The 276,500-nt window shown below is 37.8% G+C and overlaps 34 protein-coding genes and 4 non-coding genes across 71 annotated transcripts; 28 read left to right on the top strand and 10 right to left on the bottom strand.

Moving 5' to 3' along the window:
- Positions 1–7,522: 7,522 nt before the first annotated feature.
- On the top strand, positions 7,523–7,626 carry LOC137952432 (small nucleolar RNA snoR126). The gene has a single exon (XR_011112265.1). It is a non-coding gene; the product is annotated as a small nucleolar RNA snoR126 (small nucleolar RNA).
- A 61-nt stretch (positions 7,627–7,687) lies between these two features.
- On the top strand, positions 7,688–7,776 carry LOC137952430 (small nucleolar RNA snoR8a). Its single transcript, XR_011112263.1, has one exon. It is a non-coding gene; the product is annotated as a small nucleolar RNA snoR8a (small nucleolar RNA).
- A 1,442-nt stretch (positions 7,777–9,218) lies between these two features.
- On the bottom strand, positions 9,219–12,804 carry LOC137952042 (growth-regulating factor 6-like). Its single transcript, XM_068799110.1, has 4 exons — positions 12,141–12,804; positions 11,242–11,466; positions 10,457–10,814; positions 9,219–10,359 (listed from the first exon to the last, which is right to left on the bottom strand). The coding sequence occupies exons 1-4, from the start codon at positions 12,511–12,513 to the stop codon at positions 9,552–9,554; spliced, it is 1,764 nt and encodes a 587-aa protein (XP_068655211.1). The 5' UTR covers positions 12,514–12,804; the 3' UTR covers positions 9,219–9,551.
- A 15,246-nt stretch (positions 12,805–28,050) lies between these two features.
- Positions 28,051–32,628, top strand: LOC137951967 (heterogeneous nuclear ribonucleoprotein 1-like). Of its 4 annotated transcripts, none has more exons than XM_068798972.1 (3): positions 28,051–28,732; positions 29,348–30,284; positions 32,407–32,628. In XM_068798972.1, the coding sequence occupies exons 1-3, from the start codon at positions 28,511–28,513 to the stop codon at positions 32,412–32,414; spliced, it is 1,167 nt and encodes a 388-aa protein (XP_068655073.1). In that variant the 5' UTR covers positions 28,051–28,510; the 3' UTR covers positions 32,415–32,628. The 4 variants fall into 4 exon arrangements, with proteins under 4 accessions (XP_068655073.1, XP_068655072.1, XP_068655074.1 ...); XM_068798971.1 differs by lacking the exon at positions 32,407–32,628 and adding an exon at positions 31,624–32,180; XM_068798973.1 differs by lacking the exon at positions 32,407–32,628 and adding an exon at positions 31,555–32,180.
- Positions 32,629–32,989: 361 nt separating this feature from the next.
- On the top strand, positions 32,990–36,131 carry LOC137952218 (uncharacterized). Its single transcript, XM_068799297.1, has 5 exons — positions 32,990–33,308; positions 33,789–33,916; positions 34,028–34,140; positions 34,329–34,514; positions 35,920–36,131. Exons 1-5 carry the CDS (start codon positions 33,013–33,015, stop codon positions 35,947–35,949), a joined length of 753 nt encoding a protein of 250 aa, XP_068655398.1. The 5' UTR covers positions 32,990–33,012; the 3' UTR covers positions 35,950–36,131.
- An 864-nt stretch (positions 36,132–36,995) lies between these two features.
- On the top strand, positions 36,996–37,079 carry TRNAL-CAA (transfer RNA leucine (anticodon CAA)). The gene has a single exon. It is a non-coding gene; the product is annotated as a tRNA-Leu (tRNA).
- A 1,746-nt stretch (positions 37,080–38,825) lies between these two features.
- LOC137951061 (short-chain dehydrogenase PC-15-like) lies at positions 38,826–39,812 on the top strand. The gene has a single exon (XM_068797620.1). It carries the CDS (start codon positions 38,904–38,906, stop codon positions 39,741–39,743), a length of 840 nt encoding a protein of 279 aa, XP_068653721.1. The 5' UTR covers positions 38,826–38,903; the 3' UTR covers positions 39,744–39,812.
- Positions 39,813–43,790: 3,978 nt separating this feature from the next.
- LOC137951914 (AP2-like ethylene-responsive transcription factor CRL5) lies at positions 43,791–47,705 on the top strand. The gene is made up of 9 exons (XM_068798898.1): positions 43,791–44,352; positions 44,450–45,101; positions 45,324–45,406; positions 45,536–45,544; positions 45,644–45,732; positions 45,825–45,898; positions 45,989–46,039; positions 46,158–46,234; positions 46,792–47,705. The coding sequence occupies exons 1-9, from the start codon at positions 44,043–44,045 to the stop codon at positions 47,421–47,423; spliced, it is 1,977 nt and encodes a 658-aa protein (XP_068654999.1). The 5' UTR covers positions 43,791–44,042; the 3' UTR covers positions 47,424–47,705.
- Positions 47,706–52,354: 4,649 nt separating this feature from the next.
- On the top strand, positions 52,355–54,239 carry LOC137951790 (F-box protein SKIP22-like). The gene has a single exon (XM_068798701.1). It carries the CDS (start codon positions 52,466–52,468, stop codon positions 54,056–54,058), a length of 1,593 nt encoding a protein of 530 aa, XP_068654802.1. The 5' UTR covers positions 52,355–52,465; the 3' UTR covers positions 54,059–54,239.
- A 6,600-nt stretch (positions 54,240–60,839) lies between these two features.
- Positions 60,840–64,230, top strand: LOC137951878 (transcription factor bHLH49-like). 3 transcript variants are annotated; one of them, XM_068798845.1, is made up of 8 exons: positions 60,844–62,161; positions 62,239–62,469; positions 62,551–62,616; positions 62,702–62,770; positions 62,962–63,033; positions 63,129–63,311; positions 63,649–63,739; positions 63,832–64,230. In XM_068798845.1, the coding sequence occupies exons 1-8, from the start codon at positions 61,580–61,582 to the stop codon at positions 63,837–63,839; spliced, it is 1,302 nt and encodes a 433-aa protein (XP_068654946.1). In that variant the 5' UTR covers positions 60,844–61,579; the 3' UTR covers positions 63,840–64,230. The 3 variants fall into 3 exon arrangements, with proteins under 3 accessions (XP_068654947.1, XP_068654946.1, XP_068654945.1); XM_068798846.1 differs by having other exon boundaries at positions 60,840–62,161; positions 63,219–63,311; positions 63,649–64,230; XM_068798844.1 differs by having other exon boundaries at positions 63,649–64,230.
- An 833-nt stretch (positions 64,231–65,063) lies between these two features.
- Positions 65,064–71,052, top strand: LOC137951400 (uncharacterized). Of its 11 annotated transcripts, none has more exons than XM_068798031.1 (7): positions 65,064–65,414; positions 66,374–69,261; positions 69,437–69,665; positions 69,747–69,811; positions 69,896–69,964; positions 70,671–70,734; positions 70,839–71,052. In XM_068798031.1, exon 2 carries the CDS (start codon positions 66,458–66,460, stop codon positions 69,179–69,181), a length of 2,724 nt encoding a protein of 907 aa, XP_068654132.1. In that variant the 5' UTR covers positions 65,064–65,414; positions 66,374–66,457; the 3' UTR covers positions 69,182–69,261; positions 69,437–69,665; positions 69,747–69,811; positions 69,896–69,964; positions 70,671–70,734; positions 70,839–71,052. The 11 variants fall into 11 exon arrangements, with proteins under 11 accessions (XP_068654132.1, XP_068654127.1, XP_068654130.1 ...); XM_068798026.1 differs by having other exon boundaries at positions 69,896–70,523; XM_068798029.1 differs by lacking the exon at positions 70,839–71,052 and having other exon boundaries at positions 69,896–70,479; positions 70,671–70,813.
- A 1,420-nt stretch (positions 71,053–72,472) lies between these two features.
- On the top strand, positions 72,473–73,877 carry LOC137951401 (receptor-like protein 44). The gene has a single exon (XM_068798032.1). The coding sequence runs from the start codon at positions 72,795–72,797 to the stop codon at positions 73,608–73,610; it is 816 nt and encodes a 271-aa protein (XP_068654133.1). The 5' UTR covers positions 72,473–72,794; the 3' UTR covers positions 73,611–73,877.
- An 821-nt stretch (positions 73,878–74,698) lies between these two features.
- Positions 74,699–74,770, top strand: TRNAG-UCC (transfer RNA glycine (anticodon UCC)). The gene has a single exon. It is a non-coding gene; the product is annotated as a tRNA-Gly (tRNA).
- Positions 74,771–75,709: 939 nt separating this feature from the next.
- Positions 75,710–83,300, top strand: LOC137951093 (proline iminopeptidase-like). 5 transcript variants are annotated; one of them, XM_068797674.1, is made up of 11 exons: positions 75,710–76,168; positions 79,003–79,196; positions 80,105–80,203; positions 80,290–80,400; positions 80,486–80,548; positions 80,634–80,727; positions 80,963–81,060; positions 81,487–81,588; positions 82,403–82,516; positions 82,743–82,817; positions 83,086–83,300. In XM_068797674.1, exons 2-11 carry the CDS (start codon positions 79,059–79,061, stop codon positions 83,188–83,190), a joined length of 999 nt encoding a protein of 332 aa, XP_068653775.1. In that variant the 5' UTR covers positions 75,710–76,168; positions 79,003–79,058; the 3' UTR covers positions 83,191–83,300. The 5 variants fall into 5 exon arrangements, with proteins under 5 accessions (XP_068653775.1, XP_068653773.1, XP_068653776.1 ...); XM_068797672.1 differs by lacking the exon at positions 75,710–76,168 and adding an exon at positions 77,105–77,222; XM_068797675.1 differs by lacking the exon at positions 75,710–76,168 and adding an exon at positions 77,161–77,230.
- A 39-nt stretch (positions 83,301–83,339) lies between these two features.
- LOC137951092 (probable xyloglucan glycosyltransferase 12) lies at positions 83,340–88,089 on the bottom strand. Its single transcript, XM_068797671.1, has 5 exons — positions 86,628–88,089; positions 85,923–86,231; positions 85,540–85,830; positions 84,296–84,409; positions 83,340–84,190 (listed from the first exon to the last, which is right to left on the bottom strand). The coding sequence occupies exons 1-5, from the start codon at positions 87,378–87,380 to the stop codon at positions 83,564–83,566; spliced, it is 2,094 nt and encodes a 697-aa protein (XP_068653772.1). The 5' UTR covers positions 87,381–88,089; the 3' UTR covers positions 83,340–83,563.
- A 13,460-nt stretch (positions 88,090–101,549) lies between these two features.
- On the bottom strand, positions 101,550–103,554 carry LOC137952136 (amino acid transporter AVT6A-like). Its single transcript, XM_068799203.1, has 5 exons — positions 103,140–103,554; positions 102,713–102,865; positions 102,398–102,601; positions 101,842–102,307; positions 101,550–101,727 (listed from the first exon to the last, which is right to left on the bottom strand). The coding sequence occupies exons 1-5, from the start codon at positions 103,552–103,554 to the stop codon at positions 101,595–101,597; spliced, it is 1,371 nt and encodes a 456-aa protein (XP_068655304.1). The 3' UTR covers positions 101,550–101,594.
- Positions 103,555–108,213: 4,659 nt separating this feature from the next.
- Positions 108,214–119,088, top strand: LOC137952281 (uncharacterized). Its single transcript, XM_068799400.1, has 3 exons — positions 108,214–108,324; positions 109,619–109,883; positions 118,595–119,088. The coding sequence occupies exons 2-3, from the start codon at positions 109,701–109,703 to the stop codon at positions 118,874–118,876; spliced, it is 465 nt and encodes a 154-aa protein (XP_068655501.1). The 5' UTR covers positions 108,214–108,324; positions 109,619–109,700; the 3' UTR covers positions 118,877–119,088.
- An 884-nt stretch (positions 119,089–119,972) lies between these two features.
- LOC137951855 (squalene epoxidase 3-like) lies at positions 119,973–125,276 on the top strand. Its single transcript, XM_068798808.1, has 8 exons — positions 119,973–120,431; positions 121,435–121,546; positions 121,699–121,873; positions 123,459–123,627; positions 123,853–124,071; positions 124,173–124,448; positions 124,562–124,840; positions 124,973–125,276. Exons 1-8 carry the CDS (start codon positions 120,198–120,200, stop codon positions 125,084–125,086), a joined length of 1,578 nt encoding a protein of 525 aa, XP_068654909.1. The 5' UTR covers positions 119,973–120,197; the 3' UTR covers positions 125,087–125,276.
- Positions 125,277–125,612: 336 nt separating this feature from the next.
- On the top strand, positions 125,613–129,925 carry LOC137951800 (uncharacterized). 4 transcript variants are annotated; one of them, XM_068798719.1, is made up of 3 exons: positions 125,613–125,764; positions 126,283–126,392; positions 127,546–129,925. In XM_068798719.1, the coding sequence occupies exon 3, from the start codon at positions 127,748–127,750 to the stop codon at positions 129,488–129,490; it is 1,743 nt and encodes a 580-aa protein (XP_068654820.1). In that variant the 5' UTR covers positions 125,613–125,764; positions 126,283–126,392; positions 127,546–127,747; the 3' UTR covers positions 129,491–129,925. The 4 variants fall into 4 exon arrangements, with proteins under 4 accessions (XP_068654820.1, XP_068654818.1, XP_068654819.1 ...); XM_068798717.1 differs by having other exon boundaries at positions 125,613–125,776; XM_068798718.1 differs by having other exon boundaries at positions 125,613–125,933; positions 126,330–126,392.
- Positions 129,926–134,493: 4,568 nt separating this feature from the next.
- On the top strand, positions 134,494–145,812 carry LOC137951782 (zinc finger CCCH domain-containing protein 7). Its single transcript, XM_068798692.1, has 7 exons — positions 134,494–134,600; positions 135,337–136,788; positions 142,104–142,166; positions 142,812–142,940; positions 144,348–144,398; positions 144,705–144,845; positions 144,952–145,812. The coding sequence occupies exons 2-7, from the start codon at positions 135,400–135,402 to the stop codon at positions 145,675–145,677; spliced, it is 2,499 nt and encodes an 832-aa protein (XP_068654793.1). The 5' UTR covers positions 134,494–134,600; positions 135,337–135,399; the 3' UTR covers positions 145,678–145,812.
- Positions 145,813–157,401: 11,589 nt separating this feature from the next.
- LOC137952009 (1-aminocyclopropane-1-carboxylate synthase 3-like) lies at positions 157,402–159,196 on the top strand. The gene is made up of 4 exons (XM_068799049.1): positions 157,402–157,554; positions 157,747–157,878; positions 157,976–158,136; positions 158,245–159,196. The coding sequence occupies exons 1-4, from the start codon at positions 157,402–157,404 to the stop codon at positions 159,194–159,196; spliced, it is 1,398 nt and encodes a 465-aa protein (XP_068655150.1).
- Positions 159,197–166,484: 7,288 nt separating this feature from the next.
- Positions 166,485–170,178, bottom strand: LOC137951521 (probable pectin methylesterase CGR2). 2 transcript variants are annotated; one of them, XM_068798232.1, is made up of 7 exons: positions 170,016–170,178; positions 169,354–169,518; positions 169,157–169,196; positions 168,783–168,821; positions 167,860–168,234; positions 167,524–167,579; positions 166,485–166,994 (listed from the first exon to the last, which is right to left on the bottom strand). In XM_068798232.1, the coding sequence occupies exons 2-7, from the start codon at positions 169,474–169,476 to the stop codon at positions 166,842–166,844; spliced, it is 786 nt and encodes a 261-aa protein (XP_068654333.1). In that variant the 5' UTR covers positions 169,477–169,518; positions 170,016–170,178; the 3' UTR covers positions 166,485–166,841. The 2 variants fall into 2 exon arrangements, with proteins under 2 accessions (XP_068654333.1, XP_068654334.1); XM_068798233.1 differs by lacking the exon at positions 170,016–170,178 and adding an exon at positions 169,846–169,976.
- A 2,167-nt stretch (positions 170,179–172,345) lies between these two features.
- On the top strand, positions 172,346–180,815 carry LOC137951939 (CSC1-like protein RXW8). Of its 2 annotated transcripts, none has more exons than XM_068798937.1 (11): positions 172,346–172,658; positions 173,623–173,960; positions 174,280–174,426; positions 174,724–174,787; positions 174,910–175,119; positions 177,030–177,221; positions 177,319–177,617; positions 177,738–178,014; positions 178,637–178,912; positions 179,711–179,944; positions 180,033–180,815. In XM_068798937.1, the coding sequence occupies exons 2-11, from the start codon at positions 173,680–173,682 to the stop codon at positions 180,306–180,308; spliced, it is 2,256 nt and encodes a 751-aa protein (XP_068655038.1). In that variant the 5' UTR covers positions 172,346–172,658; positions 173,623–173,679; the 3' UTR covers positions 180,309–180,815. The 2 variants fall into 2 exon arrangements, with proteins under 2 accessions (XP_068655038.1, XP_068655039.1); XM_068798938.1 differs by lacking the exon at positions 172,346–172,658 and adding an exon at positions 172,725–172,756.
- An 18-nt stretch (positions 180,816–180,833) lies between these two features.
- On the bottom strand, positions 180,834–183,036 carry LOC137951940 (uncharacterized). The gene is made up of 3 exons (XM_068798939.1): positions 182,924–183,036; positions 181,270–181,698; positions 180,834–181,169 (listed from the first exon to the last, which is right to left on the bottom strand). Exons 1-3 carry the CDS (start codon positions 182,987–182,989, stop codon positions 180,939–180,941), a joined length of 726 nt encoding a protein of 241 aa, XP_068655040.1. The 5' UTR covers positions 182,990–183,036; the 3' UTR covers positions 180,834–180,938.
- A 7,084-nt stretch (positions 183,037–190,120) lies between these two features.
- Positions 190,121–191,407, bottom strand: LOC137952135 (transcription factor RAX3-like). The gene is made up of 3 exons (XM_068799202.1): positions 191,272–191,407; positions 191,031–191,160; positions 190,121–190,868 (listed from the first exon to the last, which is right to left on the bottom strand). The coding sequence occupies exons 1-3, from the start codon at positions 191,405–191,407 to the stop codon at positions 190,121–190,123; spliced, it is 1,014 nt and encodes a 337-aa protein (XP_068655303.1).
- Positions 191,408–195,567: 4,160 nt separating this feature from the next.
- Positions 195,568–199,116, bottom strand: LOC137951458 (branched-chain amino acid aminotransferase 1, mitochondrial-like). 2 transcript variants are annotated; one of them, XM_068798121.1, is made up of 10 exons: positions 199,040–199,116; positions 198,132–198,220; positions 197,825–197,999; positions 197,562–197,738; positions 197,341–197,472; positions 197,089–197,181; positions 196,843–196,959; positions 196,259–196,354; positions 196,024–196,136; positions 195,568–195,899 (listed from the first exon to the last, which is right to left on the bottom strand). In XM_068798121.1, exons 2-10 carry the CDS (start codon positions 198,152–198,154, stop codon positions 195,755–195,757), a joined length of 1,071 nt encoding a protein of 356 aa, XP_068654222.1. In that variant the 5' UTR covers positions 198,155–198,220; positions 199,040–199,116; the 3' UTR covers positions 195,568–195,754. The 2 variants fall into 2 exon arrangements, with proteins under 2 accessions (XP_068654222.1, XP_068654223.1); XM_068798122.1 differs by lacking the exon at positions 199,040–199,116 and adding an exon at positions 198,973–198,993.
- Positions 199,117–200,081: 965 nt separating this feature from the next.
- On the top strand, positions 200,082–200,516 carry LOC137952134 (proline-rich protein 4-like). The gene has a single exon (XM_068799201.1). It carries the CDS (start codon positions 200,082–200,084, stop codon positions 200,514–200,516), a length of 435 nt encoding a protein of 144 aa, XP_068655302.1.
- A 1,482-nt stretch (positions 200,517–201,998) lies between these two features.
- LOC137951459 (heat shock factor-binding protein) lies at positions 201,999–204,207 on the top strand. The gene is made up of 5 exons (XM_068798123.1): positions 201,999–202,160; positions 202,796–202,846; positions 203,008–203,031; positions 203,130–203,172; positions 203,856–204,207. Exons 1-5 carry the CDS (start codon positions 202,002–202,004, stop codon positions 203,990–203,992), a joined length of 414 nt encoding a protein of 137 aa, XP_068654224.1. The 5' UTR covers positions 201,999–202,001; the 3' UTR covers positions 203,993–204,207.
- A 2,552-nt stretch (positions 204,208–206,759) lies between these two features.
- LOC137952263 (peamaclein-like) lies at positions 206,760–207,803 on the top strand. Its single transcript, XM_068799375.1, has 2 exons — positions 206,760–206,939; positions 207,319–207,803. The coding sequence occupies exons 1-2, from the start codon at positions 206,849–206,851 to the stop codon at positions 207,501–207,503; spliced, it is 276 nt and encodes a 91-aa protein (XP_068655476.1). The 5' UTR covers positions 206,760–206,848; the 3' UTR covers positions 207,504–207,803.
- Positions 207,804–210,484: 2,681 nt separating this feature from the next.
- Positions 210,485–214,493, top strand: LOC137951628 (thioredoxin domain-containing protein 9 homolog). Its single transcript, XM_068798424.1, has 4 exons — positions 210,485–210,763; positions 210,850–211,125; positions 213,778–213,936; positions 214,042–214,493. Exons 1-4 carry the CDS (start codon positions 210,740–210,742, stop codon positions 214,210–214,212), a joined length of 630 nt encoding a protein of 209 aa, XP_068654525.1. The 5' UTR covers positions 210,485–210,739; the 3' UTR covers positions 214,213–214,493.
- Positions 214,474–222,537, bottom strand: LOC137951627 (protein HESO1-like). Of its 3 annotated transcripts, none has more exons than XM_068798421.1 (10): positions 222,307–222,537; positions 221,843–221,960; positions 221,365–221,553; positions 221,085–221,261; positions 220,297–220,481; positions 218,238–218,333; positions 217,743–217,788; positions 215,643–215,749; positions 215,247–215,348; positions 214,474–215,139 (listed from the first exon to the last, which is right to left on the bottom strand). In XM_068798421.1, exons 2-10 carry the CDS (start codon positions 221,859–221,861, stop codon positions 214,630–214,632), a joined length of 1,431 nt encoding a protein of 476 aa, XP_068654522.1. In that variant the 5' UTR covers positions 221,862–221,960; positions 222,307–222,537; the 3' UTR covers positions 214,474–214,629. The 3 variants fall into 3 exon arrangements, with proteins under 3 accessions (XP_068654522.1, XP_068654523.1, XP_068654524.1); XM_068798422.1 differs by having other exon boundaries at positions 221,843–221,920; XM_068798423.1 differs by lacking the exon at positions 222,307–222,537 and adding an exon at positions 222,124–222,138 and having other exon boundaries at positions 221,843–221,920.
- Positions 222,538–223,808: 1,271 nt separating this feature from the next.
- LOC137952025 (NADPH--cytochrome P450 reductase-like) lies at positions 223,809–230,588 on the top strand. 3 transcript variants are annotated; one of them, XM_068799079.1, is made up of 18 exons: positions 223,809–224,271; positions 224,967–225,026; positions 225,118–225,194; positions 225,284–225,341; positions 225,426–225,509; positions 225,586–225,622; positions 226,109–226,178; positions 226,351–226,545; positions 226,641–226,733; positions 227,098–227,323; positions 227,416–227,499; positions 227,624–227,775; positions 227,897–227,993; positions 228,583–228,732; positions 228,814–228,891; positions 229,304–229,426; positions 229,504–229,617; positions 230,200–230,588. In XM_068799079.1, exons 1-18 carry the CDS (start codon positions 223,987–223,989, stop codon positions 230,278–230,280), a joined length of 2,064 nt encoding a protein of 687 aa, XP_068655180.1. In that variant the 5' UTR covers positions 223,809–223,986; the 3' UTR covers positions 230,281–230,588. The 3 variants fall into 3 exon arrangements, with proteins under 3 accessions (XP_068655180.1, XP_068655178.1, XP_068655179.1); XM_068799077.1 differs by lacking the exon at positions 230,200–230,588 and adding an exon at positions 229,903–230,111; XM_068799078.1 differs by lacking the exon at positions 230,200–230,588 and adding an exon at positions 229,910–230,086.
- Positions 230,589–230,975: 387 nt separating this feature from the next.
- LOC137952024 (nucleobase-ascorbate transporter 11) lies at positions 230,976–244,258 on the bottom strand. The gene is made up of 11 exons (XM_068799076.1): positions 243,929–244,258; positions 243,028–243,822; positions 242,411–242,508; positions 242,028–242,198; positions 234,735–234,835; positions 233,271–233,406; positions 233,110–233,160; positions 232,445–232,732; positions 231,912–232,146; positions 231,547–231,827; positions 230,976–231,340 (listed from the first exon to the last, which is right to left on the bottom strand). Exons 2-11 carry the CDS (start codon positions 243,659–243,661, stop codon positions 231,122–231,124), a joined length of 2,214 nt encoding a protein of 737 aa, XP_068655177.1. The 5' UTR covers positions 243,662–243,822; positions 243,929–244,258; the 3' UTR covers positions 230,976–231,121.
- A 2,608-nt stretch (positions 244,259–246,866) lies between these two features.
- Positions 246,867–252,205, top strand: LOC137951916 (uncharacterized). 2 transcript variants are annotated; one of them, XM_068798900.1, is made up of 6 exons: positions 246,867–247,084; positions 247,241–247,433; positions 248,977–249,063; positions 249,769–250,134; positions 250,298–250,448; positions 251,079–252,205. In XM_068798900.1, exons 1-6 carry the CDS (start codon positions 247,023–247,025, stop codon positions 252,038–252,040), a joined length of 1,821 nt encoding a protein of 606 aa, XP_068655001.1. In that variant the 5' UTR covers positions 246,867–247,022; the 3' UTR covers positions 252,041–252,205. The 2 variants fall into 2 exon arrangements, with proteins under 2 accessions (XP_068655001.1, XP_068655002.1); XM_068798901.1 differs by lacking the exon at positions 248,977–249,063.
- Positions 252,206–252,672: 467 nt separating this feature from the next.
- LOC137951772 (protein ecdysoneless homolog) lies at positions 252,673–256,973 on the top strand. Its single transcript, XM_068798665.1, has 5 exons — positions 252,673–253,816; positions 254,649–254,987; positions 255,573–255,712; positions 256,321–256,475; positions 256,586–256,973. The coding sequence occupies exons 1-5, from the start codon at positions 252,696–252,698 to the stop codon at positions 256,769–256,771; spliced, it is 1,941 nt and encodes a 646-aa protein (XP_068654766.1). The 5' UTR covers positions 252,673–252,695; the 3' UTR covers positions 256,772–256,973.
- A 319-nt stretch (positions 256,974–257,292) lies between these two features.
- Positions 257,293–259,531, top strand: LOC137951971 (nicotinamidase 1-like). Of its 2 annotated transcripts, none has more exons than XM_068798982.1 (5): positions 257,293–257,713; positions 257,970–258,153; positions 258,301–258,434; positions 258,680–258,865; positions 259,291–259,531. In XM_068798982.1, exons 1-5 carry the CDS (start codon positions 257,567–257,569, stop codon positions 259,375–259,377), a joined length of 738 nt encoding a protein of 245 aa, XP_068655083.1. In that variant the 5' UTR covers positions 257,293–257,566; the 3' UTR covers positions 259,378–259,531. The 2 variants fall into 2 exon arrangements, with proteins under 2 accessions (XP_068655083.1, XP_068655084.1); XM_068798983.1 differs by having other exon boundaries at positions 258,680–258,906; positions 259,291–259,336.
- Positions 259,532–263,220: 3,689 nt separating this feature from the next.
- LOC137952257 (nicotinamidase 1-like) lies at positions 263,221–266,046 on the top strand. Its single transcript, XM_068799369.1, has 5 exons — positions 263,221–263,676; positions 264,654–264,837; positions 264,961–265,094; positions 265,220–265,405; positions 265,759–266,046. The coding sequence occupies exons 1-5, from the start codon at positions 263,530–263,532 to the stop codon at positions 265,849–265,851; spliced, it is 744 nt and encodes a 247-aa protein (XP_068655470.1). The 5' UTR covers positions 263,221–263,529; the 3' UTR covers positions 265,852–266,046.
- Positions 266,047–269,652: 3,606 nt separating this feature from the next.
- Positions 269,653–272,566, bottom strand: LOC137951692 (uncharacterized). 3 transcript variants are annotated; one of them, XM_068798536.1, is made up of 3 exons: positions 271,941–272,566; positions 271,059–271,664; positions 269,653–270,197 (listed from the first exon to the last, which is right to left on the bottom strand). In XM_068798536.1, the coding sequence occupies exons 2-3, from the start codon at positions 271,531–271,533 to the stop codon at positions 270,136–270,138; spliced, it is 537 nt and encodes a 178-aa protein (XP_068654637.1). In that variant the 5' UTR covers positions 271,534–271,664; positions 271,941–272,566; the 3' UTR covers positions 269,653–270,135. The 3 variants fall into 3 exon arrangements, with proteins under 3 accessions (XP_068654637.1, XP_068654638.1, XP_068654636.1); XM_068798537.1 differs by having other exon boundaries at positions 272,156–272,566; XM_068798535.1 differs by having other exon boundaries at positions 271,059–272,566.
- Between the last annotated feature and the right edge of the window lie 3,934 nt (positions 272,567–276,500).

Here is a 276,500-nt window from a genome sequence, read left to right as displayed (position 1 = left end):
TTCTGATTTTATGTTAATAAAATTTTTGCCAAATTAAAATTATTGTAAAGTTTTGTAAGATTTTTAATTAAATAATATATTTTTTAATAATTTATTATTTTGTAAATAAGGTGATAAAAAAGTATACAAATAAATTATATTTTTAAAATCTAAAACAATTTTTTTGTATATTTTTTTTAATTTATAAATATTTTAAATGGATAATATATGGGTAAGATTTAAGAGTAAATTTTTTTCTATTTATAAATATTTTAAATAGATAATATACGGGTAAGACTTAAAAATAAAAAAAATTATTTATAAATATTTTAAATCCATAGTAAATGGGTAAGAGTTAGATTATTTTTATTTATAAATATTTAAAATTTCTAAATATTATTTTATAAATAAGGTGATAAAAATATACAAATAAATTATATTTTTAAACTCTAAAATAGTTTTTTTGTATTTTTTTAAAAAATTTTAAATATTTTAAATCGATAATATATGGGTTAAGAGTAAGATTTTTTAAATTTATAAATATTTAAAATTTGTAAATATTATTATTTCGTAAATAAGGTGATAAAAATATACAAATAAATTGTATTTTTAACTCTAAAATATTTTTTTTGTATTTTTTAATTTATAAATATTTTAAATCTAATTAATTTACTTATTTTATTTTATTTTGTAAAATATGAAGAAATAAAAAGTATAACGATAATTTTTTTAATTAATAAATATTTTAATTGATATTAAATGGTGTTAAATAAGTAAGAGTTAATTTTTTAATTGTTTATTAATTTTTTTAAATAATTTTTTATTTTAGATATAAGGTAATAAAAAGTGTATGTGATTTTTTAATTTTTTTAAATTTATTCAAAATTTTATCATGTAATGACGTGGCAAATGACGTGTCAATAATAATGATGTGGCAGTCTATGTGTTCATCTACAGCATCGCTCTGATGATGGAGCGACACGTAAGCAATCAAAGCTTACGTGTCACCTGTGACTGTCCACATATACAGTGGACCGGTCAAAGTTCGGTAGTTTTGTAAATAATTTATGGTCTTCGTTATTTTCATAAATAAATTGTTTAAAACCGATATTTTGGTAAAATTCCCTTGAAATGACGATTACGTTTTTTTTTTTTTCATGGCAGAGACAAGCGGAATTCTGGATCTTAAACGATGTTCGGTCTCGTCTATACAGGACGAGCGCGATGGAAATTTGATTATACGGTCGGGCATTTTCGCAGAAGGCCAAGCTTCTCGAAGGACTTTTTTACATTTGAAGGATTTAAACTCTGGTTATATAACTCGCTCTGTTACTTTTTTATACAAGTCGGTTTTATAATGAAAGGTATATATTTTATTAGATTTCGTTTCTTCGTTCAGATGATTTTATTATCATATAAGTTTAACAACTCTTCCGGCACGAAAACCTAAACCTGTAGACCTCCTGTGTGATTTGTGTTCAGAACACAATGGTTTTCTTCTCTTTTATCTCGAAATCGATCGTCAAAGAAGAAGCAAATCAAAGAGAATCGATATTCCTTCTCTTTTATATCGAAACTGATCCTCAAAGCAGGAGGAAATCGAAGAGTGTCTATACACAACTGAACAAGAATGATCATCTGATCCTATTCAAATTCTGTTTTCCATTAGCACGTCTTCGGTCATATGTAAACGAAGGAGAAACATCTAAAAAAAAAAAAAGCATCTCTGTGATAAACTAAATCCTTTACTTGAGTTCAATTCAAGGCAAACTTATCTTCCTTCATCGTCGACGACAGAAAACACGTCGTTGAAACGCTCCGCCTCAGGTTATTCTCCCCGATGTCACACGAACGCTTGCAGGAAAACAAATTCATTGCTGCTCTGAATCCACTCTTCTTTCTCCCCTTCGAAACTTTATCTTCCACTTTCGTACACTCCATGTAAGCCGCCAGAAAAGGGTCTTCCCTCCTGATCTGCCTCTTCGACAAACTCCTCACAGGAGGAGGAAAAGAGCACGGAGGCAGCGGGATTTGCAGGTCATGCACCGATGCTTTCTGGGTCTCTGGTGGACATGGAGGCGGCGGCAGCTTGAGTCTCTCCTCCTCCACTTCTCCGGAGCACTCCTCGCAAGAATGAACCTTGGTCAGACTCATCTCCCTTGTTTTCTCTGTGACTGGCTGCATAGAGCTGGTATGGAATGTTATAGTTGGTAAGGTAAGGCTAGAAAAAACTGAAGAAATTGATGTGTTCCTTTTTGGCAAGTTACATAAGATACGGGGTTAGTCAATGGTGGTGATGGGTACATGGACGGCTAGGATCTTAATTTAGGGTTAGATCAAATCTCTCCAGGTTACATTTGTAAGGCAAGGATCTTATAAGTATAGATAATTGCTAGTTTATTGCAGAGAGCAGTTCCAAGTTCCATCACCCATATTCATCCTGACTTCAGCAATTACTCGAGAAATCTTATCCTATGATGTGTGGATTGGCAAGGACTAATTTGTCAGTCTAAATTTCAAAACTGGGTCCCCTTTTAATGATCTTATAATCAGTTTCAGGATTCAATTCCTATTTCATTAGTGGTTAAAATCGTCATCTCAATGAGAGAATTCTTCCTTGTTTCAGCCACCATGGGATTGTTCGTCGCTTCTGTTCTACTGAATCGGTGAGCGTCGTTCTTGTGGGTACCAGAGAGAGCGGTTGTGAATACAGTAATGGAGTCGTCTTTGTTCTTTACATGAGAAAAAGCTGAGAAGAATAGATTACTCCATTCGAATGCCATCCGAGGAAGCGCATTAACGATCTGCCGATAAACTCTAAAGAGTGTTTTGGACTCTCCACTTCCGTTTAAAATAACATTAACAAAGTAAACTTTCAGTCGTTTGATGATCACGGAATGGTTGGTAGATTTTTCCAGTAATGAAATTCGTTAGGCGAAACTCTTTGTTTCTTCATGCTCGGTTCTTACCCTGTCCACACGATCCATTCGTGCTTCTTCAGATAGATGTCTTGACCCAGTTGTTTAAGAGTTTCAGTGAGCTCATCGAAAGAAAATGAGATTTATAGCAATATTTTATCGGTTCATTAAGGAAAAACACAGTTGGAGACTAAAAACTAATTCCCGGATGTTTTTCTCTGATGCTCTCTATAGGTGAGTTTCAGATTGTAATCTCGTCAACAGGCATCAAGAAGACAGTTTGATACTTAATCTATATCAGTGAGCTCGAGGAGACAAATTCTGAAACCATTAATAAGAAAACTTGGAATTCCATTCGTAATCAAATTCCAAAAAAATCACTCGTAGTGTTGCCTCTAGGCATCGTTCTGCGACGGCCTGTAACAATCCCCATGTGGAAAAAAATCAAATCGGAAGAAACTAATTTTTTTCAAAGGATCGAACCTTTTTCCTCTGCCTGTTCATTTCATGGCTGTAATCACCTCCCTCAAACGAGAACGAAGAGAAGGCTGACGACCATGAACCACTTTCACCAAATTATCTTCCCAAACACCAAGAGAGTGCTTGCACGACCACAACTTCATCCCTCCTCTAATCCCACCACTCTTCTGGCTCTCCCTGGACGATTTCCCTTGTTCACCCTTCTTAGTGCACTTCATGTAAGCAGCCAAGAAAGGATCTTCCCTCCTGAGCCCTTTCCTGGAAGAACTCCTCGGAGGGTGAAACGGGCACGGAGGAAGCGGGATATGTATATCACGATGGACGGATATCCTGGGGCTCTCCAATGGGCAGGGAGGCGGAGGCAGCTTCAGGGTCTCTCCGTCAATGATTTCTGGGTACTCTCTGCAACTGGCTTTACAAACCCCAGGAGCGTTCTCCCATGAAAAGGGAACATTCCCCAGAGAGTGAACTCTGTGCGCCATCTTTCTCAATGCTGGCATGGGGGCGAAAGATCAGTGGCAGCACAGGATGAGCGGAGGGGTTTTTTAAACGGGAGTGTTCATGCAGTCCTTGCCCTGTGACGGCAGATATTCCTTGGGCAAATGAGGAAGAAGACAGAAGGAGATGGCGCCATGGTGGGAGAAAACTGGTTCTTTTCGGGTCTGCGTCATGGGTTGCTTCTTCCAATCGAGTGCCTCCAGTGGAAAATGGTACAAAAGGGATTTTTGACCAAGTGAACTGAGACGAAGATTAAAAAGTTTTGACCTTTTCGTTGGTTGATACATCGTTTCGTCCGGCGTCTCTGAATATTCAAATGCTTCTACTGCGATTTCTTAGCTCTGCAACTAGCCTGAAATACAATTTTTTATATAAATCCTTCTCTCTGGAAATGGTGGAAGAGAATTTAAAGTTTGTTTCTAATTGATTAAATATTTGACTGGTTCTAATCCAAAGCCATGACCAGGTAAACCATCTGTGTCTTTTGTGTGTTTGTCTTCGAGCTATTGGTGACCTTCCATGGAATGACTCCATTAAAGCCAAAGAGTCCATTCTTCTTTCCCTATTAAATGTTTACTAACTACGGCATCCACAGAGGTTGTGGCTGATTCATTGTCATGGAATAAAGAAGAAGGAACCGAGTTACTTCACCTAGAAACTTTGCATGAATTGGCATCTCTTCAACCTGAAGCCACCTCTGTGAATTAATTGTTAGAAACTTGAACAAGTTCATCTCTTTTGAGTTTCTGACTACAATCAAATGAAGGTTCAATGATACTCATAGGAGCTCAAATTTGGAGAGCAGTAAACTCCACTCTCCACCAACCATATGAAATGGCAAAGATTCGATTGAGAATTCATGTGATAGGTGAGGAACACAGATTTGCTGGGCCATATCTAGCAGGAAATCTGAACTCTTATCTCTACCCACACATTCCTCCTTGTCTCTTTCTCATCAAACTAAGCACAAAAACGAGAAAATGGAGCTCTTATACAATACGGAAGCTTCCGCAAACTGCAGTATTTTCCAATCTTAAATGGAGCTTAATTTGACGATTGGCTGTTGTTAATCTCTCTCGGTTCTGCAGATTTTAAGATTAATTTTTGTCATTTTCAGGTCACCTTCAGAGACTCGCAGAAAGACGAGAAAAATATAAAAAACTGGTGAGAGGACGGGTGAGGCGGCAGCCAGCAATGGAGTGATGGGGGAGAGAGAGAAGGGTACACGATAAGGATAGACCGATTTACGAGATTTCTTGGATCAAAATTGGACTTTGGGGTTTGGAAGATATTAAAGGAATTACGGGAATCTTATACACAAAGGAGATATATTATGGTTACTGTCTCCGATATACTAAATTACACACGGTTTCTCTCTCCCCCATCTAGAAAACAGACTAAGGTCTCGTTCAGAAAGTAGATTGCTGCAGAATTCCGTAACATTAGTTTGGAATGGATCCAGTTATTTATCCCGAATACTAATATTCTGATATTTACACTAATATTTTCCTCCATTAATGGCGGATACGTTGGTTAAAAATTTTTATCAGATTAATAATTTTTCTTTAATTATAAAAGTTTAAGTCCACTTATTTTAAAAACTGCAAACCAATAATTAAATATTTAAGTTATTATTATCATTTTTAATCCATAGTTGAAAACATGGTATAGATTTTACCCTCAAGTAACTCAAAAATTATTATTGATAATAATTTTTAAATTTAAATTATAATAAAAAATAAATATAAAATATAAAAGCTTAGATTTATTGTTGATTTTTCTTTGGGTAATGCTATAGGGTTTGCCTCAAAATTCGGCGAAAGTCGATTTCTTTTGTAGAAAATTCAAAAAACTTTGCCAATAAAACTGTAGTAGACACAGGATTAAAACATTTCCAGTGAATAAAAATTTTGCTTACAAAAATTAAAACTCTATAAACGAAATTTCATATTTCTATAGAGAAGTTCTAAAAAAATAAAATTAATTAAAAATGTTCTCCAAGCGAAATGTTTTCATTTTGGTGGTAAAAGTAAAATACAAAAGGGAAAGAACTATATTTCGCAAGAAAATATTTATAAAATAATTAATTTTTTTTCCTTTGAAACAATTATGCATAAACTTTATTCAAAAGTCAAACACAAAAACATTCATTTGAAAAGCAATGCTAATTTTGTCTATTTGTACTCAATCAGATTGTTTTGATTCAAGGACTAGAAAACCAGATCATGGAGACATAGAAAAAGTTTAAGAAAAATAGTTTTGGATAACCTAATCGTATGCCCATTTTCGTTTTTTCTTCGGAGCATGGATTCATACACTAACAATTCTGAAATATTATCAATCTGTTCTTCTGAAAAACTTGAGTGGAGTTAGCATTAAAAGAGTACCTCAAACAATTTGAGTCTCTCCAAGAGCCATGAGAGAAATCGTACAAGCGAAGGTCGCATATACGAAATCGAACATGTCTTTGTGCCTCTGAGGAAAAATTATTTCTCCCCTAATATAGGTGTTTGGATTTCCGCCGAGACAATGTGGGGGGCAGGGAGGTCTAGCGGCGCCGGCGAGGAGCTATTGTCAAGGCTAACGGTTGTGATGGAGGCGGCGGCGGCGACGGAAGTAGCGGCGAAGGTAGACGAGAGGAGGAAGAAATCAAACCAAGTAGTGGTAGAGGCGGGCGGTGAGCAACTGTCAACGGCGACGAAGGCGGCCAGAGCAGCGGACGGGAGGGGCTCGACGGTGACAAGGGGAGGAAGAATTTTTTCCCTCTCGCTCCTGTTCCCTGTCCCGGTCCTGGCTCCTGGCTCCTGATCCTGACTCCCGAACCCTCGTTAAGTTAACGAGCCGACTCGTGAGCTTTTTAACCGAACTATGGTTCAGTTGAGCTCAGCTTGTTAACTCAAATGATTCAGATAAATCAAATCTAACCGAGCCGAACTCGAGTTGCTCGCAAACAAGCTAGACTTTCTCCTTATCTATAATTGTCGAACCCATCCAGTAGATAATGGGCCTCTCCATGCGATATGAGCGGAGCCCACAATATCATACATTCTTCAAAAACCCTAGTTCAGTTGGCACAAAGAGTCAAAACGATCCAAATAAAACAATAATAATATAAAAAATTGGATAAAAATAATTATAAAAATATAGTAAAGAATGAGTTCTCAAATGTGATTTATTTTTCCCATGACTTCATTGGGGCGAAAACCCAAAACGCAGAGCCGGTCCGATAATATTATCGGACAATAAGTTCGGACCCGTTATACTTGCGTCTCGGGTCTTAGCTAGGGTTAGGGTTTCAGACGAATCTGAAGTGGTATATATATCTAGTGGAAGCGTCATCTGCATCTTGGAGCCTGACGGGTAAAAAGAAGATTTTCGTTTCCTTTCCGATTTTTCTTCGCGATTTTCATTTAATCTTCGATCTTCTGTACTCCTCTTTTTCGATTCAATGGAGCATATATGTATCATGCCGTCTGAGCTTTTCTTTTGTCTGTACTGGCATCTAATGCTCCTGACATGAATTTGAGGCTTTTTAAAGCCCTAATCTTGCGAAAGATCGATACGAGGTTGGGGTTACGCTAGTCTCTAAATTTTATTTCAAACAATTGTTTCCTTCTGGTTTTTTTTGGTTCATTTTTCTTTGCTTATGGCTGTGACGACAGAAATTCGTTTCTCGATTCTGATTTATTTTTGGTCTTTTCAGATGTATTCATCTGTTCGTGATGACTTCATTTGTGCGTGTCTGAGCCCTTCACCAGAACCTTGATCTTGTTTTTCTCTTCTTTTTTTTTTTTTTTAAATTTCTGGTTCGTTTCGGTGCTGTGATTATAAAAAATTCCTCGTTCTGACTGCCATTGCCATGGCATGATAGACTCCTTTACACCCATAGAATATGAGCACCACAACGCTGAGGAAATTTTTACTGGTTTTTATTTTGTTTTTGTGTATCTGTTTCGCTTCTGTCATTGTTTGTTTTTTTTGTATGGAAATCGTCTTTCTCGTCTTTTAGCCTCAGAAGTTCATTGATTCTCAGTTCTAAGATTAACATTTCATTAAATTTTGGTTTTAAGATAAACCTTTTGGAGCTTAAACGGAAAAACATGATATATTTTAAGAGGTTTCTGAAAAAAAACTGAAACAATTCATTTATGAAGATCCAATGTGGAGAAGTTGAATTCCTGGAGCATTTCGCCCCCAAACTTTGCTAAAACGCTGAAGAATAGCAAAGCTTCAGCAGCATATCAAGGTTGATTTCGTCTGAAATATTGAATCTTCACAGAAGCAGTTGTTTAATCAAACATTGGATCGATTTTGTCTTGTTGATTTGACAACACCTGCAAGATAATTTGTGAGTGATTTGATGGAACTTGTATTTGAGAAAAGCTATTTTAGTCATATCTCAAAATCGCTCAACTTTTTATGCTAACGGATTGGGAAGCTTGATTAAATGGGTTGAAGAAGTATTCCTTAAATCAATCATAAGTGCGTACGCACAGACTTCAAAATTTTCCTTCCCTTAAAGCAGCAATTCTAAATAATTTTAACCCTGTTAGAACAGAGTCATGGGAAGGGGAAGAAAGACGGTGGAGTCTGACCCTCCCTGCTAGCAGAAGAGACAAGAGAGAAGCCCCTCCAAAGCTCTGTCAGTTTCCTCTTGCCAGAACACTCTTCGGCACGAGAACCCTTTTCTCGGTGCTTCCTTTTACACAAGCGTTCATTTAAGTTTCGTGTTCATTCTTGCCAGTAGCAGTAGCCGATTATACCCTCTTCGTCAGGTTCGCAAGACTCTGGAAAGGGTTTCTTTCTACAACTGAATGAATCTTCTTTCTTCAACCAAGACTGCAAATTAACTTCTTCAATTTTCATGGCAGAACCAGTACTGTTTGTTACTTGTTACCAATGAAAACCATGGCAAACAGCGGAAAGCGACCAAACGTTGCCGTTTTCTTCACTTATTTTGCCCACTAAGCAGGCTCACGGAATACTTACATGGTACAGGTGAGGAAGTTTTTCTGTTCGTTTTTCTCCCATAAACTAATGAACAGCGGCAGGTACTTGTCACAGTTTCCTTCTGGAGCTCAAAAATCTCAACCATGCCCAAGTGATACAGTCATTACGTGAAAGAGAACCGAGTACAAGCCCCAATGTTTCATGATTCTTGACAATAAAGAGATTCCGTCTCCAAGGTCGGCTACGGAAAAGGTAGAATAATGCAGAAAAGCTGACAATTAATACAAGGAAAGGCCATCCATGATTCACTCTCCATACCAGATAACAAAAAGCAGATTTTGAAAAGGAATAGCAAGAAGAATAGGTTAAAGAGGCGGCACAAGACAGTAGACATTCTTCCTGAAGATACATTAAACTAAACGTTAATCATAGATACTCGATGATTCATAAACCAAAATGGCTGTATCCCTATTCTTCGGAGTCAGCCACATATCACCCACAAACCCTACAAGGATATGAAAAACTTAAACAGGGAAAAAAACAACAAAGAAATTAATGAAATTAAAGAAAACTCCCATAAAAACACCCACAACAACTAACTGTTTTTTACTGTTTTCATGTCAGATAGATAGTCCTCTAATCTTCTCTTCCGTCACCTTGGAAGAAATGCTTCTCTGTTCTTACCTCTTCTGTCCAGTCACTCTGGTTTCATCTTGAGTTGAAAGCTTACAAAGATGGGATGGAGGAATTTACAAGAGTAGAACCAAGGAGATCGTCACAGATACTTGTGTTAACATCTTGGCTCTTGTTCTCAGTTCTAGGGCTACTCCCTGCACTACTGTTGGAGAGTGATCCAAAAGTTGTCTTCTGTAGGACGCCCGTTGGTGACGACCCCAATCTAGGACTTGTATCCCACCCATCTGTCATAAGGTTCAGTGCTGAAGAGGAGTTTTTGTGATCTTTTGGATTGCTACCACTTTTGTTCAGGACTTCTCCAAGTGGCCCACCCATGGAACTCTCCCATGTTATGGGTATCCAGTTCGTCTGCCTCTGGTTCCCTTCAGTAAGCACACCACCTACTCCCAGACCCATCTGAATGGGGTCCAATTCACGTGATAACTTCAGTGGTGAGAGTGTGAGTTTTTCATGGGTCGGGGAGGAGGACGATGAAGAGAAGTCCGAGGAAGCCACAGGGATAGAAATTGAGAGTTGGGTCCTGTCTGACTGAATTTCTTCCACCTCAGGCCAAGCTAGCGAAGAACGGTCGGGTCGACTCTTGGGCCAGTCGTCAATAAAGTGACGAAGAGAATGGGATTGAGGTTCTCGATCAGGTGAAGAGTTGAAGCTTCGGCTCTCAACATAAGAGTTTCTCACAGGGTTCATCAGGGAATCAGAGGAAATCAGTCCAAATTCAGCTCTAGAAGGTTCTTCGAATGGGATATGTTGTTTAAGTACAGGGAAGGATGAGTCCTTGAAGGAGAGACCATGGGAATCTTGCATCCGTTCATCCACATTGGATTTGTTCATCAGAATCCTGCAACAGACTCGCAATTAGATATTTTCTTTGAGAAAAAATGGAAGCATAGTGAGGCAGACAAGGAGCAAACAGTGAGAAGAATTCTGGTCAGTACCTGCCAATGTTTGAGGCAGATGGAGGATCAGGACCAGTCTGCATGCTCTTGATCTGTTGGTGATGAGCAGCGGCGAGGCTGTTGGATGTGCCGCTGGCAGACCCTGCCACCGGTGCCGATGATGAAATAGGCTGGCTATTGGGGACAGTAGCAGCAGGGCCAGAAGCGGCATGGCCACTGTGGCCTTCCACAGGCTTTCTTGAACGATGGCGGCCTCTGTTCATGTGCCTTTCACAGTACTTCTGATCGGCAACTGCATCTCGTGAGCACCGCCATTTCTTTCCATCGGTCCTACGGCACCTCCCGGGCTCAGGGTCAGTGTTGCCAGAGAAGCCCAGATGGAAAGAACCCCATCCCACTTCAGGAAAAGCAGAAAGAGAGAATTTGAGCAAAATCAGAACCATACTCACGAAGAACAGAAGAATACCAATCTTCACAAACCAAGTAAAGATAGGAATCTTATGCTGCATAAGCAATTTCTTTTTTTTTTTTCTTCCAGTAAACAATAAACAATTTCTTCTTGAAAGGGTAATAAAGGTTGCATTCAGGGTCATATTTCAAGCCGCTTATCTTAATAGACCAGAAAAGATCTCCAACAGATTCAATCTCAAGCAGCATATTCTACTCCAAAAGATAATTCCAATTTGTGAACACTCGTATAATGAATAGTTCATTGGTTTTTTCAGAAAAGAAAAGATGAGGAAAGCATCATGTCAAGAGAAACAGAAAGACTCTACTTGCAGCAAGCCTAACAATTAAACAGATCTTCCATTGACAAGACTTACACGAATTGGGTCTGAGAGATCCAGGCGGAAATGCCGAAAACCCAGACGGATTCAAGCTTCTCCTGATGGGTATGAGCAAATTTGAGGGTATAGGTACATTAGCATTGAGGTATTTGTAAATCAAGGCCTGATGTTCCAACTCGATCCATTGCGATGGAGTGAAGGGCCCCCTTACTCCTGACAGAGTCCCAGGCATGCTCCCATTCAAGCTTCCAGAACCTACAGCTGCAGCAGGATACCAGAGGTTAAGAGAGAGAGAAAAAACTTCAAGAACAGACTGGAGAAACAAAATTCATACGAGATTTCGAAGTTCAACAACAGATACAGAAGAAACGAAAAATGGAAGGTGGGGAGAAAGGAAAAAGAATGAAATAAAACAGAAAAACGTTGAAGAGGCATACAGTGAAACAGGAGATTATTACCTGACTGCAACATTTAAGGAAGCCTACCATAAAATCTTGACATCATTCTTAAAGAAGTGGGAAGAGTAGATTGAAAACAAATACGAAGTAATTAAACCCAGACCTCCCATGGTTATCACAACCTCCTTTCTTCTGGTTCTTTTCAGCTTGGACACATGGACAGTGAAAAATGGAAGAAATACAGACGACTGTGACTCAATCTAATCTTTTCAACTTTGGAGCAGTCTTGTTCTTTTTTCAACAAAAAATGGAAAATAAAAAGCATAACTTTATTGACAAGACTAAAAAATAGATCTTCAGCTCCATGAAAGGACCCTACTCTTCAACAGTACTTGTATCTTTTGCTTAAAAAAGGCTCATCTTTCCACAGAATACAGAAAACCAATCTCAAGAAATGGAGATCGATTCAAGACCCAGAGCTCAAAATCAAGAAAAAACTTGGTTATTCATTTCATGCACACACAGACATGAGTTTACCTGTATTTCTACCGTAAGACAGAGACTGGGGGTAGAAACTGAAGCTTCCACTTTGCAAACTCCTGTCTGCTAACCCATCACTAGTGACCACCAAAGCTTCGTTTTTGGGAGAGGAGAAGCTCAAGAGGTGCTGCTGCTGATCTGAAAGTAAAGAATTAGATCTCACCATAGAAGAGGTTCTGGACTGCAACAGCATTGTATCAGTTTTAGCCATTTTCAAGCTTCTCCAATCATCCTCGACCACTCCAGATCTCCCCTGCTTGAGATACCCAGATCCAAAGCACTTCTGCCGGTCATCACCGTCTGAAACTAAGGAAGGAAACCCACTTTCAGAACTCACCAACCCATCAAACCCAACCACCCCGAAATCCATCTGTTCTATAAGATTAGCACCTTAAAAAGGCACACCGGATAGACATGCGTACATGGCTTGTTGAGGCAAAAGAGGAGAGATGGGCGAAGGATGCATTTTAAGGGACAAAGCGACTACAAACCGGAGCAGTTCTTGTTTGAGCAGGAAAAAGAGTAGAGAATAATTGGAAGAAAGGCTGAGATGGCGAAAATAAGGACCAGACAAAGTTAATACTAAATACCCTCTCTGTAACTCGGCCAAGGCCAGCAAAAAATCCTGTTCCTCTTAGGAGGGAGAGGCTGATGATGGAGAATCGCTTTAAAGAGGTTTGTCCTGGGAAGAGGGTGAAAATATATGTATAAATAAGAGAGAGAGAGAGAACTGAGAGAACTTTCTTGTATTCCCTATCTTTACCCTTTGCAGTCTACCCACATCATCGGCTTATCACCATTAATCCCATGTCCTGACATTGCAGGAATGGAACAGTAAACATACCAATGAAAGGGCTACAGTTAAGAGCATTATTGAACCCATTTGCCTTAAACGAACACTTACCCATCAATGGAACTGTAATGATCTCGTTACTCTGGTTACAGATTATTACTGCGTTCAGGACAGACCTCAGAGTCAAACCATGAGACTGATCTAGGGGGAAGAGAGGGTGGAGTGGTAAAATGGGAATTTGTCCTTCAGAAAGGAGTGGAAAGGAGTATGACCGGCTGGAGACGGTGAAGGGGAATTCGCTGCTTCTTCTTCATCATCGTCTTCCTTGCAAAGTCCGCTAGTGGGTTTGAAAAGATAAAAAAAAAAAAACTGTTTTCTCTCTCTTCTGGTTCTCTGCTCAATTAATTAAAAGAGGAAGAGTGGGTGTGCATGGACAAAGATGTACTGCCACGTGACGCCATACCAAATCTAGACGGAGGAACCTACTCTTTCTCTCTCCTTCTTCCCCAGCTTCCCACCCTCCTCTTTTTTCCTCTCCGTTCCTCAATTCTCAGAACCGATTCAAGTTTTCAATCTGAAATTTTCCAGCATTTAACATAATTTAGATTATCGTAATTACCTTATGATCAAAATCACTTCATATTAAAAATTCATTCATGGGACTCTGATCTCAGTATTTTCTTACGCATGAGCAGAATATAAAACCGCAAAACACCCCTTTTTTTTTCAGAGGGTAGCTTAGACGAGTTGAAGGAGATAGCAAGAAGATGAAGAATCAGAGGAAGGAGGCATTTCTGTCATTCTGAAAAGCACCTACATTCAAGTAACGGTTCCCTTTCATCCAAAGGAGAAAGAAAGGTGGTCCTCCTCTGTCCTTCCTGGCCTCTTTATCCACTTGCATTTTTTAAACTTTCAAGTAGTATACCCTACACTCACTCAAGGGTCCCCCTCCCCCCTACACATACAAACCAAGTTCCCTGCATCCCTATCGGATATCGTATCAAGATTCCTAAAATCTTGTATTATACTTTGATGTATATATCGGTGCCAAGATTGAATATCGGATATCGGTCAATTCAGTATTATATTTTAGGGTATGTGACCCCTAAATTTTAGGGCCGTCCTTTCAATTCATTGGAGAGGAGGGTAAAAACGTCATTTACACACTCGTTGCGGGCCCACTCTGACGCTGACAACGCCATCACTCTACATTTACACACGCAAACGCCACTTCCATTCTTTGAACAAAACCAAACCTAGGCATGGTCCATAACTCCCTTTCCATCTTAGGGGCCCACCACTAAAGTGAGCCCGGGCGTTTCGTCTTCATCTTCGCCGCGCGTGTGACTTCTCTACTTTTTTGTCTTTTTCCTCCGTCCGGAAATTGGGTGGGGCTGTTAGTGGTACAGCGGTTCTTCTTTCTTCCGGATTTCATTTTCTATTCTTTTCGAGAACGGATCGCGTTTCCGGGTCGTCGTCATCTCGGCTCGGAATTCGAACTCCGACGTCGACGCGTCAGATAAAGCTCCGGGGCCCACTCCGGTCCCTCCACGTGCCTTACCTCCCTCTCGTCTCTTTCGCATGGAAACGCAGGAAAGTTTTAAGTGGGCCCCGCGTCTAGTTCCTTTTGCGGCTCCCGCTTCCTCCTTGCCGACAGAGTAGTGGGCCCCCCCTCTGTCTGACTTTTACAAAAATATTTTTTGCCCTCAAGCCCCAATGTGACACGTGGCAACTGTCTTCTACTGCTCCGTAGACATACCACGCCACCTTACCTGAGTAATTCGATAAATTTTTTATTTAGTAGATAAAATTTAATTTAAGTATTTTTTATAATTATTTAATATTATTTTAAATTTTGTATAAATTAAAGCGAAACTTATTTATAGAAAAAAACTTATTTCATATATTAGTAATATTATATATCAAATATATCGTATATAAATAAGATAATGTAAAAAATAAATTTATTCTATTCTATAATTTACCTCTTAGAAACAAGTCTGTTGGTTATACTAGCGAAACAATCTAACTTACGCTTTCATAAGCTTGAATCTAAGTCAAATGTGTCAAATTGGTCGAGATATATCTAAAATCAGATAAAATGTGTCGAATTTTCAATGCGCAAGACGATATTTATGCAAATTTTGTGTTACAATATATATGATTTTTATGTGCAAAATCAACAAAGATTTCTAAACATTATGAGCATTGAATAGGATAGAAAGGTGGAAATTACATAAACTATTCATAACATATCTTCATTTAATGTAGAATGATGTAAATGGACACATACCACCATGTATCCTTAACATAAATGTAGGGTACATACCCTTATTATAAGCTTTGAGCTACAATTCTAATCCATGGTAAATACCCTTTTGTAGCAAGGCACATAAATGTGAAGGATATTAATAAAATTTATAAACATAATTAGAAAAAGGGAAAATAACGTAAAAAATCTTGATTGGCGCCGTGTGACATATTCATTAGTAATTAATAACGTTGCCTAATTGATATCTTCCCAGTTGTTCATTTATGAAAAAAAAAGTATCTCTTATATTTTTGTTTAATCGGTCGAATGGTCGAATAGTCGGAACAAAAAAATTAGCAGTTAAACGTCATTTTGCATAAATGTAGGATTGGATAGTACGCTAAGAAGGGCAAGGGCGGAATTTTTTTTATTTAAAAAAAATCTATTTCAAACCTAAAAAATTTTTTAAAAAATCTTAAAAACTTCTCAGTTTTCACCCATTTTTTTTAATTTTATAATATTTTCAACGATTTTATGATTTTTATACATCATTTTAAATTGATATAAGGGAGAGAGAAGAGATAAGAAAACGTGAGAATGAGTGGAGGCCATATGGTCACGTGACAAGAGCTCTTGCTGACTCAAAAGCTCACGTGGACAGGTGAGGCATGATAGAGGCTGGTGGGATGAATCCATATTCTAATATTAAGTTCTCAAACCTTGGGAACTTCATGAGATTCAAATAATTAAAATAAGGGCATTGTTTGTTAGGGTTGTTGATCATGTCCCACATATGTCTACCTTTAGGGTATATGCCTACATAGACTCACCCACAAGGAAGGAACCTTTTTAATCTATAGGGTATAATAAAAACAATGACCCACTTTTTTTTATATATTTTTTAAATTTTATAAAATTATATTATATGGGCACAGTACACAAGCAAATGACCCTCTCAACTCCCCTTCCTAGGGCAACATGTCCTTTTTTGTGTTTTTTTATCTCTTATTCTTGGTCAAGGGACACATGAGAAAGTTCACTCCCTTTGAAATTTTGATAATGTTTGTCCTACCCTTACCCCTATGTTCAATCTCCTCGATTGCATCCACTCGATCGATGGTTATCTGTATCAATATCTATCATGTATTGTATCCAAAATACGATACCCTTTACATTATGTTTGTCGTCTCAGGATTCTTAAAATTCGATATGTATTAAAATTACGTACGTAACATAACATACATGTAGAAGATTTGAGTATTTTTATACTTAAATTGGTTTGCATGAAAATTTAATTAATCCAAGTTTGTGGGTTTCTATGAGTGGTGGCATATTGTTCCCTAGCTCTCATTTTCCTAGAGGCAACTCAATCTCCAAGGTGACATAAGACATGTTTGGTTACATTTTAGTGTTTTTTTTTCTTATACTTTGTCTCATTGGCTTTGCTTGAGACAAAGGCATTGGGGGGATTAAACAAAGGGAGGATCAATCTCTTGACTTCTTGAGCCTTGGGTTTTCCCTTCCTTCCACACCCTTTATGAACTGTAAAACGGGTTTGCACTTTCCATGGTTCTTCTTCTCTGGCTTCACTTGACAAACACAGTTAATTAATCAATTCATCAAAGCAAAGGCAATCCTCCCACTAGATGGGGTGTCATCCAGTTCAGTTTGATAGCTCATGACTTGGCTCAAAATTGGTAGTGGTCATGGTCACATGGGTTAGCCATGACCATGTGACACTAGTACCTAGGCCTTCACCACTTTTGAGCTTAGGGTGTCCAACTTTGTGGGGGTATTTAAAACACAAGATTAAGCCTAGAGAGTGTTGGCCTTGGGTGCCATTTCCAACAAGCTCATGCATCATTTGCATTGTTAATTAGTTGAAGTTTGTGCTTCACTCATGGCATCAACAATCTTAGAATGAGACCCATTTATCTAAACTAACATATAGAGCATAAAGATTCATAGAGGGAAGTGTTTTTGTTAGTTTAATGAGTGAAGGTGGTGTTGGAAACCAGAAGAGAGAGAGAGAGAGAGAGAGAGAGAGAGGAACCCAAAAACCATGCTTGGTTGGACTACATACTCCTAGAAGACCAAAAGATGCTACTCATCTTACTTAGAGATAATTAAATGGGATAATCATGTATATTCTAATGGCAACTAGTTTCACTATCTACTTGGGAAGTCTCCCCCCAATTAAAATAAATTGCACTCTTAAGGGACAAGGATCACTCAAATCTTGTGTCACATGCCCTCCAGAGCTCAAAGAGAAGAAAACCCTCGTTAATTAAATGATTATTTCAGAAGAATTCTAACATTGAGACCTTCTATGCCCAAATCATATGCCTCCTGATATCTTAATAATATCCCATGTCTTTAATTAATATTACCATGTATAGTTGTAGAATCATGCCCACTATGGGGTTGGAGTGCATATTTGACCATCTCCTCCAAGCAAATAAAGGCATCAAAGTTTCTAGGGTTAGTAGGGTTTGGAGTATATATGTATTAATTTTTTATTTTTAATTATTATTATTATTATTGGTAGAGTCAAATTAAAAGTTTTACTTAGAAAGCGGGTAAATAATAATTTTATTCTAGAAAAAAATAAACAAAAACAAGTGTGTTAGCCTGATTGCATGACCAGATGTTGTTTGAATACGAATTTATGAAATTACTTAAGTTAGGTATTTTTTTAAAAAATAACATATAAGCCATGATTAACATATGATCCAATTCGCCTATTCTTATACACTAAGATTTTGTAATTTCAAAGTTTCAGTAGTATAGATTTTTCTCAGAGAAGATATTCAAATGAGAAAAAAAAAGGAAATTAATTAATATTATATCAAGAGTTCCTGAATAATATGGCGTTTGTGCATTAAGGCCCTATTAGTGTCCCTAGTTAAAAATTTATATCTCAAAAAAGGCTAAAATTATTTTTTCTAAGATATACATTTCTAAGAAAGCTTTAGTATAAAATACCCAGTTAGTGCCCTTGCATGAGTTACCATGTTTTATTGCACTACTTTCTCCTTTGTTTATGTCTTCTTAATTTATTTTTTTAATATTTTCTATTGGAATAATGAATTTTTTTTCCATATTTTAATTCTTTGAGTTAAATTGGATTAAGGTGAAAATTTAAGTCAAATCCATTTTTTTCTATAATGTTCTATTCTTTTGGGTTTATCCATCTAGAGGATGATCTCAACCTTCAATTGTCGCATGACTAGGAGCCTAGTAATGAACAGTGGGCCTGATGGTAGCCCATTCAGCCAATTCTAGATGGAATTAGGGGTGAACATATCGGATTTTTCTCTCTCTCTCTCTCCTTCCATCTAGCTCTTCGTACTCTTACAAGGTTACTTGGTGATCTTCTTATGTTAAAACCCTAAAATCCAACATGGTATTAAAGTAGAGATTATAAGGCTGATTGTAGAAGCAAAACTACTTGAACATTAAGATGCGGTCTTGAACACCTAAAATTTGAAGTTTTCTTTGATGTCATCCAAAGGCTGGAAACCATGCATGCTAATTGCTGGAGTCGAATGGTGTTGAATTTGCATGTTTTCATTAACTATCGTTTGTTGAAAATCTTCTCTTTGCCTATAATCAAGAGTGCAACTTGAAGTTTCTCTGTAATGTTCGATCATTCCTATTGAATTTTTGGGCCTTTGTTTTGCTACTTGTAGCTTGGTTGCTACAGTTCTCCTTGTTTGAAACATATTATTCGTGGTTGCCTCTAGACATGCTAACTTCTGGTTCATGCATGGTAGTTTCCACATTTGGTATGCAAATGGACTTCCAACTTTATTGATTTTCCTTTGCTAGTTACTTTTGGTTTAATCAAGCCTTCACCATGTAGCTTGTTCTTTCTGATTTCTTACTTAAATTATATTTTCCATTTAGAGATCAAAATCTTGTTGTTTGTGGGGGGTTGTAGTGTTTTCCACCATGTTTGTCTGGTTTCTACTCTACCCTAATTCTTCCCTATCAATTTTCAAGATTGATTTATTGTTGAAATTTAGGATTCCATAATGTATAATCACAGTAGAAGAGGATTAAGAGATGAGAAGAAGAATAAGAATTGTGGAGAGAAAATTTTACGAGGAAAAGAGGAAGAGTGACGAATTTAGAGAAGAGGAAGATTAAGGTAATGGACTTGTCCAAACCTCCCCCTTAAGTTGTATTTATAGATATCAAAAGTACTATTATTACAAGAATACCCTTCACCCTAGTTAGAGTGAATAAGAGACATAAATCATAAACTAATTACATCAGTGTCATTTTTATGATATGACTTTTTTACCATCATGCCACCACTATGTCGGCCTTGAGCCCATCTTCCAACATATATATATAAAAGATTACTACTGTCCCTCTCCTTTTAAAGGAACTTTAAATTTTTTATCTTGGTTCCAAATGCTGAAGAGGTTTTTAATCCCTCAAGGTCGTGTTGATCATCTCACCAAGTCACCTCTTCTAGGTGATGGAAAAATGCAACTCACAAAAAAATGGCTTAAGAAATACTTTGTTTATCATTTGGCTTATAAACAATATAGATAAACACGTCTAATAATGTGGTTCACCTAGACACAACCAAGAAGGTTTTGAACAAATTCACAAGTTAAACCCTGGATCTTCTTGGTCTAAAACCTAAATCTTAAACCCTAAACAGTGTGGATCCTATTTAATTCAAGAAAAGTTGCTGAAAAGAAAAACGTGAGAGACAATATGCAAAAGAAGGCAAGACAACATGAGGCAGTATGGAAAAGAAGGCAAGGCAACATGAGGCAGTATGCAAAAGAAGGCAAGACAACACGAGTTTAGAATTCTCCTTCAAACTTGTATAAACTTGGAAGCTTTCTTTTCAAGTTTAGACCCCATTGTCAATGTGGGAAACACCTTCTAATATGGGCAGCATTCAAATGGAAGGTTGCCGAAAATAAAGGTGATAAGTATGGTCTATCTTTTTCACCCGTCGCCAAGCTCAACTCGGTATGTCTTTTATTATCTCTTGCTACTAACTTTTGATGACCTATTTTTCAGCTAGATGTGAAGAATTTTTTCCTCAATGGCGATATTAAAGAAGAAATTTATATGCAACAACTACTTGGATATGTGGTTAAGGTGGAGTTGGTATGCCGCTTACAAAATTTTTTATATGTTCTAAAGAAATCTCTGTGAGCATGGTTTGACAAGTTAACTCAAGCAATGCTCTGATTCGGGTTCACAAAGTTTTTTGTGGTCCATTCCGTATTTGTCAAGCCTACCAAGAAAGGTGTGGTACTACTTATTGTGTACGTGGATGATATTATTTTAATAGGTAGTGATACCGATAATATCTGTCAAGTCAAACACAAGTGAATTCAAAACAAAGAACCTGAGACTCCTTAAGTACTTCCTTGGTATTGAGGTTCTTCCGCCCAAGCATGACATCATCTTATTATAGAAGACATGTGCTTGATTTGTTTAAAGAACAAGAATGATGAGATTTCGTCCTACTAACACCCCTATGGAGACAAATACAAAATTATATACTGGTTCTAGAGAAGAAGTTGATGTGGGCTAGTACCAGAGACTAGTTGGGAAGATGATTTATCATACTATGACCAGACCAAATATTTCTTTTGTAGTTAGTGTGGTTAGCCAGTATATGCATAAACCTCAAATTTTTCATTGGTAGACATTAGAGAGAATTCTCAGGTACTTGAAAAAGGCACCAGGACAAGGACTTTTGCATAAGTGTTATGGTCTTTTAAATATAAAAAATCTTTGCCGATGCAGATTGGGTCGGATCCCAAGATGATAGGAAATCCACATTGAAATATTGTACTCTAGTTGGAGGCAATCTTGTTACATGGAGTAAAAAACAAAATGTAGTTACAAGATCCAATGCAGAAGCAGAATATAGAGTCATGGCACATGCGGTAAGCAATCTCCTATAGATTAAATCCTTTCTAGCAGAGTTGAGATTCAACAATCAAGGCCCAATGGAACTCCACTGTGACAATCAAGTTGTAATCCACATTGTCTCCAATTTGGTTTTTCATGAGAGAACTAAACATATCGAGGTGGATTGTCACTTTGTGAGAGAAAAGCTACATGTAGGGATTATAAGTTTTAGACATATCTTGACTCATAGACAACTTGATGATATATTCACAAAACTAGTTAACTCCAAGTTTCTCTCCACTGCATGTGTCAAGCTGGGGATATATGACGCCTTCTCACCACAAACTTGAGGGTGAGTGTTAGAAGATATAGGCAAGCTTGGGTGTCATTCATGTAATTATCTTATGATCTTTGTCCCTTATTCACTTCTTTTAGGGTGAAAGCTATACTTATAATTTTTGTATGTTTGACATCTATAAATAAGGCTTAAGAGGGAGGGTTAGGACATAATTCATAACCTTAATCCTCCTCTCCTTTCTTCTCACCATGCTCCCTGATTTTCCCTTCCTTCTTCTCCTGGCCGTCACCTATCTCTCTCTCTATTCTCTTTTTGTCCTTCTTTCTTCTCTTCTTCGATATCTCAACCTCGAAGACCTTTAAGTAATAGAATCCTGAAAACAACACAACCACAATGCATACTTTGCTAGATATCAAGGAAAATTATAATGTAGGAAACAAGTTTAGTCATACCCCCCAAATATTGTCATCCAATAAAAAAAAGGTTGTTGCCATTTACCTTGAAAATCTGAAGCTATACTTAGATATAGCCATATCACAAGTCCTCAGTATGTTAACCAAACCTTCCACTGATGATGTTTGTGCAACAATGTTACTAATTCTTGCCAAAGGAATTGATTTACAAGCCTACAAGTCAATACTTTTATCAAACTTTTGCTAAAAGTTGTGGCAAAAGGTAGAAGACAAAATCTCAACCACAATTTGGTAAAAATAGGTGATACAATAAACATAATTTGTACTTTTTGAGGATGTATTAGCCATGTGATGGACACTTGTTGGAAGCTTCATGGTAAACCGTATTGAGCAATGAAAATCAAACAACACCAAGACGGAAAGTAATATCAACTAGCCTTGTAGCTCTACTAGGTATAAGTTGAAAAGTATATTTTTTTACTCCCATTGCTACTGTAGGCACTAAAATTACATAATTCCTTCTTTCTGGCTCTACTTAATCACCTTGGCTAATTGATTATAGAGCGACTAAGCACATGAATAGAAATAGTGAAGTGTTCCAACTAACTTCATGCACAAATGATTTGTTTACCTCTATGTTTGATGAGTCTCAGACTTGAGTACATGCTATTGGTTGTCTTGTCTCCCAATGTACTTTATGTTCCTAAGTTTCCACTAAGTCTTTTTTCAATTAGTAGTTTAACCAAGAAACTAAATGCTTTCTAATATTCTTTCCATCTCATTGTGATTTTTAGGATTACAAACCAAGCGGGAGATTGGTGAAGGCCATGAGTATGAAAATTAATACTATCTTGATGAGCCCTCAGCCATTGCAACCACTTCCTCCCAAGAATTAGCACTCCAATGGCACAACTAACTAGGTTGTCTACCTTTGCCAATCTTGAGGTTTAATTCCTACTCTATATGCAACTTCTTCTTTTAATTGTAAAATGTGTCAGTTAATTAAACATCATAGGACATCCTTGTCCACCTCACACTGAGAAAAGAAGTAGAGTTGTATTTTCATTAATTCCACATCTAGAGACCTAGTTAGTTAGTGCAAGTGTTTTATTATTTTTTGTGAACGGCTATAAAAGAGTTACATAGCTTTATTTAATGAAAGATAGATACAAAATTTATCCTATTGTTGAAGTTTTCTTTTGTGCCATGCTTTGTGGACAATTTAGTACCACAATTAAAGTAGTTCATTCACAATGCTCAAGAGTATACCTCTTCCCACTTTCAATTCTTTTGTAATCAAAATGTAATACACCAAACATCTTGTGCCTAAACTCCATAACACAATGGTGTCAGAGAACCAAAAAAAAAACGCATGTCTTTGAAGCTACTACGGCCTCGTTATTTTCAATGAATGTACCTCAACACTATTGGCCATATGTTGTTATCACTACTTTGTTACTTGAAAAATTGCATACCAACATAAGTTCTTATTAGAAACATGTCATTCTTTGTCTTGTTTCCAAATATGGCATCCTTTTGCTATTTCACCACGAGTGGTTGGATGTGTATTCTTTGTTCAGTCTCTCTCTTGGCAATAGTAAGTTCATTGCTATAGCCATTAATTGTATTTTCCTTGGGTACTATAGAAATAAAAAAAGAATATATTTGTAATTTTTATGCACTGAAGAAAACCTTTTATCTTAATTTATATCACCTTCTTTGAATACCAAGTTTTTTATCATATATATCTCTCTTCTTCTAAACAAATTGACACTTCACCAAGTATGCCTACACTGATTACACTAAACTAGGAGCACGTCTCACTCATACCACAAGCATCCCCTGACAACTCACTCACGAGCCCCCTCCAACTCCTATGCAATCTGTAAGCTTCCCTCCACTAATTTAGTACTTCTTCTTCTCCACCTCTAGCTTATGATTATTGTGTTAAACAATCTAGTGACACTTCTCACCAAAATTCAAATTTCGTGTCTACCTATTAGTTGTATTTATTGTTGTTCAAATTTTCTTATGGCCCTCTCCTTTGTTTATATTCCCCAATCTTATGAGGCACTTAATAAATTAGGGTGGTGTGCTGCCACAGAAGAGAAAATTGTGCAATGCATTATAGTCATACATGGAATTGTCTCTTCTCCCTCCTTGAAAGAATATAGTTGGTTGTAAATGGGTGTTTAAAGTGAAACCCAAATAACAATATTGCTAGTCTCAATGCTCGATTAGTGGCTAAGTAATACACAATATTATGGTATAAACTATAAATAAATTTTTTCTTCGATGGAGAAACTTTACTTGAATACATGTTATAATCTCTTTGAATGCTAATTTTTATTAGGACTTGGTTCAATTAGACACCAAAAATACCTTTCCAAATGGGGATCTTAATAAGAACTCTATATGAGCCAACCAATTAGTTTTATGGTTGAAGGGGAGTTGGATTGTAAATTGAAGAAGTCCACATATGGTTTGAAACAATCTCCCCGAGCATGGCTTGACAAATTTAGTTATGTGGTGATTCGATTTAGGTTTTAGATAAGTTGTGTATCTTTCTCTCTGTTTAAAAGATAGCTAGAGGGTGGTACTTATTATGTGTATTTAGATGATATCATCCTTATAGGGCACTATACATTGAAGATAGAAAAAATAAAAGTTAGACTAAGTGATCATTTTCAAACCAAAGATTTGGTCTTTGAAGTATTTTTTGAGCATTAAAGTGTTACCATCTAGACATGGTATAATTCTATCTTAAAAGAAATGTGTTTTTGATTTTTTGTAAGCAATGGATATATTGGGATGCAATCCATGGAGAGTCTTATGGACCCTAATGTTAAACTCTATACAGAGGGAGATGATCTTTACACTAATCTAGAGATGTTCAGGTGCTTGGTTGGTAAGTTCAGCCATCTTACTATTACAAAGCTTGATATTTTGTTACTCAATAGTGTGCTTAACTAGTACTAAAAATTAGTCAATGACATGCTTTAGAACAAATTTTGCAATAAGGTCCTGAGACCGTGATTAGTGTATAAGTCACATGGACATGTTAACATTGATGGTTGTTTAGATATAGATTGGGTAGGATTACAATATGATTAGAAGATATTACACTTTTTTATAGTAATATTGTTACTTGGATATGTAAGAAATCTAATGTTGTGGCCAAATCCAATGTCAAGGCTAAAATGGGGTGATGACTTGAGGAGTGTGTGAGTTGATGTTTTTGAAATCTCTTCTAGGAGCGTCGGTGTGTTTGTCAATGCTTTTATGCATCTCCATTGTGATAATCAAACAACTTTGTACATTGCTATCAATTGGGTGTTCCTTGAGGTAGATTGCCACTTCATTAGAGAAAAAACAAAGAGTTGGAGAAGTTGCCACCAAGTATTTTGTCACCAAGGAATAATTGAAAAATATCTCTATCAAAGTTGTTGAGTATAAGCTATTGCACGAAGTGTATTCCAAACTAGGTGTTTTTTGTGTACGCACCAACTTGAAGGAGAGTGCTGAATTCCTTTATGTCTTTTTAATTTATGTCTTACTTATTCGTTATATGTAAACCCATATTCTAGGGGCATATATAAAAATTCTATTTATTTTTATTCTCTACCCAAAATATATTTAGGGGTGAGAAGTACCACTTTCTCACTCTCTTTTCTTGTCCCTCACTTTCTTTTAACCTCACACACTTCTCCTCTCTTTTTCCTAACCCTCAACACACTTTCTTTCTCTCACATTATCCTTCTATCTAGCTCTCACTCTTACAAGGGTTTTAGGTGATGTTCTTACACTAAAACCCTAGATTCCAATACTGGTGATTATTCCCAATTACTTGAAGATATGGATAAGAATCCAATAGTTAATTGAATTAACTGCTCAAAAACTAGTAGCAAAAAGACATCGATTAAGATCCTACTAGTTAACTCAATCATTCATTGGAAGTTGAACTCTTTTTGTAATTTAATAATTCGATTTGATAGGTATTATAAGTAAGAATAAAGTTTGTTTTAAACTTTTAATAAGCGTTAAGGGATAATCTTTAAGAATTACTGAAAAATGAATGGTTAGTTTTTTTGTTCAGGGCACCACCATACCTCACATCTAAAGACACTCGATAACTGCTTGATGCGTTTGAGGTTTATTAAGCAACTCCACCAAATAAATTGTTCATTTACCTATTTATGTACTTGTTTTACTTGTTACAGTTGAATGAATAAATGGATTAAGAATAATCTTTACATATTTCATTTATTATCCATTGTAATTGGAGGTTAATTTTTGAAATAATTACTAGTTGTTTTTTGCTTATGTTCATAAATGTTGAATAAATGCTTAGTAATAGGGAACAAAAATAACTTATTTAATGGGTCACTTGAAAAAGGCAAAAGCTTGCACATATTTGACATTTGGTTAGGTTATTTAATAAGTGCACTTTGAAATTATTAGGTACCACTATTTGTCTGGACATGATCAAGAGCCTCCAACATTCAACTATCTTGAGTGGACAAGGGTGCAAAATCTAATGAATAATTTGATGTTGGAATGAAGTGAGACATTCATGACCACATTATTATTATTTTATTATCAGTTTCTTTGGCACATTCTATGAGGAAAGTTGAGAAAGTGCAATTTGTCAAGATATGTGACTATAATGAAATATAAAAAAAAAAAAAAAAATTCATGTGGATAAATTGATTGGGTTTAGTCTGGGTTTAATAACATTTTTGTTCTAATCAAACCTCTTCAAATCACAATGACTCAATAAAATTATTGTAAATGTAACATATATGTGTATGGTAAGGAAAACCCATCGACCTAAACTAATTTTTAAATAATTTTTTATTTAAATTGGAATTACTAAACTAATTTTTTGAGTTATTAAAATACTTAATACCCTTTAATATAAAATAAACAACATAAGTAAAATTACATTTTTTTAGTCTGTGGTAATAAATATTAAGCATCAGTATTAATAAAAAATTTAAAATAATTCTTGAATGAATTATAAAAATTAATCAATGGAGTTTCCAAATTAAAATTCGTACATATAATTATAAAAAAATTATTTAAAAATAGCCTCTAAATTTTTTCGGATAGCTAAACCATAAAAGAATAAGTTTCTCATTTAGCGATTGTGATAAAGGCTGTAAAATCAAATGCAAAAAAGTGACCAAATCTAGTTGAACCCAGACTTTGCTTGCTTTGGTGGAGTTGTCTCCTTCATTTTGGAGGTAGAGGCAAACCTGAGGCTCTTCAGGGAGGAGACAGGAGGCAGGAGAGGACTAGAATCAATTCATTGGTTGGAATGATAGATCCCATTTGGTCAAATTATGTTTCATGGCATTTCTAGTCTTATATAGATCCAATTCATATACTTTCCAAATTTTATAAAGTTGAGTTTGCTTAAAATAAGTTTTGCAATATATTTTTTTAATATAAAATTATGTCACAAAAATAATTGTCATGTTATCTAAAATAGTAAACCCAAATTAGATGTGACCCCTAATTGAGTTACAACCGTAGAGCACTAAAAACAATTTAGGAAAAATTGAGACATAACAAGACAGAGAGAGACCCACCCCCATGGAGTGTCACAGTCGCATCACACCTAACGAACTTGTTCATGTACAACACTTCCTTATTGGGCCTCCAAATTTTCCCGTGGATTTCTCAATTGTAAACCAACACGTACCTCCTCTAGTGGGCCTTCCCTGATTGGGCCCATCATATTGGGTGTGCAGCCCTCACGACGAGGAGTGAGAAATAATTAAAAATTATTTTGAGCTGTCCAATGATGCTCGTTACATGGTTCATGGATAAGTGAGTCGGGCTCACCGAATCTCCGCTGTCCACGTGCTTTCCACTCGAGACTGGCTTCGCTTCACCCACGTGTGACGAACTGCTGTAGATGTCACGATTGAGGTGCTCCGGCGGGCCACCTGACCAAACCGAGAGGAGTTACCCTCACAATCGTCTCAGTGAGAAATATATTAGAAGCTTCGACTACATACTTTGAAAAAACAATTAGTAATTTTAATTAAAAATAAAATTATTTATTTAAATATTTTATATTAAGTATAAATAAAAAATATGATTTATTTGGATCAGAAGAAGCTTCTCACTGGAAGAAAGTCTCAGTGTGGTGGCTCGATTTCCGTAGATGACACCGACACTAGCTACTGATTCCTACTCCCTCGTTGCCCCAATAAACCCTAAAAACCCTAAAGCGCTAAAACCCTCATCAGGTGTCTGGTCTTTCTCAAACTCCTACAAAATCCAAAACCCAAAACCCTAATCTCACTCTTAATGAAATTTCTGCGACACCTGATGCAGAGGGGGGAAAATTACCCACAAAACCCTAAGAATCCCCACCACTAGATCTTAACCCGTCCCCACACGGTGAAGGTACGAAACCCAAAACCTAAGCTGCATCCGCGGATCGGCCATTGTGGGAAAAACTTGGTATAAGAGAGCGGATGGCTGCGGAGCGTCTTCTCTACTGATTCTGATTCGTTCGCTTTTCAGAACCCGGACTCAATTATCGGTGGTGGTTCTCGGGTTCTCGGATTCTTTCTTTTTTTCTTTTTTAAGCTCTCTTTGCGCTCTGGCATGGAGATTTTGGGGTTGTTTTTGTGACCAAAAATCTGGGTTTGTTGTCTTTTCGTGTCTTGCTTTGTTGAGAGGTACTTGTTGGCTCCAGTGATGGATTCCGACCAGGCGAAGTTGTTTGTGGGAGGCATTTCGTGGGAGACGGACGAGGACACACTGAAAGACCACTTTAGCAAGTATGGGGATGTGGCTAGTACTGTGATAATGAGGGACAGGAACACGAATGCCACAAGGGGGTTTGGATTTGTTAGCTTTTCGGAGCCAGCAGCTGCTGATAAAGCCCTCCAAGAAAAGCATGATATATTAGGCAGAACGGTTAGTGTTTTTTTTTTTTTTTTTTTTTCACTGCCTTTTTGGGGCATGTTTTTGTTTCTTCAATCTTTTTTATGAGTTTGTTATATTTTAGTATTTCCTTAGTTTGTACATATTTAGATATTTTAGTCTTGCGTTCGTGGAGGTGAATTACAAAAATATAATCTTTTCACTGTTTTGCAGCGAAATAACCTTTATTTTTCCTTGTGTTTTTAGGGGTAGTTCCTCTTTGTTAATATAATTTGCCTAATATGAAGAAGAAAAAATTAATTATGTTCTTTTGGCCTTCTCCCCCTTGAGAATTCCTTCGCTAAATTTTAATTAAGTTTATCCTCCTGGATCCATGTTTATCTTTGTAAAAGCATATCAAAGTTGGCGTGCAATGGAGCGAAGGTGAACGAGAAATTTGCCTTGCTCGATCTGTTATATGTGAGAACATATAAATTTTATTCTTACTGTTGTCATTAACTAAATCATACTATTTTCCTGCGGAGGATTTCTTTTGGGATCGTTCTGGATAATTTATATAAATTTATTCTTAACCAAATCTTGATGTTTTAAGTGGGTATTTATTTTGTTGGTCTCTCTGTTTTGGTATTTTCTCTTATTTTTTAACAGGTAGAAGTGAAAAAAGCTGTACCAAGGAGTGAGCAACAACAACAACACAATCAACAGCAGCAACAGAACAAAGGATCAGGCAAGAACCATACTAGCAATTATAACACTACTAACGGTGGTAATAGTCAATTGAAGACAAAGAAAATCTTTGTCGGGGGTTTGGCTCCTTCCCTTACTGAAGAAGAGTTCAAAAGCTACTTTGAGAAGTTTGGAAAAATAATTGATGTGGTTGTGATGTATGATAGTGTCACACATAGGCCTAGAGGATTCGGCTTCATTACTTTTGACTCAGAGGATGCAGTGGAGCAAGTAATGCAAAAGAAGTTCCATGAATTGAATGATAAGCTTGTGGAGGTGAAAAAGGCTATACCAAAAGATGGGGTCAACGGAAGCAATGGAAGTGGAAGTAATGGATATGGTATGAGAACGGGTGGCAGTGGGAGAGGATCGGTTGTTGGTAACTTTAGAGGAGGTTTCTATCCACATTACAGCCCTCAATATGGGGTTTATCAGAGTTATGGCGGGCCACCTCCAGTCTCAGGGTATGGAAATGTAGCTGGATATCCTTATGGAGGTGGCTACAGTGGAGGTTATTCTATGGGAGTTTATGGTGGTATTGGTTATGGGGCTCAAATGACTCCTCCAAGGAGCCCTTGGAATGGTGTTGGGGTGTTTGGTGCAAGACGGAGTCCAGCACCTTATGGTAATCCTGCATCAGCATACTCTGGATATGTCAATGGGGGTGTTGGTGGTTACATGGGAATAGGTACTGGTTATCGTGGAGTCACGACTGTCAACACAAATGGGAAATGGAATCAAGGTAATGGGGATGTTCAAGTTTCTTCTGGCAATGCTCCTGGTGGAACACCTCCTCATACTGAAAGCACAGTGACTGAGGATTCTCCTAGCTTTAGTGGCACTAATGCGACTGCTACAGGTAAGCAAAGTCAAAGTCAGAAAGGTGCCAATGGACGGTTTAGACCTTATACTGATCGTGTTGCCTGATTTGTAATTTCTTTGCTTTTAGTTTGCAAAGTCATCTGAATTAACTTAATCTATAAAAGTGGAATGAAGTTTTTGGTTTGCATATGATGCTTAAGAAGTTTTCCTGTGTTCTTTGTCCTATGTCTGCCTCTATTATTATTGATCATTCTATGCATGTTGTTGTTCTTAATGGAAGACTTTGTTTGAATTGTTATCATTGTGTCCTTAGAAGTCCCTAGTTGATTATTTAATTTGTTATCATGATTAATAGGAGTTCAGTGGATTGCCGATATAAATAAGGTATTTTTCATTTTAAGTTGTGGTATTTATTGTGATGAATTGTTTTGTGCTCCTTCTAATTTTATTGCCTTTGTTCCGTTAGTGTTTTGATATTGCAAGCATTTTTAAGGCCATATTCTTCAAAAGATTAATCATGTGCAATTTCGGTTATTTCTCTTTCAGTTTTCTTGTACAAGGCATCAACAAAATTTAGTTTGATCATTATGGATGTCAGCATTGCATGCGTGTACAATTTTCCGTAAACCTTGGTCCAAAGCTCCACTTTGATGTAAATGTAGAACCATGTGCTTGGACCACCCTATAAACTAGTTGTAACCAGTCTCTGTGATCAAATGAAGATAGCATAGGAGAAGAAGAGTCTCTGTTGTATGTACCATATCTTAGGGTGAAAAACCTTTACACCTAATTTGTTCTACTAATGAAGGAAAAGGACCAGTCTCTGTGATTAAATGAAGATATCGTAGGAGAAGGAGAGTCTATAGGAGTGTTCAAATTGACATAGCGGCTTAACTTCGTAAGACTTGCCTATCTGAAGAAGACCTTGTCTTTGAATTTTGACAGATATGCTTGGTTACCTTCTTTCCTGGATAGTTTGTTTCTTTTAGGGTACCACCACGTGTTGTTGTAGATACCATACCATATTAATGCTTATCGCTTATTTAGAAACAGAACAGACTGATCTCTTCCCCATCATGGTAGATAGATTGTTAATTTTCTTGATATCTTTATCAAGTTTTTGCCTAGAATTATATGTTTCTTTCTTTTTTGCAAAAAAATAAAAAGGTTTTATCTGATAAAATCAAGTTTTTCCACATTCAGTTCCTGAAACTTCATATCAGATATGTGATCCAGTTTTTCTTATTCTGACGAAATTTTTGCTCCCTTTTCGTAGAAAGTAATTATAGATATAAAATCTTGTGCAGTTTGATTTTAAAAACAGTGAGTTCTTGATATATGGGTAGACTGAAATGCACTCTCACAAGGTACCGCAGAAGATCATTGTACACACTGATTGTATAGGGGTGTTTCCTTTTCCTCTATATAACTGAAAGAAAGAGTGGCTTTGTGGATGGATTTTCAAAGGGTGACGGTCATAATTATTCCCTTCGCTTTCATATCTTATTTCGAGTCTCGCCTGCACAACCCATTTGAGGAAATCTCCACTGTTTCGAGGAAAAGATTGGTCTCCTGTACTGAAGAGTGCTGTCCCTGCCCCTTTTTCCTGCTGTGCAATTTTTTTTTTTTTTTTTTTTTTTTAATGGTTGTATGAGGCTGCTATAGACGAATGGAACAGAGGCTTCAATATGTTTCTCGTTCATGGAACACAAACGTGGAATTCTTCTCTGGGGATGAGATGATGTGAGTGGTAACCTGGTTACTGCCCTGTTCGTGTGCCAGAAGGCCACAACAACCATCACCCATTGAACAATCGAAACATTTTTTTTTTTTTTTTTCTTTTCTCTCTTGTTTGAATGGACCAACTGAACGAATTATCAAACAATTCACTTGCTTGTTTCTCCGTCTCTGTTTAATGTCTGTTGTTGTGTTACTTCACAATGTCTGCTTGTCATTCGAAAGCTTGACTGGGGATTTTGAACTAGTTTCTGGGGAGACGGAAACCAGAGCGAAATGATTCAGTTTTTTAGTCTGAAACATCTAGAATGTAGCTCGAATACTTCTCCTGTAGGTAATCAGGTATCATAATAGCAACCCAATTTTTAATTGAATCTGCTAAAAAAACTCTTTCCCTAATGTTTCTGATCGACTTTACACAGGTCTTTGATAAACGATAGCTTTGATTGATTCTTACATACGCGACAGAGAAGGACCTGGAGGAGGTTCCATTGTCCCATTATCGACAGGAGAGGCGGGGCTCCTCCCCAGTTGATGTGAAAGCGAGGGAGAAAGGGCAACCCCCCACCCTCCCCTTCGAGCTAATTCCCTCTGTGTTTGTTTTAATTACTAAAAAAATGATATGTAATAAAAATATTTATATTAATTAATTTAATTATTAATGTTACTTATTTATATAATTTTTTTATAATAATTTATAGGAATGTTTTCTTTTATCTATTTATTTATTACCCACTAGTAATCAGATTTAATTGGAGGTGAAACCCGGATGAGTTGGATAGGGGGTGGAATCGTCCCATCTATCAGGGATGTTTTCCCATCAGAAACGGCCTCAGTCCAGCCTAGGACTCGGGTGATCCATCTTGACTCAGAGCCATGTAATTCGGTTGTCTGGGTGACCGAGTCGAATGGTCCTACGTTCTTAGGGGTCGGGAATTCCAGACGTAGGACCGGGCCGCTATATTTGTGTGAATAAGAACGCTGATCGCCAGTGGCCCAGTATCGGCTTTGGGCAACCGTTCTCCACCATGTTTCCTGTTACTCCAGCTTCCACCGGAGCTTACTCTGGTCAGAAATGCCTACTTTCTTCATCTCCTCTCCTCGTCGCGCATCCCAAACCTCCTCTCTTTTCCCGCCCGAAGCCCAAATTTGGTTCTACGAATTCGAGAAAAGCTCTGACTCTCTCTTTGGCGAAAGCTGACGGAGGACCTTCCCCGTCTGTTCGAAGCGATGAATCCGTCTTTGTCGGACAAGACGAAGTTCCTTTGGAAGGGGTTATCCAGTTTGAGAAACCCGATTTCTATTCGAAGTTCAAAAAGTGGGCGTAAGTCAAATTTATGGTTTTTTTGCTGAATTTTTTACTTTTCGTATTGGGACTCCGTGGAGGTTAAGTTCATGGGTCCCTGAATATGAAATAAGATTACATACAGTAAAGAAATTCAGGGCCAATAAATGATTTACTGACTTTTCAGCATGGGGGAGATTCTTCTAGGTACATTTTGCTTCGTCAATAGAAAATTTTCTTACTTGTGTAATTTATAATTCTTGGCTGAACTGAATGTAATGGGTTTCATATTATTATAATTTGATTTGGAGTTATAAACTGTTTTCAAATGTTTAATCGCCAGTATTTTTTTTTTATAACTAGTTGCTTATGTGGGATTAAAGCGACTAAATACTGCTCTATAGTGGTTTTTTTTTTTTTTTTCAGTGGATTTTCTACTCCATCTTTGAAATAGAAAGAATATTATTCAAATTTTAAAATTTCTGAATTGAATCAATTATATATGACTAAGTACTTCAGTCATGTTGCACTGCTTGCTGGAGGGGACGTTCTGTTTCTGCTTCTTTTTGCTGCAGTCGGAAGGTTCGGCCACGGGTTCCCTGTTTTTAGTGTTGAGACGCTTCGTACTGCTGATCCTTTCATTGCCGGTGAGGATTTCTAACGTTTGAATACCTTCCTTATTCGTCATATTCGGAGCCTTTTCCCAACATTTAAAATACTTTGGTTATGAAATTGAGAAGTTGCCACCAATTTGTCAGGCTGGTTCTTGAGCGCCTATTTCCTTGGGGGTTATGGAGAAGATGGGAGAGGGACAAACGGTTTGACAAAAGGTGTCATTGCTGCTACTAAGTCATGGGCAGTGGGAATTCCAGTAAGTTTAACTTTGTTTTGAAGTGATTGGCTGGATTGAAGTATTTGGATAATCTGAAATTTGCTGGCTTTTTAGCGGATTAAGTTGCTTTCCTTGTGTATTTGAACTAATAAACATTTGCAAACCCGTTTGACATGAATAATTGTAAATAAACCATGAAATAATGAATTTCTATTTTCCCGTGGCAGTTGGGTGTGTTCATCCGCACTTCTACATCAGGTCATATCCCACCATTATCATTTGTCTTAGTGTCCATGGGAAGCACCGCAGTTCTACTTATCGGCTGGAGAGGTTTGTTGTGTGCTCTTTATCCCAAGGATGAAAGCAAGAAAAGTGACGTATACAGGCGTGGAAACCCATTTGAGCTTTTTGAGGTAAAAAAACTTCAGGTTTTTTAACCACAATGCTGCTAACTAGACCTGGAAATTTTTTAAATCTTCAAGCAGAATATCTCCTCTTACTTTTTCCTATCACAATGAAGCTTCTTTTCCTGTATGTAAATGCTAAAGCAAAATCTTCAAATGTCACGATAGCTTCAATATGTCTTTGCCTCTATTTTCTTGCAATGTAACTGTTAGTGATGTGACAAATTTAAACCGAAATGTTGAAAATATTTGGGAACAACTTTTTTGGTTTGGTTTATTATACTTACAATTTGAACCTACAAGCATTCTAAATGACAGAACATCGTCTTTGAGATTATTTCTGTGATGTGGGAGAACTTTGCACTTTTTAAGAGGCTTAAAAGCAAGTTCTTTAAATCCCAGTGTCTGCTGAGTCATTTATAGATCATCATATGTAAGTTTCTGTCTAAATTAGTCTAGTTTCTGAAATTTTGATGCATTAGTCTTATTATTTATTTTACTGAAAATGACTGGCAACTTGGGGCATCAATATGTGCAGACCAACTGATGCCCCATTAAATATTTCTTTCAAATGCTATGTTCAGTGAAATGAACTTTTATACTGGGCACTTCTAACTTAGAAGTTGCAATTCACATGTTTCCTTATATTTACTGCCAACGCTTGTGGAAGACTTTGTAGTTTTGAATATCAAAACTTCTGCTGTGTGGTATAATTGGACGAAATTTCTCAAATCAGTTGAAAATATTAGAAATTCAAGCTTTTCTGCTCAGTTTGGAGTACACAGAATATCTCCCTGATTTTGGCTTTTAATGGAGTTGAAAGATTGCTGCCAGTGAGAAAACAAAATTGACAAAAACAAGGGCTCTACAGTTCAAACTGGACTACAGGATCTTGAAAGATTTAGGCAGGAGGATGCCGTTTTCTTCCGCTGATTGCCTTAGCTGTACATACCATGCCTACAGGGTACTCTAAAGTGCAATATAATTTAGACGTTCGGTACAGATTATGTACCAGCCTTTATCTGCTGGTACACCCACACCAATGATCTCAAAACCACACATCTCTGGACATGGCAAACAATGGTAAAGTTGTTGAAAATGTGAACCTCTGTTTTTATCATGTACTGAGTATTGCTCAAGCTTTCTTACCAAGCCCTGGGAGCCCATTTAGACTACCTGCTTATGAACTCGATGGAATCCACTCCTAGCAGATTTGGGCATCACTGGTTTCTCTTTTTCCTTTTGGGAAACTATTTGTTGCATTACAAATTGACCTCCAAGCATAAGAGAAAGGATTAAATGTTTCCCAGTGTTGCTACTGATTTGCTTCAATGCACTTTTTTTTAAAAAAAAAAAAAAAGCTTTTACTCTTGACTTTTAATTAGTTAATGCTTAATGTTTTTCTCTGATGCAGTTGCTTACATCGTTAGTGAGAAGGTGGTGATATTGACATGCTCAGATGAATCTGTGCTCCCCAATTCAAGTTCCTCTTGTTGTAGACTGTGGCAGGTAAAATGTATATTGAGGACTACTACTACTGTGTCAATGCATTCGTTAGCGCATTGTTTTTGTTGTTGTAGACTGGTACGATTTTCAATTACCACTGATCTTATAGAGAGTATCGCTCATCTCTTTCTTGAGTAACTTTCTGACATGAGGGAGAGGGCATTATTTGATCTCCAATCAATGTCCCAGTTTACTCCGAGTTAGACTCGTATACTCTGAATTTAACCCTTATTTAACTGATTTTGTCCGAGTCTTACCGTTTTAGATTGACTGTGTTAATTCCCAACCCCGAAAACAAATCCCCTTCTTTGTAAACATAATCAACTTGCCTGATTTGTCTGTTGATTGAGTCATAAAACCATGTTTTCCATTGTTTTCATTTGGTAAGGAATAAGCAAGAGAAACCCATTCAAATGGAGACTGAAGAAGTCAGTAATCTCCTGACCTTGAAGGAGATTAACCGATGTAAATGGTGTCTTGGCTTCTGAGTAATTTCTCTTTTCTCTTTTTCTTTCTTCTTTAGATTAAATCGGAAATTCCCGATTTTGTGTTCACATGAAACAACCAGCTAGGTGTGTTTGTGCCAATAGGAAAACCAATGAAAAAAATTGTGAACAAAAAACTGAGTTCTCCACCCACAAGAAAGGAATTTCTTATTTTTCTAAATAGAAAATAATGAATAAAATAAATTTAAAGCATTTAAGAAAATTGATCAAAGAGATTTTCTGAATAGATTAATTAATAAAAAATAAAATATTATTTTCATAAATTTTAAATTTTTATATGGTCATCACTATTTATTTTCATTAATGTCAAATATATTTTTCGGTATATAAAAAATATTAAGAGCGATATTAGGCACATTAACGCAAAATTATGCAAAAAAAGAAAAATATAATCAAATATATAATCGATTTTAAAGAAATTAACATTGTATCTTTTACCAAACTATATAATCATCAGAAATGCATGGTAGGATAGCAAGTCAGGATGGCCGAGTGGTCTAAGGCGCCAGACTCAAGTTCTGGTCCTCGTGAGAGGGCGTGGGTTCAAATCCCACTTCTGACAATTTTGAATAGTCCTCTTTTTTTAATATATTTTTGGATACCATCTGACTGCCTGGTACCCTGTGAAACCCTGTAGGACCACGACGAGTTGAATAAGGTGCAGGTAAGTATTTGCTCTGGAGCATTCATTTATGAATAAAGACCCCATTATCTGAACTTTCTAATCAGTAAATAGTAATAGAACTGCCTCAGACAAGCAGAGAGCAGGTTCAAAATCCCAGTTTCAGATCCTTTCCTTCCCTGTGTAAGAAAAAACACCAGAAACTCATTTGGTCCTTTGTCCAGTTTCAAGCAAGTGAGAACCCTAGTGACTGCAACAGGAAGCTTTTCTTTGATATAATCTTAGTAAGTCAAAACCAGTCATTAGACTTTGATCATCGCTGCAAATAGGAATCCCAGTTCAGTTCTCATTCTCTCTCTCTTGGAAGAAGAAAAAGATAAAGAGGAAAGCAAAGGTATTATTATTATTTATTATTATTTCATCCAATGTAGCTGACACGAAAGACATCTTTTGAAGGTGACATGCTCTGAAACATGGAAAAACGGAAGAGGGTAGAAGGAAAATTTATGGGAAAAACTATACTTACACAAAAATGGCTGCTTCTGTGTTTTCTTTCTGATGCTACTTCAAGCCTGACTTGTTATTCTTTCCCTGTTGATGAGATGTCCATCACTCGATCCCCTCTGTTACAGACAGCTCTTCTCGGCCATGAGAGTGACAAAAGAGATCTAAATTCCGAACCAAGTTTGGCACTCAGCAGAAGCCCTTGGATATGGAAACGACAGAAGCATCTCCATCTCCATCTCCATCTGTAACAGTATTCGGTGATCCGCGCATATGATACATTAGCACTGGATTGTGACGTTTCATTGATGAGTTGGTGGAGAAAATTAGAGGGGGAGAGGCAAAAGTTAAGAAACCAGAGGAGGAGTTCACAAGACATTCCCACTTTTCCACCATTAAAGTGGCCATTAAAGCTCCCTAGCAAGTTGTCTGCAACTCTCCGTATCACACGCTTTTCCTTCTTTACAAAATTTGGCTTCTCTCTCTCTTTCTCCTGTTTGTAGCCAGTTGCTATCCATTCTTCCTCTGCTGTCCATAGTTGGATTTTGCTTGGATTTTGTGTTCCCACAAGGAAAGACAAAGCCATTGAATTCATTGCAGTGACAGCAGGGTTTTACAGTTTGCAAGATTTGGTATTTTTGCTTTGTTTTTACTCTCTTCTTTTTTTATGTACCCATTGAAATAGACATTGCCATTCTAGGGCAGTTATGTTTGGAACTTCTTTCCATGTTGGGGCCCCTCCCCCTACAAAAAAACAATCAGCCGTTGCAGTTCTCAGTAGGACGGACTGGTTTTGAGGGCCCCACTTAGGGCACTGCTTCCATTCTCCAGCCTTTAGTGACTTAACCCCTGCACAATCCATGGATATTTTCCTCAGTAAGGATCTCAAATTTTGAAAAGTTTCTGAAAAAATGAAAGCTATTAGTGCCCTTAGGTTGAAAATTTATATCTCAATAAAAGATAGAAATGTTTTTCCTAAGAAACCTCTATTGAGGTCCAGGGCACAGCTTTGTTAGGAACAAGGGAATGTAGGATAAAGAAACAGATAGCAAGGGCAGTTTGGTTGTATTTTTGTGGATAGTAGCAAGCCTTGGCCGGCCATGGCTGTTTAACAAGCACATTTTCATGGTATATTCTTCAGTTTCTGTCTCAAAAATTATTCAACAAGATGGTACAGGCGGATCTTACAAAGTGCCCCGTCCTTTACATAGTTAAACACACTAAGAACAGGGAAAGAAACCTTGAACAAGGAAGTCGGTCATGGAGAAGAAGAAGGTGGTGTTAGTGACCGGCAGTGCAAAAGGTGGCATCGGATACGAATACTGCAAGGCGTTTTCCGAGCAAAACTGTCATGTTTTTGCCTCTGACCTACACTCCCGTCTCCATGAAATTGTTGATCTCCCATCGGAGAACGTGGAGCCGCTTGAGGTCGACGTCTCCTCCGATGAGAGTGTTGCTACCGGTATCTCCACCATCATCGCTAAATGTGGCCGCATTGACATCGTGGTCAACAATGCCGGTATCGGAAGCCCGGGGCCGCTAGCGGAGCTTCGGCTGGAAACCATTAGAAAGGCTTGGGAGATCAACACATTAGGACAGCTTAGAGTGGTGCAACAGGTGGTGCCTCACATGGCTGCTCAACGCAGTGGCTGCATAGTGAACGTCGGGAGCGTGGTGGGTCGGGTTCCTACCCCATGGGCGGGTTCGTACTGCTCTTGTAAAGCAGCAGTTCATGCAATGTCGCACTCATTACGTGTCGAGCTACGCCCCTTTGGGATCCACGTTGTGCTCGTCGTCCCCGGAGCTATTCGATCAAACATTGGACGGGACAGTCTGGATAGACTGGGATCGGAGGACTGGAAGCTATACAAAGATTTCAAGCAATCGATAGCAGAGAGGGCGAAGGCTTCTCAATCTAACAAAGCCACGGACGCGTCGTTGTTTGCACGGGAAGTGGTAAAGAAAGTGTTGAATACCAACCCACCGAAGCAGATAGTTTACGGGCACATGACAGGGCTCTTTAACCTGCTTGAATGGTCTCCTCTGTGGGTAAGGGATCTCTTCTTCTCAAAGCGGTTCAAGATTATGAGAAAGATGTGAAAGAAAGGTTCAAGCTTGAGTGAGAATCAAATATGGAGTAGTTCTTGATCGATCACTGTGAGTTGTTTTGAGATGTTGAGAATGGAGGAGTTGCAGCTCCCATTGTGCACCTACACTGTTGAAAGCTGTAAGGTTGTCACCTTGTCTTTTGTACCTAGTTTTGTCTGCTTGCCACCAAATTCTCTTTCTCTTTAGCTGCAACCTCACAAATGTAAAACTGTTATTAAGTTATATTAACTTAACCATAATTTTTATGTAGTACCCCTCCCCCTCCCCCTCCCTTGAGGGGTGACTCTCCTCCTTACTACCCATGATGGTAAGGACAGGGTCCCTTCCCTACCTACTATCGCTACTTAGCCCCATTTGCATATGAGAAACTTTCCCTTTTACTACAAAAAATAGACTTTTGTCATCGATTTTTTTTGCTAGTAGAAGTCATAATTCGTTGGTAGAATTCGTTTGCGCATTTTCGCTAGTAGTATTCGCTTACTTATTTGATAGAACTTTTGTCACTAAATTTGAAATTCGATAGTACACGATTTAACCTGATTGTGCTTTCTGGAAGAACAAGAAGAAAAAGAAAAAGAAATAAGTTCTCTTCTTTCTCTACCAACAAATTTGAAATTTATTGGCAGAGAGTATAAACCTCTACCAGCATTCTCTACAAGTTTTCTTCATTCAGAGAGTTCCATTTTTCTTTGTGAATTTAAAATTCATTGGAATAGGAAAAATTATCCAACGACTTTAAAATTTGTTGGAAAAAATGTATTTTGTCCTGACGAATTTTTAAATTTGTTTGAAAAAAATTTCAGCTTTACACATTTCCAACGGATTTAAATTGTGTGAAAAATGCATTTTCTTCCCTGCTAAATTTGTTGGGAAAGAATTTCCTGAAGGCAATAAATTTTCTAGGGAATTGATTTTCTCAGCGTATTTTTTATTTTCGCTTGCAAAAATTCATTTCTGGTAATAAAATAAAAATTCTGAAATTCACTAGGATAAAATATTTATTGGCTTAAATCGTTTTCCTTGTAGTGTCTTTCCCCCTTTACTCACCTTTTGAATGCAACCTAATTAGCTTGCTAGTCATGTAGCTCACTTGGTTAAACTTGCAAACATAGCTGAGTCACCCAACTTTTCTCATTTCTCTAGGTTTATAAGACCCTTAACCAAGATAGTGGCTTCAATTAAACCTGGTTCAACTCATAATTTAGGAATATATAGGTAATTAACCGATTTTTTAGGGTAAGATAAGTAACATTAAGGGTGTTTCAATTTTTATCTTGTGTGTCTAATTACGACATTTACAAATGACAATGAGTTTTACGTACCATGTAACTATTATTTAAGTGAAAGTGAAAGTGAAAGTGAAAGTCTGAACCAATCGGATAATTTTTTAAAATAAGTGAACATAATAATAGAAAGAGTATTGCTAAGTAAATTTGTGCATGAAAATTAATAAAAAATCTTATCAAAATATTTTTGAATATTTCTAAATTAATGAATGTGATTCAATTAAATAACAACTATGTCTGTTTAGTCACTTGTTCAAATATCCTTCTTCCTCCCCTTGAAAGGATCTTCTTATGGTGAAAAAACACTGTTTCTTCAGCATCCAATTTCAAACCCATTCCTTGTCTGAGCCTTATTTTCAGTTAACAGAGATATGGAATGTGCATCTTTTAGGTTACCACATCTTGGCTAGTTTTCCCTGTCAAATACTTTCCCATTGACTGAAGGCAGATGCGATGAAAAGCAACAAAACCAGAAATAGGTGGGAGATAAAGCAGAAGGGTACACTGAAGCAAATTCCGCATTTTTGGTGATTTCAGACTTACCTTCTTCTTTATGGAGATTCCACATTTGGTCACTTCTTTCTTTTCGCCGAGTTCTTCAATCAATGTACTGGTAACAGTAGTTCTTGTAAGCAAACCGATTTGAGATCAGGAAATTTTAACTTTTTCCTCTCTGTCTTCGTTTCCACCCATCACGAATTGAATTCTGGAATATATTATCTATTTCTAAACAGTTAAGTGTTGAGATTAGTCTCACTTATTACCAATAATTTTTTCTGTGACTGACAAAGTGCTTGTTTGTGGTTACTCCAAGGTGAAATGCAGAAAAAGTAAAATTCAGAGCGTGAAGATTCTTTTTGAATGCATTCAAATGTTGAACAGTGCCATGGGGGTCTTCCGTATGCCTTAAAAGTAGTCATTTAAAGCAAAAGCAATTTCTTTTATCATGCCCAGAGAAATAAATAAAGAATATTTTTCTGGTTATTCTTCTGCACATCCTTGAATGCATCATAATCGCTCCATGGCAAAAGGGGTTGTTCCTGTGTTTCAGTAATTGCTTTTACTCTCCTCCTCAGGATTGATTAAAAAGTAACCATCCTTGAAACAGACCCAGAAAACCCAAATGTCTGGAACACCTTGGAGATTTCATTTTGTGCCGAGATTTGGCTGAGAAAATGCCGAGTCGTCACAGAAGACCCTCGTCGTCTCTCTGATTTTCCTTCCTGGGTTGGCAATTAGGTCATCAGGGGATGGTAATTTTCGAAGAGACAAATGGGAAAGGCAGGGAGGGGCCCGGGGCTGCCATTTTTGGAGGTGAAAGTGAAGGGGAGAGTCATGGGCATGGGCGATGTGAAGCATTATTCCGAGTAAAAGTGGAAGAACTGGAGAGATTTGGCCTTGGTGGATTCACTCATCATTGCAATAATCAAAAGAGAAGTCTAGCTAGTGTACGTGTGACCCTCTCTCATTTCCCTCTCAAACTCTTCTCTTTTTCCAAACCAAATCATTCACTCAAGAAAATCTGTCTCTCCTCAGACTCACTCACCACTGGACATTGCACATTCCCATGCAATCACTCTCATTCTACGGCCCATCCAATGATTCTGGAAAAAACAAGATTGTTCAAGAGAGAGAGAGAGAGAGAGTTGAACAGTTGAAGTTGATTCTGTCATGGGCGAGTAATGATCTCAGTTAGGAGATGAAGAAACCAGGTTTTTTTTCAGAACTTGGCGTTTGATGAAATGATAATCACTTCTGAAACGGAAGAAAAAACACTCAGCACTTTGGGATTCTCTATCTTTAAACTACTTGCCTGTTCAGTTGTTCTGCTGGGTCCTAATCCGAACAGGGATCTTATCTTTCAGAAAGGAGAAGTGGATGGAAGTTGCCAAGAGGATTTCTATTCAAAAAACTGAGACTGCCACTTACCAATAACTGGATCCAGTAATTATGGCAATCAATATAATAATCGTACCCCTTACAAGCTTTTCGTTGTTTTTGGGGCCCTTTGCTCATCATTCCTGGAATATTTCATGTTTATCATACAGACCCACATCCCACTTTTTGTCTGGGAAGCAGGTGTTGACTACACTTCTGACCTAAGAAAAGCAAAGAGATTTCTTCTAAATTCTATCAATCCCAATTTTCTCTTTTGCAAATGTAAATTTAACTGTTTCGCTGGCTTTGGCATACCCAGCTCTTGAGCTTTTCTCTCTCTCTCCTCCTCCTGTTTGTTTGATTCGATTTGAACCGAACTAGATAGGTATAAATCGAAAATAATAATTTTAATTAGATCCTTGTACAGCAGAAGAGTACAGAGGTGTACTGTAGTGAAGTGACTGGTAGGACAGTTGTCCTCTCCTGTCAATCTATCCGTGGCAAAGAGAGAGTAAAAAAGCAAACCAGTTTTGGTTTAATGAACACCTCCCGTTAGATTTCCAGGCAGGAAGTAAGAAGCAAAATCTCCATCCTAACCCAGGATTTTGCAGCTTTAATTATGTGGTTACATCGTCCAGAGCTCCTTAAAGAGTAAGAGGCCCATTTGGGCTTTTGGGTGTTTGAATGCTTTGATGCAGCTTTTCTTTTTTCGCCCTCAGCTCTTCCCTTTGTTGTTTGGTTCTTAGGCGGTTTTTAGTAGGGTTTAAGGGGGTTAACATAAAGCAAAAGGAAAAACGTGTTCTTTCCCACATCACAGATCCCTATGGTAGTCGCCCCTAATGTTTCTTGCTTGCTGGAACTCATTCTTTTTGTTTAGTTTAAAGGGTGTTGTTTCGTTCTCTTTCTGAAGCTTTTCCGTCTGGTTTTTGCATAGATAAGAGGAAGAGCATACAGGTTTTTCTTCATGCGCTCTGCAGCTAGAAAACAAAAGCCAGGTTTCAAAACGGTGGGAGAGAAAGAGAAGTGAGGAATGATTGTATGGTTTCTCCAATGATTGAGTTACCTTGCAGGAGATCCGACTGAATCTCTGTGGAAGAAAGGGAGGCAGAAGAAGAAGAAGAAGAAGATGAAGCCCATGAATAACAATAGTAATAATAACTGGCTCGGTTTTTCTCTCTCCCCTCAAATGAACATGGAGGTTTCTGCAGACCCACATCGTCATCATCATCATCATCATCATCATCATCATCATCAACAACAACCGCAGACTTCTTCTCCTGTTCCCACAAGCTTCTTTCTAGCTCCGCATATAAACGGTTCTTCAATCTGCTATGAAGCAGAGAATACGGGGTTGTACTCTCAGTTTTCTGTAATGCCGCTGAAGTCTGATGGGTCTCTTTGCATCATGGAAGCACTCACAAGATCGCAACAGGAGGGTAAGTTTCTGTATTTTCTGCTCCATGTTTCTCCTTTTTTGTTGTTTTACCAGCTTCTTCTTGCTTACTTAATGTCTAAAATTTGCATTTCTTGAAGTAATGGTGCCAACTTCATCTCCAAAACTTGAAGATTTCTTAGGTGGTGCAACGATGGGGACACACCGGTATGGAGACAACGACAGGGAAGCCATGGCCTTGAGCTTGGACAGCATATATTACCATCAAAATACAGAGACTCAGACGGATAGACACCATTCTTTAAACCTACTGCAACCTTTCAGGCAACAGATTCAAGTCCAACAAAACCCATATTTTACGGGATTAACGAGCCAAGAAATGTATCCTACTCCTCTGGTTGGTGAACAGAAAGAAGCCCAGATGGGGGGTTGCAGCCTGAATCTTCCCCCTATGACAGAGGAAGAAATTCCGGGATACAAGAACTGGGCGGCGCAGCAGTATGATGCCAATAGCGGATTGGAGCATAAAATAGGGGGTTGTTTGGGCGAAGAAGGAGGAAGCTCTGCTTCGGTCGGTGCAATGGGTTACGGAGATTTGCATTCCCTGAGCTTGTCCATGAGTCCAGGGTCCCAGTCCAGTTGTGTCACTGCTCCACAACAGTTGTCTGCAGAACGTGTGACTATCGATACAAAGAAAAGAGCCGGCGGAAAGATGGGGCAGAAACAACCCGTTCACAGGAAGTCGATCGACACATTTGGGCAGAGAACTTCACAATATAGAGGTGTTACAAGGTGATTCTCTGGTTCTCTTTAGACGCTTCTCTGGGTTCTCTTGTTCAAAATTTTCTTTTGTTTTCTGTTTCTCTGCGATGTCATCGATGCTACCTCTCTTTCTTATTCGTTCTCTTTTCCTCTCCTGTTCTCTTTTTATTATTTAATCTTCACTCCCGCATCCCCATCGTATCGTATTGTTACGACTCTTCTGAGCCTGAAACTAGATTTTACTTTTACCAGGCATAGGTGGACGGGCAGATACGAAGCTCATCTGTGGGACAACAGTTGCAAGAAGGAAGGCCAGACCAGAAAGGGAAGACAAGGTTGGTGCTTTTAATACTCTTCTGCATTTCGTTTATGTGAAATTTTTTAGGGCGTGAAGCTGATATTCTTCTTTGGCATTGTCGTCTTCTTTGCCTGCGGCGATTCCTGCACACTCAACTTCTTTGCAGTCTATCTGGGTATGGCGTTTTCCCCATTCATTTCATCCTCTTTTCCGGTTCTTCGTATTAAATAACTGGCTTAGTTGCCTTAATGTCCTTCGGTTTGATGAACTCTAGGGGGTTATGACATGGAAGAGAAAGCTGCAAGAGCCTACGACTTAGCTGCTCTCAAATATTGGGGTCCTTCGACTCATATCAACTTCTCGGTATAGCCCACAATTCATCGATTCCCTTGTCCTCGCTTTTTAAAGCCTTCAATTCTTTTTTCCTGAACAATGGCGTTATGGGTCATTTCCAGTTGGAAAATTACCAAGAAGAGCTCGAGGAAATGAAGAACATGAGCAGACAGGAGTATGTTGCTCATTTGAGAAGGTAAAACAGAAAAAAAAAAAAAAAAACAGACGAATCCCATTAAACTCATCTTTCTTCTGTACTGGTTGTCATGTCCTCTTTTTCTTTCAGGAAAAGCAGTGGCTTCTCTAGAGGAGCGTCAATGTATCGTGGAGTCACCAGGTCTCTCTCTCTCTCTCTCGATATATATATATATTCAGGAAAATACATGGCAATTGCTGTAAATGATGGAAGCCCTTTTTCTCCTCTCTAAATCTTTGTTAAAATTCGAATGAAATAGGCATCACCAACATGGGAGATGGCAAGCTCGGATCGGTCGAGTGGCCGGAAACAAGGACCTTTATCTGGGCACCTTCAGTAAGTTTCTTCAACCTTTATTTCCGATTCTGTAAATAATTTTCCTTCGGTTTTTCTGCGTACAATCTGCGATTCATCATGGGTGCGTCCAAAGTTAAAAAAAAAAAAAACTGCAAACTTCATCAGTCCTGTACTGCAGTTTATCTCAAATAGCTACTGGCAGCCATTAATAGCTGTGATCCATTTGAATCTGTAAACCTATAAAGTAAGACCCATCATTTTTCAGTCGTCATATTCTCCGCGCGTATCAGCGACTGAACGAAAACTAATGGCCTGACGATTAAAGATTCATTAAGACTCGAGTTTTTCGATGCTTGAAGGCCTTTTTGGGTCTTAAAAGGCTGATATTTGAGGAGACCAACGCGCCTCCATGGCTGCGTCTTGCCACCAGTAATGTACTTTTTATAATGCTGAATGTTAGCAACTCCCTGAGCTTTTTCTAAGGCTGGTTTGCAGATATAGGCCACATTTTAAGGAGAGGAAATTGGAATCTAGTCTCTCTTCGAGGCCATTTTTCGTCGTTGATTTCGTTAAAAAATGTTCCGTTTGAATTTCAGGCACCCAGGAGGAAGCAGCTGAAGCTTACGACATAGCAGCCATCAAATTTCGTGGGGTTAACGCTGTTACCAACTTCGATATAACTCGATACGATGTGGAGCGAATCACTGCCAGTAGTACTCTGCTAGCAGGCGAGCTTGCCAAGAGAAACAAAGAGATCGAAGCATGCAACCCGTCGACCCAAAACAGAAATGGAAATGCCGAGTTGGTCGAAGAACACAGTGGCACAGACTGGAAGATGGTGCTCTACCAGTCTTCCCAAGAGCAACCAACTGTGGAGTCTGTCGATCAGAAACCCATCAACGCTTCAACAAATTATCGTAACCCTTCCTTCTCTGCATCCCTTCACGATCTGATCGGTATCGAAACGGTGAATTCAACTGAAGGGATTGAGGAGGCGGGTAAAGTAGCAGCCACCCACGTATCGAATCCTTCATCCTTGGTGACCAGCTTGAGTAGTTCAAGGGAGGGGAGCCCCGACAGGAGTGGCCTCTCGATGATGCTCTCGAAGCCGACGGGGTCACGGTTTGTGGGTCAAGCCCCTTTGAATTCATGGATCCCATCGAACCAACTGACGCCTACCATCTCAATGGCTCACGTCCCAGTCTTCGCGGCCTGGACTGATGCTTAACAGCTTAGGTTTTTGTTAAAACCATGTAAAGTTTTGCATGCAAAAAAAACAGGAAACTCAGAGAAAGAAAGAGAGTAAGGGAGGAGATGTTTTTATTTTGTTTTAGGGTTTTCAGGCGGAGAAGATATGAAACCTTGAAGGTCCAAGGTCGAGGGGCCCTGTTTCTGTAACACGAGGATTGAAATTCTTGAAGGTACCTCCTTTTGGCTGCATTGGAAGGTTTCTGCAAATGTTGCTTGCTTGTGAAAGTTAAAATTTTAAATGATTTCTTGGTTTGAATGATTTTGATCTTTTGCTAAGTACAAAAACCAGCTCAATGCCTTCCCAATAATGCATGGTCTTGTTTTGACTGGCCTGTCCCCTCTTCCCTCTTTCTCTCTCCATCACCACCTCTCTGGTTCTTTTCCACCCAACACCCATCATTGCGAAATCCCCCTTTTCTCTTTTGATCTTTCATGAAAGCTAACAAACATTCCTCGCCATTATTCAAAAAGGAGTGGATTCTCAAATCATGTCTATCTCTGCTCCCATGAGTTTGATGATGGATATGTTTGTGTTAGTTTAGGACCGCTCTTATTGTTATGGCTTTACAGTTAAATCTCATCAACTTTCTCCTTCCCTCCCCTTTGTTAAAAGGCGAAGTTGCTGTCTTGCTGGGTTTTAAAGAACTACCATGTCTGCATCTGGGTCAAAAGCATACAAGTAACCATGCTTCTGTAACTTCACACGAATGTTCACATCATGTTCACACCGCTGCTCTCAACCAATCGTCATCTACAGCTGCGATAATTGAAGCAGTTTCAGGGTTTAACTGTGCAAGAAACATCTTAAAACCTTTTGATCTGTTAGAGGGAAGATAGTGGGTTGCAGGATTTCGATAGAAAAACATGCATTTCAAGTCACCGACGAAAGACGGTGACAAGCTGCCAGCCTGCTCCTTTGAAAAACTTGACAAAAGCCAACTGCAAGGTGTTTTCTAATGAGATGTCAACCAGAGCCTCGAGGCCAAGTCCTCGTTTCAGTTCGATCAAATTTGTCCAAACTGTTGGAGGATCTGGTGTGATGTCATTCTCTTTTACCCCATTTCGTCGAGATTAGAAGACAACCTTTCAAATTGTATTTTTAATAGATTATCTCGCTCCATTACTGATCTTGGATAGAAAGATCTGGTATCATTACTTGAGACTCTTAAGTACGGCTTTTGAGACAGTAATATCAATAGTTAGATACTCCCTGGAATGCTTCTGGGTGATCTTCCACGGAGGTCCACCACGCATTAGCGACAGATCAGTGCTTCTTTGTCACTATTAACGTAAGCTGTCTTCGTTCTTAAGTCAAGAATATGCAGCCAAGACCAGATATGGGCGCCAACTATCAGCCAGAAATTAAAGCGAAAACCAAAATTTTCAATAATAAAGTAATCAAAGGAAAGTGAATCTCTCTCATTACTTGACAATCTTTCACTTTGCCATGATCGACATGCTTTTCGCCTTAATCTTGACTTTCACCTTCTTCAGACATTTTACCGATTTTTCCCCCGACATCGTTTGAAAGATGAAAGCCTGTTAACGTAACGTAGATTTGTCCGCCCGTGATCCGCTACGTCTAACGTCCGTCCTGTCATGTGTGCCGGCCGATAAATAGCGGGGCTCTGTGTAGTGATTTCCATGAATGGGACAAGGTCCTGCAAGAGCCTGCAACGTCCATTGGCTAGCGGCAGGGGTGACTCCATGAAACGCCTTGAGAGCGCACTGATTGATTGGATATATCAAGATGGGCCCACTGTTTTGCCAGATGAAAACGTCAGTAGACGTACGATTTTGGCTTTAAATTTTCAACCCCTCTCACACGATATTTATTCCCTCCTTTATTTTTTTAATATTTTTTTAAAATTAAAAACTATTTATTATTTATCGGATTATTCCTCGTCAATAAAACGAGGCCACGAGAGTTTGCCAAATAAGGAAGCGATCCCATCCTTTCCCGGCAAATCACGTCAGATTTGACTCTCCTAGGCCCCACGTTTTGAAAATTAGTAAGTAATGGGTCCCACCTCCGGCATGAAATGCATGGCAGGGGACTCGTAGAATCGCAGACGTCGATACAAATTGGGCCCACTGGGGTGTACGATGCGGAAAATTTAAAGGGCTCGAGTTTGGAATATTCGTAAAAAGAGGAAAGAAGAAAAGCGAAAGGAGAGAGAGGAACTGGAATGAAAATTAAAAAAATGCAGGGAGAGAAAAAGTAAAGACGGAAAGAAAAGGAAGCATGAAAGGTGTGAAAGACAGGTCGAGGGGGCGGTTGGGTCCTGTCGCCCTCAAACCAGGCAAGCGGTACGGAAAAGCCGCGACACGTCCACGTCGGAGATCTATTGCCGAATCTTTTCCGCCGGCCCTCGCACCCTATATTTCTGACACGTAGCAGATGCCGTCGGGTGCGGCCGGAGGGGGAGGGGGGGCGGCGATCCCGTCTGCGTCCGAATCCAGAACCAGATTTGCGTGATCGGACGCACGCTGGCTGGGAGTCACAGTGACTGCGCATGCCGGCTTAAAGCCGTGTCTTGCGTTGCCGCCTGCGCATTAGGCTCACGTTAGTTTCATGGCGAGGTATTCAATAATGGACACCCAAAGATGAAACCCAACAACAAGTTGTTGATATGGGCTTCACTGGGTTGGACATTTTTAATGCATTTGTAGTTGGGCTGGTGGATCGGGCTAATCAATGTGTTTTAATTTATTTATCTAGATCATGGATAGACTTACTTTAACTCAGGGGTGAGTCAAGTTGGATTTAGGAGGTGTGAGTTGGGTCGGGGGTATTAACTCGTCCATTCAATTTTCTTATTTTTTTATTAATTTAATTTTACTCAAATTTAAAGAATGTGATTTGCAAATGTAAGCTTTGTATATTGATAGGTTTAGTGGACTTCTAACTTTCTTAAATATATTTTTATTTTATTTTTAAATATTTACAATTAATTTAAAGAAATTATCCCATTAGGTTTAAGACTTATCTTTATTCTTATTTATTTTGAATTTTTAATAAATTTTAAAAACATTAGGTACCTATGTGTAGGGGTGACACCAAGCTAATTCGTTGAAGCTCAATTCAGTTCAATCTTTACTTGAATTCGACTCGAGTTCAAACTTGAAATAACAAGCCAAACACGATATTTTCCAAGCTTGGCTTGTTAGATCGTGAATCGATTCATTAATATAGATTTAGATTTTTTATGAAAATATCTTTTACTCTAATTATTCTCATCAATTCCCTCTTTAGTTGGTTGATAGTTGCTCTTATTTAGGCATCGAGCTCGATAACAATTTTTGGCATCGAGCCGAGCCCGAACCTGCTTATGTTCGAGCCGAGCTTGATTTAAATATTTCGAGTCGAGCTTTGAGCCGAGCCTCGTCTCGAGCCTAAAATTGTTATCAAGCTCGAGCCTAACAAGTTCGAGTCGAGCTCGAGCCTCAACATATATTTAAAACTTTTTAAAATATATATATCAAATAAAATGTATATAAAATTATGCATACATTTTACATAAAATTGGGCATGACCTCTACATAAAATTTGGCATAACTTATATATATATAATACATGTATAAGATTGGGCATAACCTCTACTTAAAATTAGGCATAATCTATATATATAATAATTGTATAAAATTCGGCATGACCTCTACTTAAAATTGGGCATAATCAATATACATAATAACTGCATAAATACTCCATAAACACTCCATAAAATTGTCTATACATTCCATAAATACTCCATAAAATTGTCTATACATTCCATAAACACTTCATGAAATTATTTATACACTGCATAACATTATAAATAAACTCCATACAATAATCTAACACAACAAAATTAAATAAAATATCATTATCAATTTACAATCACCCAAATAAAAACTATAAATCCTTTAAATAAAATCCTATTACTATTACAGACTTACTAGAAAATTACAAGAAATATTTTAAATTTTTCTTAGGAAAGTTAAATGGACCTCTTATTGCCTTTTCTAAGGAAATAAATAAAAGTTAATAATTAATCTAATATATTATTATACTTATTGATAAATTTTTAATCACATAAAATGTCAAACACAAAATTGCTACGAAAATTGCCTCATGCTCAAAATATTATATCATCAACTGTCAAATACTTATTCAAAAATTTTCTATATGGTTTTCTAACCCATCTTGGCAAGAAAATCTTACTTAGAAAATTATATTATTTTTTTAAAAAGAATTTATAATTAGAAAAATATTTTGAAAAAACATGAGGCACTAATGGTTCCTATATTTCTATTAAAAATGTCTTTTCAACATTTATTAAAAAACCCACTAATAGTCTCTAAAAACGTCTAACGAATAGATGCGACGGCGGTAGAGGTGGCGACACAACCGATGGGAGGGGTCGGCGGTGACGAGGGGCGAGGAAAAAAATTTCCCCTTCTCGCTCTCGATCCCGCTCCCGCTCCCCCGATCGCTCGCGATCCCGATACCAATCTATACCGATCCGACTCACTTCGAGCCAACTCGCGAGCCGACGAACAGAACCTTGCTTCGGTCGAGCTCGGCTCATTAAGGTAAACGAGCCCATTTCGGTGCTCGAGCTCGGCTTGACTTCTATAGATGACAAATCGAACCAAATTGAACCGAGCCGGTGCGAAGCCACCCCTACTCTTATTTATCTCAAACCTCAAATATGATCTATAGATCAAACTTTTTGGGTCCCTCCACATCTAATTCTTGAATTTTTTTAAATATTTTTTTTATAATTTTTTTATTTTTATAATTTTAAATATAAGTCAAAAGGTTAGAGTTTTCGTGGTAACTTGAGTTCTAAGAAAGCTCCAAGATACGAAGGTACGGATTTGATCGGTTCGATGCCACCCCAACGCTGTGCGGATAAAGACGACTGTGTAAACCGCCTTCCCTACCATCTAATATCATCAATTCGACTCCTCCTCCTCCATCCGTAAGCCCTTCTTTACCTCCCAATTTCGCCCTCCAGTCTTCTCGTTACTCCAATGAAGCTCAGAATTCGTTCGCTCCACTCGAAGGAAACCCAAAAAATCCAAGTTCCTTTTCCCTGCTCCCTGCAAGATCTCAAGTCCACCATCGCCGATAAGATTTCTTCTGTTTCTGAATCCCTACATCTCTCGCTCAATCGCAAAGATGAGTTCGTTGTCGCCCCTCAAGAGTCTCTTCAATCCATCGGTCTGACCTCTGGCGATCTCATTTTTTATACTCTGAGCCCTAATGGTTTCTCCGCGGAGCAAGCCCTACCTCACGAAAATTCTGCACTTGGAGCAGGAAGTTCGGTTCCTGAAAACCAAAGATCACGACTGAATAAGGGCCCTGACTTTGGAGGGACGCTTCTCGAGGGTGTGGATAAGACGCCAGGCACTGAAATTCCTGTTTTTAATTTGGCTTCTGGGGAGACCTTCTCAGTTTCTTCCGGTTCTGAACGAGAAGAAAGCGTTTCTGAAGACGGGATGGACAAGAAGCGAAAAGCCGTTCTCACTGATAGCAGTGGATCCAGTGCGGGAGAAACCGCGATCCTCGATTCATTCCAAGGAGGCTACGATCCTGGAGAGAAGCTAGTAGATATGGAGATTGATCATGTTGCTCTTGTTGGCGGGTCTGATTCTGTTCCTGGTTTCCTGAAGAAGGTCCTTAAGGAGGAGGCAGATAATGTAGATGGAAATTATAACAGGCTTCTTATAGTTGCTGTTCATGGCGCTTTTTTGGAGTCTGGATTTGTGGGTTTTGATTCCACCAAGGGATGTATAATTGATGGATTTGGGATTCCAGAAGGATGGGTGGGCACGGCGAAACCTGTTTTACGCTTGGAGTATTCAGTGCCTTCTCTCTTACTTCCGAATTCTTCCGTATTGGATTATGTAGCTTTGAAGGTTGTTACTCTGGGGAAGTATGTCACTATTTATGGATCAGTCGTTGGGAGTTCAAATGTGTTCCATATCAATTTGGATGTTTCACGAATGGCCCCAGCGATAGATAGCATCTGCAAGCGATATGGTTGTTTGGATGAAATCTCTGGATCAGCCGATGAGAAGACAGTATTTGAGCTTTGGAAGGTTGTAAAAGACGAGCTCTCGTTACCTCTTCTTATGGAGCTTTCTGACAAAACTGGACTGGCTCCACCTCCATGCTTCATGCGCCTCCCTGTTGATCTTAAAATTCGCATTTTGGAGTGCCTACCTGGATCAGATATTGCAAAGATGGCATGTGTATGTCTGGAATTAAAGTATCTGACATCAAATGATGATTTATGGAAGAAGAAGTACATAGAGGAGTTTCCACTATCGGATGGAGAGGTATTAAATGGAACCCATTGGAAAGAGAAATTTGCTATCACCTGGGAGAAAAAGAAGATGTTGGCAGCAATGGCGCTCAGGAGGGAGTCCCCTCCTGGGTTTCGTCAAAACTTCCCCATGAGGAGACCTGTTCCATTTGGATCTCCAGGCTTTATTATTGGTGGAGATTATGATAGGCTCCCTGGATTTGTTGGCGGTTTGCCTTTTCGAAGTGGTCGGCCTCCTCAATTTCCTCCTAGGCGTTTTTCACCTCACTCTTTTCTTGGCGACTTTTATGTTTAGTCTGATGGATGGTGGTTTATCCTGCTTTTCTCTGGAGCTATCAGGTGCTAGAATAAGTTTCTGTTATCACTTTTCATGTACAGATGTATAGAGCAGTTGTTGTTTCCTTTTTTATACTGTGCAATAACAGTGAAGAATCCATCATTTTGCGTTGCTTTGTATGAAAACATATGGTTCCCTCTCTTGCAAATCTCAAAATCTGCAGAATTGACATATCTTACTTTTCCTTTTCAATACCAATATGTGCATGCTTGATCCATACCCGGCTTCACTGTATGTTAATTTATCCATATTCTCTGATCTACTTATGTAATGTGCTGTTATTGCCTTCTGATCTATTGTTTTAGTTTATCTTTGCTTCAGACAAATTTTGTGTAGTTATACAACTTTTTTCTCATGGTTGAGAGTGAGAAAGTTTGAATGTTGTCAAGTGATTTTGTACACTGGCTCACTGAGAGCTACTCTGTTTGTTTGAAATGGCTGTGTAAAAGCTTGTCAACACTTGATCATTGTAGTTCATATCTTTGGACAAGAGTGTTGATGCTCGATGTCTTGTTACTTACTACTCTTGTTGGTGATCTCATTATACAAAGAGGTTTAGATGATTAAATCATATGATACCAATAACAAACCTAATAACATGCTTTTGGGGGAAATAGGATTTCCTCTTTCAATCATGTTTGGTAGTTCCCATATTTTTATTCATAGGCAAAAGGATATATTTCTTACTACTTATAAACTTAAAGAATTCTGCGGTTCATTTAGTTGAAGGGTACTTTTTTGAAATAGAACCCTTTACATGCCATTTGGTCTATAAGGTTTTAATTTTCTGGAAAAGAGAAATAATTTATTGGCTTGTGTAATTTGAGTACAATCGACCTTTATTTATAATAGAGGAAATACATAGAATCATAATGAAATTAAACTACCCAAGTCCCAGTTACACACAGAGTAGAACTCCTAATTATATTTTTTGTTGAAGAAGAAGATGTATTAATAAAACGGAAGAGAATTAGAAAAAATTGTGGGAGCACGTCCCTTACAACCTGTGATTGTAGGGTGGCTCCCTGCCTGGCAAGCACATCAGCCGCCGAATTAGCGGATCTCGGAATGTGAGACCAAATACAAGGAACAATTGAAGTAATATCTAAAATTTCTTTAAAAGTATCCCAATGCCTCCACGGAGACACGTTCTTACACCAACCTATCACCACTTTGGAGTCCCCTTCAACATGGAGAGGTCCCCTACATTTATCTCTGAAGATATGAAGACCGGAGAGGAAAAACTCCTAATTATATTCAAACTAAAGAACAACTAAAGAGAATTAAAAGAGCTAAAACACCTTTTAAATAATACACTCTTGTGGAACTTCCTCCCATGAGAATCTTGTTAGACTCCAACATATTAGTTTTTCTTCTTTGAGATTTTTTCTTGTGACAATCATGTAAAACTCTTTCACAATTGCTCTTCAATACTTTCCCTCATGCTGGAGTTCGTAACTTCATTTTGCAACAAAAAAAAAATTTTAGTCTTCAATTTTCTTTGGCTGAATTTTTTTTTCATAGAAGTAAAGTTTTCATCTTTTGTTCTTCGACTTACTTGGCTATTTTGGTCACATAAAATTAAATACCTTTTCGTTATACTTCTTTTACTTCTCCCCCTCAAGCGAGGGATAAAAAGGACACAAAAAAAAATATGAGAGAAAAAATCACTCCTAGCCATACAACAAAATTCTATACACCAATCAAATTGGTCATAATATGAAAAAACTTTGTTTAATTTTAGAAAAAAAACTTATTTTGAGGTATGAAAAAGAGACTATTCACTTTTTAAGAGTAACTAAAAAAAACCGCCACTTGGGTGAATATAAAGACTTGACTTACGCTAAATGTTAAGTGCACTCCTGTACTTTTTAGGTAGTGGGTCTATAGGCATTATTCCGAAGTGATGAAAAAATAAAAGATGATAAATTGAAGAAATACTAAAAGAACATAAAGAGAGCAACACTTATACTTCAAACGGAAGGAAGCAGCAATACAACACATAAGACTTCCAAAAAAGAAAGATGCGCTCATCAAATCAATTGATTGATGAGAATGACCAATCTTGACACAAAAAAACGGATAAGATAAATTAGAAGATCAGATTTCTATCATGTCTTTGGAAATTTTCCTAAAGTAATGAAGTAACATTTAGTGGGAGCAAAAAGTATACCACAATCGATAAAAAAAGAAACTTTTATGGATTTTGAATGATGCATAAGGGCAGTAAAGAGAGAGAAATTATGGAATTTGCTTATCATAGGAGTCGATGGCAACAAGTTAGTAAAATAAAATTGAAAACTTCAATAGGAACAAATGTGTGAAATATGCCATTCTTCTCCCTTGTTTCTTTTTTGAAACAACCTCAGACCCTAATTTAAGCTTTCATGTGGGAGTGGGAGAAAAGTTAATTTTGTCCTGCAAAAAAGTTATTCAATATCGAATTTCAAATGAATTTCTGTCCATATAGGAGTGAATGGCTGAAGAGAAAAGAGAAACTTTGGCATGCATGGCTGCTATATGGTACGTGCAAAACAGGATTTCGAGAGAGAAGAAATGACTATGATGTACATGCTTGTAATTTAATAAGGCATACAATAAAAATAAAATAAAAACTTTTGAGCCTTGAATTTATGTACTTGAAGGAAAAGCAACCAGAATTGAGACACAAACTTATCTTTAAGGAAGGAGCTTAAAATTTGGATTTCGGCAAGCAACATACTTATAGCATGACCTTTGAGTGTTTCAAGTCAACTCGTAACCTGATTTGATATCATTTTGAATTTATGAAAAAAAGAAATAATTCATTGACTTGTGTAATTTGAGTACACTTGGTCCGACACTAGCGCACAAGCCCTAAGGCACTTGCAACACACACCCAAAGGAGCAAGAGGGCCTCTACTGTGTAAGGCATTTGTTGCATTAGGGCTTGTGCGCTTGTTTGACATTGGGGGCCTGCTGGCTTTGAGTGAGCGCATCCACGCTCCGCTCATTTGGGAAGGAAAACACTTTAGGAGATTGAAATTTGATTTGTTTTTCACAAAAAAATGAAGAAAGCCTACAGTATGTGTTATTTGAAGGGCGAAGGGAACACACTTTTTCGACCATGTATTTATAGTAGAGGAAATACATAGAGTTTTAATGAAACTAAATTACCAAAGTCCTAATTATATCCAAAATAGAACTTCTAAGTGTAATAAAATCAAACAACAATTAAAGAGGACTAAAATAACTAAAAGAGACACTACTGTGAGACTTCCTCCCTCTAAACTCCATAATAATTTTCCATCTTTAAGCATTCTTCCTATGAGAGTCATGTAAGACTCTTCCATAATTGCTCTTCAACAGTTTTCAGCCTGTGCCTCTTATATTACTTAATTTGTCATTATCATGATCATAGCTCTCTTCCCAAATATGAAATTTTGAACCAGAAATCATTTTTTTGTGTTCTTCAAAAATCTTAATTGGGTTCACAGACGTCTTCTTGTTGATTATTCCACTTAATCATGAGTAATGTGGTTGTTGGGCTTTAGTTGTTGCCTTTTGTTTAATTTGCTTTGCTTGTACTTCCTTTTGGAGGCTTCTGAAAATCATTCTTCAGTGTGTTGGAAGCTTACTGAACACTCTTATGAGATCAGCTTTTAGCTTATTTGCAGTTGGATTCTTAGCGAAATTGTAAATAAAAAGATGTGATCTGTATATTTAATTTCGTCTTTCTCTTCTTTCTATGCAATTCGCGGTGTTCCTCGCTTCAGTTTCCATATCCATCTCCAGTAAAAAATTTGCAGGTTATGTGCTCCGAGTGCTTATCACATAGCTCAAGTGTCATTTTGACATGAGGCTGGTGACAGTGTGTCACTGATATTTAAAACAGTTCTGTTTGATTTACAACAGAGTTATTGCACTGATATTCAAAGCAGCAATTGGCTTGATTTTTAGCACTGCTCATAAGGTATCGGTTGATACAGTATCTGAGAACCTGATGACACCCAAAACAAGAGTATTTGCTACAGAATTCAACAGGAATCTTCAACAGTTAATAGGACCAAAATTGAAAATTCAAATGAAAGATGGGGTGTGTATGCAGAAAAGAATTTGAATGTTTGCTGGAGTATTTCTTTTGCAGGAATGATGGGTTCGGATGCAATTGAAAGAACTGTATGTCATTTCTTCAAATCATTCTTCTTCCTGTTTGGAATTTTCTTTCCAGGATGTCCACTGTGTTGTGCCGGCGGTGCGGGATATGCCAGACATCCCTTCACACCATTAACATTAAGTGTAGGAAATCCAGAAGAAGGAAAAAGAGGTTTTCTCTTTGATTAAAATTCTGCCATGTCATTGCTGAGACTTCTCTTGGAACGCCGCTGTTAGGTAGTTTACTCCCTTCAAACTCGAGAAAGAAGAAAGAAGGGGTTGGGATTTATGGAATTTTTTTGTAGTTTTCATGAATTTCTAATGGTCTCCAAGCCTGAATCTTGTCTTTTCGCCAAGGGTTCTTATTCCTGGTTCCGAGTAACCGGGGTTGGCAGACTTGATCCCACGTTCAGTTTCCGTTATCTAACCAAAATTCCATTGCAGCAAAAAAAATGATTCTCATTTAGTGGTTATCAGCTGCTTCTGTAAATGGGGATTAGGAAGCACAGACTAGAATATCAAGAAAGATACACCATCGAACCTCCTGTTGGGATCTCAATCTCTTCTTCCTCCTGTCACAGAGGAATCCGTACTTCAGGACCAGAGCAGGAAATTACTTTTAATGTCGAGCGCCCATCATGACATGAACCTTTTCCATATAACTGAATGGTCACCGTACTGTGCATTCACACAGTAGATGTAAAGCACATGAAAGTTCTGCAACAGTAATCATCAAAGCTCACCATGCCCATTCCCTCGTCCCTCCTTTATGAACAGGACAAGTGCTGATGATGATTCCCTTGTCCACGCTTAGTCGAATCACCTTCTGGAATGACAACTAACAGCCCATACCCATGATCTGACACGAAGCGGCCCTTTCTGTTTCCTATGAAACAAAGGCAGCTTCTAAATTATTGGGGCTTCTTTTACCTCAATCAGAGTGTACGAATTTGCTGTGTTTCTCATGGAAAGAGAACCAGTTTCAGAAGAGCAGAGATGGGAGGGGGTGGACTTATCATAAGCTACATCTATGATTTAATAAACAAAATTAGTCCTTGTAACCCACTACCTCCTTAGCAAAGTTCTTATATTTGTTTGAAAATATAAATAAAGTGAAACTCAATCGTGATTCTGTAACATCCTTATAAAAAAAAAACACGTCGAGGACTTAGGTTGATTGTTGTAATTTCTTTGGTTTGATTTTTAGTCCTTTTCCTAACCGATCATAGTCTTCGACATCATCTGACTCTCTTAATAAGCTTTTTGAACATTGAGAACAACTACAAAGTCAAAAGAGAAATTATCAAGGTCTCTAGAATTGTGAGAATTTGATTTAGATTTTGAGTGCAGCACAGCTCCGATATGACAGGAGGTGGAGAAGATGAAGTCATCCTGTTTGATCGATTGAGATGTTTCCCAAGGTGTCCCGCGATTAAGCCGAAATTCTGGCCATTGAATCTGGCAGTTCTCCTGCTCTCTTGTCTCTCCTCTCATCGACCTGTGTTGCCTCGTAAAGATACATTTATACAAAGAAATCAATTTCTGTCCACTGATCTAGGAGGTGAAGGTTTGCATCACAGTTATTTGGGGCAATTAAAGAATCATACTTTATTTAAGACAAATGTGATTGGTATTTGCCAATCAGTGTGATTTATCTGGACCCATTACATATTTCCACTAAGAATTGTCATGTTTGGGTCAATCAATGGAATGGAGGCAACCATTTGAGAATCTGTGAAATGCTTACAGAGAGGCGCATAAGAAGCAGATATTCCCAAATGGTACTACAATAAAAACTGAGGGAGAATGGGGGCACTCTTCCCATAATGGGGTCGCCTCCGTGACTTGCAAGGCAAATCACTGGATCCATGGTCAATGAACAGGTCATCATCAGACTTCAGATGCTCTCCAGCTGCTTGCAAATATAATTCCTTCTTCTGCAACTAGGATAGCGGGGCAGAGTTGCAGTTAGAGCCGTTGGATTAAGTGGTTCATGAATGGAGACCGAGGGCTTTGAAGTGTACCTAATAAAATCCTTGGGATGGGAAAAGGGCCCGAATGCATTGCCATTTGCCAGGGCTATCTACCCTTTGACTCTGTGAGGAAGACGAACAACTGCCACTGTACCAGCTGGAAATCGTATTAGGACAAGGAGGTAAAAAGATGATAAGATTCCATCTGTTGTGTGAATGGACAGAAAAACTATATGAAATAGTTGGATGCAAAAGGTTAAGGCTGGGGAGATGATATAAGAGCCAAAGGTTATGTGGGTTGTCAGTGAGAAAAATGAGTGTAGGACAGCAAAGGGTCTGTTGGATAGTTTGTAATCTGTCAGTAAAAGATATCAATCTTGGCCTTCAAGAGAAGAACATCAGAAAAAAATTCAAGAAATACAGTGGCCAAAAGTGAGGGAAGATTAATTTTTTAAATTTTTTACACAGAGCTGTTGGCAGTGGTTAATCATTCAAACGCATATAATTCACCCACTTTTGCAGGTAACTACCCCAAAACCTCCATTCGTTTTTGGATTTCCACATTTTCTGTTAGAACTCGATGCCTTTACTGTTTATGCAGACCCCGTTTACTGTTTATGCAAATACCCATCTGTCATTTTTTATGATTTCCTCGAGATTTTGATACTATTGGTTGGTTCTCTGCCATCTGAAAAAAGAGGTCTGGTTTTCATTCAACTAGACCTTAACTGTGTTCCGATTGTTTCCATTTTAGATCGTTTTCGAAGCTGTGAAAAAATTTCTCCTCCTTTCGGTTTACGGCGAAGAAGAATTGCGCTTGCAAAATTTGAAGGGACAGATGGGAATTCAGGAAATTAGCATCAATGGTGTTTCTCGGTTTTGAGGTTAGCACCTGTTACTTGAAGCTGTCGAGGGAAAAGAAGGAATCTGCTTTCCTTTTGGCTAGTTCGGTGAGCTGTTAACTAATGCCATTCTTTTCATCTTTGTCTCCTTTATGCTCTGAAAGGTTCACTTTCTTGTCTGTGGGGCATTTAACATCCCAGTAGGCTTGATCTTAGGATGGATTTAAAGTGAACTTAGACGGTGGATGAATCGTAAGATGATATGCTTCCACGCTTTGTTTCCCTCCCTTTGCTTTCTGGCTTTTGCTTTCACTACTCTCTGGGCGGTAAAGCTGCCAAACCAGTTTGTTCCTTGTTGAGTACCGCAAGAAATTTCAGTCAAACTAAATCCTTTTCTCTTTAGATTTAGATCTTCGTTCGTCCTCAGATACTCCACAGTCGGTTGCTATCAGTTGGTAGAGCAGAATTGCAAGTTTTCTGTCAAGTGGGTCCGTGTTAAAAATTTCTGCAGCTACTTGTGAATTTCAGCAATGGCCTCAGGAAATAATACTGAATTTGATATTGAACGCAGAAGTGGAAGCTTTGTGAATTGTCAGTCTTCCGGGTCTTTCTTGGCAATGAGCTCAATGCAGATTTGTGATATGCAGAGTAATCCTTGCTCCTCTTCCACAGGGCCAGAGTCCTTCTTAGGTACTAGTTGGGACCCGCTTGTCCCAGTGACTGCTCGTCACCAGAGAGATCTTTTTTCCTACAGTAATGATTGTGGGTTGGAAAACCATGTAACTGATGGTACTCCTCACCTGCTTGAGTGCCCCAGGCTTTCTTCCACAGGCAATGGGATATTTCCAGATATCGTTGGTTCATTTGGTCTATCTGAGTGTAGGCTGATTGCCAGCTCCGTTTCTCCCCCAAATTTTCCAAAGAACAAAGAGTGTGGAATTGAGAACACTTCAGTGAATAAGAATAGTGGGAATATGGATCCTGGTGGAGGATACAGAGGCATCACTCACAGCCCTAATGATCATGGGGCAAACAATCAAGAAGCAGCCTCAATTAATGATCATGGAAAGAAAAGAAAAAGGATCAATTATTACAACTTGGATGACATTCAGGTGAGCTATCTATACAATTTTAAAGTTGTTGTTTAGCCTTTAGTTGTTTATTTTGTTTTGGTTTGGTTTGTCTCAAGATTGCTGAAAGGGAGATTGTGAAAGATGTAACCTGCGCCACTAATGAAGATGAGAAGGACGAAGATGATAAGAAACAGAAAACTGAACAAAGCCCGGGAGCAAATTCCCAAAAGCCATGTATCAAACAAGCTAAGGAGTGTTCTCAAAATGGGGATGCACCAAAAGAAGATTACATTCATGTTAGAGCAAGGCGAGGACAGGCTACTAATAGCCATAGCCTTGCAGAAAGAGTGAGTTGGTGCTCATTCAACGTTTTTATTGCACATCTTCCTGCCCTGGGAGACCTGAATTTGATTTACATTCATTTACAGGTGAGAAGAGAAAAGATTAGTGAAAGAATGAGGTTTCTTCAAGATCTTGTACCAGGGTGCAACAAGGTAGTTTGGTAGTACTTGCCTAGAATGTGTTAATTAAGTCTTGAATTACAGTTTGCAGTCATTTGTTTGCTTGTTTACTTGGTAGATAACTGGCAAAGCAGTAATGCTTGATGAGATAATCAATTACGTGCAATCTCTCCAACAACAGGTTGAGGTATAGTCTTCATGTAGAACTTGAACAAATACTCAATTTTGTTAGTTACAGTTATTTCTGTCAAAGATTTTGTATTCTGGTGCTGTATGTGACTATGTTCTGTATTCTGTATTCTTGAGAGGAAATCAGCTCAATGAATTTTTATGACCTAAGTGACTTTCCTTTTTGTTACTTGTCTTGCAATTAAACAGTTTCTTTCGATGAAACTCGCTACGGTCAACCCTGAACTGAACTTTGATATAGAAAGGATTCTATCAAAAGATGTAAGTTTAATTCAGTGCTTTATGTGAAACTATAATTACTTTTTCTTCATTTAATCCGTAATCTAAAATAGACTTTACTTGAACATTCAATGTAGATTCTCCCCTCGCAAACGGGAACTGTGGCTGTTCTCAAATTTGCCCCTGGAATGAGTTCCTCTAACCCACTTATGCTTGGACCACCACAGGGTGCCTTACAAGAAAGAATGGTAGTTGGAAGTATTGATAATTCTAGTGAAGCGTTTAAAGCTGTGAACCCTCAGTTTCCCACTATGCCACAGGTAATTTCTAACCCCTTTTCATAAGGAGATTGGTAGAACACAACATGCGGAATTCCGTTTATTGGGTGAAATTGACTTGATTTTTGTACAACATCGATTGGATAAATGCTTCATTGATAAGATAAGTTTACCAGTAGGACCACCTTCACTGTATGAATGTGTCAACAACTTTATCTTTAGGAAGCAGCTACTGGCACTGATGGTGGTAAAATGTGTTTGGGATGAAATTTCTGAACCTTGACTTATGAAGCAATCAACTCTTCACTTAGTCTTGCTGCAACCTCTTCTTTTGTGAAAAAATAGTAATTATCCTAATTAATGAATTTAGTACTTGCAGATGCTAGGTATGTGGAATGATGAGCTTCAAAGCATTGTTCAGCAAATGGGGTTCATTTCTAATGCACCTCCTGACAATAGTGAGCTGCAAGGTAATGGAAAAGATTAATTTAAGATGGATATTCGGTTCAAATTACTGTTTGTGTAACAATCTCTTTAAATCTTGTTGGCAACATGGAAGCAGAAATGTGATGCTTCTAAGAAAAGAAAAAGAAAAAATCTCTCTTCAGGCAAGAGATGAAGAGGATGATACCAATTGTGTTCTTCATTCGATAAAAATCTGGTCATTCAGTCGCCAGAACCGAAACATAGCTTGGTCCTTGGCATGGATACCAAACAGATTCTTGTGAGTTGTATAGTTCAGCAGCTCCTAACCGTTTGTTCTTCAATTTTTTTGGCAGAAGAATTTTCTAGATAGATTTAAACCATGTATAGCAAGGAGATGCAGATGATTTTATCAGAAGTTTGTAAGAAATGTTTGTTGTTCTGTTTGTGTTTGGTTTCTCAATTGGAGAAGAAAAGAGACAACAAAAAAAAAAAAGGAATGTTGTAGTTTTATGATCTTTGAAGAGAGTTCATAATTGTGAAAAGCTGTTAGCATTTCATCTCCTGCCTCCATTACATAAAAGGGATTAGTAATCCTGCCCCTATTCAAAATGGTGTTTGCTCCGATTGTAGTGCTTAGAGGAGGAGGATAGTATTATAAAAGTAAATATTTTTGTTTAAGTATTCTATTTTTATATTTAATTAAATTAATATTTTTATTTCAATTTTTAATTATTTTATTAATTTAGACTAAAACTAAAATCTATATGATTTTGTTAATAAAAAGTTAAAAACCATCTTATAAAATTTTAATCTATCAAAGTATTTTATATAAAAAAATATCTTATTTATTTATTTATATATATTCATGACTTTTAATATTATATTAAATTATAAATTAAAGAGTGAGAATTTAGATATTGTAAAAGTTAGAATTTGATTAAGTATCTAAATATTATAAAAGTAAATATGTTAATATTATTTTTAAATTTTAAATTATTTATCTTATTTTATTAATTACAATTTAAATAAAAACTATCTTAATAAGGTTAAATCTTTCAAGAGTATTTTATTAATAAAAATCCGTAAACCCGATTTAAACCTGACCCATCTCAACCTCATTTTATCTCTCTCTTATGTGTGTCAAGTTCGGTCGGGTCGAATCGGATTTTAAAAAACCCGTTTCCGAGCCAAAACCCGACAGGTATTTTTCCGCCCCGTCACCGACCCGAGAGGTGAATTAGAAACTCGAACCCGAGTTTTTCGGGTCGGATCGGGTTTCCGGTACGACCCGACCCGATGCCCACCCCTCCCACGCTCCCTTCTCGCTTCGTATCCCTTCTGACTCGCGCTCTCCACTCTCCACTCTCCTCTACCTGCGCTCGCCGTCGGTCGCCTCTTCTCTTCCTACCAACCCTCTCTCCGGTTCTCCTTTGTGTCCTCGTCCCTCCTCGGGTTCTCTTCCTCTTTGTTTCAGCCGTCTCTCTTCATGTCTGCTTCAACCGTGCCCCTCCAGATCACTTTTCCCGCTGTCTCTTTCTCTCGCCGGCCCTCTTTCGGCCCCTAAATTTCTCTCATCACAACCTCGCCGCCCCTCTCTGAGACCCCAACCCTAATTTCTCTCATATCATCCTCGCTGCCCCCCTATATTGAACCCTCAACCCTAAATTTCTCTCAATTTCTGTAACCCAAAATTCAAAAACCTCTCACATCTTACCAGAGGTATTGTAGTCCAGCTCTAATCTGTGATTTTTTTTAATTTCTGCGAAATTTAGGGTTTCCTCTGTAATTGTTCGATATAATTTCTGTGTTTGGTTGACATTGAATGTTTAGTTTAATAAATTCCGTTAATAATGAATTAATAAATTTAGTGAAATTGGATTGATAATGAATTCATTTCTGTTAATAAACTCTGTGTTATTTCATTGAATTGATGATATTGAATAAAAAAAATTAAATTGAAATTGAAATTTCTGTATTGATTTTGAATATCTGTATGATTTTAAATTTTGTATTGCTTTAAGTGAAATTAATTGCTGTTATGATTTAGTTTCTGTATTTAATTGTATTAGTTGATTTAATTTTATATTATGATTAATTTAATTGAATTTATGTTAATTGATGATTTGTTGAATTTAATTTCTGTTAATTTAATTTAATTGCACTGTACTGAGGATTCTTTGATTGATGGATTACCCCCTAAGCCCTACCCCTAACCCTACCTTGATTTCCCTAATCCAAACCCCTAAACCCTAACACTAACACAATTACCCTAAACCCCTAGCCCAAACCCTAACACGATTACCCTAAACCCTAAGCTCTAGACCACAAACCATAAACCCTAAATCTCCAACCCTATTAATGCACTACTTTTGTTGTTTATGAGTCCCAAACTCTTTATGTTTGTTTGATTTTATATACAGCTTTTTGTCGGGATAAAGAATAGATATATTTTGTCTTTTTTGGACTTACCTAATTCTTCTGGTGGATACTATGAAATAGTTTATGTCTGGTCTTGCTTGTTTTGTAGATTCTCGTCTTTGGGGTGAAAGCTATAATATTTTACTGTTTCGATGGTCGATTTTTCTACTAATTACAATTTATAGATGTGTATTTAAGCATCTATTGCCTTTAGATTATCCATTTGATATAAAAAATTACGGACGTTATGTTTATTGTAGGTCAATTCCAAAAGCTTTTAATCTTCCTGGGCTAGAAGACCAACACAAAGAGTTTGAAGAAGAAAAGCTGGGTTCAACTTAACCATGGATTTTTCTGAAGATTGGAAATCCTTGTGGTCATCATCATTTGTGTTTAGGTCGCCACGCCTCCTCTTGCCTAACTTGTCCTCTTTGGGTCCTTTGCTTTTTCACCCTTCACTTCAAAATCTTGAACCAAAAATCCTCTTATGCTTAAACAATCTCTTCTCTCCACCTCCTCCACCTGCCACTATTTCCCGTTTCTGCTCTGACTCCTTCATCCCTTTGTCACTTCTCTCCTCTTTGGCCATTGATGCTTCCTCATTGGATCCCCCAACACCAATCCAACAGAATTCTCTCCATGTTTTGCATTGGTCCAATGGCGAGTTCATTCTTTTCTTCACCAGTGGCAAAAACCTAGATTCTATCAGCTATGTTGTCCTGTCTTCCCAAGACCAAACAATTAGAGTAACAGAGTCTGATTCTGCTAGTGAGATCCGTACAGTTTGCCCTCGGTTTGGTTACCAAATTCTTAAAATTGCTGTTTCCTGTGTAGAAAACACTACAACTGCTTCAGGTAATTGTGTAACTGAAGGGTACTTGGCAGCTTGTACACTTTACACTGTTTACTGGTATAGGATTGAAAGCAAGGTCTCTTGTGGTCATTTGGAGGCTCCAGTTTTAGTTCATGTAGGTTTTTCAGAGTTTAAAAGTTGTTTTGTTCATGTTTGTTGGAGCCAACACCTGCAAGAAGAAAGCATGGTCTTGTTGGAGACAGGAGAATTGCGTTTGTTTGATTTGAATCACTGCTCTGGGTTTTTTAGGCGACCAGTAAAATTGCTTGGGAGAAGGGTAAGGGTTCCTCTAAACAGTGACAATATTTTTGGCTTGGAGAAGGAGGTGAGCACGAGTTGGTTGGGTGTTGAATTCGGTTGGCATCCGCGAGTTCTAATTGTTGCTCGTTCAGATGTTGTGTTTTTACTTGATTTTAGGTGCAAGGAAAGCAATTTGACTGTTCTAGCAAAAATTGAATTTTGTGATTCGGTTAAGCATCATTTAGGGGAAGGAGATTGTTTTATTGCATTTTGTGGAGCAAAATTTGATGACTTCTGTTTTTCGGTGGCTACAAAGTTCCATTTGTTACTTTTTGATATCAGACAGCCATTAATTCCTATATTGCAATGGGACCATGGCCTTGATGGTCCTATCAACATTCAAATGTTTAAATTATCAGAATTGAGGCCTACATCTAAAGACAGTGAATTCAGTAGGGCTTCTGAATCAGGTTTTGCTATTTTGTTGGGATCCCTTTGGAAATCTGAATTCAATGTATATTGCTATGGACCTTTATTGTCATCAGATGCTTCTGTAGCTTCAAAATTCAGCAATCCTGGTCATGCCTTTTATGCTTGGGGCCTACCTTCAAATTTGTCGTTGCTGGGTTACCCATGTGAGTGTGGTGATTGCCTTGTAAAAGAAGATTTTTCAAAGTGTAGGCATTCAGTTGGAATTGATTCTTGGCAGAAGAAAGAGATAGTTTTGGGATTTGTTATCCTTTCCAGTTCTCTGTTGGAGAACACTCATGAATCAAATGGTCTTGGTGGTTTCACATTGATTAGACTTATCTCATCTGGAAGACTTGAATCCCAAAAGTACCAAGCCTCACGGAACTTCCCTGTTATGAAATCAAAATGCAGAGAACATTCCTTATCGTGTTGTACTGACTCAATCCCTCTGGATCATGTACATGACTTCTCCTTCAAACTTAATTATCTAAAGTTGGATTATCTTTTCTGCTATTTGAATGGCAACCTTGCATATGAGACAAAGATGCATTTTGAAGGGTTTTCAATTAAAAATATATCCAGTAACCAGAAGCTGCCTTTGTCGGATGTTTTTAAGACTACACAAGTTTCTCAAACTGGGTCTTACCTGGCTTTCTCTGAATTTCAGCATGAAATAACATTTCCCACCAGCTTTCATGAGATTGCATGTAGGAGAATATGGGCTGGTTTGCCTTTAGAGCTTGTCCAATTGGCTTTTGTTAGGCGCTCAGATCTCAAAGGGGAGCAAAAGAAGATGGGCCGCTTAGAGTTCCTCTTAAATATTTCTAGCCTTGAGTACTTGCAGTTGCCATTATCTTATTTGAGTTGGCCTTCTGGTAGAATTGAGAAATGGTCAAGAAAGCACGTTGAAAAGGAAAGTGATGGATTGTCAAGTGAAAAACTGCAGTGTGATAATATTGTGGGGCCGGTGCTGCCTCTACCTTTGCTATATACCCTTCAGCATGTTGGTCAAGATAACTGCTGTTCTGATATCAAGGAAGAAGTGGACAAAGTTTGCAATGAAGTTGCTAATGCAGTTGACAATATGTTTCATCATTGGAGTGGTAGCATCTCTCTCTCCAAGGAAGGTTCATTTTCACAAGTGATGGATGATGAACAACCCTTCTTTTTGCATGAGCCCCTGGTGAATTTATATGGTGATGCAGTGAAAGAAAAAGCCAGTCAAATGGATCAAGTGCAAGAACCCGTTTTGAAGGACAAGAAATTTGCTACACTCATTTGCCAAAAACGAGAAAAGAACTCTTCTTCAGATGATCAGAAAGAATATGTTGGACTGGAAATGTTTGATGATCTGTGTCCAGTAAAGTTGAGCTTGGATGCTCCAAACTATAAATTTTCACCCAAGGAGCTTAAGCTGTTCAAGTGTTTAGAGAAACAGCATTCAAAATGGCAGGATAGCTTCAAGCCATATAAAGACTTCCGTGCTTCAGCCAATCTTATCTGAAGAAGCTGGCCTCTAACATTGAAAGCATCCTTTGGGCTACAAATATTTCATTTTATTCTTGCTACATGTTTCTTTTGAAGGTATAACTCCAAAAGGTTATGTGACTGTTAAATGTATGTGATAGTCTTCTTATATATTTTATGTTTCCATATTTCAGTTTTCTTAAGAATCTATCCCTATTGTTATCAAAGTATATTTTCACAGAGGCCAGTCAATCTCTTTAACATGAATTGTTATCTTTTCTTTTCATGAAAGGAACAAAAGCATGCTGAAAGACAGAGTGGAATAAGTAACATGTGCATCTAATGAAGCTGAGAAGAACATAGAAGAGGAGGAACAGAAAGAACAGAAAAGCGCACAAAGCCTGGTAGCTGACTCCCAAAAGTCATACGCCAAGCAAGCGAAGGAGAGCTCTGAAAAGAGGGATGCACCTAAAAAATATTATATTCATGTTAGAGCAACTAGTCATAGCTGTGCAAAAAGAGTGAGTGCAAGATCATACAACTTTCTTATAGCGCATCTTCTTGCATTTGAAGTTTTAAATTTGAATTTCATTCTTATACAGAGGAGAAGGAAAAATATTTGTGAAGAATGAGGTTTCTTCAAGATCTTGTTCTAAGGTGCAATGGGGTAATTTGTTAGTTTTAATTAGTAAGCACTATTTAACTCTTTAATTATAGTTCCAACTCATTTATTTGCTTTTTTATTTTGTAGATAACTGGCAAAGCTGTAATCCTTTATGAGATGATCAACAATGCTCAATGTCTCTTTGAAGTGGTAAAGGTATGGTCTTTACGTAGATCACCCAATTGCATTCCACAGCTTCTCTATATGATATTTTTGACAGTCAACCATGAACTGAACTTGGATATAGAAAAGATCCTACCAAAAAATGTTAGTGTGATTGAGAGGTTTATAAGGACTACAAGATTCAGAAGATAACTTAGATTCTTATATACAGTATTCATTGAGCTAGAGAAAATCCGTAGTGGTCCAAACTAAAGTAGATATGTTCATATTATTTGATACTGATTCTTTGATTTCAGTTATTTCGAATAAGGTAGCTGGGAAAAAATTATCAAGTGGGGTTGGAAAGTAAGACTGTTGTGCTAACCTAAGGCCGTTTGGTCTAGTGGTATTCTGTTTACATTAGGTGCATCAGATCGCGAGTTCGAATTGCGCCACGCCCCTCTCAAAAAAAAAAAAAAAAAAAAAAACTGGTGTGCTACAAAAATTGGAAAATGAAAAGCAGAGAGAAGAGGGTTGGGATCACTCCATAATGCCCTTGCTGATAGAAAGTGAGTGTGTGTGGATGGACAATCATTCGACTTCAATTGCTAGGGTGATCTCCTTTATATTCCACTTCATGATGTTAACAATTTGTGACTATATTTGTGAGTTTAATTGCTAATATTTAGTTTTTTTTAAGGGAACAGAAGTTTGACTCTAATGACTTTTTTCCCATTGTTTTCCAATATCTTTTTTGTAGAAAGACTACTCAGTAACATCGTGTCAGTGGATTTATGTAAACAGTTTGCAAATTTTCTCCAAGAGTAAGAGCAAAATAGAGTAGTTGGCAGTATTTTTCCACTGGAAAGCAAAATTTACATTTGTTTCACACAACTCAGTTAACCATTTCTTCCATTGATAATTTCAGTTAAATCTCATATCTACCTGACCTAAGTCTGTGGTGTTATAAGGTCTACAAGATTCAGAAGCAATTTTCTTCCTCCGATGCTCTTTTTTACAGCTTTTATGTTGTTCGGAGATCTGCAAATTCTTCTACTTGTCAATGCTATTCCTCTTGCTTGTAACAATAGCATGATGAATTTATCTGGTTGGGAACCAGTTGATGATACTAGAAAGAACAGTTCGGGTAGGATTTGACCACTTGTGTTGATGAATAAATCCATCTTTCGTGAGATGGGAACTTCACATCCCAGATTGCCAAGGGTGGGAGATATTGGAAAACACGACTGGATTAATCAATTTTTTATAATTAATTAAATTAATAATTTTTTTCTTAATTATGTTAATGGTACTACACTAAAATCTATCTTGTGCTATTAATAAAATATTTTATTTATTTAAATATTATATTAATTATTATTAATACTATATTAAATTAGTGATTTAAGAGTGATAATTAAAATATTATTAAAGTAAAAATTTGATCAAGTAATTAGACATTATAAAAGAATACATTTTTGTTTATGTATTTTATTTTTATAACTAATTAAATTAATAATTTAATTTTAACTCGTAATTATATTATTAATTTATACTACACTAAAATTTATCTTATATTATTAATCAAATACTTTATTTATTTATTTATTATATTCATTACTGTTAATACTATATTAAAGTAGTTATTTAAAAGTGATAATCTGGGCCCACATTTAGGATCGTTGTCTCTGGGGACCACGGACAGAGGAGAGGACCTCCTTGAGACAAACCGTCAACTGCACGAGATGGTGGGACCTGTGGGCCTTCCAGATTTCGACCCTCTCCCTTCTGCCTTTCACGCGCGCATCTCCGTCACGTAGTGTCATCATTGATCCGGGCCCACTGAGAGCACGAGAGCTTGATCACATTTTCTCATCCGGTGGGCCCATCTGATTTTGGTTAATTCCAAATCAACCGCTGGACTCTGCGGTCACTGAAGCTGATTCATCCATTGAAACATCTTGTCAAAGATTGAACGGTCCCGATTAAGTACACGAGCATACGCTGGACCCACAACTGTGATGTTTGATCTAAGGGTAAAGATTCGTGCCAAATAATAAATAAATAAATAAATAACATTAAAAATAATAATCATTTTTGGTCAAAATAATAAAAGGTCACCCACTCGCGGCATGATGAGGTCTGCGCTGAGTGCACTGCGCACTCAGACTCTTTTAGTTATTGTACGCACGTCTTATAAATTATGTCGCACAGGCTGAATGACTCGGATCTTCAATCGGATTCGGGTACCGGCAACCACATACCCTACTCCTATTTCGTTACTTTTGGAAATCGAGCCACGGGTGAAAATGGTGCCGCGGGCTAAGAAAAAACAGTGGTGCTTCAACGGATCCAGTGCGCAGTTCACGCTCGGATTATTTTAGTGGGAGCGCTCGTCTCCGAATCCGACGGTTGACGTGGGAGAGGGAAGGAACCACTGGGAATTACGGTCCTGCGTGCTACACAATTGGGCCCTCCTGAATCAAAACCAGAGTCGTCATGGCGGGCTTGTCCCCATTGACAGCAACACCACCAGACCTCCGTAGCTTTTCAAAATTCCCCCAGAAGCTACCATCTTTGTATATATATAAATATAGCAGCTTCCAGTGCTCTTCCGTCTAGTCCTCTCAGTAGGGAATAGGGGTCTTTGGCTCTTGCAGCATCCGAGATGGAAAAAGAGGAGTTTGATGGATGAAATAACAAAAATGGGTTTTTTCTTCCTCTGAGTCTCTCTCTCATCCCATTTCTCAATCCATTAACAAAAGGAAGACCGGTGAGAGGAGAGAGAAGCTCGATACCTGTCTTTCTTTCTTCTGTTTTTTTTAGTGTGTTTGTGCTTCTGTGATTCTGTTTCCATCTTCTTTGGTCCGCCGGCTGGGGTTCCATGGCTGTCTGCTGCTTCCTCCTTATTCTCATTGTTCTCTCAGCTGGGAGCCTTCCTTTGTCTTTACAAGATCCTGAGGATGAATCGTGCCTTACCAATCTGAGGAACTCTCTGATCGACCCGACGAACTCTCTTAGCAACTGGAACAACGCGACCCTCGCTTCCCCTTGCAATGGCTTAACCTCTTTCCTACAGGGCGCCACCTGCAACAATGGCCGCATCTACAAGCTCTCTCTTTTCAATCTCTCGCTCTCGGGCACCATTTCGCCGTTCCTTGCCAACTGCTCCAATCTCCAGACACTCGATCTCTCCTCCAACCAAATTACCGGTCCTATTCCCCCCGATCTCCAGTCCCTGGTCAACCTCGCTGTTCTCAACCTCTCCTCCAACCGTCTCATCGGCCCTATCCCGCCTCAGCTCGCCTACTGCGCTTACCTCAACATCATCGACCTCCACAATAATCAACTTACTGGTCCCATTCCGCAGCAATTGGGTCTTCTCGTCCGCTTATCTTCTTTTGATGTCTCCAACAACCGCCTCTCAGGGCCCATCCCCGTGCTCTTGGCTAACAAGAGCGGCAATGTACCGAGGTTCAACGCCAGCTCCTTCGAGGGGAACAAGGATGTGTACGGGTACCCCCTGCCGCCTGTCAAAAGCAAGGGCTTGTCGGTCATGGCAATCGTGGGGATTGGATTGGGGAGTGGCCTTTTGAGCTTGGTTTTGAGTTTCACAGCGGTCTGTATTTGGTTGAGGGTGACGGAGCCGGTGATGACTGGGGAAGAAGGCAAAATTACGCAACTAATGCCAGATTATTGAGGACTTTTTTTTTTTTTTTTTTATCGCAGAGGCGAAATGTGTTGTGGGTTGTTTCAGCTTCGGATTGATTTTTTATTGAGGTCTTCGATTCGAGTTGAGATCAAAGTGAGCTGAATGAAAATTCACTATGAATCTCCTTTCTTCTCTCTGCATGCCTGAGAAAGGGGGGGAAAGTTGTTCCAAAGAGTGATCAGGTGCAGAGAAATTCATCGTGGGTTTCTTCTTCTTCCTTTGCTGTTACTACCGAGCCACTGAGCATTTTTTTTCTTCCTTTTTTTCTTATTTTCTCTCATATATAAGCTATAACCATTTGTTACGACTCCAAAAGCTCTCAGATCAGTCTGTAATGTTCTTTTTTGTCTTCTATTTTTGCTGACATGTATAAACTAATTGTGTTGGATTTTAATGGAAATACTCATCTTGTTCTTATCAACACATGCTGCTATAAAATTGAAGAAACGTTCTAAGGATTTGGAGTAGTTCATTTTCTTCTGGGTCTTCTTCTGCCTTCGTCGTTGGCATGTTGAGATAAAGCTGGAAAGAGATTGACTGACGGGAATTAGGCAATAATCCTCTCTGTTTGATTTTGTCTGATAATAACTACACAATCCCATGCGGAAGCATCTTTTTAAGATATTTTAACGAAGAAATCATTAAGCCTTTGAACACTCGATCCACCCTTCAAAAAAGAAACGGCAGCTTTAATCAAGTCCACCATGAAAAGGCTTCAGAACCCTTGATGAAATCCCGCCATAACTGCTTATCTGGATCGTCTCAAGAACTAAAGGATCTGTCACTATACGAACAGTGATTGAGTTGATTATTATTTCACCCGCAAAGAACCACGAAAGAGAGAAAATGGGTGTTTGTTTTGCTTTGCCGACCAGTTTACCCAGAAACGTATGCGTTCGGGGCACTGAAAGTAGGCTGCTGAAACAGTAATGGAGACTTGAATGACATTTGTGAGCAGTGACTGCTTCTTCTCATATGACGTAGACCTTATTTCACTATCACTATTAATGTGAACAGAAGATCATCAGACTAAGAAATGGTTCAATTTTGTCTAGTTCAGTAGTTAACCCCATGAGGCGTTTGTAGTCCAACGGTCAGGATAATTGCCTTCCAAGCAATAGACCCGGGTTCGACTCCCGGCAGACGCATTATTTTTTCATTTATAAATCACAAGTTATTAATAAAGGAATTTTATTAACTAGCCAGAAATTTTTATGAAATTAATATTAAAAAAAATCAAAGAGAGGTAAATAACGAAAGTCAAGTCTAAATGGAAAATTTTCAAAGGATCCAAAGAGCCGGTCTAAGTAATAATGGGGGTGATTGACCTTCATTATGGTATTCCAAATCATTCTATTCGCTCTTTTACTTGCTTTATTGTCTCACATACGACCTGTATTCTTGTAAGATATGATATAATTAGAATGTCATTGATGTAATTAGTTTATATTTTTTGTCTCTTATTCACTCTTAATAGGGTAAAAAGTATAATTATAATATTATATTTTTATTATTTATAAATAAATTTTTATTAAAATTATTTTGAAATGTAAAATAACTAATTTATGGTGCATATTGGGTGCATTATATTGATTTTAGAGGTATAGATAGTGTAATGCATACCACATATACCATGACTCTATCCTATGTAGTTTCGAGTCTTTCGGGTATGTGTCAACTTATATATAACATGTATTGGGTTGTGTCCACTTGTTTTCATTTAAAAAAATATTAAAATAGATATAATATAATAAATATTAAAAGGAAAATGGGTTAAACCTAAGTCACTTAATATTTTATTTTTTAAAGGGTTTTATTATTTACAAGAATGTCATTTTTATGTTTATAATAATATTATTATTATGTTTATTTCATCTTTAAAATGTATATAAATGAGAAAAATATAAAATAAACATTGATATGAATGCATGAAATGGTAAATAAATATAAAATAAGAAAAAAATCAAGTTTTAATTTTAATTTTAATAATTAAATTTAAAATTATATTTAGGAATTAAAAATTCCTCCGAAAATACTTAAAACCATCTTTGCCTGGCCAGGAGAGGGGCTTTTGTAATCATCAACGGTACCTTACAATGATTATCACCGGAATTCCTGATATCTCGTGAATCCGATTGCCACCCCCTATGCCTCTCAAAGTCACAGGAGTCGAGCAGTTTGATTGAATGCGCTGAAGGTTGAAGACGATGAGCGCTCGTATAGGGTACCCAGTCCTTAATATTTAATCAGCTATATCAATGTCCGGCGTTTCGACGAGTGAAACGGAGAGATACGTCGCATCAATGCCGAGACACCGAGTGACAGAGAGTAAACAAAGTCGGTAGTCGGCGGAGGAGATAAGACAGGGGTAATGTCTTGTGGCTGGGCGTATTTTAAGGTTTGACTTGGGAGGCGACACTCATCGTCCCGCCACGACTATCCGTCGACGGACAAACTGGAAGCCGATGATGGCATTTGCTTTTTGCTTTCTTTGCAGCCCAGTTCGAGGGGATTGATTCGGGGTTTCAGGCACATCTTTATTTTGGGTAATTTATGATTAAACCCAAACAAATAGGCTGAGCTTGGCCTGGTTTGAATCTGTGAATTTGCTTTTGACGATTTTAGTTAAATTCGTTAATGGGTTTTTTCAGTATTATCAAATATAGCGGCTGTACTGATATTTGGGCGGTGGTAGAATAGTCTCATGGCTTTTTTAAGTTTGAGTCTCACTAGATTTGGACCCATTTGTAGAATTCTCAGCGAAAACAAAGATACAGGGCCTGTAGAAATCAATTCATCTTTTTCTGAGTGAAGCATAGTGTTTAGACTTCCTGTTGCTGAAAGAAGGCCATGATCGTGGAGAGGCAAGATGATCTCTTGAGCTGACTCTCCGAAGGGCTGGGTCTCGAAAAAAAACAAAATCGAAACCCCATTTGCAACTGCAGAGAGGGGCATCCGATTTCTCTCTCTCCCGCTCTGTTTTGAAAAGAACAGGGAGGAATTACCCTCTTGTGACAACGATGGGATACCTCCCTCATTTTTGTATGAAAATGAAAAAGGGGGAGGTTATAGAGCCCTAACGAAGGAAGGGCTAGGAGGCCCCTCTCCTCTAGTTTTCTAACAAAATCCAATAGTGGAGCAAAATCTTTTAAAAGATTGATATCATGATGATGTCATGCTAGGATGGTTAAACCCAGTTGAATCGAGCCACCTTGCTTAAAGTATTCGATTTCCGTGAATAAAATCGTAGATCAGTTCATCACAAAATTTTGCTAAAAATTTGAATGCAATCTTACTTCAACGTCGTCTGTTACTCTTCTTCTAAGTTTTCGGATGGTCCGAAGTGCAGTAATGTCAATGAGGCAGATGGAGCACATGGAGGATGAGTAGTGGGCAGTGCGCAGTGGGCACTCGCAGAGTGACTGGACTGGTTCCTGAGTCTCGAGACTCGTTCCATTTGCGATCCCAATTTGGAACCAAGAATGAGCTTAATATTCGTTAACCGCGTTATTTTCTCCACATTTCCGCTTCTTCGATGCTCTTCTTCTTCTTCTCGTCTCCATCCGCTTCTCTTCACCGCCAAGCGGACCCCCTCGAAAGGTTTTCCTGTCAGGCTTTTTCCTTTTCCTCTTTCCTCTTTTTGGGTTCATTTATTTAGTTAAAAAATTTATTTGCAACGCGTGTGCTTGGTCAGAAATTTTCTTTTTTGTGATGACAATTTGTTTTATGGGAAACGCATGTACATGAATTCGTGCTCTCCAATCAGGATGTGAATCTATCCAGGGTCTTTCTTTAGGAAATGCAGTTCTCACTACCCTTAACATATTAAGTCTGTTTGTTCCGGTTAGGATGATTACTGCTGTTTGAACTCTGAGGTTTCTGCTTTTAGGGACTTTCCTTTAGACAGGGAGTTGATCTTCGACATCTTGAATGGCTTGGAAATCCTTTCGTATTTCTTTTCGATAAGAAGAATTGGTTTTCCCCGTGCGGGGGAGTGTTGAAATATTTGTTTGTATCGACCGGGCAGTCCTTGTATAAGATCCGTGCGGTTGCTTTCATAGTTGTGCGAATGAAATTGACCTGCTCTGTTCTTTGGCCAAACGATTTTTCCATTCTCTGGGAAGAATAACTGAATTGATTGCAGCAAGAGAGATGTCGGGAGGCAGAGGCTCTTCTTTGCTTTTGATACTATGATTCTCTGTTTTTTTTTTGAATCATGGCCTCCTGGGTCATCATGTGAGGCCATAACGAAATTCTCTTGTGCCAACGGCAATGTTTCTTCTTACTCTTACTGTTCAAGGATGGACTGGTTTCCCGTCTCTCCAACAATATAGACCAGTTGACCTAAAAAAAGTTAATCTGAAAAATATGAACTGGCGAGCAGGAAAAAGGAATCTTGTAAAAACTTTGCGTTCTGAAATATGTAGCTCCTCTGTCATACCCTGAATCAGACTTTGAAGCATGGTATTGTTTTTAATCCAACGGATTCATTGTTCTTGGCCTTCAGATCGAGTTCTTTCATACATAGTTTATATTGAATTCATAGGTGATTACTGAGGAATTTCTTTCCCCCTTTACACAAGGTTGCTCATCACACAATATTCTAATTATTTACACAGCTGTGCTAACTCCTTTTTCTCTACTGTTCACTCTGTATTTCCAGCTGGGCAGTTTGAAATGAAAAGCTATTAATGTCATTTCTGCACCAGCTTGCCTGTCATTTTTGTTCCTTTCGCAAGAAAATATGAACCTGCTTTCCTATATTGTCCATTCTTGATTTACAGTGGAGCTAGCCAGAACTTCTCCATAACGGTCAGTGTCATCTGTCAAGCCTATTATTTTTGGACTGTTTTCTACTATGGTTTATCATTTCTTTTGTGACAGTGAAACCTGCCAATGGTTTCTGGGTTTAGTCTTCATTGCATGGATGGTGTAGTTCACTGAAAAGGAGATTAAAATAAATAAAATAAAAGAAAAAAAATTCACACAATTGAAGGTGATTGTCTCATCAGAGATTAAATAGTTGGTGCACCATGTTTGTGCTAAACAATAATGTTATTTCATTTATCATAGAAGTCGGTTTAGAAATAGGTTACAGATTTCCAGTTCTGCACGCTTATATTGAATTATTGTCTTTTGTGTGGTCTTTCTCATATTGAGTTCCTTTTTTCCTTGATGCTTGTATTTAACTTGGTTGGAGCTCAACTGCTATCCACTGATGGTGTGGTCGTCAATTCCTTGATGTGTTATTTAGCTATTGAAGCTTTTACATACCACTAAAACAATTCTTTTAAAGTGCGGCAAAACAATTATGTGTCTATCTACGTTTGAAGAGCCTTGTATGAAACATATAATGGATTCATTTGTGATCTATCTGCAGGAAGCATACAGTTCTTTTGTATTAATCAAAAGCCAGCACAAGTGTTTACAGAAGCTATGATGGGCTTGACCAAGGAAACTGCTGCATCAAATGGGTTTTTTTTTCCACATATAGAGCCATACAGTTCCGGTTTTCTGAAGGTTTCTGATCTCCACTCAGTTTACTGGGAGCAATCAGGCAATCCAAATGGGCATGTGAGTATCTTGTTATGTGGCTTTACAGTTAGATAATTCCCTTTCTATGCCTAGATGAAAGCTAGAGTTTATATGGTCATTATATGCAACATGGGATCATGTTGGACTTCTAGTCATTATGAAAGCTGTCCCTAGCTGGGGTGATTGGGCAACTTTGGAAGAAAGGTAGGACATTCCAAAACACTCAAAGGTCAATTGCAGGGACAATAGAAGCCAACTTGCTCTCTGTTCTCTCTTGAGGGCATTGGGACGCTCTCTCCCATTCTGACTTCATCATGAGAAGAAACTTATCTGAAGTATTAAAATGTGAAGACATGGCCCTCCCCGACTTGATTTGCTCGGTCTCCTATTATGCACTTGTTATCTTTAGTTTATTAGTGGAAAGACCTCGAGTTCGAAAAAATTATTGGACTTCTAGTTCTTGAGACAGTTAGATGATCGACTGGGCAACATACCCTGACTATCATAGGTTGCATTTCAGTAGAGAGCAGCCGCAGGATGTTAGGTTCATGGATGTGAGAATCTCATACTAGTGCTTGTTGTCACAAAATTCCTTCTCAATTAGAAAATCTTTAAAACGTACAACTTGTGTTTATGGAGCCTGAGAGGCTCAGATAATGTGAGACTCTCTTGCAGATGATTGTTTATTTATAATGTCTGAGGAGCAAGCAATGGTAGTTTTAGCCTGTGACTGGTTACCCATGTGCTAGCACATGTGAACTTCTATTAAAGCTCTACTGCTCTTTCCTGTCTACTTTGTAATAAGAAACACATATTTCTATTCAAGCATCACACACACACAATTATAGACATGCTGTTGTTTGAGACCCCTATTTTCTTGCCATGGTGCTCTCAGTGAACTATAGTCTTAAAGCTCTTCCTTAATTTGTGAGTTTTCTTGTTGCCAGCCTGTTGTTTTTCTTCATGGGGGACCTGGAGGTGGAACATCACCTAAGAATAGAAGATTTTTTGACCCACAGTTCTACAGAATTATTCTATTTGACCAGGTTTTGAATCGTGCCTGAAACCCTAGATTTTGTACCATCTTTACATTCACAGTAAGTTTAGTCTTGTGCTGATCTTGTTCTTCCAGCGAGGCGCTGGTAGGAGTACTCCACATGCCTGCTTAGAGGAAAACACTACGTGGGACCTAGTTAGTGATATTGAAAAACTACGAGAGCTCTTGGACATTCCAGAGTGGCAGGTTAATCTTCTATATCCCGTTTCTTCGGATTCAAATCAGTTAAAATTATAGAATCTAACTGCTTCTCTTCAGAACTATCATACAGGTTTTTGGTGGGTCTTGGGGTAGCACTCTTGCTCTTGCATACAGTCAAAGACATCCTGACAAAGTGAGAAACAACAGCTATGTCTTTGCCTAGTTATAAATTTGTCATTCAACAGTTTGAAATTATCACTCTTTTTTTTTTTCTCAAGGTTACCGGACTTATTCTTCGAGGCGTTTTTCTTTTAAGAAAGAAAGAACTCGATTGGTTTTATGAGGGTGGTGCGGCAGCTGTTTTCCCAGATGGTAGGTGTTTTATGTAAGCAATATGCTACATGTTCAAGATCCACCTATGCATGTCACCCATATAGTTCTTTCAGGCTCTGAACTTGTGGGTCAAATGCTTACTTGCAACTTGATTGGATGATGGAAAGTGGCTTAAATTAGTCCTTTTGCAGTTTCTAGTTGTTATACTAATCAAATTTCTGACAAATTCAACCTGTGCATCATCTGATTTTCATGTTTCGTGCGTTTTTTACAGCCTGGGAGCCCTTCAGAGACTTCATACCAGAAGATGAGAGGAGCAGTTTTATTAGTGCGTATAGCAAGAGGCTCAACAGTGAGGATCCTGAAACACAGGTTTTCGTTGGACTGTTGAATTGTGTTCCTTGTTCATGTGCATCTAATCTGCATATGCTTGTAGAACAATTTATCCATTATTGCTTAGCAGTTGGGCCGGGATTCAAGCTACAATTACTGTCCTTCTGCAGAATATGGATAAGATATTTGAGCTTAACTTTTGCATTTGCTCAGAAACACTAAAAGAAGTAAAACTGAGAAAAGGGAATATAAACCACAGTGGTGATTACTGTATGTAAAATCTATAGAACATTTACAGTTGCCGGGGGTGTCATGTGTGTGTGTGACCAGCAGTTAAAAATGATTCATAAGATTACTTCTGTAAATGCTAAAAGTGAAAATCATATGATAAAGTGGCTTGAAATTCTCAAATAGCATTGAAGTACTTGTTATTGTTGTCATTAAATTTATGATTTTCACGTCCAGTATAAGGCTGCTAAAATATGGACTGGATGGGAAATGATGACTGCTCATCTAATTCAAAACGAAGAGAACATCAAAAGAGGCGAGGATGATGCTTTTTCACTGGTATTCTCTCTCTCTCTCACTCACTCACTCACACATATACAAGCACACAATTATGGACAACAATTAGAATCTCTTTCCTTCAGGAGTGGTCTCTTGATAAAATCTTTATTATTAATGTCGCAATCTCTTTGATACTTTTTCATATGCATGACATTTATTCATTTACCTCAAACCAGATACTATTAAGCAAAAGTCTCACATGGATTAGTGAGTACAAAGATCTTGAGTTTATTAGTTGGGGAAGAAGTTTCCTAAGTTGGCTAGTTTTGGGATGGGCCTTGGACCCAACTTTACATAGTATCAGAGCAGGTACTCATATGTGGGTCTATACCCAAAATATCCATTGAAGAGCCACAAAAGAGGGCTTACACCTAAACTACCCACTTATAGAGCTACAAAAGAGGGCCTACACCTACAATTATTATAGAGCCACAAAAGAGGGCGTACACCTAAAAATTATCCACTTGTAGAGCCACAAAAAAGAGCCTACACCTGAGGGGGAGTGTTAAAGAAAGTCCCACATGGATTAGTAAGTACAAATATCTTGAGTTTATTAGTTGTGAAAGAGGTTTCCAAAGTTAGCTAATCATTTAGGGATGGGCCTTGGACCCAATTTTACAAATATAATGCGCATGAAATGGAAATTCTATTTTAGGAGATGAGAAGCTCCAATGCAGTCAAACTGCTATCTGAGCATACTTTCTTTCATCACTTTTTGAGTCTTTTTATGGTCCTTATTTTATATCAATGATAAAAAGGCAACCTTGATTATGGAGTTCAATATTCATACTTTTTTTTGTCTCTTTGGAAGCAGGCATTTGCACGAATTGAGAACCATTACTTTGTCAATAAGGGTTTTTTTCCTTCAGATTCGTATCTGTTGGATAACATCGATAAGATACGACATATTAAAACCGTAATTGTGCAGGTAAGCTGCTTGCTTCCATTAATTTTATCCGATAGATCACTGAATGCATGTGGTTAAGTTTCTTGTGGGAGGACAACACAAAGTTGGGCCCGGCAATCCTACCAATGAAATGGAGTTTTGTGACTGTAATGGAACTGTCCTTCAGAGAGTCAGTGACACTATAGCATTTGCTTGATAGGATTTTGAAAATTTCGGGATAACTTAGTCTTGAACAACTACTTTACAGGGAAGATATGACATGTGCTGCCCAGTGATGTCAGCCTGGGATCTTCATAAGGCTTGGCCAGAGGCTGAATTTAAGGTCAGATTGATTATTTTTTAGACTTTTAGTGGTTTGATTCTCCTACGTATCATCTTTTAAAAGACAGTAGAAACTGGACATCTACATTAGTTTCATTAGTTTGAACTGAATATGGGCAAAGATTGCATAGAGAGATACCCTTTTCTAATATAATCTTTTTGAGTTTGATCCTGATGCTTCTACTCATGATATTAGTACTCACGTTCGTTGATTTTGGTTAGATCTCAATCCAATTAGTTAAACTTATTCCTCGTCCTGTCTGAAACAGGTTGTCCCAGATGCAGGTCATTCAGCAAATGAACCCGGAATTGCTGCAGAGCTGGTAGCAGCAACCCAGAAGCTTAAGCGCTTGTTGAAGAATCCAAAGGGATGAAAAAAATTAGTTGATTTCCAAAAACATTTTACTGTGATTGATAGTTGTTGGATTTACCCAATAAATTATGAGCACATTGAATCAATCCAAACCTGAATTATTGCAACTAAATAAATTTTTTCAACAAACAAAATTTTCTTACAAAAGAATTGACCCAAAAGAATATAGAACATCTTACAGATGAGAAGCATTTATCTACACCTCTACACAGAAGTTTTTGTGATTTGACCTTTTCATCTTCAATGGGAGGCACAAGAAAAGTAGCCCGTCCCTGTACACATCTTTTCTTCCCAAAAAGCACTTATCACTCTGGATTCCTCATTCTCATCTCTAATTTCTTCATTACAATTTCCCAGTTATACTATCTGTTATCTCATTCTATCTGTTCACCAATCAAATCAAGACCCACTAACAGGAAAGAAATTCCCTGAAAGAGTAAGAAGTAGAAGTGAATGCCCTGAGCAGAAAGCAAACTCCTGGCCGATGCAGTCAAGAGCAGAAAAGCCAGAGCCAACTCTTTCCTATATATTCTGTTATGCTTCTTCTGTTTTTCTCTTTGCTTTTTATGAAGTAGTCCCTCTTTCTCGACTATGTCCAGGTTGGGTTCTGATGCACCTCTGTGAAGCCGAGGCTCTTTTTCAACCAAAGACAGCAGATCACCTTCAGATGAGCGGCCGGATTTCTTTGTAACCACCCACTCGTAAGCGCTTCCAAGTTGAAATAGGCCTGATATCATAGCATTGAATTTGGTGACGGACATTGTGTTTTCAAATAGAAGGTAAGGGACAATAAAGGGGAAAGATTTTGGGGCTGGGAGGATGTTGAGGAAGGACATGGTGGCTGGGATGTAACAAACCACCCAAGCAGGTAGCTCAGCTTCGGGGACAAACATGGTCATGGGTAGGATAATGCAGAATAAGGTAAATGAGTAAAAAGGCAATATGAGTTTTCTGAGGAGGAAAAAAAGGAAAATGAGGTTTGCTTTCTTCCAAATGCTTATCTGCATCAGCCAGAGTGCAAGATTCAGAACAAGTATATGAGAGTGGGTAAAATTGTTGTTATCATCCGTTGATTAAAACTGAAGCAGTTATGACATATTTAGTACCTTTGATCGGATGACTGCAGGCAAACAAAGACGGAACAATTGCATGGGGCCTGAGTGCCATCTGTGTTGCTGCTTTCTGTAAGCTTCATAGGATTCAGGTAGTTCACACTGGCACTGTAGTTGGAAAGATGCAGGTTTTGCATAAGCGAATAGAAGAAAAAGGACAACTATTAAGACAGGACAAAAGCCAAAGCAAATGAAAATCAGGGAGTGCAGATTATTTTGTGCAGATTGGTAGACCATTTGTGTTTGGTGGAGAGCACACATCTTGAAGATTATAGAACTGGAGAATCAAACTCAATAATCATGTGAGATCAAGTAGAGCCTGATAAGATTTTGGAAAAGGTATCATCTGCAATTTTAAATGACTAAAATGGTGTAGTCTAACATTTTAAATAGAATAGTTCTTCACCAATGGACACCTTTTCACCTGTTCCACTCATGCCCATGAAGACCATTTCCACAAAGAAGAAATTAAATGTTCAAGTGGGTCCCTTGAATACCCATTCAAAATTAGAAGCATGATGTGTTTTCTCATGAAAAAAACAAAAATACAGGCAGGTCCCACATCTTTCAATTCATAATAGAACTATCTGTTGCTTTTGAAGCAGAATAGACTGATGCTATTTTACAACTGCCAAGTTCTTGACATGTGTTCTGCTTATAATTTGTGGCAACTACTAGCAACCTTCCAGATACAAGCAGGTGATTTGGATTTTTTAATGGGTTCTGTCGGCCAATTCCATTGAACAGACTTTGATCCTTTTTAAAAGGAAAGAATAAGAGAAGGCATCCTGAGACATTCTGGAAACAAATGGAGCCTAACCCTAAAGAGTTCGCTGAGGAGACTTCAGACTTACCCATGATTCCATCAGCCATACATGTGCTGACGCATTCTAATGGGGAGAAGTTGCTAATGGAAGGAGGAATGGATTGTTGACATTAAGAGCCAGTGTTAGAAATTATCGAACTTGTCCTTCCAGTTCAAATTTTTACCAATTCAATCATGGACTGCAATGGGAATAGTCAATATTCAGCAAAGAAAAACAAGATAATTCCTGTTGCTTGAGTTGATTGTTCCCATCAAATTGATGGTTCAGTTCCTTTCCACATCAAGGCGGAGCCAAGATGTATTCCTCCTCCTCATCTAAACCAAACACAGAAAAGTATAGACTACAGTCCTAACCGATCATAAACAGAAAATTAAAGCTCAGATAAAATTCAAAGTAGAAGCTTGTACAAACCTCAACATCATTGAGGAAGACGAATTTCCATCCATGCAAATGGGCTCTAACAGCAATATCCATGTCCTCAACAGTGGTTCTCTCTAGCCATCCCCCTGAATCCTCCAAGGCCTTTATCCTCCACACTCCAGCAGTTCCGTTGAATCCGAAGAAGTTGATCAAAATACCATTAACTTGTTGCTCCACTTCGAAATGGAAAGCAAGGTTTATGTTCTGCAATCTTGTCAACAAGTTCTCGTCCTTGTTCACAAAGGACCATCTCGTTTGTACAAGCCCAACTTCATCATTATCCTGCAACAGTGAATATTAATGAATCTCTGTGTGTACAACAGGAACAATAAAAATGGAGTTGGAACAGTAAATTTCCTTCGCGGAATGGTTACCTTGAAATGGGGAACTGTTCTTTTCAAGAAATCTGAGGTGGGCTGGAAATCGGCATCGAAGATAGCAACAAATTCATAATCCTTCACATAGCTACAACCCATGGCGGATTTCAAGTTACCCGCCTTGTAGCCGTCTCTGATTACACGGTGCCTGTAAATGATATTGGCTCCATTCTGCTTCCATTTCTCCACTTCATCTTTGATCAGCATTTGTGTGACTGGATCGTCTGAGTCGTCAAGGATTTGTATCAGAAGGTTGGATCTCGGCCAGTCCAGATTGCAAACTGCAGCAATTGATTGTTGATATACCTGTCATTTGCGTGAAGAACAGAAATTGTAAGCAAAATAAATTAGATTAAATTCATTTTCTTTTGCAGGATCCAATCCGTCTTGAGAAGTCGATTAAGGATTTCCAATTTAAATCGCAAATCCGAGACTCGAGGTGTTTTTTTTTTTAAAGAAATAATCGAAAAGTTACAGCGAAAACCAAACAAAATCCACAAACCGACAACCTCTGAGTACTGAAAAAAGAGATTCAACCGGCCAGCAAATGGGAAAAGTGTATCTCCATAACGGAAATGCAGTCAATAAAGTAACAAGAATCGCCTCGCAATCAATGACGGAAGATACAACTAAAATTCAATCGAAATACGTAAATAAAAGAGAGAAGAAATGATAACAGAAGAAAAACTTCAATTTGCATACCTCTTTCTCATTGCACATGGGGATCTGAACAAGAACCATGGGAAAAAATCCCCCGCCATCTCCAGATTCCACGTCTTTGATCTCCACTTTCGGCACCGGTTTGATTTTCTTCAGTTTAATCCAGAAGCATCCCAAACAGAGGATCAATCGATCGAGGCTCTGGATGAGAAACAGCACAGTGCAAGCATTTGCCAGAAACTGAAGCGGCGGAGCGAGGTACTCCACCCTTACCACAACCCACCGCGAGTAAAACCAATCAAAAACTCCCTGAATCCCGAAGGATCCTGCAAATAATCTCTGCAATTGCAGGCGTGAGGCATCGAAATGCCATCCCTTGTAGTATGCCGCCACCTCGAACCCTAGCAGCATTACCGACATTACGAGGAACAGCTTAATGCACCCGTAGAATCTTGTCCTGATAGTGGGATTTTCCTGCTCGTCATTTCCAGTATCGGAGTCCGTTCTTCCGGAGGCCACTCGCCGGCGAATCGCGGCGGCGAGACCGAACATTGCAGAGGCAATGGAGGTAAGACAACCGGCGGCTCTATGGGCTTTCAGGAGGAGAACCCAGGTGAGCTGCTTGGCGTTTTTCCCACGGCCTTTTTCTCGGGCAACCCTTGCTCCGGGGGGCATTAATTCCTCCTCGTCGGGACCTTCCAACTCCACCATGGACCAGTTGGGATTCTCCATCTTAACGACTACCGGGGTGCCCCGGTGGCTCTCCTTCGCCCACCAGTCAAATGAGGGAGCCATTACTACAACCTTTTTCTCTGCTCCTCCTCTGACACAATCCTCAACCCTGACAAAATAACGTCTCCAATTGAGCGCCTTTCCTCCTTCCTTCCTTCCTCTTCCCTCGAAATGAGCTCGGCACCGAGTTCGGAGACCGGATAATGTTACCGGAAAAAGAAACGCTCGGAAGATTTTGTTCTCCAAAAATGGCAAACTCTATATTTTCCAGACTAGCCCACAACAAACATTGGAAAAGAAGATAAAGATCACTTCTCGGGTAGATTCAGAGGCAAAAACAGCAGGGAGATTGATCCTGCTCAACTCTCGCGTCTCCCAAAAAAAGTAAAAACGCAAACTAGTGAATTGGAGACGTGAGAACCAGAAAGAATAAATACTGAGATCAGTTCAAGAAGCCGAAACGATGACAAATAGATGAAAGGAGCAAAAAACTAAAAGCAGCATTGAAACGCGTGGGGAGAGGAGATCAGATGGAGGGGGAGATGGACGTCTGATTCATGGCGAGTTGTGGTTTTATGATAGAGACTGCAGCCTTGGAAGCGTCCAAAACCGCTCTCTATCGATTCCAGCTTGCACAAACCTACTGCAACTCTCCAATACGAGAAGAAGAAAAAACATGAATATATAAATAAATAAATAAAACCGCACAGAAGGAGAGAGAAGACGAACAGCTCAACACGTCTTTGATTTGGGAATAAGGTCAACAAAGAACGAAGGTCTCCCCTTCTCAGTCTTTTATATGACCAAATATACGACAGTAAAACATTTTAAAAATGGAAAAAGTGAAATGAAAGCTCGAGAAATGTAGATTGTAGATTACTCTGGTATTAAGAGACAGACAAGTATTACCAGCTCGGATGTGTAAAATCAAGCGCTGGGTTCATCAATTGAGAAACAGAAACGGAAATTCTCACAATTACCAGAAGCCACATTGATGAAGAAGAAAGCTCCATGAAACCGGCATTAAAAGCAGAAAAATTTCATAGCCTGTCAAAAAAAAAAAAAAAAAAAAAAGGGCAATCTCTTTTATAGGGAAAGACCTTGTACTGCTTACAAGGGCGAAAATCGAAGGAAAGCAGATATTCTCTCTACCAAAGTCGCATCTTTTTCTGATTCTCTCTCACTTTTTCTTTTTCTTTTTTATTTTTTAATTTCAGGGTGATTTCTTTCTCCTTTTTTGTGGTGAGGAAGAGGGATCCATCCATGGCCGTAGGCCGTAGCCTCTGGTGGGAAGACCAAGTTGCTGTAGTAAATAATGAGGCAATCTGTGTCGACGGCCACTGACATCGACAGCCAAACTTAATACGCCAATAATGATGCAATTAATCGTCTGATTTCCAGCTAATCTGTACAATTTCCTCTAACTTTCCGGGTCCCACTTCAGAGACTCAGAAAGGTGAGTTGATTCACCTAGTGTCTTCTGAGTCAACCCAGGTTTGTGACTCACAAAAAAGAAAGGAAGGTGTGCAGGTGGAGCGGCAGCAATGATTCGCCACGTGACTTTTGAGTAGATTCCAGCCCATTGCGTCAGTCCATGACGTAAAAGTAATAAAATGGGCTTTTTCTGCTTTTCAAACTTTGAATTTCACAGCGGGCCCCCACAAACCGCGAGTAATAAATAACAAACACGAGACATTCGCACGCGTCAGCGTCCCTGTCGGACAGGTAATAACGAAACGGATAACCTGACATTTTTTATTTCTTTTCAGATTAATCGCTTTTTTTATTATTTTATAAAATATATAAAAAAAAACAAAAAACAGATAACAGAGCAACAGAATCCGAGGAAGGTGGGCCCGTCCGCGTCCCACACTCAGCGGCGATCGGTACACGTGGCATCCCACCGTCCGAGGCCCTTGCCAGGCTGTCCCCCACGGCGAACCCTGTCCCTCCGCTGTTTTCCGTTCTCAATTTTTAGAATTAAATTAAATAACCGAGGGTTATCGTAAAGTGCCGTGGACGCGCTTTGCCGCGGCTCGTAATTCGTGAACCACTAAACCCTAACCCGCGGGAAACACTAAAGTCGGTGGAGTTCGCTACTCCGCAGCGCCAGGCGAACCGGCGGTTCTGGTGAGTGGGACCCTGGGTACCATAACGAGGAGTGCACGAAAGGACTCGACGTGATGCATGGATGATGGTAGGTTTCATGCATGACAGCTCGAACCCGAGTGGAAAGCAGTTTCTTCTTTCCGGAAACGTGGTCGAAATTTCTTTCCGGAAAAAATAGAAGAAAAAGAGAGTCAAATGAGGCATAACCGTAAAAGTATGTCTTAGTGGGGGCCATTTTCTTTGTATTATCTTGCTCATGAACGTTTTAATTATTTATTAATATTTTTAGCAGGTATTGATCAGGGAAATAGGCTATGGGGTAGTTATTACCTGTTATCTACCAATGATGAAGAGACACGTGTTGTGATGACATCTAATTGTTAGTGAATGTGGTTATCTGCTAATTAATTAAGCTCTAATCAAAACCATTAAATCCATTAATAAAAAAAATAATCTGAATTAATTAATTAATTAATTCTCCTGCCAATTAAATCTCACCTTTTTTTTTACTTCTTCCCTTCAAATTGGTGATCATTGTTTTCTTTGTTAGAATAGGCAGCTTGCATAAATAAATGTGAGAGAAGAAACATCACTTTTAACCCAATGAGAAAACTCCAAATAAATAAATGTGAGAGAAGAAACATCACTTTTAACCCAATGAGAAAACTCCAAATGTTAGGCTTATAAGACGGCTCAAATTTAAAGGTAGACCAACCCAATTTTTATAGTAATAAAAAAGGTTTACTTACTTTGAAAGGGTAGCTCAAAGATATCACTTAGATAAAAACAATAAAATAATTGATTTAGGTTGAATGTCGGACACACACACTTGTTATTTATGAGTAGTCGGTCTATAGGTATTACTCTGAAGTGATTTTAAAAAAATATATATATAACAAATTAAAGAAATACTTAATGGTGTGAATAAGTGATTAGATTTGATTACGGAGGGAGATAAACAAAATTTTTAAACAATTTCCATGAACTTTGCATGATAGAGGAATAGTTGAAACAAAGATGTTCTACTCTTTGGTAGATCGATAATCCTTGTAAGGATTGATCGATCAATCACCTCTAACTTTGAAAAAAGAAAACCAAAGGTTTTGATCACAACCAATAGATTTTATTTTATTTTATTTTCTCGCTTTGATTTAAAAAAAAAAAAAACTTAGGATGGACTTCACATAAAAAGACTCCAAAAATAGATGATTAATCAAACCTTTAAAAAGACTATCGACCAAACAGAATAAAAGTAGTCAAGGTTTATAACATATGATCGATCAAACAAACAAGTGTGATCAATTAGACGGAGGGCAATAGAGACAATTCATAAGATTGCAGAAAAAAAAAAACCTAAGGAAGGAGAAAAAAGACAAAAATCAAAAGTAATTTACATCATGCCACTACTATGAATATATCTTCCAACGTTTTCCATCTTCTACTCATTTTTCATGTAAAAAACGTGCCTACTTTGATACCATGTTAATTTTAGAGAGGACGCATTGATGAGAAAAAACAAAAGAAAATGTGTGTGTGTGTGTGTGTGTGAGAGAGAGAGAGAGAGAGCTCGTATATATTGATTTAAGAGAAATAAGGAGAGAAATGTTCCTTCCTATAATGCTCTAACTAAGAAATTTTTTTCTCCACTTCTTATTTAATTTGTCATTCAACCGTGACACCTTCTTTGTATGAGACTCGCCTTAGATTCTTTGACAATAATGTCTTTAACAACCCCGACAGGTAACTACAATGTCACATGTGTGACACAAGTGTTTTGTACTCATGGGACCAGGAGGGAATAGATGTGATCAGGGAAGGATGACAGGGGGCATTGTCCATGGAGAGCTTGTTTGGAACGTTTTTAAGGGACTTAATTGCTTTGCCGGCTAGGTGTAGCCATGGGTTGCTCTGCATGTGCTCGTTTCAAGTGGGGCGATGCATCCTCCCTGCCAGATACTCCAATATTTCCTATTGGTTTCCCTTTTAGCTTTTCGTTTTTGTTGTTCGGTCCTAAACTATCGTTTTCTTTGACGTTCTGGTAATGAATAATCGTAATTGGAGAGATAAACGAGAAGGTGAAGACAACTTCACGTGTACTTAGATGCTTCTGGTCGGATCAATTCAGCTTCTGGGTTCCATCGAATTGGTTAATCTAAGCTTGAATGATGGCTGGTTTGTCAGGTCTTGGAGGATTCTCTGATCATATTTGCTCCCTTGGAAACGCGACAAAGATGCATGGGGGGGTTTGGCATTCCCCCACCTTGCTGGTCTCCTTACCATTGAAGCCAGCTTCTCAGATTTACCGGTGGGAAAAAAACCACTTTTTACAGTCAAGTTTGTGGTTACGGTATACCTCTCCCACTTCAGGGAAGCCTGTCCTTCTTGTCTTTTCTAGGTGATATTTCCCTAGTCTGGTTCTTTGTTTTTCGCCTTGTGTCCTGTAACTTTAAGATGGAAAGTGGAAACGGCAACCGGAGGGTTTTTCAGATGTGCCTATGACTCTTGGAAGTGAACTGGTGTTAGCTGTAGTAGAGGGGGATTCTGTCTCATTCTCTGTTTCCTTTCGTTGTGGCTTCCAATCTTGATCGTGCATTTGGTCGATAGTGAAGATGACCTAACGAGACTCATGCGAGCCACGTTGGCTTTCACTTTCTACTACATTTTGCATTTGGTCGATAGTGAAGATGCACCTATTTATTTATTTATTTATTTATTATATTCATGACTTTTAATATTATATTAAATTACTAATTTAATAGTGATAATTTAGATATTGTAAAAATAAGAAATTGATTAAGTATCTAGACATTATAAAAGTAACCATGTTTTTTTAGATATTTTTTTTATATTTAATTAAATTAATATTTTATTTTAAAATTTTAAATTATTTATCTTATTTTGTTAATTAAAAGGTAAATAAAACTATCTTAATAAAGTTAAATGTATCAAAGTATTTTATTAATAAACTCATTCTCCACTTTTCACTACATTTTGCATTATACACACTAACACAAGAAAGTACTTTACACTTCACTTTCCATTGAACACACTAACATAAAAAAGTAATTCACTTTCAATTTCACTTTCCATTTCACTTTAAAAATTGCATATATATAGAGAGAGAGAGAGAACACATCCATGTTGTCGAAACTTCCTAGAATACAATGACATAGTGATAATTAAACTTTATTTTTAATAGAAACTTCTCGTGCATAAGTTCTTAGCTTGAAAGGCTTTGGGTTTGTTGGTTTTGTCTTCTTAGACTTAGAACCAATAGCTGCACAAGCAGAAGCTCCCTCCTTTTCTCTTGGGTAATTGTATTTAAATTTGAGTCCCTGAAACCAATTCAACTACATGAATGAGTACAGGAAACAGAAATCGAGAAAAAGCAAATACTTTTGCAAGTGACATGAAACTGACTCCCAGGTTTTCAAACCCATACCTGTTGTTATCAAAGGCAGAAGCATTTTCCTTGTCAACAGTTTCCATGGATCTACTACAAGAATTCCAATAACAAAATGTTCTTTGAGTATTAGCAATTTTTGTTCCATGAAAAGATTCTAATGTTGGATGTTTCTCTTCCAAGTCATTTTGATATGTATTTGATTTCAGGATTCCTTCTTTAGTCGTGAATTCTTTTACAACGACAACCTTCTCCTCATTATCTTCTATTGGGAAATTTTCACTCTTCTGTTTGTCTTTGTTTGTTCGCTTGAGCCATTCTGAACTCCTTTAAGAATCCTCTAACATTTCTTTCAAACTTTTTCAGTCACCCTTGCAGTCCTAAGCTTTGTCGAGATCAAAATTATGAGACTTCACTAAAGGGTTTGCTAGATTTAAAGAAGGTGCATATCTGGAAGGTACATACTTCGACTTGCTGTTCATCTAAGTACAGAGCTTTTACAGGAAGGTCATTGCCATCCAATGTTCTTTTAGCAGTTTTATTAAGATTATAATTTAGCTTACCAGAACTTCTAAAAGGTTCTAGATTCAACGAGGGCCTTTTGTTCCTAGGAGTAGTCAATGCCTTTGACACAAGACCAGATTGTTTTACTTCTGCATTACTTAGAGTTGACTTAAACATTGAAATGATAGGGACTTTCACTTTGTTTTCTCCGTTTTTTTTGTGAAATGGATGCATCACAACTGATCTGGGTATTCTATATCATTTTGGAGGTGCAGAGAATGGGCAGTTTGACAATTCATTGATATGCAAAAGAATATTGCATTAATACTTAAAAAGAATGATCATACTAGAAGCAATTGTTTTAGTAAGATATTTATTTGTAAACCTTGTTCTATTTTTACTCAGTGCTTTTCTTATCTCGGGGTTCCTTGCCGCCATAACCTGTATAGTCATAAGCCAATAATCAACATATGCAACTAAAATAAGAAGTATAAAACCATAAACAAAGAACAATCACAAACCTAGAGAATTTATTTTTTTTGTAAATAGCATTTAGATCCATATCCTTTGTGTGCTCCTGATTTCATCCTACATAAAACGAAAACAACATCTAAAAGTTTGGAATTTGGTATCAAGAAAACATTACCCTGAGCAGGACCAATGAAACAAAGAAATTAAACACAATCGGGTCCAAGAGCAAAATAGTCAAGGCGTATAGATAGTTGGTCACAAGGATGCTAATTCGTTGGGACATCCGGACCACGGGTTTTCAATCGTGACGTATATTGATAGCCCCTAATCCTACATGTATACAGTAGAAGAGGGAATATGAATCAGGCAAACAAAGGGGAATAGGGCACCCAAGGATCCAATACAGCACATCCACTGGTAGTAGCAAGATTGTCTCTTAAAGGACAATTAGTTACATGAATAAGGAATAAAAAGACAGAGCTAGCAGAAAAGGAAATGAGAAGAAAACTAACTTAGTGAAGACCCTCGAAGTCCTTTCTCATACTACAGTCTCCAAGATTCTATTTTCAGAGCGAGGTTGGACAAGGTACTGTGAGATTGACGATGGAAGGTAGAATTGACTGAGTGGAGAAGGAGGTGTCAGAACTGAAGAACAAGAGAGAAGAGCTCAAAATCGACATGACATCGATTTGAGAGCTTCTTATGGAGTTCCAAGAGGGGATGTGCACCAATGAGAAATCACCAACCAAAGAAATGTTGGCAACTCAAGCTGACGGTGGTACGATGGAGAGCCAATGGGAGAAACAAGCTCAGAACCGAGAGAGAGAAGACTGGACCTATCGATATTATCAGGCAAAGCCCCATACGGGTGGCTCTATCGTGCCATATCGCTATTTCATTGTGAACGTCATCGAGGAAGAAGATAGAATTCCATCGATCGTTGTCTGTCTAAAGGGGATAGCTCTAAATTGGTTTCAGATGGTGGATAGGAGGGTTCTAATGCGTACCTGGTCACAATTTCAGGCGGCGCTCCTCGTCAATTCTACCCCCGCATATGGGAGGCATGTGCGAGGTCCTTTTCACACTCTGACAGGACCACACTGTCACTGCCTATAGGGAGCAATTCGACCTCCTCTCAGCTCTGCTTGTCAACGAGTCAAACGAGCTGTTGATGGGGACTTTTATCAATGGGCTTTGGGATGATGTCTAAGCCGAATTTTGAGTCAACTCACCTGAGTCGCTTCTCGCTTGCATGGTACTTACCAAATTGATGAACATAACTCAATCCTAGGTTGCATGCACGATTTTATGTGGCATGGGCCTAGGATGGTGGGAATAGGGTGGATTGCAGGATCGAATGAGAGGTCTTTGTCCCAGATCACACCCATCGCCAAACCAAAGGGGTTTCCTCCCATGTCCCTGACAATAGTGGCAACGAGACGAGATTTCACTTATTGGTGGGTGATACAGAAGCACAAGCAAAGGGTGTTTTAGGTGCAATGAAAAGTTTTCACCAAGACATCGTTGTTGGCTGTGCCAACTGCATGTTATGATCGTTTTCGATGAAGAGGACTCGTTGTAGGACCATGATGATGCCTCCGCAGGAGAACTAGAACCCTTCACACACAATGATGTAGGACGATGGCAGAGTGTTGTTGCCATGAGAAAAAAAAGAGAAAGTAGAAGGAGGAGAAGAAGAAAGAGGAAGAAAAGAAGAAGAAGAGAGCATGAGTAAAGAGTTGAGACCAGGACATCTCCAACCATCATGCTAATTTCCAAACATCATGAGTTTAAATAGAGACCTAAAACCCTAATGACATTTCAAAATTATCAAAATACCTCTGATGACTAACAACAAAAATGTTCCTGAACAAAAAAATTATTTCTAAGAACAATACAACATATAAATAAATAAAATAGAGACTAATATGTCCTAAATGCCTCACTCCCTAACTAAAATGTCCTGTTGTCGCTCGGTGTCTTTAGTATAGACTCATGTGATCAATGGTACACAAGGGGAGTCCTCACCAACTCTCTCGATCTGGGAAAAACTCAACCCTATCAAGTAGGACTCTGATGGTACTCCAATAAATCAGGACCCACCTGTTATAATGTGTCTCTCGTAATCTATGTACAGTCAAAATTTGGTCGCCCTTTCCATCGCACTAGAAAGTTGAACCATGCCACACTTGTTGATCCAAAACTGCATCAATATGTTCTTTATGTACTGGAGCTATGGGTAATGGATCTAAAGAGGTATCAAGCAAGGAAGTGGAAGTGTATCAGATGACGAGGTGGAGTCAAAAGGTGATAAAAAGGGATCATCATGAATAGAGGGGTGGTCCCTATATGCCAAGCCTTCAAAATTAAAAGTAGAGTTAATGCCTAAATCTGATGGCAAATCAACAACATAAGTATTTTGACCTACCCTTTTTAGAACTTTAAAAGGTCCTACACTATGAGCTTACAATTCTCAAGCAAATCCCATAAGAAATCGCTCAAACCTAATCCAAACCATGACGTAGTCACCCATATTAAATTGTTTACATGTTTATGCACATCGACCTAAAGTTTATATTGGTCATTGCTTGCTGATAGATGCCATATTCTGACATGAGAACTAGGTTAATTATAATAGAATAACCTTTATAATTGTGTTATAGGTGGTTACTTATCGGTTTTCAAATGAAATGAGCATTTATTGAATTTGGCATTAATCACTGTCGATATTGCATATTTCTCCCTCCTGAATTATATTTCATTATTTTTTTAGTCTTATTTCTTCCTGAAATGCTTTTTATAGATTCAATTATGGAATTTCAGGAGAATTTGGGTGGAGAAGAAGATATTTACCAAAATGCCTTAGTGAAATGGAGGTAATTTTTAGGGCAAATCGTTTTAAAATAAAAAAAAATCATATTTAAAGGGAGGAGCGTGAAAGGAAAAGGGAGAGTATTGAAAAACAGAGGAGCACCGTTGACCGAAACAGGGGAGGATCCGAGAGGAGTTCCCCACCGCCGTTCGCCGAGCCACCGTCGTCCACCACCATCCGGCAACCGAGAACAGACCCGAGGAGAGCTCAAGAGAGTCTCCGTCGCGGCGATTTCGACGCTGCCATTCTTTGCTCGCTAGGCCAGGAGGGGATCCAAGAGGGCTTCTCCGGTGCCACTTCTTCTTTCCGACCATCCTTCAGTGTCGTTTACATATTCCGACCAGTCCCGAAGCCATTCCGACTCCAACCGAGACTCGAGAGAGCCGATTAGAGAACGTCAGCTCTGTTTCGCTCTTCGTCGGACGTTACCTCCGTCCGTCGGCTTCTAACCGTCGTCGCCGGCGTCGTCTCTACCTCCGGCCATTCACTATTGCTACCCGACTCCACCAATTTCCGAAAATTGCAGCACCCGTGAGAACGAGTTGCTGCCCGAGCGAGAGGAGGAAGAAGGGGAGTAATTCGTCATTATTGAATTTAATTTTTTATATGGTTTGAACTTAGGTTTTGAATGTTAATTGAATCCGATTTGATAATTAAGGTTTATTTAAGATTTGTTTTCTTGATATTTGATTAAATTAGTTAATTAGGGTAAGATTATAATTGAGGTTGGATTTTGGTATTTTAATCCGATTTCTGTCTTTAACTCTAGGCGCCCGAGAGGGGCTAGACGCAAGGATTGAGAATTCGGATTCATGGTTATGTGGCGCTCGAGAGAGGCACAAATCACGGTAAAATCCAAAGTTGATAATTTTAGCATCATCACAATAGGAAATTAATTCTCTGCATTCTATTGTAATCCAATCTTTGTCATTAACTCTAGGCGCCCGAGAGGGGCTAGACGCAAGGATTGAGAATCCGAATTCGTGGTTACGTGGCGCTCGAGAGAGGCACAAATCACGGTAAAATCCAGAGTTGACGTTTCCTGTTGTGCAAGTAGTTAATTAAATTATTGCTTGATAATTTAGGATATAATTAGTGTTTAGTTCATATTAATTCATCATATTTGGTTAGGCTAGTTGACTGAAGAATACACGAAATTCAATCCTCCCTGTGGATATGACCCTCGCTTACTGCTAGATTACATGAACGATTCGTACGCTTGCGAGGTATAAAAATCGATGTAACTAAAATTCTATATCACTTGCTTGGATTCGTTTAGTGATTTTAACATGCAGGTCTTGAACCCTTCGTGCAAATGTTATAACAGACTCTGAAACCCTAACATGAGATGACATGGGTATGAGATCCAAAGGTTTCCTAGGCTGATAACCATAGACAACTTAAAAAATGGGTTGATACCTATGAACATATTGACCGAGTTATTGTAGGCGAATTGAGCTGTTGGGAGAATCAATCCCAAGTGAGATGGTGATCTCCTACAAGGTAGCGAAGGAAGTTCCCCAGTCCTTGATTAACGACTTTAGTTTGACTATCAGTTTGGGGGTGGTAGGTAGTAGAAAATTTCAATTTAGTACCCATCAAGTGCCAAAGAGCTTATAAAGTAGACATTCCTATCAGATACAATGGTTTGAGGTAGGCCATATAACTTGATGATCTCATCCAAGAAAAGTCGCATGACTTTAGAGGCGTCAAAGATTTTAGTAGGGACTGGTACAAGGGATAAAATGAGCCATCTTGGAAAAATGGTCTACTACAATGAATAAAGGTATGTGGAATTCCTAAAATAAACTCTATGTTGATCTTTGTCCAAGGACATGTAGCGATTGGTAGGGGAGTATAAAACCATGTGTTTTGCCAAATGGCATGTCCTACCAACTTGACAACTTCCATTTTTAAACTATGCTAGTAAAATCAACACTACTCCGCGATGGTCTTATTGCACCCAAAATATCCACAAAGTCATCCTGCATGAGTTTCCCAAATTAAAAAGTCTAGTATTGACACGTGGGGAATGCATAGCCTGGTTAATCAAAATAGATAATCATTCTGGATGTGGTAGTCATCTTTCCCGCAGTTCAGTATAAATGTTACAGAAGTCAGGACATAAAAGACACTTGTCTATAAGCTTCTCAAAGTCAATAACTTGAATGCTCATGGTGGACAATAGACTAGTTCTACAACTTAGGGCATCAACCACATTATTTTCACTGGTTGATTTATGCTTTAGGACAAACGAATACTCCTGCAGGTACTTGACCCATTGACCATGCCTATGGTTGAGTTTCTTCTGGGAGTTGAGATAGCGAAGGGCCTTGTGGTCGGAATATATGATAAATTCTTATTGAAGTAGATAGTGATGCCAATACTGTAGAATGATTGCATAGAATTCTTTATCATAGGTTGAGTACTTTTGTTTAGCGGCATTAGGTTTTTTCACTAAAATACGCAACTGGATGTCGCACCTGACTAAATACTCCTTTACCTATCTCTGATATGTCTCATTATACCTCAAACACCTTAGAGAAGTCTAGTCATCTCATAGTAGGTTTTGTCATATGTTTCTTGATTTTTTGAAAAACACGAGAGGCAACTTTCGACTACAAGAACTCTCATTTCTTCATGCAATTCGTGGTCGGAGAATGATGATGCCAAATCCCCTAATAAATCATTGATAGAAAGTGGCTAGAAAGTGGCAAGACCATGAAAATTTCAAACCTCGCGGAGAGTAGATGGTTTTGGCCACCAGACGATGGTTTTCACCTTCTAGGGGTCGATAGTGATGCATGCGGAAGTTACCACAAAACCCCAAAAAACCACTTGATAAGTTAGACAGGAACATTTGTAGAGATTGACATAAAACTTGTCTTTCCGAAATGTATGGCAAACTTGGTGGAGATAGTCATGATGTTGGTCTTTGGTCTAGCTATAAATGAGAATATCATTAAAATAAACCACCAAGAGCTTGCCAAGGATGGTCGAAACACTTGTGTCATCATGTGCATAAAAGTGGTAGGTGTATTTGACAGTCTAAATGACATCATCATCCATTCATACAACCCATTTTTTGTCTTGAAGGTTGTTTTCCATTCGTCTCTTGGGTGAATCTGAATTTGATGGTAACTACTTTTAAGGTCTTGAAAATATAGTGACACCCATCAATATTGTTAGGAATTAAACGCCCTAATTCTAAACTGACGAGAACAATAATAATAATCGTGGAAGAAAGGAAAAACAAACACGAACAAACAACAAGATTTATATAGGTTCGCCTCAAGGTGAGACTACGTCCTATCTTCTACTGTTGTAGAAATCCAATATAAAGATGAAATAGTTTACAAGAGAGATCTCACACTTACAGGTGTTTTTCTCTAACCTCTTCTTGACTGCAACTGATGATCTTACTCTGGGTCATAAAACCCTAACGACTACGCCCCCAAATATAAAGAGAAAATTAGGACAACCGAATTACAAGTGTAAAATCCCCAATCCACGACACAGCGTAAAGTGTTAATTAGGCTTCACAACTTAACAAACATATCTATCATATCATCCAGTCGGGGGATCGGGAACCGATATTTCATAGTGTCCCTACTGTCCACACACATTCACCTAGTGTCATCCTTCTTCAGTGTGAGTAGGGTTGGTACTATTCAAGGACTTAAGCTCTCTCTATGAATAACTTTTAAAGGATCTCATTCACTTGTCGTTGTAGTTCTTCATGCGCGGCGGGATTCATCCGATTGTGCAGTAAGTTTGGCAATGTAGCTCTTGGCACCAAATCTAAGACATGTTGGATGTCAAGCATAGGTCGTAGTGTATCTGGAAGCTCCTTGGGAAAGACATCTTAAAATTCCTGTAAAATACACTCAACCACTGACAGGGAGTCGATTGAGGAATTCATAGGTATTTTGCAGGCTACCACTACAAAAATTATAAACTCATGCAATGTTTCATGTTCCACTTCCTTGTGACTAATAAAATGCAAGGTTTTCTTTTGAGAGCTTGATTGTGTTTTACCTTGAGTCAAAGGTTTTGGTGGCAGTGGTTTAAGGAAGATGATCTTTCCTTTGAACAAGAAGGAGCAAAGATTAGAGCGCCCATAAATGGTAACATCTTGATCATACAACCAAGGCTCACCCAAAATGATATAACCCATCCACAATAATTACATCACACCAGATGTCCTCCATGTAGTGGTTTGAAGTAAATATATCAAGCTAAGCTTAAACATATGCAAGTTCGAGTTTGGCTTGACTCGAAGCCACCCCTAATGTCTGACTTTTTCACTTCCTTTATTTCTTTTTCAAAAACATTAACGAAAACCGTGAAAGGCTTTACCTGGGGGATTGGAGCTACCGGACCAATTATAAAAACCCGTTTTTAGGCACCAATTTGGATCTAATGAACTGGACCTAGATCTATGGATATTAGAGGAGACAATAGATGGATCAGATCATATAATTTAAATTCCAACATTGAAGAACGTAATTTTGATTAAAGTTTCATTAATTTTAGATTAACTTCTATCGTCAAAACCAAACATAAGTATTAAACGCATTAAAGGCTCGTACCTCGCCTCGTGCAAATTTTATCGATGTTGATACTTCAATTGGTGAGTAGACTCCAGACTCAAGTGAGTGAACTCGTGTTTGAAGGATGGCAAATTGGATTGCGGTGGAATTCGGATTGGTCGTTCAATTTACATATTTACCACTAAAACTGAAGACCCACTTAGGCTATTAGAGGTAAAGAATGGATTACACTGCAGCAGGATTTAGTGGGTTTGGGTATCTACAGCCTCGACTACCTTCTCAAAGAATCAGATTCTCCAAACCCTCATTATCCTCTGAAGACTATCAACTGGCTTACACAAAGGGACCAAATCGTAGGAGAATCGTCACTCGACCTCGCCTTCTTTAAACATGCCGTATATGTCGCTTGAAAGGGCAACCGTGCTGGATGAAACAGCCAACAAGATCATGATCCATGACAGAATTCTGTCCTTCTTCGTAGCAATCCCATAGATATCCCTGCAATCAGTAGCCGCATCATTGAGAAAAGAATGTAAGCCAACCCAGACAAAGAACAGTTCCAATTACTGGCTCTAAATTAGCTGAAACTGGGAGTGGATCGTTTAGAGTTACCTGAGAGCAACCGCAGCTGGGAAGATGAATCCGATGGAGACAGTAGCAGTGGCACCAGTGAACTGGAAGGCGTCCCAAATGCTGGGAACGTAATTGGCTCCAAGAAAGGTAAGACTCATGAGAGCTACAGTGAGGGAGAAGAACCTCCGTGCATCGAAAGAAATGGGACCAGCGTGTGGAAACAAGAGGCCGTCGAGATTAAGCCTGAGGGAGAAGAAGACAATGGGGAAGACCAGCATCAGATGCACGGCATAGCTAACTCTCACAACATCGTTAATGAGAGCACTGTGAGGAAGCTCAAGGTCCGTATCGAAGTTGGCCAAAACATCATCCAGTGTATCGTCTCCAAAGAGGATAAAACCAAAGAAGCTGGTGGCGGCATAGACTATAGAGCACAACACCAGCGAGGTCCTCACAATAGACTTCATCTTCGTGGGGTCCTTGAGCTCGTTTTCTATCGGAAAAACTGCAGACAACCGCAACCAGAATAAACTGAAGGCGCTTGTAATGACCCCATTTGGAAACATAGAAGAAAAAAAAATATTCTGAAACTTACTACTATAATGGCAGATATACGCAGTGACAAGTACTGGCACGGTGGAGAAGAGCTTCCAAAAGGAGGCCTGATCGTTGATCTCCGGCAGCAGCCGCGGCATCCCCACTCTCCCATTGATCAATTTCACAACGGCGACCGCCGCCGTGATCACAACAAACACTACAGCTAGAGCAACCGACAAAGCCGATGTGTAGCTCAAAGAATCTGCACTGTGCCCAGACAAAACACCACATGATTCCCAACTGTTCTTGGGCGTACCTGCGAACTCTCGGTAATCAATTAAGATAAAAAAAAAGAGAGGGTACTGTTACTTACCGAGGCGCTTCAAAGAAATCAAAGGAGAGAAGACGAGTAGGACAGTTAGAAGAAGAACGAACGACCGCCTGGTCCACCATTGCTGCCCGAACCAACCTTCCAGCACGCCAGGATGGTGGGTCCCATCAGAGGAAGTCCCCGATAACACGTCCCCTGATCACGTTAACGGTTTACACAAAAAAGCCGGTCACGATTCATGACAAGATTAGAAGCACCTTCTAATCGATTGCCTAAAGTGAAGTCGCTCCGTTTTAAGAATCTGACAATTCGGATTTCGGACAAGACAAACCACAAGCTCAAAATGGAATTTTCAGACGCATGTTAGACACAGAAAGCAGAATCGAATTGATATGGGAATTTCCCATTTTTCCACGCTTCTTACTCCAAACACAGAACGGAAGGAGCGAAAATAAGAAACGGCCGTTACCAATAATGATCATGTAGACGACGAGCATTCCGAGATTGTTGATCACGATCAACGTCTGAGACAACGTCCGACCGGTCCCTCCAAAGACGTCCCCGACGACACCGGAATACGAATTCGCCGTTGCCACCTTGGAGGAGGCCGCGTACCCCGCCCTTCCGAATCTCAACAATATCCCGATAGAGTAGTCAGTCAAGAAGGCAGCGACGAGGATCATCACGATTCCTGGGCCGAGACCCAGAACTCTGATCGTCGCCGGAAGCGACATGATTCCCGCACCGACTATGGTCGTCGAGAGATTCAACACGGCCCCCGTAACGGAGTCATGACCATTGCACCCGTCGTACTTTTGAAGGAAGAGAGCAGCGCGGATGTGGCTGCGGGGTCGCTTGTCGCGGGCGAGGGACTGCACTGTCATTTTCGGCGTCGAAACCTCGACTGTCACCGGGAACGACAATGGGGAGGCTCGACAGGGGAGCTCCTACGGTAGAGGCTTCGGGAGACCGGGCGTTGCGCGGAACGACTCAAAAGACTCGTGACGTGAGGTAGCGGCGACTTCAAAGAATGTGGGGCCGAATGCCGAATAGGCGTGAAGAGAACAGAGGCATGGTAGGAAGTGACTAGAATAGCCCTAATAGATTAACAATATTACTAATTTGGCCTCATCGGTTGTCAGTCAACCTCGGCTTATCAGAAGCTTCAAGGGTCACAGACCATGCGGGAAACGGAATCAGATCATCCATCCGATGGACGGGATTCGAAAACGGTTGTTGAGCTGGATGACCGCTCACCCGAAACGTGTTGTTTAACACATAAAATTACAAAAATATCCCTAACATTTTATTTATTACCATGAAGGGTATTTTAGTATTTTAATGCTGCTCTTGCTGATGTCAGGGTGCCGTCCGACATTCTCTTTCCGGCAGAAGAAGCCGATCCTGGTTCGACGGCGGACAACGACCTGCTTGGGAATCCTTTTACCTCATATCTATCGTCAAATAGGGCCTTACCCTCCTCGAGCTCAAACTATGATAAAAATTTTGGATTCGACCTTATTTTACTTAATTTTATAAATTCATATAACTATTTCATGTAAATGATTTAAATTATTATAAATTTTAATTTATTTAAATAATAATAATTTTAGTAACTTAAATAATTGTAACTCTTTACTATTATAAAATATTTAGTGATAAGTTAAAAATGAACATAATATTTTTTTTAGTTCTTATTTTCAATGATAAAAATAAAGTATTATTTTTAATAATAAATAATTTTTTTTAAATTAAGTTAGATATATTTTATATGTGTAAAATACTGGGTTTAAAATATTTTATGTTATTTTTGTTTATTTTTTTAAACTGTAAATTTATTAAAAAATAAATGTTTATATTTAAAATATATTTTTATATTGGTCAATTCAATAAGTTTGTTGCAATTAATGAAATTTACTTGAACCTAATAAAATAGTTGAAGTGATTATGTTTATATCAGATTATTATATTTGTCGATTATTATATCAAATTTTTATATGTGTTGTATCATAAATTATTATTGTCAGAGCTTAGGTGGTTTTGTCTACTTGGGTGGTTCCATCCACCATTGATGGGTTAAGTACTCAGCTTTCCACACCTAACAGACCGGTCTGTTGAGTTGTATTGGCTAGGTATTTGACATGGTATCAGAGTTGGGCACACTGGGTGTCAGAGCTTAGTGGTTTCAGTCCACCCGGGTTAGGTTCCATCCACCCTGGTCCACTGATGGGTTAGGTACTGTCCACCCTTGGTCCACTGATTGGCTTTCCGCACTTAACAGACCGGTCTGTTGAGTTGTATTGGCTAGGCATTTGACATAGTATCAGAGCTGGACACCACGTTCCACATTTGAATCCCGACGGAAGCGATATGGAACGGGAACAGTGGGTGTTAGAGCTAGGTGGTTCCGGTCCACCTGGGTTAGGTTTCGTCTACCCCTGGTCCACCTGGGTTAGGTATTTAGCTTTTCGCACTTAACAGATCGGTCTTTTGGGTTGTATTGGCTAGGCGTTTGACAATTATATTAATTTAGAAAATCTCCAACAACTTATGAGAATTATGTTATTAATTTAGTTTTTTTCTTCATTTATTTATTCAGTCTCCTCATAATGTATAAATATTATGTAAGTTAAAAATAGTTAAATAATGTTTCAACTTTTATAAAGTTATCGTATGTCTTAATTGGTTTTTTATGAGGAGGGAAGCAAAATCCCATCTTTCTTCATGTTCAATTAAATAAATAACCTTAGTGTAAATTCTAATTATTTATTAAGTTAAAAAATCAAAATCTATCTAGTTTATAGTATTTTATTAATAAATTACTTCTCTAATTTCTATTATTTTTTTAATGAGTAAGTATTTTATTATATATATATATTTAATTAAATGAATAACCTCAGTGTAAAATTTAATTATTTATTAGTTAAAAATAAAAATCAATCTAATTTATAGTATTTCATTGTAATTTCCATGAGTACACTAACACAAAAACAAAGTAAGTTTTTTTATATTTGAATATAAATTTATGAAAATTAAAGTAAAAAATATTAAATTAATTGGTGATTAATTTAGGGGTGGCTTCGAACCGAGCCGGCTCGCGAGCGGCTTGAGTTTAACTCGGTTCGATTCGTTATCAATCGAGCTCGAGCTCTGAAATCGGCTTGTTTACCTTAACGAGTCAGCTCAATCGAAGCCAGGTTTGGTTCGTCGGCTCGCGAGCCGGCTCGAAGTGAGTCGGGATCGGTATCGGGTCGGGAGCGTGAGCGAAAGCGGGGGGGTGGCAATTTTCCTGCCCTCGTCATTGTAAAGCCCATCCCGTCGGTTGTTGTTGCCGCCTCTATCGCCGTCAACAGCTACTCGTCGGGCCGCCTCTGTGGCCGTCCGTTCGATTTCTTCCTCTCCTCGTCGTCGCCTCTGTTTCTGACTTCGTCACCGTCGCTTCCATCGCCGCCGTCGCAGCCGTCATCCTCGACGATAGGTCCTCCCCCGTGTCGTAACCCCTTTCCCTCCGTGTCGTCTCGGCTCTTGGCGAAAAACCTGAACTAGTAAGTTAAGGGGAGAAATAATCTCCCCCCTCCCCTGCGCGAAGATGATCTCGCACGTGCGAGATCGTAAAGTAAAAAAAAAAATCCTTAAACTCTCCTTCCTCATAGCTCTTGAAAAAATAAAAAATACATTCTATAAAAATAAGTTTCTATGAGCTATTAGTGTCTCATGTTTTTTTAAAATATTTTTTTAATTAAAATTTCTTATTAAAAATCATATAATTTTCTAAGTAAGATTTTCCTACCAAGATGGGGTAGAAAACTGTATAAAATTTTTTTAATAAGTATTTAACAGTTGATGCTGTAATACTTTTAGCATGAAGCAATTTTCATTGTAATTTTTTTTATATTTTATTTGATTAAAATTTGATCGATAAGTATAATAATATATTAGATTGATTATTAATTTTTATTTATTTCCCTAGAAGAGATAATAAAAAGTCCATTTAACTTTCCTAAGAAAATTTTAAAATATTTCTTGTAATTTTCTAATAAGTCACTAATAGTAATAGGATTTTATTTAAAGGTTTTTTTTGGGAATATGTATCATAGGAAAAATATTTATAGTTTTTCATAGAATATAAATTTTCATCTAGGGGCACTAAGGAGGTCGTAGTAAATTTATGGCTAGATTACAAGCTAGACAACAATTGGAGTAAAAAAGATTAATATTGGTGCATTTTAATCCATTATTGAAATTCAATCCTGAACCTCCCATATCATTATTTTTTAAAAATACATGCATAATTTTATATATAATTTATTCGAAGCCACCCCTACGTCTGAGATCATAAACAAGGAAAAAAAAAAAACTCTTTGTCCCTTCCTCATGGCTCCTAAAGAAATTGAAAAGATATTTTAGTAGAAATACGTTATAGAGACTATTGGTGTTTTTTTTCAATAAATGTTGAAAAAATATTTTTAGTGGAAATATAGGGACAATTAGTGCATCATGTTTTTTGAAAATATTTTTCTAATTATAAATTTTTGTTAAAAAATCATATAATTTTCTAAGTAAGATTTTCTTGCCAAGATGGGCTAGAAGACCGTATAGAAAAAGTTTGAATAAGTATTTGAATGTTGATGATATAATCCTTTTAGCATGAGGCAATTTTCATAGCAATTTTGTATTTGATATTATATTTGATTAAAAATTTATCAATAAGTATAATAATATATTAAATTAATTATTAATTTTTATTTATTTCCTTAGAAAAGGTAATAAGAGGTTCATTTAACTTTCCTAAGAAAAATTTAAAATATTTATTTTAATTTTCTAGTAAGTCTTTAATAGCAATAGGATTTTATTTAAAGGATTTATAGTTTTTTTTGGGTGATTGTAAATTGATAGTGATATTTCATTTAATTTTGTTGTGTTTGATTATTGTATGGAGTTTATTCATACTGTTATGTAGTGTATGAAGTGTTTAAACTATTTCATGAAGTGTATAAACAATTTGATGGAGTGTTTATGGAATGTATAGACAATTTTATGGAGTGTTTATGGAGGTATTATGTATATAGATTATGTCCAATTTTAAATAGAGGTCATGCCGAATTTTATATAAGTATTATATACATAGATTATACTTAGTTTTAAGTAGATGTCATGTCCAATCTTATACACGTATTATATATATAGGTTATGCCCAATTTTATGTAGAAGTCATACCCAATTTTATGTAAAATATATGCATAATTTTATATACAATTTATTTTATATATATTTTTTGAAAATTTTTAAATATATGTAGAAGCTTGAGCTCGGCTCGAATTCGATTAAAATTTTTGGGCTTGAGCTCGATAACAATTTAAGGCTCGAGATGAAGTTTGGCTCGAAACTCGGCTCAAACATAGGCAGGTTCGGGTTCGGCTCGGCTCGATGCCACCCTTGGTCACCTCTTATTTTTACTTTATTTTTATTATTTATTATTTATATATATATATATTTTTATTTTGTTTATATTATAGAATGAACACAAGGAGGTTATCGGATTCCTTCTCAAACCTAACATCCAGAACTTCTTCGTGATATCGAGGTGCTTTTCTCAGAATCCGTTGGCTAGATTTATCGCGCGGGACGATCGTGTGGACCTTCTCCTATTTCAGGTACCCTGCCATCCTCTCTTCCTTCCTGTCATCGCCCAACGAACCATTGTCGTCTACTGCAAACTTCGTTGAGAGTTTGCCACTGACCGTCCTGCTTGCAGTGGAAACTGAAAATGTCATTATCTCATTCATTTATCTGATTTAAAATGTTATTTTCCAACGACTAAATGCCTGCGCCTTGCAAGATAAAAAAGTAGTAATGAATTCTCTATATATTTCTGAACTTCTTCATGCAATAACTCTTTCCTCTGCTCGCTGTTGTCCTTCTCTGGTCAGTCCATTTTCCCCTCTAACTATTTTCCAAATGTTTGTTCTAAATATCACGTTGCCATGCTTTTAGAAGTCACAAATGGCCCTCTCTCTCTCGCCAATCTTGCGAATTCAGGTTTTGGTTTTGAGGATTGCTGAGATATTTTTTACTAGAGTAAAAGAGTGTTGAACTGCCGGCGTCACTGACACGAGCATTCAACTAGAACGCCTGGCCAGTTTCTTTCACCTACTGTGGCTGCTCTTACGGTTTTGAGTTTGATGGTTGGATATATTGAACTGCATAACTTAACTATCCTGCTAACCTTCATTTCATTGTTTTTAGTGTCTAGGATTTGTTATAGTTGTTTTTAATGAACTGATTGGTGGAAAAAGGTGATTTTGATTCTTTTAGTGATACAATAGAATAAAATTTGACTTCTATAATTCTTCTCAGTGTCTTGCTCTGTTGCTTCATGACTACCCAGAATCAATTATATTTGCTTCACTCTGAGTCTTCCTCATAAAATCATCATTCTCATTTTCACGACAAAATGTTGTTGGCAACATCACCTGTGAAAAGGCACAAATTCGTGTCACAATTTTTGCTTTTTCCTATTAAGGAAGAAAGGCATCAACTGATGGACTAACAGATGTGAATTAATAACATGTTGTTAAAGAAGTTGGAAAAGTTCATTTAAAAAAAAAAAAGTTGGAAAAGCTTTTCTTTTTCAGTAGAGGCTAGAAAAACTAATTCGACTTGATTTAAGTGATTTTGCATTTCAATTTGGTGGTTTTAACATTCTGTCAAGTTTTAGGTAATCAGAGTACAGAAATAAATAACTGCATCTGTATAACCATTGATAGATTACGTGCTTGCTGTTTTCTGTTGTGTGACCATGCAAATTAAATAAGAGAGAATGGTTTTCCATGTGTTTGTGGGGCTGTCTTATTACATTATTTTTTCTTTTGATTTTGTTTTGGTTTATATTTTCATCTTACAATTGATTTAATTCAACTTAAGTTCTTACTGGTTGTTTACTGCCAGTTATGTTTGTTCAAATTTGAAGAAGCAATAAGGATCTATATTGTCAGTGTACCATTCCATAGAAGAAAGTGCCAAGGGGAAAATGCCTCTTTACGATTGCATGCTTTTACTGAAGCCTAAAGTGGTAAAGGAAGCTCAAATTGATTTGCTTAAGCGGATTGGGGTGCATGTTTTCAGAAGGAATGGTGTTCTTATGGATACGAAATCATTTGGAAATGTTTTTTTGGGTTATGGTATCAAGAAGCTTGATGGTAGATACTACCGGGTGATTATCTCTATGTCCTTCAACTGAAATTATTGATTTCTCATTCATCTTTATTTTCATATCTGTAACTTTATATTCCTCATTGTCCTAACAGTCTATATTAAGCAGTTATATCTTGAAGATAGATTTTTTTTTTTTATATAAAGAGAAGTATGAACTATTTTATTCAATGGCATTCCTGCCAGAGAATTCATTATACTTAGTATTGTTGTTTGGTGTTGCTCTTATCCCATATGTTTGCTCCTCAGTGCCTCCTTGTTACCTTTCCTTTAATAGAATTCTCCAAATATCCTAAAAGACAAAAACAGGGGTGTTCTTGAACTTTACGGGAAGCTTGCTGTTTCTCTCTACTTGTGAGCTTTGATTCTGTAAACCTGCTGGTGTTTGAGTGATGCATTGTCCGAGAACTTGATTTTGGTCTTTTCTGCATGGTGTTTAATGTATTGAGTGGCAGATGTATTTTCTTTTGATAAAATCTGTACAAGAAAGGTCTTGAAGAAGAAAAAGGAGAAGGAGAGGAGAAGATGGAGGAAGAAATGAAGAAGAGATAATAGAAATAGATAAGAAGAGAAGAAGAAGAAAGGTGCAAGAGACAGCACCATGTTAGGAGGTAGAAATTGACTCCCAACCCTATTTTAGTATGCTGCTTAAGTGAAAATTACATGTAAGGATCAAATTGCCCTTCTAAAACTATTTTACATATAAAACTAATTAAAACAGCAAATAACTCGAACAAAAGACACCCAATGACATCCTATCACTTCACCAGAACTAAATACCTTAGAGGGACCCCAGGTATATATAAAAAGACAATAATGCATCTGAACTTCAGCATGTTTCCATTAGTTACTTGTCCTCTTCATTGATACTTTACCAAGTATAAAAAGTTTAACTCAGGACACATTTGGTGGTTGAAAGTGGTTGGAACTGATGATATCTGTGGTTTGCAGAATATTACTCGTACATTTATCTTAATACTAATGAAAATACTAGGTGACGTGTTGCTTAGTGGTGGAAACTGTTTTATCAGAGTGCTGAGAGATCAGGTTCCTCTGTCAGTGTTCTTTAGTGAACATGTTCAGGCATGGATTGTTGCCAAGTAGTTACTGCTTAAGTCATTTGGTTGGTTGGGCTGGATCCATTTAAGTAAGAGAAGAGATTGCCTTCTTATGTGAGATTGGAGGAGCACTAATTAATAATTTACAAAAAAATTTCTAGAGTTGATGTTTCCTTAGTTAAAGAGTCACCATGATAATAAGCCAGTAGGAATGTGACTGAAGTAACTTGCAAAAGACAAGTGAGATTGGATTTTCTTCTAATCAATGTAAAAAATCGGCAAGTGGGTTGACCACCTTAGTACTTTTGATTACCACTTTATAGTCACCCTCAACATCTAAAAGAAAAGATATCTACTGCAATAAATACAACATCCCATTTTTACCTATATGGAGTCAACCCTTTTTAAATGACTAGAGTAAGAGACAAGATGACTGCCCTCAAGATTTCTTAATATACCACTAACTTCACCAGGTTATGGATTACCTTTTGAACTCCTATCAAAGTTTCATCTTAAACAACCTATTGAAGGATTGAATTTCTTCTCTATAAGATAGAAATTTTTTTATGCAAGGTGTTAAAAATAGCCACATGGATCTAAGATTAGAAAGATGTTGTGATTATTACTTGGAAAGAAGCTTTCTAACTTTGGCTAATCATTTTGGAATAGACCTAGATCTAATTTTATCTAGTATCAGAGCAAATAACTTCACGTGAGCCTCCACCCAAAAATTGTCCACATGTAAGCAGCATAATGAGTGCCTATATGTGAAAAGGATTGTTAAGAATAGTTCAATACTGATCCAGGATTAGAAAGATCCTATGCTTATTACTTGGAAATAGACCTCCTAACTTCGTTTTGTTGTTTTGGATGGTCCCGGATGTAACTTTAGTTAAAAGCATACTATGTGGTACTGATGTGGTCTCTAGTCAAGGAGCTAAATGTGGGGCTTAAAACTTCAAAGAGAAAAGAGGCTGAATAAGATTTATATTGGACAAGCTCCCAAAAATAAATAATCAACGATCTCTCAGTGTGTTGGTGGGAAGGTTGCTCTCCAATTACAGAAGTTTTCAATATTTTAGCCTTCATACTGGGCTGCTAAGTGCAAGGATCTTGCATTAAGTGTATTTTAGTCATTTTATTTCAGTTGGCAGGAATTTTTTTTCTTAGTTAATAAACTCATCAACTATTGTGAGAGGAGGCATCTTTGAGATCTTGAAAAAGATACTTGAGTGACAAGTGAAAGTGGGGCGGTCATAACTCCTATAAACATCACGTATCAGCTGAAGGATTTTTCCCTAGGGGGATATGATTGATGCGAGGGCATGTAGCTGCTAATATGTGGAGTGTATCGGCAGATATGTATCAGATTTTAGATTGTCTGCAGAACACAGATATGCCACCTCTGAGTGGTACTGCCATTCTCTAAGGGAGTAGAGGTTGCAGGATTTAATACCTTAAACCTCCCTCTCACCTTAGTCGCAAACTTGAAACAAAAACTGCTTAAAGTTAGGGTTGGATTTATCTTTATTACTATGTCAGAACTATAACAACTGTTTCTTGGTCTGATGCCAGTTTAAGTGCAAACCTACTGGTTTTCCATTCTCCTAGACTCCTATAGATCTTAAGTGCAAACATGGTTTTTAGCATGTGTTCTTTGTTTCAGGCTTATGTTCCATAGAGATTCTACATTGGTAAGTGATATGAAAACAGCTTTAGGAAATCCTTTGTTCTTTAATTGGAGTATTTGATCTTTTATGAGGATGGCTTGGGGAAATTGGGGGGTAGGTGTCATACCTAAAGGTAGCATCCTTGTTGTTTACTCTGCTCTTTTTAGTTAGTATGATGATATGGTGGTTGAGTGGAGAGCTCTCCTCCAGGCTTTACACCAGCCACTTCACTTACCCTCGCAAAACTGAAGGGGACTCTTCAGTAGTCATCAATTGGGATGATAGAAGCAAGAGCCCATAGGGTAGATTTTTATTATACTTTGATTCACTTACCCTCGCATTACTGAAGGGGACTCTTCAGTTGTCATCAATTGGGATGATAGAAGCAAGAGCCCATAGGGTAGATTTTTATTATACTTTGATGAGTTAAGAGGATATTTCTAATACTCTTAGCATTTTTTGGCTTCATTCTCGTAGGTGCGTGATAGACTGCCGGTAACCCAAGTCTACAGTGGGAGGGGTAAAAGAGGAAAAGAAGTTGGAGGGCGTATGGAAGGGGCTTAGGGCTTCAGAGGAAGCTCCACTTGGCAGCACTAATACTATCCTCTAAGAGACAACTAGTTAATGGTAGAGAACAATGGGAATAAGAGGCATGGGAAAGGAGGGGAGAAGGCACCAGAAAAAGGGAGTAAGTGGGAGGCACTAGACCCTCGAAGTCTATTAAGGCACTGTAGCTTGAAAGTTTTGGGCATGGTGAGGAAGGAAGAGTTGAATTAATGGAGAAGGACGTTTCGGGTTTGAAGAATGGGGTGGAAGAGTTGAAATCAGATATGCTAGCGATTCAAGAGCTTCTAATGGAGGTCAGAGAAGGGTTGCGAGGAGGAGAAAAAAGGAAAATCCTTGATGAAAGGGTCGCGAGGAAGAGAAAAAGAAAAATCCCTGATGGAGGAGACCTTGGCAAACCGCACAGGTAGCGGCATCAGAGAAGGACACATACGGCCGGAAATGTGGAGAAAAGAGGTTGAAGGTTAGACTTACCAATATTCTCAAGAGATGGCCCGTATGGGTAGATGTATCGCGTTGAGAACTATTTTTGTGTGAACAGAGTAGAAGAAGAAGAAGAAGAAGAAGAAGAAAATTCTGGTGGTGGTGGTTTGCTTGGAGGGAAGTGCGTTGAACTGGTTCCAAATGATGGAACACTGTGCGTCGATGGTCAACTGATCATAGTTGAGAGCTGTGATTCTCCACCACTTCAAGTCGTCACAGATGGGGAGCTTGTATGAGGTTCTCATCGCTCTTCGGCAAGACGACTTCATGACGGAGTATCGGGAGAAGTTTGAGTTACTGTTGGTCCCTTTGGAGGACGCCTCTGATGAAGTGCTATGGGAGCCTTTATAAAGGGGCTGAAGGCGTTCGAGCTATGCGTGAACCAACTGAACTCTCTCCTCTGACTAATGGAAGCAGCTCGCCCAATGGACGAGCGCGAGTCGGTGTTGGATCGAACATGGGATAGTAAGTGGCGTGGGACTGGGATGGATCATACTGACGATTGAAACGTCGTCCCGGAACACCCCGGATACTGAAACCAGCAAAGCCCCTCCCCCTCTTGATGGTGCTGCTGTGGCAAGGCTCAGTGCCGGACCCTTCTCTGGCGGCAGCGGTGCAACCCAGGCATACCTTTCAACGGTTTTCTGAGGTGGAAGCTTAGGAAAAGAGGGAGTGAGGCTTCTGTTTTCACTATGACGAGAAGTACTATCCTAGCCTCTGATGTCGGCTTTGACAAATGAATGTGATTAGCATCTCGGAAGAAGAAGAGGATGAGCCGCACGGGACTAAGGACACAAGCATAGCAAAGAAATAAACTTTCACTCAACATCTGGTGATGATGTCGATGAACGCCTTGTGCAGCGGATTAACCACGAGCAATACACTTAAGCTTCGAGGCTTAATTGACAAGCGGGAAGTGGTGGTCATTATTGACAGTGGCACCTTCCATAACTTTGTCTGCTCATCACTGGTCTAGGAGTTGGACCTTCCAGTGGTGCATAGCAGACCCTTCGTAGTCACCATGGCTGATGGGTATTGTATCCATGATGATAGGCTCTGCCCCGACCTCGAGATTGAAATTCAAGGGCTACGAATCAAATAGCACTTCTATCTGTTCTCCATGGTGACTGCCGAGATAGTGTTGGGGTTGGCATGGCTTTAGCTCCTGCGTGATGTCTGTCTGAATTGAAGGAATCTCTTAATGACATTCGAAATCAATGGGAGAAAGGTAAAGTTGTAAGGAGATCCTGCTCTAGCCACAGTCGGGGTGTCTCTGTAAGTGATGATGAGAATTCTGGCGTGTGAGGGACATTGTTGCCTATTTGAGTATAGTGGGATTTCAAAGGTGGACGAAACCAACATGGCTGAAGCTTCCCCAAATATTACTAGACTGATTACTAAGTTCCTACACGTATTTGGAACTCCAAAAGGGCTACCACCAAACACGACCATATGACCATTCCATACTCTTAAAAGTAGGTGAACAACCTCCCAGTATTCGACCCTCCCAGTCATTCTATCAAAAGACTGAGATAGAGCAGATCATGACGGTGATGTCGTCAATCAAAATTATAAGACTTAGTAGCAGACCCTTTTCTAGTCCAATGCTATTGGTTAGAAAAAAAGACAGGGGATGGCATTTTTGTGTTGATTACAAAGCACTCAACAAGATTAAAGTCTTAGACAAGTTCCCTATTCCAACCAAAGAGGAGTTCTTGGATGAATTGAGAGGAGCCAAAGTGTTTACCAAGTTGGACCTAACGTTAGGATATCACCAAATCAGAGTCAGATAGGAAGACACACTTAAGACAGCCTTCCGAACTCATGATGGGCATTAGGAGTACTTGGTGATGCCATTCAGCCTCACTAATGCCTCCCCCACATTCCAAGCCTTGATGAGTTGGATTTTTCAGCAACACCTTTGTAAGTTCATACTAGTTTTCTTTGATGATATCCTCATTTACAGCTCTGATTTTATCACTCACTTGGACCATTTGTGGTTAACCCTCCAAATACTAGGAGACAATCACTTAGTAGTTAACCACAAGAAGTGCTCTTTCCGCAAGCAACGGTTGGAATACGTGGGTCATTTAATTTCGGACTAGGGTGTCTCAGTTGATCCTTCTAAGATCGAGGGCATGCTCTAGTTGGGAGCTCCTCAGGACGTATAAGGACTTTGAGGATTCATTGGGCTAACAAGTTATTATTGTAGGTTTGTGGAAGGTTATAGTATGATTGCGGATCCCCTCACGAGTCTACTCAAGAAAGACACCTTCCGATGGGACCAGGAGGCTTAAACAACATTTGACAACTTAAAAAAGGCAATGCCCATAGTGCCTGTTCTAGCCATGCTGGATTTCTCTGAAATAGTCATTGTTGAGACCGATGCTTGCGGGAAAGGAATTGGGGTAGTACTCATGCAAGGGGTCGCTTACTTGAGCCAAATATTAGAGAGAGCTTGATCAAAACCAGTCTATGAGAGGGAGCTCATGGCCATTGTTCTAGCCGTCCAAAAATGGAGGCACTATCTTATTGGGAGGCGCTTCATTATCAAAACTGATCAAAGAAGTTTACGTTTCCTAATGGACCAACAGTTGATGACCGAAGAGCAGCAAAAATGGGTGACCATGCTAATGGGATTTGAATTTGAAGTACTGCAGAAGGTGGGTCATGATAACAAGATGGCTGATGCACTCTCACAAAAGGAGGGTTTCCTAGAGATTTCTGCTCTCTTTTTTGTGTTTCACCGGTTTAGAGAAATTAGAACAGGAGACACAACAAGACGACAACCTCCAAAAGATCCAGCAGGAGTTGCTGGTGGACAGCTCTGGCATCCTCATTACAGCATAGTTAAGGGCTATATAATGTTCAAGGACCGCCTAATGCTACCCCCTTCCTCAGCCTGCATTCCGAGACTACTCAAGGAATTCTACTCCACCCTTTCAGTTGGCCATTGGAGTACTTTCGCACCTAAAAGAAGATCGCAGCATGGTACATTGGACTGGTCTTAAAAAGAGACGTGCAACGGTTTGTGGAATCTTGTGACGTTTGCCAACGAAACAAATACAGTGCCCTCACATCGGCGGGATTGCTCCAGCCACTTCCTGTCTCTATCTAGGTTTGGGAAGACATATCAGTCGATTTCTTAGGTGGACTTCTCAGGGCTCATGGCTTCGACACAATTTTGGTTGTCGTTGACAAATTGACGATGTATAACCATTTCCTACTCCTCAGCCATCCCTACACTGCAAAGCAATTAGCTGACTTGTTTGTCAAGGAAATCATAAGGTTACATGGGTTTCCACAATCAATTGTGTTCGACAGGGACTGAGTGTTCATTAGCTACTTTTGGAAAGAACGTTTCAAGCACTTCGGCACTCAACTCCAAATAAGTTCCTCCTATCATCCTCAGACAAACGGACAAACTGAAGCAGTAAATCGATGTTTGGCTACCTATATCCGATGTCTTGTGGTAGACCATCTTAAGACCTTGCCCAAATCCCTTGGGTTGAGTTTTGGTACAATACCACTTATCACCGAGCACCGGAACAATATTGTTCAAGGCTCTATACAGGAGGGAACCCCTTTCCCTTTTAAGGTTTTCTGATTCCACATCTCTAGTAGATGAAGTCAATCAACAGATACATGAGTGAGATACAGGCAATTTAGATGTCCCAATCCAGAATGAAGAACTATGCTGATCGCCAACCCTGAGAGGTTCAATTTCAGGAAGGTGACTTGGACTTTCTCAAACTACAGCCCTATCGCCTGAAGTCTTTGGCTCGCAAATCGAATGGAAAACTAAGTCCTAGATTCTATGGACCCTACAAAGTGCTGGAAAAGATTGGTGCAGTAGCCTACAGGTTGGACCTACCACCATTATCCAACATCCACTCGGTCTTTCACATCAGCCAGCTAATAAAATCAGCAAGTGCCCCCACTTTCCTGTTAGCTGCTGTTAGCATGTCTAACAGATGACTTGATTCTTTCTGTTCAGCCTGCACAAGTCCTTAGTACTTGACAACTTCCTGGTCGGGACTTGGAGGTATTAGTCCAATGGAAGGACCTACCAGATTTTGAAGCCCCATGGGTAGCTTATCAAGGTGCCACAGAAAAGAGGTGTGAGGGGGGTGTGGGTGGGGGTTAATGATAGATCCACGTTAACCCGTCTACAGCAGGAGGGGTAAAGAGGAAAAAAATTGGAGGGCGTATGAAAGGGACTCAGGAGTCCACTGAGAAAGCTCCACCTGGCAGCACCGGTACTGTCCTCTAAGGGACAGTTAGTTACGGGCAGAAAACAATGGGAATAAGAGGTGTGGGAAAGGAGTGGAGAAGACACCAGAAAAGGAGTAATGGGGAGGCACTAGATCCTCCAAAGTCTAGTAAGGCACTGCAGCTTGGAAGTCTGTGGGAAGGAGCTGTCTCAGAGTTCAGGGTGCTACTATCAGCCTCTTTTTTTTTTTGTTCTTGGGTCTCAACAGTACGCTAGTGGCATTGTTAATGAATTGGTTAGAGAGGGGGTCACCTGGCACAACCTTGCTATTGGTTCCCTTTGATTTTCTGTATTTTTTTCCTCTTTATTTTTTGTTTCCCATGCTTGTACTTCTTCTTTGGGGGCCCGTTCCTTAATGAATTTTCTTTTCTCTCTTGCTTCAAAAAATTAAAAGAAAATCTTGTCTGCAAAATGATGGATTGAGCTATAAAGTTGATATCTGCAATGCAACTGTGAATTGTTGAAGCATGTGACAAATTGAGAAAAAAATGTGAGGTTTGGAAAAGCACTCAAGCAGGTCCAGAATATGAGGAAGGGAATATACATAAATACGAGAAAGAAAGTTAAGTGATGCCAGTCTGATGCAAGTCTGGCTTCCTTGGAAGTCACATAGACTGTTACAATTATTAATTTGTCTTACCTCCTTTAGTGGTTACTTTTGCAGGGTACGCTTCTGCAGATGACTATGATGGTTACACCCAATTTCAACAAGGAACTTCTGTACCTAAACAAGGAAGACCGCCTCTTGCGATGGCTTCTTGTGAAGCACAGGGGCACACCATATGCGTCAGACTTTGGTGATAGAAGGGGAATGGATTTTAGTGACCTATCCAGAGGCAGCTTGCATTTTGGTGAGCGGGATGACGATGTGGATGTAATCGATGATGATGATGATGATGATGATGAGGACAATGAGGAATATGAGACTGGAGAGACCAACTATTAAACTTCAACCGGGTACCCACTTGCAAATGCTTTTTTGTATGAGCATTTCATTGCTGAATGCTTTAAAACCACACTAGGGTGAAAATTAAGTACTAGGAAACTGAATAATGTATTTCCAGCAATTATACTCATTCGATTTGCGTTGGAAGTACTTCGAAAACTATTTGCAGAAATTGAATTGCTATTTCAATGCATTGATATCCTTCCTATTGAGTTGTAAAAATTGACTTGGAGGTGAATCATTGACCTTTAACTCAACGTCTCAGAAATAAACCATGTGCAGAACCACTGAGGAAATTTTGTAGATTGAATTAGTGAAGTTAGCAGGCCTTCTTAAAGATGAAGGCAGATTTTTCAACACTAAAAAAAAAATATAATTTTGCTTCGTAGATTCAATTGACTAGAACAGGTATTGGCTAGCCGCTCACCAGGTTTTTACGGGTTGGGTCAACTCCCTAATCAACTACCATTGGCCCCAGTTCTACGGATTAATCGGAGACTCCGTAGGGCTAGCTCGGGTACCAATAGGCTCGCCCTTGAGCATCCGAGCTACCATTTTAGTTTGCCTTATAAGCCAAAGATATAAGCCAAGGTATGCCTCAAGTATGACCGAGGTCCATTCGTACCCTCTCTTCATCTTCTCCACCTAACTTAATAAATATTTGTGTGCAGTTGTGCTTTTAACTGTTACAAGACATGGTCAAGATTTTTCGAAAAAAAAAAATTGATGGTACATAAAATCATTAATAAATATAAGAAATGATGTGATAGTGGTGGCTAAATTGAGTATATATAAATATAAATAACCACATGTGACAACAATTTTAAGGGTTAAAAAGAGTCAACAATCTTGACCACAAGATCACAAAAAAAAAAATCCAAAAAGAGGTCCACCAGACACCTTCGCAATTGCTAATCACCTAAATTAAACTTCACTTAATCTTTATTATTATTAAAGCCCCTTGATTTGTTCCCACAGTTTCTAAAGCCGAATTTTGTATGGGTAAAATTACGAAAACACCCCTGCTCGTTGCATTTGATCGATGGGAATGGGCTCATTTGGATTGTTGTAATGTGCTCCAACGGCTTCTACGGTGGTTACATCCTCACCGGCTTGAGGTCGATCTCAATACGGCCATGGCCCTCGTCCACGTATTAATCACTCCTGTCTCTGCCAGTGATCGATTGATTGTTCTCGCTGCAAGAAAACGTGAGGCTCCCCTTTAATTGCCAATTTCCGCTATAACCTTGGGCGCCTCGGGGAGCCGAAGTCGATATCGAGGTCTTTGGCAAGCTGCAACCGGCCGTTTCCTCCTTCGAAGATGCTGCAGGTTCAGTATCTCTTGGGAGGATTCGTAGCTTCCCTCTTCGGCTTTGCGCTGTTGCCTGGATTGCGCTGGAGAAAGAAGAATGGCGGTGGTCATGTAGGGAATTCGGCCGGGATCCGAACGGGCGGAGCGGATGTTGTGGGGAATGTCTTGCAGGGTGGTGGTACGGATGTGATTGTTGTGGGAGCTGGTGTTGCTGGGGCCGCCCTCGCTTACACGCTCGGAAAGGTTTGTTTTTTTTAATTTTGATTTGGGTGGTTAAGAAGTTGAATGTTTCTGGTGTTTGAGAGGTCTTGAAGAGTTCTGGATGATTGTGGGAAGAGAGGGTTTCGGCTTGTTTATGGTGGTACTTTGTGTTTTTGTTTGAGTTCCGTTAGAGATCTCTATGGGTATTTACTGGGGATACGAAATTGAGAAGAAATGAGATCCTTTTCAGCTTTGTGTTTGGCGAAAATCAGGATTCTTTTTTTTTTCCATTTCAAATTGAATTTTCTTGGTTCCTCATTAGTTTTTAGTTTAGTCAGTCATTTGTTCTGTGGGTACCAAGCTGCCGTTTGTGGACTATAACACCCTGTTGGTACTCCTTGAAATCTATATCCTAGGAAAAGCTAGAAATTGGGTTTCCTGATTAATTGTTTCCCAGAAATTTATTGAGTTGGAATCTGATCTGTGCTCTACTAGGAAAATGACTGGGAATTTATTCTATTTTCCCTAGTATTTGTTGGTGCAATTTCTAAGGAAATGATGGAAATTTATGGTATTAGATAGTGATGCATACTTACATTCATGTATAAAAAGTTAAATTTAGTAGAACCTTGACGCTAATTGTTATTATACCGTATAACATTCATAGATTTGTTATGAATTTGTTTCTCTTTTGTTAGCACAACCCTTGTGGAATTAGATGACACCAATTGAACGTGAAAAAAATTTTCATCTCAAAATGCTGACCAAGGCTGAAAATCAAAAGCTGGTGGTGACAAGCATTTTAACACAATGAAAAAACTAAATTCCATATGCTGTTTGAAAATGAAGCAAAGAACTGTACCATAAAAGCAAATAGCAACTTATATTAACTAGGAATATCTTGATAAAGCACAAATCACAAGCATCATATAGTAAATATAGAGGCTTGATATTTGTTTTCTTGTTTTCTCCAACTGTAAAGGTTTGGATGTTAAGAGTTTTTGTTGTTAAAAACATTATTTCATATCTTACCTTGTTGAAACAGGATGGACGCAATGTTCTTGTGATTGAGAGAGATTTAAGTGAGCCTGACAGAATTGTAGGAGAACTGTTACAACCAGGTGGATATCTGAAGCTTATTGAGTTGGGACTCGAGGGTAAGCGCGGGGATCTCTTACTGGCATTGATGCTTGAGAGAAACATATTAAATGTTGCAACTTAGATTGATCATTCTTTTAACCACAAAGTATTGGTCGATTGTTTTTCTCGAAGATCTCATTAAATCTTTCAAGATATTATATTCCTACAGATTGTGTGCGGGACATTGATGCACAACGGGTGCTTGGTTATGCCCTCTTCAAGGATGGAAGAGATAAAAAATTGTCATATCCTTTGGAGAAATTTGATGATGATATTTCCGGGAGAAGCTTTCATAATGGGCGTTTCATACAGAAGATGCGGGAAAAAGTGGCTTCTCTTCCTAAGTATGCACTCTCACTCTTGCTCTCTCTCCTGCTTTTTGTAAATAATCAGTGGCCAAATGATTTCTTTGGCAGATGGTAGATCTTTTCTGTGACTTGAGTGGTTTCTTGGTTAACTACTTGAGTAGATCTTTTAATGAAATATTAGAAAATGTTTTCTTGGTTGCTTGAGAGAGGTTTCTCATAGGCATCACGTGTAATTGAATGGGAGAAAAAAAAATGCTAGTTTAGGTTAAAATCTAAATAACTGTAATTCATTAACTTCTTCTATTTGAGCCTCCATAATGGTATAGTTCTTTAACCGTCTGGGATGCATTACTGCACTAAACTTGTGGGCCAACATGCAGTTAGCATACATGTAGCTGTCACCAATATGTTAGATAAGTTCTCCTTGAGCTCATGTGCTAATCTTCTTGATGGCTGAGACATTCCTTATCCTCTGGGTCACTCTCTATTTCTGTTAAGGAGAAGTTGGACACCCACATTTACATGTGGCTATGGTGGACTGTATTTGGTAAATTTTCCATATAAATGGGTTGCCTTATGTGCTTATGCTACAATTCAGTCATCTTTCCTGTTATTTTTCTCACCTAATTATTTTGTTTCTTATGCTCTTTTCTATCACAAACAATTTCTTTTAACTCCTATATTTTGCTGCCTAGTCCTTTTTAAGTAATTCTTCTAGTTGTTTCCTCATCTGTTCATGTAAAATAAGTGCTAGCATTCATGTGTACAGAATGACATATAACCTTGGTCCCATTGGGTTTACTGGTTGGATTCGTTCCTCATTTTACTCTTGCCAATATTGACAATTTTAAAATTTTAATTAGAAAACTCATGAAGGAGAGAATACATTTGAGATTGCAGCACTTCAAACTAACAAGAACTAGAACAGCAAAAGTTATAGGAGAAAGAAGAGTAATCAACAATGTTTTTTTTTTTTATGAACAATGTTATTGGCCCTTCTGGGTGTGGGATTCAGATAAGTATCAATTTATATTCATCTCATTAAAATGCATAAAGAAGTGCCTTGGGGGGCAATTTCTTCCTGGAGGTCAACTGATTTCAACTGCTGCATCCCCTTCAACTATTAAGGGGGAAGAGTATCTGTCCATTTGAGGACCTAGAGTAGGACTCTTACCTTCACTACTGTGGAATCACACTGACTGAAAGGGGACGAAGAAACAAGACAGATATTACTGGATGAATAGCTGTTAACTCTACTATCACCAACTGGTCTAAGATTCCTCCTTGATCTACCATCAAAATTAAGTTTCAACCATTCAACAGAAGCAGGACTCCAGTCTGTGGGACAATGAATGACATGAATGGAAATGCTAATCATGGTTTTCCAATTTCTCTAAATAATGCTGCTGCTACTTTAAATTCTTCCAATGGTGGGCAAAATGCCCATCTCTGGACTACCATCTTTTTCATTCTTGTTGAATTGATAAAAAGTAGTGCTTACATCGATAAAAGATAGCACATGGATTCTTAAAGTACACTTTTTTCGAAGTTTTTTTGCCTTGCATTGTAGTTTGTTATATAGTTTGGTAACTGATCCAGTTCTTGTTGGTGTTTGCTTCAGTGCTAAACTTGAGCAAGGAACTGTTACCTCCCTTATTGAAGAGAATGGAACTGTTAATGGAGTGAACTACAAGACCAAGAACGGTGAAGAATTAAGAGCACATGCACCTCTGACTATTGTTTGTGATGGCTGTTTTTCGAATTTGCGGCGCTCTCTGTGCACCCCTAAGGTGAAAGTTTAGCTTACTATTGTCCATTATGTATGTTTCTGTTTTTGTCTTTCTGAGGATTAGCTACTTACTGTTGAGCATCCTTTGATCTTAATATTATTGTTCTGAATCGCAGAGTAATAAAAAAGTTAATTTGGAAGTGTTTTTGTTAGATAATATTTAACAAGATGTCTTGGTTGCTTGAGATTAGATTCCGGTTGTATTTGAACTCTTTTATGTCTGCAGGTAGAGGTTCCATCACACTTTGTAGGTTTGGTATTGGAAAACTGTGAACTTCCATACCCAAACCATGGACATGTTATCTTGGCAGATCCTTCACCCATCTTGTTCTATCCCATTAGCAGTACTGAAGTCCGGTGTTTGGTTGATGTACCTGGCCAAAAGTTACCTTCTGTAGCTAATGGTGAAATGGCCAACTATCTGAAGACTGTTGTGGCTCCACAGGTACCTTAAATTTAACTTGACTAGATGTTTATGTTTTTGGCACGTCCAGATCCAACGTGTGTAGCATCATTTATTTAAGTACATGGTTTTTATTCTTTCAGCTTCCAGCAAAGCTCCATGATGCCTTCATATCTGCTATTGATAGAGGAACTGTGAGGACAATGCCAAACAAGAGCATGCCTGCATCCCCTTACCCCACTCCTGGGGCTCTTCTAATGGGTGATGCTTTTAATATGCGCCATCCTTTAACTGGAGGAGGAATGACTGTGGCCTTATCTGATATTGCCGTCCTACGCAATCTTCTTACACCTCTACGTGATTTGAGTGATTCATCTGCTCTATGCAATTATCTAGAGTCCTTCTACACCTTGAGGAAGGTAAGGGTAGTGGTTTCCTTTTTTTATTGATCCTCTTTCATTCCTTTTTTCTCTATTTTAATCTAAAAATCTGTGCTGACATCCTTTTTTGTTAATATTTTTGGCTTTTGAAGCCTACTGCATCTACAATAAATACATTGGCTGGTGCTCTATACAAGGTTTTCTGTGCCTCACCTGATCAGGCAATGAAAGAAATGCGTCAGGCGTGTTTTGATTACCTAAGCCTTGGGGGTGTATTTTCATCTGGACCTGTTGCTTTGCTATCTGGTCTAAACCCTCGCCCATTGAGTTTGGTGTGCCATTTCTTTGCGGTGGCTATATATGGTGTTGGCAGGCTGCTACTGCCATTTCCTTCACCGAAGCGTTTGTGGATTGGAGCTAGACTGATCTCGGTCAGTATATGCTTTGCCATGCCTGTGTTTTAATTTTTTTTTTTTTTTTTTTCCTTATAGCATCTATAGACTTTTATTTACTTCTGCAAAGTTGGGTTTCTTCATTCTGTACATTTCCTCTTCTCGTTTCAGGGTGCCTCAAATATCATATTCCCCATTATCAAGGCAGAAGGTGTTAGGCAGATGTTTTTTCCTGCTACTGTTCCTGCATATTATAGGGCTCCTCCCACCAGTGAAAAGATATGAATGGCTGCAATGCGAACTTAGTTTTCTTCAGGTGTTAGCATTAGGTCCACTCAGACCTGCTTAGGGAGGCTTGTTCTAAGTATTGTACATGTTGTCCAACAAATATAAAATTTGGTGCTTCAATCTGGTTTGAACCAGACTGAACTCTTTCAATATTTTAATTTTTGATCAGCTTGTCATTTGACTCTTATATCTCGCGAGTCCAGAAAAATCAGGGCCTACTTTTAGTTTTCAACGGTAAAGACGACAACACTTACGAACCACTTTTCTGCAACTAAGAATCTAATCCGAAATCAACCGCTCTGGTTCTTTCCGTCGGCATGGAACCTGCATCATTGCGTTGAGCTTGTCGCTTCCAACGAAGATCAAAATCCCGGTTTCAAAGGAAAAAACACAAAACAATTCTTCGAATACCTAAAATAGCCCTGCATCTTTCTAAAACATCTACTCGTGGATGACCCTATCATCCCCAATCTTTCGTCAGAATCCCAGAAGGGTCTTCTTTTCCACCTTTCCCTTTCTCTCCTCTCTCATCTCCTCTAATGGCGTCACTCTCTCTCTTCTCCGAGAGGCTTGGTCTCGCTTGGTCTCCCTTGGTCTCTGAAAAGCTGCCGTACTAGCCTATGTTCTTGCTTGGTCGAGCTTTAATTCCAGAAGTTGCTCGGTCCGGATGCGGAGGTTAGCGGGAAGGTGCAACTGAAACGAGCTGACACAGCTTCGAACAATGTTTTCTTTATCAGTATATTTTATTCTCTTGGAGCTTAAACCCTAGAAGAGGAGTGTGTGTTTTGGCCTTACTGGTTTGAAGCTGTTCTGAGATTCGATGTCGGAAGTGGGATTTTTGGGGGTTTGTTTTCTTGTTTTTTTTTTTTTTTTTTGAATTTTCCTTTTGTTCAATGGTTCTCTCTGTGTTGATGTAGTGCAATGTAATTTGGTCTTTTCCTTCTCTCGTTTAAGTCCAGCTTTTGCAGTTTTTCTTACTTGTATCTATTTCTGTTTTTACTTGAGAAATCAGTACAATGTCCGGGGAGGTGAAGTTAGGCAGAATCTCAATTTCGTTTGATTCTCCTCATTCATTTCCTTATTAACTATCTTTACCACCTTTGCATTTGTTTAATATTACTGGTGTATGTGTTATTGTTTGTTTCTCGTTGGGTATACAATTACTCCTCTGACGAATTCATTTAAATTTTCAGGTTATCGAATTTCATTCGAGGCCTGATTTCGCTTGCTGATTGAACAGGTGTTTTGAATTTCACGCGAGGCATGTTTTAGCTTGCTGATCGAACAGTTGTCACGTAGCAAGGTACGGGTTCCTTATGTTCTTTGTGTAGAAGTTTATTCAAGGCCTGCAAGTGGTGTTGCCGTACTTTTCTTTATGTTTTCATCTAAATTGTGTTTCTGAAGTTCTATATGAGTTTTAGCCACCTGTAAACTGTTGACATCTGAAGTTCCAATGTGGAGATTTTCAGAGATTTTTTCTACATGGGCGATGATGTTTCTTTTTTTATCCCTAACGAACATAAACATTCTGTAGTAAGAAGATCATCTTGACTATAGTTTACTGTAACCATTTGGGTCTCCTGAATCTTGTAGTTACATGAGGCAGAAAATCGATCACCTCTAGTGCACGGATTTGCTGATAAGAACAGCCAAGGGTTAAATATTGAGGGGGGCTGCTATTTCAATTAGCTAGATGAAGAAACGCTGTCTTCTCTGAGGTGTTTGGTTCACATCTTTTGGCAGCTTCCTGATCTTTGCTCTTCTCTCTCCATATCTTGGCTGCATATTCCCAGATCTCACCATCATATACTGATAGTTTTATGTTAAATCTGGAGATGTCCTGCAATCTCTTGTTGTGGGTGATCCTGCTTCTTTGTCTTCTATCCTTTAAGCTGAATTGGTCTTTTCCTCTCCTCTTGATAAATTCTTTCGCTTTTTCTTTAGAAATGATAGTTGTCATCATTCCAAAAAATATGTATATATATATATAGATATATATATATATATATATTTCTGCTAATAGGTTATCCAGAACTCCAGGAAAATTGCTTGTACTGAAATTATTTCTAAACATAAGTTAATTCTTTCTTTGGTAGGAAATATGAAGTTATCCAATATCCTGCTTGTTACATTAAAACTTCTTTTTCACCTGCTTTGCCAACTAAGGCAAATTAGGCAAGAATTTTTCTGTTCTCCTGCTAAGCATTGAAGCAGATATTCATTTCCAAGAATTGCTCATATCTTTTTTATTTCTTTGTAATGTCTTATGCCTTGTATTGGTAAAAGAAAGTTAATGAGTATTTGTGTCTAGTAGCTACCTTTCAAAGAAGTTGTGTCCGTGGAGAACTTCATTCCACACTAGTTACTGTCTTTTGCCCGAAATTTAGCTTTTTCGTACACAAATTTAGCATTATGGAGCACTGTCCTAACTCCTGCTTTGTCTTTGTGTTTTGCAGTATTTTACCTGTACTCTCATCACTGTGCAAAAATGTTTAGGCGCTGCTTTCTATGGCATTTGGGTTGAAGGATAATTGTATTTTAATATTATTTGGCCAGATTATTTATGTTCCTCCCCTGATGTCATTAGCAAGCGAGGAATGGCAGAATAGAAGGCTCATAATAGCATTGAAGAAGTGTTAGCTATTGTGGTTGTTATAGATGGAAGATTACAATTTTTCAGTGGGTCAAGAGTTTTCTGATGTGAAGACATTTCGGAAAACAATTAAAGAAGCAGCTATTGCTCAACACTTTGAGCTTCGTATAATCAAGAGCGATCTCATCCGTTATTTTGCTAAGTGTGCTAAGGAAGGTTGTCCATGGCGCATCCGTGCTGTTAAGCTTCCTAATGCTCCAACCTTCACAATAAGGAGTCTTGAAGGAACTCACACTTGTGGTAAAACTGCACAACTTGGACATCATCAGGCTTCAGTTGATTGGATTGTGAGTTTCATAGAGGAAAGATTGCGTGATAATGTGCATTACAAGCCAAAGGACATACTACATGATATCCAAAAACAGTATGGGATCACAATACCTTACAAGCAAGCTTGGCGAGCAAAAGAGCGGGGTCTTGCTGCCATCTATGGGTCCTCAGAGGAAGGATATTGCCTCCTTCCTGCATACTGTGAGCAAATAAACAAAACCAATCCTGGAAGTATTGCACAAGTATTCACCACAGGGTCTGAGCACCGGTTTCAAAGACTTTTTGTTGCTTTCCATGCATCAATCTATGGCTTCATTAATGGCTGCTTGCCCCTTATTGGTCTGGGTGCTTTACAGCTTAAAAGCAAATATCTCGGTACTTTGCTTTCTGCCACATCTTTTGATGCGGAAGGGGCTTTATTCCCATTAGCATTCGGTATAGTGGATGTGGAAACTGATGAAAGCTGGATGTGGTTTTTGTCTGAGTTGCATAAGCTACTTGAGATGAACACAGAAAAAATACCACATCTTACGATTCTATCTGATGGACAAAAAGGAATAGTAGATGCAGTGAAGAGAAAATTTCCTAGTGCTTTTCATGGTTTCTGCATGAGACACCTAAGTGAAAGCATTGGGAAAGAGTTCAAAAACTCGAGGTTAGTCCAGCTTCTTTGGAAAGCTGCTTATTCAATCACTACTTTTGGATTTAAAGAGCGAATTGCTGAGATTGAAGAGGTTTCGGCAGATGCAGCTCGATGGATCCAGCAGATTCCTTCTTCTCGTTGGGCTGTTGCATATTTTGAAGGCTCCCGTTATGGTCATCTGTCATCAAATATAGAGGAGTTCAATAGATGGATCCTGGAAGCTCGAGAACTACCAATAATCCAGGTTATCGAATGTATTCACTGTAAGCTGATGGATGAGTTTAGTGCAAGACATGAGAAATCCATGTCTTGGAACACGGTTCTAGCTCCCTCTGCAGAGAAAAGGATGTCAGAAGCCATGTCCCGTGCAAGTGGCTACCAGGTTCTCCGCTCAGATGAATTTGAGTTTGAAGTCATATCTCCTGACCGTTCGAATATTGTGAACATTGGAAGTCGCTCTTGTTCATGCCGTGATTGGCAGGTCTATGGCTTGCCTTGCTCACATGCCATTGCTGCACTCATTTCATGTGGAAAGGATATCTATGAATATACTGAGAAGTGTTTCACTGTTGCTAAATATCGTGAGACCTATTCCCAACCAATTTATCCTGTTCCAGATAAAAGTGATTGGAGTAAGGCAACTGAGGGTGTTGGGGATGACGACCAACGGATCGTCCGGCCACCCAAGTTTCGAAGACCACCAGGTCGCCCTGAGAAGAAGAGGCTGTGCATTGAGGATCTTAATAGAGAGAAGCACACAGTTCATTGTAGCCGATGCAACCAAACGGGACATTATAAGACGACTTGTAAAGCTGAGATCGTCAAGATGTTGTAGTATTAGAAGAGGGTAAGTTTGTATTGTCAGTTTATACATAGTCAAGCAGGATTACTTCATACATATATATCATATCAAGACGTAGTGTTGCATGTTGATAAGATGCTAGTCAGGTAGTGGTCTCTTGGAAAGTCTGTACCTTCAGTGTGCTTTTGCCAACTTCAGGAATGGAGGAAAGTTGGGGATCTTCTTTAGCTCATTCTGGTTTGTCTCACAGTGTCTTTATACTGCAAGAGTTGCAGGGATATCTTTTGAAGACATCCCAATGCTTTCCTTTTAGGTATTTTTTATTGTACTTTATGAACTTGTAAGTGTAATTTTCCCTTTTTCTTGATCCAAAGAGATGTAAATGTGTTCTACATTCAATGCTCTTTTTATTTTGGTAAGAGATTTTCAGTGTTCAGTGTTCTATGAAGCATTTGCAGTTTGGTACAATGCCATTTGTTTATGGTAACCTTAGCACTAACAGAAAAACCAGCAATGTCAAAGAACTCTCATCTTCAATATCATCTACTTCTTTTTGGATTAAATCCAAGCAGCCGACATGGGTTGGTCCAGAGAAGAAGAAAGGAACAGTTTGATGTGAGACCCCATGGATTTCTCCTAGTAAAGCTCGAGCTTTGCACTGATAAGATTGCAGGGGTTTAGAAAGGAAAGTGCCGAGTCAATTGGTGAAGCTTGAACATTGACAAACAGTCAACACATATTGCCAAGAGTTTCAAATATTGAGTCTATTGGCACTGATTGAATTTATAGTTTATGGTTCTACAGACAAACTGCAGAGAGCTTCGTTTTCAAAGATCCGTCTATGTAAGAATACCACCCGCTTCCTCTCATCCGATTCAAACCTTTTTCCCAATCTCCTGTGCGAACAAACGAAGCCCTCTTCGTTGTGTCGAAATTCGTCACCAATCTTACAAATCTCAACAGTCTCAAGCCAGAAAGATGAAAACGACCGACATTTTGAAAAGCCCAACCACGTTGGGTACTCGTCCGATGTCGAAATGATCCTGCGGAAATTCCTTTCTAGGATTCCCTTGCTCGAACTTGCGTTGCAGCAAGAAGAGAACTTGTTTCACCTCCTTCGGTCGAACGGGTCTTGAATCGCTGTGCAGATGCTGAAACCCTCGGCTCTGGTTGAACTTCTTGGAAAAAATGAGGCAATTCCTACCCGTCAGGGACCTTATTCGAGGAATGAGCTGATAGAATCCCGAGTTAATCAGTCCGGAGGTCTTCATCGTGTTGACGAGGAGATTTGCTTTGGCGAAGCTGGAGGAGAAGCAATCAAGTGCTCGACGTAATGCCAAAATAAGGGTGTGAAGCCGATATATTTGTTGTCGGATGTTTGACCACTGCCGTAAATTCTCAAGGTAAATCATCCCTTATTTGACTCATTCTAGTTAGATTAAATGTTTTATATATTAGAAAAAAGAACACATAGCTAGCCAATATCTAAACCAGAAATTATAATGATTCAGGAAAATAGTAAAATTGGATATGAAGACGAAGTTGATCTAGATGACATGCCACCATTGGAGGATGCCCCCGTCAGAGATGAGGAGTTCAGAGCAGAAAATGGTGACATGTTTGGACTAGTCGCACGAGGTGTCTTAAGTTTGCCAGCTAAAGAAGAGCAAGTAGAAGTACAACGGGATAATATCTTTCATATTCACTGCTACGTGAAAGAAGAGGTATATAGTGTTATTATCGATGGCGGTAGTTGCACTAATGTTGCCAGTACTTCCATGATTGAAAAGCTAGAGCTCACAACTCTTAAGCACCCTCATCCATACAAGTTGCAATGGTTGAATATCTTTTACCAAAAAATGAAGCGGGTTTGAACCTTGTTGAAAGACATTTTTAAGTGGTATCATTGTAATTACCTTCTCCACGTCAAAGAGGTAGCAAATGAGGTACTTTAAAATTCTTTCTCGTAAGGATATCACAATGGTGTAATTATCTAAGAAGATATATGTCTATTTATGTTTTTCCCTTTTCAAAGCTTGCGGCCTTAAAAAGGTATTGTAGTTATTGTAAATTTCATTCTACAACTATAAATAGAATTTCAAAGCATGGAGTAAATTATTACGTCACCCTTCTTGTCTCCTCTCCCAACCTCTTTCTCTCCATCTCTCTAGCCAAATTCTCTCTTCTTCTTCTTTTTCTCTTTTTTTTTTCTTCTTCTTTTTTCTCTTTTTTTCTTTTCCTTTTTTCTTCATCTCTTCTTTCACTAGCTTGATCGAGGACCTTATCATGGGATCTTAAATTCAACAAACCTAATATTATTTACAACAATCTTCTATCTGGTTATTCAGTTGCAGGAAAAATGAGAGTGGGTATGAACTTTTGAAGGAGATGGAAGAAAAGAAAGCGAATGAAATGCTACTTCATACACATCTAGATCCAAGCACTTTGTGCAAAAGATAGTATGGAAGAGGCCATGCTGGTTTTTGTAGATACGGGCAGAAATGGTTGCAGAGCAGATGTAGTAACTTATACTACTCTCATTAGTGGGTTTTGCAAGTAAGGATGTGCGCCTAATCAATTGACATATTATTACATTTAGCTGCACATGAGAAGAAGGAACAACTAGAATAATGTTGGAAACTTGTTCAGAAGATGAAGAAAACAGATTGTCTTCCTCACGTGGACCTGGATTCACTTGCAAAAGAAATTTGGGTTTGCCACTAGCCAACTTCCTTTTGGGAATTTGGTCAAACATTTGACAAGCTAAGCCAAGCTTTGGTAGACATAGACCGAATGGTTATCTATGAATACACAACCAGGCATGGAATTTCATTGAACACTCGACTCATTGACTCTTAAATCATTAATTTTGTATTAAACAAAAGGTGGGTATTACTTATATGTACATAATTTGTTAGATTAAGTGATTATAATTAGTGAATAAATGTTTCTGAAATTTAAATTTCTAAAATTTAGAGTAGTTTTAAATGAAATGTTTGTGTTTTCATTTGAGTAGTTTTTTAAGTTTATTTCTGTTATGTTTCTTCAAAAGCTATGTGATCCCTTGAAGACATTCAGTCAAAAAGGGTGGTATACCTTTGTATTTAACTCCTTTTAGACTATAAAAATATTAGTCTTTTCATGCACAAATTTCTGCCAAATTATCGGCAAAATTCTAGCCATCTTGAAGACATTATCTTACTAAGAGTTGGGATGTTTACTGTAATTGTTATATGTTGAACACCATATGCTTAAAGACAAGACACAATGTAGTAAGTGCTTTCAGCCAATTTATAGAGAGACCTTAGAAAATTCATCTTATGCCGGTGTATAGAAATCTCAAGTATTTAGAAGGAGCTCCATAGACAAGATTATTATATAAAAAGAATAGTCACTTGCTTATTAGTGCTTTTTAAGATGCTGATTATGTAGGCTCTTTGATTGATAGAGGATCTACTAGTCGATAATGTACTTTTTCTAGGATTGGTACCTTGGAAAGGTACTAAGAAGCAAAAATTAGTTGCTAAGTCTAGTGTAGATGCTGAGTATAGAGCAATGACACGTACTGCTTTAGAAATAATGTGGGTCAAGTCTATATTATCTGAATTTGGTGTTCACACATTGAAACCTATGGAGATGGTATGTGATAATCAAGTAGCAATTTATATCATCAATAATCCGATTTTCCGTGAGAGGACAAACCATATAGAGGTGGATTGTCATTTTTATATATGATACAATGATGAAAGGTCTTGTTGATACTCATACAATCAATTATTTAACTTGAATTTTTTTTACTAAAGCACTTCCGAAAAGGGTATTTGATAATTTCTATAACAAGCTGGCTTTTGTCATTTATACTCCACCTTAGGGGGAGAGTGAGAAATTAAGTAGATTGAAATTATAGTATGTAATGGAGTTTTCTTTATTATTTTATGACACTGTACATGTGAGTTATGGACTCCTAAGAGGAAGGGTAATGTAGTTTGTCTCATGGAAGACAAAGATTAAGCTCGGTTTTCCTCTTCTATTGCAACTCTTCTTTCGTCATCCTTCTTCTTCTCATTATCTACTTTCACTCTCTTTTAACCCTAGTGTTCTTCTTCCAAAATCTATAATATCAAGCTTAAATCTAATGTAAAAAAAACATATTTCTCCAGATTCTCTAAAACAACTTAGTAGAAAGGAGAAATTGTACTTTAGTTGAAATGACGAACTCTATGAGACTTAATGTGGGTTTCCCTTTAAACTTATCAAGTGAAGCATTGAGTTTAGTTTGTCATATTTATAATAGAATTCCTTCTAAAAAGAGCCAAACTAGCTTGTATGAGTTGTGGAAAGATAGAAACTCAATTTGTTGTACTTTAAGGTATGACTTATAGTAGGGTACTTAGTCCTAAAAGAACTAAGCTAGGTCCTAGAGTAATAAAAGTGTGTTTATAGAACATGTTCAAAATAACAAGAGCTATATCTAATGCGATTGTTGAATCTAGTGATGTTGAGTTTCTAAAGAACAAATTTATATTAGATGTCAATGACAATGAATTTAGTAATCTACTAGGGATTCTTCTATATAAATTTTCAAAAAAAATATTATTCGAGTTTTGAGTCAAACATGTAGAGCATCTAGCTATGGTCGTAATTGGTACCAAATTCACATGAAAAAAATGAATAGATCGAGCGTAAAAGACTTAATAATCTTGTCCTTATCCATTGCAATTTGTGGCTAAGCTAAGTTAATTAAACTATATCATTGGTTTTAATTCTTAGTCATTAATTTATTTAATTAATCATAGGTTATATTTATGTTGTAGGCAAAAATTCAAGCTAGAGTGAAGAGTTACAATAGGCATCCTATTAGAAATTTGTCACATAGTTGGAAGATGTCTTCCTAGTCTAACCACCTATTCAACTCGATTGGACCTGGCTGAACCAAAACCAAACAGTCACCGGTTCGATGGGTGGTTCAATTTTGATAAGATTGATTTAAATCAAGTGCTTGTGTTTATGTCTGGCTAAACGACGATGAAGCTGCCCCCGACGGTCGCCACTTCACAGCCCTTGCAAGAACTTCATAACGCTGCCCAAAAAACTCCACCGTCAGCGCCCTGAGAGTCGGGCAACTTGTCTGCCGTTGAGACCGGTAAAACATCTCCACCATATTTTTATTCCCTCGTTGCTCTCCTCATTGAGGTGGTTCATCTCTCTGGCTCTCTTTTTCTCTCTGTCTCTGATGCTTCTTAGGATCGCTTCACTTTTTTTCTCGAGAATTTCTGTCACTGTTTATCGACGAAGGTGTGGACATGTTTCTCCTCTTTTTTGGAGCTCTACTGTGAGAGCCTTTGCAACAAAGGTGGTGGAGCTAATTGTGTAGAGTGTTATTATTCAGCAATTGGGACTGGTTTGGTAAAACCTTTAGTTACTGTGACCATTGGCTTGCCACTGCCACAGCCCATGCTCAACTACTCTTAGGGCCACCGACTATTCTCCCCGCCCCACCACCTATGACCTGTTTGTTCTAATGCTTCTTCTAAGATGTCCCTCCTTGGATGGGAACCTTCAATACTTATGATGCTTTTAATAAAATTCAGTCCATGGAAGAGTTTATTTTGCATTTTTTGGACTCTATACTTACGGCATTATTTTGTTTGTGAAACAAAGCAAGCTATGTTGTGTTTTTCTAATGCTGGTGTTAAATTAGGTTTCTCACATTCATTTTTGCTGTTGGTCTTAATTTACTGATGCGAGTATCACGAGTTTTTATTTGCAAAGCCGGTGATGTTGTTGTTCTGTTAATGTTGTTTTCTTATTTTAATTTGGTTACCTATTTTCCAGCTAATTCGTCCACTGATTTTACTTTTGTGCTTGTCCTAAATTAGGCAGACCAGTGTTATTCAGCTTTTTGGTTGAGAATCTTTCACTGGGAGGCTTCATTGAAGAAGATGCTTGGACATTATCAACTTCGTGATTCTCTTGGTCTCAGGCCTCGTCTCAAAAGCACCACTGTCTGCACTCTCCTCCATATCCTCTCCCACTGTGCTGATGACGCTCCCAAGCCTGATAGCGTCTCCAAACCACTCCCTGTTTCTTCCGTTCCCTCTGAAAACAGCAGATTGTGCAATAATCTGCTCAGTGAGATGCCTGTCAATTCATGTCCTAATAATCCAATCACAATTCCAAACTCTGAAACTTCTGGTGCCAAAAATGAAATCTTTCCTGAAGGAAGCAGTTTTGTTGGTACCGTAGGACAAGCGATTCATGGAGAGGTGGATCATGGACTGGTGGATTATGCAAATTTTCAAGTAGATGGCTTTTCTACTGACTTTGAACCATTAGTTGATGAAATGACTGAAGCAGCCAGTCCCCCAAATGAAATCTTATGTGGCAGAGGGGTTGTCTTTGGTAAAGAAGGTCTTGATACAACTGATTTTGAGAAATTGTTGGCAGATAGGGAGACTCTCAATGATGAAGGTTCTCTTGGCCATAATTTGCATGTAATGCTGGGAGAAGGGACTAGTGGTATCTGTTCCAGTATTATGGAAGTTGATACTACTTTAGCTGCAAATGAGCAAATGACCAATGGAAACACATTAGCAGTGGATTGTGGGTTTGAAACTCTTTGTGGTGGAACAAGTCCTGCTGGAAAAACTAGGAATTTTGTGTGTAAAGAAGCACAATACACGGGAAAATATGATAATGAGAATTCTGAAATTTCCAACTTGACAATGGTCAAGGATTCAACAGCTGGTGAAAATTCTGAACTGGATGAATCTCAAAATTGCATTGGTGAAGGGAAAACCCTTGAAAGTATGGTAACTTCCGATGCCATTACCAATTCTTCTAGTACGAAAGTGGAGGTTTGTACCAGCACTAAACATGATTTTGTAAATTTAACTGGTGATAAAGAGATTGAAGATGGTGAGATTTCTGATGATTCAGGAATTTCAATTCCACTACTGGACTCACTTCTTGAAGTTGCTTCTGCTTCTGAAGAGAGGGTAGAAAGCAAAGGAACATCTTACTTATACAGGAAAGGAGGTTTCCCTCTTGGGCATGAGTTACAAACAGAAACTGATAATCCGGACTCCTCTTTTTCTAGGGATGAAGGAATAGGAGGCCAATCTGAGACTGGACTTCTTTCAAGAACCAGCATGATAGGGGGGGTGATGGTGGAAAGTAGTTCCTTCAATGTGGAGGAGGAGAATGTGTGCTGCAATGGGAACAAGGCGAAAATGCATGAACGTGTAAGTGGTCATGATACTGAAGAGTTGCATGGAGCAATTTCAAAGGGAGGCCTGACTCTAAACCAAGGGGAGCAATCTGAAAAAAAGGTATAGTGAAGATTTTGCCTTTATCACATGCTCTGTTTTCGTTTTTATTATTGCAGTTTGCGTTTGAATGATATCTTTATAACAGATCAAATTGCAGTATTTCGAGAGCTGCTTAGATAGTTGGACTAGGTCTGTATTCGATATTGGCATTATTTTTTTCTTTAAATGGTGCAAGCTTTTATTAAGAAAGCTGAAACAAGACATGTACATCATACGATACATCATAGAATACAATAAAAGATACAAGAACATAGTCTTATTTATTTATTTATTTAGAGATCAAGAGAGACCCCGGTACAAAGGATAGCTTTGGAGACTCTGGATTTAGCGAGTTTGTCTGCAATTGAGTCGGCAGATCTGGCCCCTTTGCTCCAAGCAATGCGCCACTTGATGAGCATATCAGAAATCTCCTAAAATTTTTTCCAGATAGCCCAGGGAACAGAAATCTTTTTGCTTCCCCATCCAACAACCAGAGCTGAATCACCCTATGACTAGAGGGGCCACTGAGTCAATGCTTGAATAGCTTTAGGCTTTTCAAGTGAGCTTGGGATCCTGCATCACTTCGTTTGATGTTCAGCAACTGGCTGGACCACTGTAGGTCAATAAAATCTGGCCCTGGCTGTTTCTGAAGACTCCTCCTACTCCGGCTGGGCCTAGGTTTCCTTTTGAGGATCTGTCAAAGTTTAGTTTGGACCAGGGTGGTGGAGGGGGTTGCCATTCTGTTAGCACTTGGAGGTTTAGGGGTGCCAAATTGATTGACTTTGCCCCAAAATTTTTGAATGACGGAGTTTGGGAAGAGGGGTGGGGGGTAAGCCATGTTGATCCTGCCCATAGTAATCCACTGTGGATTCCTTTTGTATCATTCCACCACTGAGCAATTTTTGGCTTCAAATGTTCTATTATCAGGGGGTTGCTGCTAAAGCTGCTTTCCGTAAAGCTTTCCCTTAGAAGGCTAGAGGGCACCAAAGTCATTGTTGGAAGAGGAGGCTAACAGAATTAGGCATGCAAAGATGGATGGCAAATTTGATAAGCATGGCGTTCCAAACAGATCTGACATTTGTAGTAAGAGCCCACCTAGAACTGTCCTGAGGGGCAAGGCTTCCATATTATTTCATCCTGTCCGTGTATTGAACTATAATGTGCCTCTGTTAGTGCAGGTATTTTCACAGCATCCTCTGCTTCTGAATCATTTAGATTCCTCCTTAGGTTTAGATTCCAGCTCGAGCTTGTGTCTGAATCTCAGGATTTCAGTACTGAAATCTGTTTGTTTCGGGCTAGTGTGAAGAGCCTTTGAAATTTTAGGCAAGAGGGCCTATCCCATATCCAACAATCTGTCCAGAACTTGACTAAAGATACAGCTCTAACCTGGAATGTAAGGTGCTGCTCCAATTGGTTCTGTTTCAATATTGATATCCACATGTAAGATTGTGAGCTAAGAGGACCATTGAGTGATAGCCAATTCTGGGGGTTCCCACTGTATTTTGCATCAATTATTTGTCTACATAGTGATCATTTTTTTGGTGGCATACCTCCATATCGACTTTCCTAACAACGCCTCTTCCAAAACTTTGATTTTTTTTTTATTATTTTTTTTTTATGGCCAATCCACCATGCTCTTTTGGTGAGCAAACTTTATTCCATTTGACCAGTGGGTACTTGAACTAACTTGAGCTGCCTCACCTTAGGAATCTACACTGGAGTCCTTCTAGCTTGGATGCCACACTTGCTTGGCAGGATAGTAATGACAGGTAATAAATCGGGATGCTTGATAAGGTGGCTTTGAGTAGTGGGGTCCTGCATGCTTGTGAAAGTAGTTGTCCTTTCCATGTTCCCAATCTTCATTTGCATCTGTCTAGAATTGGCTGCCAGTGATGTTTGGATATCTTATCATAGAAGAGTGGTAAGCCCAGGTAAGTTGAGGGTAGTTGTAGTGGTTTGCAGCCTAGTATTTGAACCATTTGATTTTGCATGAAGCCACTGAGATTGAGGCCTACCATACCTGATTTTCCTCAGTTGATGCTTTGGCCCGAACATATCTCATATAGACTCAGTATTGCTTTAATGTTTAAGATATGTTCTAATTATCCCTTGCATAGCACCGCTGTCATCTGCAAACTGTAGAATTAGGATGTTTAGCTGCTGTTTCTTTAGCTGCAGCCCCATGAACCTTCCTTGTTCTTGTCCAGCATAGCAAAGTGCCTTGCTAACAACGTTGATTAATAAAAGACGGTCTCCTGGTCTTAATTCCCTTGTACTGCTGAAATATCCTTTTGCCGTGCCATTGACGAGGGTCGAAAATTTTGCAGATGATATGCAACTTTGTATCCAGCCCCTCCATCTCACTGAGAATTCCATTGCTTTTATTAAGGAGTCAAGGATGACTAAGTTACTTTGTCAAAGGCCTTTTCAAAATCCAGTTGAAGAATTACTCCTTGGATACCCTTTTTTGTTTAGTGATGCATGAACTCATGTATAGTCGACTGAATCCAGGATTTGTCTTCCTCGTAGGAAGGCTGATTGGTTGCTGCTTATCACTGATGGCAGGATCTGTTTTAGTATGTTTTCAGCACTCTCGAGAGGATCTTGTATTGGCTTGATATGAGAATGATGGGTCTGAATTATTTTGGGTAGCAAGCTCCTTCCTTCTTGGTGATCAGAGTAATGAATGATGAATCCATACTCTTGGCCTTGATCCCATGTTCATAGAATTCTTCGAATAGCTTTATGATGTCCTCTTTCAAAAATGCCCATCCAGCTCTGTAGAAATCAGCCGTGAATCCATTTGGACCAGGTGCTTTGTAACTTGGCATGGCTTTTATGGTCTCTTCTATTTCCTCCATCGTGAACTGTTTTTCTAAACTTTGAACCTCTGCCTCTGTTAAAGTTTTCAGATTGAGGGCCTTCAGAAAAGGGTGTGGAAGTTCCCTCCTTTTGGTAGAGGTTAGAGAAGTATGTAATGAGTTCTTTGGTGATATCCACATTCTGCACCATGGTTTGGCTGTTCTCGCTGAGTGCTGAAATCCTGTTTCTTTGTTTATGTGCCAAAGTTATTGCATGAAAGAACTTAGTATTGCCATCCCCCTCTTTCACCCACCTGTATCTTGCTCTCTGTTTCCAGTATATTGATTCCTGGTTGACATTGGTTTCAAATGCTTCTTTGGGATCCACAAAGAGTTGGTGGGTTACTACTGTCAATGTAGTGGGCCATGAAAGGGAACTAGCTTCGTGTCAATGTGCATTTTTTAAATTGGTTGAAGATGAACTGCATATAGCCAGTTTTAAGAAGACCTTCGTGCGAATGTGCCAAAGTCTCTTTCTATATTTTTCAGCATAGTGAGTGTTTGTTGTTCCCTTTTTGTATGCATATTCCTTTATCCTGTGTAAGAGACAACTTTTTTCCTTCTCAAAATTATCTTTCTTTCTGCATTCCATCCCTTGATTTCCTATTTCAACATTTTGTGTTTTTGGCTGAATTGGTAAGCCGTTGTACCTGTATTGTTGCATTCCTGCAACCAGGATTATAGTGTCTTTGAAACTTTTCTCCATTAGCCATGCATCCTCAAATCTGCAGCAGTTATGGGGATGTTTTTAGAAGAATCGGGCTATGATCTGAATTAGGTGTCTGAAGAATTCTCCTTGCTGAGTTTCCATATAAGTCTAGCCATTGTTAGTTTACTAAGAATATGTCTAGCTTACGCATTATTGGAGGGGATTTGTCATTGCACAAGGTGAATTGAGCCCCTGATACGGAAGGTTCCATAAGGGCGTAATCTGATTTTAAATCAGAGAACCTTCACATTGATGTACTGTGCCTGTTATTACTTCCCTTTTTCTCAAAACGATATCTGATGGTATTGAAGTCCCCTCCAATCACCTGTGGCAAGGGCCATAAGTTTAGAATAGCTTGAATTTCTTCCCACATTGCATGTTGTTGTGAGTGGCAGTTTGGTCCGTATACTGATAAAGCAGCCGAAGACCCGTCCTTCGCTGATCTGAAGTGACTTGCTAGTGTATGCTGTCCTACCTCAGCATTTATCATTTCCACTTGTCGATGGTCCCGGAAAATGGCCATGCCTCCTGCCAAACCTTCTGCTTTGGCTTCTATCCATTTTGGTCTTTTTGTGTACCAAATGTCTCTAGCATAACCTACTCAGGTTGGCTAATTTTGTTTCTTGGATAAAACCACAAATATATATATTTTTATCGTTTCTCTGGCTATTGCTCTTTTGCTGTGGATGCCCAGATGTCACACATTCCATATTTCTGGCTCTATTGTTGTCTTTCAACTATTTGATTCTCTTCTTGGAAGCATCAATATCTTCTTTGCACTTCTTTAAGGAGGCACCAAATTCTATCTTTTGCATCACAACTTCTAGGAAGAGGTCACTTGCTCTTTGTTTTTGTTTGAATCTTCCTCATGCTCATTGATGGGTATTGTGTCCTACTTGTGTGGGGATTTCAAGCCTGGCAGTGAAAGCTTCTGATATCAATAAGTGGACTCTTAGCCCATCAATTCTTCAGCCTAAAGTTGCTTCTTCGTCAAAGTCTGTGGTCATACCAATGATTCATGTGATGGCCTGGAAGACTTCCATATACCATAGATGAGCAGAAATTCCCTTGATAGTCACTGACAATCTCTTATCCTTTTTTTTTTTCTTGCAATTAGAAAAAACCCAAAGGGTTGATACCGGAGGCTCAACACCTTGGAAAAGTAGAAATTCATTTCTCTATCAAACCAAATTGCCAGTTTGACAAACTATGGCCAACTTTTAGTTTTCTCTTTATTTGTTTTTAATTGGAAGTAGGCTCTCCCAGATATACGGGCAGTATCTTGGTACAGCTAGCCATGCAACATATGGTTAGATTTATTTAGGTATATGTATTTGTTCCTTGAGGCACTTTTCACAATGTTTGACCTGTATGACATCACATGAATTTTGTATGTCAGTGATGTTGGATTTTGTCTACCACTTTACCTGACCTTCTGCAATGAGGAATTAAAGCAAAAATCTTTCAATAGAATAACTGGATTAGGATTTACTCAACAATTATCTGTTACAGCTCTTCATGGTAAAGTAGTTTGATTTTAAAAAATGCATGTGTACCTCCATGAGAATACATAATAATTTCCCTTTGGAATTTCAAATAATATAATATTTGCTCTTTCTGTTGATTCGTCCTTTGTAATCCTAATATAATATTTGCTCCTTCTGTTGATTCGTCCTTTATAATCCTGTTTTTTTTTTTTTTTTTTTTTTTTTTTTTTTTTTTTTTATAGTCTTATCAGACTAATTTAGTTCTTCATTGGTCATCAGGATGTCAAAATTCATGAGAAGAAAAAACGGACTCTGACTGAAGAAAGAAAATCCAAAAAGAAGGTAAATAGTTCTATTTGATGTTTCTGCTTATGCAGTGTATTGATATTTTGTCAATTGCAAGGTCATTTTTATGGTTCACTGCATACCTCTAAGTGGCCACTGCAGAAACCCAACTAACTGGTTGTACTTGCATGTCTTTGTTGAATTATTCTATGTAAATTTTTCATAGGATTTAATAGTGTTTATTGGAAGGGGCACATTTGGATTGGTTTTTCCAAACTACTGCTGTACATCTAATGAAACTAATTTTCAATGCTGAAAGTAAGAAATTATTTTACTGGTTTTTTTTTGTTTCTATCGCAGTTAATAACAAATCAGAAAAGATAAAAGGTGGAAAAACAGAATGTCTCTTCCTTTCAAGTTTAGAATTAGTTTTGAGCATAAATATTACACAAATGGTGATAAATAATTCTCAATCAGAAACTTAAAATATTTCCTCATAGCTCACCTTCATGCATGATCAACAAGCATTTTGGGTTTGAGAAAATTGTTTATATATATGCAGAAGGATGCAACAAAGAGGCCTTATGACTAAAAAGTTGGCCGTATGCCCTGAGATCATAGATCTTGATGCATTTGCTTGATAATGTCTTCTTTGTGGTGCATTTGACTTGTAAATAATGTTTGATTTTTTTTTTCTTCCAGATTGCAAAGAAGAGAAAAAGAGCAGAAATGAATAGGAAGCTAGGGGTTAAGAGGTTGAAGCTGGAGCCTATCTCAAAACCTAAAGTTGTGAACCATTGCAAGTATTACCTGAAAGGAAGATGCCAACAGGTCGTGATTTGTTTTTGTGTTATGTCATTTTGTTAGACTTTCCAACTGTCTTATGAACAAGCCCTTCAAGAAGACCTGTTATCAAATACATATTAAACTTCAGCCTACAGCTGCCATCTTTATTTTGATGATATTTGCCACATCTTTTGTTCAGTTTTGGTTTAGCATTCTCCGTTCCTAGTATAATAGATACTCATCTTGCAACACATTTAGATGACCAAACTATAGAAACTTGCGCCAAAAGAAATTATGATAATTGAGTTTTGACTACAGGTGGGGGATTATCAACTCCTGTCATTATTCTATTATAGAGTGTGTGCATGGTAAACTTGTTTATCCAGCTAGAATAATTTGTGGACTACATTATTTGGAGCATTTTATATCAGTCTTTGTGATGGTGGGATTACTTGATGCTTCTTTGGCTTTGTTTAGTCTATAAACTTGTTCCATCTTATATTTACTCAGTAGTCTGTATGTTATCCAACTCTAATGTTCCCCTTAGGTACCTGTATGCCAAAACAAAGATTCACCAACTCCCCTTTTCGTCTTTTTTGATGGATAAATAATTTGCCTTCAGCACTCACATTTGAGAATGCAGATTGAAGTTAGGGAGTTTGAGTAGTATTCACTATTGGCTCATTTTTTGGAACATTAAAGGGTCTGCTATAGTTGCTCTTACACGGATCACTTTATGACATTTATACAAATGATGCCATTGGTACCTGTTGTTGTCTCCCTGTTGTTTATGTAAGAATATATTACAAGCTGATACTCCTTAACAAGTTCTTGCATTCTTATTTGGACATGTCCACTGCTTCTTTCAAATCTTGAGTGGGGTTGGCAATGGACCAGGTCAAGTGGAGTTTTTAAAATCAATGTACAGAGAATTTGGGGAACTCAGGCCCTGCAGGACTAGGTGGTGTTTCCCATGATCAGGAGGGAAACATTAAGCTTGTTTTCTGAGGACCAGCTGGCAATTGAGATGCTTCCCAAGCCGAGATTGTACATGTCGATCTCTGGCTTGGTGACACACATCTATTGAAAAATATCATAAAGTTGTTATGCAACTAGAAAGTAAACTAAACCCACTGGAAGGGTTATCTTTAAAGAACCACAAACCTTGTAGCTATACTTGCGAGCACCTGCTTTGCCTTACAGAAAAGTGCACTGGTCATGTTGGGTGGGAGTATGAATTTATGTTCTTCCCATTTGTTGATGTGTAGGCAGCTATGGATGTTCTTTTTTGTTTCAATCAGACTCTGTGAGAGTCATGTTTTTTTTTAAAAGGAATGTGTGATAATCATGTTATTGCCTGTTTTAGGAAATTATATTTTTTCTTATACGTTTCTTTCTCATTTTTTTTGTTTTTTTGCATTCTGTGTCTTAGGCTTTATTTTTGTCTCGCAGGGTGACAAGTGCAACTTTTCACATGATACTGTTCCTTTGACAAAGTCACAGGTATTTTCTTAACTTTATTATTCTTATACGTATTATTAGTATATTGCTATTTATCCCAGTTTAGATTCTGTTTTAATATGCCTTGTTTGTCACCACTTGGTCTGATCCGTTTGCATGAGCTTCTGGGTGGCAGTGTTGGAGATGTTTTAAATGTTATAGGATGATTTTTTCATGTTGATTAAAAAATAACAAGTTTCCATTTGTAAAGAACACAAAATTTCAACCTATTTCCTGCCTCTCTTTCTCTTTAAATTTATTCTGCTAAGCCTCTTTTAGTTCATGCCTGTGTTGATTTACTTCTTGCAGCCATGCAAGTATTTTGCACTCAAGTCATGTTTGAGGGGGGATGATTGCCCATATGATCATGAGCTCTCCAAGTACCCTTGTCATAATTATACTTCCAAAGGCACTTGCATCAGGGGTGATTCATGCTTCTTTTCTCACAAGGTAATCTTTCTTTCCTGCCTTGACTGCCTGTTTGTTGATTCACAAACTGTTAACACACATGCCTTGTTGTAGCCAACTAATTAGCAACTTTGGGTTCACATGTCAGGTTCCAGTATCACAAGATTCATCGAAGGAGTCAAATGACAGAGCAAATTTGCAAAAGCAACTCAACAACAATAGCAACTCTGATATGGCTACCAACAACTTATTTAAAAGAACTAGTCCAAGCGCACCCTCTCCTTTGGGAAGCTCCCTCCATAGACAGCCAAAGGAGCAGCTAACAAACATAAGACCAAGACCCACTCTAGGTGCACCACCTGAAGGAAGAACCTTTCTTTCATTTAGTCCAAATGCGCCCTCTCCTTTGGGAAGCTCCCTTGATAGGCAGCCAAAGGAGCGGCTAACTGAGAAAAGATCAAGACCCACTCTAGGTGCACCGCCTGAAGGAATAACGTTTCTTTCGTTTGGAAAACCACCGGGCAACACCAGTGAGACTGACCGGCAAAAGGAGTCGTCTCCGAGTAGCACAAATATGTCAATGCCACTGAGATCTTTAGGGTCTCAACATCCTTCGCACTTATCAACTAATACATCTGCAAGTGGCCTTAACTCTGTAATTTCATCTACGAGGCTGCATTACCCACCCCACCCCAGGGCGAAGTTAAAGCCGGAAGATGTCAAAAACCAATCAAATTCGTCTCCTGTAGAACCTCAATCAACAAACAGCAAAGGTAGTCTGTTGGCTACTTCTACATCTACGAGACGGTTGGAAAATGGAGCAACGGATGCATCTTCCATCTTAGAGGAATTTTTATTTGGAGCTCTCGAGTAGTTCTTGAGGTTCGAGATGTGATTCATGTGAATGAAGTAGATGGATCAAAGAGCAATCTGAAGACCCAGTACAATTGAAGTAAACTTTCTGCTTCCTTTTTTTTTTCAGCTATACAATTGAAGTACATAACATGATGTTCAATCCAACTAGCCCTGCATAGGATCTTTACCTCCATAGCTGCAGCATTAAAATGGAATCCATTACAGGCATAACAAGTAAAACCAATAAATAAAATAATCAAAGCAAATAAAACCACAACGTAGAAATTTTTAAGGCCTACTAAGTATTGATTAGTCCCGCAGACAGCGCCAACAGAACCATCACCACCACGCCAATGAAAAACTCCGGTTGGCAGCATTTGTACTCCACCGCCATCCAAAACCTTCCATCCCCAAACGAAGAAATTAAACTCGTGACCAACCAATTCCCAGAAATCACAGAGTTTCTGTGTTTTATGCTTACTGGTTTTCTCTCTCCCTGAAGAGAAATCTCTCCAATGCTTTCTTGCTATCTTTCTTTGTATATCCGTTTCCGCCTGTTTTGACTTTTACCCAAAGAAAGAGAACCCAAAAGAAGCTAGCTCATGTGCTGCACTGAATGGTCGACAGAGCGCAAGACTCTGAAACAGAACAGTTTCTGACGGTGAAAAATGGAGGTCAGAGAGGAGACCCGAACTGTTCAGTAAGACGCCTGTGACAGAGGGCACTCGCCGGCGAGCTCGTTGGCGTACCGGCGACTTATGGTGGAGGATTTACGGCCGAGGGCTGGCGGTAAGGGATTCGTAACTCGCCGGCGCACGGGGCCCTCTTAACCGTCTCTTGTACAAACAGACAAGAGTTCCGACAGGTGATCCAATCGGGGTCCGGAGGACGTCCCTTCTCTCAGGGAGTGCACGGTTCGGGTTGAGGTGCGATTTTTAAAAACCCAAACTCGAACCTGAACTTTGACCCCAAACTCAACTTCGCAAAAGAACCGAAATAATTCCCATTCCTACAATGCTGATCCTATCCTGATTTCTCCGCAACCCTGTCCCACTCACTTTTTTGCCATGTCCCACCCTTTCCCTTCCATATCCCAATCTATTATTTATTTAATATTATAAAAAAGTTAAAATTAATTTATAAAAAATTACTATATTTTATAAATAAAAAATTACAAACTTTTCTCAAAAATAATTTTCTAAAAATATACAATTATAATTTTTAAAAAAATATAAGTTAATTAGGTTATATTAGGTAAACTTGTCCTTGTGCTATGGGTGTCAAACACCATAAGTTGTCGGAAAGTTACTGCCTACAAGAGTGGATGGAACCACTATGACACCCACCCCGCCCATTCTCTATCGCCTCTAATGGGATTCGAACATGGAAAGTGGTGTGCCCAGCTTTGATGCCATGACAGCGGTTAGCCAATACACCCAAAAGACCGATCTGTTAGGTGCGAAAAACTACTGCCTACAAGAGTGGACGGAACCACTCTGACAATGGGGTGAGGAAGAAAACGTAAACTCACATTTTTTGGGTCAAATTGGGCTAAACCCTAAAGTGCACCTGTGTTTGTCCATGGATATGGAACACACATCTTAACCCAATTTCAATCAAATAGAAAGAATATAGGTATTATTTTGTACTCAACTACTCAATTACTTGAATAAAGAACGGAAAAACTGATTTATATAAAAATGACGTGATTTAAAGAATATTTAGTCACATAAATTATATTATATATGTTTGATAACTATTTCTATAACTTGTATAATATTGATATAGTTTTACTGTTATTTTGTATTTTATGATTTTGTTTTTATCTACTTATTTATTTACCCAATTATCCATATAAATAAATAGATAATAAATACTTTTAGCATGCTTTGAATAAAAACAAAGAAAAAATAGGCCTATTGTAATAAGAACCATGGTTTTTTAACTAGAACTTAGGACCCAACTCGGATATATGAAAATCCGAGTTGGATCGATGGAGTTGAGTTCGGATTCGTCATTCCGGTGATCGGATTGAAGGCAAGTTGGAAAGAATGTAGCCAAAATAGAAGAGTCGAGCCCTTCCCAACAACTCAATTGGCCCAAGTTGTGTTTCCACTCAACCATGAAACTAAACACTAGGTTTTGAATTTTAAAAGGAGTCCACCACTTTAGTGAGTGAACAAAAAGTCTTGAAGTACCAAAGTCCAAATGAGTTTACCACACAACATAGGCAAGAGCTGACAACTTTGAACCAAATTTTGGTAAAATGAGGCAACCACTACCCAATAGTGGGTTTTGGATTTAAAAATGAGTCAAAGTCTTTAGTGATTGAGCAGAAAGTCTTGAAGTGCCAAAGTTTGAAGCAGTCAAAAACTTCATAAGAGGAGTCAACTACTACCCAACAGTGGGTTTTGAATTTAAAAAAGAGTCAATCACTTTAGTGGATAAGTAGACAGTATGTGAAAAGTCTGACGGAGTCAACCACACAAACAAGGGTTGACCACATTGAAACAAAAATTTGATAGGAGTCGACCATTACCCAACAATGGGTTTTGAATTTAAAAAGGAGTTGAATAAGAAAAACTTCTAAGGTAGACAAAGCATCAAACTATCTAAGAAGTCGACCACTTGCATCATACTGAAGCACAACACTACGAAAGAAATTGAGCCCATGCTAAAAAATTCATATTGCCAAAATTTCAGCCTGAAGGTCTCCAAAATGTGTAAGTGACCTACCATCATGTTCAATAGTAAAAATGGGATTTAATACATAATTTTTATAATTTTTGAATTTAATGTGGTCCCTATTTTGTTAAATGATGAAGTATTATTTTTCAACCATAACGACTAGTGTTTTAATAGTGGATAATCTTCTATTTAACCTAAACTCCTGAGACCTTACATCATATTGCTACAATGGGGCTCATCGCCTCATAGTATCTTTGTTTCCTAAATGAATTGCTATTTGGTCATATTTTTGAATTTGACCTAAAGCATAACATGTTACTTTTCAAATCATAACCAGTTATTAGTGTATTTTGGATTTTTCATCATTCTGCAAACCCAATTTTCTAATGCTTATTTGCTTGATTTTATAGTTCTGATGTTTTTAATGAGACTCATACATTGAAGAACAATTGCATCAAATTATTAAACAATGTATTCGTTATTTTTTAGCTCATTTTTTGCTATCGATTGTAGAACTATTAAATGTCACAGACATGATTGTAATTCTTGAAGATTTTTCAGGAGTTTATTACAAATCATTTGTAGAAAAAAATTTAAACACATGTATGAAAAAAAATACATGCCATAAGTTGAACTCAAGTATGAGTTCAAGTATTGTTTACAATACAACTCTAGCAAGTAACAATCAGTTCTTAACAATTCATTCAATCAAATGAGGAACTATTTATCACTTCTCCTTAGAACACTTTCCTAGTAGGTTGATTGACATAAGGTGACTTTTGAAAGTGACCACCCTTCCACCTCTACTTTGGCTGCTCTTCAATGACCTCTTCATGTGGTGAGAATTTTTGCTCATCTATGGTGCTTCATGGTGCCCCTCTTTGTCTACTTCCTCTTCACACACTCACCAAAGAAAGGAAGGTCTCCTTTCCCAACTTGCCAATCAAGTTCTACAGGATGCTCTTGCTCCTATGTGAGCTCAATTGCGTCTCTTTTGTGGGCTCCATCCCTTCCTCATGGTGAGGTTGTTATATTACACGAGTGAACTACATTACCAACTTTGCTAAATCCTTCTATCTTTTAAGCCTATCACTCAATGATTCCAAGGGTACCTGTAAAACAAGAAAAAAAAAACACTTTCAGGTTTTGGCTATATATAAAAGCATACACTTTGTGACATTCACTAAATAGTATATGTATTATGGAATCCTTGTTGGTCTGAGTGCTAGAGCTTCGTGAAGCAAGCAACAAACCATTTTGTGTGATTTTATGCTTTTATATGCAGCACTTATTACAATAAAAAAAATTGGCTTTAAATCAACAATTTAGTACAAATGTTTACAAAAAAATGTAAAATCCGCTTGGAGTACCTTTGAAGCCTATGCTAATTGTACCTTTGACAATGTTGTGCCTCAATGGGCATAGTCCATATCTATCCACCTTTACAAGTGAGGGAAGGTGCCAAACACTGAAGGTTTATAAATGGTCATATACTCTTTGAACTTTCCCTACAACAATCGTCAATCAATTTCAATAAAATTCACTTTTAGTTTGATATTAACATAAAACAAATAAGTAAGTAGTTGAGACTACATACTACTAGTGCCAACATATATCTGCCCAAGAAATGTCTGTATTGGGCAAATGATGTTGCATTCCTCTTGGGAATAAGCTGAAGCTAGTATCTATAATGAATTTATGTACAATTGAAGTTGATGAATAGGCTCCACGCATATTTATATCATCTATAGACTTAAACAACTCTTTGTCTAACCATTTACTAGAATGCATAAATAACAAAATAATCAAAACATAAACATCAACAATGTCTCCCAAGTTCTCTCTTCTCTCAACAAGGGTTTGAACTTGTTGATGAGTGTAGTCATTGTTACTTTCAGTTCACTCCCAACAAGTCTCTACAGTGTTGTGTTGGTTCCAACATCCCCACAAAAGTTAATATACAGGCCATAGCCTTTCAAACCCAACACCAAGACCACGTCTTGTTGTCTAAAAGGGATGAAGTCTAAAAGGGATGAACTGCCCCTCACTACAACCCCGTAGTGAGCTACATCCTAATGACGAATTATATAGTCCAAGATAGACCTATTGGCCCCAATTACAAGAATTATATAGAAATGACCAAATGGAATTTAGTGTATTGCCCCTCCATTTGGTTTGGGTAGGGAAATGTTTAAGAACAACTTGTGGATCCTTGAAGACCCATAGCTAGAACCATAAGCACCCTCTTCCCCTATCTACATTGCCAAAAAAAAAATTAAAAAAAAATAATAATTAATGCAATACAAGAAAACATATTTATGTTAAGATCATAATACCAAATAAAAGGTGTATCACCTCTCTTAAGGGGGAAGGGAAATGGGAGGGTACCTCCCTTGATGTCGTAGCATTAGTCACTACCTCATCTGAGCGTTGCAAGGTACTAAGCATCTCCACCTACCTCACAGGCGGAAAAGGATCTGGCAAGGCTGAGGCATCATTGCTTGATGACAACGAGAAGTCTTCGGGTCTTCTTCATCACCCATTGCCTTCTCATATTCACTGCAAGAAATAAACAAAGAGGAGACCACAAGGAACACAACATATTACAATGACAAAGGAACACAACATTGTACAATTTTTGGTTGTTTGGAACTTGGAGAAACTCATGATACAAGCTTATAACATGCCCATAAAATTTTAAAAAAGTCAAGAAAATTACCTGAGGTTGAGCAATAATTTCAAGTACTTGATAAAAATCAAATGTTTACCTATGAAAACCGACGACTAGTAAGAAATTTAGTAAAATAATTTTTATTTGATTTATATTTAAAAATAAGTCTTAACTCTTATATTTTAATTATGTTTTATTTTAATACATAATATATATTTCCTCTTTTTTATGTTTAATAATTTATCAACTAATATTTTACTAAATACTAAATATTAACTAATTAGTAGTTTCAATAATAATTTTCTTAATATATTAATTATATTTATTTAAAATAATTTAAATACATAATTAATTAATTTCCAAAAGTATACCTAAATGAGACATTTGTGGTCCCTTCCTATATGCAACTGTCTCTCTTCCCTTACACTCAACCCTCTTCCCCTCGCAACATCCCTCGTGAGTGTTAAATCTGTGCCCATGTTGCAGGGAAGATTGGTTCCCGCAACACACCCTCAACACCCCTCATGGCAGAATCCCCCTCACCCATCCTCCCCGATGATTGGTCGGCGGCCGGCAAAGGAGCTTCTCCATCCCCTCCCTGTGCCGTCGCCGGACACGCAGTATGGGCCTCACCGCGGCCGTGCCAATCATTATCACCTCACCTTCCGCAGCTTCTTCCACCAATCCTACACTCCAGTCTGAATCTGGAATATGATTGGATTCCGTCAGCAGCCTCTCGTTCTCATGGAGCAAATCCTTAGGGTGCTCGTGGTAGGTATGGGTCTGATGGAGAAGATTATACGTTATTTTTTTCCCGTTTGCAGAAAAAAAGAAGAGGACGGCGAGGTGGGTGATGTCTGATTGCATGAACGCTGCTGCTTGGGCGAATTATCTGGTTGTTGCATGCTGGCGGTTGAGGTTCCAAATGATTTCTCTCAACTGACAACACTATAGGGTTTCTCCCAACTGCCATAACTGTCCTGCACCAAGATCACTTATACCTTACTAGCATTCAAAAAATGGATTTGAACCATTTTTCAATCAATAAACTGCTTATCTGAACTAATTAGTCATGATTAATTAAGTTCTAATTACACCACTTTGGTTTTGTATCTAATTTTTTTTATTAAACACCGAGATTCAATGCATAGGCTTAGTATAATCGATACAAGATCGATTTTTAGGTCTATGTTGTCTTATTGAACATGTGAGGTGTGTCACCTAATACACAATATATAAGTGTTATATGATAAACATGTCAAGCTTCTCTATTAATGTCGAGAAGATTTTTTGTTGTATAAACATGTTAAATATTCAAATACCCGACTTTTTCTTCTTCTTCGAAAGCATTTCTCTAATATTTATGAAAGGTTCGATTGAGCCCACTATATTACCGATTCCGTCGAATTTAACAAACATATAAGTGATATATGATCAACATGCCAAGCTCGTTGTATACGCTATATCACCGATTTAGAAGAATATGATGCTACCAAATTTTAACCTATGATATTCATTGTTTATGATTTCAAATATATTTTACTAGCCACCAAGCTAGGTTCATTGTATAGATACCTCATACAATATAATCTCCACAAAATCATGTTAAAACTTATCAAAGGTGTTTTTACCTTAGGTGTAGGAAAAGTGAGATATTTGTAATTGCCTATCAGTTCCAACTTCTCTTCTTTTGATGGAAAAGAGTTTTGAAAAGTTGGTACGTGAAGTATTCCACGGAAAAGTGAAAGAGGATCTAGTCTACCAAAGAGGTGTGTGACTCCATAAAAAAAAAAGGATCTGAAAGGGTTAATCTTCATAAGGTGATAAGGAGGCACAAGGGAGACCCCACTTGTAATCACTATCCATAGTCCAACTCTAGTCTTCATCAAAGAGTACTACTCCTCTTCAGGATTGTCAAGGACAGACAGAAATAATTGTTGCCCACCGCTGAATCATTTATCAATAATGCTCACCTTAGGAATCGCTCCTCCTAAATCTTAACCTGCTCGTTTGTTGGTCTCCGCTAAAGATCATTAATCCTCTCAAAAGCCTACAAATTAGACTGTTTTAGCAGTCGAGCTTCATTGTCGATCCAACGATCCAAACCAGTTTCGAACATAGAAAGAGTTCTTTCAAAATCATCGATCAAAGGAGGTAAAAAGCGAGTTTATTTATCGCGGGAAAGCTTGCTGGAAGAAATTCGTAAAAGATGGTTAAAAAGTGGGCTCGGTGATGGTGCCATGACCATCCCGTCATGGTCGTACCAATCTAACCCAAACTGAGACAGTCTCCCTCATAATTGTCGACAATTGTGATTCGTACAGACATCTTTGCTATATCATCCCATGGTCAATCCCATGACCAGCTGCTCTCCATGCCCCAACAACATGCACGAATCCTTTCGTCAAATCTTAAACAAACTGGGGTTTTGATTAATCCCCAGTTCTCTCCTTAATCGACTTGAATTTTGGCAGAAAAACAATAGCGTGTGAGAGCTGTCATTCGCTGTTGGGTTGTTGATTAAGCCACCAAAACATGGTGTCCATCGATAATACAGACGGAGACCTTTTCTTCTTTCCAAGATCTTAATTTCCAAACCCTATTTGTCTTGTCTGGAGTTCTCTCCCTTTCTCCGTCAAGCAAAAATGGAAGAACTGGGAGGGGTTGACCGCCAGGGTGTAGTAATGGTTTTTGACTAACAAAACCACTGCAGTTTTTCTCAGTCGTTCCTTCTTCTGCTTTCAGTGATCGTTTGAATTCAACACAGAGACGAAGCTTCGTGCTGATATCTTTTACTGATATTTCACTCCCAGAAGACCTCCACCAACCCCCTCTCTCTTTAATCTCTTTTTCTGTGCTTCCGTGCGTTTACGAGGTCAAGTCTAGCTGTGAGTAGCAGTAATTTTAGTTGACAAAGGGAAGGACGGAGCAGAAACTGGATTCTGAAGTACTACAACTGAGGGAGAGGGAAGGTTGGAGGCCACATTCATTTGGCCAATTGGTCCCAAAGACCAATAAGGGGAGAAGAGGATCTAATGAGACTTCTCACATGAAAGTAACCCTTCTTTTCCTACAAACCCATGTGACCTCTCAATTATTCCAGACCACCCATTAAGCAAAGGAAAGCGAGTGAAAAACACATCTGCATGTAAAAGAAAAAAAAAAAACAACAACAAAATCTTAGATAGAATGCAGATTGTATCTTGTTTCTTGAAATATTAGAGCTTCAGACAAATATCATGTGTGAAGGATAACACTCAGTAACAGAAGTCCCAAGACGAGTTCCTATTACAAGAATCAGAGGCAGAAGACCAGTTCGCCGAGTGGCAAAAAAACCCGATTTTTTTTTTTATAAATATTCTGTTGTAAAATCAGTATAAATTCAAAGTAAATCCTCAACATCAATTCATGGTGATTACAAAAATTAACAACACAGCTGTTTCTAGGCCTGTATGAAAGCATGGTAAGTTGCCAAAATGAACAGTTCAAGTCACTTCCATGTCAAAGACCACACAACTAGGCAGTCCTCTTTGGCTTCCAATGTGAAGGAAACTCCTGACCAAGTGGAAATACACTTTGAAACAGCTCCAAAATTATATCCTGGCCTGTCTCACTCATATGTGCAGACAAGCAAGAAAAACAACAGAGAAGCAGAAATCATGATGGGTCCCTCTACACAGTGAGGGTTCCACCCAAAGGAAACAATTGATTACATCCTAACAGGGAATGGATTATCTTCGACTGCTTCCTTGGGGAAAACTGAATAAAAAAGACTGCTCCAAACAAGTTACTGAAGGGACAATTTTTAGTTTGTCTGCTTGAAATCACCATATCCTTTCAAGACTTTACTCAGAATTCTTCCCTTTGTTTCTTTGTCTTGCTTGCTTAGTTTTTTATGACAGCATAACTATGTACCCTGTCTTCCCTAGAGCCATACACAATAATGCAGATCTATGAGCCCCTTCTGCTCTTCCAGGTCTGTTTGAAATTGATGTAATTAACTCTTCCTTTCAGCTGAGTAATTAGGACTGTGACACTGAGACACCACTCTGCACCCAAAATGGTAAAGAGGATTGAATTTTCGATTTGAAGTTTTGTTTTTTTAGGGGAGGATGTGAGATGGCAATTGTACTTCATGAAAGCAAGTGGAACTCATCATTTTCATCTTGGACTGAACCAAGTTAATAAGGGTGAATTTACATCAATTTTTCGTGAGAGCTCGGTCCCAACCATGCTTGGAGCTCTTAAAACTCTACTAGTCGCCTCTTTCGATCAATGCTTCTAGTTCGAGGCTTTTGAAGAATTATATGTGCCCTTATTGGTTAGACCACCATTAAAGATTCATTTAGGGTCGGTTTGGAACCCCTAGAAAAGAAAATGAGAATTTGATCATTATTATTATAAAAAATAGTTAGTGAAAATGAAATAATGATCAAATTTTCCTTTTCACAAACTATTTTTGGGAATAATAATAGTCGAATTCTCATTTTATTTTATTTTCCATGGGGTTCAGGGTTGGAGTTTACAGGGTTGTTTGTATCAGTATTGGTATTATATTAAGACCCTTAAAAATTATATAAGATAGTACCGACATATTTCATATTTTGATATCATGCATTTTAAATATAGATTGGATAAAGTAAATAATAAAAATATTAAAACCTAACATATAAAAATATTATGTATTATATTATCCACTTCAAAATTTAATATGTTACTGTCGATAAATAGCGTTTAGGGTTTAGGTTTATCATCGACACAAGGAACATTGGGAGGGTAAGAAAATACATGAGCCTCATGTACTCTTATGGGATGTTGCTCAAAATGGAATTAACCATTAAACATGTGGCATGACCAGTTTCTATTGTTTCAATTTGGTTCAAACATTTGCAACAAAAACTATATTAAAATCGACCCAAATAATTAACCAATCATTTAACCTAAATAACCTCAAATTTGATTTGAGCATGTTTATTTTGCTAAAAGTGATTAAGTTTATGAGAAGAATCCTTGAAGTAAAAACCAGTTTTAATTGAATGTAATTTTCAAATAAATGTGTCTAGTTTTTGTTTGAAAACACCAATTCAATATGTTATTATTGGATGGACCCAATGTGATCAATTCGCTGTAGGGCCCTTCCTAGGCAAAAATGAGGCCCACTATGTCAAATTTTAAATTGCATAATAACAAAATAAACAAGAAAACAAAAGGGCTCAAAGTCTTCTCAAGTCTCAGCATTGAAATCAAGGTTTTGGAGTCAAGGAAGGAGCTCCCGGCAAGAAGGGACCCATCGAAGTTGGTCTGACTAACCCAACCTCTCCGATTCTTCACAACATGCCAACTTGCCTATCTACAGCCTCACCCAGAAGCCAAAGTCCCATAAATTTTGCGTCTGAATTCTCGCGATTTTTAATTACAGAAGTTCTTCAGTCCACGGAGATCTTTCCTGATCCCTGATCTGGGATTCTGGGATTCTCCCCATTAAAAACTCCCTCCATTACAGAGCGTTTTTACCCGGAAAAGCAGTTTGAAGCTTTAATGGGTCGTCCGGATTTACCTGCAAGTGATCATGATTCAAGAGTCATGATCAGACAACTATTTTAAAGAAAAAAAATTGCAGACAGATGAAGAGAAGCAAGATAGGTTGAGAAACCAGGGAGCTGAAACAGCGGCTGTGGGTCTCTAGAAAGCTAGAATGACTGTTCTATTCTTGGGTTTCACCATGGAATCAGTCGACGAAATGATTTATGTCTTGATTTCGCGATAAATTGTGTGAATCAGAGGGTCAGATCATGATCCGAGACGGATTGAGACGTGCGTTTTTGGAGTTTATTTGCTGGGTTCTGGACATGCTGGCTTGGGCAGAGAAAGAAACAAGACCGCCGGGGGAGGAGTGATTTGATGAGAAATCCAAGGGCCGACAGCGCTTCGATGGCAGTGGGACCGGAGGGGTATCGGAAGAGGGTACATGCCCTACCCAGGCTGCATGGCAATGGCGGGTGAGGGCCATGGCCTCTCAGATTTTCTGTCGGCAGAGCCTTCGCCCTTTCTCTCTCTACAACATCTGCAAAAGAATCGTTTAATTATTTCTTCTCTCTCTCTCTCTCCATCGCCTCTATTTCTCATATCCTTGGTCAAACTTTCGTGTCGACCAAATCTTCCCTGAAAATTTTCTTATATATATATATATATATACCTCTACACTCCTCAAATCCACACAGAATTCGCCAACCCACCAGAAGCCCTCTTCTTCCTCTTCTTCTTCTTCTTGTTCTCCTCCTCCTCCTTTCTCCGTCTTCGGTCTTCGTCTCTCTCGCTCTCTCCACGGAGATTCTTCTCTGGTTTTTTGGGTCTGTGAGGCTAATCTTTTGCTAGAAGAAGACGATGAAGCAACAGCTGCTGTCTCGGAAAGCCACGTGTAACTCGCACGGGCAGGACTCTTCATACTTTCTAGGGTGGCAGGAGTACGAGAAAAACCCATACGATGAAGTCAGGAATCCAGCGGGGATTATACAGATGGGGCTAGCAGAGAATCAGGTTGGTATCTTCGACAAAAGTTAAAAGAAACGATTTGGATTACTGGTGTTCTTGTTTTTTTTTTTGTTTCTCTTTCGGTTTTGTCCTTTTTTCATTATTTCATGCATGGTGGCATTTGAGATAGAAAAAGAGAAAGGAATAAGAAAATTGGGTTATCAATCTTCGTTCTCATATTTTTTCATTTTTCGACAGCTATGCTTCGATATACTGGAGTCCTGGCTCGCGGCCAATCCCGACGCTGCTACGTTTAAGAACGGCGATCAGTCGTTGTTCAGAGAGCTTGCCCTCTTTCAAGATTATCATGGCATGCCCACTTTCAAGAATGTAAGTTTTCTGCGTTCCTGAACATGAAATTAACAGATTATGTCCTGTTTTCTTATCTTTTTCGATTTGTTTACAAGAGTTTGGTATATTGTTCCAGGCCATTGCCAAGTTCATGTCGAAAATTCGAGGAAACAAAGTGAACTTTGATCCCACCAAGATCGTCCTCGCAGCCGGTGCAACTTCTGCGAATGAGACTCTAATGTTCTGCCTAGCAGAAGCAGGCGACGCTTTTCTTCTTCCGACCCCTTACTATCCAGGGTAAGTTCAATGTCAGCTTCTTCGGATTGATCTTACTGGCAATGAGTATCAAGTAACAGCAGCAGTGTTCTCTACTTATCACTGAACTTTCTTCTCAAATCATTGCAGTTTCGATCGTGATCTCAAATGGCGCACTGGAGTGGAAATAGTTCCTATCCATTGCTCGAGTTCAAACGGCTTTCAGATAACTGAAAGTGCACTGGAGGAAGCTTACAAGCGAGCTCAGAAACGTCACTTGAGAGTAAAAGGTGTTCTCATCACAAATCCTTCAAACCCATTGGGCACGACGACCAGCCGAGCTGAGCTCAACCTTCTCCTCCGATTCATTTCAGTCAAAGGCATCCATTTAATCAGTGACGAAATTTACTCCGGCACTGTCTTCGATTCCCCGGAGTTCGTTAGCGTCATGGAGGTGCTAAAGGAGATGAAAGATTCGGAAAAGATTCGTGACCAAATTCACCTTGTCTACAGCCTTTCCAAGGATTTGGGTCTCCCCGGATTCCGAGTAGGCGTCATATACTCGGAAAACGAGATGGTCATCTCTGCTGCAACCAAAATGTCGAGCTTCGGATTGGTTTCCTCCCAAACCCAGTACCTTCTCGCGCAAATGCTCGGCGACGAGAAGTTCACCAGCAGCTACGTTGTTCAGAACCGGAGGAGACTACGAGAGCGACATGACCGGCTGGTCTCCGGCCTGGAAACGACCGGCATAAGTTGTTTAAAGAGCAATGCTGGATTGTTTTGTTGGGTGGACATGAGACACCTACTGAGCTCCAAAACGGTGGCGGGCGAGATCGAATTGTGGAAGAAGATACTGTTCGAAGTTGGATTAAACATCTCAGCAGGGTCTTCTTGCCATTGCACCGAGCCAGGGTGGTTCCGTGTCTGCTTCGCGAACATGTCAGAGGAAACTCTCGATCTCTCTGTCCGAAGACTCAAGACCTTCCTGGATTCCAAAAACGAGTCCAGTCTCCGACGATCAAACGGGAATTCAAAGAAGCACCGGCTAACCAAATGGGTTCTCCGGCTATCGTCCTCCGGTCACGAAGCAGACCGTTAGCTAGCCTCCCACCACCACTGTGTGAACATGTATCTACTTTTTTCTATCTTCATCCATCTTTTTTCCTTCTTTTTTTCTCTTTTGCATTTTTAATTGCTTGGAACAGCGCTCGATCCATGTGGATTCGAAGCGACCTCGCATTTATCCAAGCATTTCCATGTAAGAGAGTTTTTGTAACTTTGTATTGAATCGAATTGAATATTAGTTAAAAAATTTAAAGAAATATCACTTTCCGTTTATAAAGAATGATTGTCAAAGAGACGCGGAATATCTAAGACGAGCTAAGGCAATAAGAGAGCGGGACCGGAATTGGCGGCGGTCGGCAGTGAGAAGCAGCCGACGTTTCAGGGGCTACTCGACCGACTTCGTACAGTGCTTTGCCAAAAGCCTCATCGGTTTCTCAGGCGGAGGAGATGGTGGATAACGACGGTGGTCACATCCCTTGCACATCAAGCGTCCGAATCTTTTCCTCTCTACTTTGTTTCCAACCCAGAGAAATAACCGGGGAGGAGACATGAGGAAGAAGAAGAAGAAAGAAAGAAAACAATAGGAGAAAGAAAGCATCCCAGTCGAAGTTAATTTCCTGGAAAACTGCCGAGCTTTCCAACCATCTTCTTCCTCCTTCCTCGTTCCTTCTAGGGTTTTCTTCTTTTCTCAGATGTCAAACAACGTCACACGTGTAATAGTGAATCGTACGGCTAAAACTTTCGGAGAAAAACGGTCCCACCGTCCCAATCCTATGATGTGGACCGTCGGATAGCGATGTAAAAAAACATGAAAGACGCCGGCTCTCTCCCTTCGTGCCCCCCCATGTGCCTGCATGCAGTACGTGCACATTTCCAGGGAAATGTTCGGTGGGCCCACACGGAACCATTTAATGAGATTAATTAGTGCTAAGTGAGAACGTCTAATTACAAAGATTACGCGGTTATGTTATAATAATTTAATGTTACTAAGCTCTTCATGCTAATTGTCATTAGATGATTATTTAAGGTTTTATTAATCATGATTAAAGAGTCGAAGTTAGTATAAATAGAGACCGCCGCGGATTGAACACGATAAGCGGTGATTCCATGGAAAAAGGCCGGCTTTCTTCGAGAGAAGCGCACATAAGCTTGCCCTCATGGCGGAGGAGATTGGAGAGGATGACGGAGCGTGGACGGTTTCCACTTCTTCAGAGACTTAAAAAATGGAGAGGCGCGCTTTTCCGCACACCAAACTACTCCCTGGCTTTGACTTAATTTATAGGTCTGAAGGGGAATTAACTAGTCGGAATTGGAGGATGAAGAAGCAACCGGGGAGACTCGGGCAGTGTGTTCACATAGGGTCTTGGATTGGATTGCTGTAAAGTGATGTTGGTTTGGTTGTCTTGTGATTAAAAAAAGAAAATCAGAGTGAGGGAGATAAAAGCGATTTGGTTCTGTGTTAGGTGATTGATATTTGTTGAATGACAAACGAAGATTCCCTGTTTGTAGTTTTGCCTAGCTGAGGATTGGTGTGTGAAGGAAGAAGTTTTACATGGGCAATGGTAACGGAACCTGCACTTGAGGAGCGTAGGCGATGGACCACAAGCCATTAATTGCAGTAATAAGACGCGGAGGAGGAAATCGTTGGCGGCGGCGAGACAAGGGTGGTATAACGTGGGATGGCCTCCATGTGAAGCTCACATGCAGACCAGAGAGCGTGGCAGATGAAGAGATTGGGAACATAGAACCACCTGCACCATGTTTCGAAACGTGTGGGAGAGGAGGCAGAAGTAGGGTAAACATTTCTACGAGTTTTGTCCGACTGTTCCTGGCGAGGAGCAACCTGGTATGACTCTCCCCCCTGTTGCTCTCTGTCATGGAGACATGCATGGCCCATCTCAGAATGGCACCTCAAAAAGGGGTCCCACCCTCTTCAAATGTTCTTCTTCAGGTGTCCCACATGTCGCTCTCCGATTTCTCAGTCTCCTTTGAGAGACCTTTGAATCCTAGTGGTTCTCTGTGGAAAGAGCTGAATGTGTTTGTGAAAATTCCTAGCTGAATCACTGAAAAGGAAAGCGACGGTACGTCTCTGTTTTTGGCTTTATTTTCTTCTTTTCAATGGTTTTATCTTTCTCGATTTTCAAACCTAAAGCTTGTGATGTGGTGTTCTTTGCTCTATAAGTGGGAACAAAAAGAAACCAGCTTGGGTCAATCGTAAACAGCATGACATGTCGCATACGTCCAACACATATTGATTAAGCAGAAAGTGAACGTGTTTCTGTTGCTTTGTTCCACCTAAACAATAAAAATACAAATGTTGAAACTGAGCTTTTTCGGTGTCTTAACAAGTTAGGAGCCCCACCATTGCTTTTCTTAAGAGCTTAAAGTTGAAGCTGAAGATTTCCTTGTTCAGAAAAGCGAGTACAGTCTTGAGACTCCCAAAAAGATAGCTTTAATTTGGTCTTACTTTCTTTCAGAAGAGGCCTCTCTCCAGCAGAGATTATGTTGAATTCTGTTCCTGATTCTCCCTTCAATAGAGAGGGGTTGAGAAACATTTCTCCGAGAGTAGTTCACATTGGCCAGCCATGCTTTCAGTTTAGAACGATTTAGAATACTGAGAATCACCATCTTCAAAACTACCCAGATTTCATTCTGCCCAATATGATTTCTACTTTGCAGAAAAACTTATGTGAAGGAAAGGATCTCCATGACCCCTTTGGTTTACTAAGGGAAGGGAAGGGACCCAACAATCTTTCTGGAATGAACTCTGCCTTTAGCGGTGTCAGTGGTCCCACAAATCCCACCGACCTCCACTGTAAAATCAACCAAGGTGGTAATATGATTAGACGAAGAAGAAGAATGAGTAGACTTCTGTAGTTGATGTTTCATTGCTTGAGGAGCATATTTCAAACATTCATTCCCTTTTGTTGACGTGCACTTCCTCTTGCTTCTTTTCAAAGTGGCAATAAAATCCCAGGTATCACGGTTGAGAAATGGAACAGCAATCCCCCCAGCAGAGATTAGTGATGGAACAGCCGATGATAAAACGTAAAGCCTGATGCTCAAGGGCCGGAATCTAAATGACTGTAACACGTTTGAGACACTAAATTGAAAGAAACAAACGACAATGATTCCTTCCCTCTGGACAGTTTCCTCTGTCTATCTCTTCCTCTCTGTATATTATTTTTTTTCTGCTTTGCATGGAACAAGCTCAATCTAGAAAGTCTTTGGCATTATCCTCATTGATTCATTTATCAACCTCTTTCATGGAGGAAGTTGATTTGGATTTTGTGTACCATCTATATATTGACTGTGTTTCTTATCTTTTCTTTTCGTTTCGTTTCGTTTTTTCCTGAGTGGTATCTCAATATATGAACAACGAAGATCATAAGAACAAATTTCTTAAGCATAGTTTTATCTTATGAAGAAACTTTGATGAATGGTTAAGTACATATTGAGAGATTTACTGAGCATCAAATGATATTTGATGAGCTAATACTGGCTAGGATTTGGTTTATTTTATATGGAGAATCTGAAAACTGTGGGCAAACTGAGCATCAAATGATGGTTGATGAGCTAATACTGGCTAGGATTTGGTTTATTTTATGTGGAGAATCTGAAAACTGTGGGCAAACTTTTGGAATGTATGATCTTATGAGAAAATAAAACCCCTAAACATGTTTTTCTTTGTTTTTTTTATATTTTTTTTTGACACACTCTTAGAGTATATATAGTGGTGTGAACTCTGTAAACACATAGTAGTAGTTCCATTTGTAAGCCTTGACTTTGTATCCTCAAATGGGATTTCCTTTAAAAAAAAGTTTGACCTGACCTTAAAAAATTGCAGAGAGAGTTTATCAAGTCAAATATAGTGATAATTTTATGAATTTATCTCCCACTTGGCTTTCATGCTAGTCAAAAGAATTTCTCTAATTGACCACATTCACTGAAAGTAGATTACAATGAAAGTAGATTACTAATCCTAATTTTGTGGTGGACCATAGAAATGGTTCTTAGTGAGTCATGATCAATAACTTTTTGACTTAATTATGTTTGTTTATCGGTTATTAATATAATAATTATAAATAGGATTAATTAAACCTGTTCCCCTGGCATATTACCAACATAACCCTAGGTTTAAACTAATGCCCATATACATTTGTTAAGGATGGTACAAGCAAGAGGTATTTTTATTTTGTTACTTGATCTGATAACCTGAAAACATATTCTATTACCTGTTTGATTCAGAACAGATAAAAAGGTGTAGCTGATCTAATAAATTAGTAAACATAAATTTAATTTTAATTCTCAAACTCATGAAAAATTATAAAATTATGATAAATTACAAAATTATTTTAAAAATATAACATACATAATTAAGTATATTACTAATTAATTTATTTATTTATTTTTAACTGAACATTCTTTAAGTTAAAACGTCTTCCATATAAATTTTAGGGATAGTAAGCAATTAGCTCTTATAGGTAACATAAACAAAGAGATTAAACAACTAATAAGCCTTGATAGGGTTATGATATGCAACCTCTTGCTCATTTTTCAAAATGAGTAGGGATCTTGATAGGGTTATGATATGCAACCTCTTGCTCATTTTTCAAAATGAGTAGGGATCATATTGTTATTTGTTTGTTTAGACAACTTACATGAAAAATTGTTAACTTATAATTAATGGGTAAATAATAATAAAAAAGCTTAATGAATAATTCATTAAAATTTCCAAGTGATGAGAAATAACCTTTAAAATAATAATGAAATATAAACCATTTTTATAACTAATTTATCTTTGATGTGCATCTAATGAAATTAAGTTAATTGTTACATCGCAGCTAAAAAATATAATTAGATCATTTTAAATGTTCATTAAATTACATCTGCCCTTGTCATATTATCTCTTTAATTAAGGGTATGAATGGTTAATTAATATAGCAATTAAAGAAGAATGTAAAATTAAGAATAATTAAGTATACTCATTTAAGTATATAAATATGAGCGACTAAATAAAATAATTTAAATAAGATAAATAATTTTGTATGTTTTTGTTTAAAGTTAATTTAAGTAGAACAAAATGTGTTTGTATGTAATTTAATTTTGCATTTTTTTACTTAACATAAATTTAAATCAACATGTACATGTTATTAAAAAAATTTAGTTTATTTCTTTAAAGATCTTAACCATTGGTTATTTTATTAATTCAATTCTTTAATGACTTTAACTATCAGGTATTTTATTATTTATTTTTATATTCATAATACTTATGTTTTATGTAAATGTGTGTGTCATATTTTTTTCTTTTTCCCAAAAAAAATAAAAATGACATACTTGTGGGTTGAAATCATTATTGAGGTGCGCCATGAGATAATATGAATAATATTGTTGACATTTTTATTTATTTCTTTCCAAGGATTTAGGGATGTAACTTCATTTTATGTTACTTTTATAGGGTGAGAGATCAACAAAGTTGATTTCTATAAGAACACCAACTCTAGGATAGGTCATAGAGGATGGCAATTGAGGATACTACACTAGCCCATGTTAGTATTTCAAATTTTTTATATTTTATTTTTATAATTAAATTTTAAAAAATTATTAATTACTATGCAAAAACTTTTAACAAGAACAAATGGACAATTTAGTCTAGGAGGCCAGGGTTGTAGGTGTAGGGTCAACTACCCCCCCTCCCCCTGCTTTCTATGACTCGAAGTTTAGGCACCACCAGTGTAGCATAAGCAGTTAACTCAGAGAAAACATATTAATGGAACAAATTGCTATGAGAAGCTTCAAACTTCTCGTGGCATTGTATTGTCTCACACCTTTGTCCTTCATAGCAAGCTATTTTTTGTATATTTTGATTGATCTTTCTTATATCTTTCTTATTATTCAACTTTATATATTTCGAATTTATTTTTATCTATTTTTTTATTTTTTATTAAATATCTTAAACAAGTATAAAGGAAAAATTTTAATCTAAGATATATTATTATCGACAAAAAAAGTTTGTTATTCGCCAATAAAATTATTCCCTAAGAAATATTTTAGAAAATAAAATTGGCAATAAAAAAATTAATACTAAAATATTGGTGAAATTTTTATAGAGAAATATTTTAAAAAATAATATAATTTTTACAATTTTTTCACCAAAATATTTTAAAATAAAAAAAATGTTTATCAATGACCGTGTTGCCTAAAATATTTTTTAAAAATATATATATATTTTTCACAAAAGAATTCACTCAAAAAAATTTTTTTTAGTGGCAAAATTAAGTTTTTTGTAAGCATCTACTTTCAATGGGTTGTTAGTGGCAAAAAGAATTGTTGCCAAGAATAGTTTTAGCACAAAAAATCTACCTTTTCTCAGCAAAATTTTCGCCCAAAAAAATGTCAATTCTTCCCTTCACTTTTAGAGTTTTAGTTTTTTTAATGTGGCTAGCAGTTCAATTGGAAGAAAACTAAAGACAAGCCACAAACACCAAATAAGGCCAACATTACCTACTTAAAAATAAGTGCATAGTAATAAGGTAAAAACCTTCAAATCTTATGATAACATATTTATTTTATTTAAAAGACAATAGAGACTATCCGAGTTAGAACTACTCCAAGGGTGGCCTACACAACAAATTTAATCATAAACCGTCCAAAGGAGCCTTCAGAAATTCATTCCAATTTCGGGTTCAGGGTTCAGGGTAAGAGTCAACCTTTTCATAGCTTATATCTTCGACTACCTATTTTTTATCAAATAAATACATATTTTTTATTATTTTTTAAAATTTGATCAAATTTTCAATTAGAAGAAGAAACTAAAATCGTGATCAAGAGAGTATTAAAATGTTTAAAAGAGTATTTAAAGAGATAGAAAAATTATAAATAGGAGTTTTTAAAAAATAAAGAAAATTCGCACACGGACCCATCTCTACCTCTCCCCTCGTCTCTCTTCCATATCCCATATCCGTCAGTCCTCTCCCTCTCCCTCTCCCTCTCCCTCTCTCCCATGATCCCTAACTTTCCCCCTTCAACCGTACACCAGCAACACAACGAAAATTAGAAGGTAAGAAAACTTACCATGGAGGTCCAAAATAAGTAATGTTCGGGCCAAGGTCGCTGCAGCTACGATAATCTTGAAGAAGCAAGAGCCAACTCTTATTGAAATGAACGAAGATTGATGCCAAGGTTGCATTCTCCATTCCATTGGTGGAGCTGTGAAGCATCTTTTCCCACTAACAGGCTAGCCCCCTCTCCATAAGTGGACCTGCTTTCTGTTTCATTTGGTAAGTGAAGAAGACACACTAGCATAACAAAAGTTGCACAAAGTTCTGACTTCAGATCAAACATCACATATAAGTTATAACAATACACGAAAAAAAAAAAAAAAAAAAATTATGACAATGAGTTGACAAATCTATGGCAACCTTTTAAAAATTCAGAATGCTTCTTTAGTATCTCAGAGCTAAGAAAATGATCTTTGCCACTAAACCTAATTTAAAAGATACAGTGAGAAAATTGTCCATAGGCTCCTTAATGAAATTGAATCAATAGAGATAAAACAAATAGCTTCTTTAACAGCAGATCTCGTCTAATAAATTGCATTCACCCAATGGCCGCGTTCGGGATGCTACAGGAGGAAAGTGGAGGATGATCATATCGGGCACCTCCAGGCTTATCTATAATTAATGGTATGAACTGAGATGGAACACTTGGCAGCTGGGCTTGTAACCCTTCTTGGTAATAGCCTGCTCAAACTTTTTAGCCGCAACTTCATTCTCCTCCAGCCCAGTTTGAACGAAGTACCTTATCCACCAAGATGAGCTCCTCAATTTGGCCTTCATAAAAACACCAGAATGTCATCTCATTTGGTATATATTTGTATTTAGATTTCAAATTTAGAGAACACTGCACTGAATCATATTTCCAATGAAATGACCAGAGGAATGGACAAAAGTGGTTAATGGGGATAACATGCAGAGATATAAAATATGTTCCCTGTTATGAACCCATAGTTCAAACAGCACAGGTACTAAGAACGGATAATAAGAGTAGAGCCTACTGGATACTGTTTGACCAGAAGAATGTTCAAAGTGGTTAATGGGGATAACATGCAAAGATAAAAAATACATTCCCTGTGATTTACTGGCACTTCCAATAACACAGATGCAAAGAAGCATACTTTGAGAAAAACCTACAGACTACTGGTTATTTGGACATAAGTCTCTGTAAGAAGAAATATAAAGTATATTCTGGCAGTGACCATTAGCTGCATATGTCTTTTATTATGACATACTTCAAGAGGTGAAGCACAATAACAGCAACAATGATAATAATTCAAGCAAATGTTAGGAGTCAAGCACTCACGGGTCTGCCAAACTTAGGTAGCTCAGCAGCCTTGGCTCTTTGCTGACCTGGATAGCCTACAAGAACAACAAAGCAATAAAGGAATTTAATTGCATATAATGCTGAAAAACAGATAGAAAGTGTATTAAATCAGCAGTTGAATGCAATTACTATTAAAAAGAACAACAGAACCAATCAATCATTTTAGGGGGAAATACAAGATGGAGTGAGCCATATCAATGAAATATAATCAATGTTTGAGAAACAGAGAGCTCCCTAGTAATACATACAAAAAAAAAAAAAAAAATTATGCCTCGCTATTCTAGCAACCATTGAGGTAGAACTTTCAAAACTTACCTGAAAAAATAGTAATGCCTTCCGTCGATAATCTTGCAAGATCTGGAAGAGTCTTATTGAGGTACTTAGGTGATAAATAATCCAACGAATCAGACACGATAACAAGAGAAAATGACTTTGTCCTGTAAGGTAGAGCAGACTTGATATCAGCCACACGAACTACGCCCTTGCGAATAAGACTTTTGCAAGTAGCATCAACATCCTCTACATCATACGGTTCAACACCCCAAGCTTCAGTGTCCTCCTCTTTCAACAATTTAGAGACCACTGAACATGTATCAGGGCCCACATGCAAAACTTTGCGCATGCTGTCACCATAGACTTTCTTCAGAATAGGTATAGTCTTCTGAACTTCTACCGTGCATGGCAGGCCAGCTGCATCCACAAAAATGTGTTAAAAATTTGACAAAAAATTTGTTTCTTCTATTATTTTATATATTGTGTACCCCTTCTTGTCATTTAACAACTTTCCTGCTGAAAACTAGAAAACTATAAAGAAAGGAGTGTCAACAAAGCTTCGCAAACATTTCTTGACTAATACACTCTACCAACAATCATTAATTCGTAGTTTGATGAAAAGATGCTTTGCAGCATTTTTTATGTTTTCTTTGCCAAAGAAATTCACCAAAGGTTAGCCTGTTATGAATAAAATAAGCTAATAAAGCAGCATACATACACTTGCCCTTTGAAAGTTCTGGAAAGGATTGTTTAATGCTTTTACCCTTCTCTCTATATAAGCATTAAATGAAGAACAAAGTTCCCATCAAACTGAACTAATCAAAGAATTCAAAAAATAAAAATAACGTTTAAACCCAGAAGAGCACAACCTAGCATTTATTGAATTAATAGGGTAATTATAACTTTCTTTTTTAATAGGATAATTGTATGCGAGAAAAAGTAACAAGAGAATTTTAAGTGTTTACCATCAACCTTAAGTGCTTCCCGATCCACTCCAAAAGCACCTGTATGACACAAGAGTATAACTTCGATGAACAAGCCATGCAACTCTTGAATAAGGTAATTTGGATGGGATAATTCCAAAGCCATGTAATTTCCTCGACAGGAATACACAGCTATAGCAACTTTATAATAACTTTCAAGAGGAAGCCTTTTTCTCCAGGAAGAAATGTACCAGTAACATGATTGACAGTATTAGTTCATATTGTAGCAGAATAACTACAACCTTTTCTGTCCACCAAAGACAACCATTTGAACTCTTGAGCTTAAAACAAAGGATCTGAAGGCAATTTATTTGTGAACCATAATCTAAAAACGTATATAGTAGGACAAGACAAACCTGAGCCACCATATGTATAAGCAATAAGAAGGAATGCACCCTGAAATTGTCACAGGTAGCGCACTAGTTGTTAGGACATACATCTACTTCAAAACAAGATTAAACAAGAGCCTCAGAGAAAATAAATGTAAGCTCTTTCTAATACCATCACGAAAGAGTTGAAGAAAAAAATAAGAAATAAGAAGACGAAAGAATACCAAGAGAACAAGACCAATTGATAATAGAGGTGAAGATCGTGATTTTGAATGTAAAGAGCTTGTAAAAGGAACACTAGCACCGTCTCCAAAGCGCCTAGAAGGATTCACCGCCCTCCTTGACATGGTTGCTCCCAGTTGTATATGATGAGATCACAAGTTAAGATACTACACAAACACACACATATATAAAGGCCAAATCAGAACAAGGTTAGCTCCCCTAGTCCAAAAGACCACTAAAATAGGTCAAATATACTCGAACTTAAACAACAACCTAATCAACTTGTGGGGCAAGATATAGCGGTCAAGTACAGGAAAAAAAATATCGAATAGGATCAAGCACCTATTTCTCCAACATTGCTACAGACATAAAAATGCAATATAATCAGCGTATCTCCCTATAACTCCAGCAGCTATTACAAAAATTTAAATCCAAAAGATTTAAGCATCCAAACAAAATCGCCATGAAATTAACGACCGCGAAAAGAGCATTACTTCCACGAAAACTCTCAAAATCGCCTCAAACGACCCAAACATCATAGCACTCCCAACCAAACCGTGTTTCCACTTTACACCACCAAAGCGCAGCACATTGGACAGAGAGACCGCACCAAACATTAAAACAAAAACGATCCAGAAACAAGGAATCCACCGGTAAGTAGTACCTATTAGAATGACAGAAGGAATGACAAACGAGATCTGATGCGTCCGAGGCTGGATCTGGATCTGTCCTGCCGCTCTGACGACGCGGAGCAATTGCGAGTTAAATGATACTAATAACTGGTTTCCAGTTCCGCCACTCCTTTATTTATTTATCGTTTTCTCAGGTACAATACAAGGAAGAGAAGGAGCGAAAGCATTTATGCAAGTAGGAGGAAAATTGATGGTGTCGTGTCGGCGATCCAAAAATGCCGATCTGAACAGACCTCTCGTATAATGTCGTTCTCTCGTCCGCCGTGGCTTTGATTTAATGCCTGATAAACCTTTTGATATGATCAGATCAGATGATCGTGCCCCTCCGTATATTGATATTGCAAACGTACAGCTAGATCAATTACTGATAGTGGGTCCCAGTGAACAAACGGTTGTGATTTAAGTAATTATCTGATAATACGGTGTAAATTCAATATAAAATACATTGCAAGTATATTAGATTAAATTATAATAATAATATAATTAGATTGGTTTCTTATGCCGGGTAATTTTTAATATATTTTCCGTTGCTAATTCCATGTGTACGACAATGGGGAGATCCACACATGTGACGTGGCATTTTACATAGGGGGGGTTAGTGCCCCAAAAAAGTGGATTATTGAAGATCAAGTCATGTCCAACATGAAGATCATGTCATGTCATGTTCATGAAGATCAGGTAAGAATTTGTGTTAGTGTTGACGACTTCATGTGCACTGGAAAATAGTTTCTAGTGTTAGTGCTCCAACATGAGAAAAACATAAAAAACAAGAAAATTTTTAAACCTTTACAGTGCACTTAATTATAACATAATCCTTAAACCCCAAATTAGGTAAAACAACCATTATTACTACACGAATAAGTTATTGAATGTATAATTAAATATACTAATATATTTATTAATTGAATTAGATATTTTATTGTACATTAATATGGTAATTACATGAGCCAATGAAATACGTATATGATTAATTACAAATAATAAATAAATAACATTATAAATAAAAAAAAGTAATACATTAAGTTATTAATTTATTAATAACATATGATATATTTTAACCTAAAAATGAATAATTTAAGAGAAAAAATTGATCTAATCATAACTTTAACACACTATATATTTGTACATAATATATTTTATGTATTATTAATTAATAATATATTATCACAAAATTTAAAACCATTGGTTTAATTAACTATAAAAATCGGATAATTATGCCAAAATAATTTATCAAATATTTATTTTAACAATATTTTAATTATAACTATTAAATCACTATTTTAATATAGTAATTTATAAATAAAAATAATTATTTTATAACTATAAATTATAAATTAATAATTTTTATGAAGATAGTTTAATTTTTCCTAACTTAGGAAAAATTAAACATTTTCGTCTTCCTCAGCAGCGAGCCAGCGGGGTGATGGCGACGGGGACGGCTAGGCAAAGGCAACGACCGGCGACGGCGGCGGGCAATGCCGACAGAGGCGGCGCTCCGACGGTACGCCGAGAAGGAGAAGAGAGGGAGGGCGAGAAGCTCTGTAAATGCTCGACCTCCCGTGCTCTGCGGGAATGAGAGAGGGCTGCAGGAACGGAGACGAGAGAGGGCTGCGGGAACGGAGACGAGAGAGGGCTACGGGAAAACCGGAGAGAGACAGCAGTAGTAGAGAGGGAGACCGGAGAGAGACGGCGGAGACGAGAGAACGAGCAGAGAGCTTGGGCTTCACGGAGATGACGGAAGGCTGCGGGAACGAGAGTTGCTGTGTGCGGGAATGAAACGATCGAAATGAAAAAAAAAACAGAGACGGTCGAGCCAGAGAAAGCCCGCGCAAGAGAATCAAGTGGATGATTCTCAAAATCGGGCGGAAAAGCACTTTCCGCCTGTTACTCTTTACACATGAACTCTTGGTTCATGTATATTCATGTACATGACAGGAGTTGTGGCGCCCCCTAACGACATCAGGACATGAACTACATAATGCGCTTGAATATCATGTCCTGAGTCATGTGCACTAACCCCCCCATAGTGTATTATCTCGACTCTTAAAAAATGACATAAGCATCAAGGCCAGATATTCTAAAGTGTTACTTAATTAACTTTTCTAATTAGAGGATTACTTTACTAATAACTGGATAATTCGAGAACGTGTTCGTTGGGGCCCACACAACACTTTAGTAAGACGTCACTAGGCGTCTCCGACCGACGCGGCGGTGTTCTGCCAATGAAAGCACATCACGTGGCACGTTCCCTCCAGATCCTTCTCTCTTCTCTGTTTTGCAAGACGTCCTCAACCCTCGCTGCGTCCAGGCTCTGCAAGACTGCAAGTTTCCAACACGAGTCCCTCTCTTTCTCTCTTGCGCGCTAGGGTTTCATTTCTCGCGTTTGAGTTAATTTTCAAAGTAGTGTCTTGGAGTCATTTTTGAGTTCTCCACGACTTCGATTTCTCCTTGCTTCACTTCGGCATTTCTTTTCTTCGAAGAGTGGTGTTGTGTTGAGTGATTGCGCGGAAGAATTTGTTTCAAGTTTTGTTAAAGTTTCTAGTTTCTCGATTGCAATTCAGATAGCAGTCGAACAGACTGAACATGGACAGGCTTCGGTCTCTATTTCTTTCGAGGTATGTCTTTTTTCGTTTTTCAGTTTTTGACCGGTCTTTGGATTTATATTTGCATTTAAATGAAACATGGACAGGCTTCGGTCTCTATTTCTTTCGAGGTATGTCTTTTTTCGTTTTTCAGTTTTTGACCGGTCTTTGGATTTATATTTGCATTTAAATGAAACATGGACAGGCTTCGGTCTCTATTTCTTTCTAGGTATGTCTTTTTTCGTTTTTCAGTTGGTCTTTGGATTTATATTTGCATTTAAATGATTTAAATATATTCGTTATTGTTTTTTTCCATCTGATATTACACTTTCAATTCTGTTGGTAATGATCTCTTCTCCCATTTTTTTGGAATTAGCTTTTTGTCGTTACTCCTGGAAGAGACAAGAGAAGAATACTTGAAGCATGATTTTTCTTAGAATCTCTGATAAGTAAGAGTATCCCATGTGCTGGTGGTTTAGTAGGATTTCATTTTTCTTTGCCTTTCAATCAGTTGGATTTTCTTTTCGTACAGTTTAGGATTTTCTTAACATTATAGCCAGCTACATAGCTTCGAAGGATGGTAGACATTTCTAGTGCCAAACAAAATCATTGAGTTTTTAAATTTTTCAATTGGGAGAATAATCCATAAAGAGAAGAGAATGATTTGGATTTCTCAAGGAATTCGAAGTCATGGTTGATAGTGTAGTATGTATTGTGAAAAGAATGTCACCTAATACTGAAAGGATTAGAATGTTACTGAAAGGAATGCTACCTAATACTTCCAGCTATGAAAGAGAAAGAGGCAGCTTATAGCAGCTCTTCTGAACTTCTGGACTACAAGATCCCACAAATGAAATCCTGTGGCAGAATCAGAAATTTAGTGCGAGGAGACTATTATGTGTTTCTTATATCTTTTCTGTTTAGCATCCTTCTGCTGTAATTTTATGTTTATAGATGTCTATTGATTTTATTTTATTTTGTTTAATTGTGTGTGCAGTACAACTTTTGGTTCTGCTCAATGATGCATAAAAAGTTCCTTTTTTAGCACTCCGGGATGAATATCTCTGCACTTCTAACATCAGCAGGCATCAATATAGGCCTATGTGCTGTTCTATTGTGCTTATACTCTGTCTTAAGAAAACAACCAGGAAATGCGACTGTCTACTTTGGCAGAAGACTTGCTCAAATGCATAATCCAAACCTAAATACATGTAATTTGGAGAGATTTGTGCCTTCTGCCAGCTGGATACTGAAAGCATGGGAATCATCAGAAGCTGATATTTTGTCTATCTCTGGTTTGGATGCTGTTGTATTTCTCAGATTACTTGTTTTCAGGTAATCATATATTTTGATCTGTTTCCAACCATCTCTTAGTATTGCATATCATTGGCCTCTATTTATTTTTATAATTGGAAAAGACTGCAGATTCCCAAGGCATTTGCACTTACTTTTTTCTTTTACCAGAATGCACAAGTTCCAATGAAATGACACATTACGCAGTTGTGTTGACTCCCTTGTTCAAGATATGAAAAAATGCATTGTTAAAAATGTGATTATATGTTTTCCGTTCATTTTTTAAAACGTCTTTCACTGATCAGTTTTCTCTTCTTAATTTCAAGATTAAGTAATTGCGAATGATATGAATCTTCTGCAGTATTAGGATATTTTCCATTGCCGCTGTTGTTTGCATGTTTGCGGTACTACCACTCAATTACTATGGGCAAGAGATGGTTCATGTTGTCATCCCTTCAGAGTCTCTGGATGTATTCACCATTGACAATGTCAAAGAGGAATCAAGATGGTAGGTCAAGATCTATTCATGATGAACCACTTGAGTAAAAATAAGTATTTTGTTGTTTCTTACACAAAATAATATTTACTTGTGTCCTTAGTATGTCTAAATCTAGGCACTAAACAGTAAATATTCTTGTGTATGACTGAGTGGCTATATGAGGGTTTTCTAGTGTGAGGTATTGGGTTCAAGTCTTACTAGGGAATGAGGTGTAGTATGTGTGTATAGTTAACATTTCAAAAGAAAAAAGAGAGAGAAAGAAAAACTCCCTTTATTGTTTACTAAATATACTATTTTTTGTTGCAGGCTCTGGGTTCACTGTCTTGCATTGTACATCATTTCTTTTTCTGCTTGCATTCTTCTCTACTTTGTAAGTATCTGATATCTACTTACTCCAAGTTCCGTTTTTTTCATCACTAAGAACCTATTTTTATGAATTAATGTTTATGACATTTTCTTTTCCTTTCTTCATATGTGTGTATGTGGCTTCAGGAGTACAAGAGCATTGCAAAAATGAGGCTTGCTCATATTACTCAGTCACCTCCAAATCCTAGTCATTTCACAGTTCTTGTTCGTTCAGTACCTGCTACTGCAGAAAGGTCATTCAGTGAATCAGTAAAATATTTCTTCACCAACTATCACGTATCAAGTTACTTGTCACATCAAATGGTCTATCGAACTGGGAAAGTTCAAAAACTACTGGTATGCTTATTATTTGTTTATCGTCAAAACTATTTTTTAGCTTACATTTTTTTTTAATATGACGATCTTATATAATGCTGAGAACAATGCACAGGGACAAAATATGCGAGAAATGCAAACACGTTCTTAAAAAAATAAAAAATAAAAACGTGGGAATTTAATCACATAGTGTATGGCATAAGAATTAAAAGCACATACCAAGGAGATGTCTTACTAAAACATAGTATATGGGATAAGTGTTCCTGGTGAGAGATGAGTCAGTTGTTTTTGAATTGGATCCGAGGCAATTCAGTCCTAAAACAATACTGTAACTATCACTCATATAGATGTTTTATCATCTGAAGATGGCGGCATGTAAATGATTTAACTTAGTATTTTATATGATACTATTACTCACTTTCATAATTATACAGTAAAAATGGAGTTTCTTATGTGCTTCTCTCAATTAGTTTATGGCTTCATAAAACAATCAGAAGGATGTTAGAAAATACATACAGGTGTATTTTGGTCATTTTACCCTCCAGAGGTATTTTGGTCATTTCACCACTATAGTGGTTGATTTTTGTTATGTAATCTTGTTCTGCATGTTAAATTATATCAGTGGTTAAATTTTCATGTACATAGGATGTGTAGTTAGAGAGATATAAGGAGATTAAGGTTTATTAAGTGTACAAGGGCATTTTTATAATTTGTAACTCAAAACGCCTAATTAAGAAGTCTGGGAATCGGTGCACAGTTCCCAAGGAAACCTTTTAGGCTCTTCTGAAATTTCTTCTTCTCCTTTCTTCTTTTCCTCTCAATTTTCTCCTCGTCCTTCACCCAAATCTTAATTTTTACAAAGGATATGCAAGATTTCAAAATCATCTTTTGGACTATTAGAAGGACTCCAATACCCTTGAATTATCTCCTATTAAATGATCTAATCATGGATCTTAAAAAATAAAAAATTACTAATCTAAATGGCTCACAGACAAAATTAATACCATTTAGTTCAAATTAATGACCAAAAAGTGGTCTTTTAAGTGAGCAAAGGTCCTTATCAACAATGCTATAAAAAAAAAGTTAAACAAGGTTTAAAGTCCTATGGATCGAAGTTGTGGTCATGCACTTGTGCCTGACTTCGTTGGAAGAAGGATTTGATGATGATGATGTGGATGATAATTTCTTTTCTCCTGGCAATAAAAACTTTCATTCTCATTTTTTTAAAGAGTGAGGATGATCATACATTGGTTGTAGTTGCTCAGTACTGAATGGTGCTTAATTCTTGTTCAACTAATTTCCATTCTCTGTCTCTCTTCTCTTTATCTCTCTCTTCTCTCTCTGTTTCATAAATATGGCAATCTGGGACTTGCATCCAACTGCTGAGGGCAATAAAAGCGTAAATATTTTAGGTTTTAAATATCCCGTTAAAAAAAAGGTTTGTAGCAAAAAGTTGGTGGCACTCATCTCTCTCCTAGACTACCTCTCAGAGTTACTTTTTTTATCATGCTTATAAAGAATCACAAATAAAATTTTAAAACTCTTGACATAGAAAATCTAAAAAATGCAGATAAAACCTAGCATATAATATTTGTCAAATCATGGACAAATTAATTATAAAGTCTCTAGAAGTTAGTAGATGTTGTTGACACACTTCCCAGGAAGTATTAAGGTGTGATTTTAGGGGGAAAATGATTGTATTGAATCTGATACGATAAGTGCCAATAAGATATCGAATATCAACTGTACATACTATGCTATTAGTGTAAGAGCAGCTTGTATTTTGCCCTTCTTCTGCTTTTACTTCAGAACTGTTACTATGTTGGGATAAAAGTCCTCAAGAAACTTTGTCCATGGATGAAGAGCTCTTTTTCTTTTTCATAGTTTTGATGTTGATAACTTGTCTATTCTGATAAGAGAAATCTGTGTAGAACGATGTGGAGAAGTTGTATAAGAGTCTCGTGAACATGAAGACTGATCCTTGGGACCAAAAATGCCGACCAAGTAGAATTAGATGTGGCGTTTGTGGAGGATCATCAAGTTCTTTCATTTATTCAAATGAGCTTCAGGAGACGAGAAATCCTAGCTTTGACCTCCCAGAATCTATTATTATAAGAGAGAAGGTCATAATTTTCAGGATCATAGTATAGAGTTTTCTTTTTGACTTAATTGCATTTACATAGGGAAGACCTAAAAATTTCATCTTCATTTGGTGTGCAGGAGTGTCCAGCCGCTTTTGTTTTTTTCAAGACCCGATATGCTGCCATTGTTGCTACTCAAGTTCTTCAATCACCAAATCCCATGTCGTGGGTTACTGACCTTGCCCCAGAACCTCATGATGTGAAGTGGTCTAATCTTTGCATCCCATACAGGCAATTGTGGATCCGCAGGATTGCAACTCTTCTTGTGGCAATTGTTTTTATGGTTCTGTTTCTTATTCCAGTTACATTTGTACAAGGCCTATCTCAACTTGAACAGTTGCAGCAGATTTTCCCATTTCTGAAACACATTTTAAAGAAGTATGTCCTTGGCCTCATTGGCATATCAGTGATTGTTGTTTCTAAATAAGAAATTAAATTTGTTCTAACTTTCTAGAGGAATAGGTGACAGGCAACTTTTCCTTTATTTTGTTTATGCAGGAAGCTTATGAATCAGCTGGTTACTGGGTACCTTCCAAGTGTCGTTCTGTTGTTGTTTCTTTATTCTGTACCCCCAACAATGATGTTGTTTTCAGCATTAGAAGGGTGTACTTCAAGAAGTGGGAAGAAAATGAGTGCTTGCTGCAAAGTTTTGTACTTTACAATCTGGAATGTTTTCTTCGTAAATGTTTTATCTGGATCTGTCATTAGCCAGTTGAATGTTATTTCTAGTCCAAAAGGCATACCTACCCAGCTTGCTAAAGCTGTACCAAGGCAGGTGATTACTAGCTGCACATTCTTGCTGTTTATGAATGATATTAGCTTTTCTCTGGAAAACATCATCTATTCTCAAGAAATACACCTATGATTTGGCTATTGTAGGTAGAATACACTGAGAGTGATTTCATGAGGCTTATGTTTTTTTGTGGTAGAGTTTGGCTTTACCCAGATATAAGTCTGTTTTCATGTATTAAAAATGAAATTTTAGTCTAAGCTCTCTCATGACATAGCTTATAGCTCAAAATGTCTCACAATTAAGTTTAGTACATGTCTATAGATGTAAAATCGACTTTGTTGATCTGTGTTGCGATTCTTGATCTGTTGCCTGGGCTGTGCTAAGGTGATATTTTCCCCTGAAATATCAAATACTGGGTGCACCATTTGACATTCTGCTATCTGTAGGGAGGCAGGTGTAAAATGTAGGTTGATTTCCATCACATTTTAGAGGCTCTTGATTGTTGCTAATTTGCTTTCACTGCAGAAAGTTATACTTTAATGGCTGTCCGCTTATTGAAGTTATCTTCCTTGAAATTTGGTGCCAAATATGACTTTTCAAATAGTTATAATGTCTTTTTTTCTGTCTAATTAGGTTTCTGAGCTTCATTTTGAACTCTTTGCAGGCTACGTTTTTCACCACTTATGTTCTGACATCAGGCTGGGCAAGTTTGGCATCTGAAATTATGCAACCCTGTGCTCTTATCTGTAGTTTATTCAACAGACTTATACTCCGAAGCAGGGATGACCCAAATCTGATCCCGACCTTGCCATACCACACAGAGATTCCCAAAGTGCTCCTTTTTGGGCTCCTTGGTTTTACTTGTTCCATCTTAGCACCTCTAATCTTACCATTCTTGTTGGTATACTTCCTGTTGGCATACATTGTGTATCGTAACCAGGTTAGGATTTTTCAAACTTAATGTATTCTACTTTTTCATAATGCATTCATCGTTTTTTTATTTTCTTGCACTCCTATAGACTGAATAATTTCTGTGAATGGAATTTGGTATGTGTGGAGCATGCTTCTTGGAGGTTTTGTAGATTGAGCCTTCGGTTCAATGACCACATATGGGAGTTCCCAATTTAAATTTTTATATCAAGTGTCACAATTGAGGGTTTCTAAAAATGGAAGTATTGATTTCTATTCCTTTGAGGGTGAGGAACATCACATTCACAACCAATTCCAGCTGATGCTTGGATTGAGAAACTAGAAACTCGGAGTTGTGTACTAGACCTCCATGTTTTCATGAGTCGCAAGTCTCGGATCCCATCAATTTTTTTTTCTTTTCTATATATTTGAAAATAGCTATCAGAGAGAGAGAGAGAGAGAGATTTGATTGTGTAGTCTGAGTTTTACCTTGATCTTGCTGTCATTTCTTGGTAATGATGGTTGTCCCTGTATGCTCTATCATTATTTAGAACCTGTTGGATCTCTTAGATTCTCATTATATTAGTTTTTCTTCAAAAATTTATACTGTAATTTCTTTTCAATTTTAGTTTCTCAATTGAAGTGGCCAATTTCTTTCTCAATTTGATGGATTTTTAGATCGGAACTAAAATTGGAGAAAAATTTCTGCATTAATATTTGAAGCAAAGCTAATATACTTGATAAATACTGAATTTCAGGAGAGGAACATCATCAATTCAATTTGTACTTGATAATTTTTCCTAATGAGATCTTTAATTACATTCTGCAGATTCTCAATGTTTATATTACAAAATATGAGACTGGAGGGCAGATTTGGCCAGTTGTGCATAACACAACAGTTTTCTCTCTGGTGCTGACACAAGTTATAGCCCTAGGTGTCTTTAGCATAAAGAAGTCTCCAATTGCCTCAGGATTCACCATTCCCCTTCTCATACTTACACTCCTTTTTAATGAATATTGTAGACAACGCTTTCTTCCCATATTCAAGAGTATCTCAGCACAGGTAGCTACCCGAAGACCTTGTTCATTGATCTAATCTTGTTGTCAAAAGCCTCTTCCCTCTTTAATTCATCAATTTTTGCATCTGCTAGGATCTTATTGAGATGGATAGAGAAGACGAGCAACAGGGGCGGATGGAAGAGATTCATCTGCAGCTTATGTCAGCTTATACTCGAACCCCAGCAGATTCTCGAGAGTTATGTTTGAGGCAAGGTGCAAAGAGTGAAGACGGGAGCTCCAGCCTATCAACAGAAAGCACAGGCCTGCTCCCCATTGTACTCGGAGGATTGTCTATAACTAGAATACAACGCGTGTTTACTTGGCTGTCCATGATCATAACGTTACAGGAGAGAAGTACTCTAAGGTAGGGAGCGGGTCCTGGATGCTGTGGTAAGCTTAGCCATCAGAAGCCTAATGATATACTCTTCAATGTTTTCTTCTCGTCAACATTCTTTTGTACATAATTGCAAGCTCTCCAGTGAGGACCTCGTAGGCTGGAGAGCTGCACTTGCTTTTGATGGTGCACCATTTTCTCAAGTAAGTTGTATTTTTATAGTTATATCAAAGGCAAATATAATGTTCCGATACTGGCTCCATTTGATTATAAGTTGGCAATGTAGAACAAAATAAAGAAAATTGAAGAGTTTTTCTTGTAGAAGTTTTTTTTTTGTTTGTTTGTAAGTTTGTTGTGGTTGTTATTATTGTTGTTATTGTTGTTGTTATAATAATAAAGAAAAGTTTCCCCGAGTAGTGGATCAGTTTCTGGAGTCTTAATTCTCCACTAAGGGTCCACTGGACAGTTTACCAGTCTTAATGCCAGATATGTTTCAATGGTGTATTATGTGATACAGGCTACGACCAAACATGTTGTATGAATTGAGTGTCTGTGGAGGTGCCTGAAAATTTTACAAACAGAGCAATATACAGAATATGATGCACTGATTGTCACAACAATATAGCGAGAAAGTTTCTAAGATGAAATTCAGTAGAAGTTTTTCTCATTGTCCCAAAGTTGAAGCATGTACTTCTGATATTGTTGAATGACTCTGACTTTGATTGTCGTCTTGTTCTAAGAAAAATTTCTTACCCAGCCACAAGACTTGCATCAAACCCCCATTGCCAATATTTAAGAGAAGCACCTTTGCTTTTATAGTCAAGTTGAGAGAGACAAACTTCATTAGCACGAAGAAGGATCCGATGCCAACCAGACGCCGCAGCAAACCTCCCTCCTGTAGTTAGTGCCAAACAACAAAGAGAGAAAAGAAAGAACCAGTTAGTCCGTTTTGGGGTTTTTAATGAATAAACAAGCGAAATGAAAAGTGCAACAACCTCCATGTTTTGGAATAATTCTCCAGAAGTTTCTTTTAAGAACTCAGCCATAGTGCATCCAACCAATAGACCAAGGGGAACCATCAGTTCTCTATTCATTGAAATTGAAAAGGCAATATCTGACAAAGAACTGAGAATGAAGAATACAACAATCACCCCCTTCAAAGCTTTCTTTCCAAGAATGAGCAAGCGATCCAACACCACCTCTTCTGCCTTCTTCCATGGGAACTCTTTCAGCGACTCAGGACAGGAGGTCCAAAGTCTTTCTGCTAGGTCTTCTAGGCGGTGCTTAGCCTTATGTAATTCTTCGTAAAGTTTGTCATTTGGTATTCCTGCATAGCATCTTAAGTGGAGGCCTCTTGTCTGAGGACTGAGGAACTTGGGGCACCTCCAGAGGACCGGAATTTTTCCACCATGGACGGGATCTATCTGCAAGTCAAGACAACAGGATTATGCATGTAGAACATGAGACAGATTAAAATGCAGATGTAACAATATCTCTATTACAGAACTACAGTGTCGCATATCTGCCAGTTCATATGATTGAGAGTTTCAAATGGGTACAGAGTTGCTATGTTGGGATTTTTGAGAAAGTAAAATGCTCATTGACCTTTTACATTTTTACTTCCCTCGACATGTGAAAGCCAGTGTCTCTCTCTGACCATGTACACGTTTTATATGAACAAGCAGACCAATTGAGGAAAACTGAAACTTAGCACTTCTCCACCTCTCTGTGTTAAAAATAACATGATCTATATGAGGAATCTAACAGGTCTGACTAAAGGGACAATTACTTCCAAGAATCTAACCAATGAAAAAGGTATAAGCAGATCTCAAGAGCACTTTTTTCTAATCTTCAAATATAGAGGTTGATAGAATCAATTCAGGCATGAGTTGACCTTTGTAATTCCCAAAATGGAAGCTAGAAATCGCTAAGTTTCTTCAGATACTAGGTCCAACTCCTCATTTGGTACTTTGATCCCGAGTAACATCTATGGAGTTCAGAAGACATTCTCAAGCCAAAAGAAATCCATCCATGAAAGGAACTTCCATAGACATCATTATGATAAACAGAAACATGATTTTGTGCTTGGGCATGAGCAGAAACACTGTCGATAAAGTTTTATGAGCTAATATGTAGCAACCTTATCATGTAAGGGCTCCTAGATAAAACTAGAAGTGAAACCCAAATCCGTCACCTAGTGTGAAAGAAGATGGTTATCGTTACAGGAATACCATCTGTTTCGTCACCATTTTCTGCACAGTTTTTAAATTACATATCCATCAAAACTGTGCACATTCATCGCCATTTCATAAATTTGACAAGATTCGAGAAAATCGAAGTCATAATCCAAGATAATGGATACGGGGAGAAAGGACTTCTTCCAGTAACTGAAACTGATAAAAGAATCGAGACAGAAAAAACACACCGCATACAACATCATTTTACAGAAGAATCTCAGGAAAAAGGAGAAGTAAAAAAATCAGAAATAAGAACAATGAGGCACAGATGATTTAACTGCTAGTCAATAATCGGGAAAAAATGCAGTGACCGCGACAGAAGTCATCGAAATCACTATATCTCGAGACCTCCACAAAAGAACCAGAAAACAGTAAAATTTAACAGTAAATGAAGATTACAGATATTATATACCCGACAGCTGAAATGAGGAGGGATTGCCGAGGCTGCTGGAGCGGCTTCCATGGCTATTCTCGTCATCGCTTGAGTGTGCTCCACATTTCGAGCTCAACGGGAAACCTATCCGGAATCCCTCGTCGGGCTAATTTGGGGATATCATATGATATCTCCCCGGCGGCAGGAGGCCCGCACCGGACCCAATTTGAAGTGACTAGGAGAAGCCACGGGCCACGGCCACTGGTTTGGGGCGTCGGGTCAGATTGAAGTCCACAAGCATTACGAAACAGCTCGGCCCAATTTGAAGTGACTAAAGGCCCTTTTAGATTATATTATGTCAAGTGTATATTTATACCAAATGAGCAAGGAGAATTTGGGTAGACGCCACAACAAGGATGATTTATACCTGTCAATTGTCCAAGCATATTTAACTGCCATTTCCAAGTCTCCAATAGTAAAAATAGTCACATCTTCTAATTGATTCATGCTAATATTTAGAGTTCTTTGTGGATGACTTCTTGTGCATTTCATGGATTTACTTCATTTAACACAAGTCATAAGGTGTTTGTAAAGCTTTTAACAATTTCATGCTCACATTGAGAATATTTTAGTACACCTATGTGTTTATAAAAAAGTGGTGGTGGTGGTAAGTTGACTAACATGTCATTAAAGATCATCAGGTCACTAACATGTGTCTTGCTATGATTTTGAGTAGCAACCTCTCCAAGGCATTGTTGACTCAAACATATAAAATTAATCAATTACCATTTTAGTCCATGCATGTATCACCATCTAGTTTATAAATGTTATGATTTCATCGCTTGCATGGTTGATCTAATACGAAAAGCCATTTGGTGCAAAATGGTTGTCTCAACCGTCCGATCATGATCGAACAACTGAGTTACCTATTGATTGAACAGTTGAGATAGTTGTTGATTTGACGACTGAGATAGTATTTCACATGTTTCACACCAAATGATTTTTCGTATGGATCAACCCTCTTAACTTTAGGTTTTATCTACTCTAACCTGATATTTTATCCTCTTTATTAAATCGATTCTCACCTTAGATTGTTCTTCTTTTGCCATTGCCTCTAGGTCAGGCTATTGGGTCCTGAGGTTTCATCTAGTAGGTATCAGACTTTTCCTTCATAGTCTTGATGATTCCTCTCTTGATTCCCTACAAGATTTCTCCTCTTCTCTTCCCCATTTTATATCTTTTTCTTGGGTTTATGGGAACGAAGCAGAGACAATGATTGAGTCGAGGTTGGGTTTAACAATTTTGGTTATTTTTTTAGGTTTGGGTTTCAGGAAACCTGTCCCTAACCCAGAACCCAATGGGTTTGTTTCCCACCCAATTCCCGACTCGTGGGGTGGAGTCCAGTTTTATTTCCTCTAATTTTTTAGGGAATCAAGAGAGAGAGAGAGAGAGAGAGAGAGAGAGAGAGAGAGAGAGAGTAATTTTAAATGAAGCAAATAATTTCATTATACTTAATTTTAGTTATTAATTAATTTAAAATTAATTATAATTTTAAATAATTCCAAACACTTTTAGCTGTCCCTTAGGTCTTGGAACACACTAAAGTAAACAATTAATGGAAACTTGTACTAATCACAAAAGCTTTCAAATGCCCCAAACCCTAAAGTCCAGTCAAATTTCAATCTGCTATGACAAAACAAATATCTCAATCCACTGGGCCCCATCAATAGCCAAAACGGTCAGATGGGTGGGCCCCATCATTAACCTCAGGGCTGCAACTTGCACCCCCTTCGGCTCCCCTCGGTTCACTTTGGCCATTGGCCAACTGGCCCACAGGAAGCTGCCGATAAAACGATCGACTCGATCGGCGGCCTCCTGCAATTTGGAAACGAACTACGTTCTCTTTCCAGCCTAGAATCCTGCTTCTTCAGGAGAAAAAAAATGGATGGATGGGTTCTTCCATGGAAAGATTATTTGATTTCTAAACAACCAGACCATCTTTGTCGTGGCATGGTTGATTCGTCATCAAGAAACGGAAAAGGAGGACGCCAGACGAAATTAAAAAAAACCAGACTTCTCTATTCATTGACTGGATTCTATTCCCCGAACTATCTTTATCCCTTTATGCCTCTGTTTAGCAACCCAATTAGAGGCGGGGAAAGCCGACTTGTTCTCCTTGGAAAGAGAATAATAAACAAAAACTGAAGCAGCAGCTAGCAGTCTCTGTTGCCGCGTAGCAGGATCGCTTTGTTTTATCATTTAACAATGGATTTCGGCCTTAGTGAGTGTCTCTGTCAGGCGAATAAACAAACGGGTATTGGATTATTTAATGAGAAGCGAATAGGAAAAGTGGAATTCGATCGTCGTCGCTTGGTTCTTGTCATGTTTATGGCACCCTCAATCACGGACTCCTTGGTGTTTATCCCCTCTTAGTTGACAGAATGTGGCTCCGGCAATTCAATACAAAGCTTTGGTGCTTTGCTTGGGGCTCCTTCTGCCGTTCCTCTTCCTGGTAGAGGATATTCGGAACCCTTTTCAAGTTTTATCCCCATTATTTTACCTAGGCTTTTGCCGCTTAAATTGATCATCGTCTTCAGCCTCTGAGATATGCACATTTTATATTATTAATCCCAGTATCGCTGCAACTGGATCGATCTCTCCTTTTCACTCTTGCATGAATACAATAAGGCCATGCAGCTGAACAGGAACCACAAGAAGGACACCCCTGGCCTCCACTCGGGCGCTCACAAGTATAATCTCGAGGGGCACGATAATGGGGTCTCCCAGATTTTCTTCTTTTTTTCTAATACATGGCTTCCTTTGCTTTTGACATTTTGCACTGAGCCTTATTCATCAATAATAGACACCAAGCTTTTTTAATGGCGGGCTGTAGCTGATGAGAAGTGCTGCTCATTTGCCTTTCCCTCTGGCTGATGTCAGTGATGACATAACCCTCCCTGGCAAACCCCATTTCTCTCTGCTATGAGGATTTCTCTTTTTTCTCCACTGCAGCAGACACTTTTCTGGTTTTAATTTCTGGGAAAGAAACTCAAAACAAGTGTACTGAAATCTTCAAAAGCAGGACGCCTGCATCTTTTCACAAATCATAGAGCCATGCCGACTTAATTAATTATGTAACAGGTTCCAATTTCTTATCAGGAATGGGAAACAAAGAGATCTCTGAAGATCCAATCATAACAGGAGAAAGAACTTAAAACCCACTTTTCCAGGACAACATTCCTTTTAACTTGACAATACGTCATTGCTTAGGTAACCACTTTCTGTTCTTGGATTCACCAGTCCTTGCTCCATGCATGCCTTCACACAAAAAACCCTACACGCATGCCTGAATAATTGTTAGAAGATTGTTTCTTTGATGAGCTCTTCTTCGGTTTTGTTACCTTGAAAGATGAACTTCAAACCATCTTTACTTTTGAAGTTTGTTCAAGATAGGATGGACTGGGGACTAATAAAAGAAGTAATATACGGTTTAGTAAGATATTGTTCTGGTTAGTTTTTCTCATTATTTTGATTCAAGGGTTGGTTGATCTTTAAGACTTGAAAGTTCTCGTTTTAGGGTTTCCACTTGGTCTGAGACACGACAGGGGAAATCTTATCTTCCTGTTTCAAAACAAATGTCAACAGATTTTAATCTATCACTATCTCAGTCCACTGGATGTATTTATTAAAAGGGAAATCCAGGACTACTGTTACAGTCTTTTTAATTAATGAAATGTGAATTACTTTTGAACTGATTGGCTTTCCTTTATTGATCTCAATCCAGTTCAGACATGAGCTTGAGAAAGGTCAATGAAGTGATTCAACAGACTTTTCGAGAGACCAAGCATTCTCTTTATGGTATTTTAGTTTGGAGATGCCGAGCACTACCATCTCCAGCTTGTTTACAATATTCAGTCTTTGACTGATGTTACACAGAAAACAAACGTTCATGTTGTGTTGCTTCTGCTTAGTTCTGGGTGTCTTATCCGATGGTTGAGTTCATCATTTTGGCTGGAAACAGTGGACATATTACACAGTTTAATCTTGTATATATTGTTGGCATGAGCTGTTCCAGAGGAGAAATTCTTCCGTAAAATCAAGAGGAAGAAGTCCTCTGGAAAATCAGCGCTGAAATCCGATCTGAGAAATCAGAAGAAATACAGTTGTGATTCTATGTATAAATAGGAATGTTGTAAATGCATGATCATCGGAAATAAAACAGAAAAACGAAAAGGAAGCTTTCTACGGTGAAAGCTTACATATATGGCCTCTCCTAATAAAAGAGCTGAATTTATCTAGGACAGTTTCTAAAAGACTATCTTTTTTTATTTTTTGCCGGAGTGGGTCATTGATCTTATCATGTTATCAACTCCCTAATGCAGGCATCAGGCCATCACCCTGCTCTCTTCCTCTCCTTTGAGATTTTTCTTATGCGGCTTTCAGTATGAGATGGATGACTCTTATTGGGTGTTGCGTTAAAAGCTCTCTCTCCATCTCTCTCTCTCTCTGTCCCTCAATTCACAGACACATACCACATCATATTTGGAATGCATTGTAGATGAATTATAACCCAGAATCAACCTAAAAAATTATTAGTTTCTTCCACAAGGAGACACATTTGGATTCAGAATCTGATCAAAGATATCTAAATCTGCCTAGGAAAGTGACTCCATGAGATAAGTAATGAGTTATTTGTAACGAAAAGCCAAAATGGAAAGGAGAAACAAAAAGAAGAATGTAATTGACCTCTATTTCTTCTTCATCGTTATGCTTTAACAGGTAGCTTCTGCTACTGTTTTCTATCTCCATTTGTAAAAGCTTGAATTACCCAGCTCGGAAAACACAGAGACATCCCGCATAAGGAACTTGGTTTGGAGTTAAAATCCAAGATAAGTGCTTGAATGGACTGTCATGATCACATTAACATCGTACCTGTTCTTCTTTTGAGCTCAACAACAACTTTATTCAGTCTGTTCTTCTTTTGTTCCCTTACTGGGCGATTGCTCCCAGGAATAAAAACAAAGTGGTCATGAACTTTTGGAGGCCTTCAAGCATTGCTTCTCCCTAGGACTCCTTTAATTTATTTTAAGTTTTTTCTTGAAAAGCAAACTGCGCTTTCTTCCAAGGCCAATGAACATGGTATTAGAGGAATCAAATCAAATGTAAGCGATTTCAGGATAATCTTTTTATCAGAAAAGCCATGAGGAGCGATTACTCTCATATTGCTGTGCTTGTTATTTCTGCTGCTACTGCTTCAGCCTTTATTCGTTATAAAATTCGAAATACTGATCAGAGATCATCTTGCCAAACTCTTAGCCATATTTCTGCGGAAAAGCTGAAGGGGAATCATTGAGTGAATGAGACCTAACGGCCCTACGAGTTATACATGAATGATCAAAGTTAAGCATCAGTGCGTCTTGAATCACTATTGAGCTGACACTGACAGAAAGTTAGTGCTGAATTGTCTCCTGAAACTTGATATAAAAGTTGATCAAAGCAGAAGAGCAAACAGCATTTGATGATCAGCCTCTTCTGATTCGATTCCATCTGGTTTACATCATGCCATGGATTAGATAACAAAAACGAAAAAGAAGGACGAGGGGAAGGATCACAGGCCAAGCCGGCAACTGTGGTGCTTGATGAGTAGATTAATGTGATCTGTGAAAGTAAATCTTTACTACTACACTGCACAATCTTATGAGAATGAACAGTGCATAAAATGTTTCAGGTGTTTGTAAACCCTAAGAAGCAGTTCTGTGCATTCTTTTTTGTCTCTTCTTGCATGGATCAGTTCCTGTTGTTTTTTAGTTCTGCACCTTCCGAGTACTTTCATTTGATTTTCCAAGCTTCACTCTTGAAATACATTTGAGGTTGGAGAAACAAAATAATGGAATTACATAACCTTCTCAGGTAAGCTAGATGCAGGAACCCAGAAACTTCATTGTTGTAGTTACATTGACATTGCAAAACTGCAATGAATTATCATCTTCCCTTATTGAGGGTAAAAGAAATGGGACACAGGAATTAGGATCACTTAAGAATCTTCTGATATTTAAGAAAGTTTCCCCAAAACAACCAGATCGGTCTACAATTTCTACTGAAGCAAATATCAGTTTGAACAGGAATTTTAAGGTACAATTCATGAAATATACTTTCAGTGCCAGATTTGGAATGAACATAGAGATTTGGTTCACCAGGAACATTCTGTTTCACATCATGTACTGATCTCAGGAATTAGTATTTAGCACTAAAGGAAACTTGATTCACAGTCAACAGAGGAAGAAAGAATCTACAGAAATTAAAAACAGTGAGGCAATCCTAGCAGAAACTGAATGTACTACAAGGTACTATTCCATGGAGTGGATTAGCTTTCCAGCGAACAATGCAACCCAACAGCCGATCAAAGACTTGATGGTTCAACATGATTTAACCAGACTAGGAAACTGTACCTTGTGCTTCATGATCTGAAGGCATTAATCAGTCGATCCACCAAACTGGAATTTCAAACCCAGTCTGAGCCAACGAAGATCTTAGCTTTCCCTGTTTGTCCATTTAGGCGACAACTGATGAGACTGATGAAATGCCTCTTTGAAATCACAGTCTTATACCAGACATGAGGATAAAACTAAGAGGACGAAGACAGACTTGGATACCCATGTAGCTAAATCCGAGCAGGGTCGTGCCAAAATGTCAAAGCACCCTTTCTACTTTATTTCCCTTTTTCTATGTCTTTTGAGATCCTCTTTGTCTCAAAGAACTGTGAAGAACTTCACGTACCTTTGCATGTGAAAGTGGGAATTAACAAAAAATAAGCAGATAGTTACTGAAACCTATCCAGCCATCAACCGGAAAGCATCCAAACAGTGTTTAAACTGTTCGGATTAAGCAACAGATGCATACTGACCAAATAAAGTAAGAATAAGAAGAAGCTTTTATCGGGCTCCCTAATTGCTGTCCTTGTAGGAAATCTCCATGAAAGTGATATCAAGTTTGGACTTTGAAGAAATTTATCTAATGCGCGCAACACAACATCAATTGACACGACAAGATAGACCCATTAAAGGAAATCAAACAACTTACTCCAGAATGGAAGAAGACTAAGAATCATGAAAAGGAAGACAAACCAGGAGAAATCTGAAAGAGTAGTTTATTTTAAGTTTTTTTTTTTTTTTTTTTTTCGCACAACTCAAGACCAGCTAAGTACGAGTACAATTTACACTAGCATGTACACTGAAGCTACTGCGACGCGAGGTACCTCGACTCGGTAATATAATCTTGGAGAATCCCTTGCTCGTAGTTGGAGATCATGGAAGGGTAAACCAGAGAGCTCATGTCGCCCCAGCCAATGCTTTCACCAGAACTTGCCCCGCTGCTTTCATTACCCATTTCCATGCCATAAAAACAATTTAATCCTTCTAACCTCTGCGTGTTGCTGTAGACGATCTCCGCGAGTTCATTCGTGAAAGAACCGTCAGATTGCAGCATGTGAGAGGTCATGTTGTAGTAGCTGCTATCCGGCATAGAAGAGCAAGTTTCATGCAAGGAATTCATAGATGCTGGGGAAGAGTGGATCAAATTGATGGGATTTTCATAGGTAGGTTGGGTTGAAGAAGTGTCATGTGCGGCCGGGAGACTCAACCCGTTACTGTTGGGCTGCTCATTTGTGTCTGAGAACCTTCCTCCGAGCTTGACAAGTAATTTCCTGAAGGATGCATGCTCGCTGTGGAGACGAGGGTCTTGGATTGGATAGGAGATCGAGGTGGGCATGGGCGGCTCAGGCCAATATGGAACTGGGCGGTTCAAATTCTCAGCCACCATGAAATTCCCCGCCTCTTTCTTCATCTCTTGCTTTAGGCCCGACGCTCGCCGGCCCTGCTGTTCCTTCCGTTGCTTACCCAGGAGTTTCTTCTTCAATCTTGTGTTCCAGTAGTTCTTTATATCATTATCAGTCCTTCCTGGTAATTGAGCCGCAATTATAGACCATCTGATCATGAAAAAAGCGATAAGGATGCTATTAGAATAGAGACACAAGCTGACCATGGTGAGTTAAACAGAAAGGAAAGAAAAGAATTTTTTTCTACCGATGAAATGAACTTCTTGGTTATTCAAAAGCAAAAGTAGATTCTATTTCCAAGTTGATAATCACCTGCTTCCGATGCTTATGTAGAGACTGCAGATGATATTATCTTCTTCTTCAGAGAACCCTCCGTGCTTAATGTTGGGGCGAAGATAATTCAACCATCGCAGTCTGCAGCTCTTCCCGCATCGTTTAAGACCTAAAGAAAAACAACACCCAGTTCATCTGAATCCGTTTTAACGTGCAGATAAGAAACAAAAAAGCTAGATATATAAAAGAAAAACATGGAAGAAGGCTGATTCCATCATACCAATCTTTTGCGGGAGAGCGATCCAGTTCCCACCGGTACCGTGTTGCTCGATGAAGGCCTTGAGTTTGGCATCTTCTTCAGGCGACCACGGGCCTTTCTTCACATTCGCTTTATCACAGCAAGGTGCCCTTCCCATGATTTCCTTTCGCAGCTTCCTTCCTTCTTTCTCTTGTCGGCGTTGCCTTTACACCAGAAAGAAGCCCCTCCCCCTCTATTCTTTCTTGAGTGGAGGCGCAGCTCTTATATGAGAGAGAATGTGTGTTACAAGGTTGAAAAGGTGGGAGGTGTGGGCTACAGACGTTGCTTCTGCTTTTATAAAAACAAATAAGGAATTGAAAATGCCAGAACAAGAGATGGGTTTTTTCTCCTTGTCTTTCTAGATCAGTAATTTATTTATACTATGCCTTCATCAGCAGCTCCATCCGCTTTAACACCGATTCAAATTTTAATCCCAGAAAAGAAAATCACTACGGTGATCACAGAGTGGTCACAGAACTGCAACCCCACGGAAAGATCATATCACACACACTCTCCAGACCTCCATTGATGGGGACCATGGATGACCGTTAAGGACCATGGGAATACAGATCAGGTCCGGAATCAGAGCCGAGACTTTGGGCCAAATCAGAGCACTGAACGAAGGACACCCGGCATGTTAAACCTGGAGAGAGAAAGCATCGGAAATTGGTATTATAATATATGAACAAGAGAAAAGGAGAAGAAGAAGAAGAGGTCCAGTGCCACATCCAGAAATGGCGTCACTCATTTGACAAAGAGGCTCGTGAAATAGAAGATTAAATATTGCCATGTTTGTGGGTGTTTTTGTTCGCTTATGGATAGTCTATTAGAGTGGGATATATTCCAACATTCTTCTCTGTGCAGCGGTCTCAAAAGGAGAGAGACATGGCTGGAGAGAAAACGCAGTAAAGGTCAAAAAGACAGGTCTTGATTTTGAGTTTTTTTTTTTTTAATTTATCTCTAACGTGTTGATCGGAGTAATGACTGTAAGATTTGATTCTCATCCTCCCTAGAAAATTTTCTTTTCCCCTCTTCATCAGTCTACCTCCATGCCTAACTCTTCCCTGGTTCTTCCATATTTACAATGAACATATAGGTAATTAAGAATATCTGAAAAGGTAATACAAGTTTATATCATTTACCGTCCATTTTTTAACATAATCATAGATAATGTATCAAAATTGGGTTTTAAAGTAAGAACGTTATTACTTGGATTATAAGATTTTCCAAGAATATTAAGTTACAAATAAGTGATTTTTATCCTCTTGTTGCAAACCGAAGAAAGACGATAATAACTTTAGAAAATTAAAGAAACAAACACTTGGTTCTTGAACATAAAGCTCTCATGATAGACGAAGTTTACAATCAAGTTTGTAAAACTCATATTAGCATGAGTTTTTTGAAAAATCTAATATATACAAGCATTTATGAGAAAAATTACCTAGCTACAAATAACTTGGTTTGGTTGGTTCCACATCAAACTGGTGGTCTAAACCAGTTATAAATATCCTAATCTGGGCAAAAAGTTGAGTTTAGTATGACACCAAGATGATTTGTTCATTAGCATCTTGGATCCCTGATGAAGGAAATGATATTTACAAGTGTTGCAAATAAAACCAGGGGAACTGTTTCCCAATAACAAGGATTAGTTTGTTTTGTTTAAGGGAGAAGATAAGAAGATTTTGACTATCGTTCCCTTGTTGCAGAACTTTTGTCAAATGGGTCAGGTGTGAAGCATCACTGTAAGAATCCTTAGACAAACCCTGTTATCATCCCACTACGTTTCCAGCTGTAAGCTGACCTTCACCAGAGTGAGAAATCCATGGCGTGCTTAAAAAACTCAGCAAATGGGGTTTGAAAGCTTCTCATTTGTTTTCTTGAAAGCGCACAATTGACTGTTGAAGGCATTCAATAATAAAGGGCAGAGGAAGACTGTCTTCCCCAAGTGGGTCACCACCTTCCTGCAATTTTTCCACAGCACTTCTTCTCAGCCTTTCACATCTCCCTTTCTCCTCACCCAACATGTTTGACAATTTCTGCTCGCAATCTTCTTCTTCCAGCTAAAACCCAACTCCCTTCAAGCTTTTCTGTTTTGGTGTTGACGTGAGACAAAATTTAAAAATCTCCACAAACACCCTGGTTCAAGTTTCAACAAAAGACAGTTTGGAACAGGAAGCACTCACACAGAGAAAGACACAAATCGCCTGAAAGTGACAGTGGACAGCCATAGGTCAATGAAGGGTACCTCTCCTTTCGGCCACAGCCATTGAACTGTTAGTTGCAGCAGTAATGGTAAAAGTCAAGGAAGCTTGAAAGGAGATGATGGCTACTGCCCACATGAAAGTCCTTATCACAGAGGAGAGAGGGAGGATATCAAGAGAGATGCATGCATGCAACTGGGTTTAGAACAGTGGCGAGGTTCTGATTTGTAATTGTCAAGGATCATTCGGCGAAGATGAGGGATGTGAATCAATTGAAGGGTGGACTATAAGTGATGGAGCTTGACTGGGGAGTGTTGGGATCCAACCTGTGGAGACATTTTGATGTGATCCTCTCCGAGGCATTTTCTCAGTCAGAGAGTGACATCTGTTTTGATTTGTACTGAACAAGGAGGAGGCAGATTCAGTTCTTCCAGACGTTTGAAGCATGCGGATTAATGTCTCTCACCTCTGTCACTTTCCAGGACAGAGATGAAGCAAGCTGTCTCGGCATCGTATGTTGATGAAGCAATTTAAAGTATCAAGCTGGTAGCGATTTCGCCATCGTTAGAGCTTTTTGGTGCTAAAAAGGCTTCATAGTTGGCGTTTTTGCTTATAATTTTGGCAAGGATGAGTGTTTTCAGGCCATAGATGCTGTATATAAGGTCACCTTTGAAAGCCAAGATGAATATGGTAATACACCTATCACTGTTAACCTAATATAAAAAACAAAAGATAATTTTTTAATTATGAATATCTCAAATAAAATATTTTTCAAGATAAAATGTAAATTTAAAATTTTAAAAAAATAACGATTTTTATCGAGCATGAGCTCAAACTCGAGGTTAGTAGTTAACTAAGACTCAAATATAACGCAAACATGCAAAAGCTAGACTTCGATCGCTTCTACTCTTACAAGAGTCTCTGGAACTCATTTACAAGAGCATAAACTTCTTCGATAATAATTGTTTTACTCATTTGCCCTTGTCAATGACGGGTCAACTTCTAAAAATTAAAATGATATGATGGAGGTAACAAAAATTTTAAGTGGCTTAAAAGTTAAATAATCTTTCTTCCTCAAGTGAGCCTATAAATCCACATGGCATCTTAAAAAAAATAGAATTAATAATAAATATGAAATTATACAGGCATGTAAGCATATAAATGTAGATTGTTAACCCATGATTAAGGTAGGAAAACCCTTTTTGACAACGAAGACCCTTCTAGGCACCTTTTCTACAAAGATCACAACCAAACTATTTCATTTACACTAGTGTTAAGATCACTCAGTTTCAGATAGTATAAATATTTGATCCAATTTCACCATTGCCCAAACGTTGATTGAGGGTGTAGTTCGTATAGAAAAAATATCGGAAAAAAAAGTTTTTTGTCTCAGGGTTTGTACCGATATTAAATTTCTACCCTAATTCTTCTTGTCTAATAAAATGTAAAAATAAATTAATTTCGTATTGCTCCGATAAGAAACAATAGGGAAAATTAAGTTGATCTTTGACCCTTTGGGTTTTAGGGTTTTAGGGTTTTAAGGTTTTAGGGGCTTTAGGGTTTAGGGGTTTTAGGGTTAAGGGGTTTAAGGGTTTTAGGGGTTTAGGGTTTTAGAGGTTTAAGGGTTTTAGGGTTGAGGGTTTAGGGTTTAGGGTTTAGGGTTTTAGAGGTTTAAGGGTTTAGGGTTTAGGGGTTAAGGGTTAAGGGATAAGATGGGAAAGAAAAACTGACTATAAATCAATGTTTTATAAGTTGTATTTATTTATGTACTTACTTATTATAATTTAAATTAAATATATATTTTGAGTATAAGAATTTATGTGGATAGTAATTTTTGAGTTACTAAAGAGGTAAAAATCTGAAGAGTTTTTTCCAAGATGGATTCTCAAAAAAAGAAAAATCTGCTATCTGAAAGAAAATTTCAAAACATAATAAAATAAATAATTTAAATATGTTATGATGGGTTTGTATCAGATAGTGAATTTATTTTAATACAAAAATTCTTCTGAAAAAATTGTTTTCAGATTATTTTATTTTCCTATGACAGCACAGAGATAACCAAATATAAACACTGAAATCCCAGAACAAAGAAACCTCGGATAAAGCTATAAAAAAAGCAAAGTTCATGGTAATTTATGTTCACACAACGGAGAAGATCTTGGTTCAGAGTTGGGAGTCCACAGAGTCTGTCACCTTATTTTTCAAACTCTAAAAACCCTATTCGCTGCCTTCAATAGAGATGACTCATGCCAGTTCTATCTGAACTATAAGTTGCTGCGAATATTATAGCCGGTTTCCTCAATTTCCACTGTCCAGCCCTTCTTGTCCTCCACAACACCTGTTTGAATGCTTGTAAGGATCCGATAGAGGATCTGTGAAACAGTCCGAGCTCCGGTTCGAAATTCTACCCTGCAATCATGTTTTGAATTTTTTGTGTTAGAAGAGAGAATTACAAGAAACACTGTTTAAACCACGGGGTTAGATGGGTTTCTTGATTTGGGCTGAAAGAGAAGCCAATGGATACATGATTTACCTTTTACCCTGATATGTAACACTTCCTACTGGAGCAACAACCACTGCAGTTCCTGTGCAGAAAACTTCTTCTGCTTCCAGCATTTCATCCACTGGTATTACTCGTTCTTCAACCTGAGCAATATTGGAAAATGATGTTGTTGAAGATTGAAAATTCTTGTGGGCATAACTTTGATGGTTGGTGTAAGGCATTAGTAGCGTCAGTTGATTCAATATTATCAGGAGTAACCAATAACCTGGTATCGATGATCACGAGCAATTTCAATGATGCTTTTGCGAGTGATTCCAGAAAGAATTGTTCCTTCTGTTGGTGGAGTTGATATAACATTACCCTGTAAGGGGCAAGAAGAATATTACATTCATTAACTCAATGACAGAACATGTCAATTCTTCACAAATGGTAAGAAGAAAGCAAACCTAAACTTTGAAAAAGAAAGAAAACACGAGAAAAAGCTCAAGTTTTTTTTGCTGTTTGAGGTAAAAGAGAAATAATATGCACTCTCATTAAGTACAAGAAAAGGGTTACTTCCTTCAAACAGTTTTCATCAAATAATAGACAAATTTTAGGATAGAAATTCAGATAGCAAGGAAGTCAAGGTCATCTGCTGCATCCAATTAGATTATCCAATTTCTTTAATCAGTTCAGACAATGATAGCTAAAGCTTCTGTTAAATAAAATTCACTGTTTATTGCCCTAAGACTACAAACAACATCAAGGAGACTCAAGAGAACTTGACATAAGAATCAGATGTATCCACCTCTCTAGTTATTCTAGACAGAATATCAGAAACTTTTTTAAAACTGAATAGCCAAGCAGTACCTTCACAATGAAAACGTTACATGAACCTGCTTCCTCAAGATTTCTCTTGTTAACAGAGTCAAGGAAGAGTACATCAGAAAATCCTTTGCTCTTAGCACGAATCTGTGCCTTCAATACCTATAAAGTAGTAACACCACAATATATTTTTTATCTGATTCAAAGCAGCTAGCAAACCATTAGTAGTAGTGTAGACATTCTTCAAATACCCATAAATTGTAAAAGAGTTTGTTGAAAGAACAGACTTACAGGTGCATAGTTGCTGATTGTTTTGACACCTCCCGTCCCACCAGGAGTTGCTCGATGAAACTCATTCTCAACAAACAAGTTAATCGGGCCCTCCTATTAAATGAAGAATCCATTTTTTATATAGTCTCAAATGTTTTAAAAGAAAAAGGATTCCAATAAATCAATACCTTAGAATAGATATGGAACTAAATGAACATTGAAATGGTATACAGTAAAACATACCAGCAAAAACAAACTAAATGCTAAACTCACCTTAAAATAATGTCCAACTGGTGAGGCATATATCAAGAATGTATACTCTGGTGCTGGCGCCAGTCCCAACACTGCGCCACTTCCTATAATCAAGGGCCGCAAATACAGAGACCCTTTACCAGGAGGAGGCACCTAAAACATAGTTGTTTTAAGAGTCAAGTAGATTCAAAAAGATACATATTACACTTTGTATGCAGAAAAATCGGGGTAGACAAAAGTACCCAACGCTTATTGGCAATTACTGTTTGCTTTACAGCACTGACAAACTGATCAACAGTTGGTGATGGCATGCAAAGTCTCTGGGCTCCATTTTGCATTCTGAGAGCATTCTGCTCAGGACGAAAGAGGAGGATTCTGCCATCTTGCTTTCTATATGCCTTTAGTCCTTCAAATATCCCCTGTACTCGAAAAGGGCTCACAAATTGACAGCTAGTTTAAGGGGGATTTGACAAGTTCACAAATAGGAATATGAAAATACACTAACCTGGCCATAATTCAGAACCCCAGAAAACGGGCTCAGTTCAATGTTTTTATACAGAATCAGCTTACCCTCAGAGAATTTTCCATACAACGAAGTTTTCATGACATACATGTAATCAGTTGGGATAGCGCGAAATCCAATCTCATCCCAATTTACATCAGCTGGGCTCTTGTATTCCCTGCAGGTTTCGGTCATAAGTGTTTTTTGGTAACAGCCTACATGAACTCACATTTAACACATTCATAGTTTATTGAATAAATGGTAAAATGTGAGAATAAGGAAAAAGACATAATTGTAAAACAACTGCTACCTGCATGTTTCAGTCTCTTGCATGGTTGTCACTGGAAAGTCTAGCGAAGGAAATGTGGCTGGAGAAATACAGGCGGGGTAGCTTCCAAACTACAAAAAAGAGTTATAAGAAATAAGTCAAAATTATGCAGTGGATAAAAAAAAGTTCACAAATTAATCCATAGTAAAAAAAGCATACTTCGGGTACAAAAAAATTCATCTAAATACAGTAGTTATTCAGGGCTTACGACTTTTGCAGATTGACACGTTAGCAAACAAGGAGAATCGATAGTATTGATCGAAACAAAACTTGGTGCAGGATATAATAACACCAAGATAATCCCTTTCCTCCCTGTTTTAGGCACATTTTGCATCTTTCAAGCAAATAATAAGAGTTTCCATGGTGGTTAAGCCCTGGGCCCTATGTCCACATTCAGCGTTTGCTGCCACGAAATACTGAGCACAAATGCACTATAAACTAGACCTAAGAAGAAACTTCTCCCTCTAAACAAAGCTCACCATTTTCTTCACTATAAACAAAGAAATTTTCTTCAGAAAAAAGCCAACGAACCAATACAAAAATCTTCACAATGTGATGAAATACTAAAAACAACGAAGCAAAAGTTAAATGCTAAGGATTATAAAGAAGTGCCAATTTAGTCACAAAAAACATTCATTTACATTGGGAGACTATAACACTGAACTGCCTCAGAGTCTCACCCAATTCTTTCCTCCTCTTTTCTGGTTCAAATAGTCGATCCTAAAGTACCACCTTACCCCAACCAAACAAACAGTCAAGTAATTTTACTTAGAGATGTTCGCGCACAATGCCAACCAAAACAAAAAAAAAAAACGAACAACACCTGGGGATACAAATGCTGCAAGCAGAAATATAGAAACCCTTTTCAAATGAGAGAAGAACAAACATACCCTCGAGCACGGTTGAATGTGAAACAGAGAAAATCTAGAAGCTGTCACTGAGTCACTTGAAAGGGTTGCAACAGGGACGGAGGCGGCTCTGTTGTCCCCTTCAGGCTTTCCTGTATTGTTATAAGCTCCAAGTTCCAAGTGGAGTCTGAAAGTGAAAGTTGCATTATTAAAGCGCAAGTGAAAGTTGCATTATGTGTTTTTACTTGATTATCTCTGTAAAACGGCCTGCGCCTCGTCATCCCTGCCCACAAGATGGTTCCATCCCGTCACTCAAATTACCCACGTGTAGAACCACAAAAAAAACAAGAGTCTTACCTTGATGGGGTGTTAAGAAATAATCTCATATGAATTAACGAGTAGAAAGATCATGAGTTTAGTTGGAAAGAGTTTTTTAAGTTAGCTAGATCGTTGCGCATAAATTATTTCTAAAATCTTTCAGTAACTAATTCAGGAAAGAGACAAGCGAATTGAAGCTCTAGTGACTATCTTGGTTCCGGTGCTTCTGCAGCTGCCAGGATGGATATGCCACGGAGAGAAAAATTTGGTCCGCCATCATCGTATGCATCGAACCATCATTGACGTTTCGCCACCTCTCACCCTGGCAGGCCTTCGGAGCTCTATAAAGAAAACAGAGCTCTGGAGTATGTAGAGCGTCAAGGATGGCGATCTCCATGGCTCCACTCTTTGCAGCCCTCGCTGGTTTCTTCCTCCTCGCGTCCACGACGGAGCCCTCAGATAGGTTTATCATCAAAGGTGTGCCCTTCGAGCGTGCGACGACTCCCCACCATGAGGTAAAGCCAGCAGCGAACTCCGACGACGATACCATCACTGCTGAGATGGCCACCCAGCCGGTGAACTTCACCAATCGACCCAGCCCACCGCTACCGTCTGTCCGCCCTACCAGCGCGACCGATCCTCCGGTGATCACTGACAATGAGCCCCTGTTCGCGGGCGCCCAGCCGACGAACCCAAGCGGCCAACGGTGATCGACAAGGATTCCTTGCCCCGGGGGTTCCCTGTTCTATCCAAGCCACCGGTGGTGATGCACAACGACCCTTTGCCCCCGGGGCGCCCACCCAACCAACCAAAGCGGCCAACAGTGACGATCTACAAGGAGCTGCCCATCCCCTCCGGGATCCCTGTCCAAACCAAGCCACCTGTGATCATCCACAGCGAGCCCTTGCCCGTTGGCCTTCCTGTCGAGGAACCCAAGCCACCGGTGACGATTCACAGCGTGCCCTTGCCTCCGCGGCGCGATGATGATGGAACCACGCTACCGGTGACAATTCACAGTGTGCCCTTGCCTCCGCGGCGCGATGATGACGGAACCACGCTACCGGTGACGATTCACAGTGTGCCCTTGCCTCCGCGGCGCGATGGTGACGGAACCACGCTACCGGTGACGATTCACAGTGTGCCCTTGCCCCCGCGGCGCGATGGTGACGAAACCATGCCACCAGCAGAGCCCACCGACTGACCAGCGCCGGGTACGTGCTGGCTCTTTGGGGAAGAGAGTTTTCAGTGTCTGGTAGTCATAAGAAGCCCGAAAAGTGGGTCGCACAATCGCTACCTGTGTAGAGAGTTGTGAGGATCATGGTTCATAATACACAAAAGCGCCATTTTCTTCCCTGCGTTCTTCTTGTCAGGATGTTTACCTTATTATGGTCTGATCATTTTCACAACAGTAGCTCCAATGAATAACGTAGCAGAGACGATAGCAAAACCCAGGTTCAGCTTCTGCGTCTCAGACGATTTACAGTGTTATCACCAATCCACGATCCGCGATCAGCAGAGGAGTCTTTGCCACATATCAAATCTCTCCGAGGAACAATTAATTCAAGCAGATGTTCAGAAAAATTTTGGTTTGTGAACACAAAAAATCCGAGAGCATTTTTAAGCAAGGAATGCATTGTGACAATAAGCATTTCTACTGGAAAAATTAACTTGCAGCAGATCTCTCAGTCCCCATGCTTTATGGCACATTCAATCAAAGAAGACAACTCCGAAATCAACAGTTTAGGAAGATAATTGGAGGTCTACAACTTGGTGGGAGGCACCCTATGCAGTCTATGAACCAAAAAAATTCAGCATTTGATAAATTTTCTTTCATTTTAACGTTATTTTTTTATTATTTGTAAAAAATAATTTTTGTCTAGTATAAATACAAATACCATAGCTAAATTTTCAGTTATTTTCTTCCTATTAGATCATAAACACAAGAAAATCACTAAAAAAATTGTTATCTAGGGGTGTCACTAAGCCAAACGAGCTTGCAAATTGTTCAAGCTCGATTCAAAAAAGTTTTGCTCAGTTCAATTTTTACTAAAACTCGACTCGAGCTCAAACTCGAAATAAGGCTCTTTAAGCATAACAAGTAAAACTCGAGATTTTCCAAGTTCTGCTTATTAGCTAGCTCATAAGACAACTCGGTAGCATAAATTTTTTTTTATGAAAATACCATGTACTCTTATTACTCTAGTCAATTCCTTCTTTAGTTGGTTGATAGTTGGAACTGGAACCCAACGAGAGCTTGAGCTTCGTTAAAAAAATTGAACTCAAGTTTGATTTCAATTTAAAGCACGAGGGTGAATTCGAGTTCAAAGTATTTAGATAAAGCCAAGTTCGTACATATGTAGGTTCGAGTTTGGCTCAGCTCAATGCCACCCTTATTGTTATCATTTTATTTTCATTTTCATATGGCAGCTTAAATCTCTCATCATATGGCAAGACATGTATGGATTTTTATGCATATAAGTGTTTTTTTATTGAAGGGAATGAATTACCCTACATATATAAAACGTTACACATGACATAACACTAGTACACCAACCATAGGGTCCACATTGCCACGAGTTCGTGCCATGCAAAGGTGATTCAATTTGAAGTTCAAATTTCAAATGCTGGCAATAGCGCGCGACGTAATTATAGAGTCGAGTAAAGTGCTTTTTGGTAACTTTATTTTATGTTTCAGACCTTTTTTGTGTCCTCTCAAATTGGAGCATTTTTTGGTCTTCATACTCGATACTCTTTGATCACCCTCCGGCGCTTCACTGTTGGACCTCTTCTTGCCTTCCGACTCGACTCGTCTGGAACTCAGATCCGGTTGCTCAGAGCTAAAATGGTTAGTTTTTTTCACTTCTTATCATGAATGTCTTGTCCGTTTTCTCAATTTTCACCAGAAATCTTAACTGCTTCCTGCGGATCTTTGAATTTGGATGAGTTTTTCTGCAATCCGAGCTTTTGAAATGGTCGTTTTTTTTATATCTGGCTATTCAGTCAACGAATCAGAATAGCAGTAGTAAGATCGATCAGTGGCGTCATCTTGTTTTCCTGCGACGTGTTTTGGGTTCACTGTTGATTCTTGCTTTAGGGTTTTCCGTTATAGAAATGTGGGAGATTGTGATTTAAAACTACGTGTTGTCTAAATGTGGACTGCGCTTAGAATTTTAAAGTGATGTATATGAAATGGTTATCGTTTGGTTCGGATTCACGAGGAAATGGAGTTTGTGCGGAATCGGCTTACTGGTTAATTTTGGATTTGGCTTCTGTCTGACACTTACTCCAATGGCTCAGTCTCGTTCTTTCTAATTGCTATGAAAATTTAATGTTTCAGAATTTCTGCATGTCGTGGTGTTTTTACGAGTTTTCTTGTTTTTGATGAGCCAGATGGACATATTGTCATGGTGCGGTTTGTTTAATTTCTTCTATTGTAATAAAAAATGATTTGTGACATTGATGAACTGTGTTTTCTTACAGGATGGACACGACGAAGACCCAAAGCAGAGCGCTGCTGACATGACTGCTTTTGTGAGTTTCGCTTCCTTCTGTTTTAATTTATGCGAAGAAAAAAGGAAATGGATAAAGTCACCATAACTGTTTGTTAACTCAACCACCGTGATATGGAGCCCTTACTGTCAGTCCATTTGCCTCATATTCATCTTAATGTTTCCTCTATTTCTTATTTTCAGGTACAAAACCTTCTTCAGCAGATGGTGAGATTCTGCTCTGAATAATGATAGAGTTTTCATACTGGTCCCATAGCACCCTTTTTAATAACTTTTTGTCACTTCAAAAATTTCTATTTGTGCAGCAAAGCAGGTTTCAAGCAATGTCTGATAACATTGTTGCGAAGAATATCCTTTTCTTTATTTTATTTTGTGTTTAACTTGACTTTGATGTGAAAATTTCGTAGGAGGCTTGATGACTCTCATTCACTGTTTTAATGTCTTTTTGTTGGCAGCAAACTTACCCTATAAGCCTCTTATTTTACGAAAGTTATTCAAACTGTGTAGCCAATTTCATTTTTATGTGCCTCTGCCTAATTTCTTTCCTGCTGCTCATGTATTGATGTGCTTTTCAATAGATTAACACCTTGTATTTTATAACTGTGGCATTTACTGTTTTGAAATTTCTGGACTCCTAGCTCCAACATATGGAATCACTTTTAAATTTCCCATTGCATTGTTTCATTGAGTTTGGAATGTGGCGTCTGCTGTGGTTTATCAGGTGTCAAGTTCCAGTATATTTAAAAAAAAAATCTGAGACATTTCTTACCTCTGGAATTGCATCCCTAATACTAAAGATTCTGGAAATGTAAGTTAATCATCTCTGATCTTGCTCTACAACATATGGGCATTACTTTCACCATCTTTGTCTTTTGACAAATTTAAAGTTCTTTGCTTAACAATCGGAGATCTTTTTGTACCATCCGTTTGCTTTTTTGTTGGCATGACTACTTTGATATCTACTTCCTTTAGCACCCATAAATTCCTGAAAATATATGTTATGCATTTAAATTTCCTTAACTGCAATTCACTCGACGAGATGGGGGGCCGGATAGATGAGTTGGAGCAGAGCATCAATGACCTCAAAGCTGAGATGGGAGAGAGCTCTCCATCCCCTGTGGCTGCAACCAAACCTAAGAGTGATGAGCCTTCAGATGGATCTACTTAAGAAACAGCAGAACCTTTGCATCTATTTGTATTCGGGTTCGGTTAATCACTGAATGACCTTACGTGAAGGTATATATGGTTGAGGAGAAATGACTGCTTGAACAAGAGATTAATTTGGAGGCTTTTGTATTTCTAAAAGCCTTAACTACATGTTTCATGATCTGTTGCAGTTCGAAGTTTTAGTTTACAAAAAAAATCTCAGATCAATTTGGGTAAGTGAATCCTGAATACACAGTGCTTCAATTTGTTCTATTTAGCAAATGGTATGTGGGTAATCGGTTGAAATTATGAGAATTCCTGCAACTTTGAAGTTTAATATTTTAAAATCTGTTTATAGATGCATGAGTAAATGAGTAAAGTTTGTGGTTTGGGTAAGATTCATACTTGTAAAAATCATGCACATGCTTTGAAAGAACGAGAATTTTGGGTTTTTATTTTTTATTTATTTTGTGGAATGTAAACTTGCAGACATGTTTGCTGAATGTTAGTGCTAAACCTATTTAGAATTCTGAAATTTGACCATATTTATAAATGCGATGTCGAAGAGGCTGCATTTAGAAATTATTATATCTGAAAATAATCATTATTGTACCCTCCAATTTTACATCGCATTTCTTTGATTTTAGTTTGCTCTAATGTCTAGAAAAATGATTTCAAAGAAATTTAAATCTCTTCTAACATCTTGCAATGAACAAGATTTGTGAAGTAAGAAATTGTGGGCTCGTTTCATTTGGATTTGGACTAATTAATGGTGGAAGAGACAGATATAAAACTCACAAAAATGCTACTAATATGACATTGTGGTTGTTGTAGGGCGTATCTAATACAAAAAACCATTTGTTGCAAAATATGTGAAATAGTTGTATTGATCATGATCGAATGGGTAAGATATATTAGATGAGCCTTCTTGGTTATTGAAGGCAAAGAAAAAAAAAATGAAAACACTGAATGTGTCTTTTTGAAGCTTGAAATCCTACCTTAGGTTTTAAATTGGAAAAACTAAACAGTGTTTTTTATCCCCTTAAGTTTTATTTATAAATGATAAAAAATACTAATATTATAATTATACTATTCACTAGGGGTGGCATTAAACCAAACCGGTTTGCGAGTGGCTCGAGCTCCGCTTAGTTTGATTTGATTTATCTCGAGTTCGAGATCCAAGTGAGGTTCGTTCAAGTTAACGAGCCGAGCTCGACCGAACCATGGTTCGGTTCGAAAGCTTGCAAGCCGGCTCGTTAACTTAACAAGCGGCCTGGGAGGCAAGAGTCGACGAGCCGTCTTCAGCTTCCTTCAACCCTTCAACTTCAAGTTCGATATTTTCGTTTTGGCTTCTCGAAAATGAGGGGGAAGAGGGAAGAGGTTGCCAATACTTTTTTTTTATAATTTTATATATAATTTATTTGATATATATTTTATGAAAAGTTTTAAATATAAGTGGAAGCTCGAGTTTGGGCTTGATAAAAGTTTTAGACCCGAGGCTAGACTCTGCTTGAGCTTGATTTCAAAATATTTAAATCAAGCTTAGTTCAAATATAAGCAGGTTTGACTTGACTAAACTCGATGCCACCCTTACTATTCACCTTAGTAATATCGAAGAAAAATAAAAAACATAAACTAATTTCATCAATGAAACTCTAATTACATATCTTCCAACAATAAATGCCAGCAACAACTATCACAGAAAGCACACCTTTCTCCCACAAAAAAACACATGAGAAAGACAGATTTTAGCTTCTCCCATAGGGTCTTCGTGAGACGATAAGGAGGCCGCTGTGAAACCATGATGAAAAGCTAACTGGATGGAGGCGATCCATGAAGGCAGGATTGGCGACAAGGTCTTCTATTTTCATTTGTTTTCAGTCGTCATGGGTTATTTACATTAGTCTAATATTAAAATTTATTCGTATTAATATTTGAAATTTAGGGTACAAGACGAATGCCACTGCCATTGTTGTTGCAGGCTTGCAGCATCTTCCATGCATTTCCCATCTCTATCAACTCTTTAGAAAGTAAAATTAAACTACAGATTGTCCAACTCATGGAGATTCCCAAAGAAAGCCTTCAACTGTTCTTTGTAGAATTGAATAGAATCACACGAGTGTCCTCTTTACATCAATCCCACCCTTTCCCTGCACTGAGATTCGCATTAATGGTGAGGGAGCCTGCTCTTTGTGGTAGACATGACATTTTCAGTTTTTGCACATTCAAGACTCAGACAAGGGATACAGCTACAGAACTACATGGTCCTCACGTATTAATTACAGTTTGGTGGAGTTGAAGAAGCTGGGCACACAAAACAAAACTAATTTAAGATAGGAGATAGCACTTTTGAGTCTAGCCAGTCCAAACAGTTTTCACAGAGTTTTTTATTATATCTAGGACACCTTTTTATCACTCAGTTTTATTAGATTATCAGATCTTGGTTTTTTAAACCAAGTCTGGGTTTGGCAGAGGATCAAGGCCACTTGAATACACCGTCCAATTCTATCTTTTACTGAGACACATTTCAGAATATTTTCAAATAAACAATCTTGAATGGGCAGTAACAGAGGTTCATTCATGCTTCTGTCTTTGCTTCCTTTTGCTTTAAACCATGGGAAATAGTGGCATGTGAATATGGGTTTCTTGTTATTCAAGATTTTGAGTCTTCAAGAGTTCAAAAACAGAAAAAAAAAAAAAAATTATGAGGGCAGAAGAGGTTTGGAAAGGTCTAAAACCAGGAAACACCCACTCCTCCCCTATAAATTCACCCCTCCTTGGTTCCTTTCTCACTCCAGAATAGAGGCTGTCAACAAGGTTCTAGTCTCTCTTTTTTTCTGTAATCTTGAGCATTTTATTTTCTATCATACCAGTGAAGATGAAGAAGTTTGCTTCCACATTGGTTCTCTTGGTGCTCTTAGTGAGTTTCTCGCTCCTGCATGTCAGTATGGCTGGTCTAGGACCTTCTGGTAATGGGTCTGCTGATACTTTTGTGAGCTTTTGGTAGAAAATCCATCATTTATTTACATTTTATAAATCTTGGTTTTTCATGTTTTTGAGTCAGATAGAAAAAAGGAAAATGCCTACTTCTTCCTTCTTCTTCCTGTCTGTTTTTTGAGTTTCATGAAAATGGGTTGTTGGCATTTGCTCTTGAGGAGAGAAGGAAGAACCGTTCTTATATTTTTCTTGTTTCATGATTCCATGAAATGTGTTTCAATTTGTAATATTTTCCTCTTCATTTACCTCATCCACAGTCCAGAAGTGCCTTCCGCATTTCATCAAACAGTTTCATAATATGTTTCCATCTTCCTCCCGGTCCCTGATATGATCCGTTTTACTTCCTTGCAGGTTTCTGTGACACAAAGTGCAAATCGAGATGCGCCAAGGCTGGCTTGCAGGACCGTTGCCTCGAGTACTGCAACGTCTGCTGTAAGAACTGTAAGTGCGTGCCTTCCGGGACCTACGGCCGCAAAGACGAATGCCCCTGCTACAGGGACAAACTCAACAGCAAGGGCAAACCCAAGTGCCCTTGAACACCCCGAAGCTCCCTCTGTTACTCCTAACATATCCCGATCTTACGCTTCTGTTACTGCAGAAAATTGTAAGAAAGTAGTAGTGGAGATTGGCCGTTTGGGAAAATAAGAACTGTTGGGTTGTCTTTGGATGCTTGGTTTTGGTGATCCAGAACCTCTTTTCTCCAGAATAAATCGCATTTTTTCATGGTGTCCCGACACAGTTCTGAACATTTTCTGCAGATTCCATTCCTGTAAAAGAGTAACATTCTTTTCATGGAGACCCAGAGCTTCCTGCATTGAATGGATGAGACCGATATGATCAATCTAATTGAAGAAACTTAATTAAATTGCCTTACACTCGTCCATTTAATTTTTAGTGAGTTTTCTCTAACTCGTTGAGTTCACAAGAAAAGCCATCCGGACGAGTCGACAGGGAATTTCTTAAAAATTGTCTTTGGACTCAGTTTTTAATTCCAACAAACGACTAGATGCAAACACGACGGTGCTTCAGATCCGATTCGACTACTAACTCGGTTGTGTTTACTCAATTTTTAAGACGGGTCGGACTCGCTTTACCCACTTCTGGGCCCAATATAAAGTGCAAATGAACCCCGAAGGCCCGAGCTGAAGTGTCTCTATTCGCGCGGGAGTCTTCGTTAGGGCAGCCTCCGGACCTCAAGAGGTACAGTTCTCATACTGTTTTTGATATTTTTTGCATTTTTCACTTCGTTGGATTTGCGTTTCTGATTTGTTCTCTTCTTTCTCTACAGGTACATGGATTAGAAGCTTCAAATTATGTTTTAAGATAATAAAAATTGCTTCAATTTATGCTTCTTTCTGTGTTTGGATCTCTATTTTGTCTCGCTGTTAAGAGCAGATCTGTGTGCTTTTCACTGTGAATGAGCTGGATTTACTCTTAGGGCAAATTATACGTTTTCTGAACTGTGTTTATGTTTTTGTGCTAATGATTTGATTTCTTATCTTCTGAATAGTTATAGATGTCTCCCTTGGACATGAATAACTAGTCCTAATCTTGCTCTGGGATGGCCATTCGAAGTACGCGATTGAATATCTGCTAGATGTCTAAATATATTAGGAAACGGGGAGGAAAATTAGGTTTCACAGGGCATGTGGAATGTTGAGACGATTGATTTCATTTTATTTTTGTTGGCTTTGGCTAGTTGTTGCCTATGTAGATGTCCAAAGCAATATTGTTTAACAGTCAGCTGCTAGTCTTAGCATGATGGGAAGTCGTTTGCATGGTTTGCGATTGCTCCATTCAAGGTGTTCTTTCCTCAGCTTTTAACCTTCTGTATCATGGCTTTGATCTTTGTGATTGCTCCATTCAAGCTGTTCTTTCCTCAGCTTTTAACCTTCTGTATCATGCCTTTGATCTTTGTGATTGCTCCATTCAAGCTGTTCTTTCCTCAGCGTTTAACCTTCTGTATCATGCCTTTGACCTCTTCTCAACACAGCCAAAAAATTTCGTAAAACCTTGTATTGGTTTGCAGGAATTGTCAATCTATGAGCTTTTTACAACTGTTCAATTACTGAAATGGTAGGTTTCTATCAATGGAATATGTTTTTATTTTTGTGCTTTCACAAGTTTAAGGTTTAGGAGTACAATGTGGAAATTTATCCTCATTTTTATGATAAATTCCGTGTGACTCTCTTCTCCTTGAATTTTAAAACCACCTTAGATAGCATTTCAGAAAAAAAATGACATTATATCATGCTTCCCACTGCAAAAAGTATTTTGTGTGCAGGTGTGATTATTGATCCTAATAGCCCCCACCATGTGCTATTTTCTGAGCTTTTATCTTGTCTTTTACAGGTTCTCTCGATTGGTAATATGGATGCTGACTCATGTAATTATATTTAGATATTTCAAGGAAAATTACTACACTTAAGACCAAGTTGCAATCAAAACTTGATTTAGAAGACCAAATTAAGTCTAATTATAAGCTTATTAACGATATGACAACAAAATTATGGCAATACGGTTTACAACTTCCCGGCCAATTAGGGAGGCAACAATGACATTTGAATGATTTATTCTATTTTTTAAAATAGAAAATAAAAAATTCAGAGAAGGGGTAACATTAATATTTTTTATTTGTTGTAATTATGTTCTTTTTTAAAAATTCATGATTATTTATCCATCTTTAGTTATATTAGTTATATCCATGTTAATTACTAATGGTATTAACAAAAATAGTTGGGTTAGCTAGTTAAAAGACTATTTAATAAGTTAATATATTCATTTAACTTAAAGTATTATATGCTAAAGATATGAAGGCTGAAATATTTTTATCATATTGTTATATAAACTATTTTAACCTAATTGTCAAGTTAATTCTTATTTATCTGTATATTTAGATTCATGTCATCTCTTTGAAATATATTAAAAGATATTTTAAAACTTGGAGTATTATTTAAAATAAAAATAATAGGTGTGTTAACACTAGAAATAAAATTATTATTATTATGTTAAATAAATAATTTAAATAAGAGATAAGAAATTAATAAGCACTTTAGTGCTTCTTAACTTATTTATTTAATTTTTATTATTTTTTATATTTTTAAAACTAGAGGAATAAGAGAAATTCTCTTAAAGAGTCACCATTAATCATGCAAACATAAGTTCAACATCATATTAAAACAAGACAAAGAACATTTAAATTTATTTTTTAATTATAAATAAATATATATATACTATAAACGACAATTATGTCCACTTTATTAATTTAAATTGATAAAAATCCTTTCATGTACTTATTTTATTGCATAATTATCAGAAAATAAAAATACCCTTCATGTATTTTATAATCTATATAACATAAATATAAATATAGAAACACTTTTAAATTGACATAATATTATAAAAAAAATTAATCCATTGAACTTTTAGAACAAATGTCTTACAATCATTATAAAATATATTTTTAATAAATAAAAAGAAAACTAAGAAAATAAAAGTGACGGCTGGTGAACATCAGTAGCCTTCGGCGTCTTCCTCTTTGCCAACCTCGTCTCCCAGGGTCTCATAACCAAGAACATTTCTGAAGCTCATGAGTCAGAGAAACAAAGGAACCCGCTTCCATTTGGCTTAGGTCCAGGGATCTGCTAGCCCGCTCGTTCTAGCAGATTCCATTTCACCAATCTCCTCATTCTCTCTTTGGTCTCCAGTTGAAAACATCACTTTGTTTGTGTTTTCCCTCTCTCTCTCTCTCTGCCCTCAGATCGATCCAACAATGGAGATTCCCAATGTCCAGGAGGTAAGTAGGGCGTCGTACATCTCTATTTCGGTTATTTTCCTTTCACATTTGGTCAATGTATGCTTTCTTTTTCTGGTTTTTTGTAGATTGTTGAAAAGCAGGTCTTGACGGTGGTCAAGGCCGTCGAGGACAAGATCGACGAGGAAATCTCGGCACTGGATCGCCTGGACCTCGATGATCTGGAGGTCCTGCGGGAACGGAGGTTGCAGCAGATGAAGAAAATGGCCGAGAAGCGGTCCCGCTGGATCGTCCTTGGTCATGGAGAGTATACTGAGATTCCTTGCGAGAAGGATTTCTTCACCGCTGTCAAGGCTAGTGACCGCGTCGTCTGCCATTTCTATCGTGAGAACTGGCCTTGCAAGGTATTAATGGAGTTGCTGATTTAGTTGCTTCTGAATTATATTTTTTTTATTTTTTTATTTTTTGTGAGGATGACGGGTGACGTTTAGGATAGTAGAATAAACGGGAAATGAAAACAAGAAACAAACAAATAAAATGACTCGATTTTTACTATTGTCTGTGACCTAATCTTTGGCATTTTACTCGGCATTTGAATTGTTCAAGATATTCCGAATTAGTTAAAATTTATTTATTGACGTTTTTTTGGAAACCAATGCTGATGAAACTTATTCAGTACAATGATCGGGCATTCAGAACTGTTTCTTACGATATGCCATCTCTTTCCTATCTTGTGCTGTGGCTGAACTAACTCTTGACATCAGTATTTGAAAGCAAAACCTCTGAACCAGACTGCCTCTATTTTGGTGCTACAGTCACGTCTTTATGTTGGTCTACTTATTGGCTTCGTACAGTTTTTTTTTTTTTTTTTTTGCCATCGATCTTTTTATTCTTTTTCTTCCTTCCTCACCTTAATATACTTTTCTTTCCACAACAACAGAATACTTTAATAAAATAAATGTAAAATATGAATGTAAAATTGTAACTGATCCCTACGTAGATGTAACTTTGTTTTTTTTTAAATAATAGGTGTAACTTTGTTGATCTTATATGATCTTCATAATTTCGGCTTTATATGCACTGGTTGATTGCTTCTTATTGGTCTTGTGTTTTAATATGGGTTTCTAATGTTCTCGAATGTAGTTAGAATCATGTTGAGGACTGTTTGTTCTCTAGTAGCCCTTCCTCTAGTCTTGTCATAAAAAAAACAATCCGCCAAACTGTTTGTTCTCTAGTACGTTTGCTTCTTCCATACAGGTACATGTGCTCAACTAAATTTCTTTCAAATAGTTCTATATCTTCTTCAGTGTTAATGCTGTAGTAGAAGTATTTCAGCTCAGACTTTTTGTAGTTTCTTGCAGGAAAACATCCAACAGTTGAAAAATTGCAATAATGGAAGATGATAAAAATATAAAATTTCTTGTGGCAAATTTAAATATCACAAGTAAATGTCATTGGTTCAGGACTCATGCGAGTCCTAAAATGTGGTATTTTTTTCTGGCCTTCAGTGGTTGAGATTGTAGGACTGTTTTGATGAAGATGCTGTTTTTTAAGGTGTCGTGAATTATAGAGCTACTCAAATTGGGGTGACTAATGTTGCTAGTGTCTAGAGGAATTTATCAGTGAATATGGTTGCAGAAACTCCTAATAGGCTTGGGATTCGAGCTTTTTTGTCCTTAGAAACCCAAACCATGCGATTTGTTTTAATAGTAAACCATGAAAATTTTGTTTATAGTGTTTACCTATTTTGGATATGATGAGAGCTTAGCCTGTGGGCATGCTTCCTGAAGCAGCACAAGTTGTTGGAAGTGACCATGTTAGACTTGCTTGCTTGTGTTGTTTTTGGATTTAGCGTGTTCTTTTTAGTGGGTGATCAACAATTATATTTTATTGCTGAGGCACATAACTCGCTAGGATTTCACTAAAATCGTCAGACCTGTTTTGATTATTTGAAATGTTCATAATCAATATGTTGGAAATGTGTTATCAACTCTTCATGCTGCAACTAATTCTTTCTCTTAGCTCTGCTACTATAGAAGGTTATGGATGCTTACTTTTAGCACATATGCTGAGCAAAGCCCTTGACTATTTTGTTGTGTAAGTCACTTGAGCGACTGCAGTCATAATGGCATGGCCTTCATTCCTGTAGTTTGATTCAACTCCAAAGCTCATAAGTGATATCTGGTGAATTTGTCCTATAGGGCATTGATGTAAGGTGGAAATGACTGACAAGCATCTCACAATTTGTGCTTTACCGGATGTTGTAAATGTGTCTTAGAAAACCATATGTCAGATTGACAACTAGGGATTACAATGAAGATTATTATGTCACCACTTACAAGAACTCAAATGTATGTATCAAAATCTTCCTATGGCTTCTGCAGCCTATTTAGTGACAGTTTAGACAATGAACTCTTTAGAAATCAAATGTTATCAAAGTCTTTTATCCTATGGCTATATCTTTTACTTAGTGATAGTTTAAACTATGAACTCTTTTTTAATAAAGCTCAAATCAGAGACATCAACATGTATTAATCAGCTCTCTTTAAATGCCATTAAATGGAAAAATGGTTAAGGGCTGGACATCAGAGATTCATTGTATCAAATGGCCATTTATCCAGAGAAATTGAAAGTCTTAACCAAATGGTTTGCTGATCTCTATAGCTTCTCTTGATAGCCAAACTTTCCCTTGCATGTGTCATTGGTCCTTCTATGTTTCATGCATACCTAATATTTTTTCAGAAATTTGTTTCTAATTAAGATTATAGGAAACGTTCCTTATAAAAATAGTTGCCACTTCTACAAACCTGACCAATGTAGTAAGTTGATTGTGGCTATCATAAAGCTATTTTGCTTAACACTTTTTGGACTTCCCTCATTTCACTATTTATTCTGTTTAGTGGATATGCTCAAATTCTTTGTGGGCAAGACTTGAGTTTACTAGGCTAAACTGAAGGACTCCAAGTTTCAATTATGGCTTGATTTTCCATGTTTGATGTATACAGCAAAGTCAGCTTATTTGAATTGAATAATGAATGTTCCACAATTTTCTGCAGGTGATGGACAAGCACTTAGCTATATTGGCTAAGAGGCATATTGAGACCCGCTTTGTCAAAATTCATGCAGAGAAAAGTCCTTTTCTGGCAGAGAGGCTTAAGATAGTTTTACTTCCTACCCTTGCCCTTATCAAGAAAACCAAAGTGGAAGATTATGTGGTATGATGTTTAAGAAACATAAAGCTTTGTCATTGCATCAATGCTTTCATTCTATTACGATTGGTAGACATGCCAATAGTGAATATCTTTTAAACCAAATGCTAGGTCGGATTTGATGAACTAGGCGGAACTGATGAGTTCTCTACTGAAGAACTTGAAGAAAGGCTAGCAAAAGCTCAAGTTATCATTTTTGAAGGCGAATCATCAGCACATCATCTGCAGCCCAAAAGAAGCGTTCGGCAAACAGAAAGTACAAATTCATCAGATTCAGAGTAATAATTTGTTCTCAGCTCCAGAGTGATATAGTAAATGCTTCTGTGGATCGCATTAGAGGTACCTTGAACTTGATCTGTTTGTTCCTCTGATCACATCAGGTTTCCAATTATGTTATCAACGTGTATTAGCCATCTTCGAAGCCAGACCGACACAAGAATTTATTCTCTTATTATGTATTTTTATAATATGTTAGAGGGCATAAACTTGGTTCAGAATCCTGATTGATGATAACGCAGAACAAATTGACAAGAATGACCAGAAACGTCACAATTCTGTTGCAATGCCAATGCATAATTGCTGTTTGAAACATTACAATTTGTCAGTTCTTTAGAATCAAAAGCCCAACAAAAAAAAAAAAAAAAAAAAAAATGATGAATAGATGTGTACATGTGATAATGGTGATTTTACTTTGGCATCTCAAGGATAAAATGGGGGAAATTTTCCTTCTACAGATTGGTATGATGCGTATTGTCTTGGTTCAGTATAAGGCGCTGGATATTGAAGGTCCACAGGATATGCTTCATCAAATCCGAAGAGAGGCTGTTCCAAGCCTGCAGAAGCTTGTGACCGATCATAACTAAATTGGCGAATAGGCGGAAGTCGAGGAACATCGACATTTGGGATCATGCCATATGATTCATCATAGCGAACCATCTTTGACGGGTAGGGATCCAGTTGAGGACCAATAGAATCATCAAAAGGAAAACTTCTCTTGCGATATGTTTCAGAGTACCTTGTGTCAAGTTCTAATTGTTGAACTGCATCTTTCCCAAATAAGAATCTCTTCAACTCGGGAGCTTGTACGTATCCCCTCATGAAAGAGAGAATCCGATACACAGATCTATGGATGCACATATAAATTTTCTTCATTTCGACTGTCCCAACTGCTCTTGCAATATTTTGAGATCTATCCAAGAAATCCTCCACCTATAAGCAAAAAAGGGATAGATTGAAGTGTAAAGCTTTAGTTTTCTTCCTTAAACTTTTTTTTAATGGTTTAAGTTGTTCCAAAAATTTTAAATCTGAAAACTTACACTGATGTTGCCATCTTGAGATTCCCATTTCTTCAAAATCCAAGATCCTTCATAGGTGCTGGCACAGAGACCATCCGTCCACAGAGTCTCAACTGATGAAAGCTGCAGAAAAGAAAAAACGAAAATCATGCCACAGAACCTAAAGGTCAGGACAAACTAACTCAATTCCAGCCATATATAAATGCACAAGCACAAACATATATCATTTTTCTTGTCTGTCTACAACTATAACTACAATAAACTAGGGAGATAGGAGGCTTGGTTAGCAAATAGTCTTTGTTCTTTCAAGTTCATTGTTTCTTTCTCATGAAAATAACCAGATTGATACGGCGTCTATCACCATAGCTTGTCACTAACTAGTATAAGAAGTCATTTTTACTAAAGAAAAGTGAGTACCTTGGTCAGCAAAGAAACAAAAAGTTCAGCTAGAGATTCTCTATTTGCTCTACCATAGTGCTGAAACCTTCTAGCAATGTTCTCAACACTTGCAACATCATGACCATCTGGAAATTTCAGACCAAGCCCAGATCAAATTATAGTCGCTTCACTTATTAGACATACTTAGATAGTTGCAAGCAATAATTTGTAGCTTAATACAGATAATAATGAATTCATTGAGGAAAAGCTGGAAATGATAGTGAATAATTAATATTAAGATAACCAACCATACTAAAGTATAGGTAGGTGTACAACAGGTATTTTATTGCAGTGAGAACTAGAGATCGTTAATATCCAACAGAATGTGCTCAAAGACTTTGATACACTACAGTTTCAAAACAGAGCATATACTGCAAAGACTATCAGTAAACTCTGGAAGCCTGATAGTACTAGAAGGAGACTATCACAATACAGAGGCCCAAGGTTAACATGTAGTAGAGGTAATACAAAGTTCTTTCTCAATTTTAAAAAGTAAAAGAAAAGAAAAAAAACATTCTCTTAATAATTTAAAGTACATGAAAAAGCAACTATGGGTATGGGTATACACTGACCAGCCACAAAAGCAGTAGCAAACAGTCACCAAAACCTTCCATAGAAAACCACTCAAGTCTTGAACAAAATATCAAGTAGCAGTGAAAGACTTGTAGATCTTGTGATAGAAAGATAAACATATGTAAAGAACAGAGTAATGTAATTAATAGGATGATCTATTAAAAAATATATTAAAAACCATGTTAACTACTTAAGTTCCAGCATCTTGTTGTGCAGGATTATCAATTGCCACCAACCCCCAAAACAAAATCTGTTGTTCCTATCATTTATTTTGTGATCGGTTTCAAGGAAATTCCTCAAAAATTAAAAAACTTAATTACTAAACTACTACTCTAAAATTCAGATATTTATATATGTGTGTGTATGCGCGCTCGCTAATGATTCCAGTTTATCATTATTTTTATCTCTTCTATATGGAGGATTACATAATGGCAAGCAGATGAGTTGAGGTGCCACAATGATATCAACAATCCAACATGATAAAACTGTAACTATTATGTTTATACAAAAGGAGGTCCAACAATACATACATGCCCCCTGATATGATAGAATAGTCGAACTCACTCGTCATGCCTAAGCCTAAACTACAAAAGGTTCTTTCTCAGTAATAATGGACAACATGATGCTCATGGACGCTTGGTCACTTGAAATGGACTAGAATGTGATCTTGTAGAAACTGATTGGAGACAACCAAATTGGTAAGAAAGGGAGCTGGATGTCCCACACTGAAATTGACAAGAAATAGGTTTAACTAACACAAAAACATGTTTGATGATGCTAAAGAATAGTGAATAAAGAATGTCAAGGAGAACAACTTCAGCACCTAATAAGTGTCACCGAAAATTCTTCACAGCACACATTATCTTAGGCACTGAGTACAATACATTGATGATTTCAAGTTTCATGGAAATCACTATAATAAGTAGCTAAATCTTATATTGAAAATTGCTATTTCTCTACTATGTGCACAACCAACAATTTTCTTGACAAAAATGCAGGAAATCTGTACATGAGCCCACATGATAAACAGTGTTCCCATGTCTCTGTTGCCGCCCCTGTAGATTTCACATCCCACATATTTTGTAAAAACATGCATGAACACCACATTTACTAGTAGTTTCCTTCCATGAATAAATATGTCTACTCCACTTACAAAAATAGAATAAATTAAAAACAGTGAGACCACCATACAACATTTCTACTGGTCCAGACCACAGTCACTAATAATAAAGATTTTATTCTCCCAAAATTTGGACAAGTGAAATGGTCATTTCTCCAATATAAAAAAGATATCTAAATGTCTTGTCCATAGCTTTCTCAGATAATGAAAAAACAAGGTCAACAAATAACATATGACAAACTTAAGAAAACAAAAGGATTTTTATTTTCAGAATTTTTATGCAAGAGAAGTACAATAAAAATGAGAATCTTTAGTTCTTGAAACTGATTTGTCCAGCATAGGACTTCAACCAAGACAAGATAAACAAAAAGTCACAAGGAACCAACCTCTTAGTAGAGTGGAGAATGGAGGTAATATGGGAGGAGATCTACTCTGCAAGAGATAACAAATAAATAGTACATTAGTAATAATAAAAGATATTTCTAAACATAATAAAAATCTTCCCATATACACAGCCTAAGCTCCTTTTTTTTTCTTCCAAAAAATAGTCTTCAACACAATTCTGTGATAAAAATGGTTGTCTAGATTATCATGGTTTAGATTATCTGTGATATAAATAGTTTTGGTGATTTAGATTATCATGGTGATAAGAATCCTTTTGGGCTTCTTTTCATGGAAATAGTTAATCATGTTATAATAAATGATTCACTATAAAGTTATACGAGGATTTCAATCACAGATAAGTTAACACAAAACAATAAAATCTCTGACAATAGAAATCTTCTAACTCTGCCAAATACATCATACAAGGATTAGAAGGAAACGGAACCATATTATCCACAATGGAATGTCATTGCCACAAGAATCAAAACCTTTTATACCTGCAAATGAAAAGCAACCAAAGAGACTAAGGACAGGGAGTTGAGGGTTCTCTCTTTTGAACTATTAATATCATGTGCCTTTGCCCAAGCTTTCATCTGGAAAAGCAATATGACAAGCTAAACCTATTAGGTACAAGAATGAAGAAGGTCAAGCATTAAAGTGTTCTAAAAGAACCAAACTCCAACAGCAAGCTGATATTAATGAATTTTAACTTGTACAACGAAAATATTTCAAAATAAAACTTTACCATTCAAACAGAAACAGGACATACATTTAAAAAGAAATGTACAAATAAGAAACAAAAGATAAAATATAAGATAAGATACAGTGGATCTTCTGAATTTGGTAGTCAACAAAGACCATGAAAGAAAAGTAAGGGAAATGTTGCACTAACTATTACAAGTTAACTGTATTAGCCTGTTGATCAAGAACAGAATTGAAGGAATCTAGTGGATGGAGCACATACGAAGAATAACCATTAACTAGAATAGGGACAAGTGATTGTAGATAATTATTTAGTATGAGTACCACGTGTAAGTCTGCATTGCCTACTCTGGTCCACTTGGTGTGGTTGATTGAACTGTTGCTGAGGTGTCGGCCTAAATTCATGGTTTAAGAATTTTCAAGGATAAGCTTCATGGATGGCATATTGTAAGCGAACTTGCTAGTGGTTATTAGTTGGTGTAGTAAGAAGAACCCCCCTCCTTGGAGGTTTCGGAGTCTTTTTTATGAGGCTTTAGATTTTGCTGAAAATATAATTGTTTGGAATCATGTCCTGAGATCAGCTAATGATGTAGCTGGCTCTCCCACTGGAAGGGGGGTTTCCCACCAATCTCTCATTGTAAAGGACCCGCTCTTCCCTTCTGTGTAACAATTGAGGGGGAAAAAAAAGTCAGCATTGCCAATGCCAGACGCACAAGAATGCAGAAGGATAAACTCAATAATCTAGAGTACAACCAACTTGATGATGGAAATGTTGAAGTTGCACCAGGTCTATCCCAACATGAGTAGCCAAACTTAGGAGGCCTTTTCCCAATTGACAAGTTGAGGATCTTTTAAAGCTCATGACCAATGTTGGATTATTCAATCCAATAAAAACCCTTTTCACTCTCAGACAAACAACTTCAGACATGGAGCACATGTACAGGTCATAAAAGGACTTTTAACCTACCAACATTTCCCCTCACATCAAGTAGAAACAGGCCCAAAACAAGGAGAACATGATAATGTTTATGAAACATAAGCAGACTGATAGAACATGAATAACTCTAAGGTTCTGCATCACAGACTTGGGATTGAATTCACTTTGATACCAGATTGAAGTTAGCACTGCTCCTCCCAAAACTATTCACTAAAGCTAGAATACCCTTTTCCCAATTAGTAAGCACACTTTCAAGACACTACTGATATGGGACTATTCACCTCACAATAACCCCACTTGTGCATAGACAGCTAGCCTAGAACATTGAGCACATGTATGGGCAAAAAAAGGTGGATTTTTTTTTTTTTGAGAAAAGGGCACTTACAATGGCTAGGCTTTTACCCTCCAATTGGTAAAAAAACTTGTAAAAATAGCTTAAAGGATAAAGGCAGCTAAGTCAATATGACAAAACTATGCAAGGTGTTTTTGTTAAACCACTTATTTGTGGTTTAATCTTCGTTATATTTGAAGATAATTTGGTCTTTACATAACAACTCGTCTATGCTGTCAAGATAAGAGATTATGGTTAAGATAGAGAATTGGGTCAAATTTTACCCTTGACCGAGATGGCTCTCATGAAATGAGCCAATCCCCACCTTCTTCTACGACTCCTCTCATTTTTAACTTTTTAACTTGCTGATTCCAGATTTGATGTGAATAATAGAATACCGTTTGCTTGTATGATGCAGCATATGAACCAATGTGACCTTCTTTTCTCTAATTCTACATGTTTGCCAAAAGGACCTTCCTTCACTTTTACTCTTCTCTTAACAATACAGACCCCTCATCATCTACCAAAGTAAGAAAAACTACAAAAAAAACACACCATCTGGACAGGAAATAACAAATATAATTACCAGAAAACTTAATAAACGGAATCTCTCATCGATGGAAAATATGATAGTCAAAATTCTGGATTTTGCAACACCATCCTTGTTCTCAACAGATATATCACATTCTATTCCAGTTCCTCGATCCACAATTTTTACAATGGGCACCCTTGCACTCATGATTGGTTGAACGGTACTAACATGTCCCTGATCTGCAGTAAAAGGATAACATAAGCTAAAAGGTTCAAAAGCATCACCAAAAGAGAGAGAGAAAAAGTAATACACAGAAGGGGGAAGCATGCACTTTGCCCCATTCCTGTATATAGTCATGAGTTCTCTATGTTCTCTTTGTATGAGGGAAAAGAAGGAGCCCAGTTGCTCAAATTTACCCTCTCCAGAAATCTACAACTAACACCAGAAAACACCACTATGAGGTGTTTTATATTGCCAAAGAACACCTGACAACTCCTTCAAATCCTATCCCGCCAAATCCCTTTTCTCCTCCTTCTTCACTAAGGATTTAAAGCCAGACGGCAATGTCATAAATTATTTGACACTGTACAACAGGATTTTAAGGTATATTAGAAGTCATTTCTAACTTGTATTTCTACCACCAGTTTTTAGAATGCAATCATCAAGTTTCATATCTAACTGTCACATAGTAGCCTTTCAAAAAAAGATAAAAAAATGGTCAAACAAAATTAGTGAATCTAGGACCTGGTAATGAATGGCCATCAAATGGAAGAAATAAACAAATGAAACAATCCAAAACCTAATTTTCACAAAAGCCAAAGCAATAAAATATTGAATCTTACCCCTAAGAGAATAGAATATTCTAGCCAGCTTTCTAAGGATCCAAATCTTCCTATCTCGAGGAAGTTCATTTGGTTCATGACTGAGATTAACTGATATATCAAGATCACTTTTAGTCGTGAACAGATCCATTGCGAAAGATCCAAACACTTCCACAATTGGAAAGCCATTTGCACTACCTGAAGACAACACAATAAGCACAATAACCCATATGAGGCATATGAAAACAAACATTACGCACCTGAAAGTAAACAAAAATTTAAGGAAAAAAAAAAAAGTTACCAGGAATCTGCTTGGCAAGCCAGTCAAAAAATTGAACTAAATCTTTCCTAATAACATAGTCAGCTGGTCTTGGGCGAAGACATGCATGAGCATCACGAAGCAATGTGTCTAGAACATGTATATATGCAGAATTGAATGGGAAATTCTCCAATTCCTTCGATTCAGATTCTTTTGCCCTCTTTTGCAGAACTAGAAGAAAAAAATATAAACAGACCAAAAGATAAATAAAATGCTTAAAAACTGTTTCAACACAATTTTTTAAATTATCGATATAATTCCAGCTAAACAAAATCAAATCAAATCAAATTAAAGTTTCACACATTTTTAATCCATTATATTGCTAAGTGGATACAAGATTTCAGCACGTCTGTCATTAAATGACAAATCTAGGGAATGAGTAAACTATTAAGAAACCATCCAAATGGTCAACAAATAGAACCAAAAACATAAATAGAAGAAGAGGCCTTGATCACTATACCTGCCTCATTAAGTGTCATAGCATGGAATAAACGGGTAAAGAAGAACAGGTCGCCTTACGCATGAGAAGTAACAAAACCTTCAATAAATACGTCGTGAGTGAAACGTTACAAACTTACCTGCAAGTTAAAAATGTTAAAGTTTTGAAGGAAATACATGTCATTAAGTTAAAAACATATGTAAAAAAAAAAAAAAAAAATCGAGCATAAAAAACAAAATACGCCTGAAATTGCAAGCAAGTCGCAGCAGCGAGTACGGACAACTAGGCTTGTAATTTCCGACCTTAAGCTCTCTACTTTCAAACATGTCTCATTCTACTAACTGTCTTTTGGACTAAATTATCTCTAGGTATCATCCGACAGAAGGTCGCCAAGATAATTGAAAAAAATTAGAAGCAAAATTCAAGCAGGAAACATATCCAGAAACGAAAGGAAACGGTGAGTGAGTGGACGAGACAGCAAATACCAGTGAATATCAATAATATTCGGTACCAGGTCGCCCGAGAACGTCCGCTTCGGCCACGCGCGTTCTGATACAGGTCCTAGCCGTCTTCGACACTTGTATCGACCAATATGCTCGCGAACACTATAAAGAGATAACTCCGAATCGAAGGATTTACTTCAACTAAGGCGAACCCGTCTTGAACACTTTTTGGTAGGGTTAGTGGATGGGAAACCTGTCTCATTTAGACCTTATTGATTGTTTTAACCTAGGAATATTAATTGTCTAGGGCACTTCAAATGGGTTGATAGGGCTTAATAACCACTTGACATTTGCACAACATTATATTTTTATATTTAGTTAGTCCCTTACTCCTCTTACTTCCACTGGTAACAAATTTGCTATATGGGTTATATCTTCTTTTTTCTTCAGAATCATGGCTTAAGTAAGAAATTTATATAAAAAATAAAAAATTTATATATGTATATATATTTGTAACAAAGTGAAGTTACGTATATGCCCTTTCGTTTGGTTCTAAGCAATGCATATTTTCATATATTTTTTACTTATATTATATTTTATAATAACATACTTTTCCCAACCACAATCTTATGTTTTATTTGGCTTGCTTTCGATATTTTTTTTCAATAATGGAAACTTACCCAATCAACCTCTATAGATATTTCTATCCAACATAAATAGAAAGAAGTCTTGATTACTGTTATTTGACTTGATAGAGGTAAAGATAAACATAGTGATAGATATAAAGATAAAGATAACTGAATTAAAGATAGACTCAAATTATAAAGTCATAATCACCTACAATCTCTCTGTGTAATTCTATAAATAGTTTACACCTGATCAATAATAATCATTCCTATATTCTACACTACCTTGCTAATATTAAATTGCATCTCGAAGTTGCTAAGACTCACCTTCTTAGTTCTTCCGTTCATTTTTTTTACAATAATGTACAAGTTAATAACTACACATTTTTTTGAGCAATGCATATTTTCATATATTTTTTAAATTATATTATATTTTTATAATAACATACTTTTTCCAACCACCATGTTATGTTATATTTGTAGCAAAAAATATATTTTTTTTATAATTTATCGATAAACTCGTACATAAATTACAGTTCTCATGAAAAAAATATTAAATAATTTTTTTTGACTTGGAATGAAAACCCCCTTCTATAATTAATATACTAAATAAAATTAAAGATATTTTATATTATTTATTAAATCGTAATTTATGCATAAATTTATCAATATATTTTAAAAAATATATACCTTCTATTTCCTGTCTTTTGTGGGAGGGAAGGTGAAGCCCTAAGGGCCCCGACGGAGTCCGCTAAGGAACGAGACGAGCATTTGACCGGATGCCAAGGGGATCGGAGATTTGATTGCGAAAGTCCAAGGGCTTTTACGTAATATGACGTAAAAATTGCAGTTTTCAGTTTTTTAAAGTTTTTTACAGTCGGAAAGGTGAACTCCTTTCTCGCCGTAGTCTGACAAAAAGCGCAGGGGAGAGAGAGGGAATCCATGACAAGAAATTAAAAATTCCAGCTTTCGCTTTCTTCCCTTTCTCCAGGAGGTTAGAGAGAAGGGGTCAATCTTCTTTAACTTTTTATTTCAATTCGAGCTTCGCTCTGCTGCTTCCGAATTTGTCTCCAATTTTCATCCCAGTCTTTCCGCCATGGCCGCGAGTGTGAGCTTAGTGGAGTCCGCTCTGGGCAAATTCCTTGGACTGGACTCCGTTTCCGATACGGTTCTCGTGATTTTCACGACTTCAGTGGCGGTTCTCGTGGGGTTTGGTTTTGTCATTTACCGGAGATTTTCGGCTGGTCAAACGCAGTCTAACGTCGTTGAAGTTGCGAAGAACTCGTCGAGGAAGGAGCCGGAAGTGGAAGTGGAACCAGGGAAGGTGAAAGTAACGATCTTTTTCGGGACGCAGACGGGAACCGCCGAGGGATTTGCTAAGGTAACTCCGGGTGTGGTTGTTGGTTTTGATATGAAATTGACGAATGTAGGTGTTTTTTTGTGCGATGAATTTTGTTCAAGTTCAGCGTCATTGATCGAAATAAGGAGTTGGGTGTGGTTTTGGTTACACTAAGTTTTTTGAGGACTGCGTGGAGATTGGATGCTTTTTGGCGTTGGTGAGTGAGAGGCCTGGAAGTTGGCTTTTGGTGACATAGAACCTGTCTCATAGAATTCGTTCTGATTGGATTATTAGTTTTCGTAACTGTTTGCATGGAGATTTTGGGTCGTGACAGACACATCACGCCAGGAAAGGGAAAAACCTGGTTCAACTTGCTTCTGTCTGACCATATTAGAGTCTGTCGTCCGTACACAGGTGACATGGGAGGACAAGGAGGTTATTTTCCATTTTATATACGACTGAATGTCTCCAACATGGTTGAGACAAGGCCTTGCTAATGACAATTTACTAAATTATTCTGGATCTACTACTGCAATTATTTTCATGTTCACATATTCTACTATTGGCAAACAAAGATATACTCTGCTATGCGTTTCTCAAACTTTTCTCTGCCTGCATTGCTTAGCCGTACTTGGCTTTCCAGTTTTTTCCGGCAATCTTTGACTCACAATCATTAGAATTGCCAAATTCCAATAGCCTACTGAAAATTGTTTTGTGTGAGATTCCTCCTATGTCAGGCTTTGGCAGAAGAAGCAAAGGCAAGATATGATAAAGCTGTTTTCAAAGTTGTTGACTTGGTATGGAATACGGACTATTTAATCTTGTTTTGCCTTAATTGCTGCTTTCAGCTGATTTAAGAGCATAACTGAAACTTTGGGTCTGTTGCAGGATGATTATGCAGCTGATGATGATGAATACGAGGAGAGATTCAAGAAAGAGACCTTAGTGTTTTTTTTCCTAGCCACGTGAGCACTAATTTCCTCTCAAATGACTCATGAGTTTCTCTTCAATATTTTTATGAGAACTCATTTCACTGGTCATGCTGTCATTATAGTTATGGAGATGGTGAGCCTACTGATAATGCAGCAAGATTCTTTAAATGGTTCACTGAGGTGATTTTTCAAAATAACTGGATCAAGTCCTTTTCACATGTAAAGATCTGGGCTGTTGGTAATGGAATACTGTTTCTTACTTAGGGAGAGGAAAGAGGTGTGTGGCTTCCGAATCTTACTTGTGCAGTTTTTGGTCTCGGCAACCGTCAATATGAACATTTCAATAAGGTTCATCTCAATCTAGTTTTATTTTGTTGCTTTGATATGCTAAGCATTAGTTTTGATAGCCTTATTTTCACTTCAGATTGCAAAAGTGGTGGATGATAAACTTAGAGAACAAGGTAAGCTTTATTTATATGCTTATTGCTAACCATCCAGTGCCATGTATACTCACCATGATTTTGTTTATCCAGCCAATTTTGTATCTATTGCTTTAACAGCAAGATCCATTCTCCTTTCGAGTGACTTCAAAATCATCCAAACATACCCTAACATTTTATAGTTCACCTTTGTTGAACTTTATTAATGGGTTCCTTAACTCACCTACTATTTGTTGATTGATTGATTTATTTATTTTTTAATTGGATCATCTACTATTGACTAGATTATACGTAGTTAGGGAGATAAAGTTAAAAGAAACTATGACTTTGTTATCTAGTTTTATGGTTTGAGGCAAATAATTGATTGATAAGTGGATGCAGAAATAGACAGATGGGTACAGGTTTATGCAGACGAATTTTTTGACATAAGACAAACACGAAGAGACACAAACTTATATTCTCATTTTTTTCTTGATATCTTTATGCATTTGTTTGCTTCTGTCCTAGGTGCAAAGCATCTCATTGCTGTGGGTCTTGGTGATGATGATCAGTGCATTGAAGATGACTTTTCTGCATGGTATGACATTTATAATGGGCCATAAATAACTCTCATCTCATCCTTTATTTTGGCTGGTCTTTACCTTAGATAGATATATCTATGTTCGTTAGAAAATTCCTGTTTTTTTTTGGAAGATTTTCCAAATGTTTTTTTGTTGTTAATTTTAACCTGATCAATTACTTTGTTCTAGGCGTGAGTCACTTTGGCCTGAATTGGATACCTTACTTCTAGATGATGATGATGTCAAGACGGTCTGTACTCCTTACACTGCTGCTATACCAGAATACAGACTAGTGACTTATGATTATACTGAATCAACTGAGGTGGACAGACATCAATGTATGGCTAATGGGCATGCTGCATTTGACATTCATCATCCTTGCAGGTGGCTGCTTGATTCATATATCATGTGTGTACGTTTTGTCTGTATTATTTCATTAATTGGATCATTCATGGTACTCTTGGGTTTTTTACATTCAGAGCTAATGTTGCGGTTCAAAAGGAGCTGCATAGACCTGAATCTGACAGATCTTGCATACATATAGAGTTTGACATATCAGGCACTGGCCTCATGTAAGTTTGTCTTGACCTTTTCATTTGGATGCTTCACATATTGGGTAAGTACTGGACTATGTCCTGGCTGTTTTGAGGTTTATTCCATGATAAGTAAAACTGATAAAAGCACACGTATCAGAAAAAAATAATTATGTGAGATCTCTTGTTCAATGCTTGAAAATATTTCATGACATTCTGTATTTCTTCCTTATTATGTTCATACCACCCAGCGACATCCATTGGCAGTTAAAAGATTATGATTTTCAGGTGTTTCTTCTTATGCTACTTATCTTCTGAAAAATAAATGTTCATCTTCTCTTCTGGTAAATGAACCACTTTACTTGACAAGCATTAAATCTATCAAAATGAATTCTACTTGCAGATATGAAACAGGAGATCATGTGGGTGTATATGCTGAGAATTGCGATGAAACAGTACAGGAGGCAGGAAAATTATTGGGACAGTCTTTGGATTTGATATTCTCACTACATACTGACAGAGAGGATGGAACCTCCGTGGAAAGCTCACTGCCACCTCCTTTTCCTGGTCCTTGCACCTTACGTGCTGCACTAGCATGTTATGCAGATTTATTGAACCCTCCCAAAAAGGTCAAAGATTAATTCTTGAGTTTTTAGTATTTTTTAAGTTTCAGTGATAATGACTATTAGGTGGTTTGGGTTGCTTATTTGTGAAACTCTAGGCTGCTTTTCTTGCTTTAGCTGCCCATGCTACTGAACCCTGCGATGCAGAACGGCTGAGATTTCTGTCATCCCAAGCTGGAAAGGTGCATATTTAAAGTAGAATTTGAATTTGTAATTGTCTTTTTTGTTTTGTTTGATTTTGATTTTATTTCATTTTCTTGTGGTCATTGAATAACATGACTGTTGTTCACTTGTGAAAACATGCAGGATGAGTACTCACAGTGGGTTGTTGGAAGCCAAAGAAGTTTGCTAGAAGTAATGGCTGAATTCCCATCAGCAAAACCTCCTCTTGGTGTCTTTTTTGGCGCTGTGGCCCCTCACTTGCAGCCTCGATACTATTCAATCTCCTCCTCTCCCAGGTTGAACATGAACAGAACTCCTGTGGATAATTTTAGTCAGAAATGGTTAAAGATGACTTCAGCAGTTTTTTGAATTAGTTTAACACAAATGTATTCATTAATGACCTGTCTCATTCTACAGATTTTCCCCTTGTAGAATTCATGTGACTTGTGCGCTAGTTTTAGGACCAAGTCCAACGGGAAGGATTCATAAAGGAATCTGTTCAACTTGGATGAAGGTAGGACTGTTCTCCTTTTGATGATATTTGATTTCTGTCTCTAATAACCTTAAATTGAACTAGGTGTCTCTCCATGTTCACTTGTAATATTTTGGTGTGAACACATAAAGCTGCAATAAACACCTGACTACTGTGTTAAATTATGTTTCAATATTTAAAGAAAAAAAGAAAAACACAACCCTTGTTATCTTAGGCCCATGTTTATATGGGCTTATACATTTCTCATCTACTCAGACTGTGAAGTTAAAAAAAAAAGAGAATATTCTACATTAGAGTAAATTTGGTTGCACCCCTTCTGATATGTAAGTTTTGCTGCATGTGTTACTTCTATTGAAGAAAAAAAAGTCAGCCCATCCAAGCTTTGGTCAAGTAAGAACAGTATGACTTTTCTACACCAAATGAGATATTGAGGAATCTAATTATATCAGACTTTTACCATGCATCAGAAAAATACATTGTTTTGAGTTACTTTTTTCATATCTTAGGTGTACTTTGTGACCCTACAATTGAATTCTTTGCTTATAATTGATTGTTGATTATTATAAAACAATTATGCAGATTATAACAGTTTGTAAACTGATGTCAACAGCAAACTGTTCCTCTTGAAGAAAGCCAAAACTGTAGTTGGGCTCCTATTTTTGTCAGACAGTCAAATTTCAAATTACCAGCAGATCCTTCAATCCCAATTGTCATGGTGGGGCCAGGAACTGGGTTTGCACCTTTTAGAGGTTTTCTTCAGGTCGGTGTGAACCTTATATTATTCGTTCTGATTACTTTGTTACACAAGAATGGACCTAAACTCATGTATTACGTTTTCCAGGAAAGATTATCACTCAAAGAAGCTGGTTCTCAACTTGGTCCTGCTGTCCTCTTTTTTGGATGCAGAAACCGCAACTTGGTATTGACATTGTGCATGACCATACTTTGGTTTTATTTATGTAATATTATGGTTTTTGAATCCAAATTGGACAGTCTAGGTTGCCTGTCCCTGTGGCTATGTGTGATGGTCCAATGTAGTTTTTGTATTGATGAGAGTTTACAAGAGGCACCGGACTAGGCATGTTCTTTACTGTGACAACAATTACTCACCTTAAAACAAATTTAATGTTGCTTGACATTCCATTTAGCAATGGTGGGATTGAAGTGCGGCCTGGTTGGAGTCATCTCCAATCCTATTGGATATTCATACCTTCTCAACTATTTCAGCTTATCTAATAGGAATTTTTTGTTTAGCTATTCTTTTGTTAAACACTATACTTCAATATGTGGCCTTTCTGTGCAATTGATGTAATTCTTGATCTTTGCCCTAGGATTTTATTTATGAGGATGAGCTAAAAAGCTTTCTAGATGAAGGTGTTGTATCAGATTTGGTGGTTGCATTTTCCCGTGAGGGACCTCAGAAGGAATATGTGCAACATAAGATGGTTGAGAAAGTAAGTAGAAAAAGTTTGGAGGCCTTCTGTCTTTCACTGTTCCTATAGTTTTATCTAACAAGGAGCACGCTCTACAGGCATCACATATTTGGGGTTTAATATCTAAATGTGGGCATCTCTATGTCTGTGGTGATGCCAAGGGAATGGCCAGAGATGTCCATCGGACTCTGCACACCATTATTCAGGAGCAGGTATATTATTGTTACATATATTCGAACTTTAATTATCACAAGTCATGGACAATGGGACATGTTTTAGAAAAAAGGGTGTGAGACTGTTATTACCTCCACCATGCCAAGGTATCTTAGAGATTTTTAAAGTTCCTACTTTTCAAAAAGTGTAGGTAGACTTTATATTTCTTTACCAAATGATAAAGCTGGCCATGCCTTCAACTCAATCACTGCCAGAGCTAAAGCTGAAATTTGGGTTTTTTTTCAAGAGTAAGAAAGAATAACTTATCTTAAAACTTGGGGAAGAGTGCAGCGGAGTGTGTTAGTGAATCCTATTGCCCCAGATGGCAAAGCTTCCCAATTTGTGCAATGCTGGAGTTTAAAGACAGCACTGGAGTATTCAGTCTCAAAAACCGTTTTGGTTGTTTCCTAACCGATTAATCCAACTATATCCTGTACGAGATATGCTTTTGAAAAGATTTGAAGTGTATAAGTTTCTTCTAACTTTGTTGCATATGTTGCCAATTAGTTTCTCTACTTAGTGCTAAAACTAAACAAAACAGGGATCAAGTGGTCATAGTACAGTTTTCATTTCTTTTGCAGGAAAATGTGGAGTTGCCTAAAGCTGAGGCTATTGTGAAAAATCTCCAAATGGAAGGACGATATCTACGAGACGTCTGGTGACGAGATTGTTTTCAAATGTCATTTGATTTGGTTACCAGCATCACCAAACTGCTACACATGTCATGATTCAGTGTTTTCTGTCGTCTAAGGTGAAAGAGTGGTACATCTGAGGACAGTAGTAGCTGGTTCTGGGGCTGAGGGAAAGGAAAAATTTGTGCCAAGGTATAGGGGTTCTGAAAAAAACGTGTTCAAGGGAAACACAATGTTCTTTTCGTAGCTAGGAAGTACAGATGCTACAAACAAACGTTACTGTGTAATATATCACGCATTAATTAGTAAAATTTATACATACAAGTGGAAGTGTCAAAGATGTTCGATGGAGGATCTTAAGTTTGCTGTTGTTGTGTAGTTAGCAAAATGTTATATTTGAAGATTGTTTTTGTAATAAGAATAGTTGAATGAGACATATGATTGTTGCTTGAACATGCTCAAATAATTCATCAGCAGACTTCAGGGGTTGTGATCTTAGTTAGTCATGAAAGCTTCTTGGCCTTCTGGATTTTGGTAATTCCACTCCCTCATCATCAAGGACCCATAAGTCTACATTTATAGAGTTGTATGTGAATTAGAAAATAATACTAAAATGAAAAAAAAATCATAAAACTAGCTGTGTGTGCTTTGGAAGTAATGGGATGTAAGCGTTATATCCTCTGGAAAAAAAACAACAAATGGATTAGCCTTATTGTATGTGATACTTCTGTAAACTACTTTACAAGTTAATAAAATAATTGGTTCAGATTAAAAATTAAGTAAAAGAAAGAAAAAAAGAGAGAAAAAGGGTATACATGATTGTCTCCCCTATACCTTTAACACTAAGCATAGTCAAAACTCTGCCTCCCCATTAACATCCTAGACATTTTACCCATTGAAAGTATTTGCCAATTTTTGTTGGCAAGGCATAAGCTTGGAGATCAGCCTCATTTTCAGCAGTCTCGGCAGTCGACCAATCATAAATGCCTCGTTCTTCCCTGCTTCCAGGAACTGTATTGTCCAATAAAAATGCCACCAACAGTGCAATAACCATGTTCAGCGATAAAAGTGCATTGATAGCATAATCAAGCTGCCCATGTAACACAACACAACCTTTCAGAGAAAGTTCATTCCTAGCAATATCAAGAATGACAAATGTATAGCAACTTTAGGATCATTATCTAGGTCTGAGCTTCAAAGTATGTGTTTTTTGCATGCAAAAAGGTATTGGTTAATGCTTGGATGAAGTAAGAACAAGTACAGGCAGTATGACTCAGGGACATAGGATGTGCTTACTGCTTTATTTCCAGTATTAACAGGTCCACTTGATGCAGCTGCATAAGGAACAAAGTAACTAGGTAGCACCAAGCCATTAAGGGGTTCATACTGCTGAACATATGCAGGGATCGATAAGGAGATGAATAAAGAGAATCCAACAATCATCACATTTCTGGAGCTAGCAGTTTGGTTGTGCTGCAAGGTTGATAGACCCAATGCCACAATCAAACTCCAAACGAAGCACAAGGCAGAGGCAGCCAAGGCCTGTGGTATTGAAGCAAGAATTGCTCCTACTTTTCCTGCCCAAATAAAAAAAGATTTAAAGGATTGGTATAACTCAGAAGATAAGAGAACAAAAACCACAAAGTTGAATGTTCACATGCCTACGAGGGAGAAGAGGATCATAAATGCTGCTCCCAGTACAACAGCTCTTCGACTAGCCATCCTTGTTACTTTAATAGTATGTAAATTTTCTGTCAATGTCGTGGCACCAGTACCAGTGCCCCAAAGTCCAGCAAGTATACTTGTAAAACCTTCCAAGCCTATGCCTCTGCTAACAATTCCGGGTGTTGGAGGCCGCAGATTAACAAGTAAAGAAGCCGCATGATATGATCCAACCTGTGTGAGTTCCATACTCTAATTGTATCACTTAGAAAACTGTAGAAAGTTCCCAATACAGATGATCCTTTTGAGTGGAGGTGTTTCCCGGTAAGGGAACCATCAGAAAAAAAAAAACAATAATGTCAACACAAATTGGGGAAAAAGCTATCCCTCTTACTCATGGGTATGAGAAGTGACTACCCAACACTTTCATCAGATCAGCATGCCAAAATGGCGTGCCGTACAAGGTGTCCATCAGTGATAGAACACTAGCTTGCTATACCCAATACGACTCACTTATAAACTGATTACTTACCGAGTTCACTGAGGCAACCAATGACACAATGACCATGATAATAGATGTTCTCAGATGGAAGGTAGGGATGCCCCACTGGAAAGGATATGGAATTCTAACCCATGCAGCAGTTTTCCATGCATTAGACACATCTGTTCGGCAATGTTTCATGGTGAATGCATGTCGTCGGCATGCATCTGTTAAGATGTTTGAGCTTGGAATGTTTGGGCTGCATCCCTTATAGTTGTAGGCCCCTCCTGCTGTCAAGAAGAATGCGTAGGCCCACACCATTATGACACTGAGGGGAACCTGATGGTTAGCAATATCAATAAGTAGCACTAACAGAAAATGCTACTAATTAGAGCAAAAAAGAAGCAGCTGAGGGAAAATTGGATGAGTGATTATGTTATTTAAATCTCCTGATTCATGCACAACACTCTTAAAGAAATGAACAAAGAGTAGAATCCAAAAGACAAAAGTCAAATAGTGAGTGGTATAAAAACACAGATCTTGTTCCTCCGAAGAAGAATTACAAAAAAGTTTTTCATTCTAATTGCTATTTCATACAAGTTTTCCCAAAGAAATATTCGGACAAATGTAAAAGAAAACAACTAAAGAAAAGAACAAAGTGCTAAATGTGTACAACAAACTCATAGAGTATATACTAAGAGTGTAATGAAACATACTGCATAAATTTGGAATATTCGGTAGCCAAAGAAGTGAATTCCTCGAAGGTACTACATGAAAAGCAGAACAGCATATCAGGCAATCACAATGAAACAAAAACTGGGCATATTAATAAGCTAAATGACTTTCATATTGTCTAACAAAAAATTCGAGTATTTACCATGGCAAACAGAAGAACCAGTAATATCAAAGGAATGCTAACTTCTACACAACTACCAGCCAAAGGAAAGCCATAGCTGAAAAAGGCTAAACCTACTGCAGCAACGGTGGGTGCAACTACCACAGGATTTATGAACCTGCAAAGTGAAACAGTATACCAATCAGTAAAATTCACATGAATACCTCAAAGACATCGGACGATACCTTCTCTGTGCTCATGTGGAGCAGGCCTGCATCAATGTGAAGAGTATCTTTAATTGGAGAGCTAATTCTAAATTTCTACTGAATATTCTCCTTAAGAGGCCTTATTCTGCCACCTGTTTTCCACTGTGCTTACCTGTCTTCACATATATGTCTCTATGAATTTATCTGTTGCATTCACCTCATTTATTTGCATGCTTTGGGTGCTCGGTGGGCTCAATGCATGAAAATCTCTTGAAAAGATCCACTTCCATTTGATAGGCCAAGGGAGGGAGCAATAGACTCTTCAAGTAATCTTCTTGAATTTGCACTATTCTCCACCATTAGGCTCATAAGGAAGCAATTGAGGTAATGATACGGCAACCTACCAAATACAACCATACATTTGATATGGCATCATTTGTTGGTAGGGGTGGGATCGAGCCGAGCCAAGCTCGAACCTGCATATGTTCGAGCTTGGTTTGATATGAATACTTTGAACTCAAGCTCAGCCTCGAGCCCAAAATTTTTAACTGATTTGAACCCGAGCTCGAGCCGGGTTCGAGCTCCAACCTACATTTAAAAGTTCAAATATAAAAATAAAAATTACAAAAAATAAACAAAGTGAATATTGTGATGACCTTGGTGCCACCAATTGCAAGGTGCCACAGATGAGTCTAAGACTTTGCAATGACAAATACTAATGTACAATAACCAACTTAATAGACCTAAAAGAAAGAGCAAACACCTCCATCAATAGTGTTTATTCCATTGGCAAACAACAACATTAGATATTGAGGGATCCAAAAGGGTTGAACGATCAATCGTCTTTGAGGTTTGAGGATAAGAGCAACTATCAACCAACTAAAGAGGGAATTGACGAACAATTAGAGTAGAGAGTATTTTTGTAAAAAATCTATGCTAACGAGTCGGCTCATGAGCTAACAAGTCGAGCTTGGAAAATCTCGAGTTTGGCTTATTATATTTAACGAGTCTTATTTCAAGTTTGAGTTCAAGCCGAGCTCAAGTAAAAACTGAACTGAGCGGAGCTTTTTTCGAGCGGAGCTCAAATAGTTTGCAAGCTGGTTTGGCTTGGTGTCACCCCTATTTGTTGGGACAGGCCCAGTAGAGGTCTTGCAACTCAACTTTCATCTTTCTAATGACTTGTATAGTATATATAATCAATGCAATTGCAACGTTTTCAGAAATTTTAATTAATCGTTAATCCAATCATTCATTCCTAATCAAAGTACATTAATAGGTATTTTCAAAGAGAAAAACATACCTCAGAAGAAGTGATATGGCTCCGCTATATCCAAGGATAATCTGGAATATAGAACCAACAAGTATTGCCCCTTGAAGTTCCCTCATGATGTGCTTAAATTTCTGAAGCAAACTAAGGTCAAAGTTAGTTTGATCAAAGAAATGGTAAGAATAAGAAGTTTTTTTTTTTTCAAAAAAAAAATCAAGATATCGGTCTTCTAAATGCCAAATAGCTTAGTTTCTTTGCATTTTGTATTTGGGAAGCCTAAGTGAAATTTAAAATCGAGATTGTTGTTCAGGACTTCAACTTTTACATAATATGAAAATCCTACCTTGGTAAGATTGGGGCATTAGTCAGGAAATAATAAATTGACTATAATTTGTCTTTTTACATAAAAACATCAAGTAAAATAAGCTAGGTAGAATACCACCATTTTCAAAAAACATAGCTTGGTAGAATGATCATACAGGCATCATCTATTATTTTAATCAACAAAGAAGACCTCTTACTTTTCAACAAAAAAAAAAAAAAAAAAGGAAAGATAACCTCTTCTTTTCCTACCAAAAGATCATCCCAATAAGTTTGGTTTTACACATACAAATTATCTTCTTATGCTGGATAAAAAATCAATAAATGTTAAGCTGAAATCGTACTGCATGTAGACAAGGAATATAATAATGGCATAATGATTGGGATTCTCCATAAAGTTGTCGCAAAAGAATTCATCAGTTCCTTCCAAAGGTAAATTTGCACAACTGTCAATTTGTTAAGATTCACTCTAAGATTTCTTCCCTTAAGGAGAAATCATGTAAATATTCTGTAAATCCGGTGATTGGGGAAATCCCATTAATCACTCAAATTCTTCCATGTATATTCTGTAAAACGGCTATTTAAGCCGATGATGGGAATGAGAAATCAAGATCGTAATTGAAGTATTATGTTTTGCTTGGTATCAGAGCAGGAGAATCCTTCTCCTTCTCATCGCCGAAGAACAGAGCGAAAGCTCTGTCCCGTCGTATCTCCCATAGCCGAAGAACAGAGTTGCAACTCTGTCGCCGAAAAAATAGAGCAGGTCTGCAACTCTGTTGAGGTTCTCTTCGGCCGTCGCTGTAACACAAAACTGCCGGCAACGAACCACCTTCCAGCGATCGGCACCAGTGTCACCGACGCAGAAGACGAAGAGCCGCATTATCTCCTTCCCGAAGACTGAATCCGAGCCACCGCTCGGCCTTCTAGCATACCACCAGCCCGAACGTCGCCGGCAACGAAGAAGCCGCACCGTCGACGAAGAAGACAAAGGTACGCAAAAAAAAAATTCGCTTACGTTAACTTAGGTCCGAATTTTTTATTTTTCTGGCGGGTCGTGAGATCTTCTTGAACCGGACCGGAAATAGAGACCCGGACCACTTTTCGGACCAGACCGGACCTGGAAAAAAAAATATATTCAGAAAGAGGACCGGACCACAATCGGAGACCCAAACCGAGTCAACCCAGCGAACAGAAAAAGGACCGAACCAGTATTTTTTGGGTGATCATCACCAATCTACCGATCTTCTATTTCATCATGTCGAAGGAATCAACACCGATTATTCATGTGTAATCCGAAAATTCTGGTTTTACAACCAGTGTCACTCTTACCGAAGTTAACTATGATGTATGGTCCCAGATCATGGAGATGCAAATTGCGGGACGAGAAAAGCTCGAGTATATTATGGGAAAAACACCATTTCCACAAGAAACGGATGCCTCCTATGCGAAATGGTATGCTGAAAATCAAAAAGTCAAGGAGTGGTTGTTAACCTCTATGTCACCAGATATTATGAAGCGCTATATTCGGCTAAGTACCGCACGCGAAATATGGAATGCTCTGGAAAAAGCTTTCTATGATAGATCAGATGAATCACAATTATTTTCATTAAATCAAAGAGCTTTCTCCACCAAACAGACTGGTTGCCCTTTATCAACGTATTATGGTGATCTTGTGGAAATTTTTCAAGAACTTGATCATCGTGACAGGATTATAATGAAAGATCCTGATGATGTTATCGCTTATAGAAAATCTGTTGAAAGATTGCGTGTTCATATTTTCTTAAACGGATTGGATGCAGAATTCAAACAAGTCCGTGGCGAAATTCTCAGAAAATACCCGATATTGGATCTTGAAGAAGCCTATGCTTATGTACATCGTGACTTTGTTCGTAGAACCACTTTACATAATGAAGTTGATCGCGTTGAGACATCTGCAATGGTAGCACGTTAAGCTAAGCCTAAAATAGCTCGACCAACTGGTCCTAACAGTGATCAAAATCGAACATCAGGATTTCAAAATCTTAGCTATGAGGTTGGAACAACCAAATCAGAGCGCATTTGTACTCACTGTGGTGAGACTGGGCATACAAAGTCACGATGTTATGAACTTATCGGGTATCCAGAATGGTGGGATCCTACCAAAGCGCCTCGCAAACAGAACTCCAAATCAAATAATCATGCTTCCGTTGTAGTAGCAGAACCTTCCACCTCTCACACAACTGAGGATGCATCAGTCTTAATCGCTACATCTGGTAAGGTTCTTAATACTTCCGCTCCTAGTAGAAATAATGAATGGATAATTGATTCTGGTACTACTGATCGTATGACCTTTGACAATCATCATGTTAAAAGTATGAAACCATCTGCACAACATATCGTATCTACAACAAATGGTACTCTATCTCACGTTATTGGAGAAGGTTCTATCACTCTCACTGAAAATCTGGGTCTTGATTCTATATTAGTTGTTCCAACCCTCAATCATAATCTATTATCAGTTGCTCAAATAACTCGTACTTTGCATTATATTGTGGTTTTTTGGCCTAACCTTTGTGTTTTTAAGGACATTCGAACTCAGAAGACAATTGGGTATGGTACTAGAAGGGGGAAGCTCTATTACCTTGATCTGCAGCCAGAGAGTTTTCATCAGTTAGCCCAAGCATTCTCAATGAAGAATAAATCTGCAGATTCTGACATTTGGTTATAGCATAAACGGTTGGGTCATTCATCCTTTGGTTATTTAAAGAAATTGTTTCTGACACTTTTTTCAAAGTTATCTATTTCAGATTTTAAGTGTGATGTATGTGAATTGGCAAAAAGCCATTGTGTTCCATTCCAAATAAGCATGAATAGGATTCCAACACCTTTTATGATTATTTACTCTGATGTATGGGGTCCAGCAAATATAGCCTCTCTTAGTGATAAACGGTGGTTTGTTTCTTTTATTGATGATCACACCCGTATGACTTGGATTTGTTTAATGAAGTCAAAAAGTGAAGTTAGTTCATTGTTCAAACAATTTCACAGAATGATAGTTACTCAGTATCATTCTACAATATGAACTCTTCAAAGTGACAATGGTGGAGAATTTGTGAATCAAAGTTTCAAAGAATATTTAGATGATCATTTACTCATCAAACTACTTGTCCGTACAGCCCTCAGCAAAAAGGGGTTTCAGAGCGAAAGAACCGCCACATTCTTGAGGTTGTTCGTGTTTCCTTGTTTGCGGCTCATATGTCGGCTAGTTACTGGGGTGAAGCCATCACAACTGCAGCTTACCTTATCAATTGAATACCCTCGAGTGTGTTACAATTTCAAACTCCCTTGAGTGTTCTTCATAAAACCATAAGTTCACCTGCTGTGCCGAATCTGCCACGTAAAGTTTTTGGGTGTGTAGCCTTTGTTCACCTCCATAAGTCATTGAGACATAAATTGGAACCCCGAGCTCTCAAGTGTGTTTTTGTTGGTTATGCTCAACATCAGAAAGGTTATCGTTGTTAGCATTCTCCCTCTCGCAAATTGTATGTCACTCTTTATGTGGTATTTCACGAAGAAAACATGTATTATTCTACTCCCGAGTCTTCAATACAGGGGGAGAAAATGATTGAATTGAAGACCCTTAATCATCATTTGGATATCTTGGATACTACAAGTGGTCAATATTCAGATTACAGCTGTGGACATCAAAATGATACAAATGAGCATGATTCACAGGATGGAGAAAGACAAGACCAGATGGAAGTAATGCAACCAGAGTCTCAGCCGCCATCTTTCCCCCTTCATAATGTACCAATGGATCAATTGCCTTCTGAGTCTGAGTCTATGTCTGAGCCTCAGGTAAGTTCCGAAACTCAACTAAGAGTGCTACCTCATCGAACCACAAGAGGAAAACCTAGAGTCAATTATAAACCTCTTCTCACCTCTAAATCTCAGTATCCCATGCATAATTTTGTGTCTTATCATAAATTGTCAAAGGCAAATGAAGTATTTGTGAATCAATTATCTGCTATATCTATTCCTAATAGTGTGTAGGAAGCCTTGAAAGATCCTAAATGGAAAGAAGCCATGAATGAAGAAATGAGGTCCCTCCAAAAGAATTCAACATGGGAAATGGTTGACCTACCTGTAGGAAAGACACCAGTTGGATGTAGGTGGGTATTTACCATTAAATATAAAGCCGATGGCACCATTGAAAGGTTCAAAGCAAGGCTTGTTGCCAAAGGATATACTAAAACCTACGAGATTGATTATATGGAGACATTCGCACCAGTGGCCAAAATCAACACTGTTCGGATTCTACTATCTCTGGTTGTGAATCTTGACTGGCCCTTATATCAGTTTGATGTAAAAAATGCATTTTTGCATGGAGATCTCCAAGAAGAAGTATATATGGAATTATCTCCTGGATGTATTATGCAAAACAAAGGATGCAAACAAGTATGTAAACTGAGGAAATCCCTATATGGTTTGAAGCAGTCCCCGAGAGCGTGGTTTGGAAGGTTCACAAATTTTATGAAATCTATCGGATACAAGCAAAGCAACTCAGATCATACTCTCTTCCTGAAATATAACAAGGAGGCCATCACAGCTCTTATTGTATATGTTGATGATATGATAGTAACTGAGAATGATCCAGAAGAAAAGAAATCATTGCAAAGTCGTCTTGCTAGAGAATTTGAAATGAAAGATCTTGGCTACTTAAAATATTTTCTTGGTATTGAAGTATCCAGATCCAAGGAAGGAATTTTTCTATCTCAACGAAAATATGCTTTGGATTTATTGAAGGAAACTGGTATGACAGCATGTAGTACAGTCAGTACTCCTATGGAAGAAAATCTGAAACTGGGAACACATTCAGATCAAGTCCCTGCTAACAAGGAGCGTTATCAGAGACTAGTTGGGAGGTTAATGTATCTTGCACATACCATACCAGACTTAGCTTATGTACTAAGTGTGGTTAGTCAATTTATGCACTCTCCAACTGAAGAACATATGAATGCCATCAATCGTATCCTGCAATACTTGAAATCATCTCCAGGGAAAGGAATTTTATTAAAAAGGGAGGTGACTTGAAAATTGAAGGTTATACCGATGCCGATTGGGCTGGGTCAATAGAAGATCGACGGTCTACATCTGGATACTTTACATTTGTAAGTAGAAATTTGGTCACTTGGAGAAGTAAGAAAAAAGAGGTGGTGGCTAGATCGCTGAAGCCGAATACAGGGGAATGGCCAAGGCAATATGTGAATTATTATAGATCAAAAATCTGATACAAGAACTACATATTGAGCAGACAAGTCCTATGAAATTATATTGTGACAATAAGGCAGCATGCAATATTGCCCACAACCCAGTCCAGCATGATAGAACTAAACATGTTGAAGTTGATAGACACTTTATTAAAGAAAAGTTAGAAGCAAGAATCATTGAAGTCCCTCATGTTCGATTTGAGGATCAGCTTGCCGATGTGCTAACCAAAGCAGTGTCTTACCGAGCTTTTAACAAATGTCTTGAGAAGTTGGGCATGAGTGATATCTATGCACCAACTTGAGGGGGAGTGTTAAGATTCACTCTAAGATTTCTTCCATTAAGGAGAAATCATGTAAATATTCAGTAAATCCGGTGAATGGGGTAATCCCGTTAATCACTCAAATTCTTCCATGTATATTCTGTAAAACGGCTATTTAAGCCGATGATGTGAATGAGAAATCAAGATCGTAATTAAAGTATTATTTTTTACTCAATTTATTTAGGTTGTGTTTGGAATACAAAAAGTGAGAGAAAAGAAAAGGAAGAGAAAGAGAAAAAGAAAAGAGGTTTATTTTCTCTTATTTGGATACCCATAGAAAATGAGAGAGAAAATGGAAGAGAAATGTAGTTTCTCTTGTTTGGATACACTTGAAAAATGAAAAAGAAAAGAAAATTAGTAATGTCTTAAAAAAATTTATGATTAAGATTTTCTCTCAAGTTTCTATTTTTTTTTATTTTCTCCCTAAATTTCATCATTTTGTGAGAGAAAATTTATTGACTAAGGTTGTGTTTGGAACACAGAAAGTGGAGAGAAAAAATAGAGAAAGAGAAAAGAAAAGAAAAGAGTTTTTTTTTCTTGTTTGGATGCCCCAGGAAAATGAGAGAGAAAATGGAAGATAAATATAGTTTCTCTTGTTTGGATACATGTGGAAAATGAAAAAGAAAATAAAATTAGCAAAAAAAATTTTGAGGAAATTATTTTAAAATTTTGATGATTAAGATTGTTAAAGTATCAACTCAGGGGTATTTTGGTCATATATTATGTTTTTATCTTAAATGATGTTTGTTGGGTAAGCAATGTCTTCATATGCCTCTGGTTCAATTTTCATTCATTTTAGAGGTGTATTTTAGGAGATATGTAAGTTTAAGTTTTGAGGGGTATTTTTGTCTTTTATGTAAAAAATACTTGAAACCCTGATTAAAAGAAAAGGAGGCATCCTTGTTTAGGCACACACTCCAAGGCAGCAGCTGGTGCTCCTCTCCAAGCTTTTTTCTCTTATTTATCTTATTTTTCACCCAAATATCAAGATTTTCAAAGATTTTTCTCCAATTCCTTTTTTTTTTCTCTCCAAATTCCATCATTTTGTAAGAGAAATTTATTAACTAAGAGAGCCTTTTCTCTTATTTTATTTTCTCTCAATGATTCTCTGCTAACAAACAACAGAAAATAACTCTCTCCCTTTTCTCTTTTCTTTTCTCTTTTCTTTTCTTTTCTTTTCTTTTCTTTTCTATGGGTTCCAAACAGGCCCTTAGTGAATAAACTCTTCATAGATTACAGACCATGACCTTTTCAATGTGAGGCCTACCAGTGGGGGTCTAGGTTACCTTCTAGTCACATGAATATCAAGCTACAGGAATCTACCATCTGCATCATACCATCTTGACCTTATATAATATTGCTTCCTATGCTCTAACTGTATAAAATGCATTCACACAGATGACTCTAATGGAAGCTCAGTTAAAGGTAGGACTTACATTATTGTTAAGATTTCGAAAATCTTGAGAATTGATGATAACTAGAGCAGGAGCCAAATACACAAAGGAGCTGCCTTGAACTAATGGAAGCCGAGTACCACAATATGAATGAATAATTGTTGTGAGACCACATACCAAAAGCATGGTAGAAATTACATTTGCAATATCCTCCTGTCATAGAACCCACAATAATATTATCTTTTTCAAAATGTAAAGAGAATTGGTATAATACTACTTCAGTTGTTATGCTCAAAGATGTAGATAGAAGTGCATTAAGAATTTATATCGTCTTTGTTGGAACAACAACAAAAGTAGTACCTCTTCTCTGAAATTTAACTAAAAAAGTAATAATAATTAAAGTTCTTTTGAAAATGGCTGCTTACATCGGTTCCTCCCATGGCGGGGACCATGATTAAAGGGATGAATATGAGTGAACCAGTCAGTGATAAATAGTGCTGCACACCATAAAGAAGAAGGAGGACTGCAATAGGAAACACCCACAACAAATAAAAACAGAATAACAGAAGAGAAAAAGGTCAGGAGAAAAACAAAGAATCTCCAAATATTGTTAAGTGAGTTCACAAAGAAATTTGGAAACACAATTTCTGTGTTAAATGGGAAAGATATTTTCACCCTAAATAGCATTTACAACCTCAAGAAATGTTTAGTCAAAGAACAAATATAAAAAGTAAAACCAATTGTGTTATTATACCGTATTAACGGGAATATTTCAGTAAACGCATTTAGAGAAAGGTCATCAGTGAAATTGAACTAGTCAGGAGTAAACAATGAATCATCAACTACAGTCAAAGCAACAATGAAACAGATAGAACACATGAATAATTACTACATCCACAATAATTTCTCCCTATCCTATCATAAAGTAAACCAGATTGCAACTACAAAACAGGTTTGCTAGCTTGTCAGTATCAAGGTGAAGAAGCAAGTCTGTGAGTCCAGAAAGGCAACCAAATAAAACGAAAATGAACTGTGGACTGACCTAAACCTGGATTTTCTGTCAGGCCACACCTCAATCTCGATGGGCTACGTCCCAGATTCTCTAGCTCTTGAGACTCCGGAAGCACATATACCTCCGCATCTCTTTCATCTTTGTAAGCGCCTTTCTTTTCTTCTGGAGCAGGAGCTGCCAACGGAACTTCCTTTTCATTTCCATTTAATCCAACAGTAGGAGGAACCTCCACTGGCTCAACGCCAACTCTCCTTTTCTCTATCTCACCTCGCTTCAGGCCTTCCGCTGAACCTACAGCAGTTTCACTTCCCGTTTCGCGAACCCCATTTTCATTCCCTGATACAGGCTGGATTTCATTTCGATCAGGGGGATTACTAGTCCTCCGGCCAAGAATTGGGTCAATCTCTATTTTTGGTGATGACCCATTTTCCTGATCTGGGTTGCCTTTCTCCAAATCAACTTCACGAGCTCCACTTCTCTCTCTTACTTCTGTTTCTCCAGAAAAGTTGAAACCAGTTCTTCTGGCCCAAGATTTCAAGTCTTCCGGATTGTGGTCGGTTCTTGGAACAAATGGTTCAATCTTCGGCGGCCACACGCCAGGTCTCTGCCGTACTGTTTGGCTGCCAGCCTTCTCAGGCGATTTTGAGTGCGACCCAGATGCCATTTCGTTGTATGAGAACTGGAATTTGCAAATTCAGTCCGAAAGTAAAAGAGAGAATGTAATGAAAACAGAGAAACTCCGCAAATGGGCGTCTCTATGTGAACACTCTCAGGTGTTTTAAGGCGAAACTGAGTGTTACTTCAGCAGTTTCAGAATTCTGCGAGCTAGGATTAGAAGACAAAACCAGTTAGACTCAGAAGTGTCGGTACCTCACCATCCACAGCAGAAAAAGACAATACGACAAAGTGCATGCAACCTATGAAGCCTTACGCTGGTCAGGTGTCATCCAGCTCTACCCACATCCCCTTTGAACTACTCCGGCAACGGCTGTTGAGAGTTAACAACGAACAACAAACAACAAACAACCTCACTTCGGGAAAGAGAAAAAAGAAGCCAGAAAATTTTTCTACTCTCTCCACGGATCGCAGAAATCATTACCAGTGAGGAGTAAAAGCTAAGAAAAATCAAAACGAACAAGCATTTTTCAAAGAAATAATGATGGAGCTGGACAGATTGGAAAAAATTTCAGAGCATAAGCATCATCAGGCCTCTCCTTTTCCTGACTTCTTGTCATTGTGGTGAGTGAGGCATCCCTTTCAAAGTTTCATCTTCTCTCCGCCAGCCGATACCAGATGCGGTATATTGAAGGGACTGGAAATGAATAGAATGACTTAAATAACCTCAAATTGCAGGAAATTTTTTGAAAAGTAGCTTTCGACTCTTAGAAAAAAAGAACTAACGAGAATGAAGTTGGCTTTTTTATCATTTACCTACCACTTTCCTCCCTTATCTGATCCGACCGTTGGGTGGAAAACGGTCGTTTCAAGCGAGTTAATTCGGTCATTAAGGATCGCCTGCTTCTTTTACTTTTCTTTTTTTCACCTCGCTTTATCTTTTTTTTTCTTTAATTTCTTCTTTAAAGGCAAAAGCCACCTGGTTGTGGTGAGTCTTCTTCTTCCATGGCTCTTTGGAGGAATCTTCACTATCAAGATAAGATAATTGTTCACTTAGTGCTCCTCACCCAGTTTATCCAAGTAAACAAAGCGAGAAAATTATAGATTCAAGACCACATAATTATCCTTTTTAATTGAACTTTTATTTGTTGAGTCTAGATTCTCACATAGCATCATTATCAGCCCCGGAGAATCTTCACTATCAAGATAAGATAATTGTTCACTTAGTGCTCCTCACCCAGTTTATCCAAGTAAACAGACAGAGAAAATTATAGATTCAAGACCACATAATTATCCTTTTTAATTGAACTTTTATTTGGTGAGTCTAGATTCTCACATAGCATTATTGTCAGCCCCGGAGGTTTGAGGATCTAATTGGAAGAGATAATTAGAGTTGTTCATTCATGTGTTAGATCGAAATAAATAGATGATACTAGTTGTCTCACGATTATGCATTTTAGAAAACTTGGGTTCTAACCGCTAAGTGAGTCAGTTGAATCGGTTTTTAAGTATCTAATAATATTTTTTTGGGTATTTTATTAGGTAGGGTGTTAATTTTTCTATTTATTTGATTTTTTGTTTAGTGTTTATTAAATAGAAGGTAAATAAAACAAAAAAAATTATCCAATTAGATAATTAAGTAATTTTACTTAATTACCTATTTACTACAAACTAAAAAGAAATGAATTAGGGTTATTCTATGCCCAATTACTAGTTAGAGAAAAGAATAATTTATTAATTTTATTTTATAATATAAATAATTAAAAAATCCCTAGTTTCCCTTTTGACTCTCCCTCACAAGGATGGTAGCCATGGGGTCCAACCCCATTGTGTACTACTTGCCTTATAACCCTGTCATGTAACAAGGTTGGCTTTTCTAACCCATTGTCGGTGTTATGGCCCACATTGATCCCTAGTCTTGGGTTAAGTACTTATGTTTTCTGCTCTTAATAGACCGGTATTTTGGGTAATATTGGTTAGGTGCTTGATATTTGGTATCAGAGTTAGCTCCCTCGTCACGCGTTTGAATCCCGAAGGGGGCGATCGCGAAGGGGGGGGGGGCGACCTTGACGGAGTAGGCCACCGCACGTGCGGAGGGGACGACCTTGGCCTAAGGGTATATAAACAAGTTTCATTCAGTATAACTAATTAACCCTTAATATTTATTAAAATTATATTCCTTAATTTTATTCATAATACAAAATTGGATAAAGCACTCCTCAAATGAATAAAGTTTTTATGGATTACCATCCTTATATAGTAAAAAAAAATTGTTTGAAACATAAAATCTCGCTCTCAATTTGTACAGAGTTAAAAGTTTTTATAGTAGACTTTTTGTAACGATTTTTTATGTGGCATGTCCACCACCTAAGTCAACAAAAAGGGCCAAAAACCTATGAAATTTTAATTAAATTTTGACCCATTTACATATAATTTAATGTCAAACATAGGAAAGAGGATGTATGATATGAAGTGAACTTAAAAATTATTTAACTATATTACATTAAAATAACTACAATCATATCATCTATGATATCATAACACCATTGACAAAAATTTTCAAGTGAGATAATTGAACTATTTTAGGCTTGGAATTTTTGCCCTCAATCACATGGAGACAAATGTTTATTTTGTTTTATGAAATTTTAATTTAATAAAAATAATAAATACAACCTAATCGTAAAAAAATAACCGTTATCTTTGGCTTTTTAAAGTTGCTTATACAAAATTACACGTAAATATTTTTCAAATTTATATTTAGAATAGAGGGAAAAGAGGCAGGGCTTAGTTTGGATGCACCCTAATTTTTAAAATTTAGAATATTTATAATAATATTATTTATTTCATTGTATGCATAAAGAAAATTATCTATATTTAATAAATTTAAAAATAAAAATATAAAACTCATAGTCATGAAATTATTAAAAAATAAAATAATTATAATTTAATTGATGTAAACTAATTTAATTGTTATAATTATAGATTATTAGATGGACTAATTACATACCCCAACTTTTTGTCTATTTGATGGCGACGTGAGATGCGGGCCCACAAGACGAAGTATTTTATTATCCTTGCTTTCATCGTGCCTTATACATCGACCAAATTACCCCTACAAATTTATGACCAAATTACCCCTACAGCTTTCCTCTATTCTCCTTCGGGTGAAGGACGATTTCGTAATTTCGCTTTTCATTTTATTTTTGCTGATTTTTCGTCTGGCGCCATCGATTATCCCGCGGCCACCAGAGGAGTTTCCTCCCTTTCTGCGAGCGACGTCTCCGTTTACATTATTTTCTGTTTCTTCTCCAAAACCCTTTTAAAACCCCGTAGAAATTTCTGAAACTTTCCCTTCGGCGGAAGCCCTATACTGATTCGAGGCTTCTGGTTCGTGTAAATGCGAAAGCATAATGATTGGGAGGGAGAAGCGGGGTTCCATTATCGAAGATGACGCTGCGTTGCTGTTGCAGAGGTATGAGTTTGTGAAAACCAGTTATGTGTTTCTGCGGGTTAACGTTTTTTTAATTGTAGAACTTCGGCTTCCTGTTGAATTGAGCTATTTGTTGCTTAATGATTTATTATTTTTACTATCTGTACACGGTTGTTATGAATATGTTTTACCTTATAGGTACACTGCAACGACTATCCTTGCTTTACTCCAGGAAGTTTCCCAGTTTGCTGGAGCGAAAATTGATTGGAATACATTGGTGAAGAGGAGTAGTACTGGGATTCAAAATGCACGGGAATATCAGATGCTATGGCGTCATTTGGCCTACCATGATGCTTTGTTGGAAAAAATAGAAAATGGGGCTGCACCGCTGGTCAGTGTCTTCTTATAAAAGTAACTATATGTTTCCCCCTTGTGAAACGGCATACTACACTTGGAACTAGTCCACTTAATGCCTTTGACTTCTATTCTGGATTTTTGGTTCTCTTATGTTTTATCCGACAAACAGTTTCTGTTTTCCTTTCTAGAGTCCGTGCCTGGTAGTGGCTTGAAGTAGCCATAAATATTACAGTCCTTCCCTTTTGATGTGTATGGCAGTGGGATCCTGGTAGGAAATCATGATGTTTGATTTGCTGGTGAACTCAAAAAAATGCAGTGTGGCATTTGCTTGAAAAGGGAAGGAGATTAGAAACTTCAGGCTGCTTTGCAATCTTGTACACCCCTTGCATGCATTGTTGTCATACATGTCGATCTATCTTATGTTCTAATAACTTCAGCAGCAGTATCTCAAACTGAAACTACAGGATTATACTAACTGTGCTGGAACTTCGAGGAGTTGATTCCTGCCATGTCCCATAGGAACAAATAGACAAAAAACACCTTAAATAGTTCTTTCTGATTTGTTGTGGCTTTAGGTTCTTCATGTGGTAAGCAATTCCCTAACTTTGTAAATGCCTAAATCTATTTTCGATATGTGCTAGGTAATTGCAGAGTAGCCAGTTTCATTGACATACCATTCTACCCACAGAGCATTTTGAAAAAATAACAACACAAATAATTTTTATACACAATTAATGCAAGGTGAAAATTGGTTAGAGAAGTTGATTTAGGTTAAAGAGTTTTAGCAAAGATGCCTCAACATAATCAAACACTTCAAGTGACACTGAAAAGGGAGCTTATCCCTGACAACCAGCGATTTTGGGTAGTTACGTGCTTAGCAAGTGCATCGGCTGACGAATTTGCGAATCTCGAAATGTGAGACCAAACTGAAGAAATTTCGATAATCTCCCGAAAAGTGTCCCAATGGCGCCACGGGGGAGGGGATGCACGCACGTACCATCCAATGACTACCTTCAAGTTCCCTTCAATATGGAGGGGACCGGTGCACTTATATTTGAAAAGGCGGAGCCCATTGAGAAGACCATGAAGCTTCGCAAACGTAGAGTCGGTGATTCCTAAAGGGCCGGCATATGAGAAAAGCTAGTTGTCAGAGTGGTCCGAAATAACCCCGCCAAATCCAGAGAGCCCTGGATTACCAAGAGAAGAGCCGTCAAAGTTCAACTTAAGGTAACCAGGTTCAGGAGGGGTCCATTCCTGCATAATCCGGACCTTTGTCCCCAAGTGCATCTTAGCCAAATTCAACCAGTTTTCACGGATAGGGGTACCCACAAATGAGGAGAATGACTTCTTCAACAAAATAGTGCATTCTGCTGAATTTGCGGATTTCTGTTTTTTCTCTTGTTAATATATACATCTTTTTCAAAAAAAAAAAAAAACTTCAAGTGATACTATTTCTTTTTCTTGAAAGCACCTTTAGTGACATTAATAGGAGACATACAAGTTCAAAAGTCATACTCCTCTACCTCTGTTGATTAGTAATTCTTGCTACTGTACTCATCATTGGTAGCGGCTCCCAGGATGATGACAGTGATTTGGAATTTGAATTAGAGCCTTCTTCAAATGTTACTTCTGACACTACATCAGAGGCTGCTACTGCTGTAAAGGTACTGTTTTAATGCATATTTTGAGCCATTTCGATTCATGATAGTTTTTTTTTCTCACCTCTTTTAGGTGTTTTACTATTAATTTTTCTTGCACTGTTCTTTTCTGAAGAGCAAGTCCTGGGCCTGTCTTAGTTGGTTCTTGCCTAGCCCATTTTTCTTCAGGCTAAAAAGGTTGATGAAATTTCCAACCATGCCATCTCAACATCTTAACATGTTGATTCTTGTTATTCAGCCATTTCTGACACATATTGCAAGTATTTAGTCACCACCAGAATTCATTCAATCTTGACAAGGATCCTGCTGTGTCTGGTCCCATTTCCAGCTAATTGTACAGACATTAGTTTACCTTAGATCGATAGGATCACCAATTTTTTATTGTCATGAGTTTTCTCTGCTTTATGCTTGGTTTATATTGCTTTTGGCTTTTGAGGCTGTTATATCTCACACCTTGTATTCTTTATTTTCTAATAAAATCTTTATTGTTGAAGGAAGATCTTCTAAAAATTAAAATCTCATATTCTGATTAAGTGGGATATTCTTTTTGGAGGCTACTGAAGTTGTGATAGGCTAAAGAAAGTTTGTTGCCTCTCTTTAACATGCATATTAATATGCTAATTTTTCCCTGTTGATGTTTTTAGTTACGTCTCATCCTAAAATGTTTTATCTTATTTATCTTATTTTTGAGCTAAGCATTGGCTTGCTCAGGTGCTGATGACTCATGGTTGGGTGAATGATTCTGGCCCATCAAATCGCTCAAGTGGAGAAGCCCATTTGCCTCTAAATGCATCAAATGGTCAAGCACTGCATGCTTCATCAGAAAATACACAATTGGCTCGTAACAATTCAGCATTGGATGGGAAACAGCAACTGCCCTCACTATCATCTTCTGATGGAATGGAGGGTAATGGGGCAACAAGTTCAAATTATCCACCACGAAGGAAGAGGAAATTGTGGACACCAGAAGAGGATATGGAGCTAAAGGCTGCTGTGCAAAAATGTGGTGAAGGGAACTGGGCTAATATTCTCAAAGGGGATTTCAAGCATGATAGAACTGCTTCACAGCTGTCTCAGGTTTGACTCGTAGATCAAGTTTGAGGGGCTTCAATCATGTGTTATCATTTTGGTATAAGTTGTCCTTGAAATATGTGTTTGTTTGTTCTGCTGTGTAAGAATAGATATAAAGTTTGTACTTCATTTTTCCAAATAGCAAATAAATTTGCTTTTGCATTTGCAGAGGTGGGCTATCATTAGAAAGAAACAGCCTAGCTTAAATCCGGTAGGGTCTGGCAACCTGAAGGGTTCAACACTTTCTGAGGCTCAATTGGCTGCTCAGGCAGTTTCCATTGCCATCGACATGCCTATGATGAGAAATTTATCAACAGTTGGTATTATTTTGTGATTCTCTTTGTTCTTCACATGGTACATAAGTTAAAATTTTTGGACTACCTTAGCAGAAATGCATGTATTTATTATTGAAATAAGAAATGCATGTATTTGTTCGTGATATAGGCGGAGTTTGAGTATTTGTTATTTTTCTTGCCATGATATGTTTTGGACAAGTTCTGCTGCAAATACTTCTTGTCTTTAAGCTGATAAAAAACATGTTGGATCTAGAAACTGGGTAAGCCTGCACTGCTGTAGAATGATCCCTACAGAAGAAAAACAAGAAGTGGGTCTTTTGAGCGAGATCCTTGTTTCATATCTTGTTGGACAAACATGGCCCACTCAGCCAATATGAATGTCGAGTGGTGCAGTCTATATTCCAAGTTGATTTAAAGTGAACTTCATATGAACTAGAAAAGTGAGCAAATGTCTATCATGCAGTTTACCTTCTCTAATGGGTACTTTTTCTTGAAGGGGATAAGCTTTGATTTGTTAATTTTTACTGTGAGGGCTTTGATATTATTTTCGTACTCTCATTTAAAAAAGGAAATCACATAGGAATTGAGTAGTTATAACATATCTTCAGAAGTATTTTGCATGCAAAAGTTTTAAGGTCTCTGCTTCTGACACAGGTCAACTCAATCCTCCATCTGTGCCTGCTACATCTAATGTTACCATATCACCAGTTCTCAGGCCTCCTTGTCCTCCGAAATCTCGCTCTACTCAGAAGAAATCCCTAGCATCAACTCCAATGAAGTGTTCAATACAAGAAGTTGCAGTTGCTGCTGGGGCTCGCATTGCTAATCCATCTACAGCTGCTTCCCTTCTCAAAGCAGCACAGTCCAAAAATGCTGTTCATATCAAGCAAGGAAGCCCTCCTACAATTGGAACTAGACCATCTAATATTCATTACATTCGGACAGCTTCTCATGTGGTATCTTCTGTCTGTCGGCCTGCAAACCAGGGAGGCTCCAGGAGACTACATGTAAGTGGTCAGCCTCCCGTTTCCGGCCGTGCTGCATCATCAAACCTGCCTACTCTACCAGATAACAAGTCAGAATCTCCTACCACAGGATCTGGTTCAACACAAGGAGAAATGGTCAAGAATGCAGTGAATAAGTTGGGAAGTTCAATGGGCGGTTCTGAGGCTCTAATACTGGAGAAAACAGTTACAACAGACATGAAAGTGGATGAAAGACAAAGTACGAATCAGGAGTCTAGAGACTCAGCAAGTGTGGTTTCAGGCGATGATCCAGCTGCAGCTGAGATGCAAGCAGATTCATCCGTGACTGAAGCTGATGAAAATAAAAAAATTGTCGAAGGGGTGAGTTCTTTGCCAATATCTGATGTTGCAGAACAAACCCTTTGCGAGATGAATGAAGATCTAGCAAACCAGGCAAAGGATGAGATAGAGAAGGTTGCAGACTCTACTCAACCTTCAGCTGAGGAGTTAGGTGTGGAAAACAAAGAGCTTGCCATGGACTCTGCTTGGATGAGTGAGCCTGCTGTGGAAGAAGAAACAGTAGAGCTGAAGGAGTCATATGAAAGCGTTACTACGAATGGGGAAGGTGTAAATTCAAACCCCTCGAGCTGAAAAAATCAGTTAAGACTCTAATGAAGAGGGAATCAGGGTACAGTTAAAAGGTTTTTGCCGTCCAATGGTGTCTGCAAAATGTGAAATGACAACCTATGAGAGAAAATTTCTTTGTATTGTGAAATGTGATTACGGAGTTTCTTCTCAAAAATAAGAAAGAAGGCATTACAGAGTTCCCCAAAGAAGATCAGATTAAAATGGTTTCGAAAAATGATCTCAAAGAGGATAAATCAAAGCAGAATATTGTCGAAATGTAAAAAATAGACTGCATTACCCTAGTGAAGAAACAATAACCCAGCCAAAACGATGAAAAATTATCATAGGATCGTGCTGGATGCATTCCAGTTTAGCATTTCCCTACCTTTCTGATAACCCTATAAGAAGTCATATAAAAAAAAATATTATTATTTTTTAAATCAGATATTTCTGTATCTAATAAATTTAAATTTAATATTATTTAAAAATTATTATTTTTGAATCAGTTCCTGGAATATCATTATTTCCTTGCCTCTATATGGGTCTGCTTTACGTATCACATTATGGGCCTTATTTTTGGGCCTTTTGGCCTCATTCCTAGAAAGTGCTACTTATTTGTAAGAGAGTGCAACATTCCTCTTGTTTTCCCTCGCAATTTCAGGAACGTTCTTCAGCAGCAATGGCGGCAGTAGCAAGCGGCGGAGTTCAGACCTCGCGAATTTCCGACGACACGGTCTTCTATTCCCTCTATCCGGATTCCTCCCTCTCCAAATCTCCGTCTTCGACCGCCTCCACAACTTTACTGGACGAAGAATTTTCGGCTCTTCATCATCAGATCCTCAACTCTATCGCTCCCTTCATCTCAGACTACATCTGGCAGCACGAACCCTTTCATCTCTCCGTCTCTTCCGACCCAATTCCACACTTCCACGGAAAAACCCGTTTTGGAGACAACCTCGAAGATGAGTGGTTCGTTGTGTTTCTCCTTTTCCATGTATCCCGCGCTTTCCCTTCTCTCTCTATACAAGTTTTCGATTCCGATGGACAGTTTCTACTCATTGAGGCGGCTTTCTCTCTTCCTCGTTGGCTGAATCCTGAGACCAGCGAAAACCGTGTGTTTATCCGTAACGGAGCGCTTCATACTATCCCTAAGAAGCAGTTTCCTTCTAACCCCACTTTACTGGAGGCTTTGAAGATCTTGTCCGGCGGCGTCCATAATACCCGAGCGTCGGATTCTGTCCAGGCCGCGATTAGCCGGAGAGTAGCAGATTATCCTGAGAGGGCGTTGAGGAACACGCACCGGGTCACGGTTCAAGTTCCTGTTTCGGTTGCTTGGGTCCTGAAGCACGAACCTTGCCTGATTTCTTTGGCCGTGGAGGGGTTCTACGACCGGGACGTCGACTCCATGAAGTTTGCGGCAAAGATGGAAAAATTTCTTGAAAGAGGTAAAGAAGAGATGGTGAGAGTTTCGGTGAGGATGTCACGTGCCATGTATGCCCAATTGGTGCAACAGAAATTTCAGGCGCCAAAGTGCTATCCGATGCCGAAGAGAGCAGATAATATGAAGGGCTTCCTGGAAGCTGAATTGGGGATGAAGATCGCTTGTGGGTTCGAAATGATTTACCAAATGAGAAAGCGGACAGGGTCTGAAGGGAAAGGGAGTACCTGGGAAGTGTATAAAAAGTCTTTGGAGAATAGTGGGTACTTTAAAGGGCTTCTTCCTGGTTCAAAGGAGTACCGTATGCTAATGGAAAATGCAGAACAGTACTATAGACAGGGTGCTGCATTTTCTCGGACGAGGTAATGAAGATATGCTTTATTTATTTATTTGTTCGTCACTGTTAGATTATATTGTTAGCCACACGCTTAGGTAAAATGAAATCATTTCAACGAGGAAAGAGCTACTTGCTTAGTTCTACTAGAATGAGTTCCAAGTGAACCAGTTGCTGCTTCCTGTCTCATTAGTTGCATGAGTAATAATTGGGTATCAGTTGTAGTTAATGGTTAACGAATCTGAATGTTTTTGCCAACTATCCTGCTGCTGTCACCTCTTATAGTTTGATGTTTTACGATGACGGGTTTCAGTCTGATGCACTGTTTTTCTAAATTTTGTTGAAAGATAGATTCTTTATGATTGGCCACAAGCAAATCGACTTAAACTTTTGTGTTAAAGGACATGTAGTTTATGGTTATTAGAAGATAGTGTTGTTTATTTTTTCTTTTGATTTGGAGTTTATGTCAGGTCTTTAGCATAATGGCCATTCACATATTATGAACCATTCCAAAAAAAATAAAAAATGTACCAATTGTGACTGCATCTTTTAATGCAACATCTTTTTGCAATTGCACAAGATCAACAACTAAATTTTTTGTTATGTATATGGTTTACCAAGAAGCTTAAAGAATCAATCATGTCAAATGGCAATTGCGTTCTATTCTTACATACTTCCAGGGGAAGAAAACAAAAACTCTTTTTTTTTCTCTTTTTTTTATATTCTTTGGATCTCCTTTGAATATACGACAGTTCAAGGGGTGCTGATCGAAGAAAAAAGTTTATAATAAGTTGTTAGGAAGGAAAGCAATGGACGTTCTGTTACTTACATCAAATTTCTGTTTATTCCTTTTATTACAGTGAACTGATGAGTGCACCTGTGAGGCGGATTGATGAAATTCTTTCCTTACCGCACTCCAGCAATGACTTCAAAGATCTTGAGGTTCCTCCTTCAGATGATGATGGCTGGCTCTATAATGGAGAGAGTGAGTTAAACTCAGCCTTGGAAGAGAGACAGAAGGAGATGGACCTGTATGAGTCACAATGTAGAAACAACCAAAAATCAAAAGAACAGAACAATTCTTGTCCTTCTTCCTGCTCCCAATTAGATGATTTTAATTTTGGTGACATAGCCAAATCTATGCAAGCTTTTGTGCAGAAGGTTTCTAGCTTTGAGGGAGCAGAAATTCCTGAAAACAGGTACTTCCTTTTTCTTGATTAGTTGTTCTACTGATAATCATTATCATCATTGTCATCCTCATCCTCACCATCATCATCGTCATCGTCTTCATTGTCATCATTGTCCTCCTCATCCTCACCATCATCATTATTGTCACCGTTGTCGTTCCCTTATGTATGTTGCTGCAACTTGGATGTTGTTCAAATAGTATAGAAAGGTCAATTGTACTCTGTCATCCAGAAAACTAATTTGGATATGTGGAGTTCACATTGAACATCCCAAATGCATGTCTGAACTGTGGCTGGCTAATTGTCCTGGTTTTATTTTAATCAATCAGTGATCGTAGCTGGGAGAAGACTTGTTTAGAATGACTAGTTTGTTGATATGCATTCTTTTTAAGATGTTGTTTGTTTGCCCTTTCTTGTGTTATTTCTCTATTCTGTTTGGATTTCGATTAAAATAATTACACATTTCATGATATTGTAATAAAGTCTAAATTTTGTGGAGAAAAGAAAAGAGGCCTGCTCTTCTCTCTTGCATTTCATGTATGTTGCTGAACGGTAGACAAATGTTATCAATTTAATTGTCTTGTTTTGCATTTGAAGGGACTCAAAGGAAGTGGACTTTGATGTTGAACACTTTCTAAAAGAGATGGAATCTGTAGTTGGCCGTATGGGTGAAGAAGCCAGTGCTACTCGTGTGGGTTCTGATGAAGGCAACAGTTCTGCATCAGATATGGATTTTGGTATTTTTAAGCTAGTCTTTCTTCCCTCTCCCTCTTTTCTGGTGATAAACTAGACTTGAGATTTCTTATAATCTATTCTTTGTGATGCTTTGGTTTAAAAAAACTGAAAAGAATTTCTTTTTGGTTTGTCTAAGCTTCTCTGGACATAATGATGCTTGATATAAGTTTCTTCCACTGAAGAACCCTTCTGGCTGCATTTGTAACACATTGGGCTGTGAAAAACTTAATATTTTCCTGTCGGCTCGCCCCAAACTAACCAAATATTTTGCATTGGGAATATACTATATCACAAGGGAATTTCATTAATTTTCTTTCTATTAGAAAATAGCCATTTTTAAGTCTGAAAGTATATGGGGAGAAATGAAATTTCACTCTCCTATGCATGCTAAAGATAAGTTGCCTGCGTCGTTTTAACTTTTTTTCTACAAGGCCAAATTACGTTCCCTTCCACAATACTGATGAATTTGCTATTACGGAGCATTGGCAGATGTAGGTGTTCATTATATGCATTGGTGCACAGACTCCTGTTTTCGAATTAAAATTCTGCATCTATGTTCTTTCATTTGTTTCTGTTTTCTCTGTGTTGTAAAGCTTTTTCAACTGTGCAGATGACTCTGATGATGAGAGCAATGTTGGAGATGAAAACATGGAGGATTCTTTCATGGATTCATACTCCAATGCATTGAACGAGGAACTGAAGCCAACTTCTCTCCACAAAAGTTTTGTTCGTGCAAATGACGAGCCCTCTACGATTGCTAACAAGGTCAACATAATCTTACACAAACTCTTCAATTGAACTTCTTCCATGAATTTAATTTGCTACATTAGTCCTGAGATAGTTCTCAACTTTTGAATGTCATGATGGATCTTCAGGAGCAAGGAACGTCAGCTGCCTCCAATGATATAGAAGAGGATTTCGCCCCTGTAGACGTGGATGTAAATCTCGTGAAAAGCCTCCTTGATTCCTTCTCTTCTCAACAGGGGCTCCCTGGCCCTGCGTCAAATTTGCTTGGGCTCATGGGTTTGCAGCTTCCAGAAGATTCAAATAAGGGCAAGTGAGGTCTTCTCCCCTCCCTTCCTGCAGCCACCATAGCTGAGCAACATGTGCTGGTCAATTTATGTAAATATTTGGAACGACCTTCTCCACTGTCGTCCAGATCGCCTGTACTGTCTTGTATTAGGCAACACATTTACGGAAGGACTTGTTTAATTTCTGTTTTCTTGGGTTTAGTTCATAGTCTTTTAATTTGTTTTTCGTTTATGTTTGTTCATGGTTCGTTGATTGTGTACTTTGTTTCTGTTATTTATATTTCGATTAATGCTAGCAAAAAAAAAAAAATCTTTAGTGGGATGAACTGAACCCAATTGATCAGAGTCGATTTCAGCGAGTACTCTGTGCGTATATGAGATTCTTGGTAAGCTTTATGATGTCATTCTCCGTTAACAGTTACCACTTACCACACATAAATCCGACTGTTTCTATGGTCTACTCGGGTTAAAAACAAAAAAAACTCTTGATAAACAGGCCGCTTTATCACTACCCAGGTGCTCTCTTTCTTCAATTAATAAACCGTGGATCAATGACGTGAGATGGCGAAAAACCAGTTCGAATTTGGGTTTGTTTAGTCTTTTCCCTTCCCAAGATCATGAGCAAAGTCGCACTGAGTGAATTCCACGATCCCTATCGTCCGTTGTGTTTATTTCTTTGTTACTTGCTCAAAACAAAGACCGGACTAGATGCATGAATTATTTCCTGTCTTTAGAGAACCAACTCCTTATCTCTCTATCAGAAACCAATCGTCTTGAGCTGCTTTCTGGTGGGTTTGTAGATTGTTGCAGTCTGGGAAGCTCAACATGGTGGCATCTAATGTCGTTGATATGGTGAAACTTGAGCTGCCTCTTGAGGAAGGAGAACCTCTTCTTCTGTGCCAAGATGCCAAAGTTGGGCTTGTTCTTGTGGATATCATCAATGGCTTCTGCTCTGTTGGAGCTGGGAACCTGGTAAAAGAAACTTCCTTGTCTACCTTGTGTTTGTTTATACAACCAGCTTCCATAATCAAATGAAGAACTAACAATTTCAATTCTATGCTGAGAATTTTGGTGGTACTTTTTCCTGATTTAGGAACTCTTCAGTGTCTTTTTCTGTGTGATTGCAGTCTTAAAGATATTTCTGAATTTCCAAGTTGTAACTTCAAATTGGCTTGAGGAAGAGCTAGTTTTCTCAGAGTGATTGTTGGGGCTTTGTGAAAATTTGCAGGCACCTACTGAACCAAACAAACAGATATCAGGGATGATAGAGGAGTCTGCAAGATTGGCTAGGTTGTTCTGTCAGAGGAAGTGGCCTCTTCTTGTCTTTCTTGATACACATAAACCCAATAAACCAGAGCCGCCCTATCCTCCTCACTGCATCAGTGGGTCTGGAGAAGATGATCTAGTCCCTGGTACTTGATTTTCTTCGCTTTCTCTCAAATCTTTGCTTCGCTTTCACTTTCTGATCATTACCCAAGTGAAAGATCCGATCATGTTCCAGTTTCTGGCAGTGAAAACCTTCTATCTTACTGGGTCACCCTTATTTCTGGGATCTGCAGATCTCAAGTGGCTAGAGAAAGAGCCAAACGTGACAATCAGACGCAAAGATTGTTTTGATGGATTCATTGGCTCAATGGAGTTAGATGGTTCCAATGTCTTCATGGATTGGGTCAGAAACAACGAGATCAAAGTGGTAAGAAATCTATACTCTTTCAGATTTCATATCAGTTTATTCCAGAGGAAACTGTTATCAAAACAAGAGGAACGAGTGAGAATTTTTCTACAGATTAGGAATCAGCATTTGATTTTTCAAAGCTAGTTATACTTCCCTGTGTTCTTGCTTTTACCACCGTTATCAAACAGCTTAAGAAAAGAATAGGATACAGGGATTATTTGTTAATTTAAAGTCTGATTATCCATGACTGACTACTGTTGCAGCTTTTGGTGGTGGGAGTGTGCACTGATATCTGCGTACTGGATTTTGTGTGTACTACATTATCAGCCAGAAATGCAGGTTTCCTATCTCCTCTAGAAGAAGTTGCGGTGCACTCACCCGGTTGTGCTACCTTTGATTTCCCTGTTGAGGACGCCAGAAGTATCAAAGGAGCTACTTCCCATCCCCAGGTGGTCTCTCATCTCCTGGTCCAGGCCAGGCTGCTCTTTTGGTATCGAGTCAATACCTCTAAAATTTAATACTGTGTCAGTATATTTCTTGTTTCACATATAAAAATGCTAAAATTTGATTTATAACTGTATCAATCTCGAGTTGTCCATGTTAAAATCTAATACATATCACTCAATACACTAACAAGTATCGGTGAAACCGGTAACAACAGTCCAGGCCGGCTGGTTTCATCATGAATTCATTTTTTCAAAAAAAAAAAAACAAAATCTTGTAATCATTGTACAAGTGGTGCTTTTCATTTGATGTGCATGAGGCACAAAAGATAGTTTTCTAAGATTCCTGTTTTCCTTCCTAATGGATTAATGCTGAATTTAGTGCAGAAGAGTAAGACAGTAAATTTTTTTTTTTTTTTGTGTATATGAAGGCACTGATGCATCATATTGGCTTATACATGGCCAAGACAAGAGGAGCTAAGATCGTCAGCGAGGTGATGATTGATGGATCGGAGTGAAGGAGTTGGATTACACGTTTTGTTTTAATAATTATTTGTTAAGATTTGAGCTTATTATACAAGACTTTGTTGAAGATAGCAAGTTAATTGAATATTAAGAATGTTTATGTGATTAATGTATTATCTACAAACTTTCTGGACTCAACTGCTGCTATTCAGGTTATATTGTATGACACTATGACTGCTCCTCTGTTATCTCTGATTCTTTTGTAAATTCTTTCAGGCATGGATCTCAGTATCAGCTATTGTAGAGCCCTATAAATCAGATTTTTCAGCAGGGCTGTGAGTATATTTTATACAATATATGCATTTGTTTGATATTTTTTTGGTTTTGAAAGTATTGATATAAAACATTATCTTTTTCTTTTTTTTTTTTTGGTTTTGTCTGGTATAATTTTTCCCTTTTCACGAATTTTTTTGGCTCAGCCACTCGACATAAGTATTAAGCATATATGGTGGAAATGTATTGATTTTGATTTTTGAGAGTCTGCCAACTCTCAATACACCTTATCTTAATACATGGTTGGACTAGTCTTTAGTCCTCTTTACACAACTTAGGGTGACAGTGAGGCAGGTTTTGTGGGCAACCCATCTTGCCCTCCATAAGAGGTTGCAATTGTTCCCTACAAGGCAGGAATGAGGCGAAATCTAAAAATCTGCATGGGTTTTTCAATCTCAAGATTAAAATCGACCCCTTTGTGTGGTGGGTGGGATTGCAAAATAAGATAGAATTGAAAAACAGACCTCAATGGTAGACGAGGTAAAGAAAAGGATGCAGGGTGGGTGGAAAAGGAGGGATGGAGCTGAAAATCCAACCCTCTTGTGGGGGTAGAAACTGATTTATAGGGAGATGTTGGGTTTCTTAAAACTTAAAGCTGCCATCCTTCACAGTTCTCAACTCTTTTGATCAGAGTATTTGATTTTCTAAATGTCACCACACAACACAGAAAGGAAGTTGAGGAGCCCTTGAAGTGATAACTGAAGAAATCTGAGAAGTGAAATAGACATTACAAATGGGTGAACAAATTGTTTGCAGTTTACCTACAGTTTTTGGCCAATCTTCTGACGCAGATTCTCCTTCATGGATGAAGGCTGATGACTTGCCTCCTGGTAAGTGAGAGGCCATCTTATGAAATGTTTATGCTGTAAACAGAGATTGCTTCGTCATTTAATGAATCAAATAAGGGCTCTATCCTATAAAAGAAGTCTTGGCAAACGAAGCACTTAGTGAAGAGGAAGCTGTCTCAGGGTGTAACATTTCATATATTTTTTTTATTATTATTTTGGTATTTTGTATCTGTTTCGTCTGATTGTTTTTTAAAGTATTCCAATTTTATTTATTTACCTGTTAACTATCTGAGTAAATGGGTAAACGAGTAAATAAACAAAAATATTAAAAATTTGACATTCTTAAAAATTAGAAGAAAAAAAACATAACAACATGTGTATATTATCATATAGTAATAGAAGTTCTTTGTTTATATTATCATTAGGGGTGGCATCGAACCGAGCTGAGTTCGAACTTGCCGAGCTAGATTTAAATATTTCGGGCTCGAGTTCGAACCTAGGCTCGAGCCTAAAATTGTTAACGAGTTCAAACCTAATAATTTTAATTGAATTCGAGCCAAGCTCGAGCTTCAACATTCATTTAATTTTTTTTAAAAAATACATGTTAAATAAATTGTATATAAAATCATATATAAAATTATATATATATATATAAAATTTGGAATGACCTCTACTTAAAATCGGGCATAAGGGTGGCATCGAATCCAGTTGAGTCCGAACCTTGTTCAAGCCGAGCTTGATTTAAATATTTTGAATTTGAGCTCGATTGACCCTAGCTTCGAACTTAAAATTGTAATCGAACTCGAGTTTAATAATTTTAACCGAGTTGGAGCTCGAGCTCTAGCTGCGTTCGAGTTTAACCTACATTTAATACTCTATATAAAATATATGTCAAATAAATTATATATAAAATTATGCATACATTTAAAAAAAAGAATGATAGGGGAGGTTCAGGATTGAATTCAATAATGGATTAGAACGCATTAATATTAATCTTTTTTACTCTAAATGTTGTCTAGCTTATTTTGTAATTTTTGAATTTGGCCATAAATTTACTATGGCCTCCTTAGTGCCTCTAGTTGAAAATTTATATTATAGAAAAAACTATAAATATTTTTCATATGATACATATTTCCAAAAAGCCTTTAAATAAAATCCTATTACTATTAGTGATTTATTAGAAAATTACAAGAAATATTTTAAAATTTTCTTAGGAAAATTAAATGGACCTCTTATTGTCTCTTCTAGGGAAATAAATAAAAATTAATAATCAATCTAATATATTACTATACTTATCGATAAATTTTTAATCAAATAAAATGTTAAACACAAAATTGCTATGAAATTTGCCTCATGCTAAAAGTATTATAGCATCAACTGTCAAATACTTATTCAAAAAATTTCTATATGGTTTTCTAGCCCATCTTGCCAGGAAAATCTAACCTAGAAAATTATATAATTTTTTAATAAGAATTTTCAATTAGAAAAATATTTACAAAAAAATGAGACACTAATAGTCAGGAATGACGCCGAGGGAACCAGTAGTGCCGACGAGAAACTTTCGTCGGGGATAACATCTGCAATGGAGGCGGCGACAACGAAAACAAAAGCAACGGTAGACGAGGGAGAAGAAATCGAGTGGCGGCCACAAAATCGGTTGGGACGGAAAGGTAGAAGGCAGCCGACGAGGTAGTTGTCGACGGCGACAGAAGCGGCCGGAGGGGCTCGGCGGTGATGAGGGGAGGAAGAATTCCCCCCCCTCGCTCCGCTCGGCGGTCCGGTCCCGACTCACCCGAATTCCATGCCGACTCATTAAATTAACGAGTCGACTTGCCAGCTTTTGAGCCTAACCTTGATTTGGTCGAGCCGATCCCAGATCTCGAACTCAGCTCGAGATTTGGGTATACCGAATCGAACCGAACCGGAATCGACCCAAGCTCGAGCCACTCACTAGCCGACTTGGTTCGAAGCCACCCCTAATTATCATATAGTAATTATATTAGAATACAACTCAAACTAATTCTTTTGTATCATAGCTCACAAAAGTAGGAATAATGCAATTGTTACTATTATATAATTACTCTTCGAAGGAAAGTATTTTTTCACATGAATGAGTTTCATTCGTGTATAAATTAGTCATTATGTGAGTTAACTTGTGATTTGGACTAGTGACTTGCGTTTTGGTGGAGGAATTGTCGTCTCTATTTTGGGCCAATTTCTTTGACTAATCCCAATTCTAACTTTTGGACTTGGGGAGGTTCTCTAATCCATGATTTAATACATAGTTTTTTTACTTGAAATGGAACCTAATTGAGGTCCTAAATTTTTTAGTTGAATCGCTACATTTACCTGTCCAATGACCCGACTCAGTCCGAGTTTTAGAGGACTCACCTGTGGTAAAAAGGTTAGCTTCAAATCCCCTTATCTGGTTTAAAGAACTCGAGTGTCAATCTCATCCCTGTCTATTGTGGTATTTACAGTAAGGCCACTTCCAAAAGTCAAGGAAGTGTCATTTTCGTAAAAAAGAAAAAAAAAAGGTGGCAACCAGTGATTGAATCTTTGTACTCTACGAGGCCCCACTCGGATCCAGTTTGTTTTGTCACTATCGCAAAATACGGAGAAAAGGCCAACCTTTCTTGTCGTCCTCCTTTTTCGTAACGGGAAATGAAGGGGCGGTCCGTATCGGACGTGTACAGTATCGTTTCGCTTATGCTTTGTCGGTCTTCGATTTCCTGTCAAATCTATTTCTCCCTGTTTCGTACCTGTATCAGAAGCTCTGTCGCCGGATTTGGGTTCCGCAAGAAGACCGATACGTATCGGCCTAATAATCATGCAACCCAGATTTTTTATTCTCTCGGTTTTGTTAAAAATAAATAAAAATTGCGACTTTGCTCGACTGTGAGATGACGTACTTTTTTATCGATTCCGATCGTGAGACGTGGACCGCAAGTTGAAGAAAGGCGGAAACGCGATTCTTTGACTGGTTTTTTCGGTTCTGGGATTTGAGTAGGAAGCAGCAGAAAAGAGAACCCTTCTCTGCTGTTTTTCCATTGAGATCAGGTGGACTGAATAGGGTGGAAAAAGATGGAGTCATCGCATGCGATTGATCTGTTGAAGAATGAGTTGCCGTTCGAAGATGATGAAGAGTTGGTTTTATCAGAAACTCTCAGGGCGGGTCTCGTTCTTGTCGACATTGTCAACGGCTTTTGTACCGTTGGAGCTGGGAATCTGGTACTGGTGTTGCATTTTTCTGTATTGGTTTTTGTTTTGAATGGGTGGTTTACGTTTTCGTGTTGTCGTTTGTCATTTGCGACATGGGAGAGAATTTTTTTTCTGTTAGTTTGTTCGTTATAGCTGTGATTATTTCTACCAGTGAATCTTGTTTGATAGATTAACTGACTGTTTCGATTCTCCCTGTGCCGTTTTTAACTGATAAACATTTCTTTTTCGGTTTCAGACGAATACTGTGTTTCAGTTTTTGGAATTTTGTGTGCTTGTTATATTGTTGTTGTGTACTTGTTTTGTTTCAATCTGACAAAACTTGTTCTTATGTATCTATTGAATTGTCTGAATGAAAGATTTTTTTCGAACTTTTTCAGTTCCTTAATGAGACCGTGGTTGGGTTAGCAGGTTTTAATTTTTAAAACTTCAGCAACTGGAACGTTTTCGCCTTCATTTTTGGATTGGAATGACCTGTACTTGTCAGTGTTTCTCCTTCTCATTAAACTATCAAAGGGTTAACTTGTGCATTTTTTCTTTCCTTTTATTAATCAATTCATGAATTCTTTATTCTTTTAAGCAATCTGTAGCCTTCATTTTGTTTTTATTCCAACTGAGGTATTAGTCATTGACATTATTCTGGAGATTTTGGCTCAAAATGGTAATGGTTCTCCATCCGACTTGCTTTTCTTTTCTATGAAGACTACTTTGAAAGTCTCATGTTCCATTTCCAACAGTGCCCAAGTCAATCTTTTTTGGTGTTAATTATATTTTTCCTTTCATGGATCAAAATTGGTGAGGATCAGAAAGAGTTCAGTTTCAGGGCCAGGATGCTGTAGATGAATTTGATCCAAAAGTCCCTGCACTCTTGATGTTTTGGATGGTCACCATTTACTAGTTTTTTTTTTGGTTGTTCAGCATTCCCTCTGCTTTAATGAGATATGTTGGTCTTCGATCTTGACAAAAAGGATGATTCTGATTATTTGCAGGCTCCAACAGAACCCAACAAGCAGATTTCATTGATGATTGAAGAGTCTGTAAATCTTGCCAAGGAGTTCTCCAAGAGAAAATGGCCTATTTTTGCTTTTTTAGATACCCACTATCCTGATAAACCAGAGAACCCATATCCACCTCATTGTATAATTGGTTCAGGAGAAGAAAATCTGATTCCAGGTAACTTTTTTTTTAAGGTTATTTCTTAACTCCTTACAGTTTTATGGAAACAGTTGTCTTGAACATGACATTTCCTTTCACTTTTCAACATGAAATTACCTTTTTGTGGTATATTCCTGATAGCTCTTGAGTGGTTGGAGAAGGACCCAAATGTTACATGTAGACGTAAAGATTGCATAGATGGGTTTATTGGAGCGATAAATGAAGATGGATCAAACACCTTCATCAATTGGGTGAAGACAAAAAAAATTCAATTAGTACGTATCTCTTGCTTTTCATTTTTCTCCTTAGAAAAGATTAGAAAATCGGTTCTTTAGATACTACCTAAGCAAAAAAAATTCCATTATTTCTCTGGTTTTTCTAAAATCAGAAATTTTTGTAGATTTTGGTGGTAGGAATTTGCACAGATATCTGTGTGTTGGATTTTATCTCCACAACCATATCTGCAAGGAATCATGGTTTGGTTCACCCACTGGAAGAGGTTGTTGTGTATTCACATGGATGTGCTACCTATGATCTCCCAGTTCATGTTGCAAGGAACATAAAAGGGGCTCTTGCTCACCCCCAGGTATTATAAAACACTCCATAAATTATTGCTGAACCAGGTTTTAAAACTGCCGAGATGCTCATTTCCTATGCTGGTTTGAACATTAGTTCTTTAGATACCTAGGCAAACATGAAACGAATCATCCTTTCATTACAGTTCCTTTTTCAAGTAAGAAAGTTGAATCCTCATCAATCTTTTCTTTCCTTCTTCGCAAGTAATGAGGAAATGTTGGAGTGTAACATCATAGTAATAACTCCAATTCTGCTTATATAAAAATATCTTCCAGTAAAGCCACTATAAATGGCAACATATGGATGGATGTCTCAATGCTAGAACCAGGTAATTTCTTACATTTTTTCTGCATCTCTGTGCAGGAACTGATGCATCACTTTGGTCTTTACATGGCCAAGGGAAGGGGCGCGAGGTTAGTACAACAAGTCAAGATAGATTCTTTATCGTTGCCATGATTCGGGTAAGATGACTAGGTGTATTATTCGAATATGCTTAGCATATACTCTCTCGCTCCTGTTCTCTGTTTTTTTTCTTAATAAAAATTTAATGGAATCTATAGAAGAGTACTTTTTTTCTCTTTGTTAGGAACATACGGTTCAGTTTGAAATTATGTGTTGGGATCCACTGTAAAGGATTGTGACTCTGGTTAAATTCAATATATTTTCTGATTTATTAGCTCTGAGTTTAACTTGAGGAGGGCATGGAGGAAAACTTACAAATGGAATTGTTTATCAATAGCCAAATATACATTTCGGATGCCTTGTTCACTTGGAATGTGCATCCCTGTTGGGATGGTAATACATTGGGTTCAACCAGGACCCTGTTCATATTGCCCTGTTTATGCTTATGTTTGTTCTCATCGATCGCTATTGTTGACTGTTCAAAAGAGGCAAAGAGAACTTGTTTAGCTATTTTCATCGGCTAAAAAATTACTTGGAATAAAGTAAAAGATCTCTGAAGGCTGATATATAAAATAGCTGTTAGCATGAGCCAACGAGCTTGTCCATTGCAAATTTCGAATTTCTTCATTCTAACACCACTAGGGGTGGCTTCGAACCGACCCGGCTCGGTTCGATTCGTCATTTATCGAGCTTGAGCACTGAAATTGGCTCGTTTACCTTAACGAGCCGAGCTCGACCGAAGCTAAGTTCGGTTCGTCGGCTCGCGAGCTGACTCGAAATGAGTCGGATGGGTATGAATCGGTAACGGGATCGCGAGCGAGAGCGAGGGGGGGAGGGGAATTTTTTCCTCACCCCTCGTCACCGCCGACCCCTCCCATCAGTTGTTGTCGCCACTTCTACCGTCGTCGTAGCTGTTCGCCGACGTCTATACCGCCGTCGCAGCTGCTCGTCGGCCACCTCTGTGGCCGTCCGTTCGATTTCTTCCTCTCCTTGCCGTCACTTCTGTTTCCGTCACCGCCGCTTCCGTCGTCGCCGACTTCGTCGTGACCGTCATCCCCGACGATAGGTCCTCCCCGGCGCCGTAACCCCCTTCCCTCTGAGTCGTCTCGGCAGAAAACTAGAACAAGGGAGAAATAATCTCCCCCTTCCTCGCGAGAAGATGATCTCGCACGTGCGAGATCATAAAATAAAAAAATAAAAAAAAACTTTTTCCTCTCGAAAAAATTAAAAATAAATTTTATAGAAATAATTTTCTATAAACTATTAGTGTCTCATGTTTTTTAAAACATTTTTGTAATTGAAATTTTTTATTAAAAATTATATAATTTTCTAAGTAAGATTTTTCGTACCAAGATGGGGTAGAAAACTGTATAGAAAATTTTTGAATAAGTATTTAACAGTTGATGCTGTAATACTTTTAGCATGAAGCAATTTTCATTGCAATTTTGTGTTTGATATTTTATTTAATTAAAAATTTATCAATAAGTATAATAATATATTAGATTGATTATTAATTTTTATTTATTTCCCTAGAAGAGACAATAAAAGGTCCATTTAAATTTCCTAAGAAAATTTTAAAATATTTCCTATAATTTTTTAATAAGTCACTAATAGTAATAAGATTTTTTTAAAGGTTTTTTTGGGAATATGTATCATAGGAAAAATATTTTTAGTTTTTCCTAGAATATAAATTTTTATCTAGGGGCACTAAGGAGGCCATAATAAATTATGGCCAGATTCAAAAATTACAAAACAAGCTAGACAACAATTGGAGTAAAAAATATTAATATTGGTGCATTTTAATCCATTATTGAAATTCAATCCTGAACCTCCCCTATCATTATATTTTTTAAAAATGTATGCATAATTTTATATATAATTTATTCAAAGCCACCCCTACGTGCGAGATCATAAACAAGGAAAAAAAACTCTTTGTCCCTTCCTCATGGCTCTTAAATAAATTGAAAAGATATTTTAGTAGAAATACGTTTCTAGAGAATATTAGTGGTTTTTTCAATAAATGTTGAAAAGACATTTTTAATAGAAATATAGGGACCATTAGTGCCTCATATTTTTTCAAAATATTTTTCTAATTATAAATTCTTTTTAAAAAATCTTATAATTTTCCTAGTAAGATTTTCTTGCCAAGATGGGTTAGAAAACCATATAGAAAAATTTTGAATAAGTATTTGACAGTTGATGATAATACTTTGAGCACGAGGCAATTTTCATAGCAATTTTGTGTTTGACATTTTATGTGATTAAAAATTTATCGATAAGTATAATAATATATTAGATTAATTATTAATTTTTATTTATTTCCTTAGAAAAGGCAATAAGAGGTCCATTTAACTTTCCTAAGAAAAATTTAAAATATTTTTTGTAATTTTCTAGTAAGTCTGTAATAGTAATAGGATTTTATTTAAAGGATTTATAGTTTTTATTTGGGTGATTGTAAATTGATAGTGATATTTTATTTAATTTTGTTGTGTTTGATTATTGTATGGAGTTTATTTATAATGTTATGCAGTGTATGGAGTGTTTAGATTATTTTATGGAGTGTATAAACAATTTCATGAAGTGTTTATGGAATGTATAGACAATTTTATGGAGTGTTTATGCAGGTATTGTGTATATTGATTATGCCCAATTTTAAGTAAAGGTCATGCCGAATTTTATACAAGTATTATATATATAGATTATGCTCAATTTTAAGTAGAGGTTATGCCCAATCTTATACACATATTATATATATAAGTTATGCCCAATTTTATGTAGAGGTCATGCCCAATTTTATGTAAAATCTATGCATAATTTTATATACATTTTATTCGATATATATTTTTTGAAAAGTTTTAAATGTATGTTGAGGCTCGAACTCGGCTCGAACTCCTTGGGCTCGAGCTCGATAACAATTTTAGGCTCGAGACGAGGCTCGGCTCGAAGCTCGGCTCTAAATATTTAAATCAAACTCGACTCGAACATAAGCAGGTTCGGGCTCGACTCAGCTCGGCTCGGCTCGATGCCACCCCTAAACACCACTATTATAACATTGAGCGGCTAGAGTGCTAATTGTGAAAAGTCTATTTCGGCATCAGAACAACTCATAATAGCTTGTTTAGAAGTCTGTCCAGTACCCTACAATGTTACTAACCAGTAACAATAATCCTAGATCAAATTTTGGCGACAAGGTTACAATGGTCAAAAGAGTGAAAAACCAGAGGTACAGAGCATAAGAACTCAACTAGTTGACTAACCGAAGCACAACAGAAGAAGCTTTTCATTTGTTGTAAGACGGGTGATGCTTGCATTCTTCATCCTATTTATTGGTTTTTCCTGTAAGGTGTACACTCTACTTGTATGTTAAGAGAGACTAAACCGATAAGATGTGTAGAAAAAGAGGCAAAACATAGAACAACTCTTTGCTGAAATTTCCATGCTCCAGCATATCAAGCAGGGACAGTTCTCTGCAATGGGAATCTTTCTTTTTGAGGTTTCTGCAATGATCTTATGTGCAATAAAAGAGTTTATTATAGCTACTTGTGTCATAGGGTAGAAAATATGAACAACTCTTTCCTCCAATTCATAGAGTAGTATATTTGTCTGCTCAGTTTTGTTGCAGAAAAGCTAGTTACACATCATATTATTAGAATGAGATTTTCCTTTTTACACGGGAGGCCAGATACCATGGGATCACCCTCCTACCACTTCCCCAATTGATGGGATGATTTGGAGGGTTCCACAAATCACATCCCCAAGAAAGAAAATATAATCTTTGTGCAGTTCTCATCCACCTTGCAATAATGTACTAAGTGCAATAGAAGAAAGTGGTTTTTTTGTGTAGGGAAGATGACAGAAAAGAAATATAAGTGGCTCTTCATTATAGTAGTTTATGTACAAACAAAGGGACTGTCATATGTACAAAGTTGTTATTTACATAAAAAGAATTCCATCTCATTTCCATAATATAGTTACCATCCATCAATTCAAACACTCCACTTGGGAGAGTATGTAGGGAGGAAAAGAATCAACAAATTAGTCACTCTCCGATCACCAAAAGATCTGGTGTTACAACTCCACAGCACTTTGCAGCATGCCTCCCTCACTCCAGTGAAACAATAGGCTTGTATTTTAGGTCTTCTGGAAGATGTAGTTTGCTTCAAATCTAACTAGCTTGGCATCTTATCATAAATGTTTTGGCTTCAATCATCGATTCACAAATTTAGATGCCACTTCTTTGAATTTCTTCCTTTTTTTATTTTTTTTTTCTATTTAAATTGTCCAAGTGAAAGCAAAACAAAGAAATTTTTTCAAGAGCCACCAAGCTGACTATAATCTTTAGTCCTGGTTTTCAGCTTGCTGCAGAGAAGAAAGCCACTCCTCCATGTACTTCTTGCTATCTGTACAACATATAATCAACTCTTTTATTTCTAAAGCTGGAATAATATGACTTTAAAAAAAATTAACTAGTGAAGAAACTGAAGTATTTCAAAAAAAAAAAAGCATAATAGTGACATTTAAAGCAAACTTGGAACTTAATGAAAGCAAATATACTAAAGTACATCAGAAATGCACTAAGCAAAGATAGCAAGTTAATTAGTATAGCATGAGAACAATTCCTTTACAGTATAGCATGAGAAGAAAGTATAGCAGCAGGAAGAGAGAAGAAAGAAAAAGAAACCTGATCATGTGCTGCCATGTTATAGCTCAAGCTAAGTTACCTGATACCAGTTTATTACATCAAAATACTGAAAATAACAATAAAGAAGGAAGCAACATATTGATATATACAAAGTATATGAAAGCAGCTATGCCTTCTTTGTGTGTGTCTCACCCTGTGGAGGAGTTCTCTATTATGTTTCAAGATATACTGAAAAAACTGGCAAGGGTGCTGCCAATAATTAATGTGATGGTGCAGTAGCTACTCTGTGCTGACCTGCTTCTCATGGCCTCGAAAACAAATATCTTTTACAACAAATTCAGGTGAGTTTCCACAGGACATTTTGCAAGAAACAATGAACCAATTGGTTTTGTAGTCAAAGGGCAAGAGCAAACTACATTCAGAGCTGTTGAATTATTGCATTCAAAATACTAAATTACTGAATAAAGCTAATGCTTGCTAGGAAAACAGAAACTCTGACATCCAACACGACTTTTGATCCGTAGTTTAAAACAACACCAAAGTTCAAAATAGAACGAAAGCCAAAAAATGAAAGGCACAGTCGGCCTGAAACAGTCTAAAAGTTGACACAGTAACTTACCAGCAGAATACCCATTTGCAAGATTTGAAGAGGCAATCGCACCCAAGAGCTGATTCTTAGAATTCTCCACCAACTCGTTACGACCACGTCCATAACAAGGAACTAACACAGCAAAATTGCCCTCTCCTTCATCATCGCACAGGAAACCAGGCGCGTGAGGCTCGAGCCATCCAATTGACCAGTCAGAGTCATCAGATTCTGACCCTGATAAGCACCCGCCGTCGGATGGGACCAAGACCAAATCATATTCTCGATCTATTCTTCGTTCTTCCCTGCTTTGCCACTTTCTTTTGAGCCTTCTAGACGTCGACCGCATGTTACTCCCCAAAACTGAAGGGAACTTCAACGAATCCAGCTCTCTCATGCCCAATCCCAAATCCGCCGAAGAATTTAATGGGGATCCAGCAGATACAGACGCTTCATGGTCCTTTCCTCCCCAAAGCCACCAAGAAAGACGGGTAAAAGCAATAGCCATACGCAGCAAGAATCCAACTGAATTGAATACCAAAAATGGTCTCGCGGAATTTGAGGTGTTATTCGGGAGTTCTTTTTTCCCGCTGATACAGGACTCGAGCAGAAAATTTTGTAAAGAATTGTAACAATCTCCTTTAAAAGACAAAACACAAAACTTTGAATTTAGAAATTATTCAAAAGGGAAACCAAACAAAAAACGAGAGAGAGGAAGATCCCGAATAAACGTGGTCAAGACTCCGAAGCTCCATTACAAAATCAAGGGACAAGTTAAACTTCTCGAACAATCCAATCGAAATAAAAGAAAGAGATGATATTTTCTTCCACCATTCATCTTCTTTTAAACAAATAAAACACTATACCAAAACAGTTCCTTTTTTCTTTAAAATGAAATGAAGCAAATTTACTTACAATAACAATACCGAACAACGACCATCCAAAAAAGCACTATGACGCACAAACAATCTTCAATCTTTTTCAAATCTCCAGCTGATTTCCAAAACCATAGCACCACAATCCATCAAAACACACAAGTTCTCAGAAGAAGTGAAAAAAGAAGAAGCAACTGTTCACTCTCCTCCCCCTCCCCCAAAAATAAAAATCAATATAAATTCACCGCCACTCACCTTCACACTGAAACGGGACAAAATCCTCTCTCCAACCCTTTGAATAAACCCAAATCACCAAATAAAACAAGAATCTCAAGAATCAACAAAGCTCTTCAAGGAGCACCAAATTACAAGCCTTTCTCAAAATTTTCAGCTACAAAACAAAAGAACTTCCTATCCTCCGCCAGGAAAACCCCTCCACATCGACTCAACGAGATCAACCACCGATCTCCCCCCTCTTCCCCCGGCTACTGACCCAAACAACAGAGAAATCTTCCAAAACCCGAAATTCGTACCCAACCGAAGTAAAATTCTCCGGAAAAAAAAGTTTGTTTCTGCACTTCAATTTCCAGGATAAAAAAAGGGAAAATTTATAGGACTACGAAGATCGGAAGAAACTTCTGCGTCCTGCACAGAGTCCCTTTTGCGAACGAGATACAATCAGTTGAAGACCGTCTTCGGCTTCTCCATTTATTAGCTCCGCCGCTTCGGAAACAGCTAAGGAAGATCTGACGGTGTACTTGTGGACAAGCGAAGGCTCGGTTGAGTCCAGCCGTCGGATCGTATTGCTGTAGCCCAATCATTGAAAGCGTATAAAATCCTATAAGAGAACAAGTTAAAATCGTCAAATATCTGCCACGTCAGATTTTCGGCGAGGAGCGAGACTAGAAGACAATTTGATGACATCGTATGTCGTGGACCAATCATTGAGTGTGAGCGGTACAGGCGGACGTCACGTGGCCACTTGCCCGAACTAGTTGAAAGTTTTAATACCAAATGACCAAGACGCCCTTCACCTAGGAAAGTACGAAACTGCCCTTGAACAATTGGTGTTGAGAGAATGCATCCATATAGGAATTGCAATTAAACATGGCTTTCTCACTATTATTCCTAATATTGAGGACTTTAGTAGGTGAAATATTATATAACAATTTTTTTATTTTTAACCTATTTTACGTAATATAACTATCGATGTAATACCGATACAGACTATATATTAGATAAAAAATTTAACGAGATCACGCATAGAGAAATCCTTAGATATAGCAAATCGTTTGTTGGTGATGGCGAATGATATCGGATATCACGATAGACTAGGTAATTTGTTATATACCATTTATTTGTCGAGATAAAATAATCGAGGCTATCCTTACTTGGATTGGAGAATTCTTCATAATAAAAAAAAAAAAAAAATTATTTTTCTTACAAATTTTAGAGTCAATAAAAAATAAATCGATCGAGTTTAGAATAAGTGAAGAAGCATAACCAATAAGATTTTAAAAAAAAATTAAATAAAATAATTTTAAATCTAAGTCTAACACATAGTTAAGCTGAAATAATTTACAACATGCATAATATGTATTTTATGTCTTTTAAATAATTAAATAAATATATTTTATTCAAAAAATTATGTTATTTTCAATCATGCCATTTTCTCTTTTGTCACTAAAATTAATATAAAAATCTAACTAAAAAATAAATGTAGAAAAATAAAAAATATTTTTTTAAGTCATTTAATTCATATTAGTAGTTAGATTAAAAACCATACATTAGAATAAAATCTAAGGATACCCCTCCTTCAAGCTTAGCTAAACGAAAACCAACAAATGGATATTGGAGCACCTAAAGAGAGGAGTGGCTCTTGAAGCCTTAGGGTATACACCCCATTACTTAGCTTTTTTTTTTTTTTTTAATTAAAAGTGGACCACATCACATCTTTGTCAAAAGAGTCTATTAAGGGTTGCCACAATTTCCTTTCAAGACAAAGAAAGGACATGAAATAGTTAATTTGGATTTTTCCAAGCTTAGATGATAACAGCTGCCACCTTGGATGGAGATATGTGAGGCTGATAGCTAACATAATCTCTAAATCATAAATATATAATATTTGTTTTCCTTAGTTTACTAAGTTGACAAAAAAATATTTTTCACATGTTTTTGTTTATGAACTTGTGACACATTAGAGTCAATTTATTTTATTAATACATGATAATGACATATATTATTGAATATTTATATTTAAAATGTTTACGACATTGTATTAGTTCAATAGTCACTCAAATGGTTGATTTTCATCCAATTTTGAGCTTCTTTTGGGGCAATATGGTGGTCATGGTCTCATGAACAAAGAAATAAATATAAATATTTATAAAATTAAAGACATTATAGTAGTTCAATTAGAACTCGATCGGTCGGTCTTCCGATTTAACGATTAGTCCAATTTTGAGTTTTTTTTCTTGTAATATTGTCACAAAGATAATTTCTTGTTGATCATTCCTCCTAATATCTTTCATTTCAAAAAATAAAATTAGAAAGAATAAAAAAAAATAATCAAACTCACAAAGATTTAGGGCATATTCATTTGTACAACAATTAAGTCTTATTTATGAAAATATGAATGAACCTTGAAAGAGGGCAAAGTTAGATAACTTGTTCATAGACCATGACCACCATATTTTTCACGAGCTGCAGCCTTCTTTGACCCATTTCTTTTCCCACGTATGGCCTCTTTCTTTTGAGATTGAGTCAAACAACATGAACCTAATGAGAACACAAATGAATAGGGATATTATCAAAAAAACTTGAATTATAAGATGTATAAAAAAATTAGATTTAAATATTTTTTAATTCAATTTTTTCAGTTTCTTCTTTTTTATAATACTTTAAAAAAATTATTTTTATATTATTCAGTTTTTATTATGAATCTAATTGTCAAAAATTAATTTAACATATAAGTGAACTATATTTTATGCACCTACAAGTAGAATATTAAATCAAATTGGGATAGTTTAGGATAAACTATTATTTATTTACATTTAATTTATGATACAAATACCTTGTGTATACTATAAAAGTTAGTTCGAATTCAAGGAATTCCGATAAGCCATTGGCAAAATACATCTTACATAGTAATTTTGTCGATAATAAGGATTACACTTTTTTTTCCCGTTTCCTCTTCTTTTAAGTACTTGCGAATGTAAATATTGTATCAAGACTTATATGCCTTTTGGCTTTTTTAAATGTCACTAGAGTAGTGATTTATTATGTGGATCTCACATTAATTGTTTAAACCATATTAAATGAGTTAGTCATTAATTTACATCATTTTTTTTTGTCGTATAATATGATTATATGGTTGCAAGTTCCATGATATTTTATGTATTTTTATCTATTAATTTATGTATTAAAAATAAAGAAAAAGAAGGTCGAACTCCAGTATACGAGTTCCAAAATTTAAAAAAAAAAATTATGTTATTTCCAATAATGTCATTTTTCCTTTTGTCACTAAAATTAATCTAAAAATCTAACTAAAAAATAAAAATAGAAAATTTAAAAGTAATTTAATTCAGATTAGTAATTAGATTAAAAACCATACACACTTAACTTAAAATAAACTTAATTCCATACACCCTTTAGAATAAAATCTAAGGAAGCCCTTCCTTCAAGCTTAGCCAAAGGAAAACCCTTTTTTATGTTTATTATCCAAAGGGAAACCAACAAATGGGGTTTGGGGCACATATAGAGAGGAGTGGCTCTTGAAGCCTTAGGGTATATACCCATTACTTAAATTTTTTAATTAAAAATGGACCACATCTTTGTCAAAAGAGTCTATTAAGGGTTGTCACTATTTCCTTTCAAGACTAAGAAAGGACATGAAATAGTTAATTTGGATTTTTCCAAGCTTAGATGATAACAGCTGCCACCCTTGGATGGAGATATATGAGGCTGCTAGCTAACATAATCTCTAAATCATAAATATATAATGTTTGTTTTCATTAGTTTACTAAGTCGACAAAAAAATATTTTTCACATGTTTTTGTTTATGAACTTGTGACACATTAGAGTCAATTTATTTTATTAATACATGATAATGACATATATTATTGAATATTTACAACATTGTATTAGTTCAATAGTCACCCAAACTGTCGATTTCTCTATCTGTCAACTCATCCAATTTTGAGCTTCTTTTGGGCAATAATTCTTGTTAATTTATAAAAATAAAAAAATTATAGTTCAATTAGAACTCGGTCGGTCGGTCTATCGATTTAAAGATTAGTCCAATTTTGATTTTTTTTTGGTAATATTTTCACCAAGATAATTTCTTGTATGATCTGATCATTCCTCCTAATATATTTCATTAAAAATAAATAAAAAGAACAAAAAAAAAAAATCAAACTCACAAAGATTTAGGGCATATTCATTGTACAACAATAAGTCTCATTTATGAAAATATGAATGAACCTTGAAAGAGGACAGAGTTTGATAACTTGTTCATAGACCATGACCACCATATTTTTCATGAGTTGCAGCCTTCTTTGACCCATTTCTTTTTTCTTTTTCCACTTTCTTCACGTACACG

Source organism: Aristolochia californica, unplaced genomic scaffold (genome assembly GCF_029961685.1).
Source record: "Aristolochia californica isolate CCGP_79_NKW_82.1479 unplaced genomic scaffold, dmAriCali1.0.hap1 SCAF_15, whole genome shotgun sequence".
Taxonomy (NCBI): Eukaryota; Viridiplantae; Streptophyta; class Magnoliopsida; order Piperales; family Aristolochiaceae; genus Aristolochia; species Aristolochia californica.
This window is presented reverse-complemented; position numbering and strand designations above follow the sequence as displayed.

Coding starts and splice junctions, on each gene's coding strand:
- LOC137952042 (XM_068799110.1), bottom strand. CDS start 12,513: ATGGATTTCGGGGTGGTTGGGTTTGATGGGTTGGTGAGTTCTGAAAGT. Junction 11,467..12,140: donor GTCTTACGGTAGAAATACAG/GTAAACTCATGT, acceptor ATCCTGCTGCAG/CTGTAGGTTCTGGAAGCTTG. Junction 10,360..10,456: donor TCTGCCTCAAACATTGGCAG/GTACTGACCAGA, acceptor AGTCTGTTGCAG/GATTCTGATGAACAAATCCA.
- LOC137951967 (XM_068798970.1), top strand. CDS start 28,511: ATGGATTCCGACCAGGCGAAGTTGTTTGTGGGAGGCATTTCGTGGGAG. Junction 28,733..29,347: donor ATGATATATTAGGCAGAACG/GTTAGTGTTTTT, acceptor ATTTTTTAACAG/GTAGAAGTGAAAAAAGCTGT.
- LOC137952218 (XM_068799297.1), top strand. CDS start 33,013: ATGTTTCCTGTTACTCCAGCTTCCACCGGAGCTTACTCTGGTCAGAAA. Junction 33,309..33,788: donor TCGAAGTTCAAAAAGTGGGC/GTAAGTCAAATT, acceptor TAAGTACTTCAG/TCATGTTGCACTGCTTGCTG. Junction 34,515..35,919: donor ACCCATTTGAGCTTTTTGAG/GTAAAAAAACTT, acceptor TCTCTGATGCAG/TTGCTTACATCGTTAGTGAG.
- LOC137951061 (XM_068797620.1), top strand. CDS start 38,904: ATGGAGAAGAAGAAGGTGGTGTTAGTGACCGGCAGTGCAAAAGGTGGC.
- LOC137951914 (XM_068798898.1), top strand. CDS start 44,043: ATGAAGCCCATGAATAACAATAGTAATAATAACTGGCTCGGTTTTTCT. Junction 45,899..45,988: donor TATGTTGCTCATTTGAGAAG/GTAAAACAGAAA, acceptor TTTTTCTTTCAG/GAAAAGCAGTGGCTTCTCTA. Junction 46,040..46,157: donor ATGTATCGTGGAGTCACCAG/GTCTCTCTCTCT, acceptor CGAATGAAATAG/GCATCACCAACATGGGAGAT.
- LOC137951790 (XM_068798701.1), top strand. CDS start 52,466: ATGAAGCTCAGAATTCGTTCGCTCCACTCGAAGGAAACCCAAAAAATC.
- LOC137951878 (XM_068798844.1), top strand. CDS start 61,580: ATGGCCTCAGGAAATAATACTGAATTTGATATTGAACGCAGAAGTGGA. Junction 62,771..62,961: donor CTCTCCAACAACAGGTTGAG/GTATAGTCTTCA, acceptor GCAATTAAACAG/TTTCTTTCGATGAAACTCGC. Junction 63,312..63,648: donor AGTTTCCCACTATGCCACAG/GTAATTTCTAAC, acceptor TAGTACTTGCAG/ATGCTAGGTATGTGGAATGA.
- LOC137951400 (XM_068798031.1), top strand. CDS start 66,458: ATGGATTTTTCTGAAGATTGGAAATCCTTGTGGTCATCATCATTTGTG.
- LOC137951401 (XM_068798032.1), top strand. CDS start 72,795: ATGGCTGTCTGCTGCTTCCTCCTTATTCTCATTGTTCTCTCAGCTGGG.
- LOC137951093 (XM_068797672.1), top strand. CDS start 77,105: ATGAGCTTAATATTCGTTAACCGCGTTATTTTCTCCACATTTCCGCTT. Junction 79,197..80,104: donor CAGGCAATCCAAATGGGCAT/GTGAGTATCTTG, acceptor TCTTGTTGCCAG/CCTGTTGTTTTTCTTCATGG. Junction 80,728..80,962: donor GGCAGCTGTTTTCCCAGATG/GTAGGTGTTTTA, acceptor CGTTTTTTACAG/CCTGGGAGCCCTTCAGAGAC.
- LOC137951092 (XM_068797671.1), bottom strand. CDS start 87,380: ATGGCTCCCTCATTTGACTGGTGGGCGAAGGAGAGCCACCGGGGCACC. Junction 86,232..86,627: donor CCATGTGCAATGAGAAAGAG/GTATGCAAATTG, acceptor CGCAAATGACAG/GTATATCAACAATCAATTGC. Junction 85,831..85,922: donor GAACAGTTCCCCATTTCAAG/GTAACCATTCCG, acceptor TCACTGTTGCAG/GATAATGATGAAGTTGGGCT.
- LOC137952136 (XM_068799203.1), bottom strand. CDS start 103,554: ATGACAGTGCAGTCCCTCGCCCGCGACAAGCGACCCCGCAGCCACATC. Junction 102,866..103,139: donor CGTCTACATGATCATTATTG/GTAACGGCCGTT, acceptor TAACGTGATCAG/GGGACGTGTTATCGGGGACT. Junction 101,728..101,841: donor CCAGCTGCGGTTGCTCTCAG/GTAACTCTAAAC, acceptor TACTGATTGCAG/GGATATCTATGGGATTGCTA.
- LOC137952281 (XM_068799400.1), top strand. CDS start 109,701: ATGCCTCTTTACGATTGCATGCTTTTACTGAAGCCTAAAGTGGTAAAG. Junction 109,884..118,594: donor TTGATGGTAGATACTACCGG/GTGATTATCTCT, acceptor TTACTTTTGCAG/GGTACGCTTCTGCAGATGAC.
- LOC137951855 (XM_068798808.1), top strand. CDS start 120,198: ATGCTGCAGGTTCAGTATCTCTTGGGAGGATTCGTAGCTTCCCTCTTC. Junction 124,072..124,172: donor AGACTGTTGTGGCTCCACAG/GTACCTTAAATT, acceptor TTATTCTTTCAG/CTTCCAGCAAAGCTCCATGA. Junction 124,841..124,972: donor TTGGAGCTAGACTGATCTCG/GTCAGTATATGC, acceptor TTCTCGTTTCAG/GGTGCCTCAAATATCATATT.
- LOC137951800 (XM_068798719.1), top strand. CDS start 127,748: ATGGAAGATTACAATTTTTCAGTGGGTCAAGAGTTTTCTGATGTGAAG.
- LOC137951782 (XM_068798692.1), top strand. CDS start 135,400: ATGCTTGGACATTATCAACTTCGTGATTCTCTTGGTCTCAGGCCTCGT. Junction 136,789..142,103: donor GGGAGCAATCTGAAAAAAAG/GTATAGTGAAGA, acceptor ATTGGTCATCAG/GATGTCAAAATTCATGAGAA. Junction 142,941..144,347: donor TGAAAGGAAGATGCCAACAG/GTCGTGATTTGT, acceptor TTTGTCTCGCAG/GGTGACAAGTGCAACTTTTC.
- LOC137952009 (XM_068799049.1), top strand. CDS start 157,402: ATGAAGCAACAGCTGCTGTCTCGGAAAGCCACGTGTAACTCGCACGGG. Junction 157,879..157,975: donor GCATGCCCACTTTCAAGAAT/GTAAGTTTTCTG, acceptor ATATTGTTCCAG/GCCATTGCCAAGTTCATGTC. Junction 158,137..158,244: donor CCGACCCCTTACTATCCAGG/GTAAGTTCAATG, acceptor AAATCATTGCAG/TTTCGATCGTGATCTCAAAT.
- LOC137951521 (XM_068798232.1), bottom strand. CDS start 169,476: ATGTCAAGGAGGGCGGTGAATCCTTCTAGGCGCTTTGGAGACGGTGCT. Junction 167,580..167,859: donor AGGCATTACTATTTTTTCAG/GTAAGTTTTGAA, acceptor TTGTTCTTGTAG/GCTATCCAGGTCAGCAAAGA. Junction 166,995..167,523: donor TACCTAAGTTTGGCAGACCC/GTGAGTGCTTGA, acceptor GTTTTTATGAAG/GCCAAATTGAGGAGCTCATC.
- LOC137951939 (XM_068798937.1), top strand. CDS start 173,680: ATGAATATCTCTGCACTTCTAACATCAGCAGGCATCAATATAGGCCTA. Junction 177,618..177,737: donor CTGAAACACATTTTAAAGAA/GTATGTCCTTGG, acceptor TTGTTTATGCAG/GAAGCTTATGAATCAGCTGG. Junction 178,015..178,636: donor CTAAAGCTGTACCAAGGCAG/GTGATTACTAGC, acceptor AACTCTTTGCAG/GCTACGTTTTTCACCACTTA.
- LOC137951940 (XM_068798939.1), bottom strand. CDS start 182,989: ATGACGAGAATAGCCATGGAAGCCGCTCCAGCAGCCTCGGCAATCCCT. Junction 181,699..182,923: donor CTCCTCATTTCAGCTGTCGG/GTATATAATATC, acceptor CTTGACTTGCAG/ATAGATCCCGTCCATGGTGG. Junction 181,170..181,269: donor AATTATTCCAAAACATGGAG/GTTGTTGCACTT, acceptor CACTAACTACAG/GAGGGAGGTTTGCTGCGGCG.
- LOC137952135 (XM_068799202.1), bottom strand. CDS start 191,407: ATGGGAAGGGCACCTTGCTGTGATAAAGCGAATGTGAAGAAAGGCCCG. Junction 191,161..191,271: donor CGCTCTCCCGCAAAAGATTG/GTATGATGGAAT, acceptor GTTTTTCTTTAG/GTCTTAAACGATGCGGGAAG. Junction 190,869..191,030: donor TACATAAGCATCGGAAGCAG/GTGATTATCAAC, acceptor TTTCATGATCAG/ATGGTCTATAATTGCGGCTC.
- LOC137951458 (XM_068798121.1), bottom strand. CDS start 198,154: ATGCAAGAGACTGAAACATGCAG. Junction 197,473..197,561: donor TAATTGCCAATAAGCGTTGG/GTACTTTTGTCT, acceptor ACTATGTTTTAG/GTGCCTCCTCCTGGTAAAGG. Junction 196,137..196,258: donor CTCGTGATCATCGATACCAG/GTTATTGGTTAC, acceptor AATATTGCTCAG/GTTGAAGAACGAGTAATACC.
- LOC137952134 (XM_068799201.1), top strand. CDS start 200,082: ATGCACAACGACCCTTTGCCCCCGGGGCGCCCACCCAACCAACCAAAG.
- LOC137951459 (XM_068798123.1), top strand. CDS start 202,002: ATGTTTCAGACCTTTTTTGTGTCCTCTCAAATTGGAGCATTTTTTGGT. Junction 203,032..203,129: donor AAAACCTTCTTCAGCAGATG/GTGAGATTCTGC, acceptor CTATTTGTGCAG/CAAAGCAGGTTTCAAGCAAT. Junction 203,173..203,855: donor TGATAACATTGTTGCGAAGA/ATATCCTTTTCT, acceptor ACTGCAATTCAC/TCGACGAGATGGGGGGCCGG.
- LOC137952263 (XM_068799375.1), top strand. CDS start 206,849: ATGAAGAAGTTTGCTTCCACATTGGTTCTCTTGGTGCTCTTAGTGAGT. Junction 206,940..207,318: donor GGCTGGTCTAGGACCTTCTG/GTAATGGGTCTG, acceptor ACTTCCTTGCAG/GTTTCTGTGACACAAAGTGC.
- LOC137951628 (XM_068798424.1), top strand. CDS start 210,740: ATGGAGATTCCCAATGTCCAGGAG. Junction 211,126..213,777: donor GTGAGAACTGGCCTTGCAAG/GTATTAATGGAG, acceptor AATTTTCTGCAG/GTGATGGACAAGCACTTAGC. Junction 213,937..214,041: donor CCAAAGTGGAAGATTATGTG/GTATGATGTTTA, acceptor ACCAAATGCTAG/GTCGGATTTGATGAACTAGG.
- LOC137951627 (XM_068798421.1), bottom strand. Junction 218,334..220,296: donor TCCGTTTATTAAGTTTTCTG/GTAATTATATTT, acceptor TTGCTTTTCCAG/ATGAAAGCTTGGGCAAAGGC. Junction 217,789..218,237: donor TGGTTGCTTTTCATTTGCAG/GTATAAAAGGTT, acceptor TATCTCTTGCAG/AGTAGATCTCCTCCCATATT.
- LOC137952025 (XM_068799077.1), top strand. CDS start 223,987: ATGGCCGCGAGTGTGAGCTTAGTGGAGTCCGCTCTGGGCAAATTCCTT. Junction 227,500..227,623: donor TGTCATCCCAAGCTGGAAAG/GTGCATATTTAA, acceptor GAAAACATGCAG/GATGAGTACTCACAGTGGGT. Junction 229,427..229,503: donor AACATAAGATGGTTGAGAAA/GTAAGTAGAAAA, acceptor CACGCTCTACAG/GCATCACATATTTGGGGTTT.
- LOC137952024 (XM_068799076.1), bottom strand. CDS start 243,661: ATGGCATCTGGGTCGCACTCAAAATCGCCTGAGAAGGCTGGCAGCCAA. Junction 233,407..234,734: donor GCCATATCACTTCTTCTGAG/GTATGTTTTTCT, acceptor TTCACTTTGCAG/GTTCATAAATCCTGTGGTAG. Junction 232,147..232,444: donor TGGTTGCCTCAGTGAACTCG/GTAAGTAATCAG, acceptor GAACTCACACAG/GTTGGATCATATCATGCGGC.
- LOC137951916 (XM_068798900.1), top strand. CDS start 247,023: ATGATTGGGAGGGAGAAGCGGGGTTCCATTATCGAAGATGACGCTGCG. Junction 250,135..250,297: donor CTGCTTCACAGCTGTCTCAG/GTTTGACTCGTA, acceptor TTGCATTTGCAG/AGGTGGGCTATCATTAGAAA. Junction 250,449..251,078: donor GAGAAATTTATCAACAGTTG/GTATTATTTTGT, acceptor CTTCTGACACAG/GTCAACTCAATCCTCCATCT.
- LOC137951772 (XM_068798665.1), top strand. CDS start 252,696: ATGGCGGCAGTAGCAAGCGGCGGAGTTCAGACCTCGCGAATTTCCGAC. Junction 253,817..254,648: donor GCTGCATTTTCTCGGACGAG/GTAATGAAGATA, acceptor CTTTTATTACAG/TGAACTGATGAGTGCACCTG. Junction 254,988..255,572: donor GCAGAAATTCCTGAAAACAG/GTACTTCCTTTT, acceptor TTGCATTTGAAG/GGACTCAAAGGAAGTGGACT.
- LOC137951971 (XM_068798982.1), top strand. CDS start 257,567: ATGGTGGCATCTAATGTCGTTGATATGGTGAAACTTGAGCTGCCTCTT. Junction 257,714..257,969: donor CTGTTGGAGCTGGGAACCTG/GTAAAAGAAACT, acceptor GAAAATTTGCAG/GCACCTACTGAACCAAACAA. Junction 258,866..259,290: donor GAGCTACTTCCCATCCCCAG/GTGGTCTCTCAT, acceptor GTGTATATGAAG/GCACTGATGCATCATATTGG.
- LOC137952257 (XM_068799369.1), top strand. CDS start 263,530: ATGGAGTCATCGCATGCGATTGATCTGTTGAAGAATGAGTTGCCGTTC. Junction 263,677..264,653: donor CCGTTGGAGCTGGGAATCTG/GTACTGGTGTTG, acceptor GATTATTTGCAG/GCTCCAACAGAACCCAACAA. Junction 265,406..265,758: donor GGGCTCTTGCTCACCCCCAG/GTATTATAAAAC, acceptor ATCTCTGTGCAG/GAACTGATGCATCACTTTGG.
- LOC137951692 (XM_068798535.1), bottom strand. CDS start 271,533: ATGGCTATTGCTTTTACCCGTCTTTCTTGGTGGCTTTGGGGAGGAAAG. Junction 270,198..271,058: donor TGCAAATGGGTATTCTGCTG/GTAAGTTACTGT, acceptor TATGTTGTACAG/ATAGCAAGAAGTACATGGAG.